The sequence below is a fragment of the Hoplias malabaricus genome, chromosome 12, assembly GCF_029633855.1.
Source record: "Hoplias malabaricus isolate fHopMal1 chromosome 12, fHopMal1.hap1, whole genome shotgun sequence".
NCBI lineage: Eukaryota > Metazoa > Chordata > Actinopteri > Characiformes > Erythrinidae > Hoplias > Hoplias malabaricus.
This window is the reverse complement of record NC_089811.1, coordinates 12,887,756-13,176,113: the sequence shown is the minus strand read 5'-3', so window position 1 is coordinate 13,176,113 and position 288,358 is coordinate 12,887,756. Positions and strand designations below refer to the sequence as shown.

At 39.0% G+C, this 288,358-nt stretch overlaps 1 protein-coding gene and 1 non-coding gene across 2 annotated transcripts; both read right to left on the bottom strand.

Annotated features, from left to right (window-relative positions):
- Positions 1–80,577: 80,577 nt before the first annotated feature.
- cntnap5a (contactin associated protein family member 5a) lies at positions 80,578–261,591 on the bottom strand. The gene is made up of 24 exons (XM_066685845.1): positions 261,237–261,591; positions 215,436–215,546; positions 206,226–206,419; positions 173,877–174,024; positions 161,281–161,484; positions 160,834–161,018; positions 157,665–157,808; positions 154,332–154,605; positions 148,414–148,557; positions 142,322–142,493; positions 129,522–129,628; positions 127,952–128,071; positions 124,930–125,130; positions 109,789–109,945; positions 109,206–109,333; positions 107,842–108,012; positions 102,221–102,439; positions 100,099–100,338; positions 96,646–96,870; positions 88,618–88,751; positions 87,955–88,039; positions 86,602–86,805; positions 82,460–82,534; positions 80,578–80,842 (listed from the first exon to the last, which is right to left on the bottom strand). The coding sequence occupies exons 1-24, from the start codon at positions 261,316–261,318 to the stop codon at positions 80,646–80,648; spliced, it is 3,921 nt and encodes a 1,306-aa protein (XP_066541942.1). The 5' UTR covers positions 261,319–261,591; the 3' UTR covers positions 80,578–80,645.
- On the bottom strand, positions 226,706–226,786 carry trnal-caa (transfer RNA leucine (anticodon CAA)). The gene is given in 2 exon segments: positions 226,706–226,740; positions 226,749–226,786. It is a non-coding gene; the product is annotated as a tRNA-Leu (tRNA).
- Positions 261,592–288,358: the final 26,767 nt, after the last annotated feature.

Here is a 288,358-nt window from a genome sequence, read left to right as displayed (position 1 = left end):
AATAAATGAGGGGTGATCTCTGTACTTACAATGGCTTATGTCAGTCTGTATTTTATGCTTGCTCACCCTTGTAGACAAGGGAGAAGAGAGAGGAAGGAGGTAGTATGTGTGTGCGCGTGTGCGTGTGTATACGCGTACTGTGTGTGTCAGAGGCTAATGGCTGAGCGACTGGAAGTGTATGACGCTCGTTTTGGCACAGTGGGTGGGCTGCAGTGTGACTGCCAACACACTCCACACACTGGTAGGTGGGGTGGAAATGAAATGTGACTGAGACAGGTGGCTGCTGTGTGTGTGTATGTGTGTGCATGCCTGAGAATCAGATGTAGATTTTGAATTTATGGCAAAGTTATTGTGATTTTAAAAAAATGTCACAGAATATAATAAAATAATAATAATAATAATAATAATACTTTTAGTAGTAGTAGTAGTAGTAGTAAAAATAATTGTTATTCTTATTATTGATTTACTTCATCTATGTGTGTTCACAGTCAATAATACACAACAATGACCTTGTCATGTAGAAAATAATTACTTAACTATAATTAACTATTGATTAATTTAAAGTAATGGGAATCCAGACATTTGTAGACACCGTTCTTAAGCAACAAAGCTAGACAGTCTGAACCATGCAAATTATTATAAAGTGTCAGGAGCGAGGGTCGGATTGAGGGAGGCGGACGCATTCGCTAAAACACGGCAGTTTATTATATAACAGAAAATAACCAAAACAGACTTTAAACAAAAGGAAAACAGGCTAAACTAGACTCTAAGAAATAAGCAGGGTAAACGGGGACAGACGGAAAACAAAGCGAAACGCTGACAGAGGAAACTTACGGAGATAGACAGATAACATGATCGACAGGACGGACGACAACGGAGAAAAGAGAAGTGAAATGAACGACAAACATGACGTGAAACAAGAGGGCTTAAATACAGACACAAACGAGACACACCTGGACAGATAACAAGGAGGACGGGTTAACACATGACACGGACGAGGAGGCGGAACAAAGGCGGAGACTTGAACATAAACAAAACAGAGCCATGTGCAAATAAAGCACATGGCCGGGACAACAGACTGACAGGACGAAGGCGTGACAGATGCCCCCCCCAAGAACGCGCAACTCCCGGGCGCGTACTCCTAAACCCCCCAGGAGCTGGCGCAGGAGAGGGCACGAAAAACATGACAGGACAACAAACCAACAGGTGACAGGACTCAGGACAGGACGGGAACCGACACAGGAGCTGGGGACACGACAGGACCGAATATACGAGACGGGACATGGGACATGACAGGAGACTGACAAAGGGGAGCCACAAGAGACGAGAACGGACTGGACAGGACAGGAGTGGACACATGGGAATTGACGGGAGACTGGACTGGAGACAAGACAGGGGACTGAACGTGGGACGGATACGGAGACTGGACACGTTTGGGGACAGAAGACTGGACATGGACAGGTGACAGGACAGGGGACTGGAATGGAGACGGGACTGATGACAGGACTGAGTGCTGAGACTGAACGGGAGCAGAAACTGGTGACAAGACACTGGACAGGATAGGAACATTAGACTGGACAGAAGACAGGACAGGTGACATTACACTAGACTGATACGGAGACTGGACATGACCAACTGGGGACTGGACATGAGACAGGACAGAGGGTTGGAACGGGGACTGAACAGGAGACGGGACTTGAGACTGAACAGAGGGTTGAAAGGGAGGCTGGACAGGACTAACAGGGGACTGGATATGTGACGAGACTGAGGGTTGAAACGAGGACTGAACAGGACTAACAGGGGACTTGACAGGAGACGGGACTTGAGACAGGACCGATGGTTGAAACGGTGACTGGAGAGGAGACGAGACTTGAGACTGGACAGGGGGTTGAAACAAGGACTGGACAGGAGACGGGACATAGGGTTGAAATGGGGCCTGGACAGGACTAACAGGAAACTGGACTGGACTAGGTAGGGGAACAGGGACCAAGACATTCAGGGGGACAGACACAAACACCGTGACAGGGACCGGGACAGACACAAAGGCAGACACGGGTACAGGGACAAGGACAGAGACGGGAACCAGGACAGGGACAGACAAGGGAACCAAAGTAACAGGTGGATGCCCAGGACTGGCAAAAGTTTGTGGGGCAGACTGAGAAGCCAGCCTGGGCACAACTCTAGGGATTGGCCCCGAAGTCCTTCGGGCCGACCTACGGACTTGACCAGGAGCGGCCGGGGCCACAGTCACGGGGGCCGGAACGGCCGAGGCCACAGTCACGGGGGCCGGAACGGCCGAGGCCACAGTCACGGGGGCCGGAACGGCCGAGGCCACAGTCACGGGGGCCGGAACGGCCGAGGCCACAGTCACGGGGGCCGGAACGGCCGAGGCCACAGTCACGGGGGCCGGAACGGCCGAGGCCACAGTCACGGGGGCCGGAACGGCCGAGGCCACAGTCACGGGGGCCGGAACGGCCGAGGCCACAGTCACGGGGACCGGAACGGCCGAGGCCACAGTCACGGGGACCGGAACGGCCGAGGCCACAGTCACGGGGACCGGAACGGCCGAGGCCACAGTCACGGGGACCGGAACGGCCGAGGCCACAGTCACGGGGACAGGAGCGGCCTTAGCCACAGTCACGGGGACAGGAGCGGTCGTAGCCACAGTCACGGGGACAGGAGCGGCGGGTGCCGCCATCAGGGGGACAGGAGCGGCGGGTGCCGCCATCAGGGGGACAGGAGCGGCGGGTGCCGCCATCGCGGACACTGGAGCGGCGGGTGCCGCCATCGCGGACACTGGAGCGGCGGGTGCCGCCATCGCGGACACTGGAGCGGCGGGTGCCGCCATCGCGGGGACTGGAGCGGCGGGTGCCGCCATCGCGGGGACTGGAGCGGCGGGTGCCGCCATCGCGGGGACTGGAGCGGCGGGTGCCGCCATCGCGGGGACTGGAGCGGCGGGTGCCGCCATCGCGGGGACTGGAGCGGCGGGTGCCGCCATCGCGGGGACTGGAGCGGCGGGTGCCGCCATCACCGACACTGGAGCGGCGGGTGCCGCCATCACCGACACAGGAAGCCCCGCAGCAACGTCCACGGGGGCAGGGGAACCTGCGACGTCGTCCACGGGGGCAGGGGAACCTGCGACGTCGTCCATGGGGGCAGGGGAACCTGCGACGTCGTCCACGGGGGCAGGGGAACCTGCGACGTCGTCCACGGGGGCAGGGGAACCTGCGACGACGTACACGGAGGCAGGGGGACCTGCGACGACGTACACGGAGGCAGGGGGACCTGCGACGACGTCCAAGGAGGCAGGGGGACCTGCGACGACGTCCAAGGAGGCAGGGGGACCTGCGACGACGTCCATGAAGACAAGAGAGCCGCGCGCCGCGCTCTCGAGGACAGGAGAGGCGCGTGCCGCGCTCTCGAGGACAGGGGTTTGTGCTGCTCACCGGGCTCGCGCTGGAGCTGTAAAGGGTTTAGGGGGTTTCACAGGCGCACCCATTAGATCACCTCGAGGTGCGCCCCTGTTAGCCTCAGACCTCAGAGGTACGGAGGTGAGGCTAACAGCCCCTACCCTTAACGCCCCCCCAAAAATTTCCCCGGACCTGAGGGGGTAATCCTCCAGCGAGGGGGGAACTCCAGCACGGTTCTTCCGCCGACTCTTTCGACTCCCGCTGGCGCAACTACTCGATTCCCGAGTCGACTCCTCCGCTATAGGATCCGGAACAGCGCCAGGCAGGAGCTGGAGCCGGCGACTCCATTCCGAGGCCGCTTTCAAAGCCTCCCCCACAGGATCTTTGGGGCCTGTGCGGAATGGAGTCCGGCGAACGGCACACCCCTTGAGGTAGTAATCCGCGCTAGCTGCGTCCTTGTGGTCGTTCATTCTGTCAGGAGCGAGGGGCGGATTGAGGGAGGCGGACGCATTCGCTAAAACACGGCAGTTTATTATATAACAGAAAATAACCAAAACAGACTTTAAACAAAAGGAAAACAGGCTAAACTAGACTCTAAGAAATAAGCAGGGTAAACGGGGACAGACGGAAAACAAAGCGAAACGCTGACAGAGGAAACTTACGGAGATAGACAGATAACATGATCGACAGGACGGACGACAACGGAGAAAAGAGAAGTGAAATGAACGACAAACATGACGTGAAACAAGAGGGCTTAAATACAGACACAAACGAGACACACCTGGACAGATAACAAGGAGGACGGGTTAACACATGACACGGACGAGGAGGCGGAACAAAGGCGGAGACTTGAACATAAACAAAACAGAGCCATGTGCAAATAAAGCACATGGCCGGGACAACAGACTGACAGGACGAAGGCGTGACATAAAGTCACTATTCCCAATGCCAAGAGTCTGCTACAGGTGTATAAATCCCTGCAGCAATGGACTGCAGCACTGTGGAACTGTTCGAGAAAAGTAGAAGTGTAGGAGGGAGCACTGATAATAATATAGTGTCTGCTCTAAAAAATAAATAAATGAATAAAAATGAAGGCAACATTTTCATCAGATTATGTAGCTCAAACAAGCTTAGATACAAAAAAACAAAAAGTTTAAGTAGATACCATTTATTTTGCCCCAAAAATGTTTTTTTCCCAAGTAAAGTCAACTGCACTTAAGCACAGAAAAAATTTGGAGCAAACTCTGAGGTAAAAATCCCAACATTACATTAATCCCACTATTAGCCCTCAGTGTTCATCCTGGTACATGCTAACACTAAGCAAATACACACACAGCTATGCTGCTTACGCCTCACTGGCCAGATATATTTTCCCCAACAATATTACACCATGCGTGTGTCCTGCCAGTGTGTGCTCTAACAGCACTTGATAGCCTCAACTTCAATAATGAACAAGCTGACAACAAAATATTTTGCTTCCTCTTGTCTCTTACGACCACTCTACCCTGCAGTCCCTTTTACCGTAATTATTTTAAACCTTTCTGTGGCTCACAGAAATATGTTTTGAGCCACCTCACATTGCACTCTTTCACTTTCTTATTAGCATTAACTAATTAGCATTAACATAGCAATGTTAGATGAGGTAATGCTAGGTGCCTCTCCTTTGATAACAATGGTGGTAGATTGCTAAATGTATCTTCAGATTGCAGGAAAATCTCTGGATTTTATTTTCACAACAACATGAAAACTGGAAATGCAGTAGCATCAATGAAATAAGTATAACAAAATAAAAACATAAATAGGTTCCGGAACAGGAAAGTTTTTGTTTTCTTATCTGGAACCAATGAAGAGCGGGACACTCTAAACTCTTCAGTCAGTCACCTGGAACGGGGCTTGAACCCACAACCCCAAAATCCTGGAGGTGTGTGACTGCGACACTACCTGCTGCACCACCATGCTGCCCTTTTTTAAATATTATTATTATTATTTTTTAATTCAGTGGACAGTGGATTGACACTAGAAAATGGGATGAAAAATGGAACAAATGTTCCATTGGAATGTTTATAAACCCATTCTTTTTCATGTTTATCTTCAAATCTATCAATAATCGGCTCTAACAAACTGTGGTATAGTCACAATATTACGCTCAAGATTTATGCTGGTCTGCTGATCTTCAGCTTAAGACCTATGGCCCTTGACCTATGACAGCAACACACCAGTGTCAATATCTCACAATATAGCATTCTCTCATGTGTATATACATTTGTATTGTTAATATCACATATTAATTATGCTAAATTACCTTAAGTTAGGGCTAGGCAATTAATCGAAATCGACATTGTGAGTTTCGGATCAAAATAATCTTGTCTATATCGATTATATTGATTATTTTTATTCTGTTATGTCCCCACCGTGTGTTCGTGTACTGTCTCTTTTAAAATCATGCTCCCAAATTGTAGTCACATGATTCTGCCCCCATCTGCCACTAAGAAGCAACTTAAGCACAGAGGCCGATCAAACGACTCGAGCAACTAGTACCAAAGATAAACTTTGTGTCTGTGGTTTGGACCAGATGTTTTTGACTATAATTAGGATGGCACTGAACAAAAAGAAGTCAAATGTAAACTGTGAGAAAAAACGAGAGGAAAAAGCTCCCAGCAACATTAGAAAAAAATTCCTAGCTTTTATACTGGAGCATATTTACAGTACAAGCCTTGTCACTGAACTATGAGGCTCAAAAATACAAAAACTAAATAACTGTTCATTAACCATTAATTGTCATCATGGTAACATGTTAAATTAATCATGATATTGATTTGCGCTCATATCTCCCAGCAATACCATAATTTTATATACTTATTTATTTATTTTTGCAGTGCATAACACTCTGTTAATATTCTTGTTCTCAGCAGAAATGTTGTATGAGCAGGTGTCCAGAAATGAACAACCACTACTGACTATAGCCTGTTTCCTCCTTTACATTAAACTACATTTCCTCTAATAATGAAATGTGATGCAAATCTGTCCTCAAAAAAAGCTGTCTGAACTTGATGTGTTGACCTTAGACTCAGGCTTAATGGATTTCTCTCACCCGTGCACATTCTCACTCTCCAAAAGCCATCAGAAATTGTGTCTTACTTGGCGAAATATCTCATCTAAGATCAGACCTTGTCTGTTCCATCATTCATATGGAAATGATCCAAAACTGACCCTAGCTCTTTATTCACGGTTACGTAACACTCAGAGTGATGGGAACCCTGCTATGGCACGGAACGCAAATTCCATCAAAGCGGTGCGGGAGGCCGTCCAATCAATTACGGCGCCTGTTTGTTCGCTCCTACCTGCCGTGGTCAAATGGCTTTAACCTTGCAGCGACACAGCACTCTTCACCTGTGGGGATCAGTAATCATTTAAATGGAAATTTCCCTTCTGCTGAAAACTGGGACAAACTCCCTGGCAGTTTAGGCAGGAAAGACGTGTCCCCATACATGTGGTGGAGTCTATGGTTTTTGTATTTTCACTTCGCTTTCTTTGTGTTTGGGAAAGGAGTTATTGGAAAGGTCCTACTCACAATCACTCCCATCATTTAAATCTAAGCTTAAACCTTGTAGAGGTGGCAGGAATTTCTCCTGTGTAATGTTTTCCATGGCAGTTTACAGCACTTACTTTTTGTTACATCACTGCCAACTATCTCTTATTAAAAATCATGTTGACCTTAGGTGTCCCAACTGGATGCTGGGCATTCAGTCCAGTCAACACACCCACTCTTTGTCTACAAGCATGGACAGAATAAGGCTTGGCACAATTTAGCTGAAATAACCATGGACTCTCTGGGAAAAGACATTGCATATGGTTAGATATGTCTCTTTATGACCCCAATATATGACACTGTATTAATGGTATCTTCACATACACTATTTTGCCAAAATTATTCACTCACCCATCCAAATCATTAAATTCAGGTATTCCAAACACTTCCATGGCCACAGGTGTATAAAACTAGGCACCTAAACATGCAGACATTTGTGCAAGAAAAACAGACCTCAAAAAATGTCCTTCAGATTATTTCATGAACAGTATGTACAGAGCTTCATGAAATGGTTATCCATGGCTGAGCAGCTGCATCCAAGCCTTACATCACCAAGCACAATACAAAGCATCGGATGCAGTGATGTAAAGCATGAGACTACTTGGGTTCTGCCTCTTTGTTCAAGTAAAAGGAACTCGACGCTTCAGCATACCAAGAGATTTTGGACAATTTCATGCTCCCAGCATTTTGTGATCAGTTTGAGGATGACCCCTTCTTGTTCCAGCATGACTGTGCACCTGTGCACAAAGCAAGGTCCCTAAAGATATGGAAAAGTGAGTTTGGTGGGGAAGAACTTGTCTGACTGTCCTGACCTCAACTCGATAGAACACCTTTGGGATGAATTAGAGTGGAACCTGCAAGCCAGGCCTTCTTGTCCAACATCAGTGTATGATCTCACAAATGCACTTCTGGAAGAATGGTCAAAAATTCCAATGAACACACTCCTAAACCTTTTGGGAAGCCTTGCCAGAAGTGTTGAAGCTGTTAGAGCTGTAAAGGGTGGGCCTACATCATATTAAACCCTGTGGACTAAGAATAGGATGTCACTCAAATTCATATGCATGTGAAGCCAGGTGAGTGAATAAATTTGGAAATATAGTGTATATGTAAATCACACATGTTGTAGGCGTTGAGGCACCACCATACCATGACAGGATTTGCACCTCTTGCTAACTATAGTCTGAATGTTCCCTGTCATTTCTTTGAAAAGAGAACCCAAAATCCAAAAAAAAAAGAGTTAAAATATATGGCTTTCTCTTTGTGTAATAGAGTTTCAGATGGCAGCTCTTGATGCAGCAGCAGATTGTGTTAAAGACAATGTTTTCTGAAGTAGGTGTTAAATTGTAAAATTGTTTATATTTACAAAACAAAATTTAGTTGGTGACTGAAAACCCAGAAAATCTTTCCTTTCATTGTTTTTCCCCTTTCAGTTAATTTCAAGATTCTAGAGATGTAGATCATTTAAAAAACCCCAAAAAGAATTAATTGCAAAATTTACTGTGATTGTTTCTATGTAACACCTTTTAGAAAAGGGTTCTGTATTGTATCAAAAATGGTTTCGCTATTGTAACAAGCTTGACATTGTAACTATAGAAGAACTGCAATGTAGAATCCTTTAGCACAATTCCCATTAGAATGAAGAATATACCATGAAAAGAACAATTTAATCATGCAAAGGGCTCTACAGGTGTTCATGGTTCCATATAGAACCATTTGCATTTCTAAAGGGCCCTTGAATAACCATAATTTTTAAAAAATGTAGTTGGAATAAACCTCCAGAAACATGCTGATGTTTGTGTCAGTTGCCGCTCAAGGCTTATATGTGTCTTGTAAAGTAGGGAATGCTAAGTGTCACTAAAGAACATGTTATGTACATGTATATGTTAGAAATGGTTTGTGCACAGTTAGGCGTGGATCTTGTAATCTGAAGGTTGACCATTTATATTCTCTCAGAGTGCTGATTGTTTTACTCACTAGACTGAGCACAATAGCTGTTAATATTCCCCCTGCTCTCTTTCGAGTAGACGAATAACACTGAGCTCAGGCATCCAATGGAGGGAAGTGTAAAGCCTTTCATTAGTGCTGCATGTGGTCCCCGGGGCAGTTTAACTCTAGAGCAAGACCCTGACCCCTGCTATTTCCCCCATTGCTGGCTACTCATTTCCCTTGGGAAGCTTGGCGGGAACGCAGTGTCCCGGAGGAGATCCAATCAACATTAGACAGGGAGGTGGAACACATTCGGAGAAATTGTGCAGGGCCATTTGCAGGGTTTGTGGGCCGGGAAATGACCAGTCCACTGCCCACTGCTGGATTGAGAGCTAGCTTGACATTCTCTACATTGCTGCTTTTTTTTTTTCTTTCTTTGAATCAGAGCTACTTCTTTGCTGTATTATCTAGCATGAAGACCAGCTTCTCTGGATTACAGCAATTCCTGTACTCTCAAAGAAGACAGCTGTACTTCTCTTAGCTTTGCCCTTTTCAAGCAACAGAAAAAAGTCTTTACAGCAGAAGCTGAGGTACTCATTAAAAGAGTGTGTGAAGCACTGGTAAAAGGTGTTCCCCACTTTACCAACTCCCAACAACCCCCCCCCCCCCCCCACACACACACACACACACACAAAGTAGAAAGCAGAGCGTCAGCAAAAGACTGTTCAACTTTTCAGAAATGCCAAACTGAAGAAGTATCCACCACATAAATCTGTAAGAAAAATTATCTTAATAATCAGCTAAAACATTAAAAATACCTCTTTGGTTCAGCTGTTGCCAGTGAGTGGACACAATATTTAAAAATCCCAGCAGCATTACTGCTGGAATTAACGTATGCATAAACGTATGCATTCTGGCACTTGATTTTTTATCTCATGTGAGTTGCACTTTATATAAAAAACTGTAACATTGCTCAACATTGCTGAAGGTAAAATTGACAGATGATACAAAAGCCTAAAGCACATTGACTTCAACTAGATTCTTGACAAGTGACAAATGAAACACATTTTCACTATTTTCTCCACATAATGTGTGGATAATCACAATACTATATTATCCCTAAAGTCTTCAGCAGTGCCCTACCAGCCTTCACAATCCTCTGCAGGAAATGACGGCTTTTTCAAAAAAGCTCAGCTTCTCTTCTCTCTCTGTCATTGATTTACATGGCTTCAACATCTGTCTCCCGCGTTTCTTTTCGATCCGGCCCACAATCAATCACTCTCACTCTCTCCTTGTAGTGCCCACTGCAGTACGAGACTGCACACAGCTCCAAAATCTGCCGTTACTGCTGGACAGTGGACTGGACGGCCGAATAAAACTCATTAAGGCCAGCATTTATCAGTGTGTTTTGCTAAGAACTGTCATTCATTCCTGGAGAGTTAAGGCTGTAAGTCATAAATCTAAGTGTTATTATTGACTCTGAGCTGTCCAAAAGGCTCAATATTTAAGCTTCCCCTACACTACATCAGCACTGTGTTTACTGCTTAAACGATTATTGACAGGCTACAACCTGTACAGAAATTGGAAGGTGGAGTACACACTGAGATACACAGGTAAACATTGGATCATTTCTGCGAGTGGCAGTTCATTTCTTCTAGAACTGGACATACTTGTACTAGTATTGAAAGCTCCAAAAGCTCTTCTTTGATTGACAGATTGCAATTGTATATTATATTGTGTTATACAATAAATATGTAATATGTTTGGGCAAATAGACTTCTCAATTAAAGCCACTCATTACTTGAATATTAATAGAACTTTTTCTTAAATTCTGAGGATGTTTCCCACATCATTTGCTATCTCTCCAGTCAGTTTGACTGCTGGAAAGCAGTCCAGTTTTTCTATAAAACCCCTGTGTCTTTTAATCAGATTTTTCAGAGTCATATTCAAACTGAGGGCTTGTGAACTTGTGGACAAGCTGGTAAAACACCTTGTGAATTACCAGCAAGTAGGTGGCGCAAGTGACCAAAGAGAACCACAAATATCATTGTTTTTCATTGCATGGGAAATTGCTACATTTTGCTGATGTCTCAAAATTTCCATTTCCACCTTAAATGATGAATCTTGTGTCTACTCTGGGAAAAAAAAACATATTGTACTTTATTTTTTAATTAAAACTGTCTGTTTTTTTGGGGGGTTCTGACATAACACAGTGACAAATCAGCATCAATGTATCCACAAATCTCCTCACCCATGTCTGCTTTTATACAACTTGTTGGTGGACAGTGTCAAGTTCTGCCTTGGGCAAGAACTAAATCCAGGAGACATTGCAGGTGACTAAAGGATCTGCATAATCACGTTCCTCAGAGAACACTTCCTACTTTATAACAACCTTTCTTGACTATGTTGGACTTTTCACCGGATTTGTAATTTCATCGTCTTCCATCAGCTCGCTGTTGGGCATATGATGATGCAAGCTCACCTTGGAATTTCTCCATGGATGATGCTTTACAGCTTTTAAAAAAGGCCAGAGCTCACAAACGTAAAGAAGCCCAACCTTGTGATAAATCAGATACCTGTGTTTTGTAAATAAACATTTTTATAATTAGTGACTTGGCTACTTTAAAGGAGGCACATTATGAGAAAAATCACTTTTTGAGTCCATTAATCAATTAATTTACAAATCTGAAAGTCAGTCAGTTGTTTAATGATCCATCTGAAATAATGGGATAAAATTAATCTTTCTAATATTGTCCTGCATCTTACATAAGGTGGGCACTTCAGAGTGGTCCCAGAGTTGTAATATGGGGAGAAAAAAAAAGAATTGAGTGAAAAATGACTAAAAACCTGAGCTTCTGCTCCTCACTTCTTCTGGATCAGACACAGCAGTCCTACTGGAGCTTTTAAACCCTTAAATGTCCACCAACCAAATATATTCAGCCAGAATATTGTCTGGTTTGGACCCTGTGTCACTGATGAAAGACTAGAGGATGACAAACACAACTCTGCAGCGACAGATGAGCTACTGCCTCTGACTTTACATCCAGAAGATGGACCAATGAGGTAGGAATGTCTAACAGAGTGGGCAGTGAGTGGACACAGTGTTTAAAAACTCCAGAACACTGCTGTGTCTGATCCTTTCATACTAGCGCAACAAACCCTAACACATCACCAACATATCAATGTCACTGCAGTGCTGAGAATGATCCAACACCCAAACCTTAACCTACACTGTGGGGGTCATGTGAGGGTCCTGACCTTTGAAAAACAGGGAAAAAAACAGGTGGAGTACAGTTTGTAACTGTAGAACTACAAAATTATCCTGTATGGTCATTGGAGATGATTAAAAGGACAATGAGTATAGATACGTGTTCCTAATCCTGTGATCAAGAGGCACTCTTTTTCGCACAAGCCTTGGTGTTTTATTTTCCCACTCGCCTTACCTGGACAGAGTCCATGAAAAACTACACCAGTCTAAAAATCACTGATAAAATATTAACTGAAACATATACGCCCAAACATTCTCAATCTGTTAATGGAGTTATGGAGTCTTATATCTCATCCCTGTGAAAGATTGTGTAAGGACAATCATCATATCACACAAGTCTATATCTCCATAGAAAAGCATTAAATGAAATGGCATTGTCTGGAACTGCCATACATGAGTGTAATGGCACCCACGGACTGGAGGTGTATAAAAACCTCATGCACTTGGATGTTGATCAATTGAGCTGTGTGCTCTGGAGTGATGTAGTTCAATCAAAAAGCTTTAAAGATGAGTTTGAGAGAGAACCAAGCATTGAGGGTCAGCCCTGAATTTTACTAATGCCATCAGATCCTCAGAGAAATGCTTTCCCTACAGGAGATCCTTCCCAGATGAGTAGAAGCTCATTCATTGTATGAGGACGTGTCCACAAGCCATATATTGTACTTGAAACTTGGGGTATTGGTGTAGCGAGACATCCGAATCAACTTAATTGAGCTTCATCAACAATTAATGTGCGAACCCATCATAAAATGGAGCTTACTAATGCAGTTTCCAGACTGGTGCTTAAAATTCCCTTTGCAGAGCGAGGGAAATTCTCCTTCCTCTTGCCAGCGTGCATGAAATTGGCTGATTTTTATTCCCTCTCCTTGTCAGACCTGTTTCCTCACCACGATTTCCGATGCCCTTTGAGATGATGCATTTGGGACCTGGGACCTAAACAAGAGCTAAAAAAAACATAGCTTTTGTTGTTGTTTTTTTTTTTTGGCTCTTTTTTTTTGGCTCAGAACATTCTGAGAGAAAACATGCAGGTTTCTGGATGTTACCCACATTGATGTTCATGCTCTTGATGGCTTTTGATGCTGTAATTTGGCATGAAAATGTTTTAATGTATGAGTAAATTCCCTCCCGTGTGATTAAAAAGGTTTCCTACCTGTCAGCAGAGCTGTGGAGTTCAGGTTCTCAGTTCTCTGAAGGACTGTATGAGGATAATGGAATAATTTAATAGTTGGAATAAAGCAGAGATAAAAAACTATTTTCATTTATGCAAATCCATGCACTAATGTCCAGGTTTGGGCATCAATATCAGTTCAATTTAGTTTTAAATACAGAGTGTTTTTTTTTTAGTAACAAAGCAGTTACTGAATTCTTGGTCCAATCCCCAACTGAGCACCACACCACTGAGGTGGCAGTGGAAGGAAATACTTCCTCAGAGAATATGAAAGAAACCATAGAAGGAGCCAAAAAAACAAACAAAAAAAAACTCTCCAAGGTTTAACACATCCTCCTCTGGTCAACATCAGAGCAAAACAGCTAACTAAAAGCATTGTATAAACAAACATCAGTATATAAAATATATACAAACAGCACGGTATAAACAAAGGTCAATATATAAACAAAGGGCATTGTTTAAACAAAAGGCAGTGTATAAACAAACATCAATAGATTCTTGGTAGTCTCTGGACCCACCACGACCCTGAACTAAATAAACAGATAAAGAGAAAATGAACAAATCAATGAATAAACAAATGTAAATATATTAACAAAGTTCATTTTATTAACAAAGTGCATAATTTAAACAAAGAACATTATAAGAGCAGTGTTTAAACAAATAGGACAGGGACAGGAGCAGCTGCAAAGGAGCTTATGGCCACTATGAACAGTACCAAGCACTGGCCATAGAGTGACGGCGCACCATCCTATATTTTTGTCACCCAAAATATACCCCTGGTTTTCAGGAAATGATTATTTTATTGTCACACAATATAGACAAGCACCCAGTCCAGAGAGTATTCTTGACTTATGCTCAATGATTTGTGTAGAGATGGGCCACAGATGAAAATGATGCATACTAAATAATTAGTGAAATTTCTTTATGTGCATTTTATGATCTGATTTGACCACACGGCACTGCCACCAGCCTCGGAGGGTCAGAGCAAGCACAGCTTTCTCTGAAACATTTGTAGCCAACTTCCACTCCATTTTTAACCTACTGTTAACACAACTCAACTGGAGAGCTCAGCATGCTTGGAGGAGAATGCTAACTGTCCACATCTGCTATAATATTTAACAGATATGCATCCTGGTTAGCACTGTGCTTGTAATAAAGGGGAACTGCGCCATTCCTTTTTTTATGATTGTATTCTACTCTACCTCCAGTACCTTTAGTTTTAGCATCTGTTAAGGAGTTGGAATTGCATTTCCACTTGTAGGAAGTATGCTTCCATTTCTGATCATAATTTCAAGACACTTTTAAATGGTAATGACTCAAAACCTTCAATACAGACCTAGATTATGAACCCCAGAGGGGCCAAATTGGAACACATCCCACTGTTTATGAAGTTCTAAGATAATGTGTGCTACTCAAGAAGGAAATCCAAGAGCTGTGCGTACCCATTCACCGCTTGATTTGAAAATATACAGCTCATCTACTTTCTATTTAGAAAAGCCAGCGATTCAATACGGCCGCTTGGGGAGGCCGAGGAGACGGCGAGTGTCAGCAGATTTCCTCTCATTATTTGTCCAAAGTGAAAGTGCATTAAATGTCAGAGAAACAGAAGGGTCTTGGCAGTGCTTGGTGGTGCTCCGAGGCAGGAGCGATGAGATGGAGAATGATGATGATGATATTTGTGCAGGAGCTCTCTGGCTGGCCCACATCTTGCTCCTCGAAGTAAAAGAGCTTCTTATATAGATTTGGACTGGGAAATTAAAAAAAAAAAAACCTTCACTGTTGTATCTCCAGTGTTGTCACTAGACAAATCACCAGTGGCATTTTATATAGTTTGACATTTTTATGATAAATGGGCAAGTAGAAATGCTTTAAATGACTTTGGAGGAAAGTTTTACATTGACAGGGAAATTTTAATGAATTATGGTATCATCTCTCTCTCTCTCTCTCTCTCTCTCACACACACACACACACACACACACACACACACACACACACACACACATATCTTTTTTGGGCAGCAGATGGCAAAGGACGCATTTCACATTGCCATTGCTTCACTGTAGTGTGAATGCAGCAATAGTGGGTGTAGTGCTAGTACAAGTGGATCAGACACAACAGTGCTGCTTGACTGTTTAAACACTGTGTTCACTACTCTTGATCAGTGGACACAAGAGTCCGCACGCGTGTTGGTGGACAGTTCTCAGTCCAGCAGTAACACTGAGGCCTTTAGAACTCTAGATCCACTTGTACCAGCACAACACAAACTACCACCACTACATCAATGACAGTGCAATGCTGAGAATGATTCACCATTCAAATCAAAAATATATTTTATAAAGTTGTTGAAACTGGAATATGGAGATGTTTGAACTCATTTGTGTTTGATGTTAACTCTCTCCCTGAAATTTTAACTTTTCATTCAGCAAATGAAGTGATTCTAATTCAAATATCATAAAAGAGACTCAGAAATGTTATAATAGAGTGAAACAAACATTTTCTTCTAATCAAGGAACTAGTATTTTAACTTGTGATTAGTCATGATTAATCACAAAATGTCAGTGATTTCCAGTGAGGGGAGCAGTCGGGGGTTAGGTGGCTCGCCCAAGGGCACTTTAGTTACAAGCCACCAGGTCATGGCTGCCCCCAGGTAGTAGCCGAGGAGCAGCGGGTGGAGATCACTTTGAGCCAGTGTTTCACAGAGCATCTCATATACACACACACTTAGATGAAAACACACATAAGAGATATAAATGTACACAGCTGCTGACCCAGTAAAACTAAATATATCATGAATGGTCGGACATAGATACAGATTCCTCCATATGTATTACATTATCTTGGTTGTTACGTTGAGGCAGGATCCCTACCTTCACCTACTCCAAGCCATCCCTTAAATCCATTCAAATTACAGGTATCCTCAAGGCCAGAGTGACCTAAACGGAACGTCCACCTCTCCTGGCTCTAAGGCTGGTGTATTTCCTCTTCAGCATTCAGAGTAGCATCTGGAGCTTGAAATTCCCTCTCACCCGGCAGGGGGTCAGGCGTGGGCGCCCGGGTCCAGCTGTGCTTTTCGAGCAAGCTTCCTGAGGCCTTGTGGATAACCTGTATTCACCTCTTTCTCGCTCCGTCGCTCTCTTTTTTCCTCCTCTTTCTCTCTCTCCCTCTCTCCACCCTCAGCTGGTAGCCTTCTCCATCGAGGACTCTTATCACAGCAGCGCCAGCCCCCTTAATGAAAGCTGACCAGGACCTGGCCTATTATTGGCCACATGGGGACTGTGATAATCGCAATGTAATATTTTCACCATAGGAGAGCATTGGGGGGGGGGACACTGTAATTTGAGAACTGATAGGTGGTCATGTCCACTCCTCTCAAGTGGACCGTGTTCTTTAGCTCCTCTCGCTGGCCCTGGCCTCTGTTCCACAGCCGTGCGCGTGTGTCCTTGTCCCACTTTGGTGGTTGCTGCTGGAAGGGAGGGGCAATGGATCCATCTGTATGCTTCTGTGTTCATTATATATACCATGCTCTTCTTCTCTTAAATGTCAGCAGATGATAAAAATACTGTTCTCACACCTAGTTTTGGTATAGTGCAGGGTGTGGTGAGTGTGTGATTTTCCACAGGTGTGAATGTGTGAGTGACTGGGTGAGTGTGCAAAATGGTCCACAGGTGTGAGTGACTGGGTGAGTGTGCAAAATGGTCCACAGGTGTGAGTGTTTGAGTGACTGGGTGAGTGTGCAAAATGGTCCACAGGTGAGAGTGTGTGAGTGACTGGGTGAGTGTGCAAAATGGTCCAAAGGTGAGAGTGTGTGAGTGACTGGGTGAGTGTGTGAAATGGTCCACAGTTGTGAGTGTGTGAGTGACTGGGTGAGTGTGTGAAATGGTCCACAGGTGTGAGTGTGTGAGTGACTGGGTGAGTGTGTGAAATGGTCCACAGTTGTGAGTGTGTGAGTGACTGTGTGAGTATGTGAAATGGTCCACAGGTGTGAGTGACTGGCTGAGTGTGTGAAATGGTCCAAAGGTGTGAGTGTGTGAGTGACTGGGTGAGTATGTGAAATGGTCCACAGGTGTGAGTGACTGGGTGAGTGTGTGAAATGGTCCACAGGTGTGAGTGACTGGGTGAGTGTGTGAAATGGTCCAAAGGTGTGAGTGTGTGAGTGACTGGGTGAGTGTGTGAAATGGTCCACAAGTGTGAGTGACTGGGTGAGTGTGTGAAATGGTCCACAGGTGTGACTGGGTGAGTGTGTGAAATGGTCCACAGGTGTGAGTGACTGGGTGAGTGTGTGAAATGGTCCACAGGTGTGAGTGACTGGGTGAGTATGTGAAATGTTCCACAGGTGTGAGTGACTGGGTGAGTGTGTGAAATGGTCCACAGGTGTGAGTGACTGGGTGAGTGTGTGAAATGGTCCACAGGTGTGAGTGACTGTGTGAGTATGTGAAATGTTCCACAGGTGTGAGTGACTGGGTGAGTGTGTGAAATGGTCCACAGGTGTGAGTGACTGGGTGAGTGTGTGAAATGGTCCACAGGTGTGAGTGACTGGGTGAGTGTGTGAAATGGTCCACAGGTGTGAGTGACTGGGTGAGTGTGTAAAATGGTCCACAGGTGTGAGTGACTGGGTGAGTGTGCAAAATGGTCCACAGGTGTGAGTGACTGGGTGAGTGTGCAAAATGGTCCACAGGTGAGAGTGTGTGAGTGACTGGGTGAGTGTGTGAAATGGTCCACAGGTGTGAGTGACTGGGTGAGTATGTGAAATGTTCCACAGGTGTGAGTGACTGGGTGAGTGTGTGAAATGGTCCACAGGTGTGAGTGACTGGGTGAGTGTGTGAAATGGTCCACAGGTGTGAGTGACTGGGTGAGTATGTGAAATGTTCCACAGGTGTGAGTGACTGGGTGAGTGTGTGAAATGGTCCACAGGTGTGAGTGACTGGGTGAGTGTGTGAAATGGTCCACAGGTGTGAGTGACTGGGTGAGTGTGTGAAATGGTCCACAGGTGTGAGTGACTGGGTGAGTGTGTAAAATGGTCCACAGGTGTGAGTGACTGGGTGAGTGTGCAAAATGGTCCACAGGTGTGAGTGTGTGAGTGACTGGGTGAGTGTGCAAAATGGTCCACAGGTGAGAGTGTGTGAGTGACTGGGTGAGTGTGCAAAATGGTCCAAAGGTGAGAGTGTGTGAGTGACTGGGTGAGTGTGTGAAATGGTCCACAGTTGTGAGTGTGTGAGTGACTGGGTGAGTGTGTGAAATGGTCCACAGGTGTGAGTGTGTGAGTGACTGGGTGAGTATGTGAAATGGTCCACAGGTGTGAGTGACTGGCTGAATGTCCGAAATGGTCCACAGTTGTGAGTGTGTGAGTGACTGGGTGAGTATGTGAAATGATCCAAAGGTGTGAGTGTGTGAGTGAGTGTGTGAAATGGTCCACAGGTGTGAGTGACTGGGTGAGTATGTGAAATGGTCCACAGGTGTGAGTGACTGGGTGAGTGTGTGAAATGGTCCACAGGTGTGAGTGACTGGGTGAGTGTGTGAAATGGTCCACAGGTGTGAGTGACTGGGTGAGTGTGTGAAATGGTCCACAGTTGTGAGTGTGTGAGTGACTGGGTGAGTATGTGAAATGGTCCAAAGGTGTGAGTGTGTGAGTGAGTGTGTGAAATGGTCCACAGGTGTAAGTGACTGGGTGAGTGTGTGAAATGGTCCACAGGAGTGAGTGACTGGGTGAGTGTGTGAAATGGTCCACAGGTGTGAGTGACTGGGTGAGTGTGTGAAATGGTCCACAGGTGTGAGTGACTGGGTGAGTGTGTGAAATGGTCCACAGTTGTGAGTGTGTGAGTGACTGGATGGATGAGTGTGTGAAATTGTTCACAGGTGTGAGTGTGTGAGTGACTGGGTGAGTGTGTGAAATGGTCCACAGGTGTGAGTGCGTGAGTGGCTGGATGGATGAGTGTGTGAAATTATTCACAGGTGTAAGTGATTGGGTGAGCAGGTGATGCCCTGTGATGGACCAGTACTTTAACCAGGGTTTGTTCTTTCCTTACGCCCAAGTGTTTCCAGATCCACCACAACCCACAAGGGGTTACAGGAGATAAATAAACGAATGAATCACTGAATGATAGATTTAAAACTATTTTAACCATAAAATGAAGATTTACAAAAATTACTTTGTTTACAGCTCAACATCTAAATTATACAGTAAATAATACAATCTACCTACTACACTATTATAATATAATTATTTGTAATTGATGACATATAACATGTTGTGTATGGACTACTGCTATTTACAAAATCTTACAAGTTCTCACTGAAGCCCCCTCTGAACTCTTCATATTTCCTTTCATGTGTTGGAAATTTTTCCCTCCAAAAGACAGGAACAGCCTTGGCTCGGAGCGAGAGATGAGGGAAGCACATGGAGCGGTGTTTCACAATATCAGAGTTCAAAGAGACTGTTTCTCAGAATGAGTGAAAGGAAGAAGGCAATTTCACAGGACCCTGCGCTGCTGCAATTTAATTTCATGCTGTTATTATCGTTCAGCCCGTTCAACATTGTGTTCATCTGATGAATGGATTATAAAAGTCAGATTGTAGGAATTAGGCTCATTTGCATGGTCAAGTATTGATGTAGTTGCACAGAGGGCACACTTAATATGACATGCACTTTTGCATTAATGCGTTATTCACTGCTTTTTTTCTGGTCTCCCACAAAATGCACAGCATGTCCATGCTAAGCAGATGTTGTTATATAGGTCAGAGTACAGACATGATTTGGAGGCTATTTTGGTGAGGCTGGGCTTCATTTTAAAAATGATTATAATCCTTTAATTCCAAGGCAAAAGAGTGACTATTTATGTAGTGGCTACCAAAGATGTTCATGAGTTTGAATATAGGTTGATTCATGACTCACTGGGATGAGTCGGATCACTTGTCACTGGGATGTGAATCTCAGTCAAATCATAATTCATTCGGATGCGAATCTGAGTCAAATCATAGTTCACTGGGATGCAAACCTGAATCAAATTACAATGCACTGAGGTTGGAATCTGAGTATTATCACAATGCACTGGTATGTCAATCTAAATTAAATCACTAGTCATTGGGATGTGAATATAAGTCAAATCATGATGCACTGGGGTTTTAATCTGAATTGAATCACAGTGCACTGGGAGTCATGTTGAAACACTCACTGGGATGTGAATCTGACCCAAATAACTAGCTACTCATCGCTGGGTTGCAAACTTGAATTGGTTCATGATACACCGGTATGCGAATCTGAGTTGAATAATTAGACACTCTTAGACTTGGTCAAATCACAATCCACTGGGATGCAAATCTGTGTCAAACCACTAGTCACAGGGATGTGAATTTGAGTTGAATCCATAGTCACAAGGATACAAACCTGAATTGAAACACAATTTACTAGAATGCGAACCAAAATTGAATCACTGGTCACTGGGATCCAAATTTGAGTCAACTAAGTCACTGGGTTGTGAATGTGATTCATTGGGCTGGTGTCACAGTGAACTGAGAAATGAGTCAAATCACTAGTCACTAGTGAATCTGAGTCAAGTTAGTAGTTACTGGGGTGTAAATCTGATTCCCAATGCACTGGGGATCACTGGGTCTGAGTTACATCACTGGGAATGTGAATGTAATTGTACTCATGGGATGTGCATCTGAATCAGGTAATCAGATTATTCCAAATGTAAACAGAACTCTGGTGGCAACAAATTGATTAGGGTTATTTATTTAGGGTTTATATATAGGGTTATCTATTATTTGCATATTAGACCTAAATTACACCTTTAGAGTGAGTGAGAATCTCTCACTTGTTTGCTAACACTTTGTTTTCTGTGGGTGTATTTTTGTTGCAGCACTGTGCTGAAAATTTTATGGACACAAGAAATACAGTCAATGATCAATCAGTTTGTCAGTCAAAAGGCCTGTTCCTGTCAGTGTAGGTGGTTCTTCAATATGTTGTGCTACAAAACTGTCCACACACTCTTGAAGTGACAGTTGGCTGGGATTTCTGACAGCTCGATGAGATTAAGTTGTCGGTAGTAAAACATAGACTAATCATGTACAATGTGGAACACATACTGTAAGAATGGGCAACAGTTACGTTCACGTTGTTTATAAAAAAAAAAACAGTTGAAAACCTGATGTATAGAAAAGATTGTGGCACAAATGGTCAGTGCTGATGAAAGGAAACACATGCTGTTTTCTTGTCATTGTCTTGTCTTTCATTCGGCCAGTGTCCCATTACCGACAGCCTCTATCAAGGTTTCGGGCGTTTTACACCAGCAGGGATAGAACGTTTTCTCTGTGTGCTACTTATAGTCGAACCAACAAGACACTCTCCCTGTGTATCCCTCTGGACCCAGATCGACTTTAGATAGAGCCTGAAATAGTGCACACCTGGGAGGAAACACACGCTGGAATGTTTTTGTGCCAGTAAACAGTGCCCAGATTGATTTAATGACTCTGGGGCATGTTTAGACAATATACAGTTATTTGTACAGGTAATTTTTTTTCTGAGTTTGATGTCTATTTTGCCACAAACGGATGCCTCGAGGACAGTTTACTCATCCTGACTGCTGATGTGCTGTGGGATGCTGAATTTATTTATGAACGCTAAATGAAGAATGCTTCGAGGTGGCTTCCATTCAGGACCAAGATGCCAGAAGCATCTCCCAATTCCCAAGTACCTTGACCAGCCTAACACACAAGCACTACAAAAGCTGCAGTTTACAGCCTGCACATGCTTAGTGTCCGTATACTTCATTCTAAAGGTAATAGGAGTAGCCACAATAGTGTATGTCCCCATTTGGAGTTATAGGAAGGTCTAAGTATAGACATTCATAAGTAGAGCACCTGCATTACATTATTTTTAAGAGTAAAGAGCGTAAACATCTACAAAGAAATTAGCTTTTAACAATAAAGTATCACTAAGTAAGATCTGGTATTTTTGCTCTTGGGCTCCCACTAGAGTTTAATTCAGAGTGGAATTCACTTTTACAGTCCTGACATCAATGGTTACATAGTATAGTTTCTGCAGTGCTGAGCTCACTAAAGGAGCCCACTCTAGGTTTTTTGACCTGTTTAATTAATGGCCCAGGATTTGTTCAACTGCAGAGTGCCACTCATGCTTGCAAGCCACTCTCTGGACGCCCATTCACTTTAGTGTTCCAGCCATGATTGGTGGGCTGCTGGCACACTACCCCACCCCCACACACACTTCACATAATATCATCTATGAGTCACTATGAGACCAGCCAAAGTTCAAGCTTCATAACCTTTATCGACTTCCTTTGGTTAAAATGAATATTTAAAATTGTTTCAACAAAATTTATGGTCAATTCTCAAATTGAGTCTTTTACATACACACTGAACTCTCATAGCAAACAAAAAACTATAGTCACCAACAAAAGCCACCCCAACCTAAAGAAGAAAAAATTATGAAGGAAAATGAAGACTAAAATAAATAAAACATGCCTATTTTAGAAAAAGTGTAAATTGTGCCTTGCATTATTATTATTATTATTATTATTATTATTATTATTATTATTATTATTGGGAGGCAAAGTGGTGCAACACGTAGTTCCACTGTCACACAGCTCTAGGCTCCAGGGCTTTGGTGTGTTCTCCCCATGTCGATGTTTCCTCTGGGTTCATAGGTGGATTGGTTACTCAAAATTGTCCATAGGTGTGAATGTGTGTCACCCTGCAAAGGACTGGCGCCCCCTCCAGGGTATGGCCTCTTGCGCCCAGTGATTCAAGGCAGACTCTAGACCCACTGCGACCCTGAACTGGATAAGCAGTTGCAGACAATGAATATATGAATGACAGAATTATTATTTATTTATTTATTTATATAAAAATATTTTGCCTTCAGTTTGGTTTTCTGCAACAACTTTCCTTATTTTGGAGCAGTCTATGCTGTCCTTACTCTCACGTACTCTGTGTTCTCTCTAGTGAACTGGCCATGCAGAGTAAGTATTTCTATGACTGTCTAGAGAAAGAAAAAAAAATGTTTGATGAATGCTATTATTTATTTCCATTATTATTTTTTTTAGTTTACTTATTAAATTGGTCATGCATCCAAACAGAACCGTCACTCAGTCCGGTCCTTTTTAAGCCCTTCCTCTTGTGTTCTTGCATTATTTACTTTCTCTGTCTCAAACACTACAGCTGAAGAGAACATTCAAGGCCTGAGTTCATTTCCCTCCCAATTCGTATCAAAGCGCTGCTTTTGGAGCTCCACATCCTCTGCCTGGAACACGGGAAACAAGCCAGAAGCAATGCTGATGAAAACAAACAAGAAGGATCTATTTTTTTTCACCCGTATTCTTTCCAGCGTGGAGTTCTTTCTTCAGCCACTGATGTTCCTCTTTGGAAGTCCTTCAGAGGGAAGGTTGGAAGGACTGTGAAGAAGCTGGGAAGATATTTCTGGCGAATCGCAAGGACTGAGTTTCACTCTCAGTAAGCAATCCACTGTTAACAAAACAGTGTAACCAGCGGAAAGAGTCAATACTGACATATCTACATCAGTCTATATAATAAAACCTTCATTATATCAGCCGTAATGTTAAAACAATCATTTTTCTGCATTATTCTTCATTTTATTAGCTCCCCTCATATTATGGGAGCCTGTTGTAGATCTACAATTACAGACTGTAGCCCACCTGCTGCTCTGCATACATTTAAAAAAAATTCTAATTTCACCCTGTTTCCCCATGGTAAAGACCACCACAGAGTGGGATTTGGGTGGTGGATCAGACACAGCAGTGCTGCTGGAGTTTTTACAGAGTGTGTCCACTCACTGTCTGTTCTTTTAATCACAACTACATTGTTGGTAAATCTGTTATGTTGGTCATCATCTTGTCTTACGAGTCCATCTATGGGCACCCCACAGGATGCTGCCCACAAGTTTTGAATGGTGCTGTATTACTGGAGGCAACACAGTTCCACTGCTCCACTCTGGAGGTTAATGCCTTTTAATGGAGCTTACACATTTTTAAAAACTGTATTTTCGCTCCTGGGCTCCCCCTACAGTTGCACAGTGAAATTCACTTTTACAGCACTGTCCTAAAATCAAGGACAATCAACAATCCTCCAAATGTTACTGCAGTTTCTGCAGTGCTGAGCGTGGAGTAGCAATGACAGAGGCTGTATTCTCTATTACAGGCCAGTGGAGCATCACAAACGTTTTAAAATTTTAAACACTACCTAGTTTATTCTTTCAATAAATTTGTACTTTCTCTTTATTTACAGTGTGGTCCACATCACAGTGCTGGAGGCTAACACACCCAGCCCACCTTTTTGGAAGTTTCTCCTGCAGTAAGAAGCACGCTAGTAACAAATCAGAGCTACACAATGCTCCCTTGAGCGGTTTCACCCGAGTCATTATCCCTGAGATGCTACAGTGGAACATCAGCGTTCCTTGTATCTGCTTCAGCCTTTGAATAGTGTGGTTAACTTCAGCTCGCCTCGCTGTGCTCTAAAAACAATTTTGCCATCCCTTGATCCAACAGGGAATCTCTCAGCGTTTCACACGCCTCGCCTCAATTGTGCCATGTTTACCCTTCAGCTCTAGAGAATTCCGATAGTAAAAATATAAATAAATAAAATACAAAAAAACACCAAGGAAGGGGAAGGGAACACTAGCTTCACTCCAGTATCACCTCTGAAACCTCAATAGAGTGTCTGTCAACATGACAGTAGCAGAACTTCACAGCAGAAGCTTGCAATTTAGAGACAAGCGCCTTTATAGAGCCTCCTTTCTGGCAGCCACAAACTTCAGTTCACTTTTGGTGCAAGGGGTTTGAAGTTGTGGAGGGAAGATGATGATAAATATTCAAATATTTCCTGTTTGAAACTTTAGACATGGGAACAGTGTAAAATGAGGAGAATGTGGAGACTAAGTTCATATCTCTGATGACAGGAAAAAGTCGTCACTGTCTCATTTTTGAGTTAGTAACTTGATTAAAAAATGTTGGATGCCAGTTAGATACTCTCAAAATTTCAGCAAGAGTGCATGGACAGGAAGGGTCAAAATTATTGTTACTTTAACATTTATTTAAAGGACATACAAGGGATTGCCTATAAGTGCACTTTGTACTTCAACAATATTTGTCAGTGTGTTGTACTACTATAAGTAGATCAGACACAGTAGCAGTGCTACTGTTTGTTTTTAAACCCCTCGTAGCCCTTTTCCACCAACAGGATCCTTTCTTAGAACTTTTGTGCTGCAGCGAATTGGCCTCCTGTGTGTCCACCAGTTTTGATGGGAACCAAGAATACATCATCAGCGGGGTGTACTGTGGAATGCTCTGTTCCATCATTGCTATGGCTGAACTCAGCACAGAAGCCAGAGATAAATAGATAGTGTCAGGGCAGAGTCATGGTTTATCCACTGTTTACAGTGGATTCATTGGAGTAATATATAATATGTGAGGAGATGTTGCTATGTTCCGAGCTGACTTGCTGAGCAGCTCCTAAAATTAGCCAACATACCTCATATCATGCTGAACACAGCCACAGAGAACCCACAAACCGAGCATGTTCCTGTTTTTATTATGTATTACTTATTTCTATAACATGCTGCCAATGACATAGTGCAGCTCCACTACACTTTATTTGAGGCTCTGTGCTTTTTCTGGAAGTACTTTGCCTAAACATGCCCACAGATCTTGTCAAATTTGTGCTGAAGAACCAACTATTTTTTGGTTCCAGCTGAGAACTAACTTTTGAGCTTCATGAACAAATTTATTTTGGTGAAAACACATCAAATGGTTCCAAATTCACCTTGCGAGTGGGAACCAAACCAGGGCTAAAGATAAAAGGCTATTGTCCATGAACAAAACTTTCCAGCAAAAAACTTCCTGTGGACAACAGCTTTTGAGCACTGCTGAAGGAATAGGGGACGATCAACACAACATATGAGTTATTAATAAAGTGGACAGTGAGTGGACACAGTTTTTAAAATCTCCAGGAGCACTGCTGTGTCTGATCAACTTGTACCAGCTCAACACACACTAACACATCATCACCATGTCAGTGTCACTGCAGTGTTGCTGATGATCCAGCAAACAGATCATACCTGCTCTGGTAGTCTATTATGGACCTTGACCTTTGAAGAACAGGATGAAGCATGCAGAGCAACAGATGGACTATATTCTGTAAGTGATTAACTACATAAAGTTCCTGTATGGTCAGTGCCACATTGGATGTGTCCACAAACATTTGGACATACCGCATGTCCATCTGCTGGTCTGCAACATTTGTTAGTCCCCTTTTTCTGTTCATCAATGATCAAGATGCCCCTCAGGACTTTCTGGAGCACTGTCACTGGCCCTCTCCCTGCACTGGTCCTTCATCTGGGTGCTAGAGATTTTTGGTTGGTGGCCTATTTTCAGTCCATTGATGTAGCAATGTGTCTCACTTACTAACTACTTCAAAGATCACCACAGTTCTGAGAATGACCCACCACACAAATAGCATCTGGTCGGTGGTGGTCTCACCATCAGAGAGTCTTGTCCATGGAATGAATGGCTGACTAGTTCTACAGAGAAAAATTGGACTATACGTTTTAACTGTACAATTTCAGAATGAATGTATATGGTACATGTACCGGAAGTAATGGACACTGAATGTCCACACAATAGTCATTTAATAAAGAGGCCAGTGATTTTGGTGTACACTATTTGGCATTTTACAGCAGTATTTAGACACAACATAGCAAATTCACACAAATATAAGGACATCTTGTGTATATAATTAATATTTTATGTTTTAGTCTCATTAGTTTTCATAATAAAAGACATACTGCACTGAAACCTGATGTATGGCTTAGCAACAAAGGAGAAAGAATGTGACTAAGATGCTGTAAATGATTAATAATTAATATTTATTCTGCAATATGCAAAAAGGCTTACAGCATGCACCATTACAGCGAGAAAGTAATACATTCCACTTAAAAACAAACAAGCTCGGGGCTTCCTCGCTGCTAAGATGAAAGAGAATACATTCTGAAATGCACAATCATTTCTTTGATTAAAGAACCAATAAAAGTGTTCATCAGCTTAATTCTCCCATCGTCACCGCTTGCTTTGAATATGGAAATATTCATACTTCTCTCACATCAAAAGGATCATAACAGGGGAAGGAGTTAGCACAGAGAAGTGACTGAGCGCACAGAGAAGTGACTGGTTGCCATTAAACTCTTTCTGTCCTTTTATAGTCAGTGGGTACTCACAGTGTAATTACACATTAACAACAGTATAATTACTGATGGTGTGGTTACCTTATGGTGGATATTTTTACTTCTGGTTTATCGCTAATTGCACATGTGAACTAAAGCGAATGATTGTTTTGCCAAGAAAGCTTGATCTCCATTTATAAAATGTCTATTATCTATATAATAACATATTTACAACTAAATACATTACAAGTGATATGTTTCATTTTAAAAAGGAGTGACTAATTATATTTTAATTAGTGGTGACACTTTAAGTAGAAGTTTCTTTTGTAAGTACATGTGTGAATTACAGTGTACCCTCACTATGGTATCTGTAATTGTGTGATTACACATCATCAATGGAATAATTACAGGTGGTGTATTTAAATAACTATTCAAAGCTCAATATTTATATTCAAATTCATGTTTCAGGGCAATCTCTTTGTTGTGATGTGATTATAAGCATGTGAAATGTAGCCTCATCAAATCATATATGTATATGTGTATATTGTAATGACGCAGCTGAATTAATGTGTAAATACACAATTATTACAGACATTTAAAAAAAAAACATAAGACCTTACTGTCATAAACCCCATGCACATGGAGTATGGCAATCCTTCCTGTCTCGATGTTCTTGATGTGCGTGTGGTCTCAGGTGTAGGTTGTGATGAACCATAGCTTCCCTTGTTTGATTCTCTTTATTTTCTGTGTTTTTTCTGCTGACAGAGGACTCTGTAGGACAATCAGTTTTGACCACTGGGATGTGTCTTGCAAGGATATTGTTGTCTAATTATATTTGGTCAGCACATTTTGCAACCACACTACAGGGCAGCGGTGGAAAACGCTATGACGGACGCACTGGGGACCGGCATAATTTGAAACGGTCTGATGAGTAAAGAAAATGCACATTCAACTCTTACCCTATAGAAACTAAAGACATAGGAACTGTAATACACTTCGCATATTTGCTTACATCTGGGTTTTTGAAGGTGATCAAAAAATAAGCAGTAACCAAACAGTTGTTTGAAGCAAGAAGATGTGGGTTATGGGTATTTATATTTACCCTATAATATTAAAATATATTGTAGAATTTTTATGTGAATACATGTTGATTTTTAGATATTCAGACTTGCCAGCAGCCTTAGCAAATAAAAATCAGAAAATGCAAATTAACTGAAGCTAAGCAGGTACTGGGTAGTGCCAAAAAATCCCAATGAATCCTGAGTGTAGTGATAGGGCCATTGTACTGAACAAATGCCACTGTCCTTCGATTGAGAACTGAAACCGAAACCACAACACTTGGAGGTTATGAAAGATCTTAGAGACTATCCTTGAAATGAGTAGAGGTAATACACGGATGCCCTGCTAAATCTGCCATGGTGGTCACTTCTGTCTTCCTATCATCCCCACTATCAAATAAACTGGTTCAATTATTCTCTCTAATCTCCTCTCTTCCCAGTAGCTGATGTGTGGTGAGTGTACTGACGCAGATTGGCTGCTGTCACATTATCCAGGTGGATGCTGCATACTCGTGGTGCTTGAGGCGACTGAGCAATGTTTCAAAGAATGTTAAACACTTTGAGTGTCTAGAACGGGGCTTTCTAAGTCTAATTATGACTCAATTATTGATTCAGGAAGGAACTGAGGGGACTTTGACAACACAATACAGAAAATGTATTTATTTATATATTCAGGGTGGTGGTGGGTTTGGAGCTTAGTCAGAGTCATTGGGCACAAGGGAATACACCAAATGCACAACAGCGGTAGAGGATATCCATTTCCATATTACATTTTTTTCCTGTTTTTTTTTATTATTATTATGTATGTATTTATATAGAGAGGCACGGTGGCGCAGCAGGTAGTGTCGCAGTCACACAGCTCCAGGGACCTGGAGGTTGTGGGTTCGTTTCCCGCTCCGGGTGACTGTCTGTGAGGAGTTGGTGTGTTCTCCCCGTGTCCGCGTGGGTTTCCTCCGCGTGCTCCGGTTTCCTCCCACAGTCCAAAAACACACGTTGGTAGGTGGATTGGTGACTCAAAAGGTGTCCGTAGGTGTGAGTGTGTGAGTGAATGTGTGAGTTTGTCTGTGTTGCCCTGTGAAGGACTGGCGCCCCCTCCAGGGTGTATTCCCGCCTTGCGCCCAATGATTCCAGGTAGGCTCTGGACCCCCTGCGACCCTGAATTGGATAAGCGCTTACAGGTAATGAATGAATGAATGAAGATAATGTATTTATATATATTTTCTTAATAAAATTACACATGCTAAGTGAAATCCGTACAACTTCTGTGCCATATATATTCAAAGAATAGTAGAGCATTGTAAACACTTATAGGCAGCACTTAAAAAAAAATAAATAAAAAAATAGTTTCAGCTCCTGTCCACAGTGGGCACTGTTTCACTAAATCAATGCAAACATCTGTTATGTATATGAAGAAAAAAATAAAGAAACACAGCCAAATTATAAAATATTATGGGCATGGAATAATATATTGTGGATTGAGATAATATTCTGAGGCCACAAAAAATATATTGGGTGAAGAATATGATATATGGTGGCCACAAGTTAATACTAGGGCCATGAGAAAATATACTGAGGGACAAAATATTTTGTGATATCAGCATATTTTTTTGTGTCCATGCCTTATAAAAAAAACAAACAAAAAAGAAAACACTATATTGCCGTAGACTCAGTAGAAATAAAATATTTTTACATTAATGTTCATTCTAAGTTAATGAAAAGATCCAAACCCAATCGCGTCTTCAGTTTCCAAATCAGGTGTAATTATTCATTTTTACTTCACCAGTATTTTCCAGGGTTATAACCACACAGATACTGGATTGAGTCCTGTAGAGCAGTTTCCCCAGCTCTAATCACAGAAACCCACCTGCACTATGTAGTTCAGTGTTCTTCTCGGCTCCTGAAAATATAATTCAACTTGTAAGAGTGGGGTAATTAGCTGTAGAGTTGAGCCAGGTGTGGGGAAACATCCATTTTGCCAAAATATAGTCTGCTGAACTGTGCGGTATGAAGGCACCCAGTGGTGGACTTTGGAAACATTTATGAAGTGATATATAGCAGACATGATAGGTTAACATAGTGATAATATATAAAACAAGACATATAATCAATTATAAGTTTTATATGTCTGTTAAATCAGCTCCATTGATTTTATAGGTGCACTGTAATGTGCCATTTAGAGTGGATCTGGAATTATTTGTTTTAAAGTAATCTACCAAGTCTGATTTTTTTTTTACAGTGGTGGTGATAGGAATCTGGTGTATTGATATTAATAACACAGATACAACAATACACATACATACTTTTTATTATTCAAAACGGTCACCTCAGGTCACTCTCTCTGATGTGTTTTGCGCGCTCTATCTGTGTTTTCATTCCCATGCATGTTTCTTTCCACAATACCTAAAAACATCTTGATAGGTGGAATGGTTGTCTGAAACTGTTCACATATGAGTCTGTGAGTGATTGGGTGACTGGGTTAATGTCGGGGATTGTCCACAGGTATGAGTGTGTGAAATTGAACATTTTTTAAGCAAAATAGAGAGCTTAGCATTGCCTGCGCAGTGTATTTTGTTTTGAAACTGTGTAACCAAATTACTGTAATAAATTATTCTGATTTCAGTATTGAGCCAAAATAATCATGATACCACAGTATCACTAGGGCCCTTGCTCCAGCTTCTCATTGGGATTCGGCCGGTGGAGCGTCTGTCACTCTGGGTGCCATGGTGACAAATGGTGACATTGTCTCACATGCCATCTGTGCAGCATTAGGGCTGTGGTGGGAGTGTCAGGCTTGATAAAGCTGCTAAAAAGGGCGGCCGTTCTCAAGCCGCTGCAGATTAAAGAGCGATGGCCTGTCACTCAGGGACTTGTCAGTGGATCCACTCATCAAGACCCTCGCTCACAACATTGCCAATAATGTTTATGAACTGATTATTTATTGTATAACTCAGAAGAAGAAGAATCAGCTTGTGGGGATGTCCCCAAGTGAACCTTGATATGCTCCACAGAGTGGATATCTACCAGTGGCGATTGCTCTAAGACTGCAAGGGAAGCTCAGCTTCCCCTAAAATGTCAAAAAATAAGTGATCAAATATATACAGTTGTGTGTACATGTTAGAGAATAAATATGCACTACAACGCGATTAAATTTTGTTCAGAATCAGCTTCTTATCACTGGTAAAGACGTTGCTTTCCTCTCAATCATTCGCGCAGATTCACAGTGATTTAAACAGTGCGGACGCTGAGCGTCCACAGAGTTCAATGGCGAAGCAGCGAAACGAGAGGAGTCATTGGATAAATGCTGGGCTTTGTCCCGCCCATTGGACGCTCAACATCTCTGGGGGTCTATGGGGCAGTGGGCTGGCCTCGGCTGGCCCGGACGCTCAGCTTCTGCATGATGATTGGATGATCTGTCTGAGGCTGAATCCCTTTTTGATTGACAGCGAAATGAGCGAATCAGCGATCCTTTGGTTTAAAGATCCGTGGGAGCATTACATTTTCATTCTGTTCTGAGTTGAACCAGACTATCTTAAACCTCTTAGCGTCATTTTCTTTGTTAAAAACGACTAGTGACAAATCGAGCTTCTATTTCTGGTGGGTTTTTTTTGTAGCTGCTTGTGTTTGGAGACTGACTTCTATCACTCTTTCTGACTTCTATCGCAGTTTCTAGCGGGTGCTGCTGAGCCCCTCCACTGTCACAAAGCACTCACAGGTGGACACACTTTGTGTTGTCCGTTTAAGCAGCCTAGCTCTGCTGGCCATTGAGAGGACACTAGTCAAGTCCCTAGAAAAGACGCCTTGTTGGTACTACAGGGTCACAGATCATTTTCTTGAAAAGACGTCCTTGAAAGACCAGCATCCGCCACTGATATCTACTAAGGTGATGTCACTGCCTACTGGGTACTTACTGCCTCATTACTCAAACACACAACTCATAAATAAACTAATATTTAAAAAAATTTGTCCTCATTTAGATGTTACTATTAAAGGAATATAAGTATGGATCCCTGTCCCATTTATCCATGTCACATTTGTAAACAGAACCCTGTTATTAGTCGATAAATCTGTATTAGTCGATAGAGATGAATTCAGTTTGCATACCAAATGACATCATACTCCCTACATAGTGCACAATAAAATAAAATTATTAGTATTAATATAACTAATAATACTGCAACCAGGTAATAATTAGATGCTAATTGATCAGGAAAAATGTGAACCTAGTAGCTGATTAAAATTATTTTTTACATACAACACACTACATGAGTGCATAAACTGTTGTTTATGACTGACATTGTAGCCTACAGAGGGTTTAAGGAGACATTTAAGATTCGACCATGGCTTCGCTGTGGCATGGAAACATCTATCACTGATCCCTTGTGTTTTCAGACAAGAATTATTTTATAAAACTGGGAATGACATAGACAAAACAATACTTACCTTGTTCTTGTAGTTTCATGCATGTTAATACAAAACGAGTGAAATAACACGATTACTGAAGCTTGTATACCCTGTGTGTATAAATAACTCACACAGATTCAGTCATGAGCAGAGAGAGGCGTTTGAGACTAACATGCTAACAGTTTTCCATTACATCCTATAACTAAAATGCTAATATGGCTAACAGAGAAAAATACTTCTATGTTTAATACTCATTATGCAACACTGTTGGATCCCATAACCCTAGGGCAAAGAGGTGGTGGGCTTCTTTGCTTCCAAGTGTTTTGAGATCATTTCCAGCACATGGTGAGTAGTTGTTTATGAGATAATTCAATCCATCTTTCCCAAATGTTCATGTTAATGCTGCATTCTGAAACCAGACCCTCTGTCCCCAATATGGCCCCCTGATTGCAACCTATGGATATCGGGTTCTCTGATGCATCCAGACTACTATCTCTCTGTATAATGGCTGTTTCATAAAGTGACGCAGAACCGATTGAGAACCTGATTGCTGTTTTAAGGGTGTGGTAGAAAGCTGCTAGCTTTGACACCCCTCATTTTATATTCATGCTCTATAAGCACAAGGAGTGCAAGAACATGTCAAATACGAGGCAGATTAAAAACACCAACATCTGAGAGCAACTTTTGATCGCTTGTTTACTCCCAACTTGTTTATGAGGTTGTTAGCTTTGCTGTTCTCTGAAAAAAGCCCTTCATCTATGTTGTATTTCATTCCTGTAAACAGGGCTATACTTAGTCAAGCCTAAGGTGATTCTGTTTAATGTTGGTGGCATAATCAGGGTTTGGTTCATTGTCATCTTGGGGGTGAGATTTCTGTTCCTCTTCAGCTTTCTAACATAGGTCTGTAGCTTTTGTGTGAGAATGTCCTGATCTTAACTAGAGCCTTTGTGCCACTGATGACAATTAAACTGATATTTCCGCTGCCATGCTTCACAGTAGATAAGGCATTAGTTAGCTCTATTATTTTTCTGGAAAAAAAAGAGGCTTGAAAGCTTTGTTTCATCAAATGTGTTTGGGTAATGATAAACAGACAAAAGTTTGTAGACACTTGCTTGTTCAATATTAATACATACAAAATCTTCACAAGTGTGCACTGCACATTACACTTACAGGAGCTTAATGAGGTCCCATACTAAATCCATAGGCGATAATGTGAATTTGGTCCCCTCTTTGCAGCTATAGTAGCATCTACTCTTCTGGGAATGCCTCTGTGAGACTTTGGAATGTCTGTGGGAATTTTTGCTCATTCATTTAGAAGAGCATTTTTATGTTTGGGTGAGAGCGTCTAGCTTTCAATCTCTGTTCTGTTAATCTCAAAAGTGTTTTATGTGAAAAAATGACATTATATTCTGCTTTGTTTTCTATTATTAATATTTTGTTTTTTGGTATTTACTGTGATTATATATATAACTTTATACAATCACCACACTTACTGAGAAGGCATTAGTTTAAATATATATAATTATCTTAAGTGCCTACCACTGCTGCACAGTACTGTACATTTACAAATAAATCACTGTATCCACAATGGGGGATTATTAAAGTAGCTGTATTCACCATAATAAATGGTGAAAACACAAAACACATTCTACATGTTTTGGCATAGTGTATTTTCTGTTCAATTTAGATTTGAGCCCTTGTGCAAAATGATGAGTACTAGCCTGTCACTTACGCCGCCATGCTTCACAGCAGATATGATGTTGATAGTTGATAGGCTCTATTACCTTTGTGGCAAACTTATTTTATTTTAGAATTCAGGCCTGAAATTTAAGCTTCGTCTCATCAAATGCTGCTGAGTGATTCTAAATGGTCAAAAGTTTGTGAACACCCACTTGCGGCTCTGCTTCATACACCAGGCACATGAAAATGATAGGAGGTTGTTATCACATAGAAGAAGTGGCTAGCACCCACCAGAAGTTTCTCAAACACTTTTCGTTCCCAAAAACACAGCTGTACTTGTTCCAGCTTGTGGTGATGCCATTTAACATTCTTGCAATAATCAGGAATATTGTAAGCCAATGTATGCCCAAGATCTGTCAGAAAATACTATTATTACAATATTTTTAGTCAGGCTGAGTGGAAAAATCGAAGCAGGCGCTATTACTTGACAGTTGGGGATCATTTAGATGTCATTCCAGACCACATACACGGACACTGCTGAGAAGTGTAATTCATCTGAAGCTCTCGCGTTACCATTCAGGAAGGTTTTCTCGTCTGAAAAATTGCCGCGAGTCACACAAATGAGGGTAAACTTCCTGGGCTTTCTTACAATTTAGCAATAGATGTTTTTCACCCCCCCACCCCCACCCCACACACCTTAAATTCTCGTGCACGACTCCGTCTAAGCGAGATCTGTCTAAGCACTTTCGGAGTCGACCGCTGGCTGATGGAGTATGAAGAAAATAATTGGGTTCCCTGCCTCATATTGAACCATCACATTGCTCCTGGTAATGGATGAAAAATGTCTGTCACTTCTCCATTCACTTCGTAACATCCTTGCAATAACAATTTTCTAATATGGGAGGAAATCAATTCTCTTTTACCCCCCCTACCAACCCCCCACATCCCCCATATCTCACACACAGACACACATACACAGTTCATACACGTAAAACCAGTTGTCTCCAGATAGCAAGACAAAAACAATGAGAACATATGCATCATACCTCAAAAGCCTTTTGTTGCCATTCGTTTCCAGTGTCTCTCTGTGTAATTCATTTATTGAGCCCAGTGGACACTCTGATCAATGACTGCCTAAATTTAGGGGACGATTTACCCACAATCCCTGTTCTAGGGTAATCATTCAGTGTGATATTTATGGCATAGGGGCAGAGGATTTGCTTCTAAACATAGGACTTAATACTGATGGTTGCTGAGTGCCACAAATCTCTGGCATCTCTTTAAGTGTGGTGTCTACATACATGGTCAGTCCAGTGAGTGATATTAGACAGATGATTTTCATATAAGCCCATTATGATTTAACTGCAGACATTGCCAGTCTTTAAAACACTCATTACAAAAAAGGTATTAGAATCAAATGAAACTATATTTGTGAATGTAATATTGATATATGTAAGGGATTAAAGTATTGGGGTGAAAGCTTACGTTTATTAGGGAAAACTCCACAACTGAATGGAGGCTCTAGTATCCTGCTGGGCAACATCTAGCCTGGATACCAAATGAGGCTATGGAGGCATACAGGTTCCGTATGACATGCTGCAGCATATTTGACTACAGATGTTGCAGCTGAGCCTGTAGAGCCTGTACAGTCGTAGGTTGCCAGATCATCACACTAGCTGTTTGGGGAGGCCTCTTGCTTTACAGCAAATCCAAGTCCTCCATACTCACCTGACCATCATCGGGTCGCAAGCAAAACCTGGATTTGGCTCTAAATAAAAATTAAAATGGTTTCCATATATGTATCAGTTTCTAGTGAGCTTCCTTACCACTGACCAGTGTCCCCATAGGCAGCTGTGTAAGTAGTCAGCATTCTAACCAACATGCAGCATTTTAGAGAGGTTATTCAGATGTTGGAGCTACTCAGCAATGATGTTATCATTCATTACTGTCAGTTCAGGTGACTGTTGTTTACTTTTCTCAGCTCTCACAATCACCTCAGAGTGGAACACGTGGAAGCAGATGCTTTGTTTAGTACCTGCATGCTCATGGTTCCATGTGAGCCAAGTAAGGACTAACCTGTGACTTGTATACCTTGTACAGTGCTTATTGGCAAGAGAGACTTTTTAATAAGAATAAAATGCAGAGAGTGGGTTGCATGTTCTTTTTACCTATTCAAAACAGCAGCCCATGAAAATTACTCTGTTGTCTTTTGAAGAGGTACAAACTGATCTGTCTGAACTGTGTCCAGTCCCAAAAACATCATGCAGGTACCATGCAGTGGAGAAACTTTATATGCGTCCACAGATCGATAGCTACCTGCATATACTTAATGAACCCACGTAATATAGTGGGTGTACACATGGCTTGTGTACATTGATCAGCCATAACAGTGTATAAGCTCCACAGAAAAGCACTCAACAATAGAACGGATGCACTTAAGCCTTAGGTCCCCATCCCGAGGTGTCAGGAAGAGAGTTATTAGGCCTGCATTCTCTAGGCTGATGGACTCTGCATTATATTTGGAATAAGGTGGAGTGGTATTTGTGTTCCAGAAGTAGGCTTAGTGATGTATGAGTGTATACCTCATGTCAGAAAATTAAGGGATGCAATGCCATTCTTGATACTGACAAGAGAAGCAAATGGCAAAAACAGCCGGAACTTTCCGTCTGGGAAGTTTTATGCAAATAAGCCCTGGTCATCCTCCTGGAGAAGGAGAGTGTATCATTACCGCTGATTGTCATGAGCTTTGCTTTTATCTGCGGCGATCCCCTGGGCCTAATAATATGGTGCAGCCAAGCACTTCTCAATATATCTGTCACTGATTACAATGATTAATCTTATCTCTGCTGAATATCTTAATCTAATTACATGTGTGTCAGTGGCCACTGAAGGGAGGAAAACACAGCAGGTAATTAACTTTGGACGAGGTGCAAGGGGAGGATGCACATCGTCCACCAGTGATCTTCCCCTGATTAACTGCCTATTATTAGTTGTTATTTTCTTCAGGATGCTGGAATGAAGATAATAATGATCTGAATGTTGTGAAAAACACAAAACAACCAAGGACACAATTGGAATTGAACACTCTGTGTCATGGGGGTCCCCTGGTATGCTTGTGTTACCACAGATACAGCCCCCCTGGATTCTGAGAAACTATTAGTTTTCAGAGCATTGGTCCACTTTCCTGAGCAAAGCCTGGTTTGCATACCCCCTCTGGCGAATGTAAAGTGGTCTCTTGAGATTGAATGCTTTCAAGTTCCTCATGGGTGTGGCCTCTCAGTTCCTCTAGCCATAGCCAAGCCAAAGATTGTCCCTCAACAGGAGAGTTGCAGTTTCTGAGTTTCTGAGTTCTCTGGGCAGGTAGCCTTTATTTCAGAAATTATGACGGATTAGCAAGTCCTTTGGTGTTCCTAACCATTGGTGAACTCGGTAAAAGTGGACTAAAAAGTATGCTAAGCAACATATGGACTGCAGGCTGTAATTACAGAATGACAGAGTTCATGCATCCCTGGATTGCAGTCATTGTCTTGTTTCAATACGCAGCACTAATACAAACATGTTCTTTTATCTCAGTTTTTCCCTGCAATTTATAGGGTAACTAATCTGATCCCGCTATCCCTGCACTCTGAGAGTGGAAGATTATTGGGTGATAATGTTTTATTGCGACTGCCTAAATTATTCCTCTGATGTGGCTTAAACTTTAACAAAGTAGTTCCCTTTGTCATGAGTGATCAGTGTGTGAGGTTTCCACACTGGAATGAGGCTGAGGCAGAATCCCAAATGTCTCATTACACCCTCCGTAGGGCACAGTGTTGGTAATGAAATAATGGTTTCTGCAATCACATAGCATGTTGTATGTCCAAGGTAAAGTTTAGGTTAGCTATACATTTTCCATGTCAAATTCATTACAGGGTGCATAACTTCAAGTTTTTTTTTATCTGAGATGTGCAATATGTATGCAAAATGGTGCTATTTGGGATGCAGCCTGAGCTCGTCTACTGACTTAAATATATGCAGATGTTTGGACAATCAGGGTAGAAACACAGAACTCATTTTAATGTTTTGGCTGGTTGGTGTCTAACAATGGAATGAAGGCCAAGCATACTGTAGGTGCAACAATCATCTAAACCCATCTCAGCAGTGCTGGCATCCCCAGAGATAATGACATGTGGGAAGAGGGAAGGAGGATATCAGAAGTGAATAAATAAGATGATTTATTGAAATGTCCTGCAGACAGAGAAGATAAATGAGGACTCCGGAAGACAAATTATGATTAATGAAAGACAACGTTAACTTCTCAATAATGAACTATGCTGTTTAATTGTTAAAAACCAAAAAGAAAGAGGATGGAAACAACTAGACAGTAAGAAACTTTGATTGGGAAGTGCTAGTTACTGTGACTAGGTATCATCTCTGAGATTCAACAAACCAACCTAATAATGCATTCATTCATTCATTCATTATATTGCCAGTCCTTCACAGAGCAACACACACTCACACATTCACTCACACACTCACACCTATGGACATCTTTTGAGTCGCCAATCCACCTACCAATGTGTGTTTTTGGACTGTGGGAGGAAATCAGAGCACCCGGAGGAAACCCACACGGAGACGGGGAGAACACACCAACTCCTCAGTCAGTCACCCGGAGTGGGAATCGAACCCACAACCTCCAGATCCCTGGAGCTGTGTGACTGCGACACTACCTGCTGTGCCACCGTGCCACCCCTACCTAATAATTAATAAATAAATAAAATAATAATTAGTATTGTTTATCTTAGTATTAATACTTAAATAAAAAACAGGTATTTGAGTGTTAGAACATTCTTTGAACTGCAGTGACACTGATGTCTTGGTGTTGTGTTAATTTGTGTTGCACTGGTACGAGTGGATCAGACAGAGCAGTGCTATTATAGTTCAGTGACTTTGAGGCTCTGTTTGGCCATTCTGTTATTCTGAGCAGCTTGTTTTTGATTTACAGCCTTTGTCTAGGCTGCTTCTTTTCTCTCAGTAATGGCCCAAGAGATATGCGTGTCAATGGTGGGCGTCTGATAGGCTCTTAGATGAGCGCTCCTCCAGGCTTGTTGACCTGATGATGTTGGGTGGGCAATAGTTAAAAATAGTTCAGATGCTTCAGACACACTCACAAATGCCAACAATCAACATCCCCTTATGGGTATCTGGAGATACTGAAGTGGCAAGATACTGAAACACAAAGTGTTTTTATTTGGGTGTAACAAACCCAAAATGAAAATGAAGGCACATTAACACCAAAAAGCTAATCCCTTCTGATGCGGAAGAATCTCACAGCTCTTGTATTGTTGGGAAAAGAGTTTCATCAAATGTCAAGAAGCTCATTTGAGAACTCGGCTTTATTTTTTGGAAACAAACCCCCAAGAACATTTTGATGAAGTTTTTACAGAGCAAATAAATGAGGGGAAACATATATGTGCTCCAACATAATTTCCGTAATGGGAAATGAACATCGTCTCTGAGTCAGTCAAGTGGAATGGCAGAAAACAATGAAATAAGCGGTGGGAACTGAGGAGGTCTGGGGTTGGGGATAAGTACTTTCCAGAGGAAAAAAAAAAACAAAAGTGGTTAAGGAGTTTTGGATGCAGTAAAATGGTTATCACCACCAAGACAATTATAAACTTTCTCTGAATGACTGCCCTTAATTAATGACAACAATAAGAAAGGATATTGTGTCTTGATTTTTTTTCTCTCTCTATGTTTTTGACATCATGGAACAAAGATTTTACCATTACCTTGACCATAAAACACAGCTTTAATTATCCTTGACTGGGAGGCATTAAAATCCTCCTTAAATGATGTTTCAGTTTTTATAGAAATTTGTTTGAACAGTTTAATGCCTAAACGATTTTGCAACGAATAGCACATGTATTATATATATATATATAAAACTCTAAATATTTCTATGTGTTGATAATTATAATACATGGTCCAGTACACTGGTGATGTTGTTTCACTAAATACACACAAAATCTCAAAATCAATAACTTAAAGAAGGACTACAAAAATATTGCTGTTTTCTGTTAGCAATAGCATTACACAAGCATAATGCAATATTGTTTGAAAATTTTGGAGCTCACAATTAGGTTTAGGGTTAAGATTAAGATGAGCAATATAGGTTTAGGGTTAAGTTTAGATAAAAGGTTTTGCTTAGGGATAATTTTGGTTTAGGGTAAGGTTTTATTGATAGCCTTAAACAGCACAAATACTGCCATTTCTAACTTTTTGAAGCTATAATATAAATTGATCAAATTTAGGATTAGGATTAGGTATAAATCAAGCATAAAATGCTGCTGTATCAAACATTTTGGAGCTTAGATTTAAAGCTATGGTTACATTTGGGGTTAAGAGTTAGCATTAGGTTAGGTTTAGATGTAAAGTTATGTTTAGGGTTAGGATTGAGGGATGTTTTAATGCTAGGGTTATGGTTATCACAAGCTTCACATGGACATAGAACAAACACAGATTCAGCCTCCCCAACACCTGCCAGATTAGGAACCCCTAATACACAGAATCATAAAAGGTGGGAAGTTCTTGCTACCAGACCAGACCACCCTCTTTACATGCCTGTGGCGCTCAAAGTGTGTTATCTCCATAGAAAAGATCTGGCCAGTAGAATGAGGTGGGCATGTGAGCCTAAGGTCACCATGCCCAATGCCAAGTGTCAGGTAGAAGGACATAAATCTCCCCAGCATTGGTCTGTGGATCAGTGGAACCACATTCTTTAGAGATATGGGTCACCATCCAGTGGCTGTTATCAAATAAAACTAACTGGCTTCATTAACTCTCTACCAACATAGTCTACATACTTCCTATAAGAGTAGATGCTCACTTAAAAGACGGCCATTTCTTACTGACCCTGATGTTACACACACATCCATATATTCTTGGCTATACTTTTGGTTGTTCTGTATGTCCACAGTTTATAAAATGTGAGCCATAAAAAGGGTAAACACACACCTGATGGATGCCTGAGGCCTCTGGAGTTTCCTGCTGTGGAGAGATTGATTATGAACCATGCTATTTTAATATTCCACACATACAGTACAGACTCCCTCAGCATTGACCAATCTCTCCAGAGTCCAATTACCTCCCCCTCCCACATCTCTCATTTACGTCTTCATTTATTCCTGTCTTACTCACACCTTCAGATACCACATCAGTCTTAGAACGCAGTGGAATAATGTCAATAATGACCAATCATCGGGATAGAAATTCACCAATTTATTAAGAACACCTACCTAGTTTCTACACACACTGTCCATTTTATCACCTATTTAATAGGTGCACTTTGTAGTTCTTCAATTACAGAAAGCAGACTTGTTTTGCTCTGCATTTGTAATAGCCATTTTAGCCCCGTTCTTCAATGATCAGGACATCTACAGGGCTAACAAGGATTATAGTATGTGTCGTTATTTGGGTGGTAAATCATTCCCAGCGCTGCATATGTTTCCTCTATAGCAATTACCCATGCCTTTCTATGTATGCTAATTTTGAGATTTGTATGTGCATGTATTACCCGAAAACAAGGTCTATATAATGGATGGTGACTGTGATTAGTACTTGCTGGCAGTTTTTGCCCAGTACTGTATATTGTACATGGGATTGTAAGTGACAGGCCCAGGCCCCTTTTCCACAAGTGAATGCATTTCTGGAGTGTTAATGAAATTATTGTGACATGCTTTGGTCAAAATAAAAAAAAAATTGACCAAATTTTGACCGCCACCCCCAACGTCTAAACAGCCTTGTTTAGAATGGCCAGTTTCATTGCTTGTCCCTCTGAATAAGACAGAGCCACAACCCAGCTCAGTGCAAGAGCCAAGGAGTTAGAAGCGAGGGGCAGAAGCTCTGGTTTTTAGCCATTTTCACTTGGTTATCTTCCTTCTTTTTTCTCATTGCTTGTTGTGTTTATTTTAGTCCGTTTAACAGCGGGTCCAGTGCTGTGATTGGAGCGATTCAAATGAGAAAGTGGGACAATCCTAAAGTCTCTGCACTCGATTTAAGAAGCAATGCAAAATAAAAAAAACTCATTTTATCCCATGTTTTTAGATTTGAGAAGACCACAAAAAATTACAGGGTTGGTCTTATTTCCCAATTTAGGTGTAGGCTTCAGTTCTCCATATCATTGCGCAGATGCACTAAACAGGTTTGTCCCCTTTAAAATTGACTGACTGTACACTGTCCAAAAAAAATAAAAAAATTGTCACTGGCATAAGACTCTCAGAGATACATCTTAGCACTATTCATTTAGAAAACATATTGGACCATATTTATTTATTTATTATAATTTTAGATAATTACAATTATTTGGTAATTAAAATAATGATTATTTTGAAGATGAATACATTTACTATATCCCATTTCAACACCAGACTTTGTACTTATTCTTCTATTTATAACAGTGCTATTATGACAGCAACTTTCCATCTGGAGAACTGAATATAATTTACTTTCAATGTAGAGGATTGGACATTAAAACCACTTCTATAATTTTGAAGGGACATTTATATGGTCAACTGTCTGTCCCTTCAGCAAACAACCGAATACATGTACAGGGCATTATTTCTGACAGTGTAGTTATAGGTGCAGGTAGAAACATAGCCAGCCAATGGATCAAATTTGAGAATACCTTGGAAATCACTGGATTTCACCATCAAGAATCGATAACATCCTATAAATATTCAGACAATGAAGCTGAAATTGTTAGTCCAGATATCTACAGGTGCATGTTTATCCAAAATGACAAGTTGGATATGAGGTGGAAGTAAAGAATGACACTAGTAATCCTGGGGTATATCTGGACAGATGTATGGCTTGTAGCAGCAGTCCATTTTTACACAGTCCTTACACAGTTTTCTTTTACATTCCCTACAGTGGAGAGTGAATATCTCCAAATCAATTATATATGTTGCTCCTGGGAATTGAAAGTTACTTTAAAGCTTCTTCTTTACTCTTGCCTTGTATGATCTCAGCACTCACCATACCCTCTTTCTTAAATGATAATTCTACCCTGCAGGGTGTATTTCTTCACACGGAGATTTACAGTAATATACTGCTGGTTTTTCTGCTTACCATGGGAATCCACAGATAGTATGATATCCATGAAGTGAGGAATGTAAAGGTATTTGAGGAAAACATATAATGAACAGTAACGTGCAATTGCTTTCAAAATCAGCAAAGTATTTTTTTCTTTTTTTTTTTCTTTTTGTTCATTGGCTGGATTCTCCTTACAGTGCAGGTTCTTCAGAGAAACTGAAATTTATCATATTTGACCTGATTTAAACCCGACTAAAAAGAAAAAGACTCAAAAACTATAGTTATAATCCAATGTTGCTTCTCACCTCATAGCTAACTTAGTATTTATTTAAATGCATGTAAACACTGTTTTCAATTACATATTTTTGGCTCCATACATTTCATCTCACAATATACCACTCTTTTCTAATTATAAAAAACTATAGTGAATATCCTACGGTGAAGAAGAGTCTTTTGTTGTGTTAAAATAGTTGTTTCTGAAGATATCATGAAATACTGTTCCAATACAAAAAAGCAAAGTGTATTTTTGCATATGTGAACTTGAAAACGAGTCAAATTTGACCCAAACAGAATATAAGAGTTAAGTAAGTAATGTATAACATTAGTGATCGTAAATCCATCATTGTTGTATAAAGGGAACCAGCAATGGAATCTGCCATCTGCAGCATGAGGACGCTACAATCACAGCATTCCAAGAGTCAAACCATCGCAAAGTCAGTTGTGTTTAAAAATTAATAATCTTTAATTGTGTTCATGCAATATTAATGCCTTTTTAATACACAGTTTATGCATTAACTGCGCTTTAACTTTGACAGCACCAATTATTTATTCGTTCAAATGGTCTTTTGTTTCTTACAAAAATGCTTTAATATTGAATATAAATTTATATGAATGGATCTTATTTGCTCACATTTGGATAATAATGGCAATAATAATAATAATGTCACTTTAAATTATTAATGCAATAATTTATTTAAATTGCTGGACTTTTTCCTACTGTATATAAGCTGTAATTACAATCCTTTGATCAATAATGTATTTAGTGGTATACAATGTATATCATTATCATTAATATGGTATCACATGTAATATGTATGAATGATAATGTTGAAAATTATTATTAGTAGTTGTAGTATTTGTAGTATTAGTAAGTGGTATAAAATGATTATTCTTATTATTAATATACTAGTAGTAGCAGTAGTAGCTTGTTGTTGTTGTTGCTATTATTATTATTATTATTCATTCATTCATTATCTGTAACCGCTTATCCGGTTCAGGGTCACGGTGGGTCCAGAACCTACCTGGAATCATTGGGCGCAAGGCGGTAATACACCCTGTAGGGGGTGCCAGTCCTTCACAGGGCAACACACACACACTCACACATTCACTCACACCTACGGGCACTTTTGAGTTGCCAATCCACCTACCAATGTGTGTTTTTGGACCGTGGGAGGAAACCGGAGCACCCGGAGGAAACCCACGCGGACACGGGGAGAACACACCAACTCCTCACAGACAGTCACCCGGAGTGGGAATCGAACCCACAGCCTCCAGGTCCTTGGAGCTGTGTGACTGCGACACTACCTGCTGCGCCATCGTGTCTCCCTATTATTATTATTATCAATAATAATAATAATAATAATAATAATAATAATAACAACAACAACAACAACAACAACAACAGTAGTATTTCTGGTAGCTTATGTCCTGAGATGGAGATGTGCTATGTCCTGGGTGTGTTCCTTCTTGCACCCAATGATTTTAGGTGGGTTCTGGACCCACCGTGACTCTAAATATGAATATAAATAGGAATGAATGATTGAATGAATGAATGGGTTTCTGTAATTCTTTATTATTTCTTACAGAATTTATTAAGGAAACCTGCAGTTTTAGTCTTATTGCTCTTGTTTTCTATTCTAGTACAAATTTAGGAGTAAAATGATTAGATTTCAATTTAAAATAAGACACCTCTTATAAATGTTTAGAAATGGCTTAAAACTCGTCTATTACATGGTAATTAATTATACTGTAAACACCTTTAAAGTAATTAAAAATCATTTGTAACACAGGGTGAGATTTGCTTTTTTTTATTTTATTTTTTTTAATACTGTGAAGAGTATTAGAGATCTTACTGAAAATGTTAAGGTGCACAACACTAATGTATAAAAAACACTCTGTTGGTGGTTAATTCATTAAACTTATTTGTTAAATGGTTAAATATATTAACTATCATGTCAGTATATAGCAAGATCTGAGGTTTAACATGTTAGGTAGATGTGGGTTCATTATTTGGCAAAAACAAGTCACTGTTACCCTTTCTATTTTTGTTTTATAGCTGATTACTAATGGCTTTGAATGTATTAACATCATGATTAATTACCATTAATAAACAGATATTAAACCACTATATATATTATTGCATAAGTTCTTTAATAATTTTTTTGTATATAAATTGTTATTATAATTGTGACTAATATGAATCTATTTTATTGCACAGGGTCTCTTTGTACCACACTTTTTTATAATTCTACAGGGATTGTTTTGTTTGTTGCAAAACACACTTGTTGACCACAATGTCTTGAGAAACCTCAAGTTTTAACAAGAACAGTTTTTAATAAGGTTTTTTTTTTTTCCCATTCCACTTGTGTAATTGTCCTCACCATTGTTCCAGTGGATCTGAGCTGTCTTCCCACTCATTAATGAGTGTTTAATCCTAGCTGCTTTATATAGCGGCCAGACATCAGCCTGTCCACATCCTTATTCATTAATTACTGTCTATTATGAGACCAATCTTCATGCTTTCATCATCAAACACGATTTCCTGACAGTGTTATTCAAGTCTTTGTTTTAGATGAAGATGCAACTGCTCCAGTTAGTGAGTCTAGTTGCTAGGTGTCAATTTGTTTGGTATAAAAGAAGTGCTTCATTGGAATACAGATAAGCATGGTCAAATGGTAGGTTATACATACACAACTACAACACGCTATTCCAGTGGCTATTTATCTACTGTTTTAAACTTGTTTTAAAATATGTATTATATTATGATATTTTGTCATATTTTAAGTTTATATTATATATTTTTTTCATCTGTATGTTCAATAGTGCATGTTTATATTTGTTTGATGTAAAATGTTGAATGTTGAACTGGCACTCTCCATGCGAGGGAAAATCTCCAACATGGAGAAGCGTGCTAGCTGCACCCTTAAAAGCATGGCTGCAGTGGGGGCTCCTGTAGGGTTCAAAAAAAGTATGGTCACAACACTGCTCCAAAAAGTCTCCCCTTAGTGGACAGAGTTGTAATATTCAAGTCTAAGGAGCTATTTGACCAGTGGATCTTTCAATGACATTTAATTTATTTTCACATAAATCAACAAATAATGGTATCTCTAGTTTTTGTCACATATTTGTTTAATTATCTTTATACAAGTGGATAATTTCATATCAAATGTCCTCATAAACATTGTTTGAATGACTCCATTAAATCAAATGAATGAAGAGTCGTCTCTAAAATTGTAAAAGTGCTCTATGTAAAGTAGGCTCCCATCCACTGGTGGCACTGTTTCCAATCACACAATGACTCGAATGACTCATGTACTCGAAGAATGACTGATTGAAGCCTCTGCTGTGGAAAGACAATCCAGCCCCTTCCAACCTTATGAGTTGGATACAGGTTTAGGGTTAGGATTAAGCTCAGTGTAGGGTTTCAGGCCAGACACATCACAAAATGACATATACACCCACAAAGGCCCAGATCCATTTGAGAAAATGTAAGAACCATAGCCAATGTGAGCATGAGAGGACACTGAAATAAACCTAGGGAGTGAAGTGGGAACAACCACAAAACAGCAATCAAGAAGTTTCTAAAAACCCTTCACACTGCACATGTTCTGAAGAGAAGGAGAGAATCTAATGGAACTCTGGGCTGAAGCATTATCTGAACTCTTGTGTGTAAAGCATCATAAATGGGTAAGGCAAAGAGGAAGCCTGGATGGAGGGATGCGCACTGGAGAAGGAAAGCCAGGAGAGACTTAATCTTTCAATCTTGCAGTTTCTGAACCTCAGATTTGTAGTGCACCCTTCACTTTAAAAAAAAAAATACTTATACGAATGAAGGAACAAATAAATTAGTGGTGCATTGGTTTGATGGTTAAAGGCATAGGGTCTATTTGGTATGCAGATAAAGAAACTATGATCTGATAAAGAATAATTGGATTTTGTAGAATGTTGTTAGTAATGTTACCTATGGACACTATATTCGTAATGCATTACTTGGGATACAGTACATCACAATATAATAGCTTACACTCTCTCATATACCTGTATGATTGCTGTCAGGTAGTTATAATGTGTTCATATCATTTGTAAATCAAAAGCTATAAGTCTTTATAATTCATGCTTATTATTCATTAAAATCTCCAAAAATTACCTCAACTTGCAGATTAAAAAACAAAACAAAACAGGGGCTTGGGTAGTAAATGGAAAGTGCTGTCTCCTCCCTCAACAATAATGCTGCTGGGGTTTTAAACACTGTGTCTACTCACTGTCCACTCTATTAGACACACCTACCTTGCTTCGTCCAACTTGTAAGATGTAAACCACTGAGTATGTATAACTAATCAAATCATTCCTGCCCTGTGGTGGTATTTTAGGGGTCCTGACCAGCTAATAATGGACAGTGAGTGTAGAAACATGGAAACAAACTATCATAAACTTATGGCTGATGGGTATGTCCACATCTCCTCATTACTACCACATTGCTGGAACAGGACCTATCCTCTAATACCTTGCCTGGTCTCATGGCTAAATGCAAATGCTCATTGAATGCTTGCAAACAATTGTCTGATATCCAATGTAAACCAGAACAGCAGGATGTGTATGTATGTATGTGTGCATATTTATGTATAAATTCCACCGTGATTGGTTAGAGAATAAAAATCTCATATGTGTCTCAAATATGTGGAAAGGACTTTTATTCTGCAACACTTCAGGAGTTTAGACACCGGCATGTATAACAGTTTGTAGATACTCCGCATGATCAGTGCTGTCCATTATTTTAATTTGTCCACATTGATTGCAGAATTGTACAATTCAAACTCACAGCTTGTAAATTTCCATAGAGGAGCATTGTCTATAGAATGTGGTGCTCTGGAGCAGCTGCAAATTATCCCAGTGGCACTGTCCACTGCATGGTACCTACATTCCCCTACAATACTCTGCTTTTTTTGCTTTTCCATTAGGCAAATTTGGTATCTGGTACATGGAAAGGGGTGCTCTTTTAGTGCCTGCTCACTCATGGTTCCGAGCAAGTCGAGTAGGGACTAAACCGTGACAAGTAAACCTTGCAGAGCACTGACTGGCCAAAGAGAATTTTCTATGTGACCAAATGCAGGTATCCAGCATGAACTAGACTTTTGAAAATCTACCAGCTACAGTAATGATCACAACTGTTGTTATCTTACTTATAAATTAACTTGAGATAAACGATATCGATAGGTTTCGTGATTAATTTTTGTTCGATAATTATGATAAGCTTTGGGTTATAGAGCTCGATAAACCTTCATTCCTATTCCTGGTTAGCACAGCCAGTTGCATACAGGGAGAATCCGGTGGGTTTTTCGTCACTCAAAGTGTATTTTCCTCCCAAGAAATGTTTTTCGGTTTGCGAGAGCACTGTTCGTGTCTGACATGGTTTTCCTCAAATTCCTGAATTTTTAAGTGGCTCTGATGCCATAGATCAGGCTGCTTCTCTTGAGTAAAAACTTCCAAGGGCGAAATTTTTCCACATGGGTATGCTCTGGACCCACCGAGCCCCTAAACTGGATAAGTGATTAAAAGCAGTGAATGAATGAACGTGTGAAACTGAACAGTTTATAGCTTTCCCACTGTTACAAGCATTGTTCTAAGCATTCTAATGGGTTAAGTGTAATATTATAGTTCAGCACTTGGGAGTGTTCATTTATTTATTATTTTAAACTCTTCTTAATCTATCTTTTTACTCTTTTTGCTTCTTTAAACGCTTGAGGAGGTAATGCTCTAAGAATGTTTTCATAACACTCTTAATATATCATTATTTTTATGTGGTAAGAACATGTTACTGTTCCTGTGAAATCTTTCCTTGTGAATATATATATATATATATATATATAGTATAGTAATGAACATTTGGTGTATTCAATCTATATTTTTAGACAGATGTCCTTTGTTATAGTATGAAAAATATCACGATAAATATTGAGATTGATCAATATAGGAAACCTTATCTTGAAAATATTTTTGGCCATATCGCCCAGCTCTAGCTCCAAACTGTTCTTGGATGGGTCGGCAATAAAAGTCACTAGTGAGAGCTGGACAGTGCAACATAGAAGGAGAAAATATCACTGATAACAATAACAATGCACCAATACACAATGAATAAACAATGCTTAACAATACTTCTGATGTTGCTGTGGTTTTAAAGTTTGCTGTTCGAATTAGAGATGGTGTTTTGTGATGTGACCAGCAAAATTTGGAGTGGAGGTAAGCTATGGTAGCATTACTGGAAAACTAAACATGTACTAGGTGGCAAAAGTAAGTAGAGTCAAGTAGAATTGAGTAGTGTAGATACTATACAATGGAAAAGAGTGACAAGGAATGTACTCAGTGTTAAGCGTGTCTGGAAGAGAGTGTACTCCACCCATCAATGGCTTATGGATCAGTGGAACGTCTTATTTGTGGGAGTCTTGACTCAAAAATGATTGTCCAACTGCAGTAGCTGACCTCCCTCATGTCCTCATGGCTCAGTGCAGTGTACTGTAAAGTCTTCTTAGAAAATTAGAAGCTGTAATCGCAGCAAAGTACAGATTAGTTGAAGATGTCTCCCCAGACCTTTGGACATCTAGTGTCTCATGCACATTTAAGTATGTCCCACGCTCTTTTACACATGTGCAGTAACTGCTGTCTAAAAATCGACTGCATAAGACCTAAACACAAAGAATTGATAAGACCAAGCACAGCACAAATCATGACCAGCTCAAAACGAAGTGAAACTGTCTGAAGGCTAATGGTATCTATGGTAACCCAAAGGCAACAAGGCAAGAAAAATACAGCCTGGACCAAGCCTGTGATGGTCACCCTTATTTGGCTTTGGTATGTTGAATGGGAGTTGGAAAAACTGCTATTTTTCATCGCTTTCATGTGTTTGCGGAGATAGACCAAGGTCCCACCCCAGGTCAAGGCTAATGTCCAAAAGGACAACTGGAGATGGATTATGTAGAGCAGGGAAGTGGAGGAAAAATTCACAGATGATTTTTCCTTGTCCAGGCTGGTGGTGTTGGTGCTGTTGGTCAAATTGAAGTAGACAGTGACTTCTTCATTGAGCCATCTTACTTTGGACACAGCCATGAAACCGGTTGACACTGAAATCAATAGGCAGTCCACCACGGCGGATAAGAGCACCGCATGATTGACATTCCTCTTGGCCCACAGAAGGACGCCTCGTTCTTGAGGAACAATAGAGAAGTAGTAGAAGATACTGAGCCATGAGGGTGAGACGAGGGCGATGCAAGTGAAGAAGTAGTAGACGATGTCCACAATCAAGGACACATCTGGAGAGGTATTGTGTAGGCGAGTGTAGACCAGCAAAAGTGTCGTTGAGTGGCAAAAGAAGCTGAAAGCCGCACTCCAGGTCAGAAGAAGTTTCAGAAGACTTTGTAAATGGTCATTTTGAAGAACCCATAAGCAGTGCATGAAGAAAATATTCAATATAGTAGTTATTGCACTTAGTATAGTGCAAATAACACTACTGCTCAACCAACCGGAATCCATTTTGCTAACTCCAGTACATCTGTCCTACTACTGGACCCTCTCTTCCCATTCTGGCTATTTAATGATGGTTTCTGTTGCTTTAGGAGCTGTTTTACTATGCTGACTTACTATCAATGGGCTATGACCTTCCTAAACCATATGCAAATCTGTTTTTGCGATACAAAACTGCAAAATAGCAATTTTTTTTGCTGTCCACCAGTAAGATTGCCTGACATCTGACAAAGCACGTTTTTATTATTATTTGAATACTTTATGTTATATGAAGTATGAAACATGTTAAAATCATTTATTTATTTTATAGTCAATAAACATTTAAGTATAATAAATGTACAGTAGACGGTATGGAATATTAACATTTTTCAATACTAATCATGCCATCAGTGTTCAAATACATCTTTGACATTTTTAATAAGTTGGCTTCAAGATCCATATAATCCCAAATACAGTCTTTGTTGTGGTCTGGGCTCTAAGGAGGCATATATATTTAGAGCCTAAACAGCTTCTCCATTCATTCCTAGATTGTATTTTTAAGTCTGTTTCCTTTTAAAACTTGTTATTAATGGTTGTTTTCACTGTACATGAAATCTTGAAGTACAACTTGGAGTGTTCTAACTTAATGGGTAACCTACTGCTAAGAAAGAAGAGGGTATTGTAATGACAGGACATTTCTCAAGCAGATTTCCAAATTAAGTTTATGGGTGCAAATTGCCAGTTCTTTAGCCCATGACATTTATAGGCTTTTGCCATTTACTGGTAACTGTTGCGTAGTAATATAAATGACAGTAGTCTTTTTTTTTAATTATTCATCAGAAATAACCTAAATATTTAGTAGTTTGAAAATGGCAAGTGAGAAGAATTCACTGCAGTCCCATCAAAGAAAAAGCAGTGCAAAAGCTTGTTCTGTTCTTGCGGATAATATTGTATCCAAAAGTTCATGTCAGTTTTGGTTTAGACGATTTAAAAATAGTGATCAAAATTGGATGTTAGCAATCATGGATGTAGGCTTTTAATGCATATTTTTTTGGATAGAATGACAATTTGTATTTATAATACTATGAAAGAGTTAACATAAAATATTAGGGGTGGGAGAATGTTGGAATTTTTAGTTATAACATATAGTTATATGTTATATATATATATATATATATATATATATATATATATATATATAGTATATATAACGTAACATATAACTATATATATATATATATATATATATATATATATATATATATATATACTAATGCTTGACTTTGAGCATAGTGAACTTAAGCTCTGGAAGCAAAGTATATATATATATATATATATATATATATACTTTGCTTCCACAAAGAGGAATTTTTTCTCTGCATTTAAACCAATACGTGCAGTGAAACACATATTTACATATACTAATGAACACTAGGGGGCAGTGAGCACACATGCCTAGAGTGATGGGCAGCCCTAGCCATGGTGCCCAGGGAGTAGTTGGGTAGTTATAAGCCCAGTTCTCTAACCCTCAGGCCATAGCTGCCCCTGAGATGAGATGATCCAGAGCTTAAGTTCACTATGCTCAAAGTCAAGCATTAGTTACAGTGGTATAAAGTACCCAGCATTTTGCTGCAGAACAGTTGGACAGTGTTCTTTGATGTGAAGGAGCTCAAGACAATATTTCCAGGAAAAACTGGGATGCAAAATTAATCATCACCTGTACCTGACCTGACCTCACGCCTGCTTTCTTGGCTGAATGCCATCAATTTCTCACTGAAATGTTCTGAAATGTTGATTGAAGTTTCCCATTATAGAACAGCAAAGTGGAACATGATGTGATGGATGAGCCTGTTCCTCTAGTGGCCACATTCTTGAGCTGCATTGATGCAGATTTCCCAGACATCCACCTCCCACCTTGCAATATAACAGTTTAAAAATTGGACCCCCATATATGTAACCCCTATACTAACCCATAAACACAGCGGCATGTGCTCTCTCTGGACATCTAATAACAGAACGACTCTATATGATGGTTATTGCTGCCAGGATATTGAGGAGTGAAAGCAATCTGCTGATACTACAAATCTTTGCTTATGTGATATGGCTGTGATAAGTGAAATGCTAAAGTGGCAGCCAAAGCCCTCCTTATGGAGCCATAGGTTACAGTGAATATGGCTGTGTGATTGCTGAGAGCATTTGGAAGTCCTCGGGAGAAAAGCCGAAGAATGGATTATGATTGCATGAGTGTTCTGGATGTGGGACAGACTTTTCAGAAATGTTTTTTGCATTTGGTCCTTTATTCTCAGAGAGCTAACTCAGTCCTCCATCTTCTCTAAAGTCAAAAATAAACAGCAGACAAGTGGCATGCATGCTAGATTTCAAATGGTGGCGAAGAATTTGTAGTTTTCTCAATCTTGTTTTTTTTTTTTTTTTAGCCATAGTGATTGGTTGACTTCCTAAATTCAACAAATGTGTCCTGGAATAGGCTCAATAAGTCACATCTAAAATTCCTAAATGATAAGACATAAATTCAGTAAGAGAATCTAAAGTGTGTTGAATGTATTCATTATGAAGAAGCAATTTCGGACATATGGTGAAATAGACAATAAACAAAAGGATCTATTGTGATCATATAATCATAGCAAGCCACATAAATCAACATTATGTCTAAAAAGATATTGGAACATCATTCATACATTCATTCATTCATAATTTTCTGTAACCTGCACCCTGACATTGGTCTCAATGTGTCTAGAGCCTTACTGGGCACATCGCAGGCAAACTCCCTGGACATGGCAACAGTCCATTACAAGGCATTTCACAATCACCCAGTTACTCACATGCTCATACATGGACAATTTCACACACCCAGACACTCACACACACTCATTTATGGACAGTACATCATAGACACTTCACCTACAAACATGACTTTATGGATTGTGGGAGGACATTGGAGCACCCACCAAACTCTTCACAAACAGTGACTTAATATATGTATGTGCCATATATGTGAATATGAATAAAGTCAGGACCACAGGACCTTGGAACTGTGGATCAGAGACATTACGTTTAGTAAAACCCCTTTGGAATACGAATATGGCCATGTGACCGCTGAGAGCATTTGGAAGTGCATGGGAGAAAAGTCCGAAGAATAGAATATGATTGCATGATGTTCAGAAAGTGAGGGTGGATTTTGAGATGGTTTTGCATTTGTTTCTTTATTCACAGAGAACTAACTTGACCCTACATCACCTCCAAAATGAAAATTATACAGTAGACAAATGACACTGATATGTGTGTCACTATCAGAAAAACTGTCACTGTGGCGGTACCCCAGAGTTCTTATATTTTAAACAGTTCTATAATTAAATATTACTAATTTTCACTTCTCTTTTTGGAGATGCGAATGTAATGTACCTTTAGAGAACAAAACTGGACTCTAAACATTTAAACAATTTGTACCTAGACCAAAAATGTACCTCTGTTGTACCTTTTTTTTTTTTTTTTGAGAGTGTGGTGAGTAAATGGTGGTGGCTAACACAGCTGCATTCTGTGTTCTTGGTCAGCTCAACAAACTGAACATAACGTTAACATTCAGGATCTATTTACCATCTTAAAGCAGCATTTGGTAAAACATAACCTGCTGCTTTGGGTGAATCGCATTTCTGAAGTTTACCTCTATTACATTTTCAAGAGTTATCTTGACCCTTGAAATGGAGTTATCTACTGAACCTTAATGTTGTTCAATTTAGGGCATCATACATCTTCAAAAGCATTCTGCACGCATACACTATCACCCACTCCTAACTCTTTGTAATATGAAGCTGAATTCAGCTGCTTTTTGGCATCTTTTTGCTAAAAACATCCAGGTCCACCTTAAAATTTACAACAGCCACAGGCACTAGAAAGTAATTGTTTCACCATTTAATGTGGAACTGGAAATTATGAGACATGGACACATACAAACATTTGAAAAGTAAAGGGACATAATGCAGTGAAACTACATGAAACTAATAATACAATATCTATTATAGTTTATTAAAGTAGCAAATATTTATATTTGTGCCTTTCTTATGTCACTGGCAAAATGGAGGAGTAGGACTGAATGGGCTAAGATGTGAAATTGGATTCCCACATTGTCTTAATATGGAGGGACCAAAATCAAATTTATTATTTATAAAATGATATGTTTTCGAATAAAACGTGAATAGTTTGACAACAACTTGATGAATTCCCAAGTAAAAATTTCCAAATAAAGCAATGCTGGTTTAATGTTAATAAATGAATATGACCGGGGCAGCTTGTGCATGTCCCGGAAAAAAAAAGAACATGGGGTTTATGGGAAAAAAATCAACTAGGGATTAATATTTAAAGTAATTCACCATATATAAAATACCTTTTCCAAAAGTTACAGTGGTACCTTAAAATGCTATCGATGTAATCAATAAAAGTTTTCCATGCTCATAGTGTGTAGCAAACAGGGCTGACTCAGTTACCTCTTTTAGTGCAAACACGTGGATAAAAAGGGGTATGAACTTTGGCTGGTGGGGCCACAGTAACACTAATGAGCACCAACATGTCAGTTATGTACAGAACGTCAAAGCTGTTTGGCTGTTGTGCTTTGCAAGGAGAAAACATAATTATTGTGTATTTATAGCAGTTATATCCACTGGCAAAGACTTTGTGATGCATGTCTACAAGATGCTTCTGGATGTTTAATGAGATTAAGGTATGCTACAGGGGAAAATAACTTCTGCTATCTGTCCATCAGTGAAGCAGATGCAGAATTTGGAGGAGCTGTTGCTGTTTTTGATGCAGCTCCGTTATCATTAACCTGTATAATTGTGGAACTCTAATGGCTGGACCAAGGGCACTGACCTCAAAGTTGCCTCAATTCTAATACTGTAACTTTTATAACGTTCACACATACTCCTATGTAACTCTTGTTGTAGGAGGTTGAACAGGAGAAGGTCCTGCTGTTTCTAACCGTTTGGGTGAGGAATATGGTTATGCATATAGAGTTAAAAGGAATATCTATGGTTCTGGAGAACTGCTGTTCTCTCTGATTTGTTTATGTTCATAAGGCCAGCATCTTTTAAGTTGGAAGGGTGTTTGTATGCGACTGAAATTTAATCTATCTGTACATTTGTATTCAATGTTCCCACCTATGGAGCAGGAATAAAGAAATATGATTTTGAGGAGAATGAGGGAGGCTCTTTTTTCTGCCATGAGAAGAAACCTAACATGTATAACCAAGCCACTTTGTTTTTCTTTTGTTTGTTTGTTTGCTTTTTTTGTTTTTATTTTTATTTTTTTATCTGTTCTACTGACACTGGAGCTTCATAAACATAAGACCTGTTTCTAGCATGCATAGAGAGTGGTGAGCTCACAAATGGTGAGGAAATATATGAATTTTATTAAAAAGTGTTATTTGATTACAGCTGTAAACGTCACCTTAACGGCTATTTATTTTACACTGGATAGTCTTTGGATTTATTTCTTACATATTGCAAGATTAAAATATGTACAAATTCAATTTGAAACCAGGCAAGGAAAAAAGTCAGGTTTATTCTATAAGATAAATAGAGGTTGTATGACACTATTATTTGTGTCACGTTCTGGCCCTGTCCTGTTTGTTGTTCCACCATGTGCTTGCTTAGCACATGGCTCTCTGTTATAGTATTGTTCCTGTCTTCACCTTTGTTTTGCTCACTCCAGTCTGCCAGTCGCTTGATCCCATTCCTTGTTTTGTCTCGTCTGTTCCTCGCTCCATTTTCACTGGTTTGTTTGTCTCATCTGTTCCTTATTCTTGTCCCTTTCAAGTCAGTTTGTTTCTCTCTCATCGGTTTCCCTTTCTGTGCTCTGTTTCATTCTATCTGTACTATTCTCTCTGTCGTGGTCTTTCTTTATCTAAGTCTGTTGGTTTTGTTATCTTTTGTTATAAATAAAAGTCTCTGTGTTTTAACATGTGCGTCCGCCTCCGTGAGTCCGCCCCGAGTTCCGGAAAGAACACCAGACCTTTACATAGGGACATAGCAAGGAATCCGTGGGTTGGCTGTGCCATTCGCTGGGCTCCATTCTATTCGGGTCCCGTTCACTCCAGTGGGGTATGTGGTGGAGGCTAAAGTGTCCTCCACACCATGCAAACAACGGAGTCAGCAAAAGCAGTGTGCTGGAGTCTCCCCCTCGCTGGAGGACTGTCCCATTAAGTCCGTGGAAAATTCGCTGCAGGGCCCCCTGCTTCCATGGGTTTAGCAAGGCTGAATGCTTACCTGGAAACCCTCCAAGGGGACTCCTTGCTCCTATCCCTGAGAAGGCGGCCAACCCAGCCGTTCCTGCGATAGCGACGAACACAGCCGCTCCTGTCCCTGTGATGGTGGCAAACCCTGCAGCTCCTGTTCCTGTGATGGCGGCTTCCTCAGCCACTAATGCTCCTGTGATGGCAGCAAACCCCGCCACTCCTGTTCCTGTGATTTCGGCTTCCTCTGCCGCTCCTGCTCCTGTGATGGTGGCGAACCCCGCCACTCCTGTTCCTGTGATGGCGGCTTCCTCAGCCGCTCCTACTCCTGTGATGGTGGCGAACCCAACCGCTCCTGTCCACATCCGCCACTCCTGTCCCTGAGAAGGCGGCATCTGCTGCTCCTGTTCCAGTGAAGGCGGCAAACAAGGCTGCTTCTGTTCCTGTGATTGTGGCTTCGGCTGCTTCTGTTTCTATGACTGTGGCCCCAGCCACTTCTCTTCATGTCCTTGGGGCTGATCCCTAGAACTGTGCCCAGGCTGGCCTCTTAGACATTCCCTCAGACTTTTACCAGGCCTGGGCACTCCTCAAATGTTATTTTGGTACCTATGTCTGTCCCTGTTTTAGTCCCTGTCTCTGTCCATGTTCCTGCACCTTTGTCTGTTTTTGCCTCAGTCCCTGTCACCATGTTTGTTTCAGTCCTAGTGAACATTCTGGTCCCTGTTCCCCTTCCAAGTCCTGTTTTGTCTCTAGCCCAGTCCCCTGTGCAGTCTCTTGTCCAATCTCGTGTCTCCACTCCTACCTTATTCCAGGTCTAGTCTAATGTTTCTGCTCCTGTCCAGTCCAGTGTATTTACCTCTGTCTCATCACCTGTCTCGACTCCTGTTCAGTCCCAGTACTTGTCTCCTGTCTCGTCTTTAGTCCAGTCTCCTGCTCCTGTCCTCTCCCCAGTCTAATTTCTTGTTTCTAGTCTTCAATCGCCATTCCAGTCCATGCCTCCTTTTTATGACAATTTGTCATAATCTGTGCTTCTCCTGTGTTTGTCTTCTTTTTGTCTTTTTGTTTTTATCATGGGTTTAGTTCTGTTGTTCTTTGCCATGTTTCCTAACCTTTGCCATCCATCCCTTGCACATGTGAGCCTTGAGAGTTCACCAGTGTTTCCTACTGTGTTTTCCTTTTTAACCTCTCTTTGTGTCCCCTGGTTTGTCATTAATTTTTTCTGTTTGTTTTGTGCTCCCCTTTTTTAGCTCTTGTTTCAAAGCCACTGTTAAAAGTGAATAATTTTTCTAGCAAATACACTTATATGCTAACTGACATTGTAAACAGAATCTTTCCATATTGATATCTGTGTATTTTAGAAAATGTTTTTTTTTTCTTTAAAATGTACCTTAATTGAACTGTTCAGATCCAAGACACTTACACTTATACCTGAACACATCTCAACAGAAAGCAAATTCCAATCCAATCACTATTATAATATATTACATTTCCCAATAAATATATGTTTACTATAAAGTTCTACAAAACTTGCCCACCCTTGACCTTGACCACCCTTTTTTTTTTAACAGCTTCCATACTTTTCAGATGTCTTGCATTCAATTATTCAAAGAAAGATTTGCACAAGATTATTTGCCTATATTACTAGCAATTCTGTTGTAAATATCAAATTCCAATATATTAAATATCAAAAGACAAAATATTTTACCTAAAATTCATGAAGTCGGATTTCATTAAAAAAAAAATAGTCATTAGACCTTCGAGGTCTCCCTCACCAATTTGCTAAGAACTTTTAATATTGAGCGTTTTTTTCCCCACACCCCCAAATTTAGATTTAGAATCTGGATACATTTTTTTCACAATCCATGCATTCACAAACACATTCAGTGAAGCTGAGATCTGGGCTCTGAGGCAGCCAGGCCACTGTTATGAAAATACAGATAAGTGAATAGTATAATTTACACACTTTTTTTCTTTTATATATTATTCCCTATGTCATTTTTTTTTTAAAACATATGCTTTCAGATGCATTGTGTTTAGATGTCTTCATACACTGGAAGGTTGGAAAAAACCATCTGTATGTTTCAGAGCTGAGGCAAGAGTTAAATCTCCCCAGAAATCTGTTAGACTTGTATTTATGGCAGAGTGGAAATTAAAATGTGGAAGGATGAAATCTGTTCAGTAAATGCATTTCATATTTTACACTATTCAGTAGTTTCTAATAACCTGAAAGGCTTTTTGACTCCTTTCCTTTTAGCAGCTATTCTTAGCCTAAAAACAGACTGAGAAAGCCCTATGCACACTCTGTTTGCTAAATCCGTAACAGAGGTTAAAATAAGTGCCAAATATTTGTTGGTATCCATCCCCTCAAAAATGTGTGTGGAGTAAATACAAACTGTGGAGAGAGTGCATAAGCAGCTGGAAATGAACACAGCAGCCTGCACTATGCCCATAATGGTTACCCTCTTCTGGTTCTGCTGTTGAGGACTGGAGAAAGAACCAGTGGTGTGCTTCATACTCCTGATTTGTCCACATAGATAGATATTCTGGTACAGGAGACTGTCAGTGTGAAAAGAGGACTGATCAAATGCATCACAAAAACTACCTGGCATAACTTCCCTAGGATGAAATTCAACTTGTCTTGCAAAGGCATATTCCTGCTCAAAGGCACTGAAATGGAATTGAAGAAAGATGGTGGGGGAAGCAAGTATGGGAAAGTGTCCATAGCCATGGCAGCTAAAAGCACCGTCTGATTAAAGGTGAAACCACTGAAAACAGCTAGTTTGACATGCTTTTTAATCCGGACCAAAACTACACAATTAAGAGGATCAATCTTGACGTAGTAGAAGATGCTGATCTAAACAATGGATGGGAAGCTGGAGCAGTAGGTCAAATAAATCAAGGCTTTAGTCACTATCTGAAGCTAGTCAAATACATTTAGAAAGGTGAGGAGAATGGTGAGGTGATGGTACCTTGCTGGATTTTTGAGATGCAGATGAGGTCAACTAGCAAAAATCGCAAAGCGTCCCAGAGGTTTACTCCCGCAACTGTGTGACAAAGGCAGGGGATAACGATGAGGTTCAAAACAGTGGCAATGAGAGCAAAAGGGCTGCGTAGTGCAGCAAACGCAGAGTCTTCCATCTCAGTTTATGACCCAATTTATCACTATTAGCTATATCTGCATGCTTCAGCTCTCCGTCTAGACAAACAATGCTGTCTTCTACGGGATTCTTCCTCAAAGGCTTTGTGATCGCACCACAGGCAAATGGGGTCACCTCAGCTGAATGTGAGATGTTAATAAAATTTAATGGGCCTTGTCTGATCTGAATATCCCATGCAAAACTAACACCTGCATAAATAGGGACCTGCCATGACTTTACCAAAGAAGGTCATTAATCCTTTGCAAGCTGCACTATGTTTCAAAACCTTGCAGAGGAATTATACCAGTGTCTCAAATTATTAGACTGCCAATATGTAAGCAACATACCTTGTTGGAACTTGTCTCAGATTGGTCAAAGTTTTTGTGATGAAGCATTTAGTTGTAGTTGCTTAAAAGCTAAATGCTGTACCTAAAAGCTATGCTCCACGGGAGTTACTTCTTGTAATGCTTAGATATACACTCCTGATGCAGCAAATCTTGTTTCCTGATGTTTGTTTAAACACATTTTGGCCAAGAACATTGAAACTGCTATTCGATGCTGGATATTATAAGGCAAAATATTCCTCAAAGAGGATGATTATTTTTTCATTAGTTTTCTAAAGATTTACTACACTTTGTAAATGTCAAAGAATACTCTTCATTATTCAGTTTCCAAATTGGCAAAAATATGGTCAGTATCTGAATGTTTATATCATGATAATTAAATAAATTATTTGGTTATCACAGTAAAGTCCACTTAAAAAAGCAAAACCCTGGCATTTTAGAACTTCCAGAATAATGTGTCCATGTGTATGGTACTGCATTTCTGCCAAATGTAACATTTTATCAACTACATTATAGTGAATTTCTTGCTACTTGTAGACATATGAACCTTAGGAAGAATGTTTCACAATTTACTTGGTTTCCTGTCTCTAATACTTGAAACTGTTCATCTTGTTCTCAAAAAAAAATGAAGTCTACCTCATCAGTTGGGCTGTTTGAACAGAGAGTTGCTCCGAGTGAAAAGTGCTGTTGATTGAAGATGATGGAATATTTGATTCTGTGTAGTTTGAACTGACCTGGGTCACACAGAGGGGACAGCACACAAATACAGTCTCCATCCCATCAGACTTCACAACTGACTCATGACAGAAAGCCTGGGGGACAAAAGAGATGGATGTCCAAGAATTTGTGAAAAACCTTCAGCCGCAATATTGGTGATCAAAATGGCAATCAATTACAAATGGCTGATTCCATCTCTTAAACTGTACTATGGACTGGACTATGTTATTTTTAATTTCCTGTAAAAGTTCATACAAATACACAAATAGTCTGTTTCTGTACTTTATTTAAAGTTTACCAAGCAGATTTCCAATGAAATCCAAGGTTATCTTATCCATCAGATTTTGCTTTGTTGACAATTTGCACAAGTAAAAAAAAAAATCTAAAACAAAAAAATAAAAAACCAAAAAAAAAAAAAAACAAAAACACAGCACTATCAAATCACGCTGCACTATTTACAATTACACAAAAAAAAGCATTTTCTGAAGAAACAGCAATTTCAAAAAAACAGTTTTTGTTTTTCAATGTTGCTATGTCATTTTGTGGAACACTTTCTGCTAAGTGGTTGATTTTAAATGGTTGTATTTAAGGTGCTTGCAGCAGGTGGTTGCTAATCTGTTGTAATGTGGATGCTATGATTTTGCTAAAGAATTTCTTGGTGATTGCTATGTTATCCCAGGTGATTGCTAGGACAGTTGCTACAAGGTGGTTATTATGGTGGTGGTTAATAGTTTTCCAAGTGTTGCTTTGGTGTAATGTGCTATATTGTTGCTTATGAATTCCTATGGGTGAATTCTGGGTGATTGCTGTAGAATATTAAGCGATTGCTATGGTTGTGCATATGATTATCAAGTGGTTGCTGTGGAATGTGGCTGGTTAGGATTTACTAGTGTATTTGTGGGATTGTTATATGAGAAGGCTTCAAAAGTTAATTCCAATGGAACAATAGGTTTCTATGCACATACTGCACAACCAATTAAAAAACTGTATACCAGCACACACTGTACAATCAAATCAACCAGTGTGGAATTGGCGGAGTAGCAGTGTGCAGTCAGCTGTTGCAATCATCATTTCTTTAAATGGTAAAAAATGTAAATAATATATTACATTATACAATATAAACTGGTAGGAAATATATTAATAAATAATTGTTCTTTGTATTATTGGCTATAATAACCACGTAGTAACACACAACACTTTGTGCCTTACTTTGGCTTACCAATTACTTACTTTGTGCACCAATTGCCTTTACTGAAAACCCTTGAAGACCCTTTTTTAAGAGTGTAGACTTCAGTACTGACTGTGACAATGAACTGTGTCTAAAATACAGGCACACTCTGGAAGGGCACACTCCAGATATGAACCTGTCATTGCTAAAAGTCCCATTAAAGCCTGGGTAGGGATGCAAGTCTTTTCCTCTGGACTGACTCATCTTTTGTCAGGATGCTGGCAAGCTCAAGCACACCTAATCATCCTTCATTGAACCTGTCACACTGTATGACCATAATTTGCATATGGACTTCAATCATGTTGCAAGCTCTTGGTTCTGCGGCCTTATTGCATGTCAATGTCCGCTTGCAATGACACAGTCAGGAAATTTATCTCTCCTCAGCCATGGAAGCAGAGAGGAGGGCAGGAGGCATGAAAGGCCTGCTGCGGCAGGATCCAAGACCAGGCCCATTTTCCACCTGTCATAAAGTGTCATAAAGTGTCATGGATGGCAAAGCCACTATTAATGCGGCAAAGCTGATTTATGGACACAAGTCTGCGTAGACATGCCTGTGGGGTTTGTTGGAGGTACACCTCATAGGCTCAGTTCAAGCTTTTACAAGTTAAATGATGATGTCTGGGCCAGTCTTTGAAGAATAACAAAGATGTACCTGGATATTCACCTTAATTACAATAGATAACTGTGACTTACTGACTCATAATATGGTTGTTCTTCTGTAATTACACAGTAATGATACATTAAGGGGACCATAGGTTTTGTTGTTAATACGCTGAAGTAGTTAATAAGCAGTGGTGCTTAGCATAGATCAGTTATCATTATACATCAGTTGTAACTGCTCATTCATTTCTTGATAACAAGGGCACTGAAATATAGTTTTACTTTACTACAAGAAATGATTTACACTAGAAAGTGGCATATTTCTGTGAGGATTGGTTGCATCTCAGAGGTATTGGTTGGTTCTCTTTACTCTAGAGGACACAATTCCACTTCTCCAAGTTTAGTGCACAAGGGCTTTGTAATATATAGTACTATACTAGAGTGTAGTACATTCAAGTATATTATATTAAAGTATATAATAGTATAGTGTAAAGCTTAGGAGAAGTGAAACTCTAATATACGTCACTGTAATGTACTGTACCATACTGCATTGTACTATGTTTTATATATATATATATATATATATATATATATATATATATATATATATATATTGAAATAGTCTATGCTGTATTGTATTATATGAAGCTACAATGTGTGTTACTGTAGATTTATGTTCTCAAATACACTGTATTATAATATTCTATACTATACAGTACTATACTGAAGTATGCTATAATATAGTACTATCATATACAATAAAAATCATAGTATACAAGGTTGTACTATTCTGTACTATATTTTACATTAATGTTTTATAAGTGGTTCCCTAATTTTTGTTCTGCAGTGTCCTCTAATAGTTGATGATATTGGTTTTGAGATGGACCTCCAACAGCTGAAAAGCATGAAATGAGTATATGAAATGACATGGCTCTATTGCTTTATAGTGGGTACTATTTACTTATTTTTGCTGTAGTTATTACTTAAGGTGAAACTGACATCAAATTCAGGAGATGGCTAATTGCATGAAAGTAAACACAGAGCAAAAGTGTTACAAAACTAAACAACTCGAGTTACAAATGAGTTTCTGTGGGAATTCAAACAGGGAAAAAAGTGTACAGACAAGCTCAAATTCAGCCCGATGCAAACAACAGTAATTTTTTCCTCTAACATACCATTCCACCTTAAAAGACACTGAGCTTCTGACATATACAAATGCGAAAACAGTGTTTCCCCATAATCGTAAACATTCCCTTTATATATTAAGTTTATATTAAGTTTATTAAGTATATTAACTAAAATATTAAGTTTGCTGTTGCTGTTTATTTTTCAGGGGCAGCACTGTGGCACAACAGGTAATATCGCTGTCACACAGCTCCAGGGATCTGTGGTTGGGGGTTCTGTGTGACTGTCTGTGAGGAGTTTGGTGCATTTTCCCCGTGCATCCGTCTCCTACGGGTGCTCCGGTTTCCTCCCACAGTCCAAAAACACACATTGGTACACTGTAAAAAAAAATTCACCAGCTTCAACTCAAAAATGTAAGTTCAAAAGCAGCCTTAAATTTTTAAGTTAAACCCAATTAGCGTAACTCTTTATTTCAACTAATGATTTGAGTTTGACTTGACGTGACCTTGAATTCCTGTCTGCAAGTTGATTTGACTTTAAACTGCTTGTTCTTATAATTTAACTACCTACGTTGAACATCATGCAGTTATTCCATCCAACGTATGTGTATAACTTAAATGAAGTATAAATGTTACTTTTCTTTATTAATTATTTTGACCACCGGTGTCAAGAAGAACTATCTGCCTTTATAGCTGCCTTTAATGCGCTTTATTAAAACTCTCTGAAAAGAACATCACTGAATAAAAACAAGTGACAGGCAGCATTTGGAGAATAAATCCCCAAAATAAACGCCAAAAAAGTGAAAAAGGTGGGCCCGCGGTGCATGCTGGGGACTTTACCAAAGCCCTACCCATAGCCAAAACTCACAATTTCAAGTTCATTTCACTCCATCACATTTCCTCTTCATTTGAGTAATTAAAAAACTTGAGTTGAAAGGTTGAAGACCCATAAAATCCAGTTGAAATCACAAAACTTGGTCAAATTGGATGGACCCACTAGGATTTTTTAATGGATTTTTTTCAGTGATGGAACCAGTGTTATATCTTTACTGGGGAAATAAAGTCATGCAACATATTTTAGGTTGTGCTGTAGTAGCTTATTACAGGCTTACAGACACTGGCTGAAGATCTCCCACTTGTATAGCTGGGATAATTGCTAGTAGAAAGTTGCTCTTGAGTGAAAACTACTTGAGGCTACTTGCTCATGGGATAAACACCCACATGCTGATGATGCGCAGAAATAGCAGCTAGGTCAGCTTCAACTCTGTGTGTGGTGTGACCTTTATCCAGCACGATCTGATAGCAACTCTATTACAGACTTAACTCTGGGTTTACACCAGGTCTTAGGCTCAATTGTTTCTATCTTTGCTGCCACAGCTCCAACTGAATGCAATCAAGTGTCACACTTGATCTTCCAGCTGAGACAGGAGGTACACCTGAGTAGAAGCTGCTACAAGGAACTAAGATATATTGACATAATCGGCTTTGTGCCCAAATTACTTTATGATGGCTGCTATAATCCTGTAAAAGTACTTCTTAATAGATATAGACACATCTTTAAAAAGTGTACCATTTAAAGCTACACTTTATAAGCTATAATGCATATCCATTCTGAAGAAGTAGCACTAGCCTTCCACGTTTATAGTTTTAATGGTGGGTTTGAGGCTTTGTGTCTTTGCGGTATGTTATGTTGGTGGAGGATGTTCTTTTGTGTGTTTAGGGGTGTTTGCATGATGACTGATAGGCGGAGCATTATCTGCCACACATTATCATACTCAAAGCGGGTAATGAGACAAGGCCATTCTGCCAGTAAGTGTCCTTTGTTGCCCTAATAACGGAACAGGAAACGAGGAAACAAGGCAGAATTTGACCTTGGTTTATAATGATGAGTGGCAGAACTTCATCCACTGGTACACAAGTCTCCCAGACAGTGCATAATGCTTTGGCCCATCATAACACCCACATAACCCACATAACCATATAACAAACAACAATGACACAAATATAACCCAATATAAGTGAATCAGACAAGGCAGCGTTGCATGCCGGGAGCACCCCTGTGAGACTTCAACCCTGGCACTACTACAGTGTGTAAAATGTGTTATAACACCTGCTTTTATAAAAACATACACTCATAGTTTATAAAGTGTTATGTATATATAGAATGTGTGAATGTGTGTTCCCCTGTGAAGGACTGGCTACATATTTATGAGTAATTATACAGATTTATAGCAGTAATTATAATGTATTTTCTTTGCCAGTACAATATGTTATAAATGAACATGTCACATGTCACTGCAGCACTGAGAATAATCCACCATCTGAATCATACCTGCTCTGTGGTGGTCCTGTAAAAAGTAAAGAGCAGAGTGAAAAGGGCATCAGAAAGTATGCTGAGCAACAGATGGACTACACTTTGCAATTGTAGCACTACAAAGTGCTCCTGTATGGTCAGTGGAGCTGATGAAATGGACAATGATTATCAGTGTATGTTGTGCAGGTCACTTGAATTTTACCCATGCATTTTTGTGCACTTAGAAAAGTCTGGGCTTCAAGTCTTTCCCATGAGGACACTCCCCAAGAAGCCACTTAGGTATCTGCAGAGGACATGGTTTTACTTCTTAATGACCAAGCTCTTTTGTGAGTATGAGTGTTCAAGCTGCTGTGCCTTCACATAATCCTTTCAGGCTGACAACTCAGGAGCCATTGGAAAAAACTCACTAAGCTCTCTAGTAGAAGCGGTATCTCAGCACACTGAGGCATCACTAATAGGACAATTACCCACCATGGGATACTTAGGGTGGTTGCAGTATTGCGAGGAGCTGAGTTAAATATGGTAAGGGAACCCAGCAGCTACTCATGTTGCAGATGGTTGCCATAGCTTTACAAGATGTCGTAGCTGCCATTAGAACCAAAGGGTAGTGATTATCTCCTGAGTTATGCTGCAGGAGCTAGAACAGGACATAACTCCACAATCTGAACCCTCTGCTCTGCAATCTGCACTAACCATAGCTCTGCTGTCTGAACATTGCTGTGGTTCACATGTTTAAAAGTAATAGCTACACCATCTGAACTAGAATATCTCTACTGTGAACTAGTCATAACGCCATGACGTGAAATGGCAATAGTCTTAAAAAGCTGAACTACAAGCCAAACCGGTCATGGCACGCGTAACTAACTGGCTAGTTCCATACAGTAAATGTATCATTAATCCACAAGGTAAACTGGCTCTAACATTGCCATCTGGTCTGACCATTGGATCAACACTCTGAACTTAGATTTGAACTTAGCTCTGAACTTTTTTTTTTTAAGAGAATACAGGGGGGACACAGTGTTCATCATAATTAGGATATTATGGCTGGGGGCCTCAAGTAGGCCTAACATGTAGGACTGTGCTGGGTGTGTGTAAGTGAGAGAATAGGAGAGATTTAAATATCTATAAAACCATGGAACAAATTAATTAACAATCATAACAAGAATAATAAATAACCTTAATTGCTAATATTGCTAAATCATCTCCATTCATTTCATAAAATAAAGCAAGTTAAAAAAAATGCAGATGTAAAAATATAATAATAAATCAGTCAAGAAAATAGAAAAATCAGGTAATGTCAAACTGATTTGAGGTTATTTACACTTACACTGTTATCAATCAGCTGCATTGGGAAGCATTTTGACCAATGGTTGATGTTGATGCAGGTACATAAAAACCAATAGCTGTAGTGAGATGGTGAGACTTACACAGATGTGTTTAAAGTTTTGTAAATCTGCACACACAATGTGTGTTGAGTGAATGTTGATGTGAAAGTGAATGTTGATGTGAAATCTCTTATTATCCAATCTTGAATACCAGCTGGATGCATATTAAAAAAGAGGACATATCCAAGAAAAAGAGAATGTATGGTCACCCCCATAGTGTCATATGGAGAAATTACAATAGTATTAATAAGCTATATTAGCTATAGCTCCACAAGATTAACTGGCCTCTGCCCCACAGTTTGATATGACCATAGCCTTATCACAAGTTTAACTGCCCATAAGTAGATAAGCTTAACAGGACACACAGGCTGTAGACTAACAAGTTAAACTTGTCAACTGCCAATAACTCCATAAGCTTAACTGGCCACTTAATTCCACAGTCTGAACTGCACATAGTTTCACAAGGTGAACTAGCTATTGGCTCTATAAGGTGAAGTGATCATAGCTCCACATGGTAAACTGACTGTAGCTTCACAATCCAAACTGGCCATTACTCCTTAATCGGAATTGGCCATTGCTCCACAAGATATTGCAGCTGCTATTCCACCAGAGAAGTGGGTCAAACCTGAGTAAATATAAATTGGATGGTGGAGGCATTGTTTTTTTGTTTTTTTCTAGTGAGGTTTACATTTAGAAACTTAAAAGTGATCCATTTGAGGGGTAGTCCAGCTGTAGTACAAACATTCATTAGGATTTATAAGTGGTCAGTGTTATATTTTTATGATCAAATATATTTAATTGCAACTTGCTATAATGAGTAATGTATTATGCAGGCAGGAGAAAGAAATCTGTGCAAATTTTCAAATCAACTCTGGTGAACTTTGATATGCAAATATGTGTGCTCTAATTAACTAGCTAATAGCACTTCTGCTTTGACTTTTTTTATTCTGAAGGGCTTGACCTTAATATAACAGCATTAAACCAGCAAAATGAAGCAAACACTGACAGATTGTGATGTGTTAGTGTGAACCTACAATTTTATATTTAATGGATAAAATATAAACACATAGGACAGTACTATAATATTACAATTATTAATACTGTTATACTTTATTACAGTTTGTTGTAGATATGTTAACCTTATACCCTTTGGCTTATTTTTGTTTTCAGTTATTTCTGGGGCAAGTTTAAGAAGAGAGTTATGATTTGAATTAGTTTTCAAGCTAATAGTTCATGCTGTGTTTCCTTCAGAAATTCATGTGTCCATTCATCAAGGGCAAACTATGTTTCATACACTTTTTATGAATGTACAATTTTTTTTCTACACTGTATTTTGTACATTGTATTGATGTGAACTTTATTGAGTACACATTGTAAAAATTCTGGGAATGGTATTTTTGTCAAAGTAATTCATGAGAATGGGCTCTTGTTGGACATTGGGCCTTTGTATTTTATTTTACACAGTGGCTGTAGACATACTATCAATGCAGTATCTTCACAGTCTGCCCCAGTCCAGGATTGTGCTGACACCCTCCATTTAAATATAGCCTTATATCAGAAACACTAGTAAATGCAGAGATTACAGTTTTGAGAAACCTTTAAGAAATCATTTTTCTCCTAATTATCCATTTCCAGTCCACTTCCAAGCACATGGTGGCCGATTTGTGCAGCAGACATGCAAGCTTGCACTGTTGCAAAGTAATCTGATTTGTTGGTGTGTGTTATTAAATGTGCTGTGTTGGGGAAATACCTGAAGTAAAGTGTTTTTATGAAGGTGAAACTTCGGACAGTGGAGTCTGTGTGACTGTGTGATCTGATCTTATATTTTTAACAGAAAGATTTGTAAACATGAAGTAGGTCCCTCTTTTATTGCTGCATTATCAGCTTCTCTCCTGGGAAGGCTTCACCTACTGGAACACTGCTGTGAGGATGTGATTGCATACAGCCATATGAAATATTACTAAGGTCAGCTAATGATTTATGAGTTTGGTGAGCAGTTCTAGGTCAGAAAGAGTACTCCAACACATTCCAAGACATTGGATGTAGCTCAATCACTCTAGATAATGCAACAGTAGAGAATGCAGGGGAGCTATTCATCCCTCTGGCCTATACTGGCATTGGGCTTGGTGAACTTAAGGGCATATGCAGCTACTTCAGAGAACCCCATTTTTTTTATCTCGCTTTTCTGTAGAGATTGTTCCCCTTTTGTATTAAGTTGAATATCTGTGTCCACATAGAGTGCAGCTTGTAGTAGAAATCACTCATTTAAAGTGACCCCACATGCGCTCTCATACATACAAAAGATTTATACTGTGCTTTCTTCTCATGCTTTCTTGAGTAGAAGTGGTTGTAATTATATAGACATAGACTCCACTTGATGCTGCTTGGGAAAAATGTAGAGAACTATCTTTCTCTGGTTTGAGAAAAGAGATCTACCAGTTGATTTCCCTGAAAAGCCCAAAATGAACATAATCCAATAACAGTTACTTTCTAAACCATGTTATATCAAGTTCCAGTTGCATTTTGAATCCTTTATATGAAGCACTGTGCGCAGTGCTTTCTTTTATAGTCCCTAGAGATTCACCACTGTGAAGTACAGACTCCAAATAACTAGGAAATTATTCTAAATAACCACTAAATTAAATTGTACTGAAAGGCCCAACAGCTATTCTAACTATTTAAATGAAGAAAAACATATACCTCCTAAATGCATATTAGTCCTGTCTGTGGTCAGCTGTTGTTACATATTTCTGTGACACTACCTCCACCATGTTTCACAGATGAGAGAATTACACACAATTATTTTTTAAGTAAATTGAGGAAATTAAGTAAATGAAGGTGCAATCAGTGTAAATGTGCCTTTAAAGGTACAGTAATGGCTTTAAAGTCCAGTTTTGTTCCCTAAAGGTACATTACATTCTCTTCTCCAGAAGGAGGGTGATTTTTTGTAAGATATCATTATAAAACTGTGTAAAATAAAAGAACATAATCTAAGTCTTGCAAATGAAATTGGGTGCAATGAAATCAACACAAGTTTAAGATCTAAAATTATAATAAGGTACAATTATGTTCCCTAACAAAAAGGTACTGAATATGTAAATTTTTGTGGGTACCAGTACAGTTATAATTCTTCTGACTTGTTATATATTGTAATCAATAGGGAGATATATTTCCTATTGCTGAAATAGTGTCTCGTCTTATCTGAAAGCTTTAGACTAGCATTAATTTTTAAGTGGTTTGTCCACAAAAACACAAAGCACCAGGTTTGATAGAAAGCTAATATATTTTGTTTAAACAGTTTCAGTTCATATCACTATCAAATTCTGTGGTTCTTTAAGGGTTCTTCAGTAAAGGCAATGGTTATATACTGAATCACAAACACTCCAAAAAAATTCACATCATTTAAACATCCTTAAATATGTTTTTTAAGATGGATTGAAATGTGCAATTTTTTATGGTTTTATGCAGCACTAAAAAAAAGTTACATATAACTGCCGTATAAATACCAAGCTTGTAACAGTAGAATAAACTTTTTGGTGCTATACAGAGCCAGAAAGTTTTGACATAGAACATTTTGCAACACATTTTCCATTAATCTGAAGGATGTAAGTATCTGAAGGAGTGTCTAAGTATGCAATTGGTACTTTGAGGGTTCATGATTTTATATAGAACCATTGTGTTTCCTGAAGAGCCCAAAAAGAACCATTTTTCTTAAGAGTGTTCATTTACAGTGACTCTTAATAAACATTACATAAACTAAATTGAGTAAACAGTAAGGAAAGAAGTCTGATTTTTTTTTTTTTTTTTTTTTTTTTTTTTTTTTGTGATTCAACCCAAACATATTTTTAATGTATTTCAATATTGTCAGACCACCCTAAAATTTATTTGATACTTGTCAGTATGGCAACTACTCACAGTCTCACAGTCTAAAGATGGACTGGGGAAAACCCAAACACATCGTATTAGCCAGGCCTGCCAAGGAGGAGATTTTTATGGTAATGTTTTTGGCATAATCCAGTTGTCCTTAGAGGGGTGACCTGAAGAGTAAAGACATAGCAATAGCCCAAAGGTTGCTAGGGATGAACAAAGTGATTTGGACTAAGTCCATGACAGTCATTTGGTTCCTATGTCGTGCACTTGAGATTGACCTGGTGCTTTCCCCCCTTTCCTCTTGAAAGATTGACCTTGAAAGAAAGATCCTCCATGATTAGACCTGGTTATGAGAAATTCTATTTGGCCACACTCCAGTGGATCTTGTTCTGGTTTCCCACTAATAACATTTGAATTCTCATGAACAGCAGCCATAAATCTAACAGAAAGCCCTTCACTGGCAGCACGTCTGTTCTGGAACACACTTGCGCTGCAGATTTAATTGTCTTCCTTTTTCCCAACACACCTGATTCAGCCCATCAGCCCCATAGCCCCATAGTGAGGTTCAGATCAGTGTAAGAAAGCATGGGAAATACTAAAGTGTACACTCAGCCAGTATAATCTCTATAGGAGAACCTGACCTGAAATGGAGCACTCTGGAGCAGCCACACATGATGCTATGGTCACCATGCCCAATGCCAGTTGTTGGTTAAAGGGGTAAACAGCCAATCAGAATTGGACTGTGTTCTCCATATTTTATGAGATGAATGTGACTGGCATTCATCTTTATATATATATATATATATATATATATATATATATATATATATATATATATATATATATATATATATATATATATATGTGTGTGATTTAGTGATGATTTAAACTGATTTAGGCCAGTTTGGTGACAGTGTGTACGGGGCTGGTGTTTGTCTTAACTGGTGTATAATTGATCTTGTGCCGATCTAAACTGATTTACACTGGTCAAATGCTGGTCCAAGCTGATAAAAGTTGTCTAATATTGGTGTAAGATGCTGGCCTGGTGCTGGTCAACACAAGTTTATACTGGTCAGTTTCTGAGCTAATCTGGATGTTACTGGTCTGGTGCTGTTTCAGATCTAGTTTATACTTGGCTGGAGTATAAACTGGTCTAAACTGGGGCAGCATGGTGGTGCAGCAGGTAGTGTCACAGTCACACAGCTCCAGGGACCTGGAGGTTTTGGGTTCCAGTCCCATTATGGGTGACTGTCTGTAAGGAGTTTGGTGTGTTCTCCCCATGTTCGCGTGGGTTCATCCGGGTGCTCTGGATACACATGTTGAAAACGCACATTGTTCGGTGGATTGGCAACTCAGAAGTGTCCATGTGTGTGAGTGAATGTGTGTGTGTGTGTGTGTTGCCCTGTGAAGGACTGGTGCCCAATGATTCCAGGTAGGCTCTGGACCCACTGCGACCCAGAACTGGATAAGCTACAGATAACAGATAATGGTTACATGATAATGAATGAATGGTCTAAACTGGTATAAGTTGGTCTGGCACTAGTCAAAACTGGTTTATACTGGTCTGTCTCTGATCAACTTGAGTTTAACTTGGTCTGTTTCTGATCTAAACTGATTTATAACAGTCTGGTTTTAGTTTAATAGGTTTATCCTTTTTTGTTTCTTTTCTAAACAAGATAATCTTGGTCTAAAACTGAAAATAATTTGATCATCTAAAGAAGCACTGCACATTAGTGATGCCATCAGAGGAAGCTTGTCTGTGAAAATAGTCTGGTCTAAAACTGCAACTGAAACAGTGAAAATACACCTGGACACAAACTCATCCATCACTGTTGTATTTGGCTGATGCTCCGGGCTCAATGTATCCTTTTGTCAAATATTTTCAATGGACCTGAACATCTACTAAACGTCTATGTAAAGTGTCTGGATGCAAATTTACATGTATGTTTATGTGAGGTGGGTGTTTTGACTCCACCCCCTTGTTTGAATCTATCAGTTTCTACTCAAATGCTCACTGTACCCAAGGTCTTTTGTAATCCAAAATAGTTGTTTATTTTGAAGGCAGAATCTCCAGTCAAAATTAACCAGCAGTAATATAATTTAGAACTGCATTAATCATTAGTTTCATGCAGCATTATCCTGTTTAAAACTGTTAAAATTCACTGATTCAATATATTATGTCCTGATCCATTCATAAAATATTGTATAGTGTCTGACACACAGACCTCAGCAGCAGATCATTCAAGTCCTGTAGTTTGGAAGTGCTGTAGTAGTCGATGTTGATCAGTAGGCAACACCACTTTCCTCCACAGCAGAGTGGGCTTCAATTCCTCATGTAGGGAAGCAAATGCCATCTCAATAAGTGTCCTTGGACAAGACTTTTAAAAATGTATTAGAGCATCTGCATGATACCATAAATGTAAATTTAAGTTTGTGGGGTAGAACTACCATGGACTCAATGAATGATCATTCAAGACTTAAATTGATGTAGATACTTGGGCTAAGATATTCATTCACCTTCTGGCATTTATTTATTTCTTTATTATTTTACAAAAAGAATATATATATATTTTAGGTGTCAAACTAGCCATTTCTTTACACTTTCTGATTCACTGGACCCTTGTAAGCCATCTGACACAATTTTAGGCAGATCCATGAAAGTGTTCTGGAGTTACATAGCATTTTCTGAATGTAACCTAAGAATCCTACCCTACTCCAAAAGCTACATAGTGTTGTTGCAAGTTGCATTGCTGAGCTTGGATTAGCAACAATAGAGGCTTTATTCTTGTTTTTACAAGCCATTGAGACATCACAATTATATTGAAGCTTTAATTTTAATAGAAAAATACTTAAAAGAGTTCTTTTAAACAGTGGATAAACCACAACCCTTTTCTGACTCTGTCCATTTATCGATGACTCTGGCGCTGCACAAATGCAGATGTAATTAACAAGGAGAATAGACACAAGATATTAAACCATGGCATCATACACAGTATTTGGTCAGTGGTCATACCACTTTGGCTGATCATTGTGTACAAAAGTGAAATGAATACTCTGCACAAAATGCTGAAAAAAAATCTTATTTATTTTATTAAACATATATTTACAATATAGCTGTACAGTTATACAAAACAAGCCCCCTAAAAGAACCAGTATCAATAGAGGTATAAAATAGTCAGAGGGAGAAACATATTAAAGGACACTTCAATTTCAAAACAAAGACAATCTGTCAGCAGAGCTATGACACAAAGATTCTCAGGTCAAAAAAACAATAAGGTGATTTGTGGTTAAGGATAGTGATCCCAGTATTGGTCATACGCTATGTCCAAATATTTGTAGACACCCCTTCCAATTATTTTCAAAGTATGAAGCGTGTATATGACCAAATATGAGCATATGGTCACCAGCAGTGGAACTGGGTTATCTGGGGGGGAAAGAGCACCATCCATTTTTGAATGGAAACAGAACAGAGTGCTGTTTGAAATCCACAACTAACCATCCACCTTTGGTACCTCATCTCACCAATGTTGATATGGTTGAATGCCATCAAATCCACACAGCAATGTTCCATCGTCGACTCTGACATCCTTTTACAAGAGCAGATGCTCTTACTGTAGCAAAAGGAGACAAACTACTTATTAATAATCTCCTTTATTATTACACATTATTAAAGGATGTGGAACATTATTATTACACATTATTAAAGGGTGTGAAACAAAAGTATGTTTGACCAAGGAGTGTCCAAATATTTTTTTGTATTTATTTGACTCTAATTCTCTGCCACTGTAAAAAGTCTCAGTAAATGATCACATGAGTTTTCAAGTGTTGTTCTTGATGTGAAAGCCCAAAGCAAGAGCTGACCCTGTTTAAGAAAAAACAGTGGGGATGCTATTTGAAATTAATATTTTGAATGAAGTTAAGCAACAGCAGTGATTAAGAGTTGTTTCAGACAAATTTCAGATGATTTCCAGACATACTCTTATTTATAATCACCAATATTTTGCCATGTTGCATGTTAAGAATCAACATTATAATTGTAGTGTGGGTACAAATATGTTATAAAGCACTTTTGTGTAATTTCATATAATTGTAAATACAAATTTTAAACTTCATATGCTCTTTTGTCATTTTATTTTGACCATTGCCTTTTTATTTAAAATAAATAAATTAATAAAAAATGTAAATATAATGTTAATAAAAAGCATTAATAATTTGAAACATCTTCATTTTTAGGCCTTTCCATGATAATTGTAATTTTTTAAATATTACACAACATTCACCATAAAACGACAAAAGAGCTTTAGAATGCTAGAATTTTGTTTTGAATTACAGTTTACATGTTTGTTTTTAACTTCTTTAACACGTATTTGTTGATATTTTATAGATTGGGGATTACTGGGTAATATGGTGGTATTATTACATATTGTTTTAACATATTATGTATGATATTTTCTTCTAAGTATATTGTCAAAGTCCATGTCATTAGTCAATAATTTTTCAATAATTGCAGCTTTGAATAGGTATGTGAAATATTGGTCATTACCCCAAACACAGGGCAGTAGTTCTGCTGAAATGGTGTTAATGCTGTAATATATTCACACGTTTCTATTTTAGTCGATTATATATCTGACTTTATATGGTCAGTTATAAAACATAAACTCACTATTTTCTGTCTTATTTATTAGGGCTACTAAGGAATACATTTTAAAACAAATCTTTCCTCATGCTTTGCCTACCACTACAGCACTGTAAACAAACCTGATCTCCAAAAATGTGTACATACATGACTAAAACCATCAACCCAGATGACTGTAACGTGGAAACATCTTGCCCACTTAGTGAGCTCCTGCCCACTGGTGGCACTGTTTAACTAAACAAACTGGTATATACCTGAAGAAGAGTGAGAAATATACAGAGAAACAGTGCTGTAAATTGTTGCGGGAAAATGTGACACAAAAATGGATTGTTTTGGATTTTAGGGTTAAGTTTGGGCTTAGGGTTAAGTTTAGGGTTGATTTTTCACACTGAGTAGCCATCAGAATTTCCCATATACATTATACCTCAGCGTGGATTTTCATACACATTATCCATGGGTTGCAGTCACATAATTGTTTTTATTTTTTATGTATTTATTTTGTTGCCTGGGCAAAATACTGGGGACCGATTGTCTGGTTTCAGAGCATACCCTCTACGCTGACGGTCGTGCAATTATGGTTTCTGCACAGACACAGAGTCTTGTCTGTTGAAAATAATTGTAGTCATCTACAAGTTTCATGTTTCCATGTTGAATTAGTACACTATTGATTCATTACATAATATTACTATTTTGATGGGGTAGGTTAGGTCCCCAATATGGCTGCTGTAATAGACTGAGACGTCACCTGCAACCCATGGATACAGACCCTTTGAGCCCAGGCTGGTTTTGTCATACATTGTGCAAGATAATCCACGTTAAACCGGTATTTTCCACTGAATTACCACATTCTCCAAAGTGGGTCATTCCGGAAATGCCGCTCTGGTGTTGTAGTGAGGATAAGGGAAAATGAGGCAAGCTTGTCATGTGACCTTCTCAGTTCCAAAATGCGAGAACTCATGGTTCTGCTGTTTACCGCAATAGGCATTGTCATGTTAAGTTGCTCTGTAATAGTGCACAGGCTGCGCTCTGGCAGACAAAGAAGCCACCAGTCTTTATCCTCATTTTCTCTGTGGTGGCTACTACTTTGCATGTGACTGCAGCATGTAAACAAAGTACCGTGGCGGAAGTGACAGAGGAGGTCACAGTTCGGACACTCACGCATGCTCACAATCCACATTTTCCATCATTTCTGTGTTTCTGGGAAGCTGTCTAAAGACGCCAGTTTAGCCAAAGCACAACAGTGTTGTCAAATTTACTAGTGTTACTCTGGATTAGGTCTTTAAACAACATGGTTTAAACTAGAACGAATGCTATCAGCTGATGTCCGATGCAGTAAATTTGTACATCACACGGCAACTGACCACTTAAAGGCAGAACAGGTCAGAAACTAAACAGAAAAGGCAATGACCCTAATATTACACACAGCTAGAGTCACAGTTACTGAATCATTATTTACTAACAACATGGAAACTGGCCTTTATGTGTAAATGCACCTAGTTACTGTGTTTTTATTGTTTGCTTGGGGTTTTCTTAACATTCTGTAAATTCACCCATGCTGTTGTTTTTCATTTGAACAAGCAGCGTTAATTCCAAATAAAATTTTTAGACTTTGACTACACAGAAAAGTGTCAAAATTCCTTCGTTATTAATGGTACATGGCATTTCACATCACACATCATTTTGTTATAACAGCTTTTATGAAAACTCGTCTGACACAGGCTTCTGACTAAGAATACACTTTCCCAAAAGAACCATTTAAAACTTAAATTTCAGAACCAATTTCAGATCTTAAATGCCCTGAATCTACGCTGACTAATGTGTGACAAAACCAAAGGAGAAGTGTGAGCAAAAATGGTGTTCAAATACTTTCAACATCTGCTAAATTTTATAAGAGAGAAACTTCCTTTACGTATGTGCTAATGGACACATTCAAACTCACATTTCTAAGATGCTTAAGAAATAATAAATATAGTACTGTGCAAAAGTCAGAAAGCTCGAGTTCTTGTGTTTAATTTCAAGGAAAAGCAGCCATTATGTTCAAGTAAATCATTCTACTGGAGGTATATCTGAGAGGATAATTCCCTTGCATAAGAAGGGAAAATTCAGAATCAGGACCTGGAGTTCAAAAGAGATTAAAAAAAAAACTAAAAATAAATTAGAGAAAATGGGGCTTCTTCAAGTTCCACTCTCACTTCTGATCTGAAACAGTCCAAAGGGGATCTTTCCATCCTTCCAGTGTGGGAAGAAAACCCAGCCCACAGAGTCTGTAAAGATGTGAAGCTTTTCAGTAACTGTTATTGAAGAGAGGAAATAAACAAAAAAGAATAATGTTTGCAAAGCAAAGCTGCTGGTGGTCTCACAACAACAGACAAATAAGTGCCCAGACCTTAACACCAGTGAATGTAACCAAATTCTTGCACTGAATTTTAAAGGGGTGGAGAAATCCCTGCAGATTTCTTTGAAGAACTGAAAGCAGGTCAGCTGTAATAAAGGCAGAGTGGAAACAGAAGCTTGTGGACAGTTGAAAAAAAATATTATGAACATATAAGTTTTAAAGCATTTTTGTGTAACATTTAATTTTAATTAAAAAGATTTCCACATTTTCCCACTCTTTTTTTTGTCCTTTTATTTAAAATAGCATTAATGTTCTACATTCACAATGGCTATTATCTTGTCTTTTTATTAATTAGATGTAGTTAACTAATGTTTAATTTTGGATAAAATATTAACACATGTTCCTTGATGGAATTGATAATGTATGCAGTGATTAATACATTTTCTTACTTTTCATTTTCAAACTGCTTAATTTTTGAGTTGTGTTTGTTTAATTAAATGGCAATTGCCACTTTTAATACTACAAACGAAAAGGTTTCAAATAAAACAGTTAACATAGAATGGCAAAAGTGGAAGAATGTCTGAATTTTAAATAAAAATTTTACAAGAATTGTATGTTACATTTAAAAAAAAAAAAAAAAACTTGTACACCTAATATGAGCTTGTACATAGTGGCAGTTAATACTGGAAATTAAATCAAGGGTTTCTGACTTTTACCCAGCACAATTACATGAATAAATAAAACAAGCTTATACCAACTCCTAAGTGCCTCATGAAGAAGTCAGTTCTCTTTGTGTCCAGTCCAGTAGGGGGAGGAGGGTGGTGTTGATTTTTGCAGATCATTGCATGAACCCTTTAAGCCCAAAATAAATACGGTGAGCCTTGGACAATAACCTGGTCACTCTCCATCCAAGGCTACATACAGAAGGATACTGTCCAAAAAAGGCAGGGACTCTCCCCGTAACACCATCACCATTCATCACAACCCCGGCCCAGTGCCCTGGACCAACAGGCGGCTTATCTACTAGCTACTACCTATCTAGAACCGCAGATCTCTATGTTCTCCAGGCTTTAGTAGTGAAGGTTCTCCTCCACTCCACCCTGCAAGATGATGGTCCGCACCCCACACGTGCGAAGGACTAAACAGAAGCAGGAAAAACCAACAGCTACAGGTTCATCTGTCCATCAGATGTAGTATTCCTTCATACTGTCTCTCATGGAGTGGTTCAGGTGGAGTTCTGCCCTATAGGCAGCTTCAAGGCTGTGTCTGTGCTCCTTCTCCTGGATGCTGGCTGTTCTCCGGACCTGCCGGTGTTGGTACAAGAAGTGGGCCATCACTGCCACCACACACAGACTTATGAAAATAACTGCAGTGACCACACCTAAAGACAAGGGAAAAAAGCGGAGGGTAATCAGTTACCCATGAATGACCATTGATTTTCTGTAACTGCTTCATCCTAATCAGGGTTCCAGTGGGTCCAGAGTTTCCCAGAATCATTGGTTGCCAGGCAGGAACAAACTAGATTGGGTGAGAGTCTGTGATAGTCAAATGAACATGCTTATAAAATTTACTACTGATACTACTGATTAGTCCTTAATGTGTACTGAACATGAAATACAAAGCCATGTTTAGCAGTCTGAACATCCTCCACAAGGTGGTGCTAAAACACTCAATTTATGTGCAACAAGTATGGGGTGCTGTCCCCTTTTTCATACTGTCATACTGTCTCAAAATATTAATAGAAAATACACTGTTGTACACAGGGGTGTGTGAGTGTAATACTTCAATCAGTCATTCAAAAAAAATTTAATCCAACAGTTTAGTAAAACTACTATATAGCTCAGTGCACTGGCTATTTTGATTGACTGCTGAGTTACTGTCAGATTAAGTGTCAGAGAGCAAGTTGTAGTAACAGGAAAAAAGAGACTGTGTTCTGTTGTGTTTGGAACTGTAGCTAGCCAGCTAGGCTTAGTTAAGTGAACTAATAAACACAACAGCAAACCGTGTTCCAGTGAAATTCAAATAACACGCAATGAAAACATGAAATCTCATATCTTGTTAGCACAAAGTCCAGTGAATGGCCTTGAGAATATTTTTCTTTTTGGTTCTGTTTTAGTCCTTTTATCGGAACTCATTAAAACAATATTGAAATGATGATTGGCTACAGGGCTGCTAATAATAAAAATACTATTTAAGTAAGTCTTGGATGAAAATTCAATCCGACAAGAAACAAATAAACGCTAAGAATATATCCCTAGACTTTACCTAAGTATTTACTGTAAGACATCAATTTACATAAAAGTTTGTCTTTTACAAATCTCAAATGTTGAACTCTGTGTTAAAGGAAACTTGGCACAAGTATTATTGAAACCTTAAATACAAGGTGAGTATAGAGTGCTACAGTGTTGTTAACATGTCATTAAAATTCCCATAGAGGCACTACAAATATAATCACTTTTATAAAGTTGGAATTAAGGTTTATTTTAAAGATTTAATCCACAATTCTCCAAATATTTCAAAGTTTATAAAATATGTGTATAATATATTATTATTAGCAGTTATAAGCAGTGATCATCTTAAATCTATTCAGATGTTTATTAATTATTTATTTATTTTAAATTTGACAAGCTTGAAATCTAAAATGTCAATCCGGCCACAGTAATATAAAATAATTCTAAGGAAAAAACTGACTGAAAACACTAAGATTTGGGCTTATTAATCCACATTTCTATAATGGAATATTGTCAGCCTTAGTTACAAAGAACAATGGGTGGCTGAGCAACAAATAGTAAAGCACCTGAGACCAATCCCCTCCTGTAGCTTGTGGGGGTGTTTTATTACCTTGTTCCCTTATCAGCACCCTGCACATAATCAATATAAAGTCATTATACATTTCAGAAACACCCAAAACAAACCTGTTAGATAGCTACTACTCATTTCACACTCGGGTGACTCTTACAAATGGCGCAATAAAGGAGATTGAGGTAATAAAACGCACCTCCGATTACTGCAGAATCTCTCTGGGTGTCATCTTCATGGCGCTTGTTATCTTTCCCCGCCTCCTCCCCATGGTCTGCCAAACGGAGACAAAACAAGGGAATATATCAGAGGACCAACCACATGTTTAGTGTTAGTCTTGTACAACTGCTCGTAAATACTGTCAGCACCAAGTTCAGTTTGTAAAACTCTTTACCAGAAAGTGCAAATCAACTGAAGGTAAGCAGGTATGGAAGAGTAGGGAGGCCTGAAAGGAAAGCTGGTGTGGTTGTTGGAAAATGTGTTGGTGAGGCTAAAGAGGGGATGCTATCCTTGTTGCATTTGTGGTTCCCAATGCCTGAGTGCAATGATGGGGGGCACTGTTCTGACCCAAAATCTGCTACTGGTTTCCTAGGTTGCCTATTTTGGTGTGAACTTTCTGACTTTTCAATCTAGTCTGAACCAAAAGAAGTGGTCTCTATCTGAAACAAACTGAACAAAGGTCCAGTTTGTGTGCAGAGTGAAAACACATTTTTCAAGGTTTGGACTTTCAGACCAATCATAAGATGTTGAAGCAATATAAAAGACAGAAATGTGCATGTCCAGGTGATTTATTCACAGACTTTACTCTAAAAAGAGCAAAAAAAAAAATCCCTTTAAATTGGTTACCAGAACCTGCCTTAAGTGAATATTATGCTGTCAGTGAACATTACTTGATAAACATATTTTAATGCGTCTGTGAGGAGTTGGTGTGTTCTCCCCGTGTCTGCGTGGGTTTCCTCCGGGTGCTCCGGTTTCCTCTCACAGTCCAAAACACACGTTGCAGGTGGATTGGCGACTCAAAAGTGTCCGTAGGTGTGAGTGTGTGAGTGAATGTGTGAGAGTGTGTTGCCCTGTGAAGGACTGGCGTCCCCTCCAGGGTGTATTCCCGCCTTGCGCCCGAAGATTCCAGGTAGGCTTTGGACCCCCCGCGACCCTAAATTGGATAAGCGGTTACAGATAATGGATGGATGGATGGATGGATGGATATTTTAATGCCTCTCTCTAGTCTAACCCAGAATCTGTCCTGGTTTTTATATTGTAGTAAATATGAATAAAAGCTAAGATTTAAACAACTGTGATTACCACTGTTACATCTGCTTAATCCCAAACTGCACGGTAGCACACTACATAGGGCATAAAACATACTGCATCATTATCAGAATAGCATTCAGTTGTGTTGAAAGCAAAGAGAAGTCAGGCGCAGTTTGGGACAAGGCATTAATCAGCCAATGCACAGAGTAAACCCTGTTCTTTCTGATTAGTTTACATTCAGATGCTCCTCGTCTTTTAAGGTGCAATGCTATGTTGGAGAGAAAAAAAATACTTATATACGTTTATATTTACTGTTTGATGTACCACAGAAATTCATGTTATTCAAGTTTTTCAGTTTTGTAGTGCTTTTGGTCTGTGTTTACTTTCATGCAGTTAGAGTCAGTTCCACCTTAAATAATTTGAAACAGCATAAATAAGTTAATATTACCCAGCTATGGGGCAGGAATAAAGACATATCATCTCTTTCACATCATATCATCTCTTTTCATGCTTTTCAGTGTTTGGAGATCTCTCTCCACCATCTAAACACCTCCAGATGACAGTTCTCTGCCATGTGCAGAGAGAGAGGGAGCCTAGCATATCAGACCCTTTGATTTGGGCATTGTAAACACATTAGACCACTTACCAGCATGCATACAGACTGCAGAGCTAGCAAATGGGAAGGGAACTCTTTTGAATTTTATGCACATATTTTTTTAATTAATTGTGAACTATGCTTTTAAGGTGGAAATTAAAATGTGAATAAGGATATCAACATGCAAAAGTAAGCTATATATGTGGCTGTGTCTTAGAAATTAGAAATAAGTCTGTTCATTCAGAGGCATGGTCCTCTAAAACCAATCTGTGTTTGAAGCAAAAGCAATCCACGTAGATGATGATGACAGGATGTAGGAATGTCCTTTTGTCTGCTCACTGAATTGCAGTGACCAGTATTTACCAGACCAAATGTATACAATTAAACAAAACACAAACCTTGGTTTGGACATTGGTCCGGCCTTTCATGTGTGGAAACGCCCCTAATGAGTCCCATCTACAGATGATTTACAGCCTTCAAAATATTCTCTCCATCACCCACCAAGAGGAATACTTAATCATTCACAGCACACTCATCTTAAAAACACTAACAGCTGCTGGCACTAAGGTAGAGCCACTCTTTTATGTAAATCTTTGAAACAGTAAGTGATGAATTATATTTTAATTAGTTTATTAGTCTCTATTTAATGATGCAAACAAACAGGTTTTTCTCAAGAGATAATTATTATAATAGAAGAATATTAAAAACATGATGCCATGTCTTTGTAGGGACAAATAATCTAAGAAAACAAACAATCTAAGAAAACAAATCAAAGGCACAGATGTAGTAAAGGCCCAATGTAATTGTTGGTGTATGTTTTTGACCATGTAGTACTATTCACAGTACTGTGATATCACCATAGGTGGGGCAACAAGGACAGCAGCAATTTGTTCTTGGTGTATATTGAAATGCAGGGGTACCATGCCATGCAAAGAGACACTCTCCAATACAGTGAACACACACAAGCCATCAACCCCTAACAACCAGATTTAACCCCCTAAATAACCCCTTAAACAACTGAGAGGGTGGCCGTTGAGCTTGTTGGGAGCTCCCCCTGTGAGTGTTGACCATAGTTTTCTGTAGATGGTTAATGCCTGGGTTCAGATTAGTTCAGAATTAGATGTGACTAAATGTTTCTATAACCACTATAACGTTGGGCTTTGTATTATCACCCTGTATAGCATGTTGGGTTTCATTGTTCACTCTATATATTTTATAACTGAAAACACATGCCTTTGGAAATTAAGCTCCAGAAAGACCGTTTTGCCATCTGGGAGAGAAGTAAACTCTTGAATATTTTTACAGTACATGTGAGTAAATATGTTTATGATTTCTTCAAGATAAAGTTTCATCATGCTCACTGTGACAAGATTTGAAAAGGAAAAAAAAAGAAGAAAAAAAAATTATGAGAGTTTGAGAAAGTTGTAATGAAAAAAGTTTGTCATTCAACCAGACTCAGACCGAGTTGGTGCACTTAAAATGGCCTCTGCTGCTCAGCGGGGGCTGCTGTAAATGAGCTGCTAGGATGAAGTCCTCCATCTCCTCCAAAGGAAAAAGAAATCAAAACAAGGTTTTGTTTTTGGCATCAACTTCAATAGTTTTAATTAAAGTTAATAAATAAAATGAAGCTGATATTTTTAGACTCCTGTGGATCTATGGAAACACCTTCAAATATTTTACCTATTGGGGGTGTTCAATACGTTCTCATCATAGATATAACCTACTAATTCTGTAGGTCATTTTATAATGGTTCTAGGAAGTGATACATTCTGATGGGACATAAAGAAATTATCTGTTCATTTTGATCAGATTTGTTGTAAGCTACACAAACAATGCATCTTACTCTAAATGTTTGCTTAACCACAAAATGAAATGTAGTTGGTATTGGGCACCTTTTGTGTTGTAACCAGCTTGACATTGAACCCTTTTCTAAAAGGTGCTCTATAGAACCATCTACACAGTAAATAATCCAGTGTTAAATCAAAACTATTAGTGTTAACTTAACACTGAGAGTTTTAAATTATTACACTCACAGTGTTAATTTAACACTGGTGATTTTGCTGTGTATAACACATTCTCCATCAATCTGAGGAACCCCTTCATAATGCAAACAACACTTTAATCATGCCAAAAGGTTCTTGGCATGTTCAGGTTTGTATAGAACCAGTTTTCTTCACTTAACCATATTTTTTAAGAGTGTAGTAAATGTGCTGTGATATATAACAGAATGAATTCTCTCTTAGGTTCATTTTCTACTTTGACTATCTGCAATCCTCATTTATTTTTCCGGAAAGTCTGGGTTGTGAACCCTGATTTGCTGAAACATATGTATTATTATAAAAACAGTTTTTATATGCTGAGAATCTGATGCAGTGAAACTGAACTTGTCATCACATGGCAGTGTTTCACAGTGGAATGTTTTATGTCACAACCAACCATCTCTGATGATACTAACTCTCAGAAAATCATAAATAGGCAAAAAGATAATGTCTCACCTAAACGTGATTTAGAGGTTGATAAATCAGCCAGAGCTCCACAGTTAGACTCGAGCAGATGTCCGCGTACGCTGATCAGTGAGCTGCCCCGGTTCAGTAGAGCTGCTTTTAGTGGAGCTATGTGATTGTACTGGACAGATGAAAAGCAACCTACAAAACCTTTAGATCCAGCTTGTGCCACCTCCTCGTCCAGTGCATGGTTTGCTGCTGAAAAACACATTTTTATTACAATTACCTCATAGAGAAATCTGATATATGATCATATATGGAATTAGATAATAAGATTTATATTCAAAATGTTTTTTTAATATAGATACTATATACATTTTCTATGAAAATTAAAATTAAAATTGTCATTTTTAAATTTACACAACAATTACCACAGTATGACAAATGAACAAGATAATGTTTGCTTTTTAAATTGCAGTTATACGTTACAAAACTGTTAAAAATCATAACTCGAAATGTATTACATACATGTGAAATACACCTGATGTCATACATATATCACTTATACATATCATCAATGTACAAAAAAAATATGTATCTCTATTTTGTTCATTTTTACTTTACTATATAATTTGAACACAAGCTGTCCTTCATTCTGTGTGAAAATATCATCATGAATGGACCAACAGAAATGCTCTGCAATTACTTATAAAATCTTTTTACATTGACTTCCATTGAAAGTTAAAAAGGTTTTGGATTTTTTTTTTTATTCCATACAGAGACGATAGATTCACATTTGTATAAGCCTTCATGCAATATGTGCAGATACGGCAGTATCTCAGATTTCTGTAAGGAATTAGTGCATATGTCTGCAGTGGCTGTCATTTGAGCTGAAATAACCAAGGCTCCTGTAAAACTTTGTGGAGAGAACTATTAAAAGACTCAATATCCGCAGGAAGCAGAAGTAACGGAACATTAAATCTAAAGGTTGCGGAGCCTTTTCACTGCTGGAATGTTTGTTTTTCAGTAGCACTCTGTTCAAAGCCACTGCCGCTCTCTCAGGAACACAGCCTTGTTTTGTCACACAAATTAATATTTAATCCACTGAATAAGAGTCAGACACCTTGAGTTCCTGAATAAAATATTAACGTCTCAGTGGTAAAGGAGAGCAGTGTACTTAAAAATCGATTCAGCCTTCACTTAATGACAAAGAGCAACTTTAAGGGGCTATTGAGGGCTTTTTTTTTTTGAAAGCTTGGGGATAGATGTAAAACAGAGGGACACATTTTAGCATTACATTTTCATTTGATTTTCATAATCATGGAGTATCTTGGTTCAAACCAATATGTCATTCTCACTGCATTAAATTCATTCAATTTTTGGGACAAAATAAGATCATCTTACCTGTAACTTTTCCTAGCGTCAGTGACCTCATTGAGTTAAATTCTGTATCATATGAAAGGGTGTATTTTTTGTTGTCTTGATCAACCTAAGACAAAGAGACAGTGATAGAAACATGACAAATTTACTTCTTGTTTATGAATGTGTTTAATTCTTTCCAAATCTCTCCTCGTGGCAGTCGAGTATAATTTTAAGTTGTTGTCCGATACCTAGTTTTACCGAGGTTAATAAATACTACTTTATGTTAAATCAAGTGTGCAATTGATTTAAGAAATCCATACGATCAAGGATTAAAAGACTTTTTAAAGGGTTTTTCAGAAGAAAAACTTTTTTACTATTGCTGTATTCATGTATTTGTATATGTTGTAATTATACAGGGTGAGTCAAAGGACACAGGACATAACATGACCACCTTCCCATTGGAAAAAACTTGCCCTTGATCCAATATGGTGGCTTTCAAGATGGCTGCCATGTTCCGGACAGCCTAAAAATATAGATCCCCTCACCCATTGCTTGCTGGGGTATTCAGATAAAAGTGTGTCCTTTGACATTTGACTCACCCTGTATATAACCACACTCATTTACAAGATATTTAAAAATAATAATATTGATAATATAATAATATTATATTAATAATAATAATATTAATGAGCAGCAGTAACAGACCTGCACATACACGTCTTTTCCCTCTCTGTGGAGCCGGAGTCGGTGAAGATCTCCATCTGCCAGACTGCTGAGCACAGGGCTGAACACAGTGGGCCTTTGCTCTTTATGAAGCCGGTACCAAATCTGCAGACTCCCTACAGGAGGAAATCAACAGTATATTTAATCCTCAAAGTCCTGAAATACACCTATGTTTATTCATCGTCTCTTTGGTAGTAATTTTGCTAGGAGTGCTTCATTTCCTCAAGGATAACACTGACTCAAATGTTGCTCCATCTTTGGAGAAGACATAGCTCCACTGCTTCAGTGGTTTCAGACACTTGTATCTGATGCTTGGCATTGGGCATTGTGCTATTTGGATAATTTGTTTCAGGGTGTAATACTCACGGTCAGGCTTTTCTATGAATGCTATACAAACTGTACAATTACATGTCTGAATTCCATCATTAGAAGTGTCTACAAACATCTGAAGGTCTTTGTGTGGATTGCTGCCTAGGTTAATCACGTATATGCTGTAGATTAGGTGGAGAAATTCTAGTTGTAGCGGTAAAAGTGGCTAGCACTTTTAGTACCTTCTAAGGCCAACTAACTTGTCTTTTTTGAACATGCAATGTCGTTGGAGAAGAATTATGTTATGTCAGCCAACAGATGCTCATGCTGGCTAGCATTGTGTGATGTGGGGAGAAAAGAGGGCTATCCTACCCACCCACAGAGAGAGAGAGAGAGAGAGAGAGAGAGAAAGAGAGAAAGGAAAAGAAGTCCACAGAACTTTCTTAGAATCCCAGTCTTGGATGTATGAGACATCACCAGGGATTAAACCAGCAATCCTAGACTACATCAGCAATCAGTAAACGTATACTTTGTGTTGGGTACCATTCACATTGAACCAGAATATGAAATGAAAATTATTGCAGATATCCAATTCACTATGTATGACTGGCACTATGAATTTGAGCCGTGTCTTAGTCGGGAGACTGGCAACACTACATGTTTGACCCGGACCACTCTTCTTTGCGTCATTGCATGAGTTCAGATGTCATCGGGGAGGAGGGCCAAGAAACGGTCAATCATGGCAAAAAAAAGCGCTGTGTGCTGCTGGGGGTTTTGTGTTCCTAAAAGAAAAAAATATTGTGGACCTGTTCCTGGGTGTTACAAAGAGGCAATTTGGAATAAATCATGTCAAATCGGGCTAAATCCGTGAAGTCTGATCCTGACATTAGTCATGTGTGGTAATTATATATTTGGCATCATAGTTTTAATAGTGTATACATTTCTTGGGGAGCAGCGGCACTCTCAGAGATATTAATACTGCATATGCCATCGTTTAATTTAAACATCCATATAGATAACAGAGGAAAAGCTGTATTTCTAACATACAAACTTTATACTTTGGTAAGCCATACTATACAGCTGAATTCAGGTTTGCAATTTTTTGAGTGTGCTGTCATTTTAAGAGCTTTATCATTGGAGAATCATTCATTCATTCATTCATTTGTTTATTTGTTTGTTTGTTTGTTTTGCCATGGCCAGTTTTGCATTTTGTGTTACAAATATTACAAATTACCCTTAAAAGTATTGGCTTCTGTGCCCAACCTTCATAATAATGCTTGTATGATATTGTATGATATGTAATGATATTGTCTAATAACAGAAAGCTGGAGATCTGCCTTTTCTGGGTTAGAAAAATGCTTTTCTTCCAAGAGTGAATAATGGACTTTTCAGCAAAGGCTGAAGACACACCGACGCAGTCTTGAGGGTCCTCTGGAGGTTTTTGGTATGATAAAACATCCAAAGGCAGTTTTTACAAGAACACTGAGGGGCGGCCTAGAAGAGGATTGCATAAGGTGGTGAGAGAAAGTATATATATATATATATATATATATATATATATATATATATATATATAGAGAGAGAGAGAGAGAGAGAGAGAGAGAGAAAGAAAGAGAGATCCTAGTGGCCCTGGTAAAATATTTATAAATATTAATTCCAGTGCAGCCTGGAGCTTTTTGAATGTGTCAACATGCACTTAGGTGTCCCTCCTACACGCATACAGCCGTGAGACAAAGGGGCTTTGTATTATCAAGTGGAGCGGGGTCAATTCTGAAATTCCCTCTTAGCCTTGAAAGAGGTTTGTTGCGGAGCATTTGAGAGACTGCCTGACTGCTCCTGTGTGCCGAGGATTACCAAGGATAGCGTTCTCCTGCGTGCTCCTTCAATATTTACACAGCCGTGAATCAGACAAGTGATTGGATTTAGCACAAAAGAGCTCTGACTTCAGGGGAACTGAGCCCGTGTCCATCAGCAGTGAGTTTCCGTTTTTGTATGCACATGTAGTTTTATGCAAAATAAAGCTTCAGCTTCAAAAACCACAAAAAAAAAGCTGAAAGCCTTCTCACTAGTTGCGGAGTTTGAGATAGTATTTAGGCATAGATAGTGTGACAGCTTTAAAGATCACTTTGTCAGTGCATTAGCACAGTAATTTGGGGATCTGGAGCCTACCAGTCAGTTCATAACCAGTCAGCTGCTTAAGATAGAAAACATGAGATAAAATTTGTTATTTTGATTCTGCTTTGCTTCATACCAGTGGTGTTAAACAGTTAATAATATTAATCTAGTACATCACAACAACTTTGTTATTAATCATGATTAATCGCAAGTTAAAATGCTAGTATTTTTTTTTCTTTGAAAAGAGATGAAACGTGCAAAGTGGCATTTCAGAATAGCTTTTATGTTATTTGTATTAGAATGTCTCAATTTCTTGAGTACATTTTTTAGGGCAGAGTTAACATCAAACACAAATGCAGCTCAGACACAAGCTTTAATTTAGAAAAGCAGCTCACATTTCAGAGATGGTAAGAATGAGAGCTAGTTATGAGATTTAATTAAAAAGATTTCAGCATAAAAATAATGTAATCTTTTTACAGGAGTGACACTGTATTTAAATCTCCTGATGAAGCCGCTAAAAAGTCACTACGCTTTGTAAATACAGTGAATTATGGGAGTTTTCCAGATTAATCACTTGATAACACTGACAACACCACTTCTTACATGAAGGGTTAGTTCCCAGACAGAAATTAAGCCTAGTCCTGGGTTATATCCTCCTTTCAATGGACGATCACATCACAAAATGCTGTGTTGTCCAGGACTAGTCTTAATCCCTTTCTGGGAAACCATCCCACTAGAATTATCCTACCAGAATTATCCTACCTACTCACATGACTCTCTCCAATCGCAGTGCTGGATAAGAGCGCAAAAGCAAAGTTTAATGTAGCAAAACAAACTCAATGAGCTCAGAGAAATAAGAATACTGAGTAAACATGGCGAAGAAACTGGTGGCTCTGAACAGGGCTATTTAGACAAGGGGAAATGCCCACTGTGCCACCGTGGTGATTGACCCTTGTATTATTTTGACTAAAGCATTTGACAGTTGTTTCATTAAGACTCCAGAACTGTGTTCACTTGTGGAAAATGTGATATTCCAATGCGGAAATTATATTCCAGTACTAAAGAACACAATTCGCAAGAATGAGTAAAGCACTTGGGAGCTATTCTTAATCTGGTTTATGACTTGCCAATGAGACTGACTAGAAATTTCCATCAGTAATTGTGGCATCACGAATTTGCTCTTGCAAGGTGACTTCTCTGAAGGGTTCTTCTGTAGAACATGCATATTCTTGGTGTTCTTGACCAGCTCCAGTAATTCAACTGCTGTACAATATGTTAATTTAAAAAAAATCACCAGACTTCAGATTTTATAAGGTGGTCTTAATGTATTTTCTCAATTGTGTATGTGTCTGTAAAGGCATTTTGGGCTTTACTATCATGGCTTTGGTTGCAGATTGCCATCATTTTAAAAAGAGAAGAAAGTGTGGAATTGAAGAATATCAACCCAAGATGTCTGACAGAGGATCGATGCCATTGCTGCACACTGTAATTCAGCTGCTCTGCGATCAGTTAAGTAAATGTATTGATCTTCTTAATTGCTCTTTCAAGCTAGAATTCTGAGTTTTGGGCCAAGGAATGGATCTTAAATGTTGAGTTGACTTTGCTTCTTCTATAATTAATGACAATCCATGGACACCTTTTCTAGAAAGTGAAACTACCATGAGACTGAAATATCAAACTGCTTTGTTGAACCTAAATAAACCAGTTTCTGCTCCATAGAGTGGGTTCTGTACACGAGGGCATCCATGTTTGAAACCCATTTAGTAGAAATAGGTTTGTAGACCCTAAATAAATCAGCTTATGCTCCACAGAGTGGGTCCAACTCACATGGAGAAAGGCATGTTTAAGCACAGAAAGTTCTACATAGTTAACATAGGCCAGTAAAAGGGTTGATTCATAATGTGAAAAAGAATCAGTCCTTTAAAACTGTTTACTTATTTAGTTAGTTGGTGTTATACTCCTTGCATTATTGTTTATCTCCATGTCTTGTTTGTTTTAGTTTTTGCAGCTCCCCCAAATCAAATTTCAACCTATAAATACTAAACACGGAGGTAATTTAAGGTAATGCTAAGTTCCAGAGTTTAGTCCCATGCTTCTTTTCATCTTTTTCCCCATTGACTAAAGGCAATTTCTCACACTCTTCAGTCTCTAGTGGGAATTTGCATCTGGATCAAGCAAACTTAGTATAACAATTCAGATTATTTGCAACAGCAGACTTGCTGATTTTATGCAAAGCCTATTATCTTTGCTTATTATGTTTCAGAAAATATTGTAGCATTTTATATATACTATCGCTGTCCAAAGGAAAATATAATTTGAACACAGCAGCTGTCCTTCACAATGTGTAAAAATTTGCTCCATTCAAATGATGAATGGACCAAATAGAAATGGTAAAAATTTACTTGGAATTTTTTTTAACCTTGACTTCCATTGAAAGTTAGGAGGGTTCCCTCCTTCTCTAGAAAGCTATTTTGGTGAAACATGCTATTCTTTGGACTGCAACAATTTGGACAGCGAACAGACCATGACACAAGCAATGGGCAGCTATGGCTGTCAGCAATCTCCTAGTAATATATAATAACAATAATGTTTTATTTATAAGCCCCTTTCAAGAAACCCAAGGACACTGCAAACACAGAGAAGATATCAGTACCCTGCAAATGGAATTCGAAATTGTTTGGTGTTGGTTATTAGTAATCAATTTACCTTGACCCCTTTTACCATTGCATCAGCTATTACATTAGTGTTTGGCATAACATAATGGTTAATACTGCTGCCCTGCTTGTGGGAGGCTTAGGCCCCATCCACACCGATCCTTTTATTTTAAAAAAAAATGTCTGTGTTTGGCCTCTTGTCTACACAAAACAGCATTTTAGGTAACTTAAAATGTTTTTTAGAAAAAGCTCTCATTGTCACTGTCCTCATGTGGAAAACAAAGGTATTCGGAAAAAGCTGACATCACAGAGCGTGCCTGTCTCCTCATGCCTTACATAGTGAATTACATGAGTCATAAAGCTACAATGTATGCATTCAGATATCACTAGATTTTCAAATTTCCACATATGAATAAATATAAACAATGAAATGTATTTGTATTAGAAATATATATATTGGATTATTAAGAGCTCTGGTTTCCTCCCACAGTCCAAAAACACACGTTGCAGGTGGATTGGCGACTCGAAATTGTCCGTAGGTGTGAGTGTGTGAGTGAATGTGTGTGTGTCTGTGTTGCCCTGTGAAGGACTGGCGTCCCCTCCAGGGTGTATTCCCGCCTTGCGACCGATGATTCCAGGTAGGCTCTGGACCCCCCGCGACCCTAATATTGGATAAGCGGTTACAGATAATGGATGGATGGATGGATGGATTATTAAGATCTAGATTTGTTATTCCATGACATGTGTAATCTACTACACTGGGAGTATGATGTGACTTTTTTTCTTCTCATGCTCTGTGGTGTTTTGATATCTCTCTTAAAGAGGAACTATGTCCCCCTACTGGACTGTTATAATAATGACATAATGTTTTCATATTTGTCTGAAGAGGGATATTTTGAAAAACAATCAGAGGAAGATATTTGTTTTAAAAAATAAGTATATCAGTGTGGACAGGGCCTTGGTTTAATTCCCAGCCTGGGCAAATACACTCCAGTGTACCATTAAGAGTCCCTGGGAAAGACTCCTAGCACTACTTTTGTTTATTTATTTGATTATTATTTTAGGCTAGCATGACAAATCTGTGGAACTCAGAACTCTGTTTAAGAGTATCTGCTAAATGCCATAAAAACATCAATTCACCCTTCTAAGTATGAAACTAGAGTTTGATTCTATTCCCATCTTGGCAACCACTATATTCTACACAAGGGTTATTTCATTAAAATTCTGTGAGGACCAAATGCTAAAATTTCTAAATTCTAAACCTCAAAACAAAGACCTCTCATTCATATTCTCATCATGTCATTTAGCCCAGATTGAGACAGTTTGATGATGTCTTCTCTATAACAATGTGTCTTTGGTCAAGACTCCTAAAGCTACCCTCACATAAATCATGTAATATGCCTAAACTGTAATTCACTCAAGTTAATACAGTCTGCCAAATGCCATACATATAAGTGTAAATAACTCAAATATAATAATAATAATAATAATAATAATAATAATAATAATAATAAAAGCTTATATAAAGCTGTTTTCCCAAACGAAGCAATTGAGTACTCATCAGCTTTTGGCAGAATGAAATACACAATCATCTGAGGGACATTCTAATGCAACATAAATCACATTTGATGGGTTCAAGTGTGCGGCTACACTCATTTACAGAGGAACTGTTTTAACTGCATGACTGTTGGAGCTAACTGACATTTGGAACGCTTAATGATTATACTGCAGTCACCAGCATAAAACAATGGCCTTGTGACTTCAGTCTAATTAGTGAAAGAGACTATCAATATGAGAGTCATGAATATTTGATTGGTTAATCAGTTCAAACTTACTGTGCAATATTGAAGGTGAATATAATAATGCTGCTTTCTCCCATTTGTCTTGTCTTGCATTAAGTACTGCTACATAAAAAGCAATGACAATGTCAATGCTAAATTATGGTGCGTATTAAACAATTATAGCTGTCTTATCAGTAGGTTGATGTTCATTGATGTACAAAAGAGTGGGCAAGTGTGGGGACATGATTTCATGATATATTATGAATAAAAAAACAAACAAAAAAAAAAACGGCTTCAACATTTTAAAAACAACACAGTCACTGACTAAAAATATGTTTCTGGAAATTCTGAGGACTGGGATTTGTGCCATTGCCATTCGAGCTATACACCTCAATGCGCCTGCAAGTTCACTGTGGCACCCAAATGCAATCACACTTCTACTTTGCCATCCATTTTCCACACACTGAATGAGACATTCACTGCACTGTACCACCTCTTCCCAATCATTGAACACCTCACAGATATTTATAGCCTGATCATCTTTAACCACTTTAACATGCAAGGTAAAAAAAAAAGAAATGTCCAATGAGCTTACATTCACTATACCTAATAATAACAATACTAATAATAACATATGCCAATGTATGTAAAAATGCTCATCCTTATGCCTTGTTCATTACAGTTACAAATTACCCCTGAAAGTGACATCAGCACAAGAACTGTACATAGGGAGCTTCATGAAATGGCTGTCCTTGGCCAAGCAGCTGCCCACAAGCTTAAGCCTATCATGTGAAATCGAAGTTTCTGCTGGAATGGTGTAAACCAAAGCACCCCAACCCCCCCGGTACACTGAAGCACTGGTTTTCTGGTTCGGCGGATGCTTCTGATCCTCTGTGGACTGGCCTGGATAATATACCCTCACTTCTGCATCAGGTACGTGCCCCCCCCCCCCCCAATTCTACTTTGTGAGATTGACATGTTTACTTTCATACATAATAAATTCTGGCTCTCCTTCTTGCATATTTCATTATCGGCCACATTAAAGTAATATCGTCCAACTGCCGATCACACACAGCCACTTAAATTACAACCAAATTAGCTCAATAAAATACCCACAATGACAATAAAGCATGGTCTAGATGTACCCTTACCGTTGTGGGCTAAGATGACTGCCACATACTGCTGTGTGAAGGTATTGATGGTTAGCAGCATGGCGGGACTCTGTGTGGTCAGGAAACTGAGGGCCAGGTTGTCTCTGGACTTGCTGTAAGTGGAGGAGGTGGAGGAAAACTGAGCTGTCCGGTTCTGCATAACAGAGAAGGGCTCTTGGAAGGTGTAGGTCACTGAGGAGCCCTTCTCGAAGGACACGGATACCTCTGGGGGTAAACAAAAGACACAAACACACACACACACACACACACACACACACACACACACACACACACACACACACACACCCACACACACCTGCTGTTATTCACTGTTCAATAACCACAAATAATGCTGCGTTGAATATGAGGAGATCACTGTGGGGGAAAACAGGGACATTATAGTGTCCTCAACAAAACAGAAACAGCTGCTCAGTTTGCTGGGTTGCCAGTTTATTTGTAAATCCCCCTCTAAACTAAGGTCATTGGCCATTTAATCAGGAACACTTACTCTATATTTTAGTATGAAATAAGTGAAAATATAGAATAAAATGTTATTATTATACATAGATAAGTAGAGAATAATTGTTTTATTTTTAACATTTTAATAATTGTTTTTAATTATTTTAAAATTAGTTCTCTAGAGCAGTGATTCTCAAAGTGGTATGTGAAGCATCCTGAGGTGGTATATCAGAATACATCTGAAAATGTATGATTTCATGAGTAAATTAGTTTTCATAATCATATAATTTAATTATATTTAAATTAAATTCATTTTTGTTTTTTTTAAAAAAATGTGGCAAATATCAATTTAAAGATCTGAAGCAGTGCATATGCATAATAAAGATAACTGCCACCCCAGTTGTGGATTGTAGGAACAGGTAAGCCATACAAAATGTGTGAAGAATTTTGCCAAAGAGATGACTAGACTAAAACCATGTACCCATGTACTATAACAAAACGGATGCAGAGCCAGATCACTGAGCTCACTGATCTAGTCCCTTCAACTTCATGGCTAGGCTCAGCTCAGTTACTAAAACGATAAGTGGTAAATTTATATGTAAGTCTGCTGTGTTTGATTAGATAATGGGTGGTACTTGGTCTAAGTTTGAGAACCATTGCTCTAGAGGATAGGACTTATTTTTCACTTTCAAATTTGCATGTAATTTGCCCCAGGGTGCTAAAACTTTTACACAACACTATAAATTATCACACTGTACAGAATATATTTAGTGTGGGATGGATGTGCTCTGTGTAACGTATAGTGACAGGGACAGTCTTAAGTACAAAAAGAAACATGACAGGTCTTCAGTAGACATCATGTCACATTATGAAAAACACTTGGTCTAAAGGACCACTGCCTTCATACTGGCAAAAGACAGACTTCAACATATTCAAACTACACAGTTACTGCCTAAATTTAGCTTCTGCTCTTCTAACAAGGCTTTACATTAAATACATACTGTATACACTAAATAAATAATGACAGCCTTAGAGAGGTGAGGTAGTGAGGATGGATGGCTACTTCTGGGTCACACACACACATACACCAGAGGTTGGATGATGCCCTATTACTTTAGAAAACACAGTTCCAGGGCTTCACAGCCCTGAAAAAAAAAATAAAAAAAAAATAAAAAAAAAATATATATATATATATATATATATATATAGAGTTAGAGGGTTTTATACATCTCCAGCTGACAGCTGGCTTTGGGCATAGTTACATTAGGCTTGTGGCCCTGCTCCTGGGTGTCTCTTTCTATTGAAAATGCAGAAACTGTAAGAGTAATACTAACTGAGCTGCAAACTGGCCATCATTCCCTTTTGGTCTTCTAAATATTATTTACTATATTTTCATTCTTCTTCTGTAACAGTCAAAGGCCAAAAGCCGGATGCTCCTCTCTAGGATGAGAGCGGATCAAAAGATCCAGTCATTTCAGATGTGTCGCAAGGTTAAGGCAGTCAGTACTGCTTCTCTGCTTTGCAAAAATTGGAAGGAAGGTAACTTTGTTTTTCAGATTTCAAACAGTAACACCTTTACTTAAGGTGCATGTCAAACCAATTTAAAACCAGACATTAAGGGGGGGGGGGGGTTGTCAAAGCAAACAAAAAATGTCAACTCCTCCCCTTTTTCACAACAAATTAAGAACAGAAATAAAGAGAGAAAAAAAACTTTTTAAAAAATCACCAAAATCTTTGGAAAGATGCAGAAAAATACCTTCATTAAAAAAATAAATAAATAAAGAACTGAACAGAACTGGGCCTTCAGACCAGGGCAAAATGTATTTTCCCAGATTAAAACTGCACCAATTCTATACATAAACACCTGATAAAAGTGTTGCTCCTCAGTTTCGTCACGCCTGGAAGGTGAGACCTGAGGCAAATACCAGTCGATAGCAGTCTACGCTAATTACCCTAGCTTACTGTTTACAGTCTTGTAAAAACAGAAGCTCTGAATATTTCATCAGATTGTTCTTGTGATGTTCATTAAAGAGACAGAGAACACACAGAACTGATGCTAAATGCTCGATAATTAGCCTTGTGTGTCTGATTCATAGTTAGGAGTTTCTGAATAACACTTCATTTCTTGTTCTGAGATTTTCTTTTGTCTTATTTTTTTGATTAATAATCTGAGAGGTGCCCCTAAAGTGGATGCTGTGCAGTGAAATGCTCCGTACGTGTAGCGTGTATTCTGACATTTAGTGACTGAAGAAAAATAAAACATAATACAAAAAATGCAGTTAACACATCTAGGGTTGGGGGGAAGGGGGTGGAGGTGCAGGGTGTTGCCCTGCTTTTTCCATGTAAAGAAAGCCACGGTTTCCTTCTGGAAATAAGCAGGGGCTAGAGACAGAGGTGAGCATTTTGGGCTTTATTAAATTAAATGGCAAAGCTGAAATGAGAAAACACAGAGACCAAGCCCAAGAACACACTTAGAAATACTCCTGAACTGAAAAGGTGCAAAAATAGAAAGAAACTAAGCAAGAATTCTGTACTAGTTACAATGTCCTGTAACCATAGAAGAACCCTTTTTTGAATGGCACTTTATAGAACCATTTATAGCACATTCTCAATCAATCTGAAGAACCACTTCATGATACAAAGACCCCTGTAATCATGCAGATTTTTAGTATTTAGTTTAGAATAATTATTTCAAAATTAAGGAAAAACCTGGGGTGCTGGCTCTGTGATAAGACTCATAGGTGGTACTTGGAGGTTTTGTTATGATACTGACTCATATACAATTGCTCCAGAGTGTCTTCTATAGGTGTTTCTGGGGACTTTATGGAGTTCTGTGAGTGTCTGTTGCTCCTTTCACATGGATCTCTGTGTATTTTTACTGTATTATTTTATTTTTCAAATTAATTTACCTTACATGGAGAAATACATCTATTCTAATTCTGATTAGAAACACACAAACAAACAAACAATCTCAAGAAGAATCTCTTTCTGTACCTTCTTTGCAGGAAGGTCCTCCGTATGCAGAGTGTGTGCAGTCACAGACATAGCCACTGCTCTTCTCGATGCACTTGCCGCGGTTGTGGCAGAAGCCCGCCGAGCTGCTGCAATGACCTGGACAGCCTGAGCTCACCCCTGGGGTCATCTTCGCTCGCTCGTCCAGGTCAAACTTCACGCCGTTCACCTCCAGCGCTCGAATGCAGCCAAGGAAGCCCCTCTGTCTAGAAGCTGTTCCACCTTAAAAATGGAAGACATTGGGGTCACAGTCAACAACTGTGTAAGAGTCAGCCAAAGAGAGCCTAACCTCCATGAACTGTAAGGTTGAGTTTTTTTTTTTTTTTTTTTTTTTTTTTTTTATGGTTGACCACTCCTGAGCAACTCAGCAGGTAACTGTCCAAATCCTTAGGAGCAGCAGATGTGTCACCTATAAGTGAGTTTTATTTTCATATAAATTATATGGCATGAATTTTTTTTTATATAATATAATTCAATTAATTACATTTAAATTATTATTGTGTTTTTTTACATTTTATTTAACTTTCATTTTAAAATAAATACAAAATTTGAAATTATAATTTTTATTTATAATAATAAATTAGATGCAGTTTGTTAGATTTAAAGAAGAGTCTTTTCCAGTATATATTATTAATGCTATTGTACCACACCTAATTTAAATATTTAAAGAGTTATGCAATATATTCCACCCATGTATTTAAGCTCAATCTAGCAACAATGAACAGCTTGCCAGTGCAGTTTAAACAGGTCAGACTTCAAATATTAAATGTACTGAGTATATCCAACATATTATTAGTTAATGTGTACAGTCACTTGAGCTTAAGGGCCAAGTGTCAGCCAGAGGGGCATAAAGCTCCCATGAACAGGGCTGTGGTGTAGTGGAGTGATGGTGTTTGGGACAACCTGGAGTGCTGTGTGTGTGATCAGCTCTAATCATCCAACATCAGGTACCTGACCTCACTAATTTTGGCTAAATGCCAACAAATCCTCACAGACATGTTCCAATATCAATACAAGGCTGTTACTGAAGTAACTAATGCCAAATTACCTATTGATATCAATCATTTTAGAAGAAATGCTGGATGAACAGGTGTCTAAAGATTTTTAGCTAAAGCTAAAAACATGCAATAAATGCATGGTCCATTACAGACCGTAATAAAGAATAATGTCCCATGCCAAAGATGTAAATAATTTTGCTTACTATATCCTTACATCCACATGAACTACTTTAGCTGGGGCTATTCAAGAGATTAAGAACACAGATAAAAACACTGCGAAGGCTCACCTCCTGGAAAATCTACATTGAATGAGAGTCCTTGTGAGGGCTTTTAATTTGACAATATCTGCGTGCAACTGTGTTAAATGTGCATGAGTGCTGAGCAACTGAATTTTTCATCTGCAGAAAACATTCCAATATTTTATACATGAGCTCATCAAGCCTATTCATAATGATGAATTCATTATTCATCTGGTTTTTTTTAAACCCATACCAATGCAGAACTCTTTAGACATGCTCCGAGTTTATAACCAAGGACTAATCATTTACACGTGCTCAAAGAGCAGCACATGTTTCTGTTCTATTTAATGCTGTTCAAAATCTTTTTTTTAATGCACATGTTAATCGTTGATTTTTAAGATCAGATATAAAATCATCCACTTTCATAGTGAATGAAAAAGACTACAAAGTGGAAACAGCTAAGACAAGAGTGGAGAGGAAAGTTAACCAAGAAAATGTAGGTTAAAATAAAGAATCTAAAGAAATAGAATCTGAAACCAGCTGTTCCGAACAGTGCTGTTTAGACAGGGGGAGTGCGTCAGTGTGGTGTTTGATCCTTGTGGTATTTTGACAAAAGCATGCCATAAATATTCCAATAATCACCAGAACTGTGCTCACTTGTGGACATTTTAACCTTGAATTGTTTAATTACCAAGTTGTCAACTCTCACTTAAAAACAACAACAACAAAAAAAAACAAAAACAGGTGTTTCTACTCTGAGAAAACAACTCAAAACCATGGGTCTGAAAAGTTGTGTAACTGTTTAGAAACTGAATGAGAAAAGGAAACAGACACAAAAGAACAACAATATGTGTCATCAACACTCACCCACGAACAGTTGGCTATTAAGCTGCAGACGGAAGTGTGTGTCAGCTGGAGGCTCCAGGATGCGAAGTGGAAGCTGGTCCACCTGTAGAGATGCCTCCTTCACACTCCGTTCACCTCGCACCCAGTGCCACTGTCGGTCATTCAGAGGGACCGGAGACTTCACAGTCAGGACCACTGGACCGTCTCCCGCATTAAAAGAGAACGTCACAGTGGAGGGAGCTAGTGGGGAAACACAGGGTCAGAAAATTATGAACAACTAAGTGTTTTTCTTTTCTAGACCTCCTGTTAGCTTGGTCTCCACCAATCGCAAACTTATGTACAGAAATTGCTCTGAACGTTAATGCTAGCCCTTTAGTGTTTTGTCCCATTTTTTCACCAAACCGAAGATCTTTGAATATCCCTTTCCACCTTAAATGCTCCAAATAAGCTGTTTATTACTTCCATACCTTCTTCTCCCCAAGGACTATCGTGGATCCATACAGACTGAGAGGATTCCTCTATTCTTTCCCCATAAATGAGACATTCCCACCCATCTCACAAACTGTGGAAGAATGTTTTGCAAAATCTTCTTCACAGTGTTCATAGCTTTACATAAGCTTATTCAAGACAAATGAATGAGAAGCATAATACATTTCACTTGTAAAAGTTCCACACTTTTAACAGTGTTCTTTGAGCTATGCCATAGAAGAAACACTTTTGGTTCCATAAAGAACCATGTTGGTTTAAGAGATGTATGAATGTGAAGAACTTTTTTTTTCTTTTTTTCTTTCTTAATAAAAACCTTAACACGATTGTAAGGTTCTTCACTATCAATTAAAATTGTTATCAATGTTAATGTAGATTTCTTCAGTAAGAAATTGCAGTTTTATATGAATTACAGTGCTTATATGGATTACCATAGGAGGTGGGAGGAGAGGGAACTTGAAAATTGTCTCATCCTTAAGGAGAGACAAGGGAGGCACTGCAGAAAATGTTTGGGGACCACAGCTCTAATAAGCCAGCTGACTTGACATAAGAAGACAGACACATCTTTTTCAAACTGCCACTAACATAGCATCATTGAAGCTCAACATGCTTGGAGGAGAATGCTAAATGCCTGATTTCATTACATCTACTAACAGACAGCTACATTGGCTAGAATTGTGATGTGTGATGGGGGGGTTGGGGGTGGTCATCTAACCCAAACAAATACAGCAAGGCCAACTGTGCTCTCTTGGATTCTTACAGATAAGCCAGCCATTTTAAAACAAAACCTGTTGCTTGATTTCACAGATTATGTTATCTTAGGCCTTCAGTTCAGCTCCCAAAGACCAAACTGGATAATTTGCCAAGGAATTTTATTTTCAACAACAATTTAACCATGGAATAAAAAGAACACAACAATACTTGCTGAATATTTGAATGAAAATTATAATTAAACATGTAAATTAGATTTAAACATCATTAAGCCTCCAGCTGTAATTCAATAAAATATGTATCTAATGCAAAAAAAAAAAAAAACACTATATAACACTATATGAGATGTCTGAAAAAGTGTTGTTGTCCCTGCTGAGCAAAGCTGGAGTGGTCCAGATCGACTGACACAGCAGTGACTCTAGACTTTGCAGCAGACTGATGGGTTTTCAGCTGGTGGCTGAAATTTCAATCCCCCACCTGTTAGTTTTTAATCATAGTCTTGTATTGTGTTGTTTTGTGTTGGCAGTTTGACGGCGGCCGGACGTATTGACTTGTTTAACATTAAGAAGTGTGTGTGATTTGTAGATACGACTCTGTTATCTCCACTAGCACCGGCACAACTGACAGGCTGATAGTAGCGCTCTCTAAATTAGGAGATATGCTGAAGTGAGCCACTGGATTTGTGTGGATGATAAAATAATCCCCCTGTTTATCTTGACACTGTGACGCTACCAAATAAATCAACTTGCTCCATGCTCTGCAGCACAGGAATCGAGACCTCTGCAACTTGATTCAACTCATCAGCTAATTAGGATGCCCTTAATGAGTCAAAGCCAGTGTAAGTTCATTAGCTGTTCATAAGGTTTTGAATTATCTCTCCTTGTCATAAAAACATAATAAATATTACAATAAGTATTACAAATGATACAAAAATTTTGGAATAATCACCAAGAATCTTGATGTCCTGGCTCCCAGATGATGTAACAAACTTATTATTATTATTTTTTTTTTCAAACACAGACTGAAGAGACATCTCTTTATTGAAGTACTTAGATAACTTTCACATCCCGACTTTCTATAATGTCTTGATTTGTGTTTCTCCTTCGCGGGCATCAGCTACTATTGTGGTATGATGTTGCACTTCTGTTTATTGTGTATTCTCTGAACAAGATGACAAAGCAATTTTGTAAGTCACTCTGGAGGGGGGAGCATCTGCCAAATGGCATTAATGTAAATGTTAAATATTTTCCTCTATAGCATAAAGAAAATAGAATATTTTGAAAATTTGTGTTTGTGGATCTCAAAAGAATGTTCAGTTATATTGAGAAAACAATATTTGTTTTCAACCCTACCCTTATAGGCATGAATATTCACATTTCATTATTAACCTACCTGTAGCCCTATATATTATGAAAACATATTTTCAACAATGATGATAACATAAAAAACAATTTAAAAATGTTGATTTTTAACATTTTTATTTTTCAATTAATTAATGTCTTTTTACATAAATTATTGTATTGATTTTGTCAAGTTAAGGAGTTAACGCAATAATGCAATACAGTTATAACTGCACTTATTATCCAGTTCAGGGTCGCAGTGGGTCCGAAGCCCACCCAGAATCACTAGGCCCAATGCGGGAAAACGCCCTGTAGGGATGGGGGAGGGGGCGCAGGGCAACACATACACTCACACATTTGCTCACACACACACCTATGGGCACTTTTGAGTCAACAATCCACCTTCCAACGTGTGTTTTTGGACTGTGGGAGGAAACCCTCACGGTCATGGGGAGAACACACCAAACTCCTCCGAGACAGTTATATGGAGTGGAAATTGAACCCAAAACCTCCAGCACTTTGCTATTTATTAACTTTTAAATAGCTGTTTATGTTGTTTACCTTTACCAAGCAAAATGAGTGCACTGTTTCTTTAAGAGGCACTAAGGTAGTGTGTGCATGTGTGTGGCTCTGTTCAGCTTAAGACACAATGAAGGTATGGACTCTTTGTTTTGTTTGTAAGTAAAACAACATGGTGCTTAGGGCTGGTCATACTTCATGTATGTAGAGAACAGTGGTTGTCTAGAGACCTGGCTTTATATAGTCACGGTGGCTAATAAATGAGCTTGTGGGAATATTGTCAAAAAGTGTCCAGATCGCTATTTGGATCTGCACCATTTGCTGTATGGTGTAGACTACTCTAAATCATGCAGAGCAACAGTTTTTATGGCCCTGCTCCATGTTTTCTGGTTTCGTTAGAAAAGACCTTCACACACATTCTCAGTAGTAAATCCAAAGGATAGCAAAGGGAACAGACTTGTAATTAGTTGTGTGGCTCTGTAAGTGCTCCAGGTCTTGGAGATGTTCAGCTAAAACAAACATGTGACAGGCTGAAAACAATGTTCCTGGGGTTCAGGATGGAGGGAGTGATGGAACAGACATATCTCCCACTTCAATATTCATGGATGAGATAGCCTAGGCACCTTACTCACAACTGCTCCCCAGGGCACTGGGATGGCTACCCACAACTCTGTGTGTGTATGTGTATGTGCTCAGTAGTGCACTAGTGAGTATATGTTCACTGCCGTGGGTTAGATGTGTTGTTGTTGCACGTTGTGCTATGCCAGTGAAAGCACATACATGTTTCTTTCTATTTTTTTAACCATTAATATCTCCATGCTAATGAATGTCCTTCTGTGTTTTTGTGCCTGTAACAAAATGCACTTAAATAAGAAAATCTGTAATTAACGGTCAAGCAAAAACAAAACTGCAATGATTACATTTCTGATTATTATAGTAAACTAAATGAAATGATGCATATAATCAGAATAATTTAATCTAATTGCTCTACCCCAGGGCGGCACAGTGGCGCAGCAGGTAGTGTCGCAGTCACACAGCTCCAGGGACCTGGAGGTTGTGGTTTCGATACCCGCTCCGGGTGACTGTCTGTGAGGAGTTGGTGTGTTCTCCCCGTGTCCGCGTGGGTTTCCTCCGGGTGCTCCGGTTTCCTCCCACAGTCCAAAAACACGTTAGTAGGTGGATTGGCGACTCAAAAGTGTCTGTAGGTGTGAGTGTGTGAGTGAATGTGCGAGTGTTGCCCTGTGAAGGACTGGCGTCCCCTCCAGGGTGTAGTCCCGCCTTGCGCCCAATGATTCCAGGTAGGCTCTGGACCCACCGCGACCCTGAATTGGATAAGCGGTTACAGATAATGAATGAATGAATGAATGCTCTACCCCACACAATGACAGTTTTTGGTATCTGTTAGGAGTATTATGTTCTAGAAACATAAACATATCCCCAGAAACCTTAAAGGGTCTACTTTTCAGATATATGGAGGTTGAAAAGGAATGTAGTTTTACCTGTTTGGTATAGAAAGATAAGTAACGAGGCATGTCTCTCTCTGAGACTCAGACCATGACCCTTGATGTCCCACACATTTGTATTCATATGATAATAGCAAAATAATCCAGCCGCACTTATTGGAGGATTACGATGTCTAAAAATGCTCATTTTAGTCATATAAACAAATGCACATGGCTGTGTTTTCACATTGAGCACTGTGATAATAGACTCGTTTATCTGCAGCTTGTTTGATGCTGATTACCACTGATGCTGATGCTGACGGATTTTGTGAAGCTGATGGTAAATGTTTTGTAAATTCAGAATTCAGCTGATTTAAAAAATTAAAGTTTGAGTGCTCTCTGCTGCTTTCAAACAGTCACCTGGAGCTCATATATATGGCTCAGATGCTCAAAAGCAATCCTTGTTGCTAAAAAACAAAAATATCAACATTTACATCCAAATGTTTCAGTTGTTCTCAATGATGAAGTGTGGTCAGGGCTAATGGGCCATTATCTTTGACAGTTGGGAGGGGATTTTTACCTGTATTTCACACCTATCTTATGAATAGTCAGTGTGTGAGCCACAAGTATAGAAAAATACAGTGTCAAGTCAGATTCATAGCAATATAGAAAAATATAAATTATATATAAAATATATAAAAAAAATAATTTAAATATCAGAAAGCTGTAAACACTTGTGTATAGATAACACCCTCTCTAGGTGTTTAGAGCTCTAAACAAAACTTCATAAATATTCAGAATGTGTTATATCAGCCCCTTTTTAGGTAGGTGAAATTTGTAATAATATCAAAGCATGTCAGATCACCTCAGACGTGGCTGAAAGGCAGGGTTAAAATAATCAACATTGGATTTAATACTATGCAACAGTTAATGTAAAATGACAAATGAGTGGGAGAAATCAAGTCTAATTAAACCATCCTGTTATAATGAGAAAAGCAATGAGAGATGTAAATCTATAGCTCTTCAGTGCCTCTATGGGAATGGCATTACACCATATAGTGAAATTATTAGGTGCATGATGCATTATTGATGAACGCTCAATGAGTGGTACCAAACAGAAACTAGGCTGAAAAGACGCACTCACAGCTCAGCTCCACTCTGATGAAGTCCTGGAGCCCCAGATTCTGGAGGAAGACCCCCGAGGGGGAGGAGGTCTTGAAGTAGAAGGAGATGTCGAAGGAAAACTCGATCTGGAAAGCGGGGAAGTGAAGGTAGGACGCCTCCTCGTAAAAAGATGCAGCATTCCACAGCGATTCTGACGGAGAGAGACAAAGAGAGAGATGGGGGAGGGGTGGTTCTCAGGATTTCTCATCTCGGCTATCGTTCACACACAACAGGAGTTTAATTAGGAATTGTAGATTGCACAAATCCAATCTAAGAGACATTGGACCAGTAGATAACACACAAAATAAAAACTTTTGAAACACACTTAGGAAGTAAAGATAATATAGGAGTTGATAATGGGAGAAAATTCCCATTCATAAGCAAATTCCTTTCTTACTATTGCAAAGGTAATGTGATTGCATTTTAATAGAAGAACAAGAGTAACACTTGTTTGGATAGTAGAACTTTATCCTGAAGACATGATGTCACCATGCTTTGATATAATTACATCATTCAGGAGGGAACTAACCCTAATCTCACCACTTCACCAGTATGTGTTAATGTGCAATGTGTGTTTGTACGGGGTGTGTCTAAATTGTGTACTAACAGTAATTCTAACTAGTGTCTAAGTATGTAATTTAGAGTTAAAACTGTCTCTGATAAGTGTACTCAAATGATGCTTTTTCCACTGCATGGTATGTACTCAGCTCAATTCTACTCTGCTTAATTTCTTTTCCATTACATTAATTTGGAACGTGGTACCTGGTACCAGGTCCTTTTCTTAGTACCTGCTCACTTGTGGTTCCAAGCGAGCCGAGTAGGGACTAAACCATAACGTGTTTCTCTGATTGGCCAGAGACTGTCAATCTCAATGAAAATCAGACATACAGCACAAACTAGCCATTTGTAAGATCTTCACATTTACAGTAGAGATCATATTTGTTTTCATCCCACTCACGGCTGCTCATAAAAATACGCCATGGTTTTTGAAAAGAATGCTTGGATTGGTGGCTGATGAAAGACTCCAGTGAGAGTTGGACAGTGCAACAAGGAACACAAAATCTCCACTGCTCTGTCTCAACTGGTGTGCAGCAAAGCATGTTCAATCCCCAAAACTAGCAACAAATGGTTGATTTGGTGTCTTCAGTCTTCAAACTCATAACTCATGTAGTAATGTGGTAACAAATCAACACACAAATACATTTATTTTATTTACTTATTTTTTATTTTGGGTAAAAACTAAAATATATGAATCACTGCTTTCAGCTTTTTCTCAAAATCGTGGTTTGTATCTCTTTCCATTGGATGTAGATGAAAATAAATGGAAGGACAAAGACCACCTACTGTCACCAGAGCATTCCAGGGGTCCCACACTGAAGACGGCCTCAGAGTTGATTCGACTGGTGTCCCCTACAGAGATCCCTCTCACTGGTAAGTCCTCTTTATATGAAAGAATCCCGGTATCATTCTCCCTGTAAACAACATCAAGCACAATCCTGAGTCTCAGCTTTATTACTGCAGCAATTTAAAGCCAATATAACAGATAAACACTTTAGGGAATATATAGTAATATCTTCAGAATAGAAGGATAAATAAAGAACAATATACAGCCGAATGCTTGAATATTTATTCTAAAATCAAAGATCCTTTCAAGGAAGTTGTCCCTCTTTTGCTGCACTAACAGCTTCTACAATTCTGAGATGGCTCTGCACTAGATGTTGCAAATTTAATGTAAAGTTTTGAAGGCCACAGACTGTAGTGAGATCAAATGCAGGCTGCATATGGTAAACTTTTGATCACAGTCCCTAGTCCAAATCATCTCAAGGGTGAAGGATGGAGATCATCACTCCTGAGATGAGCAGGTGTGAATGCCTGGTCAACGCACATGGTCAATGTGATAGACACAAATTATTATCTGTATGGTTACCATGAGTCTCTGTCTGCATCACAGTTGCAAAAGTAGTTCATATCAATGCAGTTTTCCTCCAGACTGCAAGCACACTGCTGGACACCGGGCAGAAACCCCCCCCAGTACGTTCTCCTGTCCCCACCACGGTCCAGCCACCAGGACAACGGGATGCCATCTGTATTTGGAAAAAAAAAAAGAAAAAAAAAACACACACATACACACACACACACACATACACACATTTGAATATAAAGATCATGCTTCAACAAACCTCTGCAAGACAGAAAAAACATGTGTATTTGTTATTTATTAGAACCTATTTTCACTAACTAATTCAAACAAACATTTTACACAAACCAACACTGAATAAATCTCAACAATTTCACCTCACTAATTTTCAGAATCAGAAATGAATTTCAGTACACTCTATTGGCCACAAACAGTTGATATTGGTGTTTAGGTAAACAGACTAGAAAATAACCAGGAGATCTCAGATTATATAGTAGTCTCAAAAATATGTGTACATTTATACTGTAACAAATTAATGCAGTGTGCTAAGTACAAAATCAAGTACCCAATCTTTGTTAATTTAATTTTCAGTTAAACCCCTCTCTTCACATTTCAGGTGAGGCAACCAACCTCTAAGGCTGAACTTTAAAGGGGTGAGAAGTAGTTTCACAAAACTAACTGACGATAATGAAATAAATTTATATTATATTTATATTATATTTAACTGCTGAGACTGCTGTGTAATTTTCTGGGGTTTTTTCTGATACTGAAAAATTGCTTAATGACTGTTTTGAAAAGTGAATGAAGGGTAGTCTTTGGCTGTAGCAAAGCATTGTATTAAGTTAAGTGTTCTAGCAAATAAAATGTCAAATCAAGTTGTATTTATTTTAAATAGAGAAAACCAAACTGTAAATATTCAGAAGCCTAATATTTTTTTCATGCCTCGAATAATTTCTCCAGAGCATAACATCTAAAATAGGAAATAAACAGGGAAGGAAGGATCTGTAATCAATGACAAATTGAGTAAAGACACACATGATACAAACTCAGAGCAATATAAGATGATCTCTGGGTTGGTTTAGTTTCCTTCCATTCAAAAGAGCATGGTGTGATCCCTTTCTAGGTTAAACAATTCTCCTAACACCATCTTCTTACATGGCCCAATGCCATACATGTTAATGATTATAGTAGGCTGCTAATTAGGTATTATCCTGGCCATTAAGAGCTGCTTCTCATTTGGATCAAGGGTAAAGTGTTGTAGCCCAAAGCAAGTTAAGACATTAAGTGAAGCGTCCTTCTAGTATGATGGTGGATTTTTAGAAGAAGAAAGACACGTAGTTCTATATTAAAAGCTGAGAGTGCATGTGAAAACAAGCCCTCAAATCAGCATCCAGTTGACCATCATTCCCAAGACATCCCCGATAGATGATAGAAGTGTTAAGGGCTGGGTGGAAGGAAGAGATAAAATAAAAAAAAAACAGGCCAGTTCCAGTGCAAATACTGCAAACTAAATAAATAAATAAAATAAAAATAAAAATAACAATGACAGTGAAACTGGAATGTCTTCCTCTAAATGTGCTTTAAAGGTGATATAGCATTTGCATCTATAATTAGTTTTGATGTATGGGCCAGCTGTGGCCCTTGTTGAAATGCTAGCTGTCTCTACGTTTTATTTTGCCCTCCCCAAGAGACAAGACAATGATTGAAAACACAGCATTCATTGTACATGCAAAGTGGCACAGTTCAGTACCAAACGTTCAGAAGAAAGCGACCATCCAAATATAATAATAAATAAATAAAGCTTCAGCTTTTGAACAGGAGTAGGGAGATGTAGCTGTAGGGAAGTACATGGTGAACACGAAGTAGGGCTGGGCAATTAATTGAAAAATTAATCAAAATCGACATTCAGAACTTGTAATCAACAATCATCTTGTCTATATCGATTATTTTTATTTTGTAATGTCCCCACTGTGTGTTCATGTACTGTCTTTTTAAAACCATGCTACCAAGCGGTAGTCATGTGATTCTGCCACATGGAAGCAACCTAAACGCTGAGGCAGACCAAGGGACTCGAGAAGCTAGTACCAAAGAAAAACACAGTGTCTGTGATTTGGACGTGCTGTGTTTGATTATAATTAAGATGACACTGAACAAAAAGAAGTCAAATGTAAATGCTGAGAAGAAACTGCTTCAGCAACCAAAGCACAATCTCACACCAAATATAAAGAGTGCTCAGAAAACAAGAGAGGAACAAGCTCCCAGCGACATTAGAAACAATATCCCATAAATAATACTGGAGCATATTTACAGTACAAGCCTCGTCATTGAACTATGTAGGTAAAAAATACAAAAACAAAATAATTGTTCATTAATCGTAATTGTGGTAAAATGTGTAATTGATTGTGATATTGGTTTTCGCTCATATTGCCCAGCACTAATACAAAGCATTTGTTTGGTCTGAAATGCTGGTGTTCTAGCGAGCATCCAGAGGTCAACTTTGGAATATATCAATTTTAAAACTTATAGCTAATCATAAGTCAAAATCTGAATTAATTTTGAAAAGAAAAATATAATGGGTTATGTAGGGTGTCATTTTTTGATTTTGGTTTGTAGGTGTATCTTATTGTCCACATAACTGATAGTGGTAAGTATTAAGTGTAAAAATAGTTTTAAATAATTTTTTGGTGTGTACTTATAAGTATAATTTTATTTACATATTCAGACATCCCCCCCACTGTTTGTAATGGCAACTGTTGGGTAGAATTAAAAGTGTCAACTGCAATTTTATTCAACACAAAATAACTTTAAGTTAAAAAATTTAAGTTTGAAAATAGCAAGCAGGAAGAATGAATTTATGACTGCATTCATAATGCACTGCAAATGCATGTGCATCTATGTGTTCCGTTATTAAGGATAATATAGTATCCAAAAGTAAGTGTGAGTTTCCATTTAGATGATTTATAGATGATGATTAATATTTAGTTTTTTATTTATTTTATTTTAATAAAATGACAACTGCAATATTTAATAGCTACCAAAAATGCCAAAAGGCCAGGTTAATATTTGACATTTTAATTACAATTATAACTATACAAATACTGTTTAAAAAATAATGTATACACCTAACAGATAATAACATGCACTCAGATAAGTGCAGCATTTAAAAAAACAAACAAACAAACAAAGCAGCCCCCAAACAAACAAAACAGCCTATCACAATGGAAATCCGCATTAATCTTGTTAGAATGTTGTGAGATAGAACACAGCATGCCATCATCTAATTGCATCCCCTAGCCATCATAGGTTGTCCAGTGTTATGAAAGCATGATGCAAAGAAAACAAGAGTGGCTTTCCAAAAAAAAAAAAAAAAGTCAAACAAAAGCAACATATCCGTAAATGGCGTCATGTCTGATTGTGCATCCTAATCCCCCTTTGCCACTGTCACCTGACAACAGTATCAGAGGGGGCATTGAGGGCCATAAAGGACACCTTATAACAAGCAAATATCTCTGACTATGTCACACTACTACACTGTCTGAGCAGGTTTTTAAGCACAAAGGATAAAAGAGCTGTGAATATTGACTCAGGAGCTGCTCCTAACCCTAATCTATACACAGAGGATTCTCAGAACACAGAGTCAGTGTGAGAACAGCTGCAGTCGATACTAGTGTCACTTTTCTCCAATAACCTGTTTCAGCATGGCAGGTAATGGGGTAACACCACAGAGAGGCCTGCGTACAGCAGAGAAAATAAACCTTCCCGTGCTTTAGGAAAGAAACCTCCAGGCTATGGCTGTTTCTAAAGAACATAAACTGTTAGACTTGGGTTCTGAGGAAAAATATTTTTGAGAAGACACATTGCAAGAGTGAACTCAAGGCTGAAGTGAATGATGGGATTTCTTAGTTCTTCTCATTGGCAAGTGATGAACCAATGCATCCTCGTTATTTGGGGCAGGGCAAGAACAACATTCGAGTACTTTAACCGTTCTTGAGCGCTGCAGCATAACTTGGGCAGTAGAAGACGACATTAAGCAAGAAAATTTATTGCGAAACAGCCCGTGTTTGGCCTTGGTATAATGCTGTAATGTCTTGCCTCTACTCTACTTCTTGCTCCAATAATAAAGATGGTTGAAGATGAACAGTATATAGGGAGCATATGGTGGGTTGGAGGTTGGGGTTGAGGGGAGTTGGATCTTATTCAGTGTGTTAATATTGTTAATGGAAACTATGATAAAAAATGTTTGCTGACAACCTATTTTTTACTATGAAAACTAGATCGGAACTAAATTAAAACATTAATGAGAAATTAAAAAAAAAAGAGAGAAATTATTAAAAATCATTTGAGAAGGACAACTATTATGATTTTTTACTTTTCATCACAAACTAAACAATATAAAACTGGAGAAGGTTGAGGTCGAGCTTGATTCAGCTTTCTCTAATTGCTACAAGAAGCTTCAATGATGAAATCTAAAAGAGAAAATAACTGCAGATGAATGTGGAATCTTTTAACAACAAGAGAGAACTCAAGTAGCTTTAGTTTATCTGTGGCCTTAGATCACCTTATGGGCTTTGTGCATTGCAAATCTTTCTACAATAAATAAATACTTGCTTGATATCGAGTTGCCCCAAGGGGGAAAGAGATTACTTATACTCGTACCATAATTAAAAGAAAAAGCTTTTTTTTTTAAAAAAAAACAGTTCATAGCAGTCAGATTGATGCCATTTCTCTCAGTTTTTACTTCTAAACTTAAATCTGATAAGCTTTTCCTTTACGCAAGGATCCGTTGGATGTATAGCGTCTGGGAGAGTGACTGATATCTGTAACGACAGAATAATTTAATGCTCCGAAGCCAAATGTTTGTAATAAAGTGCAGTAATCAGAGAAGCTCTAATAAATCTTTGGGCTTGGGCTCCATTATTGTCAAGTGGAATTTTATCAGGGCTGTAATTATTGGGTGTCTGGGACAACTGCCAGATTAAAAATCAACACCGGATGTGGGCCATGAATATTCTCTAATTATCGTTGTAACGGACAGGTTCCAAGTTGTTTGCTTCTCTGTGTTGCTGATGAAAATTAAAAGAATTGCAGGGGAATGGCTTCATCTGTGTGCTGTGTTTTGACCAGAATATAAAAGCTGTAGATGTGTGAGCTGAGTCAGCTGTTTCCCAGTTTAAGTGGGATTTCAGTGTTTTTCATGCTTTGTTTTTGTCCGGAATCTAAAAGCTGTTCTTAGCTAGCTTGATTTTCAAAATTTTAGTGGAACTGCAGTTTTGTTTGTAGTCAGAAGTTTGTAGAACACATAAATTACATAATAGTTACATAATTTCATATTACTATTACCAAGCAGCACTATGTAATTTGGAGACCTTTCTGGTGGAAATGTTTAATTGCATTTTATAATGTGGATTTTGTGCGCCCTATCCTTGGGCAGATAAATATGATGAATGTGGATGAATCGGATACTGAATGAATGAATATGATTGCATCGTATCAGATTATTGTGAACAGGTTGAAAAAAAATCATGATGACGTAAGCCATAAGATGTATGACATGGTCTGAAGAAATGTTTTCCCTTCTCTTTTCCCTTCCTCTCCTCTACTCCTATGTCTAAAAAAAAAAAAAAAACATTTAAACAATTTTAGGAGCAATCTGTCATTTTGTGTTTTTTCATCACATATTGAAAGCACCACTACATTGACACTAAGTGGATTGTGGGTAATAGAAATTCTCTACTAAACCTATTTTAAACATGGCCACCCCATTCTAAGGTGCATACACTGGTTCCTTGAGGTACTCCATATTATAATAATAGTAAAAAGAGGAAAAAAAAGTCAGTGCACATGCTTTTGCAGCACTTTTATTTATTTATTTATTTATTTATTTAGTTATTGAAATTTGCTTGCCATTTTCCAAATTCATTTTTAGGTTATTTTTTTTTGGTGAATGAAATTGTCAATTTAAATACTACACAACAGTTACCATTAAATTACAAAAGGGTTGGAGTATGTTTCAATTACATTTATAACTAATTGTAAATAAAATATTTCAGTATTTTGAAAATTAAAATTAAACATTTTTCCAAATCACTTCCATATACAGTTTGCTACATTGCCATTGTAAAAATTACTAATCGGTCCTTTGAGTGCAAGTGTATTTGGCTGAATGGATCTGGTTCCTAGCTGCCATTTTTCATACAGATTCATCTGTCAGTGGTGAGCAGAAGAGTTAGTTTTGACTGTGAGTGACTGAGATAATCAAAGCTAAAATGGAGACAAGAACATGTGCTTAGGACAGGTTTGGTGGGCTGATGGACCACCCAGGAAAGTGAAAGACGGCAGCCGATTTAAAGCACTATCTCATTAACATCAAATGGTTGTGGAGCTCAAACTGCATTACATTCTTCAGAAGATGGCAGGACGTCTATTAGAGGGGCTGCCTAATACCCACGATGCTGAATATAAAGTGGGAGGCTCCATTACTATGTAGACATTACCTACATAATATGTGAATACTTTAGTGTATACCCTTTATAAGTAGTAAAATGAGGTAATAACCTCCACAAGAAGAATGAAATCAAATGGGAATATCTAGAACAGCTGTACATGAGCCTAAGCTCACTATGATGTTATATACTGGATAGAGAGGCATCTGGAGATAACTGGAGCACCATCCAGCATGTTTGGAATGAACTGGATCAGTGTTAAACCAGAACTAATCATTAAATATCAGTAGGGTGATCAGATTTGTGATGGCAGAACACAGAATCACAGCTCCTAAAATGTGTAAAGATCTTAAAACAAGTAGAAAAGTGATGTTTAACACAAGAAGTGCTAAGTGGCAGTCGTTTCATCGCTGTGACATTCTACTGACCATAAGCGCCGAGCTCTTGCCTTTAAAGGCATTTGATTCACTTTTCTGCAAGCAGGTCTCTCCACACCTTGTTTTAGAATGCATGGTGTCATGCGATTAGTAATGCCTGTGTGGCTTCATCACTATGTCTTTTGGTTTGATCTCTATCTCGCTTGTAAATTTGTGTGTATGAAATTAATCTCTGACTTTTTCTGTTGATCTTTCTGCAGTTTGTTGTTGCTTTTGAAATATGAGACAAATTTACATATTTCAAAAACAAGTTGGGATGCCGGGACATGGATAAAAAAATCTAGATTGTCCCAGGAAAAACAGAACATCTGGTCACCCTAAACATCAGTATCTGGCCTCATCAATGCAATTATATCCTCACAGAAATGTTCCAAAATCATCTCTTAGGACTTCTCAGAATTTCTCATGTCAATTCAAATGTCAATATTTAAAAATGTTAAATGTGACAAAACATACAGCACATAACTTTTGTTTTTTTCTCCAATATTTTGATTCAGCAAACAGAGCCCATGTATAGATGTAGAGATGTACAGGATGCTGCCTTATCTCTGTATTCTCTGTAATGGATGTGTACTTATTTTCACACATTACTTGAGCAGTGGTATCACTTTTGCACACGGCTGTATCTGAGACTTGGCAGGATGCTTGTTTTAAGTGTGAGATCAAGCACAAATGAGTTGTATATGTATGCATTCGCATAAAGCACATTACATAACAGCAGGAACCATATGATCCACAGCTGAGTACACAGCAAATACTGCAGCTTTACAATATCCCTGTATTCACCGCCATGAGACTGGAGACACTGGAGTAAAATGGGCAAGAGACTGACATGTTTTCTTCATATTCAGGTTCATATTTTCTTTCTTTATACACTGAATGATCACTCAATTACACTCACTGTTCATTTTTCCAGCTCCACTGACCATACAGGAGCCTTTTGTTGTTCTACAAGTAGACTGTAGTCCTCCTGTTTGTCTGCTTCCTTTTTTAAATCAGACACAGCAGTGCGGCTGGAGGTTTTAAACACTGTGTCCACTCTGTTAGACACTCCTACCTTATTGGTCTGCCCCTGACAATATGGGCATCTGTTTTTAATCTTGTGGCTGATCATTGTAAAAAGAACAGGAGCAGAAAAATCAGTGAAGAAAACAGTGAAGAAAAGAAAGCGCATATTATAGGGAACGACTTGAGGAGGAAAAATAAAGATTGATAGAATACAAAAGAGATAGTGACAAAAAGATAACACACAAACACACACACACACATAAAGAGAGAAAACATGAGTATGGAGAAAGTGTGGCAGAGAAAGCGAGAGTATGAGGAAAGAAACTAAACGAGAGAAGGGACAGAGAGAATAGTACAGCATGAAGAATAAAGATGAAGAGCCAAGGCAATAAGGGGAAAAATGGAAGAGGAGAAAGAAAAAGGGAGACAAAAGAAAATGACAGAGAGGGAGAGGGGGTTATGTGGCATTTCAGAAACTAATGATGTTTTCTTTGGAGTCCAGTGAACTGGAGAAGAACAGGAGAAGAAGATAATCTTTAATAGTGAGGGAGTAAAAACCTTGTTTATTGTCTGCAGTGACATGAGATCTGCCTCCCAGGAATTAAGCTACATCTATTTTTCATAAATTAGGAACCTACACATGACTCTCCCTTAGCGGAAACTGAGCGGAGAAGACGGTTATCCTGAGCTCCCAGGAGGACACACACACACACACATACACACACTGTATAAAGGACAGTGTTGCTTAAGAAAGACTGAAGAAATATCAACCATGTAGCCTCATCCTTGCAAGGTAGATCTATAGTATCATATCATCTGTATAGTGTTCTATTAGTTGGGTATTTCTTTCATAACACATCCCTCAACTGATTGCAGTCATGCTGTGCTAGGACCCAGTCCATATTAGGTTGAGATTATTCATAGTATTCAGACTAACCCAACAGCAATAATCAATTAAAATCCACTGAGGTCCATTTTCTCCCAACAAATGTCCAAGCCTCAAGATCAGAACTTTGTCTCAGTGTCTCTGCACACTGCTGCTTTTGATCAAAGCCACGGTTTACCACATAAAGTTTACCCAGCTAACAAAATTATGTTCTCAGAATGTTCCCCTAATGTTCCATTCTGGTTGTTGGAAAGTTGAAATGGAATGTTCCCTCAATGTAAATTTTATAGTTTAACATTCTTAGAACTTTTTTCTGAAGTTACAAAAATGCTTTTTGTTACACTGCAGTGGAGCATTTATTTTGTTGTTTTTATGTTTTTTTATACCTTGTATCAGATACGAGAAACAGTCAGCAGTACAGTGTCAAAGCTTAACATCTTTTCAAATGATGGTCCTTTTAAAGTTTTTTCTCAGTATGTAGTTATGTTAATCCCATTTAAGAGGTCTCAAACATTTCCATTTGTTAAAAAAAAAAAAAAAAAATTCTCCAAATCACTCTGATTTGCTATGGTTGCCTAATTCAGTAATCAATCAATGATAAAACTCAACTGCTATGGTAATGACACACTGAAGCAAAATCAGTGCCAGCTTAATGAATTTAAAATGAATGTAAATATGTTTTTATTACTATTACTATTGTTATGATCATCATCATCACATTTAAATTAAGTAATAAATACAAAAAAAGAAATAAATTTAGGGGGTCTCTGTATGCTCCACCTGCAATATAAACAAACAAGTTTATTAAGTACTTCTTTGTATTTGTCAGTTATCAATCATCAATTTATCAGCATAAAGCATTGTTCCAGACTACTCAAGTCATTCAGGGCAGACAAAAGACAAAGCTTTCTTTAAGTTATATTGCAGCTTTTGACTTACAAGTAGTCAGTGTGAAAGGGGTGCCTGTGGGTTCTTATTCCTTCTTTATTCATGACTAAATTACTCGCTTGTGATAAGGTTGCACTATACAGCAGAAGTTTAAAGAACAATGCCAATGACATTACTGAAGAATTTAGCAAGAACACAATCTGGTAGCTCATTTTATGTTCTTTTGATATTTTATCTGATGTTTGGAATAACTTATTCCATTGATTTTAATACCTTAGTCATGATCCCAAGTGTCTGTCCATTCGACTGATGTATAATATGTTCACATTTACTCAAATATGTCTCAGAGAAATATCTGAATAACTGTACTGTCACAAAGATTTTTTCATAATTTTCCTGGTAAGGTATATTTTGACCAAAAATACTAATTTATTAAGTGGGATTATATATAATGGCAAAATTAATGAAAAGCAGAGATTTAAAGCTATAATTTTGTACCTTGTCGATATTGGATCTGTAATATTTCAGATATAAAGATGGATATAAACAATGGTATAAAGTTTTTTTTTGCCTGCCTGCAGGCACTGGTGTGTTAAGTGGATAAAAACATTGCCACATAGCCGAAAACAGGTTGAAAATTAATAACTTACTCAGTAACATTAGTGAGATGGCCTAATATATGAGCCTATACAATCAGTTTAACCTCATAACTAAAGCAGAGTTAGTTTTCAAGATATTAGCTAATGTTAGTTAATGTTAGCTAACGTTAAATAGTCGTTAACTAATGTTTGCTCTGTTATTATTATAATCATACACAGGATAAGATGTAAAATATCCTATGCCAATCCATTAGAGATTCACATAGGGCCCATCACACTTTCGTCCTACCTGCACCCACAAAATTTCTGTTGTTTGAATCCTTCACCTCAACACTAAGGTTGGTGTGGCCGTTTATGGTCCACACTGGCCTCCCCGGTCACTAAGGCTGTACTTAGCTCCATCGCACCGTTCCATGTAAACTTTACATGCTACATCTCCAATAATCCCAGTTGCATCTCTACAGTGCATTTCCCCCAGAAATCTGTGCTTTCCTTATCCACAACCACTGACTAGAGCTTTCAGCTGTTTCTGCTAACTCCTTCACCACTGCCCTTAGTTTCTGGCCCCTGATGCCAAAATGCCCAATCAGGGATGTGGGAGACTTGGCTACAAATCACCTAACAATTTTCTCCACCGGTCTTACATGTGTCTGCCATCGATGTTCCCTTACTTCAGCCAAGTCTGCATACTTCAGCTTCTTCCTTTCAAATGCATCCTCAAATGGAACTGTTAACTCTATGAAATAAACTATCCATTTACTTTAAGAGTACAGCATGATATCTGGCCTCAGTGTAGTTAACACAATGCACTCTGGGATCTGCAGCTGTTTACCTACATCCACCAGCAATTTCCAATCTCGTGCTTCAACCCATCTACCAAAATAGATGGGTTGATTCACTCATCTATTTGTACCCTGCCCACATTCTCAAAAACATTCCCCCTCATGCACAAACCTAACTGTATTATTACTACAGCCACTTGTCAATGCATAAACCTCTAGCTGTTTGCTGTATATCAAACATGCCAACCCTGTGACAAACTTAACTTACAAGCTGATAGAATATGCTTCAGCGTGCCAACCCCTTTAAATAATTCAAAACTAGGGTCTTCACCTGCCCACTGTCTGAGATTTTGCGGTGTTGGAAGGACATCGTAAGTTGCTCCAAGCAAAATCTTAATACAACTTGCCTCCATTGCCCAAAATTCTTGCCAGGAAATCTTCTGTTTCTCTAGATTCTCCCATAAAAGCCAATGGCCTTGTTTAGCCTGTGACGCTGCTGTTGTGCACCGTGCCTCCTCTCTCTGCTCGTGAATAAAATTAGTCAACATTGGCCTTCTCTCTGGTGATGTGGATGAGCAGTGTTTCATGCAGTTATTACGGAATTAAAATTAAAAGGTAAAAGTAAAATATGAAAAGTAATATATTATCGTAAATATATTATTGAATTAAATATAAGATTTAAAAAATAACATATTTGAACACAATCAATGGATACACATATTTAAATGGTGTACCTTGTCTCAAACATTGATGTAAAACAGGTAACTCTTTCCTAATGTGTCTAAAGAATACCATACACCTTTAGACAATTTATATAAAAGTAAACGTAAAATGTTCATGTAACATTCACATGGAACGTTTGAAACTAACATTGGGAGAACTTTTATTAAGGTCAAGTAATATTAATGGAACATTCCTTTGATGTTACTGTTAGAACATTTGCTTCTAACATTAAGATAACCTTTACATAATGTTAGCAAAAAGTTGTGGGAACGTTCCCTGTTAGCTGGGTAGAGTCGGCTGCAAGAAGCACGAACATAAACTGCTCCATTCCTCCATTTTAAAAAGTTTGTTTTTCTGCATCAACTTTCCTTATTGTGGAGCAAGACCGACTGTTGTCACCCTAAGGTCCCTCTTGCCCTCTCTAGTAAACTGGCCACCACAGGGTAAACAATTAATCTGATTGTGTGGGTTTGTTTCTTGTCTTTGATTAGTGCACAGAAAACAACTTGTGATGTTTTTGGAAACATATCAGACTGCTATATAAGAACAGAAAACACGCACGCACAAGAAAATAAAAAAATAAATCTTGCAACTGTGAATTTTGATTGCAAATTTAAAATCATTTAAACCTGGAACTAAGCATCACACAACAGGGAACAATATGATCACTTTGCCTATTGGTAGCTGATGGCAACAAGAATGTATAGTTTTTTTTATAGAGATAGAACAGGCTTGTAACCCACTTTTCGAGATGCTCATATACATGCACACTCACTCACATTCAGAACTGCTCTACAAGGGGTTGACACTACTTACCTGTCCTTGTTATTACAACATTTAACCTTGCATAGTTATGACATAAAACAGTTGATAAAATGAATAAAAAAACCTAAGATATATATTGCTCATATTATTTTATGATCAGATTTCACTGTACACAACTTTTATGAATCAAGGCCAAATATCTGCAAGTCCTCATAGGCAAGTTTGTCCATTCTATGTCCATACCGCCAATGCATACGTGTAGATATGCTACGTTCCATTTGATCTCAGATGTTGGAATTTCTGAGTTCCAAATAGGAAATCAAAAATGGAATGTTCCCCACAAGTCTGATTTCCTACTTAGAAAGTCAGGAGACCCTTACCAACACTGAGTTCAGAATCCAACACTGAGTTCAAGATGGCTGCCCACACATTTACAGTGTGTTAAAGTAGTAGAATCATACAGTTTATTAGCACGTCTATCTATCGGCATCTCGTTAAATCAGTCCTACGTAATGTATTGTCCAACTGCTCTATTTGGCAGTGTCTCCTAGTATTTAAATGTGCAAAATATCACACACATAATGCGATGTCATGAACAGATATCGCTAAGAATTCTCACTGGGGACAAGCAAACAATGAATTTCTGGGGCACAGAGGTATCTGAATGTTTAATTGGAACACAGTAGACTCATGTGTGACATCATTCCCAGTTCAGACATCCAACTTTTGAGGTAAATGGAACACTGCATGTGAGTGTGTGAGTGAGAGAGAGAAAGAGAGAGAGAAAGAGAAAATAAATCTTGTCCATGAGGTGCCTTGCATCTACAAAATATATTCTCTCCACATTGCCTTGGGAACCAAATGAGGTACGCACATTTAGTTCAAGGACAACTAATCAAAAGCTTTACAATTAGCTGACGAGTGAATTTCCCTGAAGCATCATGGCACAAAGATTGCTGTATAACGATGGAGCAAATTTCACTCTGAACACTCCCCCAACAGTTAAGGCAATCACTACACACAAGCACATCTTACAGAATGGATGCTGATGGTGATTTACTCCCTGTCAAGCCTTAAAGGTGAAGGCCTTTTGTAACTGGTGCTAATAAAACCCTGGACGAGGCTGGGTGAAGGTCTATAGACCATAATTAAGGTCAAAGTTGCACAATAAAGCCTGGATCTCTTATAGCATACACACTGGTTCAGTGGGATGGTAGTCTTCAGTCAAAGCCAATATAAGCTTAAATGGGTGTGTCAAAATATAAAAAGCTATCATTAATGTTGAAAAATATCCACTAGGCTGTTACAGTGGTGCCACAGTGGGCCCTGGCCCAGGACTTGCCTTAAACCTTAAATAAGGATTTGAAGTGCACACTTGATGTTGTTAAAGGGTGAAAAAATGGGGTTTCTTTACAATGTGTCAGACACTTAAGAACACAATTGGAGACACTCAGCTCCAGCCACTTTAACTGTATGTGGGAACATTTTAAAGGTAAATAAACAGCACATTTTCACACTAAGTTCATTCATTGTCCACAGGTCTTTCTAATGGTTGCGAGGGCTGATTCTTCTTCATGATATGAAACTGACATAACAGTGACATCTAAAGGCTTGGATGTCTAAAATATTCTCTAAGAAACTTAGTTGTAAACACATATAGAACTAATACAAATATGTTGTATAGAACATAAAAATGGGAATCCACTTATGGGAAAAATGCAAAAATAAAAAATAAACATTTTCATGAATAATTCTGGTTATTGCAGTATAATTAATCAGTTAAAACAAAATCAACTAATTAATCACACAATTTGCTGTGATTAATCACTATTAATGGCGATTAATAAAATTGTCCCTTCTTAAGACTTTTATTATTGGATATTTAAAAGTAAAATAAACAAATCAATGTAAGATCATCAACACAATGCCGTTAATATTAGTACTGTCTTTCGATGAAATAAAACAATCACAAATATAGTTAAAATGCTAGTGCTTGTATTTTTGGGAGGGAGATAATTTGTATGCATGACAAACTGGAGAGAGGAAACTGTTCTTTTTACTTCATTATAATATCTCAGTGTAGTTTAGATGATTTTTTAAAATTAGAATCTTTTAACTTACAGAGTAAAAATTTCAGGGAGCGCTTAAGCATTAGATACAGAAGCTTTAATAGAGAAAAATAACATGAAGCTTTTACATAGCTCAAACAAGCTGGGATAAGCAAGGTAGGAGACAACACAGGAGCTCTGTGTGTGTGTGTGTGTGTCTGTGTGTGTGCACTTAAGTGAGAGAGAAAGAGAGGAGGCAGGTTGAGAGTGAGAGCCAGTCATGATATTTAATACACATTTTAGCATAAATAAAAAGAAATCTAAATTCTGAACTTATCAGTAGAGTCTATATTGCTAAATAAAATGCACCCGTGAAGGATCTGTGAAGAGTGAATTATGAGAGGAAGTTTTGAACAAATTTGGAACAAACATGAATAATAAAAACAATAATAAGAAGAATCATATCAATCACCTGCATTACATTCCACACGTTAAATATTTTGTGCATATCTCACACAGAGTACAAAAGGACAGCTGTGAAAAACAGATCTTTCATATCTCCAGGACTCACCCCATGTGTTGAAGAGCCGCGATCTCCTGCACTGGTAAGTTATTCTCTGTTGACAGTGTTCCGACTGAGTCACGAGAGCTCTAAGCTGCTCCAGAGAAGCTCTGTAGTCAAAGTGCATGGTGTAGGGTTTGTCTGGTGTAGAACCTCGAACTCTCATCTGAGCAGTGCTGTTGTGGTGTACCATGGTCCACACTTTGTTCTCTGGAATGTAATGAAACAAAAACTGAGAAGACACAAGTCATGGAATATATAAAGATAAGATAAAGATGAACTTTATTAATAAAAGGAGGAAAATCCTCTATAAAGTATGACAAAGTGAAATAGAACAAAAAATTAAATACAACTGTTGTTTATGAAGCCTTGCTCCAGGTGACTGTCTGTGAGGAGTTTGGTGTGTTCTCCTTGTTTCCACGTTTCCTCTCACTTTCCAAAAACACACGTTGATAGGTGGATTGGTGACTCAAAAGTGTCCATAGGTGTAAGTGTGTGTGTGTGTGTGTGACTGGCGCCCCCTCGAGGGTGTGTTCCAACCACCCAGTAATTCTGGAAAGGCTCCAGACCCTCCACAAACCATAAGCAGTTGCAATTGCAAACAATAAATGAATGAATGTTGTTTACAGAGTGCTTTGTTTGTTTTGATCACAGTAGATGGTCTAACAAAGAAATGAAGCCGGTTTGGTTTACATGTGGAAGAGAATACATGCAAAAAGATACTTGCAGGGATAAAACAGCAATACACACTGGATAATGAAACTGGATCTGAGTGAAATTTAGACACCTGTGGTTCTCTTTTATATCCTTGAAGTAAATGTGATTTGAATTTCCTTCTTACAAGCCTGTATTTATACTGTTCACACTGGTCTTGCTTGTCTCTGAAATGACAGCTGCAAAGGGGTTTATTCTTTGACTCTGATTTGTTTGGTAGTGGGGGGTTTGACTCTAGTCTAACGACTCTAAGGGGTGGCTTCCCAGAAAAGGATTAAGCCTAGTACTGGACTACACAGCAATTTAAATTGTGATTTTCCTTGAAAAGAATTATTTAGTCCAAGACGAGTCTTAAATGGTGGAGTCAAAAAAAAAAACAAAAAAAACATACTAACAGTATGGCATTAAAAGGCAAAACCATACTAACTTAATTAGTGCTTAATGAAGAGTGGGTCATGTGAACAGTTAATTTCCTTTCAATAACGGAGGGTAAAAAATGTATAAAAGAATGACAAATGTCAGAATGACAGAGGTTATACTGACTTGGATAGTTATGGGTTATTTTATTTCATAATATATACTGTATACTACAATGTTTGCTGAGATGAATTACCCCCTGACACAGGTCCTAGATGATATCCAAGGTTGCTTTAATATAGTATAACAGCATAAATATCAACAGAGAAGCATCACACTTTTAATGTAGACTGTGGTTTCAATTTAATTTTGATTTACTTGCAACATTGTAAAGCGCAATCGTCAAACAAAATTAGAACTACAGCATTCTGATGAAGGATCAAAGTGGCTCACATCATAATCCCACTTGTTTTGCTGGAATAATGCAGGACGAAATCCCTCCGTGTCGTATGATAATCACTGATCAAAGACAGAGGGCTAATGTGCTGCCAAATAGTTCTCTGGAATAAAGTTCCTCTGTATCAGATATTATGGATTAAGATTATTCTGTATTACGATACTTGAAGGATTACATTAATGGCACCATGCTGTGTTCTGATATCTTTATAGAGTTCATAGGCACTTCTTGTATGAGAGAGAAGGAAAAAGCAAAAAGCATTTTACAGTATATAGTTTTGAAAAAGGGCTTTTTCACCTAGATCCATTTGATTTTGCCACACATAACCATTGCCTTTCCTAATTACCTCCAATCCCCACCTGCTAGACCATCAAGATGAGAGGGTGAGGTCTAGCACATGCTCCAAATAATTCAACATCAACATTCTACACACTTGCAGGAAGGCACAAAGGCTATGTTCACACAGCAGCTAACAGTGGCCCAAATCTGATTTCCTGAACAAATCAGATTTTTTTCATTCTGCTGTTCAGCATGTCTATATAATGTGACCTATATCTGATGTCAGTTTAAACAGATCACCTTCTTAAACTGACCTGCATGGACAAAAGGACAGTGCTTCAGGTTCTGACCAGATTAGAAGGTCCATCTGTTCTGTCCAAAGAGTTTTAATTTTGAAATTAAGGAATTGAACCAGACTGGTGATTTGCTGTGCAGTGCTGTATTGAAAAAAAATTACCATTTTCCAAATTATTTCTATATGAAAAATAGATTTGAAATTCATTCATTCATTCATTCATTCATTGTCTGTAAGCACTTATCCTGTTCAGGGTCATTGTGGATCTGTAGCCTCCCTGGAATCACTGGACACTTGGCAGGAACACACACTGGATGGGGCGCCAGTTCTTCACAGGGTGACACACACTCACATCTTCACTCACACACACACACACACCCATGGACAGTTCTTTAGAGTTGCTAATCCACCTACCAATGTGTGCTTTTTTATGCTTTCCACATTTGGGAGGAAACCAGAGCACCTGGACACATGGAGAACACACCAACTCTTCACAGACAGTCACCACGAGTGGGGCTTGAACCCACAACCCCAGGACTCTGGAGCTGTGTGACTGCAACACTACCTGCTATGGATCAGATTTCAGAACTATATATGAAAGTGGCACAAATCCGATTTGAAAAAGTCTGATTTAATGTGATGTTTGGTTTTCAAACTGCCACACAAAAGACACATTTAATAAGACACATATAAAGATACAGATCAGATTAGGATCACTTTTACCTGCTGTGTGAACATAAATTCTGGGGTCATCCACCTTGCTTTTTCAATTTGTCTTTTCACCTTAAATGGTGCAGCATTGGAGACGTGTCAATGTGGCATGTGTGGTGAACATTGAACAATTTAAGGTGGAACGGCAAATAGCATGGCATTGCAGCACATCTCTGTGTTGAATTTGGTATCACTTGATTTTTAAGAGGGTAGTTTACCTGTCATGTTGCAGTAGACCTGGATTGGACCAAGAGGGCCACTCCCATCAGGATCAATGGAGAAATCACCAGAAGAGCTTCCTGTGAGTCGGTAGGCCTCACACGAGGATTCATACACCGCTGGAGAGAGAATATGAAAAAAAGAAAAGGGAAAGTGAATCTGAGACACTTCATACATTTCATGTCTCTGAGAATGAAAGCGGACGTCAAAATTTTATGTAAAGACTGGAGTGTTTTGTAGCGGGAAGCAGAAAAAAGGTCAGCGCTGTCTGTGTAATGATACACTCTTTAGGTTTCTGGTCTGCTCGGACGTCAAGATCTGAGATGCATGTGCCAAGAACCTTAGTAACTCAATGTATTCTTAGTAACTGGGTGAGAATGACCTTGTAAATGGCCTGTTACATTTCATTTCAATTTCATTTCATGTTCTTGACTTTTGAATACCATCTAATACCTGCATTCGCTCTAATAACACTAGGAAATGAAATGAGCTCAGAAAATTGCAGCTGTAGAAGATCTGTAGAAGAGCTGTAGAAAGTTATCAGATTTATAGTGGAATAATACGTGTAGTGTGAAATTAGATTCCTGATGTTTTTTTATACTTATCTTAAAAAGTCACTAATCAAAAATTATTATTATTTTTATTTTTTATTTTTTTGGGTCAATTCAACCCACTGGTCACTAATCTGGGTTGACATAAGCTACCAGGAGCTTCTACTTTGATATGTTAAAGTGAATCTGGAGAACTCTTATTCTCGCAGAATATAGAAACTCTTGATCTTTTAATGTGGTATGGTATGTTCCTGTATGAAACTGACTGAAGCTTGTTCGTGGTTGAAGTTTGAAAGCTTTTATTCATGGTTTGACTTACTACAAAATTCATTTGTAGGTGTATATTTTTGTAGCATTTTCAGTATGCGTTTTATTTCATGCAGTTTTCGGTCTCCTTAGTTTGGAGTTAGTTCCACCTTAAGTGATCTGTAACAGCTCAATGTCACTAGAGCTCTACACACTTGGAGGAGAATGCTAACTATCCACTTTATTTGTGAAAATACTATAAAGCATAACATGATTATTATTATTATTACTGTTGCTAAGACAATTTCACTGAACAACACAAGACACTTGGAGGAGAACACTAACTGCACAATTGTCACAGACACCAGTTTCAGCAAGTGTGATGCAGCATGATATGTGGAGTGGGGCCTCTGCTAACCCCAAGGTAAGTGATTCAAATTGTTATGTACAATATGCAACGTTTGGGACAATATTAATTGATCAGACTTTTCATACAAAGTCAGGTCAATAATGTCTCTGATGACAAATGAATGTCGTTCAAATCATAATCTTATTTCTTATGGAGAAATGCAGAATGAAATCCCTTCAGGGTGCATGATAAAAGCTGCTAAATTTAGGGGTTATTTTCAGTGTGATTTTGAGAACTATTCAGGCACAAGAGACCATTTTCAAAGCCTGTAAACCTCTGTTAAACCAAATTGCTTACATTTTTCCTACTGTATTCCAGGCTGGAATCACTTAGAGATACTCAAAAAACTGAACGTAAACCTACAGTTATGGCAGGTAGCTCCGCTGTATCCGGTTCCTGTGCAGTCGCAGTGGAAATTCGACCAGGTCTGAGTGCATCGTCCTCCATTTTCACAGAAATTGGGAAGACACCTGAAAAGAAACAATGGTGAGATGATGGGAGGGGTGTATTATGCTCAATGCAAATAAACCGCTGGAGAAATTTCAATAGTAATGAAGTTATAGAGGCTTATCGGACAGGCCGCGACGAAATCTACGGTAGGCGATGTTTACCTGTGAAACCCAATCTAACTTCCAATAAAATATTGAGAAGAAACCGCCCATCTTTATTAGCCCCGGACTGGCGCCTCAGATTCACAAAAAGCAATTTACTGAGACTGAAAAAAGATGGCAGCATTCTATTAACTCACCTTCCTCGCAGATTTGTTTGCGACAGAATTGGCCTTGATCTGAAACTCTGAGACAGAGAGCCACAAACGTTCACTTAAATCAAACTCAACCAAGACTCTATGGATACTTCTGATTTTTAACTTTGTCTATTCATTTTCCTTCCATTGGTAAATGAAATAACAGCTTTTTATGCCAACAATCTTAATCAGCGGAAGAGTTTAACATTTGACGCATGCTACAGTCTAAACTATAAGCTATGAATACTAATTCTTCACTACAGAAAAGCCAAGTCAAGCTGCCACATATATCTGTGGCGTGACAAAGTATTTATCCCCCGAGCAACAGAGGAACCCCATTTGAAACAGTGCAGTTCATAATGATAGAACATAAAGTTGCCAAGTCTGTAATGTCAAGTCTTTCAGATGATGTATTAGCCCTCTTTTTTTCCACTGTTGTTTCCATTTTTTTATATTAATACAGAAGGTACATCCATACCAGAGTTGGAGAGGAAAGCAGTCAGACCCCTCAGTGTCACTGCTGGACTGAGAATAGCCCACCAACCCAAAATATCCAGCCAACAGCATCATGTGGGCAGTGTCCTGTGTCCACTGATGAATAGAGGAACACCAACACAAACTGCAGCAATAGATAAGCTACTGTCTCTGACTTTACATCTAGAAGGTGGACCAATGTGGTAGGTGTGTCTAACAGAGTGGACAGTGAGTGGAAACAGTGTTTCAAAACTCCAGAAGCACAGCTGATTCTGATCCACTTGTACCTGAGCAATACACACTAACACAGAACTTCCATATCAGTGTCACTGCATCGCTGAGAATGATCCACCAACCAAATCACACCTGCCCTGTAGGGGTGCTGGTCAATGAAGACCAGGGTGAATGGACACTAACAAAATATGCAGAGCAACATATAGACTACAGTTTGTAATAGTAGAACTACAAAGTGCTCTTGTATGGTCAGTGATGCTGATGTAGAAACAATGAAGGTTGTTTCAATAAACGGTCATTTCTAACGCAGTAAATAGTCATTTCTAATTCTTTTAATTTTTAAGAATCTTTTTAGTTCAACATACATATTTTAGATCTTGTGTGTGTGTGTGTGTGTGTGTGTGTGTGCTAAAGTATGTTCTACAGACATATGTTTAAGGTATCAATATCAATTCCATTGCTAAGAGTTTGTCATTGTTCTGTCTTTCTTGGTTCAGTAATATATATATTTTTAAATAGTCCCTAATCCTGAAAATTAGGATGGACTGCAATACGTGTACACTCTCTTATAGGGTAAAAAAATAAGTAATAATGAATACATAAATAAATAAATAAGCCTAGTGTTTAGACGCATGAGCCTCCCCCAGACAGTTTGATTAATAGCATGTTCATCTCGGCCTGCTTAAATTTCACAATTACCAGTTTTTATTGCTGCATATATTATTTCAAAGCTTCCTGGCGTCCGTTCCCGAGAGGACGCTGCTTTACGAGACTGCTTTACCATCACCGCCATGGTCCTGAGGCCATTAAAACCATTAAAACCACTACAGCAGAGTACACCCTGCACTGGGTAATGTTTCTGGTGATGGTTTAATTACCTTTCCCGCTATTCCTACCTGAGTCCAGAAAAGAGGACTTTGGTGGGCCGTAAAATGAGAGCAGCCAAGACCAGCAATAAAGCGCTCAATGAAATTTTAAGGGCCTGACCAAACAATCTCACACAAAACTGATGGACTGGCAAGGCCGCAAAACTGACAGACTACTCATTTTGTAAGCACCTACTCAATCAGTGAAAATACATAGAGGGTGATTTGAGTGGCGCACTACTAAACAGAGTGCTACCTTGACTTATGAGTTTGATTCGTGTTGTGACCGAGCTCGTAATTCAGTTTGCTTGTATATCAAATTTAATTTCTCCATTAAAATGAATTGAAATGTTATTAATCCATTCCAGCCCACCAAAAATCACAACACTTTTTTTTGTTACACGTTTTTAAATGAGAAAAATCTAATTTATACATATCTTTGGATTCAGAACTTTAGTATTAGAGTTACATGTTCTTTTTCTTTTTTGGCCAAAATGTTGTCTAAATCTGACTTTTCTGTGCATCTCTTCCTAAAACCCTAAAATGTTATGAATGTCAAAATAAAAAGTGTATAAACGTTCCTTTTCAGCACTGCCCTACACAGAGGAAATAGCCTTTTAATATGTCTTTTAATTTACTTTTCTCTTGTGCACTGTCATTCAGAAGATTTGCGAAGCATGTTATTTTGACACTTTTCTGTAGAGTTGCTTTTTTTCTTTCCTCAGTGGTTGACATTTCATGGCTGTCAAGTGTTCTTAGATACTTTTTTTGGAAAGTCAAGTGTTATTATCTTGTTCAAAATATACATTTTTAAAATATAATTTAAATTTTCACCGCGACCATGAAATGGAGAAGCGGAAAAGAAAATGATGATGATGATGATGAATTTCTTCACTAAGAAGTACTGCTGAAATCTCATATAACTAGAAGAGGATGCACCCAACTTCTTAGACTGAACTTTGGGCACGTATGGGAGCACCTATTTTTTGTCCTGCATCTAACACATACGAGACCTGAAAGAAACTGTTTGCTTATTGTCTAATATATCCCAGAGTTTGACAAGCACTATTGTTATGAAATTATTATATATCATTTGCTTCATCAATGAGTAGTCTTAATGTTTGCTTCATTAGATTATGCTTTGCCTAACACTCAAAAAATAATCCCTGTTTTTTGATGCAGTTGTTTTGCCGCCCCCCCTCCACACACACACAAACACGTCGATTTCACACACTCAAATGTTACTGACATATCTATCACTCTTTGTCCATTTCCCTTGGGGAGAAAGCTCTTTGGGATGTTGACTGAATGATGTATGTTTTCCAAAGTGCTAAGCTTTTAGTAACTAAAGGAGGTGATTTGATTACACTTGAAACATTGAAAATGTCAGATTCTTTCATTTAAAGTCCAATGAAGAGACTACAAACAGCTCACTAACTGGAGCAATGTGCAAAACAACACATTTCAAGGATTTAAAAAAAAACAATCCCAGAGAAAGTATTTTGAGAAGGTCTCTAGAAACCCTCGGAAACAACACGGGGGAGAAAGAAGTATAAAAAGAATACATACTGTGAAGGGCATGCCTGAAGGGCTGAGACTCAGCAACGCTGCCTTCCATTCTCTTTAAGGCAGACTTTTTCTCTAGAATAAAGACTGTTATGATCAATCCAATGAATGAAGACTTGGTGTCACTTTAAAATGAAACACCCTTCAACTCTGCCTTCACCTTCATTTCTGAGCTGTACAACCCAAACCTTTGAGTGTTCAAATGGATATTGAAAAATAGCTGGTACAGCAGTTGGATTTTAAATCGAACTTTACAAGACATGCCAGTACTGAAAAATATTAGTTAGATTTAGCAGGAAAAGATACATTTTATATGAATGAAAATCACAATCTGAAAGAGTGTCATTTTCAAATTGCAAGAGCTGGAAATTTAATTCTATTTTCTTAAAACTCTATATAATTCACTGCCTCACTCATTCATATCAATCTCACTCACCGACCCACATACACACATACACATATGCATTCTCTCTTTCTCACTTACTCACATACATATTCAACGACATACTCATTGTCATATTCATATATATCTTATACATTCATACACAGGTGGGTAGGGAACTGGGCTTGAAACCAGAAGGTTGTTGGTTCGGTCCCCAGAGCTGGCAGGTCATGACTGAGGTGCCCTTGAGCAAGGCACCTAACCCCAACTGCCCCACAGGAGCTGTGGCTAGGACTGCCCACCTCTGGCCCCTAGTGTTCACTACTGTGTGTGTAAAATGTGTGTTTCACTGCAGAGAACACATTCCTCTGTGTGCAAGCTCAGTGGCCAATAAAGTGTTTCTGAGAATGATTCTAATTCTACATACAGTAAATACTCACTCAATCACACATTCCCATTAATACTCACACACTCATGTAAGCCCACAATGGCTCACTCACATATTCACTCAGTCACTTGTTAGCAAGTCATAGTTAGCAATTGCAACGCAAATTGCAACTGCTCCACAAGGCATTTAATAAAATAAAACATAAATTCATCCATTTGTTCATCTTCTTTTCTGCTTGATCCTATTAAATGCCCCAAATAAGGCTTTGTTTCAAATAAAATATGCAACTGGTCAGTGGCTTATAAATTTCATTCATTCATTCATTCATTCATTCATTCATTCATTCATTCATTCATTGTCTGTAACTGCTTATCCATTTCAGGGACACGTTGGGTCCGGAACCAACCCGGAATCATTGGACGCAAAGCAGGAATATATCCTGGAGGGGGCGCCAGTCCCAACACACATTCACACCTACGGACACTTTTGAGTAGCTACTTTTGAGTCGCCAATCCACCTACCAATGTGTGTTTCTGGACTGTGGGAAGAAACCAGAGCAACCCGGAGGAAACCCGCACAGACACGGGGAGAACACGCCAAACTCCTCACAGACAGTTACCCAGGGTGAGACTTGAGCCCACAACCTCCAGGTCCCTGGAGCTCTGTGACTGCCTTTATACATTTCAACAATATCCTAAATACTCAAAAACAAACAAAAATATTACTTCTACTTTAACCCCTTCCTTTCACACCTCATTGCTAGCTAGCAGCTCAACACAGTCACAGCGTTCCACATACAGCAGGTAAAAGCGTGTCCTGATTAACCAGCCCATTTTTTCATTCAGTCATTCATTCATTATCTGTAACCGCTTATCCAGTTCAGTGTGTGTCAGTCCTTCACAGGGCAACACACACATTCACTCACACACTCACAAGTACGGACACTTTTGAGTCAACAATCCACCTTCCAAAATGGGTTTTTTGGCACATGGGAGGAAACCGGAGCACCCGGAGAACACACCAAACTCCTCACAGTCACCCAGAGCAGGACTCAAACCTACCACTTCCAGGTCCCTGGAGCTGTGTAACTGTGACACTAACTGCTGCACCACCCAGCCCATTTTCTTAATAAAATATTATTATTTATTAAAACTTGATTTATCCCCTTACATAAATGTGAGGCAGCAAGCACAGACATCAGTAAACAGTTCTTGCACAAACTATTGGGGCAGTGACCACACACACAACCAGCCAGACTTAGTCCCAGGGCAGCAGTTTACTCAATGGCACTTCAGCCATGAATGCTGAGGGAGGAGAAAGCACTGTTCCTACACTCCCCAACCCCCCAGTTACTTTTGAGCTTGCTTCTCTAACCTTCAAGTCAATGCTGCCCCCACAGCATATTGTTGTTATTATTATTATTATTATTATTATTATTATTATTATTGTTATTATTATTATTATTAATAACAATAATAATAATAATAATATTGTTTTATTATACACAAGTGGATGTCCAATTTGATTGCAGAAAGGCCACTAGGGCTCTGCAGGAAACCCATTAAACCCATGTCGACAGTTTAATGATTGTACAAAAGAATCAGTTAGACTGTTGTGGAAACACATCATACTTCATTTGCACAATGTACAGAAACCAAGCCTATCTTAATCTTACATTTTCCATTTATTGCCGTTATCAACTGATGACCAAATTGGCTTTTCCAACCTGGGCAAAGGACATCAATGACCGAGTGAGTGTATTATTATGACATGTGTTTACCAAGACTCTCCTGCTGTTTATGCCAGGCTCGTTCTTTGACTTACTGCCAAAGGGAATTCTCCAGCACAAATGGAAGCACATCAAAGTCAGAATAAAAGTGCACTGACACACAGCCCTGCACCAGAAAAGCAAGCTCCAGACACGGAGACACTAAGCCTGACTTTTAATAAAAGACACAGTCCCAATGAATACCCACAGCCCCACGTGCTGACTTCCACAACTCTCCCTGCCACTCAAAAGCCAAATCCACACTCAGAGCTCGAGCACCTTTTGACGATAGCCCTACTGGAACAGGATTAGTTTTACATGGGGTGGTGGGGTAATGTAGGCTCAATCCCATTTCTTATTTGTATCTCTACCCCTTGTGTTTGAGTGTCATCTTGCTCCTTGGAATTTAGGTACAAGGTGTAGTGGTTAGAATTTTCTCCTACGAAAACCTTTTTTTTACGTTATCAATGGCTCTGCCAGTCTGATATCAGAGGAGCACTGGTGAACTTTAGTTTCATTTAGAGCATCGTATGCATTCAGAAGAGTTCCACAATCATATATTATCACCCACTACTCACTCTTCTGTGATATTAAGCTGAATTCAACTTCTATTTCAGCAAAATATTCTTCAAAATTTCTAGTTTCACCTTAAATGCTGCTATATTGTCAGTCACCAGAATGTAATAGTTTAAGGTGGAACTGGGAATTCACTAGTTACTACAGGGACATCAGCATACTAGTGGTGGTTTATGCTTGTTAAGGATAATAATACACAGACACTATATGCAACTGCAATCATCATGTCTCTGAAAAATCTCAATTTGACTGGCCTTGTCGCCGTAACACTTCACCCTACCCCTCTATACCACCAACAAGAACTGAGTTGCAAGTGGTGAAATGGGATTCATAGTTTTTCCACATGACATCTGCAATATTTATGGCTCTTAGGAGACATAATCTCAGTGTAAGTGACAGAGATGGGAATAGCTAATTGATTATGCATTGACACCAACATTAAAAAGTGCACCCTACTTCTCATAGAATTTACCACAGGATGTTTACTCATCTCTTTTTGCATGAGATCAATTTAACGGGTCTTGATTTTTTATATTGATTTATAACTAAAAATACACTAGAACCTTTACAGATATAGAATTTCACAGTCTAATGTCTGTCAAGTACATTTGCATAACAAAGTTGTCAAAATTTAAACTTTAAGGACTCAACAAATAAGATCACTAAACGCACCCACAAGCACCTCAATATGTGATATGTAGTGTATGTGAAAATAACGATATAGTGTTGTATGTCAATTCATAGTGGAAAATGATGGGGGGGACACCTCTTTGTCTAAACATTATAGTATCTAGTGGGACTGCTGGTAGTTTATCTGCCACACAACTCCAGGATCTCAAGGTACTTGTTTCAATCCCTGCCTTGGGTGACTATGAGGAGAATAGTGTGTTCTCTCAGCATGTGTGGGTTTCCCCCAAGTGCTCAATTTTCCACCCTCAATCCAAAAAAAGTTTGAACTTATCCACAGGTATGAGTAACTGAGTGAGTGTGGGTTAATTTGTCCACAGGTGTGAATGTGTGAGGGCTTGGTGTGTTCCTTTGTCCCCTGGGGTATGTGTGAGACTGGGTGAGTGTGTGTGAGTGTTGTGTGATGTCCTGTGATGGATTCTGGCTCTGTCCAAGGTGGTATCCTGCGCTGTGCCCAATGATTCTGGGTGGGCTCTAGACCCACCATAACCCTGATCAGGATGAAACTGTTACAAGCAATGAATGAATGATTAATGTCAAAATAGGACTTATGTTAAATATAGGGTGGATTGCAAAATTTGACTATGTTTGTGCTTAGCAACCATGGATGTAGCTACAGGAAATGTAGTCTTTTAATTTTTTTAAATAACCAAAAGTTTGTGGACACCTGGAGCTCTAAAATGTCTTTGGATGGGACTAAAATAACTGATATATTCTGGTTGCTGAAAAATTACCCCAAGAAAATCTTGTCTGAATAGGGCCAGAACTGCAGGGTTCGAGGCCCTAACCCTTGCCTAAATTGGCCCTTAGGCAGCCCTCACACAGGCTGTAGCCTGCCCACAAAGGGAGCAACAAGGGAGTGATGGCTTGAGCAGTCGCAGGCACTTGGGTCCTCTGGCAGCCACTCAGAGTTGGCAGGAAACACTCTGAGACTGTCACCCGGCGCCCCTCAGACTGTGACAGCTGCTCATGAATGATTTAGGAGCGCTGTTGATGGAAGGGTCTCGTCATGTTCACACAAGTTCACTATTAATAAAAACCCCCTCTCTCCACAGAGCAGCCAGCAGGACAGGTTCCCGCATCAACACTCCGGCCTTTCAGGGAAATACTCAGATGTCATGCTTGGGAATATGTTCATTTGTTTTCCAATGCAGTACAGAAACGTGAGAAGGCATTTTTAGTGGGATTAATACGAGTGGCTCTCTTCTAAAGGATGCAGAGCAAGGCTGATCAGAATGCCTCCCTCAATATATTTCAAAAGGAAATCCTATTTTAATCCTGATTTTACATAACTCTATAATTACATAGTCATCCCCTTAAGGTGGATGCAAAATGTGTATTTAAGCTGCTTCTCCATGTTAATCTTGTGACTTTTCAGTACTATGGTTGCATGTATTTGATTATGTAAAGAACATGATCTGTCAAAGCTGAAACAACAGTCTTTTTTCAATAAGTAATGTATAAAATATATTTGATCTTGACTCAGATTAAATCAAACAAAGATTTCTTAAAGTTCTGGACTGGGATCTATAAACCCCAATTCCCAAGTTGAAATGCTAAGTAAAATGTTAAAAAAAAAAATGCAAAGATGTGCAGATAATTAAAAATGTCTATATAATTAAGGTAGTACCATACCAAATGTTCTAATGCTGTAAGTGAAATTTAATTGTTTTACTTTTTTAAGTATTCCCATTTTGAATTTGATGTCAGTAACAAAACACTGTTAAACATCAAACAAATAAACAAACAACAAAAAAATAATTTAAAAAATATTAATACAATTAATTAAAAAGGAAAGGCCTCAAACCAATACTGACTGGCTGGTTTTGGCCTTTGAGACTAGCAGTTGGTCTCCTCAGTTCACAAATGTTTAGAGGGTGTTGTCAAAAGAAAAGGTGATGTAACTCACCTTTTTTTAAATGATTGTTTAAATGTGAAAGTGTTTAAATGATTTGCACATCACTGCATTTTATTTTTATTTACATTTGGCACATCTCAACTTTTCTGAAAATGGGGTTGGTCAGGTGACAATGAAGAAAAAGAAGGAGTAGGAAAAGTAGAAAACAAGCAGAAGGAAGAATGTAGATGTAGAAGGAGAAGAAGAAGTGGAAGGAAAAAGAAGGTGAAAAAGACAAAGAAAAAGAAGGAGTTGCAAAAAGAAAAAAAAGTAAAAAAGAAGAACATGAAGAATAGAAGAAATTGGCAGAGTGATAGAAGTAGAAAAATAAGATCAAAAAGGGAAAATAAAAACTGTGAACACTATGTAGATGAAGAAGAAAATGCAAAAGGAAAAAGGTGAAAAAGACAGATTACTAACAGAAGAAAATGACTTTCATTATCTTTGAAAAGCACAGCAAAGCCGGTAAAGCGGAATTCAGTCGCCATTTAACCCATCCATGGCAGTGAACACAAACAGACACACACAAACAAGTGAGCAATCTTAGCACAAACACACATTAGGAGCACACAACCAGAGTCGTGGTCAGCCATCCACAGCACTCGGGGAGCAGCCTGGGGTTAGATTCCCTAGAGATTGAACCAGCAACTGGTCCTAAGCCAGCCTCTCTAAACTTAAGACCACCACTGTGCTGTCATTAGTGAATCCAGCAATAAAGGTAACAATCACCCATCAGGGAATGCCACTGAGCTCATTCTTGGGAATATGTAAGTCTGCAATACAGGCATGCGGGATCATCATGTTAGATGGACATTTATGATGGGATTGAAAGAGTGGGACTCTGGATCATTTTTTGTTCAGGCTAGAGGTGGTCCAACAGGGTGCTAGGGCCTCATTTTTGGTGTCAATATTTATTTATTTAGTTAGTGTGTGGGAGCATTTATGTGGGAGTGCTGGGGCTTTTCTTTTTTTAGTACCAGCCAATACCAGCAAACAGCTGCAGGGCAGATTATGATCTGGTTGCTAGTAAGAACTCAGAATATGTATGTGATGATGATTATGACCAGCTGTTCAGTCCATCTGCTGATATGGGTTGAGTGCAATATAATAAACATTCTATCATAGTTTCACAGTTTATGAATGATTCATCTATTACTACAATTACTTTAGACATGTGTGTCGCTCAGCTGAGTCAACACATACGCTGTGTTGAAAAGTTTGGAGAGAACCCCTTATAATTAGGGAAATTTGTCTAAGGTGGGCACAGATGTTCAGTAGTTTGATACACCAATACAGCATGCTCTGAAAAATCAGTGATTGGCCACAAATCCAATGCCAGGTCTAGGCTACATGTGTACCCCCCCTCTCTCTCCCCAATTTGGGTTGTGAAGCTCTCTGTAGTAATGGCTCACCATCCAATACCACTGGAATGACTTGGAGAGGGGTTTTGGATGCAGAATACACATCAAAGAGACTCTAATTATGTCATCTTTCTCATTAATATCAGTACTTGACCTGAACTTTACAAGGCAGATGCCATCAAATCCTTACAGTTCCAATAGCTAGTGTAAAGACTTCTGAGAATAGTAGAGGGATTTGCTGTTGCAAAGTGGCTAAAAACTCCCAATTAGTGTCCTTGATTTCAGAAGAACAAACAGGTGACCATACAGGGCTGCAGTAAATTAAAAAGCAGGCATATTGGTGTTTAGATTAGCCTCATATGTAGAGGATTGCATGTCCTGTTTGTCCCAAAAAGAAAGTTAATGAGGAGTCAAGAGAAGGAGTGACTATCTTGCTCATTTGTTTTCCTCCTTGCTGGACCCCCTGCAGACTGCCCACGTGGCAGCGGGTCGATCGGGAGACCCCCGACTCCAGCAGCCGGTAATGAGAGACGCCAGAGGATGTAGCGTGGCGCTTATTAGCAGGGCCACTAACCTGAGTGGCATCGCAAAACGAACGTCTTCCTGTTCCTAATTAGGGCTGTGATAGTTAGCCAGGCTCTGCCGGCTCTGCTGGAGACCCCCAGCCACAAACAAAGCACTGACAGGTGTGAAGACATCAAAGCCCTGCTTTTGTGTCGAGACACGAAGACTGTAGCGAGAGCAAAGTGATGTTTTTGTTGCAGGGACAAGAACAGAACCGCCGTGCTTAGTCTGGACTTGTTTACCAACAGCAAGTAGTTCAAGGAACACTCGCCTAAAATGGCTGACACTGCTAATGGTGAATCCAAGGAGCAGAGGCTAATTAGTATTAAGCAAGTGAATCATGCTAATTGGTCCGCGCTAGCTTTCATGCATAGTTAGCCACATCTGGATGAAGTATTTCTTTAACATTGTGTCGTCTCATAAGAAGAGAAAAAAACAACAAAAAAACCCCCCAAAAAACAGCAGCTAAGAAATATATTCTGTCTTCGATAATGATCTGTACTGGTAACCTACTGCTGCAGAACTGTTCTGTTTCCAAACAAGACCCCCAAAGGGAATACACAGTTTGGGAATTTGGCAAGAATTGCCCACCATGTTGCACACCGTATGCTAAACTCTGTTTTGCTGTCACAGAGCTTTAATTAGGCCCGCAATTGTTGGCCAAACCCAAATACAGCCCAAGACATTTCTGTCCAATCTCGACTTGACCCCAATGCCTAGCAATTTGGAGTCCAATTTGAACCAGACGCTATTTTTCAGTCTGAAAATGGCCAACAACATTCATTCCAAACCTGACCTGACCAACATCTTTAAGTTTCCAAGCTGAAACCGATCAAGTCCCACAACGCAAGTCTCCAAAACCGACTCGACTGACATCAAAGTTTCTATCCTGATAAATGACCAAGCAATAAAGTGTTCAAAACTGTCAGACGCACATAATTCATTCTATTTTCACTCTTTCAAACGTAACTGACCCAACCCATATAATCAGGTTTTTACCCTAAATCTGATTAAGTCCAACAGAAATCTGCCCAAAACTGACCTGTGTCTTATCAGTTTTTTAAGTTCAGTTTATTGACTAAGTTCCACACAACATTCTGTCCAAAACAGACCTGACTTCAAAATGGCCAAGCAATAAAGTGTTCCAAACTGACAGACGTATATCATTAAGATTTCAATATAAAACGGATAAATTACAAATATATATTGTTCAGATTTGATCTGTCTGACATCAAGTTTTCATCCTGAAATTGACCAAGCAATAAAGTGTTCAAATCTGACAGACGCACATCATTAATGTTTCAGTTTTAGACTAATCAAGTCCAATGAAACATTGCTGAGAATTGACCCCACACAGATCATAATGTTGTCTGTCTGAAACTGGCAAACAAATATCGGCCCAAAACAGACCTCTCTCTTTTGATTCCTAAAACTGACCAAGTCCAACAAAATTCTCTCCAAAACTGACCTGTTTCACATCACTACTCAATGTGTCAAATAAAACCTGATATCTGTTATAAAAACACCAAATAAATAAAAATAAATGCACTGTCAAAAATGAAAGCCTCAAACTTTGTTTTTAATTAAAATGTTTTTGAAGTGTCTTTATTTCTGAAATAAATTATATATTATATGTAATATATATAATTACATACCTGTCCTGTATGCCACAGATGTCAAATTGAAGTTGATTCCAGCTGCCTGTTATCCCTTGCTGGACGAGCATGAGGTCAGTGGGCTGGTTGTTGATGAGGATGAGGCGCATACAGCCCTGGAAGGCCATCGTGGGATTCACACAGCTGGAGCTGTTCTGAGGCAGTGGACAACCTGAAAGACCATGTGGGAAATGTAAGTTTTCTTTATATGACAATGAGCCTCTGTTCATCCCCACCCTGAGTACCCAGGAGTGAGGAGGAGAAGCTCATTTTTCTTTTTAGGCAAATTCACTTAGTTCTCTTTCTTCTTCATTCTTGTTTTTGTCCTTTTTACTCAGTACTGCTATTTGTCTTCCCTTTTTTTTTAGTTTAACGCAGTTTAACTCTGTCTTCATGTTTTAAATGTCTTTGCTTATGACAGCTTATTCAGCGATACATTTTTCTGCGCCTTATACATTATGTAGCTCCTAACTACAGGCATTGAGAGCTAATAATATTTCACCATCTGACATAAATTATTATTTTGACTACTCATACATCATTAAGATTTTAATGACTGTCATTATAGGAAAACAGGAATAAAAAAATTCAGAGTTTAATGATATGGAACATTAGATAATATTTGGGACCATTGTGTGACATCAGCAAAACAAATGCTTTACATTTGTCTCTGATTTCCCAAATAACCCAACAAAATAAATCAATGTCATTTATTTATTTATGTATTTATTTGAGGGTGGGGCTGGTCTATTGAGATCTACAGTTGTGTGCAAAATTTGCGCCCACCCCTGTTCAAATGACTAACAGCTCCTGAGGGATTCCCTGTTGTTCCCAAGTCCCTCCAACAAGCCCTTGGTCTACCTTAAGGCCTCCTTCCAGTTGGCTACACCTTGTATACCCCCAGAAGGGGTGTCCGGGGGCACCTTTACTAAATGTTCAAACTCAGTCAACTGGATCCTCTCAATGCAAACTCTTCCTGAATCAGGGAATACATAGGGAAAGCTTGTGTCCACAATCTCATATTTTCAGTCATTACCCATAGGCGAGGGTGGGGACAAATATTCATTCATTCATTCATTATCTGTAACCGCTTATCCAATTCAGGGTCGCGGTGGGTCCAGAGCCTACCTGGAATCATTGGGCGCAAGGCAGGATTACACCCTGGACACAGGGCAACACAGACACATTCACTCACACACTCACACTTTTGAGTCGCCAATCCACCTACCAATGTGTGTATTTGGACTGTGGGAGGAAACCGGAGCACCCGGAGGAAACCCACATGGACACGGGGAGAACACACCAACTCCTCACAAACAGTCACCCGGAGCGGGAATCAAACCCACAACCTCCAGGTCCCTGGAGCTGTGTGACTGCGACACTACCTGCTGCGCCACCGTGCCGCCCCTGGGGACAAACACTGACCGGTAAATTGAGAGCTTTACTTCATGGTTCATTTCCTTCTCCACTGAGTCCACTATAGCACCTGTATTACTGCAGCTGCTGCACCTAACCCACGGTCAGCCACACAATCCCTGAACAACATCCCAGTGCCTGTCACTTGAATTTATGTTCATATCTCTACATTTTCAAATGCAGACCCCTCAGTTAAATTCAGTTGTGACACACATCTTGTATAGTCAACATCAGAAAACATTAAATAAAATGGAAAACCTCTGGAGCAGCTAAACATGAACCTAATGTCCTCAATGTAAAGTGTCAGCTAGAAGGGTGTAAAATCCACCCACACTGGCTGCTTTCCCTCAACAATGCTCATCAATCACACTCAACAATGTTATTTTTAAAAGGCGACATTCACAGTTAAAAAAACAAAACAAAACATGTAGTTTTTATAATTCTGACTGCGTGTCAAGTCTGTCTGCATGTTCTTATATTTTTATGGAGCCCCAGTGTACAGATATAAATGATAAAAAAAAAAAGTTTCTCGGTCCTGTATGCTAGGCTTTTTTTAAGACAACGAAGAGAAAGCCTAAAGTTGAAAAGCATGAACCGAGTGGAGAATATTGCTCTATTCCTGCTCAATGGGTGGGTAATATTTACTTATTTTTGCTGTAGATGATATTGACTCTAAATTCAGGAGAACTGCCTGAAAGTATCTTGTTGTTTCTGTGGTAATTGTGGTGTTTCTGTGGTAATTCAAACCATGAATAAAAACTTATAGACCACTTAAACTTCAGCCACATACAAACAACAGTAATTTTTTCCCCTCAAATATATTGTTCCACCTTAAAATATGCTGAGCTTCTGAACATAAATAAACCATGTAGAACAGCTTTTGCTTACAATCGTAGACATCCCCTTTAAGTTTGACTCCACTTAAAATAAATCAAGACACTGCCATTTGACCAGAGGAAGGGATTTTTTGCACAGGCCTATACATGTACCCCCGTCTATTTTTATTTTCACATTTATATGCAGAAATTGAATCCACTGAAACACTTTGCAATTTGTTGATTAGAGGTGGAATGTGGGATGCTGAATGTTGACAGACTTGTACAGTGTCCCTTTTGGATTCCAGGAAAAGCAGCTTATGAAGATGTTGCACCTTTGTGCACATTTTTTTTTTTTTTTTTTTAAAGAGCTACGGAAAGAGCTGCATGACAGCTGTAGACTGGGGACCTGAGCTGAAAGCTGCTTGACAAAAAAAGAATAATGCTGATAATAATAATAATAATAATAATAATAATAATAATAATAACATGGAATGATTTCCATAAAGGATTTTGGGAAGCAGTGCTCTTAACAAATGAATAATGCAGTATAATAATCCTGATGCGGTAGAAAACAGAAATCCATTTTAAATGATTCCAAGAAACAGAAGCAGACATTAAACCAAAGCCTTTTCTCAGCAAATAAAAGACCCTTTCCACTCATATGCTGAAACTCAGTGGGGTTAAATTATGAATTTTAAATGTATTTCATAATAAACCACTATCTTCCAATCTACAATCACAGTAAACTGTTGAATGAAAATATATATATATATATATGAAAAACAAATATGTCATCTTCTGTAACTATTTAATCCTAGTCAGGGTCAGGGGATGTCCAGATCCTACCAGGAACAGCAGTGGACACGGCATCAGTCCATCGCGACACACCTATACCTGTGGACAATTTTACAGAGACAATCCCAAAGCTAACATATTTATTGGATGTGGGAAGAACTTGGTGCACCTGGAAGAAACCCATGCCGACACAGGGGGAATAGACCAAATTCTTGCAGACAGTGACCTGAGGTGAGTGTCTAACTTAATACTCTGACACAGCAGTGTGGCAACTATATTCCTTTCTTTAAATACAGCTAAATGCATTCAGCTGACTGTGCTGAAATTAGCCTTTTGAGACCTATGAACAGATCAATGAGCAACAAACTGACAAAAGCATCTGCACAGTGGAAAGCTCCAGTTCCTGGGTCACAATAACACAATTACAGTAATACCTACCCCAGACACTAGAGGTCAGTACGGAGTAAAATATGCTCTTGTACAAACTAAAGAGAATATTTGAGCAGGTGGAGAGCAGGGTGTTTGTTTGGAAAACTAATGTTCCCTCTAAATCCTATGTTGGTCCAATTTAAGAATTACTGTTTACAATCACTGTTAAGTCTTATTGAGTGAATCTGTGGAAGTATTTGAAGAGATGTTCTGACAACTTGGATTTTAATCCAAGCATGGTGTAATATATTTATAATATATAAACCGGGGCCTAAGAAAGTTCTTAAATGCAATTCTCCAAACATATTCTCAAATACTATCTTATAGTCTTTACGATTTCCTTGATATTTTCCTCAAGACACTTTGTAGTATTTCTTCTGTAGGCAATTTTTAATGAAGCCTTTTAAAGCTGCATTTTACAATGCATAAATGCTGTGAGCAACATTTCAATTAAATATCGAACATTATTATCAGTGTAGAGATAAATCAGTGCGCCCAATTGCAAAAAGAACAAGTAAGCGTTAAAAATGAATTCAGCAAAATTAGAAGTAAAACAACAAAAACACTGATTAAAATTTGCCTTTGTCTTCCTTATGTAGAAACTAACAGTACTACAGGAACTAACACACTACGGATACTGGAAGCCTGTGCTAGCATTTCTCCTGTGGTGTTGCTATCAGTGTGTGAAGAGTGGGAGAAGAGGATTGCATTGACAATCCAACACAATGGGCAGGACTTTGAACACATTTTATAAGTTGTCAGAAACTTGTAAATAACTCATGAAAGAGTAAAGTTATGTTAAAAACCAAGCATACATTTGTTTTTCTTGTGAAATTTCCAATAAGTTTGATGTGTCATATGACCCTCTTCCCATTAAAAAAACAAAAGTTAGATACAAAATGGCCAACTTCAAAATGGCCACCATGGTCCCCACCCATCTTGAAAAGTTTCCCCCATTGCATATACTAATGTGCCACAAACAGGAAGTTAAAATCGCCAATCATTACCATTTTATTAAGGTGTATGCATATAAATGTCCCACCCTGTATGTTAGGGAGTTGTTCACACTATGGATTGTGGGACAGAAGTGTCCATCATTACCATTCTCAAAAACCGACTGGTTCCAAGTATGCATTGTATATTTATTCGTATACCTTGACGTTTGTAACTATACTACATACTTAAAAATAAGTTAGTTTTTTTTTTATCAAGTGCACAATTGGACATAGCCTTAAACTTAGATTCACATTCCGGTGAATCATGACTCGGATTTCTACTAGTGATATTTGCCTAAGATTCACATTTCAGTTGCTTTCTCTCTACACTCTTCTTCACATCCCACTTGACACATGAATCACCTCAGATGCACATCTCATTGCCCAAGAGTTAACTGGGATTTGCAGCCCAGTGGCTTGTGACTTAAGTTGGATTCACAACTCAATGACACGTGACTCGATTCATATCCCAGCTCAGTGACTTGGGAATCTACTCATATCCATATCTCAGTGACTTGTGACTTGACTTGGATTCACTTGAATCAGCTTATGAATATCCCCCACAGTAAATATTTAATGACTCTGAATTATTAAAAGTAGAAACCAACTACTTTATTTTCTATAATAATGTGCATTGCTTTTAACTGGAAAAATCCTTCTCTAGGTCTGTTGAGACTAATGTAGCTCATTGTGAATAATTGCTATTAAACATTTTCATCCTTTAACCTCACTGCAGTAAGAATGTATTCTCTTCTGTTGGTTCAACCTTCAGATGTTCATGCAGTGTAAAGGCCTGACATTTTCAAATGGAGCCAAAACAAGCGTTACAAGGTTTTGATATGAAGTAGTACTGGAAGAGTGGTTGTGACTTTTCTGTATTTTTCTGTATTTTTTTTTTTTTTCTGGATGAACAGTGAAGCAGTGACATTTAATGCCAGGGATATTTGTATCATAGCGGCCCCCGCCTTTCTGCCTAAGCGATGAATCTGTGCTGCAGCTCTGAGACACTGCAGGCTTTTCCTCATTGTAGCAAACTCTGTTCTGAACATCTGAGTATTGTATTCATTACTGCAGAAGCTCATGTATCCATAGATGAGCAAATGATGCCAAGGAGGTATATATCCCCCAACTTTAAGCTAAGTACAGGTTTTTACTGCAGCAATTTCATTTAAAAAAGCACCCCATTAATACACAACATTTCAGTAGAAATGATGGATGAGCTTCCTACAAACATATATTGTATTTTTTCACTGTCAGAGAATGTTATATCAGTTTATCTGAGATAAGACACCGTTGATATCCAATTAAAAACATGTATATGCATTTTTATGTGTTTTCAATTTAATACATTAAAGACTAGCTGTCTTTCACATTGTGTGAAAATTTCATGATGAATTTACGAATAGAAATGCTTCAAAATAAAAGCTTTTTACATTGAATTCTAGTGAAAGTTAAGGTTTTTTCCTTCTCCCGTAAAGTTACTTTTTGGGGAGATACATGTTTTTAATTGGACGCCGACAATATATTAAGATAATTTTACTCAAATCCCCAACTATGTATATTCAATTCAATAAAGGAAAAAAACACCTACAGTCAGATCAGAAAACCAATCCCTAACACTGACAACAATTTATCTTACCTCCAAAGAAGTAGTTTCCTCTTGGCTCCAAGTAGTCATCCAACTGAATGGATGAAGCTGGCTCATTGTCCAGTGTCATGGTCATCTGCAGACCTCTAGTGCTGAGACTCACCAAGTGCCAGAGACCATCATTTACCCTCTGACCTATCAGACAAATATGTAGGAGGGAGAAAAAAAAGGAGAACACACTGGTTAAACTCAATGATTGTATTTATTAGGATTGGTCGATGATATTGGAGTTATATTAGTATTGGCAATAATTAAGAGAAAAATATTGACAGATCTGGCAGATCTTTAGCCATAAATATAATTTCAAATAAAAATGAGTATTTATTTATTTATTTATTTTTGTTTTTAAGTGAGTAGTGTATTATTGTGATGCCTCTGTTTGCTGGACTAAAATATTGGCATTCTACTCCTTTCACCTCATTTGTACATTTTTAGCATAAACAATATATATTATAATGCAACTTCATTTTACAACCGTTTATCCATTGACATTTACATAAAATTACATACAAACATCATGTATCTACATTAGCCCAAAATTCCATTTAGAATATGAATCATTACCTTGAAACTGAGCTGATTTATTCACTTTATAAAGTATGAGTGTTTTAAGGCTACTGGGCATTATATTGCCTATACAATGCCCTACATTCTGGTGCCTAAGGTGCTAGAATTGCCATTTAAGGTGGAAAAGTTAATTAGAACAAGAAGCTTAGGCCCTAAAATATAACTGCCCTGCCATTTAATGAGGAATGTAAAATTCAAATTAAGTAAAAGAAAATTCACCTTGGATGGGACTAAATTTACAGCCAAGGAGGATGATTTTTGGTTTCACTGGACAATAACTTTCATGGAATACAATGCACTTTACAGATTGTTAAAAAAGTGTTAAGTTTATCAGAATCACTGGGTGCAAGGCAGGAATGCACCCTGGAGGAGACGCCAGTCCTTCACAGGGCAACACACACGCTAACACCTACGGACACTTTTGAGTCATCAACCAACGTGTGTTTTTGGACTGTGGGAGGAAACTGGAGCACCCGGAGGAAACCCACGCGGACATGGGGAGAACACACCAAACTCCTCACAGACAGTCACCCAGAATGGGACTCTAACCTACAACCTCCAGGTCCCTGTAGCTGTGTGACTGCGACACTACCTGCTGCGCTACCATGCCGCCCTTTATTTGTTTATTTCCCCTTATACATCTGTATTTATAAAGCATTATTATTCATAGAAAATGTTATGGAATTTCATAATTCCAACATGTCAACTGCATGTCTAGATTAGCATTGTTAGGAATGCTCGGAAAAAGTGCAATTCTCACTAGAACTATAAATATCAGTGTGAGTAGGTGGGATCTACTGGACTGTGAACAAAGCCCAGCGCCTTTCATATCTGCAACAATAATATAGGGAAAACAACAACAACAACAAAAAAAAATAATAAAAAATACAGCAGTGAAACCCAAGCAAGCTGCTACAGACGGTTTTCTGCATATGCAACAGCATCAAAGCCAACTTGGCAGCAAACACAGGGCCAAAAAAAGAGGGAAAAAAGAGTGAGAAAGCTCTATGTGGTTTGATTTAATTAATTCCGGCCATTACACGTGAAGGGCACACAAGCTGTGTGTGGCCGCTGTGTGTCTGCGGTCTCCTCTGAGCCAGCCATCTGCTTGCAGTTTGAGCTTGATCTTATGTTTGGGCCTTGGTTGAATTACACTCACCATACTGCCCTGTCTCCTACTGATCGTAATTACGAGGGCTGCAACTACATTTTGGCCAAATGCTCAAAAATGGTGCTTCCAGTGATAATGCCAAAAATGACAAAGATTAGTGATTAAAAACCTGCTTGTTCCCCTTGCTCTCCTGCGCTGGACAAACAGTTCCAACAGTATGAGCAGTACCAGAGTTGTCTGTGTCACATACAGCTACTTTAATATTTCTATGAGGAAAATTAGAATATTCCTGGAATCATTGGGCGAATCCAGGTAGGCTCTGGACCCACTGCGACCCTGAACTGGATAAGCGGTAACAGATAATGTGAATGAATATGAATGAATGAATTAGAATAATTAATTAATTCATGTTCTGTAGTAGCGGCTTCACTCTGTTCACTTGGTTGTGGTGAGTCCAGGCAACCTCCATATACTTTAGACATCAGATGAATCTCTCTCTCTCTCTCTCTCTCTCTATATATATATATATATATATATATATATATATATATATATATATATATATATATATATATATAGAGAGAGAGAGAGAGAGAGAGAAAGAGAGAGAGATTTTTAAATAGCTTGATTTAATAATAACAATAATAATGATAATTATTAACCTTCAGACTCCTGCGATCATTGCAAACAGAATTAGACAAAAATCCCCGGACTAGTTTGCAAAAAGTAGGTTTTGCAAATTATGCACATTAGCATGAAATTAAACTGGGCGGAGTTACATTTTGACTAGGAGATATGGACCTAAACGCGTTTTGCCTCACTATAGCACCACCATTAGGCCAATCAGTGAAATTATTTGTTGTCCTGCGAGACGCACACAAACTACATCTACCCTCCAAGTGGTGTGTCTGTACAACCTACTGTCTCTTCCGCACAATGACTTTTACAGGAGAAAAAGAATAATAAGAAAAAACCCTAATAATAATAATGGTAAATTAATTGTAGATAGGGCGGCACAGTGGCACAGCAGGTAGTGTCGCAGTCACACAGCTCCAGGGACCTGGAGGTTGTGGGTTTGATTCCCGCTCCTGACTGTCTGTGAGGAGTTTGGTGTGTTCTCCCCGTGTCCGTGTGGGATTCCTCCGGGTGCTCCGGTTTCTTCCCACAGTCCAGAAACACACATTGGTAGGTGTGAGTGTGTGACTGTGTGAGCATGTGTGTTGCCCTGTGTAGGACTGGCGCGCCCTCCAGGGTGTATTCCCGCCTTGCGCCCAATGATTCCAGGTAGGCTCTGGACCCACTGTGACCCTGAACTGGATAAGGGTTACAGATAATGAATGAATGAATTGTAGATAAATCGGACCAGCGAAATCCTGCATTCACATTACCTCAGAGAGATGCACTGCATTCAGCTTGTCTCAACAACAAACTCAAAAAGCTGTACCCTAAAACCACTTGATTATGGTCTACAGACTGGTCTGGATGCAGAGAGTGCACTGGACTACAGTGACCACCAGCATCTCGATCAAAGCTTTGATACCAACAGAAGCAGAAACAGAATTCCCTCCTAGTGCACTATTGGTTTTTATAACCCAAAGAGCTCCAGTGAAGTCAATGTAATGATGCTGAAGTAGTCTCATATTTGCCTTCAACAGCTTTTAATTAAAATATGCTGTTCCACTTTAAATGGCACAGCAGTTACATTCTAGTGCCTAAGGTGCAAAAAGTGCTATTTAAGATGGGACAGAGAATTATAACAGGAAGTTTAGACCCCAGAATGAAACAGTTTTACCTTTTAAGAAGGATGTAACATTATATTTCTGAAAACACTGGAATAACGAACCCTGGTTTCATTGGACACTGGATTTCATAATCTGTTGAGTTTATTTTCATCTTTTTTTTTTTCTTGTCCCTAATGTGTCCTGAATTTTTATCTTGGTCTATAATTTTTATTTTATTGTATCTGTAGTAATTTTCTGGCCTCTACAGTTTGTTTAGACATACATGAAACAAACAAGTTGTCTGTGAATTGTAGTACACTGTTCCTGTTACTTCTGGAAACACATTGGAAACTAATATCCACCTTGTCCACATTTTATTAAACACTGTATTAAATTGTGCAGTGTTAAGTGTAATGGATTTCTTTTTTTCCTACAAATGACACAAATGTCATTTGTGACATTCACCAAAACATTGAATTAATTCATTATTATGTGACTGTTTCATCCTGTTCAGGGTCGCAGTGATTAAAAATATCACATGAAAGAGACTAGCCATTGTGATCCCAGACGGACCCCCACGGATTCACCAGATGGAGAACGTCTTTAGTTTTCACTCCTTCTAGTGACTGTTGTAGAACAGCATGGCATGCCCCACTACTAGGGTGAAATCAGCAGCTGTCTGCCCGCCTGCCTGCCTGTCTGTCTGTCTGTCTGTCTGTCTGTGCATCTGTGAAAGGCTAATCCTGTCTGGGTGGGTTGCCACCACCTTGTATTTCCCACATTTATCTCAGAAGGAAGCAGACAAAAAAAAAAGTGCCGCTGCCAGGCTTTGTGAGACGTGAGATAAGCCGCCAGTCACACAAACGAGCTCTGGCTTTCTTTTTTTTTTTCTTTTCTTCATGTAGCACTGAACATGGAAGTGATTCAATCTGCTGTGTCTCAGGAACAGAAAGAGTGTCATGCCTTGCATGGTTTTCCTGCCTGAAATATAAAAGGCATTCATTCGGCTGATCCTTCTGCATGTACGACTGCAAAGACTGAGAGCCGTTTTCAATTAGACCGCCTTCCAGCTGCCAGTTCAATGACAAGCTGCGCGAGTTTAAGAGGAGAGAGCCACTGTTGAATGTTGGTGACGGTTTCAGTAGCAGCTTCTAGATAGTCTGATACTGAAATCTCAGTCAATGGGATGAAGGTTTGCAGCTCTCTAAATTAGACAGTTTATATTTAGAGAGGGAACTATATTTCATATCTATGGAAGTGCATTTCCGCCACATTAACTTATTATAAAATAAAAGCACCAAAATTCTAAGATTCTATCTCAATATTTTGAGATAATTTCTCATTATTTTGATATATTAAGTCAATATATTCAGATACAATCTCATTATTTTGAGACAGTATCTCAAACAACTCTCAGCAAATTAATAAAATGTAAATAAATAAAATAAATACATAAAAAGTAAATTTAAAGTAAATAAAATTGTTTTTTTTTTAAATTGGGGTTTAAATTTGCAACAAGCTCCAGAAAGGGTTATTTGAAATAATTGTGTTTCCACTATATATAAAATTGCTGCTGCACCTGCTTCAGGTTGTTATGAACAGAAAGACAGCAAGAGAAAAGTACATTAAAGTAGTTACTGTTAAGTTACTGTTGAAAATAACATTCGTGAAGTAACATAAAGCCAGTCATACGCTGGCTGCACCATGACATGTCCAAAAATTCAAAACCACCACTGGCCCCACTACAAGCTCTGTTCAATTCCTTAGAGCACCACAACAGGCCATGCAGCATTCTGACAGTAGTACATTAAAGCCCTATCCAGACCACAGAAAATCACAGCAGGCCACATATGACTAGAAGTTAACTCAGTTAATGTTACGATCCTAGCCCCATCTACATGTATATCTTTTAACTCAAAAATAGTTTGTGAAGAGGTAGCACTAATAAAAAGTTACAAAGCATGATAAGTGATGCTGAATATATAATATATAGTTTAAGTAGATTGTAAACTTGAATTTGAATTGTGTTTTTTTTTTTTTTGTTTGTTTATTTTGTTGGTGGAGGGGGCAGTGTGGAACTGCTGCAGCTGCTGAAAAAGGAAAAATCCTAGAGAAAATACTGTAGAAATAATAATAATAATAATAATAATAATAATAATAATAATAATAATATTGATGTGAGGTTTTTGTTGTTTTATTTCAGTATTCCTTCCATATACAACTGTATCTAAAGATAATATATTATTTTAATGTCTTGTCTGATAAATGAAAAATATATATAAATAGTGTTTGCATAATTTAAATTATTGTGTTCATATTTCCCTTGAGTTGGTGTTAGCTACTATGCTAACCAACCACGCTACCAAGAATTGTGCTATTCTACAATCTTTGGCAAAAGGATTGAAAAAACAGCTTTGAAAAATAAATAATAATAATACAAATATACATTTTAAAAAATTCACAAACAGCCTTCCTCAACCAAAAAGTTTGCCCTGAAGATGCTGGCTTACCGGTTGACACCTCTGAGGTCTTGAGGTCAGAGCTGTGGAGGGTGAGGCGAAGGCGTCCACTGCTGATCTGCAGGAGAAGGTAGCAGGGCTCCAGATCCGACGTCAGTCCGCTTGCCAAGAGCAGACCATCCGGGTTCCAGGTGCGGAATTGAAGGCGTACAGAAAGCCCTTCCAGAGTGGGCGGGGGGGCCGGCAGGGACAGGAAGCTGCTGCTGGAGCTCAGGAAGGTGGCGGCCACCAGCTGCGGCTCTGAGCAGGAAAAGGTCACATTGCCCTAGGAGAGGGAGGAATGGGCCAAGCTACATGTCACTTCACATGCCGATGGGGGGATGTCAAAAGGGCACTGGCATCCAGATGTAGACCGTCTGCCAGGGCATTAGCTGGAGCAGATCATGCACAACCGTCTACAACTCTACGACAGTATGAGAGGGAGTACTGAAGATTAAACTGTCACTGGAAAAGATTGAAACCAGTGTAGAGTAATATGGCAAGACCCTGGTTAAAGAGGCACTAGGAAGGATTTGGTATTTTTGCTCCTGGACTCCCCCTATAGTTGCAGAGGGTAATTCACTTTCACAGTACTGTCCTGAAATCAAGTGGCATGATTCATCACACTGAGGCCCTATTCTCCCTATTACAGGTCAGTAAAGCATCACAATGATTTTGAAATGCTTCCTTTATTCATTTTTAATCGGATGAGAAGGACATTAGACTCTACCTCTCAGGTCTTCAACTCAACTCTGTGTATCTGCAACTGTCAGTGTAGCTGTCAATGAGTTTGTTTATTAGGCAAGAAAGAATCAAACTAGCAAGACTAATATTCCCAATGGGTTGTCCCTAAGCCCAGACCTCAACATCACTGAACTACTCAGATTGTGAGAAGAAGAAAATGTAACCAGCTTCTAAAGCTGAACTTTGAAGGACTGGAAAACCATCCTTGCTGGAACTGGAAGCTGTAACCAGGGCAAACATTGGACACATTAATTACTAATCATTGTGAATGATTAGCACATTTACTAATTTATTTAATATTTTAAACTGGTTTTAAAGTGACTCACATTTTGTTCCTTGACTTTTTCATGACCCAGGCAACATAAACTTGATGTAGGCATATTTATTTCTCTACCCAATGTTAACTATATTTTCACAAGCATAAATCATAAGTCACTGGTGTCTTAGTAGGTAATTAAGTTTCAGTTTCACCAAGCAGTTATTTTCAACCACCTGAGGCTTTTGCAGCATTTAAGGTTGAATTAGAAGGTTTGATAAAGTCTGCAGAATAAAAAGTGAATTCAATTTCATATCATAGAAGCGTCAATGATTGTTGAACATTTCTGAATGAGCATGCTCTAAATTTATCTTAAGTCCAGCAGCGCTCCTCTGATATAATTGTAGACTGGTAGAGCTGCCTACAGAAAACCGCTAGTAGCCTGGAAATGATGCACTGTTCTTTTTTTTTGTTTGTTTGTTTGTTTATTTTCTGATGATGTATCAGATTTTGTAGGGCTGTTCCATTACATAGGAGAAGGTTTTAACCACTATACCATGTAACACTGTTCCATGGGTGACACTCGGAAACAAGGGGTAGGGATAAAAATAAGAAACGGCATTCAAAAAAAGCTGCTGCTCTTCTAACTAGACAGTCTGAGTTGCAGCATAACGCGCAAAGATTGCACAAGGGGGAGTGTTCATGTACAGGTTTATTTTATGTCATGTGCCTGTTATTATTTTTCTCTGCAGCTCATCTAAAAAAATGTTTTGACTCTGTTTAAGCTTTGACTCTATCACCTGGAGATGGCAGGTTTGAATCTGAGTGGGCCTCTCCCTCTTCACTGTTCTTTTTGCTAGCTAGAACTCAAGTCAGTCAATCGATATGACAGATCTGGGCAGTTTGCATTTTCCTCTGATGTGTGAAGCTCTTAATTGGCGTTGCATTAGTGGTAGTTTGCCATGTTTGCCCCCACTCCCCCAAGGCTGAGGAAATTGTGGCAAAGACTTTAAATGACAACCCCCACCGAAACCTCCTCAAACACCCCCCACCCCAGCCCCCCAAAAAAATACTGTTCTGTGGTTTTTAACAATGGGATTGTCTCAGATTTTCCTTCAAATTTTATTAATCAGTGAACATTAACTTTCAAATGTTTGAACAGATGGTCAAACATTCAGTGACACACTCCATTCTAAGTTGGAAAGCTTGAAGGGGTGATGGTGAGAGAAGGGGGACATAGATGGGGAAGAAAATGAAAGAAGTGAAGAGGAGGGGGGGGGGCTGAGGCAGACGTTCTGAAGCCTGGATAAATGTCACAGCGCAGCTCCGTTGAGAGCAGCAGGAGCACGGAGAGCACATCTGCGGGACACGGGCTCATGTAGCCGTGAAAAGGTTACTGCAGTGCGAGGTGAACAGCTCATTGATCCCAGTGCCACAGGAGCAGATCAGTGAACTCCAGCCTCCGAGGACCCACTCCCTCACAAGCCCTGCCAGTCTTGCTCCCGTCTCTCAATCACTATGTCTGTCCCAAAGCACTCAGCTGCCTTGTTATTTTGCTTTCAAAGCTGGAGGGACAGCTGGGTGCACTCTGGAGACCCAGTGATGGACAGGAGAATATGATTATGATATTGGTGAATGTCAAAAAAGAGGAATATTTCCAAAAGATGAAGAAATGTATTGTTTGAAAACAATTAACTGGGTCTGAAAGGATGTTGTGCTTTCAAGAAAAAAAATTGACTGCCCAGTCTAAACCCAGAACCCAGAGCCACTGAGGATCCTCATTCCCTCATAAGCCCCACCAGTCCCTCTGTCACTATCTCTGTCCAAAATGACTTACAATAGCCTTGTTATTTTGCTTTCAAAGCCGAACAGCTGTCCGGTCCCCGGAGACACAGTGATGGACAGAAAAATATGATTATGATCATGCAGAATATGTTTTTGCAGTAGATATTGGCCATTGTTCCTGTACAGTATGTTTAAACTTGAGGCTTAAATCTGCTCCAATAACAGCTGCTGAAGGAGACTGACTGATTCTGGAATCTGTTAAAGGCAAACACGTAGAATTTTTACCTACAGCTTCAAAATCATTGTGATACTACATTGACTTGTAATGGGTGTAATAGAGCATCTCTCATGGCTAATCTGGACTCAGCACTGCAGAAACCACACTATGTAACATTTCAAAGCAGGGTAGGACAACTAAAGTCAGGAAATAAATTAGCAGGTTACATCCTATTCAGTGTGAACCAATAAGAGAACATCTAATGATAGACAGACTTATAGACAATAACTGCAGATGTGGCACCCTATAGCATATTATGAAAGTGGCAATTGTTCAGTCTTACCACGCTGTATATCTGGGGCTTGCGCCTCTTGGCGAGGTCGATGATGTTCACTCCGTTGTAGTACAGGTTCTCCACGCAGCCGTGAAAATTCCGTCTGAGGAAAGTGCCGGGTTTTCCGGGGAGAGGGATCCCACCGAAGCTGAGCTTTGAGGAGCAGACATCAGCAGGTTAAAAAAGTATCTGAAATGTCTGCAGAGAACTAGGGATATTTCCTGCAAGGGTATAAACAGGAGGAAACATCCTCTACTCTTCAACATGCAGCTCCAGCAGTGCACAATGCTCTTATCTCTGTTTAGGATGGAAAAATGAGAGGGCCTTGTGGAGAAAATCCATCCCTCCCAACAAAAATTCACAGACACAGACATATTTTTTTTTTCCTAACCTCGACAGACTTATACATTTTATGTGGTTCTTGCCATCATTACAATCAGCATATACAGGTGCATCCCAGTAAATTTGACTAGGCTGATAGCCTCCATGCCACACAGCATTCATGCAGTAATTCTTGCAAAAGGAATTCAGACCATGTATTGAGTGCATACACTTTATATACTTTTCAGTAGGACAACATCTCTGTTGTAAAAACCATTTTTTTTTAAATTAGTCCTATATACTGTTCTTATTTTCTGAGATAAAGACGTTTTGGTTTTCCTTGGCTATAAGTCATACTCATCAACATTAAAAGAAATAAACACTTGAATTAGATCACTCTGTTTGAAGTGCATTTATATAATGTATGAGTTTCACTTTTTGAATTGAATTAATGAAATAAATTAACTTTCTGATAATATTCTAATTTGCTAAGGTGTACCTGTACATTAGAATGGGCTACATGGCAAAAAAGTGTTTCAATCAAATTTAAAGAATATATTTCATCACAAAGAGAGTGTGATTGATCATGTATCTCCATTTTTGTCAATATTTAGTTTACAACATTACTTGAACACAGCAGCTGTCCTTCACATTGTGTGAAAATTTCCTGATGAATGGGCCAATAGAATGCTTCAAAATAGCTTGGAATTATATATTTTTACATTGATGTCCACTGAAAGATAATAAAGCTTTTTTTTTTTTTCTCCTGTAAAATGTTACTATTTTGGAGATACATGGTTTTTTTTGGACAGCAACGATACATTTGTAGTCAATTCCAAGTACTTTGGAGCATTTCTTAGAGAATATTGAAGCATATACAATAGGAAATAATAAATTCTAAAAATAGCATCTTATTTTTAAAATAGCATATCAAATTTTTTTTTACTTATAATTGTAATATTAACATGTGAATAAATACAAATCAAAGCAAATCCTTCAAACCTGCCTATTCAATATGTGTTGAAATGTGCAGGGTTAAATAGATGTTACAGTTTGTCTCTTCATCAGAAATTTGCCACCTATGTTGTTGGAAATAATGTTGGTGATTGGTGATCCAGCTATGAATGTAAATGGGGCCAAGCAATAGTCATTCATAGAGATGAGTTTCAAATGACAATACAATTGACCAATCATATCTTCTCTCTAAACGGACTAGCTTTATTTTAAGTAACTTTATGACAGGTTTCGCACACAGTCAGAGTTGGCTTTCATTCTCATTGAGAAGGAACTGCTGGTGAAATAAAAAAAAAAAGCAAAGGATCAGTTGCATATGCCAGCTGATGATTAAATTGTGAAAATGGACATTATGCAAATTTAGTGGTTATTTTTCTGATGCTAATGTAATGATGTGAAGGCTTTGTTGGTATTGTGTGGTAGGAAGCTGTGACTGTCATGCCTCTTGAACCCTGGCACACTGTCTCCATATTCCACTGAAGTGCACAAGCTTCTGTAATGTGAATATTTGTAAGAATTATTTGCATTTTGCTCAAGAATTGAGCTCTTTTGTTTAGGTGGTAATCCTCTCTGTGCTGCTTGCATATTGCATTTCTAAGACTGAATTATTGTCTTCATTTTTTGTCTCAAATTTTGCAGTACTTTAGGAGAGGGCATAACCTAAGCTTTGTTTTGTTTTTCATCATATGAGAAGGGGGGTCAGAGGGCCAAAGTTTGAGTGACAGTTTGCTGCTGATATAGTATGGGATACTGATATATACACTGAATGATCACTGGATTAGGAAATCATGGGAGATGGAATATGATCACTGATAAAGTAACCCCAATTGGTGGTTACATCCAAATCCACTCTCATATAAGATGTTCACCTGTCCACTGCACAACAAAAGGTGACATTTACCTGCTATGAGTAAACAAAGCCACTTGAGCAACTTTGCCCATGGATAGATAGTTGGAGCCTAGAGGAGTGGTGCCATCGTTTCATCAACAGCTGCACTGTAGTGTGGTATCACGAGTACTATATAGTACTATACTGAGTGTAGAGGAACATCATGAAACAACTAACCATAGGTCACACAGCAGTCAGTCACATGTGGTCGATCCGAGAGGTAAGTTTTGCATGTCAGGACTGGTATCACAGCACATACGAGCCATGGTGGAGCAGTTCACCCACCAGTACAAAAGTGGGTAAGCACAACCAATTTTGGTCATGACCATGTGACTTACCCTGCATCGACTTACAACAGCTGTAGACTTACAGATGTGCCACTGTTGACCACCCATCATCACAAACAACATCAATGGATCTTGGACTCATGGAAGACTGTCGCCTGGAGTGAGTGCCGTATTCTGTTGAGATACGTCGATAGACAGGTCGCATCTGTCAGAAACCACATGGACTGCTAAAAGTCAATGGTGGTGGTGGTTATGGTCTGAGGAGTTTTCTCTTGGCATTCTCTAGGACCTTTACATGTGCACCCAAATCTTAAGGAGGTGTAATTTTTCAACAGGGCAGTGCCTATTCATTCGGTTCAGATCACTTGGGAATGGTCGGAGGAACACAACACTAAATTCTCCATAATCCCTTGGCTGCAAACTTTCCTGACTAGTTTGGGATATGCCGGAATGGGCTGTGCAATACACTCCCATTCGCCTGCAAAAAATGTCCACCAAATAACGGAGCTGCTGCGGCGGGCATGAGTCAAGTTGCATATGAAGGGTGTCTGTTTCACAACATTTATTAGCCAGGTGTTCCTAATCCAGTGACTGTTCAGTATATCAGTGATATTGCCCACCTCTGTTTATTCAGTAAAAGAAGTAAAAGAAAAGTAAAGTCTGCTACCTCATAGTCGACCTCCAGAGAATCTCCATCACCTTTGGCCCTGAAGTGCTGTGTGTGTCTGTCCAAAGTGAAGTTGACCTGCTTGTTAAAACGCTCAATGAGCACCGAATGCCAGTGCTGGTCATCGAGCAGGCTGCCCAGCGTTACCACCATTCGCCCACTGCTCGACCTGACCCTGGTATCATCTAAAAGAAGCAGAGAAACAGAAAAATAAGAGAGACCTGACCTAGCCTGTCACAATTACTCTCCAATCATCTGAGTGCAATTATTTCAGCTGACGTCAATTATTTCCCATGATTCTAAGCTTTGGTCTCAGGTTCTATTTTCAAAGGTTCACTAATAAGGACCTATACAGTTTCCAGTTACACTAGGGGAAGATTTTAATGTGGTAAGGGGTAAAAGTCTCTGAATGTGTTGAGAGTGCAATGTAAACAATTCAGGACTCACCAAGATTAAGGTGCAGAGCTAGTCGTCCACGGTGCAGCTCCAGGGTGATATAGTCTCCTCGCTGACCCTCTCCATGCAGCAGAACGCCCTCCGCCTGCCTACTCTTAAAGCGCAGGGATATCACATCCTTCACCGTGCTCATGGACTTCTGGTTGAACCGGTAGAGTAGAGAGCTTCGGCCATCAAAGTCCGCCACGTACGATTCTTGGTGGACATGGAAAAAAATTAAACATGATGAATAGTGACTAGGGTGGCACGGTGGCGCAGCAGGTAGTGTCACAGACACACAGCTCCGGGGACCTGGAGGTTGTGGGTTAGAGTCCCACTCCGGGTTACTGTATGTGAGGAGTGGTGTGTTCTCCCTGTGTCCACGTGGGTTTCCTCCGGGTCCTCCGGTTTCCTCCCACGGTCCAAAAACACACATTGGTAGGTGGATTGGCTACTCAAAGTGTCCATAGGTGTGAATGTGTGAGTGTGTGTCACCCTGTGAAGGATTGGTGCCCACTCCATGGTGTGTTCCTGCCTTGCACCCAGAGATTCCAGGTAGGCTCCGGACCCACCGCAACCCTGAATTGGATAAGCCGTTACAGACAATGAATGAATGAATGAATGAATGAATGAATGAATAGTGGCTACAGATGAGTGATCCTTTTATTAATATATGTAAAACACCTTCCAAAATAGTTGTGACTGTGCAAAAAAAATGGTTCACTGGCAACAGGACATTAGATTTAAAAATAGAGGTAAAGGTTTTAGAAAGACAGGGAGGGGTTTATCACTCGGGGAAACTGTGTGCGCAAACCGAAATTTCTACATACACTTTTCATGACCCAAAACCAGCATAACTGAAAGTGGTCTTCAGACCTTCAGGTGGCACTGAATTAAAAACAGACATATTTCTGTAGTGGAAATCACTGCATGGGCTCAGAAACTCATCCCAAAAGCATTTTCTGTGAACCAAGTTATTTGATGCATTCACAAACACAAGTTAAACTCATAAATGCAAAGAAGAAACCAAAATAAACATAGCACAGAACCAAGCACCATCTTTCAAACACCATGTTACATGTAAAAGTCATAAAATAAGTAGAATTTTCTCAGATTTCTTATGATGAAATTAAACAAATCCAAAATTGGAATGAACTTCACTACACAGGTTAATCTCTAGTACTATCACCAACTTTTAAAAAATTTGGGTTTTTAACACGAGAAAGATCAGCGTACTTATCAATACTCATTGTGTCAAAAATTCAAGTCTTCGCCCAAGTCTGTGTTGCATATGCCCCCACTATGAACTGCATATATCCAACTCCTTAAGCCATAATGCACATTTTTTCCCTGAGTTGGGTGCTTTGTGAGCGAGGTAAAGCTGTCGGAATACATAATGCAATCTCCAACATGCACCTGCCTTCAGATTCAAAGGATGGATGGTGGAGGGAGGGGAAGTTTTTTTTTTTTCTTTTCTTTTTTTCCCCCTTCTTCTTTTTCTTGAGAGTCAACTTTTTTGAGCGGAGGAAAAACTGACATGTTCGGGGGGGAAAGTTGTTCAAACGCTGCTTACATTATGGCCTATCAAAGAGGCGAGTGTGGGAGCGCAAGGAGCTTTTGAGGACTTTTGGCAGTGCTCTGCTGCAGAATGTCATCTATAATCCACACATGCATAAAAAAAGGCCAGAAATAGAAATAAAACAAACAAGGGTGTGTTTGGAGGGGTGGTCATTATTTTTCACGCTTGTTTACACTGTTATTTTGTGGAATTCTCTTGATCTGGGAGATTTTTTAGCTCATTATGGCATAATGTTACTCATTAGAGGGACATGGAAAGAGATGCAGGGTGGGAGGGAGGAAGTGAACGTGAGATGGGATCAAATATATGAGAAAGTATCAGCATGATATTTGAGCGCTAAGTATTTTAAGAAAGGAATGCAGTAAAGATGTGATCCTACCAAAAGGTGGATGTACAAGGTAAGGAGTGCGATAGCTATTTTTGCTAACTAGCAAATGTCAGGTTTCAGCCAAATGAGGAAGCATTGGGTGGGCTGTAGGCTGATGGCACTGCTGTTGAACAAATGTTTAGCTGAGGAAAGCTTCTGAAAGCATATTTTGTTTATTCAGAAATAGTCAATGGAAAAAGTAGTAGGTTGTTTCTTCGGATAAGCTAGATACACTAGAGCTAACTGTTCCAATGTTGAATGCTGATGAGGACTCATTATCTTCCACACTGTCTGTTCTCCCCAGTGGGCAACATGTCCACATGTTTGTGTTCAATAAATATATATCCACTCTTTCTGGACCTTGCTGACATTAGTAAGAGCAGCGTCTTAATCACATCCGTGCTGCATATGCATGGAAGCAGCACTTGGATCAGTGGCCCTGTTTTCTTCAAACTCTTTTTCTGAAATCAAAGGTATTAACAAGTATTTTGAGAAGGCTGTAGACTAATGACTGAGACATTTCTGTGAGGATTTGATGGCATTCTACCACAAGAACCTCAGTGAAGGTATGTCCTCTCGTACATATTTGGCAGTTATTGTTGTTCTAAGACATTTATAATACATAATTCTAGATTCATATTGTTTATTCAAATTGTTGTGAATATTTCGTCTTGTAAAGCACTCTAGGACGTGTAATGAAATACATGCATGTCTGTGGGCATGAATAGTTATATTAGCCATTAACATCACTTCATATTTTCCCATGTCAACAACCATCACCTGACTGATTATTAGTGGCCTACCAATAATCATGCACCCAATCACAATCTCATGATATGATACCTGCTGATACGGTGCCTGCCTGATTTTATATTTACCATATTCTTAACCCTATTCTTTACCCTATTCTTAAATGAGTGTCACCACATGAACATCACATTTGGCACCGGTGTATCAATAATGTATCATAGAAGAAAGTTATATGATATATGACCGTACTGACAAGTCAACTTGCTTAAGATCTTAAAATTTGAAATTTGAAAAGATAGACAATACAAATTAATGTCCAAGGCATTTCAGGCCAGACTGATTCAAACATCACACTAAACATCATTTAATGGATTCACCTGTACACTGTATCTGACACATATGGCCAAAGTTATGGAAGACTGTGCCTAAGCTAATGTCATATAAATTATAAGAGAATGTTATAGGAGTTTCCCTTGTAATCTACTTTCTGAACTCAACAGTAGTGACAAGGTGTTTACATTGCTAAGTAAAACCACTAATATATCACTAGGCTCTGTAAAATGAGCAAAATATGGGAAGAAGGTCAAATTTGGTAAAATTATTAATTAGCATTTCAAACATTAACCTGATGAATTCCTAAATGTTAACATGTGTTAAAGTGATACACTTGCACTGAATAAATTGAATCGAATTATTGATTTAAACTGTCCCTGATAGCAAGGAGATGGCGGACAACTGTCGGCCCACGGAAGGCAAAGTTGGAGGTCCACTAGTGTTTTGCACAGTGTTTTCTCAGAAGTGATTAAACAGAATTTTAGACAAAATGCCACATTTTAGCACTTTTGCATTCACAGTCCAATTTACAATTTTTTCCGTCATTAGGTTCTTTTTTATACTTTATGAATAAGATTAGTAAATAATTTTAAACCAGCACAGTATCAACATTGTTAGCATAATCATGTAAAATCAGGCAAACACATATCTCTCATAGTTGTTGGTAATATTTGTATTAACTTGTTTTCCAGAATAAAAGTGTCTGTGAATTTAAAATCTGTTTGAGGAGATTAAAAATTAGTTATACCCTGCACAGGACAGTAATCTGAGTGGTCCAATGGTGGACCAGCAGTGGTCTACAGTCAGTGGTGTTCCAGCCTTTTTATGCCAGTATAGACCGATATATGCTCGCTGTCTGGGGTATTTAAACTGAGCGGCCATCGAATTAAATCTGGATGAGTAAAACTATGTCTCGCCCATATTCCATCCCATCAAATAGTCCTTTTTCACTTGGCTATGTCATGATAATTAGACGAAATATATTGCAGTGTATTTCTAGATACACTGCAATGTATCTAGATTTTAAGGTAATTTGCAGTTGCATTTTGAATTCAGCATTTTTATAGGGCACTTACAGCAGATGTTTTCACTAATTATGGTACGTTTTTGGATATATAATGTGGAAAAGTTGTTATCATGCCAATATGTACTGTATATGGCGCCAAGTGGTGAGTAAGACCATGATTTTTACAAACAAGCTACTGTCACATTTAAGCTAAATGAGGAAAGCATTGTCTAGCGTGTGAAATGGATGAGGAGTCATGGACAGTGACATTCATCCAGAGTTAAGAGCTGCTGGAGTGCAGCTTGGGGTCACACCTGTCACACTGATTTGCTGATCCCAGAAAAGCAGTTTTGGCCATTAGCAGGAGATGCAAGTGTTGTAAATCCATTATCTTTGCTTTCTGCTGAATAATGGGTATGTCACATAACAGCTAATCAAGCATACCTCTTCTTTCAGATAAGAAAAACATCCACAGGTGTTTTTGGCCACATGAGCACAGTGAAAGCGAGCTAACAAAGTATGCAGAGCAACGGATGGACTGCAATCTATAATTGAAGAACTATAAATTGGACCTATGAATAAGAGACCCTTCATTAATTTTCAAGCAAACCCCTGCTCTGTGTAATTGTTATAAAAATACAATTCTATATTTTTGTACACCTTCAAAGTTGTTAAATGGAGGAATACACCAGCAGTTATTTTTTTCTTCGTAAATTTGTGCCTTGGTGGCCTCCTTCAATTTCCTTGGTGACCTTTTAGACCCATAGAATTGGGTTGTTGTCTCATAGCGAGACATGTACAGAAACACTTGTCAATATCACCCACCTATGGAGCTTGAATAGAACAACATCCTCAATCCTTTTCATGCTTTTCAAAATTCTAAGATCAAAATTGGTAATGTCCAAATGCCTACAGATTGCGTTTCTCAGCCATGGCTCAGTCAGTGATGCAAAGAGAGAAAGTCTGGGCCATTTCTGACTGAGACATTTCAGTTGTTTCCCATTTACCAAGCCAGGGCTGTGTATCAACACAAGGCCTTTTCAGTGTGCAAATAAACCGGAGAGCTCGCGAATAGTATTGGATTAAGACAGCGAATCTCTGCTTTAACTGAGGGGCACGGTGGCGTAACGACCATTTTGTTGCCGGACAGTACCAGGATGAGGGATCAGGGTTGTTGCCTCACTGATAGCATCACCATCTATCAGGAGTTTGGTTTGTTCTCTTAGTATATGCTGCATAGCAACAGGTAAATTGAGGTGAAATTTGAGGGTTTCACGAGAAAGGGCATTCTGTGTAAAACCTGTGCCAATCTGGCCATGGGGAACAGTTGATCAGTTGTGGTGACCCCTCATGGGAGCACTCAAAAGTGGAACAACAATATTTACAAAGTTTCTATGTGCTTTGGAATTAAAGTGTAGCACACATAAGAAAGTAGAAATATATAATCTATTATTTTAATTCTTTTAACAAAATGTAATATGCATTTTTGGTATGTGTTGGACCATAGTCCAGCTATAAGACCAAACCCTGGCCAACCCTGTGAAAACAAGGAGGCACTGCATGGTGCTCTAAACCACCATGGTAGCCAGTCCGACTCCAGCATTCCAGTCACACTGTGCCAGTTACCAACCCTCTAACCAGCAGGAGTCCCAGATCATTTCACTTCCTTCACCATGTTTGACAAGTTAGTGTTCAGTTTATTCTTCACCCATCAGAAGTTTACCACTTGCCTTAGTACCACTTGAGGTTACTCACTCAACCTGAACTGTAGCATAGTCAGTAAAACTATTCAAGTATTAAAGAGGACATACTAGATTCCTTAAAGGTGTCATTCAAAAAGGTGTCATTCATAAACAAAATCACTTTACATTTCAGAAATAAATTTGCTAGTTCTCCAGTCTGTTTTACATGATTGAAACCGGTCTAATGTGTTTACAAAGCCCCGTGTCTGTAAATGAGTAAAAAAACTTGGTCCAGTATGCTAGTCTCTCTCTCTCTCTCTCTCTCTCCAAAAAATTCACAAATGTTATGTACTATAAATGAATATTGGCAGAAAAAATGCTAAATGAGTCATACTTCCATCCTCTACACATTTGCGAATAAACTTCAGACCTAGGCACACTCTCACTCACTCTCTCCCTCTCTCTCTATCTCACTCTCGCTCTCACTCTCTCTGCTTATGGCAGAAGCATCTGGATTTGTTTTTAGTCATTGGAGACAGCTCACAACGTTGAAAAGCATGAACCAGGAAGAGGATATTGCTCTATTCCTGCTCCATAGGTGGGTAGTATTGACTTATTTTTGCTGTTTCAGATCACTTAAGCTGGAAATGTCTCCAAACCCGGGAGATGGCTAACTGCATTACCGAAAATGCTACAAAAATAAACATCTCGAATTACAAACGAGTTTCTGTGGTAATTCAAACAGTGAATAAAAACTTACAGACAATTCCACCTTAAAAGACATCAGTTTGTGGGTTGGTAGGATGCTCAAGTTGGATGACAAAATTAAATAGTTGTCATTTATATGCTGTTTTTTCATATATTCCACAAAGTTTCAAACCCACCAAAACAATTAATTGATATGTGTAAAGTTATGTTTTCAAAAGAGATATGAAGAAATTTTAAAATCTGTTTTTAGGTTTAGGGCAAGACTTTTTTCTTTACACAATGTTCTAGGTCACATAGGCCTCATTTATAGAGAGACATCCATCCATCCATCCATTATCTGTAACCGCTTATCCAATTTAGGGTCGCGGGGGGTCCAGAGCCTACCTGGAATCATTGGGCGCAAGGCGGGAATACACCCTGGAGGGGACGCCAGTCCTTCACAGGGCAACACAGACACACACACATTCACTCACACACTCACACCTACGGACACTTTCGAGTCACCAATCCACCTGCAACGTGTGTTTTTGGACTGTGGGAGGAAACCGGAGCACCCGGAGGAAACCCACGCGGACACGGGGAGAACACACCAACTCCTCACAGACAGTCACCCGGAGCGGGAATCGAACCCACTATAGAGAGACAATATTTCTATATATTACATTATGAACAAATATGAATAAATATATATAATGTTTAGGTTATGATATTATAATATGTTTTGCCCTCAGAAAGTTAAATCTGCAAATGCATTTAATTTTTTTTCTTTTTTTCCCCCTTCATATTATGTCCTCTTTAAAACTTTTGACATGTGATATATGTGCATGAATTATATCAGATCCTGGCAGTTGTCCACAATCACAATCTCTGGATCAGTTGTAGTATGTTCTAATATTGCCTGTATTTACAAGTTTTTGACTCAAGTGCATCTGATGATCCTCCATTTAAAGGCTAGTCCTAGAAGACCTTGCAGTGAAGCGTATGTATTGATGCAATGCTTTGCTATAGGTGTTCTATAGGTGACCCAATCCTTTGTGAAGTTTCGTTATTAAGGGAATGCCGAGAGGGAGCAGTCCTCATGCAGTATTTATCAGCAAAGCACACATTCATCCATGTTTAATAGGGGGATCATGGCACGGCGCCATGCGGAATAATGGGAATGTTCGCTAAGGGATAATTATAAATGTCTTTTACAGTGCAGTAATTCACCAACTGATCCATTTAGTGCTGCTTGGCTATGCATGCAATGGCATCATTAGAGACACCCCCTTTATTTATTTAGTGCCAGGCTGACAGGGGGAGGCCTGGGGAACCTCTGGACACGTCCACGTCCCCCTGTCAGCCGCCGGCACACTGCGGGGTCAGCGAAAATCACAGATCTTGAGTGATGAGAGGAATAATTAGCATATTTCTCGGTGGCTATCATGTGTCGCTAGGTACCTGCCTCACTCACTGTGTGGCCCTAAACATTGGTAATGACCATGGAGAAAGACGACAGTTAAACATATTTATCTCCCTTCTCTCAGCCATTGGCTTAACTGACACTGCACTTTGCTGGTTCATTTTGTACATTACCAATAGATGTCACTTTCTTGCTCTTGACTCTTAAAAATAAATGTGCCACAACAGGTTCTTTGAGCTATGCCACAGATGAACCACGTTTGGTTCCATAAAGAACCATGTCTGGTAAACCCTGGGCTTAAACTGGTCAGTATGAAAAAGGGGGGAGACGGGGTGATGGAGGGTGCGATGGTGTTTGACACGGGGATGGAGTGAGAGTGAAGGGGTATATATGCAGCTGTGGAGAGGTAATTGGGGCATGGTCTAGCTCATGGTGACTTCACATATAGCTCTATGTAACTTGGTATTAATTTAATTGGCTTTAATAATGCATCAAGACCCTTATAATGATCTGTATTTGAATATAAGCTTAAAGGCCTTTTAAATGAAAATGTATTTACAAAATGAATATAATACTTATTAACAAATATAAAAAAAAAATGTAAATGTTTAAAATGCCATCCCTGAGTTCTTCAAGTTTGATTGATGGTTTACATTATTATTTATTAAAATACAAAAATGAGGAATAACTAGGTGCTTATTAATTATGCACAGATCAGTTTTCATTTAAAAGGAACTCTAATGTATATATATATATATATTTGGTTCATGCATTCATTATGCATTCATCCTGTTTAGACTACTGCAACTCCCTCTTCATTTTAGACCCCTACTGTCTTTCTTTTAGTAGTGTTCTTTTGATAGTGGTCTCTTGTCAGTCCCTAAAGTCAGAGTAGTTACTCCTGGTGGTAGATCATTCTGCGTTACGGCACCCAAACCCTTTACCAGAAAGTCTTCACCTCTGCTCTTCACTTTCTTCTTTTAAACCACAACTAAAAACCTACCTCTTCTCTCAGTACTTCTACACTCCCCTCTCTTTCTCTCTCTCTTTTCTTCTACCTTCTCTCTGTGTAAAGTGACCTAGGGTATTAGAAAGATGTTATATGAATGCAACTTATTATTCCTTAATTCAATGTCTGTAACCGCTTATCCAGTTGAGGGTCATGGTGGGTCTGGGGCCTATCCAGAATCACTGGGTGCAACACACCCTGGAGGGGCTACCAGTCCTTCTCAGGGACACACACACACACACACACACACACATTCACTCACACCTATGGTTACGGTCATTAATCTTACCCTACAATTACATTATTTGTCAGAAAATTTGTGGATATTTTTATCCAGTGTATTCTGCAATGTTTAGGTACTCCACCTACAATGAAAGGGACACGCTGGAACAGCTGCACATGAGCCCAAGGTCACCATGCTCAGTGCCAAGCATGGGCTTGAATTGTTGGTCTATGATTTGGGTGGATCATAATACTGATGTGGTGGTGGTGTGTTAGTGTGTGTTAGCCTGGTACAAGTGGATCAGACGCAGCAGTGCTGCTGGAGTTTTTAAACCTCTTTTTGATACTGCCGGACTGAGCACAGTCAACCAGAAATATTGAGCCGACATTGTCCTGTGTCTACTGATGAAGGATTAGAGGAGAACCAATACACGCTGTGCAGCAACAGATGAGCTACTGTTTCTTACTTTACAACTTATGGCTGGTCCAATGAGGTAGGTGTGGTAACAGATTGGCACTTTCCACTGCATGGAACCTATACAACAGTAATTCACTCAGCACAGGTCTTTTGCCTTTCCACTGGCCAAACCTGGTACCTGGTCTCTGGAACTGGGTAAGTTTTCATTCCCTGCTTGCTCAAGGTTATAATTGTGCCAAGTACATACTAAATGGTGACGTGTAAACCCTGCAGAGCACTGACTGGCCAGAGCCATATCAATTCTTCACAAAATGCAGAGCTCATTCAAATTCAGCACAAACCCGCTGCTTGTAAAACCCTTTAAATTACAGCAGCTTTCAAATTTATTTTTATCAGACTCACAGCAGTAGCTTTTAACATTACCTCGAGGCGACTAACTTTACCACTGCAGTTGTTATGGTTTTCAAATTCAGTGATTCCTGTTAGAGATGGGGTTTTGAGACGTCACTTGCTCCATTTTGCTGGGGAGCCCTGCCAGTGGGGCAGGCTTTAAGCTTTAAGCAAGCCAAGTCGGGCCATGTTGAGTCGAGACATGTAGAGCCAGGCCCATGTGGTGGAAAGGCGACAAAAGTGGACAGTGAATGGGCACAGTATTTAAAAACTCCAGCAGCACTGCTGTGTCTGATCCACTCATGCTGTGTCTTATCCATTCATACTAGTTTAACACACACTAACACATCACCACCATGTCAATGGTAAATGTGGTGGTCCTGTGGAGATCATGACCATTTAAAGAGCAGGCTGGGCTCAATAAAGTGTTTAGAGCAACAGATGGACTATAGTCTGTAATTGTAGAACCACACAGTGCTTCTACGTGGTCAGCACAGCTGATAACATGGACAGTGAGTGTAGAAACTAGTAGGTTTATTTGCTATAGCCGCTCTCTTTCTGTGATCTTTGCTTTATGTTATTTCTGGGCCTGGATTTTCATAGTGTTCTGTTTTACAGAGTGGAATTGCCTGTAATTATTGTCTGCCTGTTTCCTAGACCTTTCTGCCTGCTTTAATGATGATTCCCTCAAAAGAGCTCATAAACTAGCTGTGAACATGACTCCCGCAGCCTCAGCCTGCTGTTTGTTCTATTCTGGATGCATGTATTAGCAATATCAATATGTTTTTGAAATTTCTTTCTCCAGGAATTTAGCACCTTAACGATAATTGGATAGAGTTGAGGTCTAGCTTTCTTGTCTTCTGTTTTCTTATATATGAAGTGCTTGACAAATATTTGTGTTAAACGCAAAAATGACTTGATGAACAACTTTCGTAGCTCAACAAGCTCTTGTTATCATTTACATGCAATGGGGAAAGGTTCAAAAAGAAAGATGTGTTTTGAAGTGGTTCAAAAAAATCATGTTGAATTCTGTATTTATTGAAGAATCCAAAATGGGGGGAAAGAGAAACTGAAAAAATGGTAGTTCCTATGGATATGACTGGGATTTGAAAGGTGTGTTGTGTTATGAACTTTTGGAACTGGGTGAAACTGTTAATGCTACAAACTACAAATGCTATCACCGAACCAAATAATGGTAAACAACAATTTATGACAAAGAATTGTGTCACGTGAAAATGCTTGATGACGACACTATGACAACACTATTATGTTAGTCCAGGAAACCTTATTGACGCTGGACGGGAGTTTTCTGGATCAGACAAAGCTATTTCTTTTTTGTTGAAGTGCAAAAATGGGTTGATGAGTCCATTGCGTAAAAACCTTTTTCACTGCTGGAATTTGAGGCCACCCAAACGCTGGTGTAATGTGACAGATTTCACAAAGATAAAACATTGCAAGTATGTCTTGTTCACACAGTTAACTTTGCTTAGATTGTTTTTTTTTTGGTCTAGTGGTGATGGTCCATCACTCTTGTTTTAGCTGTTCTACAAAATGCCAGGGCTTTATACCCCTCTAGTTGACGTTTGGAATTGGCCATTGGCCTCCTGTGATCTTTCCTGTGATGTGGTTTATTTCTCTAATTAGAAAATGTATCTACGAATATTTCAAATCAAAGTGGGGCAAAGTTACAATTGAGCTCCTAATGTTAAAAACGTTTTTTTAAATAAAAAGGTGTAAGGTCACAAGTCCATAAAATTTGTGAAAGCCATTCAAAAATGAGTTAATTTAGTTTCCCCTTTAAATGACTTGTGTAATACTTTTTTTAACACTCTACTTGGGAATCAAGCACACACTTTGCTCCAAAGCTTTATAGCAGTTGTAGGATTGCTATGCAACGCTTACATAATTTCACACTGAGGTGTCAAGAATATTAGATTATACACACATCACTAGCACTGTTCCCTGCTGCCTTACCTGCTACTCCCTGAGCTGGACAAATACATTTTTCCACATGAGACTATGTGCGTCACTCGTCCTGTCATTTCACAATTTACTGAACAAATGCAAACACACCACATGTAGGAAACGGAGCTCAGATTTAGGGGGCTATATTAAAATCCTGCCACAGAGTTTACATTTGGGTCACATTTGTAACTGAGAATGCTGAAGTAGTATACATGGAATTCTCGTCTTGTTAAATGTCTGACTGATATATCAGATGATATTTGTGACTGGCAGCAAAATTGCTATTGCCTATAAATGGGGTGTTTTATCATGTTATTATTATTATTATTATTTTAAGTTGCCCAAAACATTATCAAATCAATATAGGGCAGTCTGCTTAACTGTATAGTAATAAAATGGTGCTCAAAAATATTGGATATAATAATAATTAGTATAACAATTTATAAAATGTGAAATGTAGCCAGAATTAACCTATAGCAAAAGGTTAAATAGTAATATATATATATATATATATATATAAAATAATAATAATAATAATAATAAAAAGGTTTGCATTATTTGGCTGGACCACCACCATAAGCATCACTGATTTTTCTGTGTTGGGGAGATAGTCAGTCATGTGCATCCAAAATATATTCCCCTTCTTTTAGAAGTTGAGTGTATTTTAGAAATTATAAACATTTTGACATTTCTTGCAACAGTTAATCTGGTCATCAAACATTTTCCCTGGCTGTAATGCAGTGGTCCTATGATGGTATTTTTGGATTAGTTACTTACTGTATGCACAGCCATATGCCTCCACTCTCAGCCCCACCCTGCCACTGGAGCTCCACTCTAGAGGAACAAACCTTAGGAAGCGGGTTCTGATGGACTGGCTCAGTTTGAGGTGGACTACAGAGTCTGAATTCATGTTCCCCACCAATCTCTGCAAGCACAAGATGGAAAAAAATAACATTTATAAAATAACACAAGAAACATGACTGGGTGTATTTATTTATATTCATGATGACATTAAATGCAGTTTATCCTTGCAGGCACTTGATCTCCATATGTTCCAAATCAAAATGTTCAGAACACTGTTACACACAGAGAGAAGTAAACGCAGTCTGTATCATGTAGCTCATCCCCTGATATAGCCTCATAACTCTGGATGTGAGTCACGTACGATCTTGAAATGAGATGGAATGGAAAGGGCAGACTCTACAGATTCAGGACATGTTTGAACCATATATCCACACTGTATTATCACACAGATATATTGAATTTGACATTGAATTTATAGACCCCAGAGGGCTAATATTCATATGCTATGTTTATAATAAATTTAGTACAGGATCTCTGATACATCCAGGCCACTAGGTGTCAGTGTAATTACTGTTGCATATTATGAAGGAGAATCAATGGAGAAAATGGCTGTAACCAACACGTCACCCTTTTTCACGCAACATCTTAAATGTGTCTGTTTTTATGTGCTCTGTCCAGTTGCTCTTTTATGTTGCTGTCGACCTGTCAGCTTTCCTTTACTCTAAGCGCTCCCATGAGTCATGCACTGCTACTAGAACACATGGAACTAAGTGTAGAATTTCCTGTTTACGAGATTCGCCGTAAGTGGTTTTAAAATGGTGTCTATTGTAGTGGTGTCCATTTAATGAAAGCCTTGGAACTGGGCTGAAACGTCAGGTTTGAGTTAATAGTCTGTTATTTTCGCTACAATATAAAGTGAGTGCTGCTGACCATTTTTCTTCCTATGCTCTGCGACACAGGTCTTCAAATCCAAATCTTGGGCCTAGGTTCCAGGCCACGATTTTAAATTGTGTAATTCTGGAAGGCTGTTTTAAGGCTGGGTGGCACAGTGGCGCAGCAGGTAGTGTCGCACTCACATAGCTCCAGGGGCTTGGAGGTTGTGGGTTCAGTTCCCGCACCGGGTGACTGTCTGTGAGGAGTTGGTGTGTTCTCCCTGTGTCCGTGTGGGTTTCTTTCGGGTGCTCCGGTTTCCTCCCACAGTCCAAAAACACACATTTAATAGGTGGATTGGCAACTCAAAAGTGCCCGTAGGTGTGAGTGAATGTGTGTGTCTGTGTTGCCCTGTGAAGGACTGGTGCCCCCTTCAGGGTGTATTCCTGCCTTGCGCCCAATGATTCTAGTTAGGCTCTGGACCCACCGTGACCCTGAACTGGATAAGCGGTTACAGATAATGAATGAATGAATGTTTTAAGGCTGACTCTCCATTTTGGCATCTGATTCCAACTACACTCTTAAAATATGGGTTCTTCAAGTGTTTTTAGTAAAGGCAGTGGTTTGATTCTTTGAATGGTAAAATATTCCTTAAGGCTGATGCTGAATATGTTGTGCTATGATTCTATAGCACTGTTTTTGAAAATGGTTCTATAGAGCCTCAAAAAGGATTCCTTTATTGTTACAAAATCCAGCTTGTTACATTACAAGAATCATTTTAGTGCTATTTAGAACCATTTTCTGAAATTTGCAACATAGCACCGGCAGAGCAACATATCCTCCATCAATCTGAAGAACGATTTTCACTATGCAAATGGTTCTATGTAGAAATCATGGTACCCTCAAAGAACCCTTCTTTTTTTTAAGTGTGTACTGTAGACAAATGCCCGGGATCGTATTATTAATAGACACCTCAACAGTTTACATAAATGTCAACTTGTTTTCATCTGCTAATCTCCCTAATGCCTGAGTTGTTAGGCCCTGACTCAGCCTCAGTTAAGATGTGCGTGGAGTACGAGAAGAGTTTAACAGAAGCCCACACGGTCCGGCGTGAATCACAGTGTACAGGACCTGTGGGAAAATGTCAATGTTCCTCCAGCATTCTGCACTCCTCCCTATGAGAAAGAGAGTGATAAATAACTCCACCATCATGCCCCACGACAATATCACGCAACACCCTCCCTCACAAATCTGTCCAAACATTCCGTGCCCAGACATTGTTCTGCTGCCAAGAAGACTTTTCTTCGGAGTGTGACTTTTCACGGTGTACACACATATTGTAGTGACAAAAGTTTATTGTTATTAAATATCATTTTATACACAGAAAGGAAAATATGTGATGACAGATACAAAGCTTTTTAACTTTCCTAGATGCCACAAAGCTCCAGGGTCTCTGGGTACTTGGTTTTAGCTTTGCCATGGGTAAAGTGCGGAGTTTGGTGTGTTCTCCCTGTGTCTTTATGGGTTTCCTCCCAGAGTCCAAACACACATGTTGGTAGGTGGATTGACTGTGTGAATGTATGAAATTAACCACACACACACCAACAGTTGGGAGGCCATGTTTGAACTTGCAGGACGCTGGAGCTGTGTGGTAGTGTGGCACCTCATATTTTTAAATGGTTTACTTATTTTTAATTTAAACAAAACAGAAAGTGATTTGAACAGTGGGTTCAAAATTCTCCCCCTTCAATCTGTGACAATAAACTATTGTCTGCACCTCACAGTTCACCCAATATTAAAGACAGTTACTGGATGTTCTATATATATAGACATGTTAGAGGATATGTAGTGCCCCCGTTCAAGAGCAGTTATCGCGCTCTCTACCAATAAACTGAAGTGTACTCGCAGGGACTTGACACCATAGTCCCTTTCAACAGTTTACAATAAGAATTTTTGGTTAAAGTGCAGCTCAGAGAATAATGGCACTTTTCCACTACATGGTACCTACACTTTTTTTTTTTATTTTGCTTTTCTATTAGGCAAATTTGGCTCCTGGTATCTGGAACCAGGTATTTTATTAGCACCTGCTTGACTGTGGTTCTAAGTGGCTGAAGTAGGAACTAAACCATAACATGTAAACCTTGCAGAGCACTGGTTGGCCAGAGAGTCATCAATCTACATGCCAAAATGCAGATATCCAGCACCAACTAGCCATTTGTAAAATCCCTAGGCTACAGTAGAGATCACATCTGCTTTTATCTGACTCCCAAGGGCAGCTTGTAAAATTACGCTGTGATCTTTTGAAGAGGTTCAAACTTGCCTTGAATTGGTCGCTGACCAAATAATTCAATAAGAGTTGGATGCTGCAACAAGGAATGAAAAACTGTACTGATCTGTCTGAACTGATGCATGGCTAAGCCGTGTTGAGTCCCAAAAAATTAAAACAATACACATATACAGGTACTGGTCATAAAATTAGAATACTATGAAAAAGTTGATTTATTTCAGTAACTCCATTCAAAAAGAGAAACTTGTACATTATACTCATTCATTACACACAGACTGATATATTTAAAGTGTTTATTTCTTTTAATTTGATGATTATAACTGACAACTAATAAAAACCCCAAATTCAGTATCTCAGAAAATTAGAATATTACTTAAGACCAATACAACAAAAAAGATTTTAGAAATGCTGGCTAACTGAAAAGTATGAACATGAAAATTATGAGCATGTACAGCACTCAATAGTTAGTTGGGGCTCCTTTTGCCTGTATTACTGTAGCAATGCGGCGTGGCATGGAGTCAATCAGTCTGTGGCACTGTTCAGGTGTCATGAGAGCCCATGTTGTTCTGATAGTGGCCTTCAGCTCTTCTGCATTGTTGGGTCTGGCATATTGCATTTTCCTCTTCACAATACCCCATAGATTTTCTATGGGGTTAAGTTCAGAGTTTGCTGGCCAATTAAGAACAGGGATACCATGGTCCTTAAACCAGGTATGGGTAGCTTTGTCACTGTGTGCAGGTGCCAAGTCCTGTTGGAAAATGAAATCTGCATCTTCATAAAGTTGGTCAGCAGCAGGAAGCATGAAGTGCTCTAAAACTTCCTGGTAGACGGTTGTGTTGACCTTGGAACTCAGAAAACACAGTGGACCAACAACAGCAGATGACATGGCACCCCAAACCATCACTGACTGTGGAAACTTTACACTGGACCTCAAACAATGTGGATTCTGTGCCTCTCCTCCTCTGCCTTTCCAAAGGAAAAGCAAAATTTACTTGCATCAGAGAACATAACTTTGGACCACTCAGCAGCAGTCCAGTGCTTTTTGTCTTTAGCCCAGACGGGACGCTTCTGATGCTGTCTCTTGTTTAAGAGTGGCTCCACACAAGGAATGCGACAGCTGAAACCCATGTCTTGCATACATCTGTGCGTGGTGGCTCTTGGTCTGACTCCAGCTGCAGTCCAGTCTTTGTGAACCTCTCCCAAATTTTTGAACACGTTTTGTTTCACAATCCTCTCCAGGGTGTGGTTATCCCTATTGCTTGTACACTTTTTTTCTACCACATCTTTTCCTTCCCTTCACCTCTCTATTAATGTGCTTGGACACAGAACTCTGTGAACAGCCAGCCTCTTTACAATGACCTTTTGTGTCTTGCCCTGCTTGTGTAAGGTGTCAATGGTAGTCTTTTGGACAACTGTAAAGTCAGCAGTCTTCCCCATGATTGTGTAGCCTACAGAGCTTTTGATTTAATTAGCTGATTAGAGTGTTGAAGCAGGTGTCTTCAATATTGAACCTTTTCACAATATTCTAATTTTCTGAGATACCTAATTTGGGGTTTTCATTAGTTAAATAATCAAATTAATAGAAATTAACACTTGAAAAATATCAGTCTGTGTGTAATGAATGAGTATAATATACAAATTTAACATTTTGAATGGAATTACTGAAATAAATCAACTTTTTATGATATTCTAATTTTATGACAAGAACCTGTACACGATGAGTAAACAATGCCACCACTGTTGTTGTGATTTCCAAAGCCAGTGGTTGTATTTAGAGAATGTGGTTTGCGACGTTACCAGTTACATTTCTCAGAGAGCTGTGATAGTGGAATACAAACCAGTTACAAAAAAGAGAATAGAATCAAGTTTAGTAGTGATCGACCGATATGGGTTTTTTGATGGCCGATGTCGATTTTTAGACAGCAGTAGTGACCGATGGCCGATATGTAAAGCCGATATTCCCATACCTCAGGCAGTGAATAAACTAGAGACATTATCATGATTTATTTTTACAGAAAACCCTTAAAATTTGTAAAAGAAACCATTTAGAGGTCCTGAAATATATATGAAGTAGTGAAAAGCTTATGAAAACCACAAAAAACATGTAGGCACTTGTCTTATTTTTGAAAAAAAAAAAATGTTAGTGACTATAAACTGAAGATTTCATGAGTCGCATTCCTTTTTTTTTTTTAATTGTGTCTCCAGGGGTCTACTTTCATCAGGTAAAATTTGGAGTTGATACCTCCTACTGATTTGAAGTTATTCAAGCTGGAGCAGACAGTGGACAGGTGGCCTCTCCAAGTGTCTCTTTAGACCCCAAGCTCTCCATAAGGAAAATTATTATTTTTACTGCAAAACTACAGTCTATATATCTTTTCTATACCTAATGTCAACATCTTAGTGTTTTTCTTTACTTTCTATGAGAAACTAGTCTCCTGTCCCTCATCAAGTGGCCATTTGCCCTCACCAAACATTAAAAACCCTTAGGTATGGTGTGTTTTATTCTAATATACTGAGTTTATTTCTGATGTTTACACTTGTTTCTCACTGAGTACAGTGTTCCTTTAAATGACTGATGTGTTAAAAGGCGAGAGCTGCACTCTGATTGGCTGTAGAGCAAGGCAACCCCACACCCCTTGCTGCATTTAAATGCCCTCAGTGGGGGAAATGTCACTAGTAAAAGACATCTAAGCTTTGAAACATGTTTATTGACTTGATTATTGTTTGTGGAACTTGTGGCTGCCAAACAGAACCGTTTGAGTCTCTCTCGCGGTGTCTGGGTCTGTTAGACGCTGAAAACATATGCGCTCTGCTGCGTGTTTGTCCCTCCTACTTGGGTGTGCATACACGGCAGGTTTTTTTTTCGGCCAGTACTCTTGACACAAACATGAGGATTACTCACAAATGATTTGACGGAGAAACTCAGATTTAGTCTCGTTTTGAAGGGGACTATCTAAGGTAAGCGCTGCTGTGCTAACTTTGTGTGTGAGCCGCTTGTGGGCTCTTCAGGCTTCGAGAAGCTGCGGTTTTGCCATTAATGAAGAAGAAATCTGAAGTTTGGAATATCTTTTATTGTTTTAGCTTTAATTCCTTAGTCCTACATTTTAGTGTATATCTTCATGATCCCGAGAGTCTGACCTTTTGATTGGTGTATGATATGTACACATTACTCAAATATGGTGCCGTGAAAAATCTGAAAATCTGTACTGTCACTAATATTTTTTCATAACAATTTCCAATAACATAGCAAAATATTATTTTTATATATATTTTTATTAATATATCAAGTGAGATTATATATAAAATGATTAAATCAATGAAAATCAGTGACTTTAAGCTTTAATTTGGTACTTTAACTGTTGACTTTGGACCTGCAGTACTTGAGATATAATGACGGATATAACAATGAGTGATTTTTTTATAGGCCCAGCCGACCAATGACCGAAATAAGAGGCTAAATAACGCTGGGTCTCTATGTTACAACTATCAACTCAGTTGTTTATGATGCAGATTATTGAGTGTATGTTACAAAGAGCAGCCAGTAACAAATAGTGAGAGCTGAAGAAGAGAAAATAATTCATACCGTTTTCTCTGATGAGACGGCATGCAGCTACAGGTTGGAGACATGTACTCCCGTACTTGTGCTCAATGATGTCTGTCTGTAAGATGGTAAAATGGACGCAAGGGGTGCTCTAACAGCCAGAATGATGGAGCTGCCCACAGCATTGCCTGTGTGCATTATGTAAATATCGGCCTCTTGCGCTAAATTATGGGCCCATGCCGATTATGCCAAAAATCAGCCGATTAATCGGCCGGCCGATATATCGGTCGATCACTAAAATATAGTAGGCACCATTCGGTGGAAAAGCGGCATAAATTGACGTGTTTGAAAGGGCCTGGCTTGAACATGAGAACTGTCTCTAATGACTATTAACTTTGAATTTACATCATTAATAAAACAAGAACACAGAGCCAGACACTGAAAATACATTTACCAAACACTGTAAATGATTTGTGTTTTTAGACTTCGCGAATGATTTGAAATCTGTATATGACATGTTATTGCATCTTTTGGTTCTAGATTTTTAGACCTCTCTCCATTCAAACAGATAGGAGCCTAGTCTTGTATGAGTGGAATTAACTGCCTGGGGGCACTGCCAAGATGGCTGTTGAGTGGACAGACATTCTTATTTAACTGTACACTGGTAATGGTTCTTTGCACACTATCCATAATTGCTCCCAATATGTTTTTGTAGCGATACATTAAGTCAGTGAGGGCTCTAAAACATAGTTCTGCTGGGTTTTTATAATAAACTCTGCAACACATATTGAGGATAATTATTCATGATCGTATATCATCAGATTTTCCAACCCATGTGTTATTTCCAAGCAACATCAGCAAAACAGAAGCAAAAATGCTAAAAACTCTAAAGTACACATTTTAGCTAAAGTACACCAAGTTCCAGGAGGAGGAACAGGAGTTTAAAATTGATGCCCTCGCTGTCAGGGCATGGGCGGACAACCAAACCAGCAGGCGCTTAACAAAAAGGAGCCCATTTCATACTTTTACCCAATTCAACAGCCAGAAATGTGCCCTGTTAGCTGAAATGTGAAGATATATATGACACAAAAGCCACATTAACCAAGTCTGGAGATGATAATAAGTACATAAATACATCTCTTCTGTTAATGAAGCAGAAAGCAGACATAAGAGCCTGAAAACAAAAGATATTTTACTGTTTTCCATGTTGCGATCAATTTATTTTTTGAAAAAAGCTTGCCGAAGCCTTTCACCCTCACTGTCAGCACCCAACTGCTTGGTGAGAGAGCTGCTCAGTTTTACTTTTTATAATTGTCTGCTTCTCCGACTAGAAATAGTGCAAAATGCATCACTTTAAGAAGGATTGTAACTCCCCAGACGGTAGAAAACAGCAACTCAGCTCTGTATTACTCATGTCCATATATAAATATATAGCCTATGTTATATATAAAAGTTTTGTGGTTACACCTTATGTGAATGCAGCTATTTTAAAGCCACTGTCCACTCATTTTTAAGTTTATAAAAATGTATGTTTATCTTACAGAGATATAACAGAATACACATTTATCCCATGTATTTATATAGCATAATTTAGCTTGAGTTATTAGCCAAAATAAAATGAAATAAATAAATAAATAAATAAATAGATAACCCTGTGTGCTGACTGATCTTAGCTGCGAGGGCAATCACAGAATGATTGAGAGTGGTATCATCATGGCAATGTAAATAATGTGGCTTTAGCACTGGGTTGTTAGCGCTAACAAGTACCTCATACAGACAGGAATAAATAAATAAATATTTAAATAAAGAAAATACAATAAATACATTTAAGGAATAGTGATATAGAGCTTAAAGGCAATCCGCAGTGGAACTATGGTCAATGACATGTACAGTGAATGATCACTGGTTTACAAACACCCACCTTAAAATGGACTCATTGTCAATTTTATCAGCTCCACTGACCATACAGGAACACTTTGTTGTTCTACAATTACAGAGAGTAGTACAATTGATTTTCTGCATACTTTATCTCCATTTTACCCTCCTCTTCAATGTTCAGGCCCACGTTTGACCACAATAGAGCAGGTATAATTTGGGTGGTGGATCAGTGGTTCTGTGGGGGGTCCTGTGCCTTGAAGAGCAGGGTGATAAGTATGCAGATAATAATAAGTATGCAGAGAAACAGGTTTACTACAGTCTGTAATTGTAGAACCACAAAGTGCTCTTGTAGGGACAATGAGTGTAGATGCAAGGTAGGTGTTCACCCACAAACACAACACAATACCCTCTGTGACATTATACTGGGGGCCCATGTTTTACGCTGCCCTAGTGCACCAAACACTGCAGTACATTTCAGCAGAACCTATTACTACTTTAAGTGCCATCTGGGTGCAGGAGTTCCATCACTGAGGGGATGTGTAAAATGTTTCATTATAACATTCCACCTAAGAAACTCCTCCAATCCCAGCAGGACTTTAGAGGCTGAATGAGCTGAAATAATGGGTTTCCATTCTAAAATTTTGCAAAAGTTATGCACAAAATATACATTTCAGCAGAAAAAATGCAAAATGAGTCATGTTTCCATCCACTACAGTTATGCAAAGAAACTTCAGATGACTTATATTCCCATGATCAGGGGCAGCATTGAAACCAGAAAGATGGAGAAATTTGAGTGGGTTTGAGGCCTCCTGCTGTCTCTTTATGGATGTGATGCACTTCAGAGACTCAGGGCAGGACAAGCAGTGGCCCTCCTAATGGGGGCCTAAATGTCCACAGCCCCCCGACAATGTCCACCAGAAAGTTCTGTAAGAGTGTAGTGCAGAACCACATATCAGTCCAGCTTTGGATTCAGCATTTCACAATGTCCAAAGCAACCTTTTAAAAGCTGTGTCTAGATTGGACTAAAGATCCTGCCTAATATGTAAGATACAGCCCAATTTGAAAGTGATAAATACAAATTCTGCGAGCTTACAGCATTTTTCATTCAGGGGTTTTATTTTTTTTCCCCATTATTCACAAAAATTCCAAAAGCTGTAAATGGAGACACTGGGGCCTTTATTGAGGAGAGTCACATAAACATATTGCTATTTCTGATGGATTGTGTGGCAGACCTGACATCAGATCCAACTGTAGCTCAACTCACTAAAATCCAACAGAAAATATATCATATGGATAATGTTCACATGTATGAAAATGAGTGGGCAGTAGCTTAAGGTGCCCCCAAATCCAGATCGAGAGATGTGTACCTGAACACCGCTTGTTTAATCTTTATACAACAACATGAAATAGAATCAGACATGCACCTCCATGCTCATTGCCCAACACTGGCTAGAGCAGGAGTATTCTGGTGTATGATACCCATGTGAAAACGATGTTTTCCCATTTTTATTTCCCATTTCAGAACAAATACAAGGACTAGTCTGGTTCTCTGGTCTTTTACACGACACATCACTGAGGACAATATAATATGTTGTACTGCATGACAGCACTTTATTTGAGGCTCTGTGCTCTCTCTGGAGCTTCTTTAGCTCCAAATGCCAATGCCTGTCGTCATGGTTCACACTGAAGAACCTACTCAGTTCCAGCTGGGAATTAATTTTTCAGGTTCAGGAACTGCTTTATGTTGATGGAAATATACTGACCAGTCCACAAAAGGGAACTGAACTAGTTCCATGTTGGTGGAAAAGGGCTAACAGTCTTTGCTGTGGGTTAGTGTTGCATGACAGTTCTAACAGTGGCTCCACCCACAGACCAGGATGATCTGGGTATACTGACTTTAATAACCAGAGTTTCAAAAATGGAATAGAAACTCAAGCGATATTTTAAAAGCATTCTGACAAACGGGATATCTTTTTTCGTCTTCTTCCCAATAGAGACAGAAAACAAACAAAAAGGATTTTCCCCCCCAGTATTTTATCTTATTTTTTAATACAAACTATTGACGGAACATATGCGTGGTGGGGAGTGGGGAGCTAATAGGAGACACGCTGATGAGGGCACATGTCCAAATATGTTAAAAACCCTTGAGCTACAGAAGTACAAATCCCCCAGCCAATGTGCAGTGTGGAGCAGGGGGACTGCATTCTCTGAAGTCATGGAGCTGCATCCATTACCTCAGGGATGAGCTGTCGCTAATGTGCTCTTAGAAATGTTCCACCATCTATTGTAGCGTCCCCAGATGAGTTGAAGCTGTTGAAGATATGTTTGGCCATAGAGTGTGCCATAAAGACGTCAGTGTTCTTGTGACTCTTACTGCTTTTCTTGAATGTGAGAGGCGGTAAGAGCCACACATACACACACTCTCTCTCCTGGGTGACCCAACCCTGCCCCTAATCTGTAGCGTCACCCTTCCCATTACATCAAAGCTATGTCCTCCGTGCTGTGTTTCCAGTCATGATGAAACACCGTCCGCTCCCAGGCTGCCTCCTTGTCGCTATCCTTCCACCTTGGAAATTAAAAAAAGGAAAACAGCAACAATACATCTTCCCAATTACCCGTCTACGACAACTCACCCCATGGCCCCGAGGGCACGGCCAACTTCCCCTCGCACCCGCAGGGACGAGCCTGACTTAGACACAGAGCCTACGTAAACAGCTTTCCCCGAACGCATCATTATCTCTGCCTCTATTCTCGTATTCTGCTCTCTACTCTCCTCCCTCGCCTCCGTTAGGCCGCCTGCGTCGTGACTTCTTCCCAGGGGCCCATTTCATCAGCTCCCTTTTACGTGTGTTAAACCTTTTGCGCCACTAAAGCCCTGGATGAAGTGAGCGCACCCCTGAGAAGAAGGTGGAGGTAAATTAGGGCCATTCCTGGCGTCATCCAAAGAAGAAGCACCGCAAATTTGCTCTTAATTGCCCAGTGCATTGCTAGAAATTGTCAAATGGGGTGCGTAACATGGCTCCAGTTATGAGCGAAGACACTCTGGAAATAAAATAAGGACACAGTGTTGAAGGTTTTCAGTGCACAAGGACTAGCTGTACCGGGCTTAGATGTAACACTGTATAAAAGCTAGCCTTTGCTGTGTGAAGGCGGTATTTAAAGGAGCATTAAGTAAAATGTATACTGTACTAAATAATAAAATGACCAGGGTGTGTCATCAGAAATTAAGGAAACATGCTAATTTGAAGCACTGGCATTTCTGCTGTTCCTGAGCCTACCTCTGTTTGTGTTTCAGACTGTGATTTTGCCCACGGTCCAATCTACAGTACAGTTTCCCAACCCTGGGTTGCCAGGTATGAAACACCATAACAGACAAACAGCAAATGAATAAAAATAATTTCAGATTCTACAGGACCTAAAAACCCTCTGGAACCTTCTAAACATCTCCATAACCAGAGATGGAGTAAAACAGGTGATCTGGACTCATGGCAATACTGGAGACAGTTTAGTGCCAAGCAGGATTGCATGACAAATGCAGAGTTGCCTATTTTTCTCCTGATCAGGTAAAAGCAAGATATTTGTATGGATAAAAGTTGTAAACTCTGTGGGTTGTGTGTTTTAAATGACAATAGTGAGGACTTCAAATAACACCAATATCAGCCTTATAAACTGACCTATTTAAGGTTATTTAATATTAAAATTGTGAATAAGAAGCAAACACCTGCTTCCTAAAATGACATATAAGGGGAAAAATCAATGAGGAAAAAAAAATAATACCAGTCTCTCCTGTACTGATACGTTTAAGGTGCAAATGGAAGGGGAAAAGTGAGACAAAATGCTGTGCACAACCATTTAAGGTATGAAATTCTTGTGCTTATTTGTGTATGTTCAGTTTCATGAACGTGGCAACCTGTGTGAGGAGAGGGGTAGACAACTTTCTCCATTGTTTCAAATTTGGATTGTGTAGTCATTAAACACTTGCTCTCAGTATTACAGATGGCACTTTAATCTGTGAGTACATACTTTCAAGTGATCACGAGGTGGCCACCACCAGGGCTGTGACTAAAATAAAGGAGTAGAGACCACTACTAATGGAAAGTTCCTACTACTTTAAGATGCACCCACTGCTTACACATGCTTCAAATGTGTATGTATAGCTTCTGTTGTGTCCAGAGAGTATTACTGCCACATGAGTACCACCGATTGGTGGTACTGGTGGTTTTACAACTGGTGGGCTACTATAGGGGGATATATGATCAAACTACTTTCCCCAAAAGTAAAACCAGACTGGTTTTACGTGCAAGACAGGGCTTGTCTGATGCAAGTCATAACTATCTGGAATCTGGTGAGAGGCACAGAGCTGTGTTTTTAGTGTGACATATTTTTGGCGGAGGCAGGTGAAGGAGGACGAAGGTGAACAACTGGAAAAACGTTTTTTCCGACCCGAGCCGCTCTGGTTTAATATGTTCCAGCGGGCTTTCTGCCGCTTCCTTTCGCTTCCTCATGCATCGCTGTCACTCCCCGGGGAAGAGGACGACCTGAGTGAGTATCAGAAATAGAGAGAGAGAGAGAGAGACACTGCATTTCAGAGCCTCAGAGGCATTAAGAGGGGAGCTGAGACAGGAAAGCTGTCCTCAGGGGCTGAGCAGTTGCTCTCTCCCCAACCTCTACTTTTGTTTTCTGTATTTCTCCTTCCTCTCTCCATTTTACGTGTCTCTCTCTATATATATATTTCTATCCAAAAATTTCATAAATGTTATGCACTATAAATAAATATTGGCAGAACAATTGCTAAATGAGTCATGTTTCCATCAACTACACATTTCCAAATAAACTTCAGACCTAGGCTCCTGTGATCAGAGGCTGCATCGCTACGAGCGAGATTTCTCTTTTTTCATTGATTGGAGTAATTTTTACAATCGTTTATATGTATATATATATACAATAAAAACGTTGACTTAATATGTATTTGTTGAGGCCTCTGGTAAATAGATTTGTTTTTAATGATTTGACGAAAAGTAAATAACTGCTGTGTGGTCTCTAACTTTTCACCGCCCTGTATATGTGTGCACTAAAATAAGAAACTCAGGTGTTTTTTATTTATTTATTTTTAAAATTAATTAATTGTTTTAAATATATGTATATACATTTTTCTTTTTGAAAATTTTGGGCCTTTTCAATTCCGGCTTTTTTATTTGCATTTTCATAATTCACGACTTGAGGGGTGGAAAACCCACTTCTGTCTCTTTTTCACCTCTCTATCTTTCTCTATCCTTTTCCGCTTTGTAAATCCCTCACCTCGTTTCAGGTCTTCTTACTCAGGATTTGCTCATTTTATTTTTCTCCTCTGTAACATCCTCTGTTCTTTCCCTCTCTCTCTCACATACTCACCCACTCACATTTTCCCCTCTGGATCTCTCCTCTCTTGTCCACTCTGTATCTCTACTTTCACATTCTTGCAATGAGAAGCATCAGAGCGCATGTATTATTTACCGCTGCTCAAAGAACTAGGGGAGGAAGGAAGAAAGAAAGAAAGAAAGAAAGAACCAGAGAAAAATGTGAGGGGACGTGGTACAGCTGACAGGTGATGATTCCATCACACACAGAGAGAGAGAGAAAGAAAGAGAGAGAGAGAGAGAGAGGCAACTGGGAAAATTAACACCCAAGGCGTTTCTGCTTACAGCTGTTAGAAATGTGTAAATGTAAACAAATGTTCCCAGTTGTGATTTCCTGTTATTATTATTTATTTTTCAAAATAGCAACAATGTTTCTGTTTGAATAAATTTGCCATTGTACATAGGTACACTATCAGACAAAAACCTTGTAACTCACTAAAAATGCTACCTTTAACTTTCTTTTACATCCTTAAACTTTTAGACTACCCACTTCCCCCATTCCTCCACTCACATTTTTTGAAGATTTTTCAGTGATGGCCTCAAAAAGTCCATGTTGATTTCCATTTACATAACCATCACATGTCAGTGAATAATAATATTAACAATGATTATTTTCTTTGTGTCAAATCTGTCATGGGGTTGTAAATCCATAAAATAGTAAGACCTCATTATACGGTCATTATACTCATTATATATGGTTTGGAAATGGCCGAACAAAAAATTTGTTCACATTGTTCTGTTCTGATCTTCTATTCCCCTACGTTAAATAAATAAATAAATAAATAAATAAATAAATAAATAAATAGCTAATCAGATAAATATTAATATGTGGATGTTTAATACCCATTCTCCATAAATGAACACAGTTCAGAAAAGGGTTCTATATGGTACCAAAATGGGTTCTTCTATTGTTACAATGTCAAGCTTGTTACAATAGAAGAACCGTATTTGGTGCCGTACAGAACTCTTTTCTAAAGGGTGCTGTTAGGATCCATCTAGCACATTCTCTATCAATATGAAGAACACCTTCACGATGAAAAGAACCATTTAATCATGCTAAATGTTCTTGGTTGGGGTTCTATATAGAACAAATTTTCTTTACAAAAGTCCCTTTGTAGAACCATCACTTGTGTGTGCATTAAACAAACATAATACAATTGTTATCATAGTTTTAAAAGAGAAAATACTGATATTTGTTGGTATGTTGGTCGCTTGCACAGCAATCTTGGTGATTCACATTCATAACACTCAGTTTGAAGTGTGCTTCTAAAGAAAAGTCTTCATCTGAAGGGCCAACTCGCCCTAACACTTTGCCCTACCCCTCTATCCCGACAAGAATTGAGACACCGTACCTCGAGGCAAAATGGAGGTCTAGGGCTAAGTGGTAGGGGCAAGAGGTGAAATAGGATTCAACCAAACACTCTGACAGACAGATAAGACACAGACACACACACACGCAGTTGGACAGACATTTTTTACTCAGGTATTTCTACAGTAACGTATACACAGATGAACAATTATATTGTAAATATCAATTAAATAGTTGTGTGTTTGTGTGTGTGTGAGAGAGAAAGACAGAGAGAGAGAGAGAAAGAGAGAGAGGGCAAAGTACCAGCAAACACCCCGTGTTAGATGTTACAGTAAACAGGTAGTGGCATGTAGTGTGACCTTGAATCAGTGAGCAGCCGAGGCTCTCGCTCTCTAACAATAGTCAAATGGCTCCGGGTCTTATAGTGGAGGAGGAGAAGAAATGCGGAGTCACTGGACTATTATGGTGTCTATCGATTTCAGAGAGAAAGGTGTAAGAGAAGCCTCTGGCGCCAGGTGCAGAATATGTGCACATTATTTTTTCCCAGGGATTTTGAATTATGACTGCTATGAGGCTGCGTCTCTGTCCAAGTCCAGATCAGTGCACGTATACAGATATGGCACTGCAGTTAATCCAGGTATTAGGATTCTAATACACTGTAAAGGCTCAAAATAAGGCTCAAAATAATCAGAAACATCTGCAGTGCCTTTGTTATCACATGGGACCATAAAGTCCTGGAAAAAAAAGTGCGTAAAAAGAAGTGGTTATCAAGACTTAATGACTAATTAGAGTAGAAACTTAAGGAATGCTTTCAATCCCAAAGCCCGGAGGATTTCAATAATCATCCACTTGGCTTTGGCAGAGAATTGAGGTCACATTTTTAACTCTCTGCCATGTCTGTCAAACAGCCATTGGGGATTTTTTTGCCTTTATCTCCCTCAGGCAGCGAGCACTGTCCCCAAAGCTGACCAAGGATCAGAAACCATAAATAAAAAGGCCCACAGGCTGGAATTAAAACAGCCAGAAACGTCACAAACTCTTCTGTAATAAAAAATAGTAACTGTCCTCAAAGGTCCGTTCACTGAAATCAAGTTCATTTTGTATGTAGATCTACTACAATGGCTTTAAGGGGACATAATGTTAAAATCGCTGGTTTGGAGCATATGCACATTGGTGCACTAGAGTCCACCAACTCTCACACTGTGAAACTAAATAACCCAATACATTTATTTTGTGGGCTGCCTAAATAAAAACACATGGGCTAAAACATGGAGGTTGCTAGAGGGGTGTTGTAGCCTTCCGTAAATGTTCTTTAGCCCTCCAATTATTTCAACAATGTTTCTTTGTCTCCAGATAGCCATTGGCTCTCAGTCTATATTGTTTTCTTGGCAGAATATATATGGTGTTGCCAACCGTCCTGTAAAATACGAAAACGTCTCATATTTGGACACAAATACTGCATTCTGTTTTGAACTGATACGGGACTCCTTTTGTTCTGTATTTTTGAGGTCACACTCTTATGGCGAAAGACAGAAACACGCAGCCCTCTCTCAGCCATAGCGAGGGGCAGATTCTCCATGGCTCCTAAACAGAGAACACGCTTTTCATTGGTCACAACCTTTATTTATCCAGTCAGCAGCCAGAGTTATCTGTCCATCATTCAGTGCTGCAGCCAATGAAGTCAAAGTCCCTCCAATAAGATTCTTTCATTTCAGATCTTATTGTAATTGCCATTGTTTAAAAAGGCTACTGAGAGACACTGATAGAATGATGGAATTTGGCTTAATAATTGTCTGACAACAAAATGTTTTATGTGATTTACTACAGTCGTAAAGGATTAACAAGTGCAAACCTGTCCCCCGGCCTCTGCATTCCTTATTTTGATTTCAGAAAGTTGGGAACCCTACGCACACGAGAAGGTGTGGTGAGTTTCCTGACAGTGAGTGTCATTTCAAGACAAAAATAAAGAAAAAACATTAATTCAATGCCTGTTAAAGCTTTAATTAACTAAACTTAAAAGCCACTGATGCAGTAGTTGAAATAGCGTTATGCAGCAGAGAAAACCTGATTATTGATGAACGTAAAATAAGTTGCTGAAAAAGCCAGTTAAAATGTAGGGTTTAGGGCAGACTGAATCGATGTGTATGTTCTTTCCTGATGTTTTGACTGTGTGTATGACTGTATATAATGAGTTAATAGTTTTGTTTTTCTACCTGTAGAATTTTTTTTAATTTGAAAATGCAGCAGCTACCTGTGGCTTTGCTTAATTTGTATCTCATCAAATAAATTTGCTGCTATGAGGCAATTTCCCCAGACCCCCTGGTTAAAGCTTAGCTCCCCTAATCATTAATCTCTAGTGACTGCCCTGGGCTAAAACAAGTTGTTCTGATTTTATGCTACTTCTTACATTGGGCATAGACACTTTAGAATTGCCCCACCTCTTAATATGAATATCTCCAATCACAGCGCAGGTTAAACAGAGCAAAAAATAAAAAATAAAAAAATGAGTGTAGAGAAATAAATGTACTAAATAAAAATGGAGAAGAATGAATACAGAGAGAAAACAGCTAAAATCCAGAGCCTCTGCTCCTCACTCCTCCCTCCTGGGTTCTTGCATTGAACTGAGCTGTGGCTTACTCTCATTTAAATAAATGCTGCTGTTTTTTGATCTTTGTAGTGTTTCGACCAAAGCCTGTAACAGACATTAAATTGGGACCCCAGAACTGTGTTAATTTACCTGAAAAATAAAAAGTGCCACACTTGCTTTGTCTAACATTCAGCCCTTAAAAGCTTATGTAACTGGGCAGTGTAAGCTCGTGTGCCCACTGCCCACAACCTGTCGAAAATCAGGGCTTTAAAAAAAATGCAAAATGAGTGCAGGTTATAGCTCATTAATGTAATGAGCAAATACTAAGGCTCTGCTGAAGGGGAGTCATGGGCTTCCACAGTTCTACTTTTTGCCCACCCCCTACACCCCACTTTAGCTCTGATAATGATGTGTTAGATTTTTTATTTTTTTTTTTTTGTTAACCTGGAGAACTGACAGGTGACTTTTCATAGTTTCTGGACCAAATTACTGAAAGTGTGTGTAGATAGCTTAATACAGTCCTATCTCTGCCTGCTAAATCACGTCCTTGGCAATGACCCTCATTAATTAAAGTTGCATAGGGTCAAACCTCATCACTGAATGAGTTTACACAACTTTAACACCCATTTTGGTGTTTAGCAGTTACATTTGTGGCCTATTTCTAATTAAATTTGATTGTATAACAGGTTAACAACATGGAAAAATGCTTGATTTGCAGTTAAAATGTTTAATATTACTTTGTAAAATATCATGACTCTAATAATATGTGCAGACATAAACACATGCTGCACCTACTCTGTGTTCTGTTGATAGACATATTACACAGTGCTTTTAGTTTATATGACTAATTGACTTACACAACCTAAAAATCCCCAACAAAACCACAAGTGCAGTAACACACTTTAAATCTATTTAGTTAAATATTCACACCACTCATCAAAGCATTATACTTATAAATCTTCTACCAATTATAAGTCTTCCGCCAATCAACAAGCTTTGTTAATTTGCCAATCTCTATTTTCCACTGCTTGTAGTTTAAACACAAAAACATTTGGACAGTAGAGGAAGCAGGGCACTTCCAGCTCAACTCCAGCTATAAACACAGCCATTGGCTCGCAATATATTGAATTCCATCATTTCATTATCTCCTGCCTTGTGTTAATGATATGCAAATAAAACCCTGGATCACTAGCACCTGATTTCATACACCGAAGCTGATTTATCCACTGCGCTCATATCCCTACTTGTTTCACACGAAATATCATGACTCTATTTTTTCCAATATCAACCTGTGGTCAATCTGTGCTTATTCCTAAGTAACTTGGATCGATAACTTAACATCACTCATAAATATATGCAAAAATAAACAAAACAGTCTCACTTTTCAGTAGGGCTTTCCTGAAAGCCATTTATGGAGTCATGGAGTTTCAACAGTGATATTCTGCAAATATTCAAAGCTTCTGACTATAAAGTGTTTTAGAAAATCCACGTCCGAAGCCCATCTGCCTTTAAAACCTCAATCTCCAGGCTACTTTCCCCAAAGGGTGCGGTGGCTCACAGTGCAATTTCATTCCCTGAACTTTTTTTTAAGGGCACAGTGTTTGCCCAGGTTAACCAGTGCTTCATGGAGGTGATCTAACTGGACGTGCGAAACTGTCACCACCAATCTTCGTTGTAAGTTGTTCAGTTTTCAAAGAGAAGAAATGTTAAGTTGTTTGGTTTCATTCGTAAAATGACTTTGACTTTAAAGAGCCTGAATGCAGATTGAGTTGGGGGTTTCCAGGAGTAATGCAGAGGCCTGTGTTTTTAGCTATTAGCACTGGAGATGCTGTTGTTCCTTCTCGTTGTGTTTGGCTTACTTTCCATCAAATGAAAAGTAAAACTGTATTACATCCCAAAAAAAAAACCAAAATTCATCCCAAAAAATAAATATCTGAATAGACAAACATTCGGGTCTAGTCATACTGTTCAGCCCTGTTGCAAACTACAACTGGAAATGTTGAAACTATAAAGTCACAAACATGTAGTGTTCTGTAGTCATATTTATGTGACTCCAAATCATGTTTCATTCCAATTTCTCAAACCCTTGAGGCTATTTATTTGCTTACAGATGTTCCCCATAGCTTGTATTGGCAATTAGACTAATATTTATTTTTATTAAAGCAATGCTAATACATATTATAAAAGAAGTAATGACATGCCTGAACTGTTCTTGCTGTCCATAAAACCAAAACAAAACTTGCCCAGAACCACTAGAGATTACATGAAATAATTCAGACGACCTTGCCAACTAAAGGCAGAGTGTGTTTTAAGACACATCTCACTCCAACCATGGATATCGACATGATATCAGTGAAGAATTTTCTGATTTTGAGCTGTGAAGGCCTAAATGAGTTGCAGGCATCATTAGACTTGATGGGACCCGAATGGACCACCAGGCTCCTGCCCTGAGCAAAGCAATCTAATAAAACGATGGGCCTTTGGTATTGATTACCTGTGGGCTGCTCAAGCCTGTGTGTAATGGAGAACGGAGGGATGGGAGGAAGATGGAGGAATGGAGTGGGGGTGTATTGTCTGATTTAGAGGCCAGTAGTCAATGGAAGATAATTGGTGCCAGGAGCAGCGTATGAAGCTGGGGTAAAGTTCAGCGATTAGGTGCCAAAGGCCAGTCGACCGTATTTAATTCTTTTGTTTCATGATGAAACGTTCTTATTGTTTGCTGGAGGTGGAGAGAGATGATTGGGAGACAGAGCCAGAGTGGAAAATCAAGATATTGCAAACAGTATCCATCATGCAGGAATCCTTGGACGCTTTGGTCTTTATTCAGGGGATTTTATTCAGGCCAATTTATTCAATGGAAATGAGATGCGCTGATCCCTGTTTCTTAACATTTGTTCCAAACATGTCTGAATCTGCCAAGCGCAATATTCTCGGCAGGTTCACAACTCTCGGGGCTCTTTTCTATTTGTATGCAACAGCAATTTTGCTGCGGCATGACCAAACCTCTCCAGTCTTTGATACAATAACGGGCTTCAAAGTACCGCCAGCATTTCAAAGAGCCAGACTACAAAAAAAAAAAAGAGAAAGGACTTAGAAACTGCTCTCAAAAAAAGAAAAGGAAAGCAAAGCAAAGGGAAGCCAAGAACGTGTGATGGACTTCAAGGAAGATTACGATGCCCCCTGGGGAAAATGCCCAACAAAAGTACTGCTTAGAGGGGCAAGAATGCATGCTGTATCAGGTTTGAGTGACAGTTGTGTCATGTGCTGCTCACAGCTGTGGTTCCCTATAGACACGGTTGGTCACACTCTTATTATTAGAATGATTGAAAGTCCTGATCTTTTTTGTGTGTACGCAGCATGCCTGCGGGTTAGCTGTAGGTCTGTAATAATTATAGTTCTGTGCAAGATACAAAAAAAACCTAAAAGCAATACTCTTGAAACCATTCATTCTATAGCAAGATAATGACTCTCAACACTCTGCTAAGAAGAGTAAGGTGTACATATATCTAAAAGAAGCTTCTTTTGTTCTAAGTACAATAGACGGGGCAAACCAATACCTCAGCATATAACTTATGATGCCTTATTAAGAGAGATTTAGAATGCTCTAAAGGGTTCATATGATTCCTGAGGTCATACCAGCAGTGGTTCTCAACACTGGCTCAGGAAATCTCCAGCAAATTTTAGGTTGACAGCATCCATGAATCAATAAGAGTGTGCAGTGTTTAGGTGAGAAAGAATTTTAGAACTTTCCATTGTTCTATTATAATGGTTTCCAGGCAAATCTGGCAAACAGGTTCATCATCCATCTTTAACTGCCAGAAAAAATGTACACAGGCATGGTGTGTTTAATTGGCCAGTTTTGAAGATATATAATTTTCCAACATATATATTTTCTAATATCATGGTTTATGCTCTATCTTATTACTGTTATACTAGCCTACACTGCTACATAATTACAGTTCTTGAAGAGTATTATATTATTATTCATTATAATTCTTCTTATATCTTATTCTTCTCCAGATTTCTGCAGTAAATACAGCATGAATTTCTAAACGTACAGACTTCATTTAAACTGTGTGACAGTGTGCTATGTTTATTTGAGGTTGTTCACAAAATAAACCTAAAGGAATGCTTTGAAATGTGTCTAAACATTTAACAAAATAATACATTCATCAAATTTACCAAAATTCACATGGTGAATGTTCAAGTTATTAGCATTTGTTTGGCACTATGTTAGGTACACAGTCAATGTTTTTTTTTTTTTTTTTAACACGGTCAGTGTAAACTCCTGTTTCAGAACAGACTTTTTTTTTTTCTTCTTAAACTGCGATAAAATTTGTCAGAGTTTTGGACCAAATCCATCAACAAAGTGTCCTTACCTAAATAACTTTAGTTAAGCGATTTGGGAAATATTGTTCAAGCTTTGGGCATTTTTTTAGTGAGTAAAATAAGCTGCTTCAGGGATTCCTTCATTCACTTTAATGAGAACTTAATATTACCAATTTCAAGCTAGACACATCACAATTTGCAGGATTGTAGACCCTATATGTCACGGGGGCGTGAGGAGTAGATTTTAAGGAGGCGGACACACTCGCTACAACACAGAATTTAATAAAGAGATAACAAAACAAACGAACTAGAGGAAAAACACGAAATAACAAGACTTAGAGACATAGGGAAAAAGCAGGAAACAATACTATAGGACTGGGGCATGAAACAGGCAGGAGACAGAACGAGAAACGAGAAACAAGCTAGAGAAACAAATACTACGATAACTATTGGGCAAGAGAAATGAGCAAGACAACAATACGTGAACAGCACGAAACTACAAATGACAAACAACAACGACGAAAACAAATGAACAAAATGACCGATACCAGGAAGTGAGGGAAGAGGGCTTAAATAACAGAACAAACTAGACACACCTGACACGGATAACAAGGGAAACGATGAGGAGGCGGAACAAAGGCGGGGCATGAACATAAAGAAAACAAAGCCATGTGCGGAGATAGGAAAACAACAAACAGACAGAGCCACATGGAAGAGGAAAACAAACCAGAAAGTGTCAAGATGTGACACTATACCTATACCCATGCTTGTGAACTTCCAAGTGATTATGTACATGGTTTATATACAGCATTGTTTAATAATAATAATAATAATAATAATAATAATAATAGTAATAATAATAATAATGTTAAACTTATATATCTCCTTTCACATACCAATGGATGCTTCACAATTGAAGATTTAAAAAAAAAAAATACTGGCCAGTAAGTAATTTTCCTTTATGTCTGTGACTGAAGTGTCTCTGCTGAATTCCACTCTTCTCTCAGTCCTCACTCTTCTTTATCCCTATCACTGCTGAGTCTTTAATGACTGACATGCATAAACACGTGCTTTTTGTCATTTCTTTTCAAGCACTATTCATTTTCTTCATGAAATCAAATCTAGTACTCAATAATATAATCAAATATACAGATGATATATAGTTAGCTGCAGCTAGCAACACAATTAGCATCATTCAGCTCCGAGTTTGCAATTTAAGATTCAGTGTCAGGATTTCTAAGAAGTATCAACCAATATTTTGCAGACTATCCACAGTAATGCAAAGACATTTTGATCAAACCTAGATAGAAAAGATTTATCAAAATCCACGAACAGACTTTGACCTCTAGACCTTTAAAATGCTTCTTCGCCACCATCCTCCACACTCAATCAATTGTCAAAAGAGTCTTGGTATTTAAAGGAATGCCTTTTAAAGGAATGCCTGCGATTGTGAGGAAGCTCAATTCTCTGGTTTGTTTATGTTCAAATTTAGAGTCAGCTCCATCGTCAGCAATAATAAGTCAATATTACCCACCTATAGAACATGCATAGAGCAACATCCTCATCTTGGCTCATGCTTTTTAACACTTGGAGGTCTCTTCTTTGTCTAATCACCTACAAAATGTAGTTTTACTGACATGAACGGACTGAGACACGTTTTTTTTTTTTTTTCTTTTACCCATTGACTGATACCATTGACTATAAACACATTAGATTGGTTTAAGTGTAAAAACTTTGTAGATGACCATATACCATCAGCCTAGGATGGAAGAAAGTGGGTTGGAGTCCCAATTCAGGAGAATGATGACATGGCATATTTTGAATAATAGAATGAAAACTGTACAGCTCCATAGTGGTATAAACACCCGTGTAGGTACTTGGAGCCGAGACAGTTGACCATTACCTCTCACACCGACACCGACCCTTTCTTCCACACCTCTTCATACAAACCCGCACCCCCACCCACATATGACCTGTGAAAAGACCCAGACGCTGACAAATGAGAAGGCAGCTCAAATCCCCCCAGCAGCTGATAGAAGTAAGCAATGAGAGTCTTGTGGTGGCTGTAAAGCCTCTGAACTCAGCAGATTTGAGAGGAGGTAATCCTGGTCCAGGTGACAGGATGACAAGACGTGCAGCGATGGAGGGAGCGTGAAATGTGTCGCTGTCAGCCGGCCAGCAGCCGAGCAGCTCTAAACACCCGCTATCCGTCTCAATAGCTATTTGTGCTTTTTAAATATAGCTCTGTCAGCTCAGGCAGCTCGGGACGATATTGTCCCCACTCTGGACAATTCAACTGCCCCATTTCAGCCACAAACACCATCCTCGGATTTTCAGAGCTATCGGTTACCGGTTATCCAGCATTGTAGAGAAACCTGAAGGGGATATCACAATATCAGTGTGTGTGTGAGTATATATATATATATAGTATGTAAATATATATATAGTAAGATTAGTCCTGGATAGCAAGCTACCTCCCTCTTATCACCACAGATTCCAAAGGTACTGAATGGAATTTCTGAGGAGAACACTTTACTATACTTTTACCTAAACTACTCGACTCAGATCTACTCGTATTGGCCCCTGGAACCTGGTTTGATTTCCATTTGCCCATGACATCTCAAATCACTGTCTCTAACAGGAACAGCTGGTTTTGGTATCCACAACAGTGATGTAACATTAAGCATTGTTTAGTCATTGTGTATTTGCATGTTGTGGTTGTTGTTGTTGCTGTTTGGGACTCAGTTCAGACAGATCAGTATGTTTTTCTCCTTCCTTGTTGCACTGTCCAGCTCTTGCTAAAATTTAGTCAGCCACCAATACAAGGAGCATCTGAACCTCTTCAAAAGACCACAGAGTAATTTTACGAGCTGCTGTTGTTAGTCAGATATATAAAAAAATGTAATATCTACCATAGCTTGGAGATTTAACGGATGGTTAGTTTGTGCTGGCTGTCTGCATTTTGTCATGTAGAGTGATGATTCTCACGGATCTATCAATGATCTGCCAGGTTTACACATCACAGTGTAGTCCCTATTCGGTTCCAGGAGTCAGCAAGTACCAAAAAAGGAACCAGTTTCAGGTACCAGGCACCAAATTTGCTTGACAAAAAGTAAAAAAAAAAAAAAAAACAGAGTAGAATCGTAGAGTAGAGTGGTGTAGATACCATGCAGTGGAAAAGCGGATGCTGGAATATTGCTTTGTGAGAAATTTCCATTTAATGCTAGTCTGTGGAAATTATACCAACTGTGTGTGTATCAAGAGCACTTCAGCTGAGGAAGGACGTAGCATTGTTGGTTCACTCTTACCAACCCCAATTTTTGATGCAAGTCAATGGGCTCAATCCCAGTGGCCCTTCGGACCCAAGCCCACCTCTCTAACCATTAGGCCATGGCTGTTCATACCAAACCCGACATGGGAAAAGTGTGAAAGGTACTACAGTCAGATACTGGAATGTCAACTACACTTAACTAAATGCAGTTGCTTGTGTCCACAGAGGAACCCTTTACTTCTTCTCTTGCTCACACACACACACACGCACACACAATAAGAGGTGCTGAATGCTGGTGAGTGCAATTATCCCTCTCTTTGGGGAGCCCATTCACACCTACCTATTGGAAGACCTTTTTCTGACACGCCGCAGAGGCAAAACAAACTCCACTGTACCTCAGTGTGCTTTTATCCTCACTTCTCTCTTCCATAGCTATTACAGCTGCTCCATCACTGAGTCGAGCGGGAACAACACACAGCTCTGTGAAGCCTCACAGCAGCTCACTAACCTAGGCTCTTGTTTTAAAGCAGAGCTGTAATGTCCACTCGAGGGGCCACGATGTTATAATAAGTGAGGAATAAGGCGACAAGGGAAAATGTGCTGCCTGAATGAGCAAGGAAGCTTTTAAAAGGAATCTGAAGCTCATTTTAATGGATTTTGTTAGCACAATATTCAATGGAGAAGGGCACCCAGGAGTCCAGTATCACCACATTCAATAGCCTGAAGGATTTATCAACTATTTTTTTTTATATCGACAATATTTTTAACTAGTGACGTTATTAAATAAATGATCATGTCCCATTGATGCGTGAGGGAATCTTATTTTATTTTCCTATAAGTCATTGCCATTATTTAACCACTACCTTTGTAAAAGCATTCTAATACATGGTAGAAATGGTAAACATTAATACCTAAATAAGTTAAAAAATTCATCGACAGTAATCGCCTGATTGCTGATCATCAACTGATTGCCTAAAATAAAACTGCTATAGATGTCCAACAAGTGCCCCCCATCTGTAATTCGAAATGGTCTGTACAACCAGCCACCATCCCAGGTAGATCATAATGATCGGAATTTATGTTATTTTATTTATTTAGCTTTTAATTTAATCAGGGATATCATTAAGATGTTCTTATTAAATGTAGATCTCAAGCTAAACCATTTGGGTTAGGGATGACCTAAAAGTAACAGCAGCAAAGAGGTTACAGAAAAATAAAATTATTCACCTCTAGGTGTCAAAACAATTCTAAACACTGGTCTGCTTGAGCTAACGCAGATCTAGCTCCCTGGACACAGGGGAACTCTGAAACTCTGAAACTTGAAAGGGACTACTCTGGCAACAGAACTCCAACCAGATAAAATAGGTTGGCCTTACCCTTAAGCAAGGAAATGCCTCGCAACCTATTGAAACAGAAAGTGGAAGACCAGAGCAGCCTGTGAATCAGGTAACTTTACTTAAGTGCAAGACTGCCCACCTCTGACCACTTGATGGTTGGCTCTTGAGATCGGGCATTCAGGCTCTGCATGGTACAATCATTCCCTCGCTTAAGGGCAAAGCCAACCAGTGTGTTTGAGTTCTGCGGAGTGTTAGGCATCCTCTCTCTGAAGTACAAGATCACATTGTTCATTGGTTTTGGAGTTTCTCTCAACAGAGGAGTACCCTTTGAGTTGGACTTTTAGATTTCCTCAATGTCTAGGGGGCTGTATCTAAGCATAGGGGGCTGTATCTAAGCATAGGGGGCTGTATCCCCATGACCTCCATAAAATTTTCATATTCTGTTTTCTTTTTTTTTTCTTGGCCAGAAGCTCAGGTTTTTACAACATCTGACATAATATTTCAGCGGCCAACATTTTTCAGGCATCCCAACTCTTCACCCATCATTTCCTTCACTGAAGCTGAACAATGAAATAACAATTCGGCTTGAATTTCCATCAGCAGATGGAATAGTAGGTGATAGTAGGATTGATCTTCCTTTGTTTACACCATGATAAATCCTTCTGCATGGATTCCCAGACCCGGATCGTTCCTAAATCTAGACTACAAAATGTCTGAGTGGTCTGTTATCATTTCTATTGTCACCCACCCGCAAGCCTGGCCTTACAACATGTCCAGGAGGGAGACCCTTGTATCTGCGAGTCTCACAGCGCAGCACAATGTGTAAGGAAAACGTCCTATTTCAGATATTAATTAATGACACAGATGAACTGTGCTCACCGCTGAGATTTGCTTGAGATAAACTGAAGTGAGGTGGCGGGAGGCAGCTCTGTAAAGTTGAATTAGCGTGCGATGGGGGAAAGTGGCAGAGAGAGCCCTCGGGTTCTGCTGAATTTGCTCGCTGAGTGACTCGTCCATCAAACTGGAGAGAGAAATTGTCAGAATTTAAAAAGCCTAATCAGTCATATCTCTGTCCCTCAGTGCACAGCTATTAAAAAAAGAGCTCGACGCATGAAAGCAGAGCTTAAAAAAAGCCATAATCTCCAGTAAAAGAGAGAGGGACCCGGCACAGACGCTGACTCACGGCTTTGATTGAGGAGAGCGATGGCTCGCTCGCCCGGCGCTGTCATTCTCCAGCTTCTGCTCTCAGACTCTGGATTTTCTTAGGTCTCACTTGGAAAAAGCCCTTTGTTAACGCTCCTCTTTTGAAGTGGGAGGACTTAGGGAAAAATGAATTACGCTAGCCTAATAGAAAGCACTTTCTTAGCAAAAAAATAATATCCATCAACAATGAAATGTCTGACATTCTCGAGGGGTGGTGCCTGACACGGGGATTTTGGGCATTTTGTGAATTTTGTAGCTTTCTGCAGAATCTTTTTATGCTGAACCTGGTGGTTTGCATTCAGGAAGAGGGCTCAGTGCTCTTATCTTCACATAGTCTCCAGTTAAAACTCTTTAATTAGTTTAAAGTACATTAATTCATTCATCTTCTGTAACCACTTCATCATAGTAAGGGTCACAGTGGGTCCAGAGCCTACCTGGAATGTTTAGGCACAGTTCAGTAACACACCCTGAACCGGACGCCAGTCCAACAAAGGGGATGTTGCACTCATCCAGTCACTCACACATTCACATCTGTCACAATGTCACATATTCACACAGTCACACAAACCCACACACATGCCCAGTCACTCACACACACTCACCCAATGGACAATTTCACACAATCACCCTGTCACGTATATCTATCGACAATTTTACATTCTCATCCTGTGTTAAGCACACACACATGCACACACACACACACACACAAGCCCCTGAGGAAGATTATATACTATCACTCATACACTCTCACCTGTGGACAATTTCACACACTCGCCAGGTCATTCACACACTTACATCTGTGGACCATTTCAAACACTCACCCAGTCACTCACACACTCATACCTGTGGACAATTTCAAAGACTCACCCAGTCACTAACACTCACACCTGTGGACAACTGCACACACTCACCTAGTCACTCACACACTCATACCTGTGGACAATTTCAAAGACTCATCCAGTCACTAACACTCACACCTGTGGACAACTGCACACACTCACCCAGTCACTCACACACTCATACCTGTGGACAATTTCAAAGACTCACCCAGTCACTAACACTCACACCTGTGGACAACTGCACACACTCACCCAGTCACTCACACACTCATACCTGTGGACAATTTCAAAGACTCACCCAGTCACTAACACTCACACCTGTGGACAACTGCACACACTCACCCAGTCACTCACACACTCATACCTGTGGACAATTTCAAACACTCACCCAGTCACTAACACTTACACCTGTAGACAATTTCATACACTCACCCAGTCACACACACACACACACACACACACACACACACATGGAGAACCACCATATATTTTGGCACTGGAGGAGGAAACCTGAGCACACAGCTCCATGATCTGTGTAACTCTTTGTGAGGAGTTTTCCCTGTGTCTGTGTGAGTGTCCTCTAGCTAATGATATACTTAAATGACTTTTTTGATTAAAAGTTACAGTTAATCAAGGGTCTTTAAATGTAAGCCTGGTCTGTATTACATGATTTATATTAGTAATTTTCTCTCCTTGCAATGTGTAGCCGGAACATATCTGCAACTGACAGTATCTTTCTGTCCTCTTCACTTACGCCATCTTACCTTAATTAGATGCAGATTACCTGTCATTCACTGTCATGCTCCACGTTCTGTGTGCAATTTTCAGCAGGTACATGTACTTACTCGGTTCAGCAGGTGTGTTTTTAAGCTGTGCAATAAAAAAAGTAACAGAACGATCCGCAGAACTGAACTCTGGCACCCACGCAAACGAGATGGAATGGAGCTTAACCACTTTAGCCCAGAGTGAACTGAAAGTCTAATTCTGCTGGAAACTTTTCCAGCAAGACCCAGTGACAAAAAACTAACTAATTAACTCTATATATAAACTTCAAGCAATATTTCACTCGGTTTATGGATAAACGCTGTCTTATTTGACTGTAATATCTTTCTGCCATTAGGTGAGCTTCTAAATGTCATTATACCTTTTATATAACCGAGGCGTCACAATTTGAATGTAATTGCCTGGCAGCAATATGAGCCGATGAATCTCTCTGTAGACACTCTCTTCCATCACAATAAGCCCACGTTATAAGCATCAGGGCTTAGCCTCGAGCAAGGAGCCTTCATAGCTCATCACTGAACTCCATCTGAAAGCCATGGGTTCCTTAAAAGAATTTCAAGTCAACAAAATGATGATTCCAGAGGATTTTCCAATGCACCATTCTATACCTGGCAATAAAATGTATTATACTCCTTTTTTGCAAGTGAATGCAGCTCTGGTGTCTTACTGTAACATCTGTGACATGCTTTGGTCAAAATACCGCAATGATCAAATAACATGTAGCTCTAGAATGCTACAAATTTGGTTGCACGTGCGAACTAATTGCTCAGTGGTATGACTAAAAAAAATCTGCAACCAGCCATTCGAGGGGGAAAAAATAAAAGGGTCCACGACTCTGAATTCTCGCGAACCCTGTGGTTCAACAACACATTAGGCCCATATTGTGGTCTAAACCAATCACAGATAGTGAAGGGTGGGGGGCTCACTACACTCAGACTCCATGAGACTGACCTACGGGAAGAGCAGTGAGGTAAATCTGTGATTGTTCTTCTCGAGGTTGGATTGTTAATAAATAATAGTCTACGAACACAGCTGCGGGAATATATTTAGAGGTGGAGTGCACTGTGCAGCACAGTACTGACACAGAACCAAACATTGAAGCAGAAAAGTGAAAAGGTAACATATACCGATGTTTTTACACTGTCTAGTACAGTCTAAAAGTTGCTTACTATTTAATTCCACCTTGACATAATTATTGCCAATAGCTACATTAAGTTATTCGACGTTTCAGTTCCAACTTAAATGCTGCCGCTATATTCAAACAGTCACACTAACACTGGCACCTTTAAGTTAAGCATTTACAGGTGCCTGGACAAAACTACTGCATCATTTAAGATGACATAAAGCCGCAAGCTGGAGTATAAACAACTACATTTGTTCTTTTTCTTCCATTCCACCTTAAGGACTGCAGCTGTTAAAGAATCTGATAAATGTTGACTTGGATGCTAGAGGGCTGATCCTAAGTTAATTATATTATAACTGTTTATTTATATATTGTTTTTTGAACAAATATTGTTTCTTTACACATCAGCACAGCTGTGTTGAATGTGACGCGGATGAAAATTAGGGTGCAACAAACTTTTGTGCTGGTGCACCTAAGAAAAAACGTCAGACGCACCAGTGTAACCAGTGCAACAAGTTATTTTTGAGCCCTGCATAGCAGCATAAGCGTCTTTGAGTTTTTGAAAATCGCTATATAAATATAATGCATTATTATTTTTATTATTGTTATGTCTACACAGCTCAGTTCAGCACCAGAGCCCAGGAGTATGGAGAAAGGCACATCACCACTAAGTTCTCTTATTTTTTTTCCTCCATTCTTGCTGTCTCCATAATCTAGCGCTGTGTTTGGTAAAAGTCAGATGAGAAGGTGGTAGCATTTTAAAGTCTTAGCACTTGACAAAGAAAGTTAATTTTCTCCCATGTTATTGATTTAGGCAGCCCACAAAATATTAAGTGTGTGCTATTGTTTCACAGTTAGGCTCCAGATGCCTAAATTAATGTGAACATGCATGCATGCACTGGACAAGTACTTTTTAATGAATTAATTTATTTTTAATGCTCAATTTAATACATATAAATGCATGTGTGTGTGTGTGTGTGTGTGTGTTCTTTTAAATATACATACATTCAGTAACAATCCAGAGAGGAGAAAATCCAAAGAAGGAAACACTATTCCCTAAAAATGTACACTGACCAAAATTGCGGTAGAGCTGAAGGATTGCTCTTTTAGGTGATGACTCTGGTTTAAAAAATCATTACATTATATTATACATGCTTTTAATGTATAATATTCCACACAGACCACTGCTGTAATTTAACAATAATCAATTGTAAATGGAAGCGGCCAGACATTTTCCTATTTTTCAAAAGGACTTTACTTTATTACAGTGTGGTTGCTTCATTTCCAACAACGCCCCATTTACACCGAGCTATGTAACTTAATACAACCTGATTCCTTTCTCCACTCCAGCACAGAATACGTGTAATTGATTGGCTTAGCAATGCAGAACGCTAAAAGAACATCTTAAGAGGATGTTGTCAGGAGGGCAATTACTGTTCTCTAGAGCAGGCTCCGGGGTTAATCACTATCAATATTGCAATCAAAAACCACCCAGTCATGAAGCCCGTTGCACCACAAATTGCTGGTTGGAAATGTCAATAGGCGGGTAATAAAAACCTCTGTACTCACCCCCACGCTGTCCTCATGTCTGTACTGCTTCCAGACCCGCCCGGTGTCGCTGTACAGAAGCATGAAAGCGCTGACCCAGTCATGGCTGCCGTAGCGACCTTGAGTGGCCACTGCGGTCACCTCCATGCGTGCCCGGAGATCCAGCTGCAGCCATGGGGACCTGTCCGTCAGCTGAGGGCTCCAGCCGCCTCCTCCTGGAAAGGTCAGTTTCAGAGCCAGTTATGAACAGATGTCTCTCAGATTGAGGGAAATGTTATCAGGCCTTAAGTGCGATTCTCCTTTGACTTGGGCCAAATCATATTCCTCATTTTTACCCCATATACCCCGTTTTTGCAGGTCATCTTGCGCCTTGAACATTAGTTACAAAGTACAGTGGTTAAAATCTTCGCCTGTGAAATAGGACAATCCTTTAAGATACTGATATCTGTAACTGCTTATCCAATTCAGGGTCGTGATGGGTCCAGAACCTACCTGGAAACCCTGGGTGCAAGGCAGGAATACACTCTGGGCACACAGTCACTCGCACACTCACACCTACGGGCACTTTTGAGTCACCAATCCACCTACCAACATGTGTTTTTGGACTGTGGGGGGAAACCAGAGCACCCGGAAGAAACCCATGTGGACACAGGGAGAACACACCAAACTCCTCACAGATAGCCACTTGGAACGGGACATGAACCCACAAACTCCAGGTCCCTGGAGCTTTGTGACTGCGACACTACCAGCTGCGCCACCGTGCCACCTGATATCATCAAAACCCAAAAAAAAAAAAAAGAGCAGGCTATTACCAGTACTCTGTAGGAAGCTCTGCCAGTCTGCAGTGATATCAGAGGACTTAAATTAAAGGCCTCACGTGTCTTTAGAACACATGTGAAACCCAAGGCCAAATGTGGCCCGCCATGTCATTTGATGTGGCCCACAATAGCTTAAAAGATCTGACTGACTGCAATCTAGTGGCTTAATGCCGTCACTTCATGGGTAACATAATCAGCATGAATTGTGGGAAATGGAGTTTATGGTCAATGTATGCTTTTAGACTTAATTATTAATTATTCCGCCACTAATTCTAAAGCTTGCATTGACCTTAAACTACATTTCCCACAATTCATGCTGATTATGTTGCCCGCCAAGTGACGGCATTCCACCACTATAATCACAGTGTATCCTCTTCGATGTGATTTTTTTCAACAGGTGGAATTAAGAAATGGCTACAAATATTGATCCCAAAATGTCCAGGAAAAGAAAAAATTATGTCGATGAAAGACAGTTTCAAGAGAGATGAGAAGGTGAATACATGTTTGTGCTTCAAGGAGAAAAACCAGTATGTCTTTTGTGTTAAGAGGTGGTGGCGGTTGTCAAGGAGTACAATTTACGTCAGCACTTTGATACCAAACACGGAGCTAAGTATGCCAAAGTTAGCCTTCAAGAAAAGCAACAAATTGTACAAGAATTAAAAGGCAAACTGTGATCGCAGCAGAATATGTTCACAAGAGCTACGGCCCAAAACGATGCAGCTGTGACAGCTAGCTTTATTGTAGCTGAAGAAATCGCTTGCACATCTAAGTCATTTTCAGAGGGTGCATTTTTGAAGCAGTGTATGCTGAAGTTCATAACTTGTGCTTGATATTTTTCTTTGTTCAATTGGATAGTAATATGAGTTTCTTAACCTGACAAATTAACAGGATTTATGTTGTTAACAGAGCAACAAGCAAACATATTTTTACATCTATGCAAATATTTATAAGTTAAATAAGTAATAAATACAGAGTTATTTAACATTAAGGAGTATTTATATTTATTCTACATTACATTTGGTTACATTTTGTTACCTTTATACTGTCTTACAGTTACATGGCCCTCTGTGAAAATGAGTTTGACACCCCTGCTTTAGAAGCATGAAAATTATACGTGATTGTGGCGTCAAACACCCAGGATGTTAAGCTCTGTGTGTGTGTGTGTGTGTGTGTGTGTGTGTAATATGAGTTTGTGGGACCCAAAACCTGTTTACTACACACTCACATTATGGGGACTTGCCTTCTGTGAAGAGACCACCAGCTAGTACCCACAATGTAAATCATTAATTTTTAAGGGTGAACAATTTATTTAGGTTAGAGTTATGTTGGTAGTACTTATGGAAAGAAATCTCCCCAAAATGAATGGAATTCCATGTAATGTCCCCACAAAACTAATAAAAGCCTAAATTAAGCATTCTCTGTGGTCAGACCACATAAACAAACAAACAAAAAAAATTAGAAAGCAATTAAAGTGACACTAGGTAGTATATTACCTTAAAATTACAGCTTCAAAATCACTGTGATGCTTCACTGACCTGCAGTAGGGTGAATAGAGCCTCTGATGTAGTGACTCCAAACTCAGTGCTGCAGAAACTGCACTATGTAACTTGAGGAGGAGGGTAAAAACCCACCCTCTTATGCTCCCTTTGATTTCAGGACAGTGCGCAAGCCCATGAGCAAAAATACCAAATCATACCTAGCGTTCCTTTAAGCAGCTACAAATAGTAAAAAGTTATTAAAAAAAGAAAATATAGCAAAATAGGTAGCGATTCAGAATTTATAAATGTTAAACAGATGCAGGATTTTAAGTTGCCCTTCAAACCAAATATGTAAAGAGCCAGGACACCGTGACCTTAGTTAACATGCACCACATTCTGCCTAGAGCTATCCTGGTGGAGGGAGAAGATTCTCCAAGCACGTTTTTTCATAAAGAGGCGTTGGTGGAGTCCCCTTGCTCCTAGGGAGGAGCTTGGAGGAAGATGGCTGGCTGGGATGGAAAGGTTCATTACTCAAGCTCCGCCGACTGGGACTCAACTCCTCGGCGGGGGGATGAGAGCTGAATATCAAGCTGGTGATCTCCGACTCTAAGGAAGTACCGTTTACACACACTCTACCCTCTCCCCAGGGGTGGAAACTGTTCTGTTTGCAACACATTCACTATTTGCTTGGTCATGGATCAAAATAGCTCATAGACTCACAGCCTTGCTAACTACTGGAGCTGAGGACCAGGGGGCATTGGGAGGATGATGTTCAGAAAGCTTACACTTGTACTGTTGGTGTTTCATTTCATTTACTTAAAGGTAAAAGAGACAAAGGGGTGTTGGTATTTAGCTCATCAGATACAGATGGGGTAGGCTGTGTATGGGTCTAAAAATAGTCACTGAATATTGTGAGTAATATGTATAAATATATATTATTATGGAACATGTGAGGGCCTGGTTTTGGGGGAGTGGGGGAGGGGGCTAACACAAGGTCACAACCTACTGTACTTTGAGTGGATTAATGGAAATGACATTTATAGGGTGTCTTAGTTCCATAATTCGAGTAAAATGTATATTATTTTAGTTTCATTTTAGTCATTAAACATGGTTAGTTTTAGCCAATGAAAACTAAAAATAAATGTAGTCTAGTTTTAGTCCAATAAATAAAAAGAAGCCTAATTTAAGTCATGTATTTTAGAGGTATTATTTATTACTAAATTTCATAAATTGTAGCATAAATTTATGTTACATTTAGAAATGTTCACATAAAAAAATTATGAAAGGAATATGGTATTTAACATGAACCTTTTAAGTTCAATGTACACAGCAAATTCTCCAGTGTTAAACCAACACTATTAGTGTTCACTTAACACTGAGAGTGTTAAATTATTACACTAACACTGTTAATTTAACACTAATAGTGTTGATTTAACACTGGTGAATTTTCTGTGTATGCTACAAATAGAGACTCCCAGAATCTAAGTCGACTCCCAGATTTTCAAATCCATTAATCATTGACATACAATTGATTCAAGTTACTGACAGACTCTTGAAGAATCGATTCTTCACAATTCAGCTCTCATTGCCCTGACATCCGTAAACAATGAAGCCTTTTCCTGTTCTTGCAATTTTCTCTTTTCAAATCAGAAATAACAGTTTTCATTGTGAAAATTAAAAAAGTTGTTTATAAATATTTTTCATCGTAGTTTTTAAATTAACACTGTCAGGGGCAGCTCTACATTCTTGAAGGAGAACACTAACTTCTGATTCAGTTTCACCAGATAACAGACACCAATTTTGGCAAGAACAGGGCTCTGTGATGGGGGACTGGGTGGTGAAGAGGGAGGAAAGCCAACCCGCTCACCCAGAGCAAGGTCCTGGTCACAGAGGATTGTATCATCATTATCTGGGACTGAACTTGCCATTTCCTCATTATAGGGCCAAAGTTAAACTCTCCTGGAACCAAACACTTGCCCTTTAGATGTGAATACAGACCACATCCAGATATCGGATGCTGTTTAATGCCAAGTGTAAATAGAACATGTGTCACCACTAACATGGTCACTACACATCGGCCCTTAATCTTCAAAGCTGCATCCGGTCAAATCTGATATTAAAATGAACATTTACAAACTTCACCATCCGTTTCAATAGTCGTTATTTTCATATTTGGTGTATGTCTATTGTCAAATACACATCTGAAATAAGTGCAGTTACATTTAAAGCAACACTAGGTAGTATTTATGCTTTATAATTGTAGCTTGAAACTCATTGTGAAGAGTCATTGCCCTGTAATAGCAAGAATAGAGCATCTGTCCTTGCTGCGCCAGGCTCAGCACTGCATAAACTGCACTATGTATATTTTGCAGAAAGGTAAGAAAACTAAAAGTGAATTATACACAGGTGAACACAGATGTGGGGTCTTAATGAAATGTCAGTGACATGACAAATATCATTTCAAATATAATGATATATACTACAAAAGAGTAAACAAAATAGTGAATTATGAATTACAATCATGTCACCCACACACACACAAAAGGTTTCAAATAGTATAAAGTGTGTGGATATCTGTACATCAAATTCTCATCAATCAAGAGTCTGTCCCTTATTGCAATTTCTGCAATAACACTAGAACAATGGAACATTGTTGTGAGTATTTGATGGCAATAAAGTGAAGCACCCAGAATCCTCACAGTGACACACAGTGAGGGACCCTGGAGTGCTGTGGCAGTGGCACTACCTGGAGCACCCCTGAGTCGCCCTTTATTCACTGCTGACATTTTTTTATCATTTAAAAAAATTAGAAAAAACCTCTTGACCTTAACATTTTCTCTGAGTTTCACGAGGAAGACACCACCGTGGTCCACCATGAGTGAGAATAAATCATTTCCATTCAAAGAACATCTTTCCTTCTCCTATTACGTTACTATTTTGTACCATGAAGATTTTTTTCCCTGCAGCAGAGGTATATTTATTTAAGGTTGACTCACAGGTCTTAATAGGTTGACAGTCTGTGAAAAGAGGCCTTCTATAGCTTCACTGACAGCTTCTCCTGTTCTAAAAAGAAAAAAGCTTGACAAAAAAACGGGTGTGGATTCTGTTTAGATTTACATCCACCTTTGTTTTTGACACTTAGCAAAAGGTCTCTTCATACATCAGCACTATGTCTTTGGCTCCACCTTAAAATAAAGCAAAATAAATAAATAAATAAAAGAGAGAGTACACAGGCGTTAAAGGTTGAGGGTTTGTTGGCGATGGCAGCTGTGACAGTAAGTGTTGTAGCTACAAGCAGAGCATCTTGTCGCTAATTTATCAGTGTCACCTTCATCCGGGACTAGCATTTAATGAAACATGGAAAGTGTACAGCAGGAGATGAACATTATGATGCCATCTGCAGCACTTTCTTAAGTTCTAAAGTATTTACATACTAGCAACAGTTACAATTTCATTGTCATGGCATAGATACCTCATAATTTGTGACTATGACCCTATGAAATCAGTTATTTATTTATTTATTTTTTTTTCCCTATTTGGATTTTAAGTTTTTTACCTTTTTTTTCTTTAGAAAAATCAAAAAATTAGTTCATAGCTAAATGGCAAATCTGTATTTAATAAGTTTGATACTATAATTTAGCATAAGCAAAACAAACTATTTGTATTTATCAAATTGTTCAATCAGTACATGCAAAACATAAATGCTGATGCAGCATTTAGTCAAGTATAAAACATATCTTAATCATCCTTATTTTTCTGGTGTTCTGAAAGTGATACTGATTAATTGTGTTATCATATTCCTCTGTCTGTAGTTTTAATGCTTGGTGCATTTTCTGATAACGTGCTATGCACCACAGTAGAAGAAATGGCAAACATTACTAGACAACAGCAAATACTGTAAGGTAAAAAGCTGATCATTTGCTGATCCCACTCTGCTCACTGTCCGACCCAGAGGCCAGCAGCTGACTGCAACCTTGCCTCAGACCAGAGGATGAAGAAGACGGACATGTGATCATAAATGGAAGCAGGGAATTAACAGACTCGGCTATCATGCTACAGGGACAAACTGCGCAACGAGCCAACCATTTTTTTTTTTCTTTAGATTTTCAGATAGTGTGTCTGTCCCTATTTATAACTGAATTCCTCAGTTCTGCAATTCCATCCGCGTTTTCCACATTGTGGAAATCATAGGGCCCTATGTGACCTACAGGCTGCGTACAGAATATGTTCAAATATCTATGGATATTCTTTCTGGGTTCTGGATTCAGCTACATTAAAGCTGAGTTATTATTGTATAATTCCTATAGAAAATAATTTATTAACAGTATGGAATACTCTAGAGCAGCAGAATATATGCCTAAGGTCACCACACCCAATGTCAAACCACATGTCTGCAGGAGGGTTATAATCCCCATAGCATTGTTCTGTAGAGCAATGGAACTGAGTTCTTTGGAGAGATGGAGCTCCTTTCAGTATCTCTGAGATGAGATGGAGTGCCAGAACTAATCAGCCAACATATGTACCTGAGCCTACATTACATCCAATGTGAAAATTCAGATAGAGGGGCATAATGCCTCCACCCCCGCCCCCTGCACTGGGCTGTAGAATAGCAGGACTGCATTCTCTGGAGTGATCTAATTCCACTGAAAAGATTTTGTAAGAGCAGAAGCGACCTTTGTAGCCAAGAACTAATCATCAGACATCAATGCCTGAATTTTCCAAGGCTTTTGTAGCTGAATTTCACCAAACCCTCACAGCAATTTCCCAACAGATTGTACAACAAACCCAGAAGTGTAGAGACAGTTAGCAAAGAGGGGAAACTGTAGGCTAGTTTAAGGCCAGAATGCCCCTTTAACTGAAACATTTAATCATTGGTAAAAGTGGATCAGACACAGCAGTGTTGCTGGAGTTTTGTACCATTACATCAGTGTCATTGCAGCAGTGAGAATGATCCCCGAACAAATTATACAACAGAAATTTAAAAGCGATACCCTCCCAAGACATACAAATAAATCAGATTAGCCATGTTATTCAGCTATATAGCAAATATAGCTATATATATTGCTACTCCCACATTCTCAGTTTATTAATACTGAAAAATGCCATTAGGATTCTTATTTATCATACACAAGGATAAGTTATTCTAGCTATATTTACATTAACATTTTTGACATCTTTACTTTTCACACAGCTTTTCATTAATGTCATCACTCTGCTAATATATTTGCTGTAATGACAAGAGGTGAGGATATATCCCCTGAGAGAGAGAGAGAAACTGTGGATTTTCTCAGTACCAAGAATGAACTTTCTCCTGAAGAACTTTCTTGAGGAGTCACCTCGCAATAGGTGTTTCATGATGAAGCAGTGAATGATGGGATTTTTCAAGTCGTGCTCACTAGCAAAGTCATGAATTGATGCATCCTTATTATATTGGGTGTAGCGAGAACAGAATCTGGGCACTTTGACCATTTTTTAATTTGTTTTCTTGAGAAGTGGAACTTCAGCTGTGGAAGATGACGACAAGCAAGAACTCAAGAATGAAAGGACACACAAGGACACATATTGAGGAACAGCCTGTGTGTGCTTTGTCAAAATTCCAGATTGAATCGGTTGAATTGCCTGATTCACTAAAGTGAACAACTCAAAGAATAATGTTCCTAAGTCATTTAGACTGCCATACACTGAGGAAATTGTGCATGTATTTTGCCATGTGTTGTTTACTGGGTTATGGTAGACAGAGGTAACAAATACTGTATTACGAATATAGGGAATTCATATTGTCCACTAAGAATTCAGACAGCACTACAAAAATGGTTGACACCATAAACAGAACATTAAATGAAGTATAGTGTAAATTCAGACACCGCTTTTGTTGTTTTTTTTTTTTACCAGTATTTCTGATATTTATATTCTAGACATATTATGAAAAATCCACATTTCCACTGCATGTGCTCATTAACTAAACAGACTCAACCGAGCATCTCACCCGAGTTTGGTACAGCTTGGTGAGCCACAGCCACTCTTTGCTTATAAACACTGAGCCACGGTTGCATGATCCTTTTGTAACTTTTATACTCACCTGGTTATACTTGAATGTTGAAGAACAGTGAAGCTTGAATATTTTACACTTTTTTAGCTCTTGGTTTGCCTCTGTCCCAACTTATTTTCGAGTGTGCTGCAGGCACACATTTAAGTTGTAAATATAATTTTTAAAACGTATTTATTTATCTGTTTATTTATTTAATTATTTAATGAATAATTCTAATTCAAAATTTTATTTTATGGTAACTGTTGCATAGTTTTAAAAGTGAAAATTTTCACTGTATTCTACAAAAAAGACCTCAAAATTAAGAATTTCAAAATGGCAAGTGTGAAGAATTTATTTGCGCTGCAAATGCATTGATTTGTTCTGTACCTGGGGACAATATTGTACTCAAAAGTAGAATTAGAATAAGAATCACTTTATTGGCCACTGTGCTTGCACACACAGGAATTTGTTCTTCGCATTTAACCCAATCCGTGCAGTGAAACACAAATTTACACAAACTAGTGAACACTAGGGAGCAGTGAGAACACATGCCCAGAGTGGTGGGCAGCTCTAGCCCCAGCGCCCAGGGAGCAGTTTGGGGTTAGGTGCCTTAATCAAGGGCACTTCAGCCATGACCTGCTGGCTCTGGGGATTAAACCGACAACAATTTTCATTCTTTAGGATATGCAACAGTTACTGTATAATGACAAAAGATTGGTAAAATGTTTGACATTTTAATAACAATAAAACATTATTCAAAGACGTTTTCTAAAAATACTTGTACACCTAATATTCAAAAAATAAAGTTGGTCAGTTAAAGGATAATTGTGCTTAGTAACAGTTATTCCAGCCAAAGCTAACGAGAACATAACGTGGGCAGCAGCAGGAGTAAAAGCATTGTACTGACCGTCTCTTCTGTTGAGCTTAGCAAAGTATGCAGCCCTGCTCTCTGAGAAATGTGAGGAGCTCTGGAAGGAGGCTGCAGGCAGTCCAGACGTGAGAGATCCATCACAGCTATCTGCAGAGAGAAGAATTGCGGGTTAGAGCAGGAATCAAGCAGCAGTTCATTACCAGGCAAGCATGAGGAGCCCTTCAGGGCAAGGCAAGTCCACAGTTTCAAACGCTCCATGATCTCCTGACATCTCAGACTTATGGCTATACGTCCAGATCTGGACGTTTGGAAAGTGTTCCAGTGAGCAGTATGTCAATGGTGTCAGTGGGCGAGTGAAAAAAATTAAAGCTTGTAAATCCTGCCGTTTCAGGACAGTGGAGGGTTGTGACGACGGTGATACCTTGATAGTGTCACAGTTGTTGTTATAATTATCACTATAATACACAGAAAGATCAAAAAGATTAGAAACACCTACCTCGCTTTTCAGTGGTCAGGACCACCACAGGACCACAACAGAGCCGGTATGATTTGGGTGGTAGATCATTCTCTGAGCTACACTGACTTGGTGGTGGCGTGTTAATGTGTATGAGTGGTTCAGACACAGCAGTGGTACTGGAGTTTCTAAACCCCTTCGTGTCACTGCTGGACTGAAATTAGCCACCAACCTAAAGCTTCCAGCCGACAGTGTCTTCTGTCCACAAACTGTGCAGTTACAGTCTGTGTCTTTGCATCCACAAGTTGAACCAATGAGGTAGGTGTGTCTAACAGAGTGGACAATGATTGGACATAGTGTTTAAAATCTTCAGCAGCACTGCTGTGTCTGATCCACTCGTACCAGTTGAAAACACACCCACACACCACCACCATGCTAGTGTCACTGCAGTGCTGAGAATGATCCACTGCTCAAATCCTACCTGCTCTGTGTTGGCCTTGTTGGGGTCCTAATCATTACATGATCAAAAGAAATAAGCAGAGAAATGGGTGGACTATAGTCTGTAACTGTAGAATTACAAAGTGTTCCTGTGTAAAATGGACAGTTTGTTCCTGACTCAGTGATCATTCAGTGTATTATAATGTTGGTAATGTACTAGATTAAACTAGGGATATACATAAAATGGCAGTCTGAACATTCTGAACGAGTTCCAGGGAGCAGTATGTCAGCCGTGTCAGTGGGGGAACAGGCATAAAAACAGAAGCTTGTAAATGCCGCCACTTCAGGATGATGTATTGGCTCGTGGAAGGACGCTTTTGTTGAGAAAGCAGGCTCCAATTCATCTCAATGAGCTACATTATGTGACTGGCACCTCAGGAGGAGCACGGTGCTTTGAGGGCTGATGACATGACGCCAGAATCCTCCAGATGACCGACAACAAACCCCACAACAAAACGTTTGAAGTTGTCCACTACGGTCTGAAGGGGGAAGAGCTCTTCTTTCATCTTCTTCATTGTTAGAGACAAAGTTATTTTGGAGTTCAAACAAAGGAGAATGTTTGTGCGTATGGCCTAGACCAAACCCAGCTTCGATCCCTCACCCCAATCACCTCTCGTTAGTGTCAAGGCCTCCTTGTCTGATCGACATGAGGGTAATCTGATAGTAGATTTGTCTTAGGGAGGAAAACGGTGGGAGAAATGGATGCTGTGGAAGGCTGTGTTTAAATGTAGGACAATAATCCATTAATAATCAGAGTAACGGATCAATGGAGATATAAGAATATGATCCCTGTCCAAAGAAAAACATTCACTACATTATTTGAAAACAGCAGCTGAAAATTTCAGGATCAATGGACCAATAGAAATGCTTCAATATTACTGGGAACATTTAAAATTTAAGTTTGTTTTCCTTCTACTATAATGTTTGCTGTGTTTATGACATTCATAATCGCAAGTTACCTGTATCCGACATTAATGTGAATGAATCCACCAAGAGATCTGAATCTTAAAGTCTCCATTCAACCCTATGTATTGCACAGTGTATGTCATAAAAACCTTTACTGCACAAAGATAGTTGTGTGTTGAATTATAAAAAGGTTTATATTTGAGTATATCGTACTGTTTAACTATATTTTAAAGCCCCTGGGAAAACATTTAATGTATTTGATAATGTTGTATAATAGTAAAAGTCACCACGACCCTGAAATGGATTAAGCGGCAAAGAAGATGATGATGATGATGATAATAGTAAAGGTCGGACTTATGTGTAGTGTTTAGCAAAGTATAAATAGAAAATACAAAGCAGAAATATAAGAAAACATTCCTCAAATATCAACACAATGCTCTCTTTAGACATCTGTAAGAACAGTGTGGGTGTGGTCTTGATATTCTAACAAACCTGTGTGGCTGATTGCTTTCTATCACTGGAGAACATAGTTGTGTTTGTTACCATGGTAATACACACAGCCTGGAGACGGAGAAGCTGTGTTTTTAGCTTTTTAAACTTTAAAATGCTGCTGTGATTTCATAGATTTGCAGGGTTTACTGAGGTTAGTTTAGGGTTTACTGAGGGTTTACAATAGAAATGAGCACTGCATTTGGGGTGATGTTCTGAACAGTGGTCAGGTTTGCTTGGTTTGAGTCTCTGAGTGTGTGCCCGGTTCGGATTGAGGTGCGGCATGAGGGCTGGGCTCAGTATGAGGCTCACATGAGAGTCTGTATTATGAGACTTAATATGATGCTAACCATGTGGCTGGTCAGGATAAATGTTATATAAGCTTTAGCCATTTTAGGACTGCCCACTGCATATCTAGAGGAGAGGAATACTGGTGAAAACGGGCATATATTTATTAGATCTCGGGACAATATTCGCAAAAGATTATTTGTAGTGTGGGCCCTGAGGAGGGCCTTTTTTAACTGCATTAAAAAGAAAACTCAGATGTAAGTTCCCAATGGCTTTAAGGTTTTTACCACAACAGCAATATGTTAATGGTATACTATTAATAAATTAATAGAATTATGGAATATTATTATATATAATTTATATAGAAGCTTTTCTGATTTGCACTTGTGATTCTGGCATAAAAACAAGAAATTTAAATGTGGTACTCCAGAACTGTCTGGGATGTGTGTTGAGTTGCCAAGGTCTCATGTCAGTCTCTCACAGTTCACTTATCATTCTCTCTCTCTTTCCTACTCTTCTCATTATCCCCTCTCTCCGTTGGCCTCATTAGAGCATGTCGTTGCTCCCTACACTGATACTGAAGTCTCTGCTTCTCACCTATACAAGCAGTCAAGTCAGATTCCACAGCACTAGGATTATGTTGCTTATTGCCAATGCAGTTCACTACTCAACAGCACAAGGCTGGAAGGGCTTTATCCATGTCAAGTCATGGTCATGGTGACCTTTAACTCATGTGCAGTTGCTCCATAGATTTTCTTCAGGGATTGTCCAAGCTGTAGGGCTAGTTGTGCATATTTGTTCACAACAGATGCTTTTTTTAATAATTCACTACATTTCTGTGGTGTTTACAACTTTTGGACACTGTAAACCAAGTCATTCACTGTCATTCACACAGCTTGTGGATACATCTTACTCGAGGGTAGCATTAGCATTCCACTTTGCTAGATTGTTTTTGGCAGTTTGCTGCTTGTTTTCTTATATGTAGCCCACCCTTCTCAGGATGGTGGCACCATTAGCCCATTTCCACCAATGTGGAACTGGTTCAGGTCCCATTCGTAACCTTGTTTATAAACTTTTGTCGCATTTTCACCAAAATTTATTTATTTAATTGGAAAAGTTCAATTCAGGCTGGAACTAAAAAACAATAGATGTATGTGTTGAGCTAAAGAATATCCAGCGAGAGCATAGAACTTCAAATAAATCATCAGACAGTGGAGCTGTATAAGGTCATTTATAGCACATTACATTGTCCTTGATGGTGTGCTCATAAAAGACCAGTGAGACTGGAGTAGGGTCTAGAAATCAAATTTAGAAGAGCTGGATTTTAGTTCAGTAATCTGATTTCTCAGTGCGTGTATACACTTACTGCAAATACTTTCATATTTCTCAGCATCTCAAGAGCAGATGCTAGTCTCAGCAGCAGTGTAGAAAAAGCTGTGACAAGGGAAACTCTGTGTAATTTTAGAAATCATAAGAAAATAAGATTCATATTTGCATGTAAAGTGAGTCCATATTTACAAATGGCATCAGCAGGAATGCTGTGTGATATTATTGGTTGTTGGAACGCAGAAATCACATTATTGCCACTCATGTAAACTCCCGTTTTCCCATTATCTGATTTCCCCAGCACTTGCAAACACGTTGATTAGATTATCCACAAAATCTGAATTTATTCAGTTATCTGATTGAGTGCAGGTAAAAAAACACATACTTCACAAACTCTTTATTGCTCGAACTTTAACAGGCAGACCTTGGCATATTTTTCAGGTGTATCATTAATCACTATGATCTGAACCTGCTGTAAAGAGTGGATTAACCAAGACTTTGTCCTGATTCTACCCATTCTTCTCTGGCTCTGGTATAGAATTCAACCAAGATATACTGGAACAGAGCAACCCCACAACATCCCCCGCTGATGAGTTATCCATAATTCCCATCTAAACTGATGGAAACGGGCAGGTTCACTGTTTCGCACCAAAGTCCTAAGAATCCTGAATGTAAGTGGTTCAAAACCAGAAAGCTATTGGTGAATGTAGACCATGGACTAAATAAAAAAATGTACATGGCCGTGACATGTGAGGGACCTGGTTGATAAAGCATTAACTGCTTCATTGAAGGACAACAATGATATTGGATTCTTTTTAAGTTAGCAAATATAAATATGGTAAAAACACCTCATAAATACTATTTGCAACTGTTTGGTGGTGAACCTGATTTATTGCTCCCTTAAAGGGGACATCTGTGATGGTGGGGATATGCTGTTTTCTCCGGTTTGTTTATGTTCAGAAGCTCAGCGTCTTTTAAGCTGGAATGGTTTGTTTGAGGGGAAATGACTGTTGTTTGTACATGGATGAAGTTTATCTTGTCTGTAAGTTTTTATTCAGTTTGAATTATCACATTTTTAACTCTAGTTGTATAGTTTTGTAGCATTTTTGGTAATGCAGTTAGCCGTCTCCCAAATTTGGAGACATTCCAGCTTAAGCAATGCGAAACAGCAAAAATATGCATTTATTACCCAATTTATGGGGCAGGAATAGAGCAATATCCTCATCTTGGTTCATGCTTTTCAACATTTTAGTTGTTTAAAAACCTTCAGGTACCTTTGCTCTGCCGTGAGCAAAGAGAGAGAAAGCCTAGCATGCCACTTTATATATTTTTTTACCCATTTACAGACACCAGAGATTTGTAAACATTTTAGACCAGTTTCAAGCATGCAAGCAGACTAGAGACCTAGCTAGTTGTGAGGAAACATATTCAGAACTTTATAAATAGTGTGTTTTGATTTAAAATATGAACGTCAAAATATGAACATTGAAGGGTCCACAACTGACTAGCAGACCACATTTTGGACTAAGGAAATCTCATGTTAGGCTCAACCATATCTCTTGAGCCATACCCTTCAGTTTTCTGTGCTATGGGAGTAGATTTCTAAATCGAGAAATCATTGATATTCAGAGAAGACTGGCATCAAAGAGCATTTCTCCGCTTGTCCACACCACCTGCTCTCATATTCTCTGTCTGTTCACACCTGGTACTCTGCATGTTTGCCAGCATCTATATGTTCCTTTCCGTGAGCTTCTAAATATTTTATGTGTTTGTTCTATTTATCTATCTGTGTACAAGGGCCTGAAATTAATATACCACCTTTGTGATGGGTCCGTTTCCACAGATAGGCAGACTTTTTAAACCATGAACGTGTTCAGTTACGTACAAAAATTGTTTGATCTCTGCCTCTGCTTATGAGAGATTTCAGCTTCTTTAAAGCTTCAGCTTCTGTGTCAACAGAATGGGGTAATGTGGATGGGTATAAACCCACAAAAATTAAGCTATATTAGTGAAACTTCATTCTATATCTTTGGTCTGAGTTGGGAGTGGAGCATTTGACTTTAATATTTAAATAAAATGCTCAACGCAGTGTTTCAGTAGCTAGTGTAAAGCCTCCACAGAAGGCAACCTCACATTCAGTAATTATTCTTACTTCAGCATAAACTTGTATGGTGCTTTTCCACTGAATGTTACACCACTCGATTGTACCTTTTGCATTTCATTAAGGTAAAATTGGTACTTGGTGTCTGGAACCAAGCATTTACTTGGTACTTGCTCTCTCATGGTCCCAAGCAAGCCAATTAGGGACTAAAGAATGAGGTGTACAATTTCCATAATGCTGACTCACCACAGAGACCCAGTCATGGCGAAATGCAGACATCCAGCACAAACTAAGCATGTGTAAAATCTCCTAGATTTTTTTTTTAAACTTTTAGATATGTACAGCAGTGATCAAAATACCAGCTGTTAAAATGACACTGTAGTCCTTTGAAGAGATTCAAATGTTCCTTGTATTGGTGGCCAATGAAAGAATCCAGTGAGAGTTGGACAGTGCAACAAGGAATGTATTATTACCTCTACTGATCTTTCTGAACTGATGTCCCAAAAACTAAAGATAGTGTAGTTGTAGGGTAAAACAAACCAGACGCCAAGTACTAAAAGTGATTAGAACTGAGTAGCCTCAAGTAGTGTAGGCACCACACAGTGGAAAAGTGATATAAGTGAATGCATCTATGTGTGTTAAGTTTCCTCCAACTGTCTAAAAACACATCCATAGATTGATTGGCAGTAAAAAGGTGCCCATAGCTGAGAATGGTTCACACACTCACACTAGTGAACAGTTTCACCCAGACAATCCACATACAAACCTATGTTTTTTGGATTGTTTGAGGAAACCCACAAAGACACAGGGAGAATGCACTAGACACGGACTTCATGCAGGGATTAAAACCAAACACCCAGGCCCCAGGAACTGTGTGGCAGCAACCACCATGAAATCCTTGTTATTTCATGTATTGATTTATTGATTTAGAAAATGATCAAAGCTGATCTAAATAAATGACTGACTGCCCAGCCCCTATGTACCATAATGTGTTAGACACAGACAGGATTGTAAGTGTGAAGACAAAAGTAATTGTGGGAGTGGGAAGGGCACCTTTTATGTCAGGACATACCAGCACTTCATATATTTATAATTACAACATATTTCATGCCATTATATAATAGTTAGAATTCTGAATGATATATTACTATTCACAGTGTAATGAATACTAACTAACTATCTAAATATTTATATTATCATTCATTTGTTTAAATTACATTTTTCCAGGTAGTTTAAGATCATTTTATTGTTCCATTCATCACAGAATACATACAAAAGGTGTCAGAGGTCCTATCAAATTAAAATAAATTAAATAAACTTAAAAAATGCCATCACATCAGTAAGATAGGAAATATACAAAGCCATATTTTTCATGCATAGCATTATTTATACATTTTAATATAAAGACATTTTAATATCCACATTTAATTAAAACATCTGGAACCATCTGGTTCTGCCTTGTGTAGTCATACAACTGCTCAATTTATTATACATATGCTAAAATTACATTAAATATAGATTCAGAATTGTATTGCACGGAAGTGTATTTAAAATCATAAAGCCTGATCACATGTACAAAAAAATACACACTTTTTTCCATAGGTTTTAGTTATTTTTGTTGTGTTTTGCACTAAACCTTTTTAAGCATGGCACACCATCTACGTAGTTTAATGATGTTGAGGCATGGACTATGAAGTTTTTTCTCTCTGCTATATCTTTTTCTGTACTGATTTATTCTTCTTTTTTTTTTTTTTTTTCAAAATCTAGCTCCGGAAGCTTACTTATTTTACCCCGACCCTTCCTGTTCCTTACGCAAGAGGATTATCTCATATCTAATCTCAGAAATATCTCCTGAAATATGAACAACTCTTGCCCTAAAAGCTTGTCCTGATAGGAGATTTAATAAATGAAGGTCTCTCTAGCAATCACCCATAACTTTAAGACTACCTCTTTGTTTCTACACTCACCGACCATTCTCTCAGTTCCACTGATCATACAAAAGCACTTTTGTAGTTCTGGAATTACAGACATTAGCCCACCTGTTCCTCTGCATTCCTTGCTTGCCCCTTTTTCACCCTGTTCTCCATCAGTCAGGGTTTCCTCCACTCACTGTCCAGACAAACCTACCTGGTAGATCTACCTTGTAGTCAGAGACAGTAGCTCATCAGTTGCTGTACAGTTTGTGTTGGACAGGACACTGTTGGCTGGACATTCTCTCTGGTATTGTGTATACAGTGTAATATGTGTGTGTGTGGGTTGGTTGGTTGGTATTTATTTATGCATGCATTCATGCAATCACAAAAATATAAATCAAGCTTTGGTAAACCAAGCTTTACTTCAGTCCTACCCAGCTGCACTCCCTACTGAGCTTCAAGTACAGATTTCTCCCAAAGTTACATCATATGACGACACGCTCCCAGTGTGTCTGAACACCTAAAGGATTGGACAGTGTAATGGTTGTTACTCAAATCCGCCTGGACAGCTGGGACATGGTGGATTACTTATAGCTGTTCTGCAGTCAAAACTTTAAGACGTATTTGGGCTTAAAAAAAGAGCTGACAGGCGGAATAGCCATGCAGGAAATATCTCAGTGCCTGCTGCCGGAACCGTGAGCTTCTTTCTAAACAAATCTAGTATTGGCTTTTTGTCATACACGGTAGTTCTCTGTAGATCAGTGAATACAAGAAAAAGATGGGATTAAAACATAGGCATTTGTGCTCTGGGGCCAGTGCCAATTCTATGTGAGTATGAGCCAAAATTCAACTTCAAATCTAAGCTGACCTTTATAACTTTATTATTTCAGGGCCCTGGTAATACAAAACCTGGTTTCAGAAGAGCTAGAGGAATATGTCAAATGCAGGTGAAGACAGAGGGCAGTGATTTAATAAATCTTATTATAAATAAGAATACATTTTCGAATAAAACATACTGAACTGAAAAAATAAATCTGTTTCAAATACAGAAGAGTTTATTGTTTATGCTTTCTATTTTTATGATTTCTTTTAATATATATTTTTTCTTATTATATTATATGCATAAATATGCATTATTAATAAATTTTAAGCAAGAATTAATACTATAAATGAATTGTGCAGCTTTTGATGCTACTTGTGCAGCTCTTTTTAGGGATGGGCAGTATCCACATTTTTCATTTCATCAAAGCATCTCAAAATACTAACACAATATAAGGCATTACAGTGGAGTGGGGATGGGGGGGCACTATTGCGCTGCGTGAGCCTCATATATGTGAGCACAAAGTCGAGGGAAGGGTTTTCGGCGCTGTGCAGTTCAGTGCAGCACAGCTTGACTGCACACTAACATACATTGATGCTAGAAACCCATTTCTGAGAGAGAAGGTTCAAAAATAAGTTAAATATGATAGTTCTACACAGTTTAAAAGCATACCCTGCCAAATTTTTTTTTCTGATGAGTTCAAATCACACATATTTAGAGCATAAAGCCTCATACCTGTGTCTTCTGAGTTTTTTGTGTTTTCAGCTTCCTTCCTCTCTCTTTTAATCCAAACTCAGCACTAAACTCTGGTGGGCTACTGGGCTTCTGCTTTCTACCACTACATATTTTCAGATTGTGACATCATTAGTCATTGAGCTCTCACAGTGTCCCCTTCCTGTGGCTCTCTTAAATGAACATGAATGAACCCTTTGTCCTTGTACTTAATTTGGTCAGATACAGAACAAAAATTTGACACACCACACACATCATAATTTTGAAATCACCCTCATTTTGAGATACAATACACATTTCTATATACCGTATTACTGTTATACCACCCAACCCTAGCTCTTTTCTGGATCAACAATGTGAAAAATGTATGCCGGTACACATATTTATAAAATATAGATTGTGACCCTGCACAAATCGTTAAAATAATGTAAATTAATTAAATAATTTTGTGCTATGCTCTTCCATGGCGCAACAAGTAGTGTCGCTGTCACACAGCTCCAGGGTCCCACTCCGGGTGAGGAGTTTGGTGTGTTCTCTCAGTGTCCGCATGGGTTTCCTCCGGGGGCTCCGGTTTCTTCCCACAGTCCAAAAACACATTAGTAGGTAGATTGGCTACTCAAAAGTGTCCATAGGTGTGGGCATGTGAATGAATGTGAGTATGTGTATGTGTTGCATTGCGAAGGACTGGCGCCCCTCCATGTTGTGTCCAGAACCACCGCAACCCTGAATTACAGACAATAAATGAAAGAATGTGCTGAGCACTTAGTGTCAGTGAACAAGAGAAGCTGCAAGGTATATTAATGCCCAAGCTCAAAAAAGCAAACTGCTATGTGAGACAGCACTACATCCTGTGCTCACTCATGATTACTTGTAAGCCCAACTGACAACTGGTCCAGTAAAATGAACCATATGAAATGAAGAAGGCAACACATTATCTTTCCCAGCTTGTCAAATTTAGCTGTTGGTCTCCATGGATAGGCTGAAATACTCATTTTGCTGTTGCATGCTGGTAGATTGTGCTTCACTTAAATAATGTGATGTGTTTACACTCTCTGATGATTACTGAAGTGGTTCAATGAAACCAAAGTGACTTTGTGGCCACCTCGCCACACCCGTTTCACAATTAATTATTAATGGACACAATGACCTGTCCTCTGGAAAAGGTAGACCTTAACCCAAAAAAACTGCTTTAAACCAGCTGTATGCCAACAGTTTGCTAAAATAACTAATTATGAGGCACTTAAGTCTCCTCTTTCACTGTGACGTACTCTGGATATTTGTCCGTGTGGTGTGCCTTCACAATTGTAATAACATTTGTGGTGTTGCAATTTCTTACTTTGCTCCCTCCATGTAAGATGTTGCAAACTGCATGCTTTATGTTGTATTCACTCACTTTGGAAAAATAATCACCCTAGAATCATTCATTCATTCATTATCTGTAACCGCTTATCCAATTCAGGGTTGCGGTGGGTCCAGAGCCTACCTGGAAACATTGGGCGCAAGGCAGGAATACACCCTGGAGAGGGCGCTAGTCCTTCACAGGGCAATACACACACACATTCACACCTACAGACACTTTTTCAGTCGCCAATCCACCTACCAACGTGTGTTTTTGGACTGTGGGAGGAAACCAGAGCACCCCGAGGAAACCCACGCAGACACCACACTAACTCCTCACAGACAGTCACCCGGAGCAGGAATCAAACCCACAACCTCCAGGCCCCTGGAGCTGTGTGACTGCGACACTACCTGCTGCACCACTGTGCCACCTAAACCGTCTGTCAGAAGTGGGATTTGAACCCACGCCCACAGAAATCTCTGTCTTGAGTCTGGCGCCTTAGACCACTGAGCCACTCTGACTGCTCTAAAATCACTCTAAGTAAAATAAACAGTAACAATCACTTTGAAATATGGGCAAAATCAAAGCATTGGCCTGATGCTGATGACAAAAAAAAACATTACAATAAAATCTGAACATGTTTAGCCAATCCTTGACAGTGACCACACCCACAGGTGCCTTAGATACCTTGCACAAAGGCACTACAACCATGGATGTGGTAGGAGGAGACAGTGTTTTTCCCCAACCCCACTTTATCTTGTAGATCTAGATGGACAAGAGCTACTTCGTTCTTTATCTAACATGAATTGACTGCAGCACGGTCCAGGTTCCTGGGTTTAAGGACTCCCAGTCCCCACCTTAGGTCTGTGAAGAGTTGGGTGTGCTCTCCCTGTGTCTGTGAGGGCTTCCTCTGGGTGCTCGGGTTTCCGCCCATAGTCCAAAAACTTGTACATAGGTGTCCACATGTGCGAGTGTGTGAGTGATTGGGTGAGTGTGTAATGCCCTGTGATGGACTGGCTCCCTGTCCAGGGTGTGTTTCTGCCTGTAGACTAACTGCGACCCTGAAAAGAATGAATCAGTTAGAGAAATTGGATGGATGCATGGATCCAACATGAATGGAACTTTATATATAAAGTATTAATATTATCTTAAAATATTAATAATAATAAATATGTACACATATATAAGTTGATTTATATAAGCATTCACTTTCATTCTACTTATACTAACAGTACGGTGTGAAACAAACACCAGGGGTCAAGCATTGTCTGCAGAACAGAGCAAAGTCCTGCTCCAAAGACAGGACACAGTGGGGAGAACTGGGTTTCTGGGTCAAGAAAGGCTGCACCACAAGGTTATTGCTATGGAAACGGTGAGAAATACATGTCTGTACTTCGGATACAGCGACTAATCAGGGTTAAAACTCAGCGGGTGTCTTGACTACATTGTTAAATGTGAGGAACTGTGTTCAAAATTGAAAAATGTATGGTTAAAGTGGGAGTAGAGCCTTTTTTAAAAGGCGAATTATGATCTTAACCATTTTTATCATGCATTGTTCATAAAAGAGCCCACACTGCTGAGTCTTCAGGAGTGACTCTGTATAAAAGAAACATGGCTCACCAAGGACAACATCAGTGAGGGATGTGCACAAAAACACACATCTATACACACACATAAGACAGTCCATGAATCCACAGAGAGAGAGAAGGTCAAGCATGAAGAGTAAGCAGTCCTGCGGTCACCTTGTCTTGTCTTCCTCAGTTAAAAGCCACTTGTGTACAGTAGAGATGGGAAAACATCTCTAATCTGCATTTCTCATTTCTCTTCAGAACATGGAAATGCTCCCTCTGAAATTCCACCATCCAGCACCTTTGGAATGGGACTGGAGCGTCACCTGTTACCCAAAGCCACTGTCAACTTGTTTTTATAAAATTTGTATGACCATTATGTGGGTAGAGAGACAGAGATGCTTCTGTCTTGAGAGATTTTTAAAGCAACATTAGGTAGTATTTTTACCCTCAAAATACACAATGTAACATTTGGAGGAGGGTAGGATACACCCTCCCTCCATCCCTCCTCCCCTTAATTTCAGTATAGTGCTGTAAAAGTGAATTACACTCTGTAGCTATAGTAGAGGTCTTTCTGTTCATTCAGCCTCTTAAAGCAGTTTTACAAATACAGACTGTAGTCCATCAGTTGCTCTGCATACTTGTTTGCCCCATTTCACTCTGTTCTTTGGTGGTCAGGACCCTTACGGGACAACCCCAAAGCACTGAGAATGATCCACCACCCAATCATACCTGTGATATGGGGGCCCTGTGGACATCGATGACCATTGTAGAACAGGATGAAAGGGGCAAACAAAGTATACGGAGCAACAGATACTCTGGTTATAGGAATACAAAATACATATATCGAGAATTACCTCTGAGCCTGATTGTAGCAGCAAATCAAAATCCAATCAAATGCCTAGAAATTCCCACATCCAGTCTGCAGCCTCATCAAGATTTGCTCTGACATGGCGAACATTGAAGCTGTTTTATGTTCCCAAGGATGAGTTCATTTTGAAATCAATTCCATTGCTAAATAGCAGACCTTCCTCTTTCCCTCTCAGGGCCATTTACTATTCATGTACATCGCAGACTCAATTTACTGTTGTGTTCACCAGCCCAGCCTCCGCTACGGTATACAGCAAGCAAATTACATCTCATCTGAAAGCAATGGTCCTGAGATGCGGAAAAGAGATGTGCTAGGATAATTGAATGTCAATATTTACACATGGGGATTCTTATTCAACTCTGCCCAATATTGATGTATACCACTAACACCATTTCTACTTAAATACATTTTATTAAACGTGTCCTTTGTTGTCTGCTCTGAAATATTAGGGAGGTTTGGAAAGAGACAGAGATGAAGAATGACTAAAGTGGCTAATTGAAAATAACATTATAAAAAAGGCCACTTCAAATTTTGTATTTATAAGATATGTCAATCACTGGATCCACAGCATAATCTCAGAAAAGTCAGGTACTAAGACACGATTGGTGTGGGACCATCAAGGATTTGTGTTCAGTACCATTAGTTTGATATAATCTCTGCGGGAATATTCCATGAGTACCATTCAATACATTGAGTAGAACTAATTAAAGTGGACATATGAAAAAACAAATCCCTGGCACATTCAAATGGGGATGTGGAGTCTACCAATCCACAAGCTGTGAAATAAAGACCACCTAGTCAGTTGATTGTGGACTGCCAAAATCAGTAAATATGGGATAAAATGAGCAGTTCTGACTTTGTGCTGCATGTTACATAAGCTCTGTCCAAAACTGTGCCCTATTCACTATACAGTCTTTTGGGGTTCTGCCATTTTGTAGTATTGTCCGAAAACATAGTGGACACTTTTCAGTGCACTCAAATAATCCCCCAGTGCACCACATATAAATAAATAAATAAATAAATAAATGTACACTAGTGGATAGCAGATACTCATAATCCACTGCATTGTTATGTATAAACTCACATGAGGCATTTATTGAAATCATTCACCTCCTCCTGAGTTCAGTTCCCAATTATTGTGCACTCTATAGTGAATAACCTAGGGAATATTGAATAAGGATTAAAAGCTATTTTGGATACAGCGATAAAGTGTGGGGCATTAGGATTGCCCCACCTCTTTGTTTGTGTCTCTTCAATCACAGAGCTGGACCCATGTTTAGGTGAGGGCACAAATACAAATTTAAACAGAAAAACAGCCAAAAACCAGTTAGCGCTCCTCACTGCTTGTGAAACCTGTCATTCTGAACAGGGCTGCTCAGACAAGAGGAGAACGCTGCTGATCTTTGGGGTATTTCGACCAAAGCATATCACAGATGTTTCATTAAAGGAACACTAGCTAAGATTTGGATTTTGTGCTTCTGGGGCTTCCCTATTGTACTTCATTTTTACACTTTACTGTATTGAAATCAATGGGCGAGAGGAGGGAAAAGATATGGTTTTCTACCCTCCCACAAAAGTTACATGGTGCAGTTTCTGTCATGTTATTTTCTGTCATATTACATTTCAGTGAAGCATCGCAATGCTTTTAAAACTGTAATTTTATCCTAAAAATATTGAGTAGTGTTCCTTTAAGACCCCAGAACTTTAGTTTGTCCCCTTTAATAACTAATCTTCCAAACAGTAGTACATGATCATCCAACCTCTAACTAAGATTTACATGGCAGAACTGAAATCTAACATCTAACATTCCAACATCTACTGCAAAGCTGTTACTGTGCCAAAGGGGAACAAACTCCAAATCAATGCTCCTGATTTCAGACTAAAATTGGTGCTAACCTATATCTGCTTATACGTAGTGTCTCTGTACAATACTCATCCTTCCAGACAGTGTAATGTACCTCTTGCATAACCCCCAGACAAATCCAAAGCATGCCCCAACAATCCCTCGCCTGGAAGTTTAGACAACATATGTTTAGCTATTTACCTCCCTCAAGAGCAAGTTGACTTTTGCCCTTCATGCTAATTCAAAGACAAACATCTCGCTCTGGATGAGAAGAGCTTCTACTTTCCGCTCTTGAGGTGGAACAGTCAAAGTTCATTAACAATAACAGAATCCAGAGATCTCTACAGAACATGCGAGATTTGCTGGAGGATTTATTTTTCACAGCTTACGCTCAAAGGGATTGTATAAGGAAAGAGGGTAGCTCAAGGACAGTCTCATACGACTGTCTCCGATGACTAAGAGAGATAAGTAATTAACTCACATCCTTGTGGAATGAGTCTGAGATCTGCGACCTACCACAAGCGGATAGTGACGGCATCCGGCTCTGACTTTAACAAGGTCAGAAGGCAGAAAGCTGAATCCAACAAAGGCTTAATTAGAGAAATAGCCATTCTAGACTTTCTCTGAACACTGTAGACATTATAGACTCCAAGTGCTTTTCAGAAGAATAGGCCCGCTTTGAAAAGGTGCTTCCTACACAAGCAAAACTGTCACCAACTTTTAAGAAAGTGCTTTGTGCTGCGACATCAGGTCTGAACAAGTCTGTGGCTTTTATATATCACAATCATGCAGTTTGTGCTACATAATTCAAAACTGTTTTTGTTTATTCAGTACATTGTGAGACATTATAATCTAACAATGTTGTGGCTGTGAACTGGCAGTCTGACTCACTCCATACAGCGGTCTAACCTCCAGCGTACAAAACTTGGATTAACTAGTATTCTTCGACAAACAGAGTCCATTTTAATCACAACTAGATGGTTCCCCAAAATTAGTTAGCCCTGATATACACCAGTGTCTTTATCTCACATTATAGCATGAATGTCACGTGTTATTGTAAATATTCCAGTTCCATTCTCACCATTTATTGTTTGTTTTTAAGATTAAAAAGACAGAAGGAAAAGAAACAAATGTATCAACCTTCCACAGGGTCAAGTAATTCAGTTCTATAAGGCAACTGAGGTTATGTGTGCATGTGGTGGAGTAATACTTGAAGAGCTACACTCAAAGCGCAATCATCATACAATACTGGCACTCCTAGAAAGACTCTCAGCCAGTCCCACTGCAGGGTTGGAACTGTGTGATAATGAGTAGTAAGTATTGATCAAATTAAAATCCCAATGCTAAAATGTGTAGTTGTTTAAAATGCTATATTTACAATGCAAACTTGTTTTCCATCATCTACCTCACACATGCAATTTTTATGCCTGATTCTGAGCAAGGCATGTGAGGCAAAACAAACCTTTAAAGCCCTTATTTCTTGAGGTTGCTCCTTTAAATAATTTTACAATTAATAACAGCTATCCTAAATATGAGTTAGGTACTTATCTGTGGTTGTATTTATGTGTTTGATAGTTTTATATTAGCTGCTGCTTAGCCTATAAGGTAACTTGATTTTATCCTGTTGGTCCGATTATCACTAAATTGTGACACAGTGAAAAAGCCAGCTGGTGTTTCCAAATTATGTCAAAACAAGAGCAAAGCGAAACTAGGTATTCCTTGTTTAACCGGACCATCATTAGCCAGAGGTTTTTCTGGCATTACCAATATACGAACGCCCAAAATAAATACCCTTGCCATTGGAAGGTCTGGAGAGGCTTTGTTGCTTCACATCAATGTCTTTGTTTACAATAATAAGAAGAAATAAACTAGAAAATGTATTTATTACTGCCTTGTGAAGGACTGGCGCCCCCTCCAATGTGTATTTCCGCCTTGCACCCAATGATTCCAGGTAGGCTCTGGACCCACCGCGACCCTGAACTGGATAAGCAGTTACAGATAATGAAAGAATGAATTAATGTATTTATTACTTGTTTTTGATCATTTCTAAAAACCAAGCACCTTAACATTTTATCAACCAAGTAATCTACACTTGATAAAGGAACAAGGCATCGCTGGGAACTAGATATTTATGTAGTGACTTATATTTCTATAAGGGTCCGAAAGATAAAACATTGCTGTAAAAAGTTCGCAGCCCTGTTTATTTTGGGTAACACCTCGCTCTGGTGTTCTGGGTATAATAATTTGTAGATTTTGTCCGTTTTTGTGTAAAGTTAAACAAAAAGCTGTACAGATGTAATTTACTCGTCAGAAAGTCAGTAACAGTGAGATGTGTCCAAGTATTCGTGTCGTTATAGGGACAGACAAGATGACTTCCTGTTTGTTAAATATTTAGTAGAAAACAAAAGTTTGGGTCACAGAAACATTCTCCAAACACAAAGAAGAGACCATTAAAAATATTACATTACCAATGTTCAACACATTTCTGTTCAAGGCTCCAGTAAAACACTGAGCTGCTCTCCACGGTGGATGGTGGACCTACAGCGCTGAAGCAGTGCGGCCGAGTCCCAATTCAGCTCTCAACTCTCTGAACCCTTGAACACTTGAACATGCATTTTTTAGGTCCCAAAAAGAGTACTTGTCCAGGTCCTCTCGTCACTGCCGAACTGTTCCAAATATAGTTCACAAACTGGAATGTGAAATATGGCTGAACTAACAACAGATGGTGTAGTGGCACCACCTTAAGTTCTCTCTGTGGAATACAGTTAAATTAACAGTTACTACTCGTGCAGGCGTGTTTCAACATCAGGTGTCAGTCAATAAGCGCATATGCCTCTTCTAGGCCAGCCCGGCAATTTGGACAATTTCACAGAACCAATCCACTTGTCACATAGACACAAGGGGGGAATTGAATCTTACACAAACACACACAAACACACACACACACACACACACAAACAAATATACATTATAACATGTATATCACAATAAAAATCAAATACCATCAAATTGCCAACTGCTACTCCCTACAAAATATCTGTACTTTGGAAAAGAAAAAAAGAAGATGAAGAAAGTTGGACAAGGAATTAGCTGAGGGTGTTTCTAAAGTTTGAACCCACACACCGAATGCAAAAGGCCTAAAGGGAAACGACAAGAATCCCACCAAGACAGAAAGTGGTGTCGCCAGCCCTCTCGACGTGCTCTCCGAGGGCCGCAGTTAATCCCACGCTTTAGGATTATATCATGCCTTCAGCACGGAGCGGCAGATTAGAAAGACATGGATCCAAGCGTGTCGGCGCTCCTGGTCCTCAGCTGATCCGGGATCAGAGGGCCTAGCGCCTCTCCCTATTGTTCCTCTGCTGTTAGCCAACGCACAGCATGAAACTCTCACTAATCCGCAGCGGAGCGGGTGAGGACGAAGGCCCAAACTGGCAGCGGTCGTGTGATTAGAATGATCACTGTACTCCAGCCATCTGTGCTCCAGGCGCTCTGTTCACTTCGGTGCAATCCTTCAGTTTCAAATCCCGGGTGGACCATAACCAGCAATGCTCTTAGTTTGTACAGTAGGGCTGAAAGGTCCATCGGTTTTCCATAGAAAGGAAATAGGGACATGCAAGAATATGTGTCCAAATATATGTAGACACCTCCGAAAAACGGCTAATAATATGCCTGATTAGCTTTTATAATCTCCAAAGTAAAGCATGGCCGATAATATGGGAGGCACTGGACCAGCATGGTCTAGAGAGATATAAAGTCACCCCCACCCCAAACTATGAGGCAATTGTGACATACAAAAGGACAGGCCTTATTGCTGTAACTGACTGAATACATAAGGTCATATTGCAAGTGCTTCCCAATCTGACTCGTGCCTCTGAAAAGAGTTCAAAGAAATAATAGAGCTTTGGAAATCAGGATACTCAAAACGGCAGCAGGTCATCCTCATCCTCAGAGTCCTGCTTTTCTTTTGGTCGAGACAACCAGCATATCCGTGTGTGGAAGCACCGTGGTCAGTGTTGCTTTGTTGTCCAGTGTCACTCATCCAGAAAGCGTGAAGCTCCAGGACAATTGCCTACTGCAAAATCTGCAGGATCACCGTGGGTATTTTTTTAAAGCTGCATGAGACGTATTATCACAGGACATCATTAGGAACCTTTTAAAAATTCACACCTAACATGTTATTGAGAGACAATACTTATGAATGTGTAGCTCAACAAATATAGCCCATATCTGTCAAAATATTTAATCATTTATTGTTCCTGGTAACCTTTATATTGCTTCTGAATACCGCTGCAATCCGACATTTCCTCGTGTGCAACTATTTTTTAATGATGAGAGTGTATATATAGATTGTAGCTTGTCTGTTTCTCAGCATACATTTTGTTTTTATCCCTATTTCACCATGCTCTTCAATGATCAGGACCCCCACAGGACTAAAGCAGGTATGATTTGGGTGGTGGATCATTCTCCGCTCTGTAGTGACACTGACATTGTGGTGTTGTTAATGTATGTTGCAGTTGTATAAGTGGATCAAACACAAAAGTGCTGCTCGAGCTTTTACACAGATAACTCATTGGTTCACCTTGTTCACGCTGCACAATTTGTGTTGGTCTTTCTCTAGTTCTTCATCAATGGACACAGGATGCCTCCCATAGAATGCTGTTTAATTGATATTTTGGGTTGGTGTACTATTTTCAGTCCAGCATTGAGGGCTTTAAAAACTCTAGCAGCAACTGCTGTGTCTGATCCACTTGTACCAGCATAACACACAGTATCACACCACCACATCAGTTTCACTTCAGTATCTGCATGTCTATATATAGCTGCTCTGTGGTGGTCCTGTGGAGGTCCTGACCATTGATGAATAGGCTGAAATTGGGATAAGAAAGTATAAAACAGAATATGAATACATACACATATATGAGACACACACACACAGCTTAAATTCATCTAGCTAGTGGTGAGCCAGAGCGTGGCGGTTCATGTGACCTGATGTGACTGGGTTTAGATGGGTTTCCCCTCCAGCAGATGCCTCTAATGCAGATTTGAAGGGGAAGTGAAGAGGATCAAGCTGTTTTTCCACGTCTAAGCAGACGTTTATCTGCTCTCGTCCATTACACAGATAAAAACAAATGCATTAAAACATGCTCCTGGGAGATTACACGTCAACCTTTCTTTGACACACTCGCTGAGTCTTTATCTCCTCACATCACATCTCAGACATTTAACCACCTTTTTCCCCCCAGCAAATCCCCCTGGCCTCTTTCTCTCTGACTCGTTCTATTTGTCTTGATATTGTTCTAGCTCGGCCTGCCTTTATTTTTCCATATTGCTCACTCCATCTCTCTTTCAGGGCTTTCGCAGAAATGATAAAAGTGTGTACCTAGCTGGCAGTCACTCATAGAAGTGATGTGTTCATTTTAGCTCCATATGATTTAAAGCATAGGTGTGTTTTATCCAATGTGGATGCATCAGAGAATTGCTGTGCTGCAGCAATATTTTTTCCCAGGGTCTTGCTTTTTAATGCTTTCCACTTCTGGATTTGTTGGATTTTTTAAATGCTATTAAATTGATTCTGTCTCTCCTATTGGTAAAGCCAAAGACTCTGAGGACAACTATAAAAATATATTTACAAATAAATGAATGAATTGCTGCTAATGACTTTTAACCAAAGCGTGATCTATTTTTGTTAAGCACAAAAATCTGCAGAAAATACATTTTAAGGTCAAACATATTGGAACAGACCACCTAAACAATAAATTTGTGATTCATTCAGTCCCATTGCCACAACTGTATGAAAACAAGTACCTAACCCCACAGCCTGCCTTTGCAAAAGAATGGGACATTACAAAGACCTCACTGAATTTCAACATGTTGCTGTAATAGGATGCCATCTCTGCAACAACTCAGTTTCAGTCAATTTCTTCCCTCCTAGATATTTCACAATCAAGTGGTCGTATTAAAAAGTGGAAGCATTTAGGAATCTCAGCATCCCTGCCACAAAGTTACAGGTTAGGAATGCAGCATCTAATGATCTAGATAATCCAAATATAATACATATCGTACAGGTAATTTTATTTGTAAAACTACCTACATCTCGGGGATAAGGGACCTGCAGTATATCAAAACCACGATGGGTAAAGTCACAAATGTAGAAGAGATAACTTTTGATTATCAGTGCAGCTGCACATGAGCCTGTGGTCACTATGACCAATGCTATATGTCAGCAAGATGGGTACAAATATTTACAGACGTAGAAAATGTTCTGCTCCAGTGCAATCGTTTTGGCATGAGTCAAATCCTTACAGAATGTTCTTGTAAGTGACTGCAGTAAATAAGAAACACAGGGAAAATGGGTTTCTATGAACTCGTGTCCTTATGCGCTATGCTATAATTAATGTCCATGATGTGTTCTGTAAAACCAGACGGTAAACAAAATGGATATTAACTGGGCATTTATTACCATACCCCATGGGTTTAGGGTACAGTTCAGTAGAGTACTACAGTGTTTTTGTTTTGGTTGTTTACAGCTGCTATGTCGTTTTAAGACCTTGGCCATTAACCAACATTGATCACAACAATGTTAAAAGGCACCCAACTTGAATTTTTATTTTAATATTTCCATGTGAACTGGACCAAATCATTGAACCCAAAAAGGCAACCATAGTTTCAAGGGGACATGTTATGAAAAAACTCCCCCGCTTAGTGGAGCCTACCAACCCCCAAACTGTGAAACCCTCTCAGTTTACCCTGTCAAACATAAAAAATAAATAAAAAATTAAGAGAACGGAGAACAAAGACAACTGAGTGAAAACGACTAAAAAAAAAGCTTCTGCTCCTTGGCTTCTTTCATTGTGGAATAGGGCTAGAATATGGATTTTTATAAAGTGTTGCACCAATTTCCTCCTATTTCCTCTATGAACTTTGGGCATATATATATATATATATATATTTTTTTTTTTTTTTGCTGCAAGTTTCCTTTAAGACTCCCTATCTATTGTGACATCTATGAGAAATCATCCATCTTCAGCCTCATTGACTCTTAGTGTCTGTGCAGCAAAATGAGATCAGCCACTGCAGCGGTGACTCAGCCTGAGCAGTTGGTGGTTGCATTAATTATATTTCACTTTTGTCAGCACATTAAACGCAGACACTGGAGGCAGCTGGCATGTCATAAAGTGTCGGACGACTGTAACATTTGGTCTTTTTGACCTCCAAACAAAATGGCTGATTTTTTTTTTCTTCTCTACAACCATAGTGTCACTTAAAGTCAGCAATCAGCAGAGTAACAGGACTACAGAGGTCAGTCTTGCGTAATTTCTACAAACTAATGGCATCAGGTTTGGGTAAGGCCCTATCAAATCCAATGTGTTTTGCTATATATATATAGTTCTACCTAATTATTGAAAATGCAACAGCATAAAATGCAAAAACAAAATATGTTAAATTAATTATTAAATATATAAAATGCCAATTTTTAACTATAGAGACCTAACATTCAGCCTAATCTTTGCTGATCCCCTGATGCCACTGTTCTACCCAGAGGCCTGCAGCTGACCACAGCCTCACCTCAGACTGGAAGGCACACATGACTGGCATGCAAACATAAACAGAAGGTGGAAAGATAAGCAGGTGTTAAAATGAGGCAAATGAAACAAACAAAGCTAAATAGAACACCACCTCCCAGACTACTGCTCACAATTATCCATTTCCTAGAGAAAAATCTGGTTACACTAAGACTCAAATGCATTGAGTCGCATTGAGCCCTACATGTAGATGTAGCAAAGTACCAGTAGACTAATATGAAGTTAAATAGATATCCAAGTAAAAACTCTTGGGCCATTTTCAGTGTCAGTGTGTTGGACAGAATAGCAATTGCATTCAGAAAGACACCAACAAGAAGTTTAAATTTTCTTACACTGCTAGACTGACACAACGCTATTCACACCATCCGTGCTCTTCACCATTAAGAATGGTATTTTGAGGTATTTCAGGTTGGACTGTGTTTCAGGTGAAGCTCTGAATTAATGAGAAGGGCAAGCACTGAAGGGCACTGGGGCAGTAGTGAGTTCCAGCTAGCATTAAAAATGGAGGCGAGTGACCCTTGCTTCCAGAAGCACATTAATCACAAAGACATGGAAGCATGTTTTTGTCATAGAGGCCATCTCTTACCAGACCTAGAATGATCTTGTTCATGTTTTGCAGCATGAAAGCCTGCTAGACTTTATAAGGAGACACTTTTCACTAGGAATAATAATTAAATAATAGTAAACTACTAAAAAAATCTAGTCAATATGTAATATATTTCTATATGTAGTTCATTCATTGTCTTTAACCGCTTATCCATTTCAGGGTCGTGTTGGGTCCGGAGCCAACCCAGAATCACTGGGTGCAAGGCAGGAACACACCCTGGAGGAGGCGCCAGTCCTTCACAGGGCGACACACACTCACAGTCATTCACACACTCACCTACGGACACTTCTGAGTCACAAATCCACCTGCCAATGTGTGTTTGGACCTTGAAAGGAAACCAGAGTACCCAGAGGAAACCCACACGGACACGGGGAAAACACATCAAACTCCTCACAGACAGTCACCTGGAGTGGAATTTGAACCCACAACCTCCAGGTCCCTGGAGCTATGTGACTGCGACACAACCTGCTGCGGCACTGTGCCGCCCCCAATATGTAATAATTAATAATAATTTTCTAAGCTTACTCAGCCATCCAGCCTTTTTCATGTGAGAGAGATGTACCATTTGTGTGGAATGTAAACAGCACAAAACAACAGATCTGACATTTTCAGTTCTGCTTTGGGCCACTCTAGTTTGTAGTACTGAAATCTAATATTCAGCTGATGCTGAGCAATGAGCCTGAACAGCCTGATCAAAATGTATCCGCCTATGTCAATCCAACTCCACATTCCTCATAACTGCATGCTGTCAGGATGGAAAGATGGATGACAACAGTGAGGAATGGTCTGTGTGGGTTTCATCCAAAGCATTTTTATTTATAACTGATACATTTAGGGAATAGAAATTGACTTCTTCGAAAAATATTGATAAATGAAATGAGATCATTTCTCAAACATGTCTTTTTTGTTAGGTTTATGTTTTTCATGTCTGTGAATTTGATAGAATGTGGATCAGTGTAAAATCCATTTAGTTGGCTCTCATGTCCTACTCTTTGCAAGACACGTTCATGCATATATCCAGTTTATGGACAGTCCTTGACCTTTTGAAATCTGTTCAGTTTATCAAATAGGATATCATTATTTTGAAATGATGATTTGTGATATTTGTGATATCAGCAAGCTTCACATTAAAACACCGTTGCTATTTCTATTAATCCTTCATGGAAAAACAAAAATTAATTGGACACAATTCACACAGACCCCTGGTGAGTGAGTTTATGACACTGTTCTATTGGGCATGTGGGTTTAGAATCTGTTCAGACTAATGTCAAATATGGTCACATTAAAAAAAAAAAATAATGGTTTCCAAGAGAATATTTATGACTCAAGGTTAAAGTCCATAAAACATTTTTATTTTTAATTTGGAGAAAACAAAGTCAAACCCAACGAGAAGTAACAACAGTCTCCACAGCGCTGACAGCTATAAACACAAGCCCTCTGCTCTACTCAGGACAACTCTTCACTCTACCCACATTTAGGCTTTCAACATAAAAGTCCTTGTATGAATAAACCTAAAACAGCCATTTTTTGGCATTGCATGGCATTGACACAATCCATTCTGTCAGCTTCATACTTCATACCACCTTCATGAAGCACTGGCTAACCTACCCCTAGCCAAGAAAGGCTAGTGGGCCTAGTCGATGAAATGAAGCTGTGCTGTGAGTGCGGCAGCACTCTTTGGAGAAAGCAAGTCAGGGTTTGGTCAGAAAATTGGATTTGGTACAATTTTTCCTGCTCTGTGCACGTAATCCACATTATCTGCTTTATTTCTTGAAACAAATCAAACACTCTGCAAAAAAGAATAAGTCACAAACATCTCAAACAGGTTGAATAACCTATAAATATTCTTACAACAATCTCATAGTGATAGATATTAGATGTCAGAGAATATTTTGTTTTGTTTTTTTTGCAGTATAAATAATGGTGCAACAACCAACTGCCTGTTAAACTGGCAATAGCAGCTGTGTTTTCGGTTCCATTGTCTTCCAAACAGTTTGTTGCTGTGCTTTTGTTTTGATCAGCCAAAAAGGTCTCTTGAATCAAATGTCCATTGGAGCCCATTTTCTGCACAATGAGCCTTGCGTCATCTGTCAGCATTATTTGTCAAGATTTCTGCTTAATAGCTCCAAACACCCTCTGTTGTGTGCCCTCTACACTACCCATGCCTAACGGTGGATTGGCACCCCTCTATCTCCTCATTAGGTTGGACGCTCCTCACCAAAACAAACATGGCTCTACAAGGAGATCTGACTCAATAACGCTGACAAATTGCCTTCTCTCTCCCTGTGGAGATCTCTCTCTTTATTTTCTGCCTTTTATATCTCCTTTTCTATTTCTCATTCCAGGCTAAAGGAGATGCTCAGATAGGCTTCAATCTCTCGCTTGTTTGGATCCCAAATGAGCAGTCCTGCCAAGTGCCTGGCGATGGAGAACTCCTGAATTTGTGGCTGTCACCTTCACAAGGAGCAGTTAAGGAGAAGCGATGTTTGTGAGAAGATGGTTGGAAGCCCGTGGTCAGGACCGGTCCGTGAATAGGCCTTAGCCTTACAAATAGGTAAACGATTATTCTCAGAAATAAATCTTAAGGCTTATTATATCATACTTGTAAAAGAAAAATCTCCAAAATGGTAACATTACAGGGTACAGGATTACATGTTTTGCTTTATGATGCAAGCCAAAATCTGAGTTACGAGTGAGCTCACGCCACCTGCCACTAGGCAGCGAGTGTTCAGAACACTTGATTATCTTGCCGTGCATCTCTGTCGTATAGCTGTTTTTGTAGCATTGTAGCATTAAGTGTGTACGAGTAAGTTAAGTTAAGGATAGCACGAAAAGAAAAACTCCCCCAACCTCCTCTACCAATCCCCTCCACCTCCGCCAGTATCTTCGTCTGATCTTCAAGGTAAAAACACTTAATAGAACCAGTTTATTTCTTTACATTCTCTTTTATTATGTATTTTATACATTATTGGTTATTTATAAAGTACATTTTTCTTATTTAAAAATACGCAACAAACGTTTGGTGTGATTTTTGGATTAATAACGTTTCAATTCATTTTAATGGGGAAATTTAATTTAATGCGGCACGGTGGCGCAGCAGGTAGTGTCGCAGTCACACAGCTCCAGGGGCCTGGAGGTTGTGGGTTCAAATCCCACTCCAGGTGACTGTCTGTGAGGAGTTTGATGTGTTTTCCCCGTGTCCGTGTGGGTTTCTTCTGGGTACTCTGGTTTCCTTTCAAGGTCCAAACACACATTGGCAGGTGGATTTGTGACTCAGAAGTGTCCGTAGGTGAGTGTGTGAATGACTGTGAGTGTGTGTCGACCTGTGAAGGACTGGCGCCTCCTCCAGGGTGTGTTCCTGCCTTGCACCCAGTGATTCTGGGTTGGCTCCGGACCCAACACGACCCTGAAATGGATAAGCGGTTAAAGACAATGAATGAACTACATATAGAAATATATTACATATTGACTAGATTTAAGACATTTTTTTAGTAGTTTACTATTATTTAATTATTATTCCTAGTGAAAAGTGTCTCCTTATAAAGTCTAGCAGGCTTTCATGCTGCAAAACATGAACAAGATCATTCTAGGTCTGGTAAGAGATGGCCTCTATGACAAAAACATGCTTCCATGTCTTTGTGATTAATGTGCTTCTGGAACTCACTACTGCCCCAGTGCCCTTCAGTGCTTGCCCTTCTCATTAATTCAGACTGTCTGTGAGGAGTTGGTGTGTTCTCCCCGTGTCTGCGTGGGTTTCCTCCGGGTGCTCCGGTTTCCACCCACAGTCCAAAAACACAAGTTGGTAGGTGGATTGGCGACTCAAAAGTGTCCGTAGGTGTGAATGTATGTGTGTCTGTGTTGCCCTGTGAAGGACTGGCGCCCCCTCCAGGGTCTATTCCCGCCTTGTGCCCAATGATTCCAGGTAGGCTCTGGACCCACCTCGACCCTGAATTGGATAAGCGGTTACAGATAATGAAAGAGTGAATAATAAAGATGAACTGCAATAGGTTGTAATGTTAGGGGTTAACAAAAGAAATTTTGCTGGCTCAAGATTAAGGCCCATAACACGGATACATTTTTTATTAGCTGAAAACAAGAAGAAACACAGCATCTCCAGCACTAACAGCTCTTCAAAGTAAAAGTAATTTTATGAATTACCCTAAAACAGCCTAACAACATATTTGTTCTAGGAATGTGGTGACACAACAGTTTTTGACAGTTTTGAGCTTCCTACTTCATACCACCTCAGTAAACTGCTAGTTAACACAAGCATACCCTACCCTTAGCACACCGCTAGCCTAGTGGGCCTGGTAGATAGAGCAAAGCCTCTGTGAGGAAAGAAGCCTGCAGATTGGGATCGGCATCAGACATGGGTTTTCCGAACCCCCTGAACCAAGGTTCAAATATTTGCTGTTGTTTATGCTATGTCCTTAAATATAGTAAACAGGATATCCCTAGAATCGTTTGATATTTGGCAGCCATGATCCTGTTCCAGCTATTCCAGCTTAGTGTCAAGGATATTACACTTCATAAACAAATTAAGTGCATTGGAATTACTTGAAGTTTTAGTGTAATCTGGACTTAAAAGAGTTCATACTTAGAAACATTCTTATCAGTCATGAACCCCACCACGGTGGCCTTAGTGCGATCTCCTCCTTTAGTCCCAACAGGCAGAGTTCAGTCAGCTTCTATCCTTTGATCTATAATTCTCCTCTCTTTTATGAAGTTATGAGCACTCACTTCTAATTCTGCATGGGTGTACATTCCCGCTGCACTCTGATCAATGTTATTTCCGACACCCACAAGCATTTGAAGTCTCATAATTGCCTAGATTTGCACAATGTTTTAGGAACTGTGTGGAAGTCTCAGTGGACCATGAAGGTGTTCAAGCGTTCAAGTGACTCAGTTAGTCAAAATCAAGTTTTGTGTAGAGGGTGAATTGTTCTGAACTGTATTATGGGAGTGCAAAGGTTTCTACTACTTGGTGTACTACTGGAGATGTGGGTTGTTGAATACTGAAATAGTGTTTTAGTTATTTCTTTTGGTTCTTTAAGGGACTATAAAAAGCAAATACAAATCAGTGCAAATAAATGTCAATATTATGATTTTAATAACAGTGTTCAAAATGTATACTAAATAGGATGACAAACTGGTACTTTCAGGGGGGTTAGTGTGCCTAAAACCTTAATAATCACTTAATCATAACAATCACCTCACCAATCAGAATACGCAGTTCTGATTGTGTGCTGCATCTTACGTCAAGTGCAAACATCTTAGAATTGTTCAGCCCCTTTATCTGGGACTCACCATTCACAGGACTGGTCCTGTGTTTATATGAGAGCATAAGGATAAGGTCAAAGAGTGCAAAACCAACACAAATTGCATGGAGAATGAGGATTACTGACTAAATATAAAGAAAACAAGAGTACAGAAGAGAGAGGACCAACTCTGTGTGCTGCTGTGCGCTCTGGTTGGTGGGAACAGCCCGCTCATTATCATTTTAAGTACCAGGCAGTGGGACTGGTCACTCTGAATAGGGCTGTTTAGACAAGGGTAAAGCAGTGCTGTGGTGTTTGTTCCTTATGGTGTTTTGACAAAAGCATGTTACAGTCATTTCATTAAGATCTCAGAATTATGTGTTCACTCATGGAAAAGGGGTAGAATATGTCTCTATAAAAATATCCCAAATTCATTTCCACCTAAGTGTTGTTAGCTTCCATGTGTAAGAGTTTATTTCTCTGTGTTTTAAAATAAGTGTAGCAGGTTGGCAAAGCTTTGATTCAATGCAAATTGCCACTTGTTTGACCTAACTTTCAGGGAAGCTCAGGAGAGTTGCATTCGCTATTTCAGCCGAGGAAGGATGGCTGTGCAGCCTCCACTTTTCTCATTTGGGCTTTAAACAGAAGCCTCGTGACATTTCCATAAGCTGCTGTGGGTAGAAGTATGGGGGGGGGGGGGGGGTATGGTCACAGCATGTGCACAGCCATCTGGGGCCAGTGGGATGCGCGGCCCCTGTCAGCTTCCTCTAACATGAGTCCCCCTCCCTCTGATGAGATGTTTGCCAGAAGCTAATAGGACAGTAACCTCAGGCCTCCCTCTTACTGTGAAGAGTACAGGAGGCTAAGGATGCCTTATCATTAGATCCAATGGATTGTATAAAGCAGCAGTTAGAGGAGTGGACAGTGCTTAATACTGTATTTTATATGGAACAAACTGTATTTTTTGTCTTAAGGGAAGATTCTGGTTTGCCTGAGAGTTTTAAGCCAGCAAAATGGCAAAGGAAACCCAAATCATCTTTGAGATCTTAAGACAGGATACACATATTGTCATAAAAATACCACTGGTGTCCTGATTTCAAGGCACTCAAACTCGAAAACGGTTCGCCAGGCGAGGGACACGGCAACCTGGAGTAACAGGGAGACCTTGCCCTTAAGCGAGGGAGTGCCTTACACACTGCAGGACCTGGAAACATGTCTGAAAGGGCAGGACAGCATTGGTAGAATTAGTAGCATTGGTAAAATAATAACAGTTTTTACGTCAAATAATAAAACAATTTATATTCAAAATAAGCTTCACATCTGCAATGTCTGTGTGTATAGTATTAGATTATAATAATAAATAATCTGTGAAGGGCAGGAGTAGGGCACATTTGTTATATTCAGCATTGACACTTTAAGTATTGCTAGTCTGAAAACATAGAATAAGGCAATCACAGCACTGGACCCATATTGATGTGAGAGGTAAGACAAGCTGCGCTCTAAAGTCTAGGCTGTGGCCAAGCTCAGCTGCATTTCTTGGCCGATACTTCATAGAAGGCTATTGCAATGTGAAGGATCCTTCGTATACAGCCAAGAAATGCAGCCTACGTTCTGTGAGATTTGAAGGATGCAACAGACCTGTCCTTCATGGCACTCAGTTACCCACAATTCTTTATGTACCAATGGTGCATTGGAGAAAATAAACGAAACATGGCAAAAAGTGACTTTCAGAATTTGTAGGTAATGTAGGTATTTGTCATTATACTATATTTAATTAAAAAGCTTACTGGCATATTACAGTACCATAGAAAGCATATATTTAGTAGTATTTTATTTTCAATTCAAGAAATGTAAAGCCTTATAGTTGAAGTTTCAGTGTTTATGGAAGAAGTATGAGTTAAACATTTTTTAATAGTATTGTCTTTCAGGATAATAATAATAATAAGTAAGTACTTATTTAACTTACACTCATGTTAGTGTTTTAAGGCAGATAAGACCTTTCCGATGACGTTATGAGGCAACCTCCTTAGACCGTCCATTCTGTGTGATCAGGTTACAAAATAGGAGTCTTCATAGGACAGTCCTACCCAGGACATGTCCTACCTCAGCCGCAGCTTTGGAATGCAGACTTCATAATTAAATGTCTGAATTAAAATACAGTCTAATATTGTCTGATCAAATTATAGTAAAAATCCAACAGCACAAAAGGCCAGGAGTGAGAAACTAGAAGCAGAAACTCAGGTTCTTAACCATTTTTGCTTGGTTCCTTTTCTTTTCTGTTCTCCGTGTTTAATTAATATTCTTATTTCTCCACAATCACTGCATTTGTTTATTCATTATCTGTAACCGCTTATCCAGTTCAGGGTCGCGGTGGGTCCAGAGCCTACCTGGAATCATTGGGCGTAAGGCAGGAATACACCCTGGAGGGGGTGCCAGTCCCTCACAGGGCACTCACAACTAAGGACACTTTGAGTCCAGTCCAACTACCAACGTGTGTTTTTGGACTGTGGGAGGAAACCCATATGGACACAGGGAGAACACACCAAACTCCTCACAGACAGTCACCCGGAACGGGACTCAAACCCACAACCTCCAGGTCGTTGGAGCTGTGTGACTGCGACACACCTTGTTTAGTTTTGTGTAAACTTGTCTTTACAGCCTCCAAGACTGTGATGACTTGCATAGACTCAGAAAGGTCTGCTTTCCACTTAAGCAGCAAGAATTCAGAATGTCTCATTTTAGCCCATTTGTTTACAAACTTATTTAGCCCACAAAATACTGACCAGTGGGTCTTATTTCAGTTTGTGGGTTGGTAGTCACTCCAGGGACACACATTTATATACAAATGCACTGAACAAATTATTCTCCCATAATATGTCCCCTTTAAAGTAGGCAAATTTGGTGTCTACCAAACTTTGTACATGCATTGGGCTACTGAATGTACAATCCATAATCTTTATGACTTGATTTATGCAGGAGAGCTGCATTTCAATAAGCAAATACCCTCTCATAAACAATTCCATGTTGAGCAATGCTGATTACTAATGATTCTCATGCTCCAACATGCATGAACCGCAGTAAGTCATTTATCAACAAAGACACTATTCCGCAGCATTGTTTATACTCCTTGTGGCTGCTTAATGGTGTAATGGCAAGTCAGCGGAGAATTTACAGGCGAGGCATTTATCAAATTGATCCTTTTACCCATCCAGTGGCCGTGAAAGGACGACCCTACTGTAAAACAGCCTACATTGCACCACCTTAGTCCTTACAAGCAACATAGGAGCTGGTGGGGCCGGGGAAGTGTGGGGTGGCAGGGCTTCCTCCTCCTTTCTTTAAGGGAACTGAACCGTAACTTAATGCACATCTCCGATAATTAATTTCGAAATGAGAGCAACTCGTCCGGCACAGGCGTGATTAATGCGAGGCCATACAAATTGCCATACCGAGACTGAAATGAGCTGGCTGCTTCATTATGGAGTCGCAGAGATAATTTTCAAGAATCCATCATCAAAAGTTATCTGATGGAAAACACAGCGGTAATGAGAGGCTGCAGATTTGCTGTGTCAAGACCCTTGCCTTGGCTTTACTGAAATTGGAAGGCGACCACCTCAAAGGCCATTACAGAAATAAGCAAATGAAAAAGACAACCTGAGGAGGTTATTACTTGGTCTGCAAAAGTGTTATCAAGAAATATTTCTGGTCATTTCTGTGTAGCTTTGAATAAATGAGCCTCCAAGCTTTGGTCCAAATCCCACAAAGATCAAACAGCCACAGCAGAAAGAAGCAAGCTGCCTTAGTTATCTTCCTTCAAAAACTACAACAGCATTCTAGCCCTGTCTAAAAAGCCCTGTTCAGAACAACTGGATTCAGTGCCTGTTCCTTTAAATGAGAATGATCCTCTGTTCACCCAGACCCAGTGCTCAGCAGTGAGGACTGAGGACTAGGGGCTTTATTTGTTTATTTATTTATTTATTTGTTTGTCTGTTTGTTTAATTTGTCCACTTTCAGTGAGACATCTGTCTTCTGTAGGTCTGTCAAAATAGCCATTTTTATGGTCAATATATGGCCCCAGAAATAAATGCAATAACCAATATTTCTGTAATTTTAATACAATTTTAGGCCACTAATATGATGATAATACATTACCATAATACAATTATACCCATTTAAACTGCAATTAACTTTACCTATAAAGAAAATTCAGACACTGGAACTGGAAATATCACAAATGAATAAAAAATAAAACAAAATTATTATTATTATTATCATTCATTCATTCATTCATTCATTCATTCTCTGTAACCGCTTATCCAGTTCAGGGTCGCGGTGGGTCCAGAGCCTACCTGGAATCATTGGGCACAAGGCGGGAATACACCCTGGAGGGGGCGCCAGTCCTTCACAGGGCAACACAGACACACACACATTCGGACACTTTTAAGTCGCCAATCCACCTACCAACGTGTGTTTGTTTTTGGACTGTGGGAGGAAACTGGAGCACCCGGAGGAAACCCATGTGGACACGGGGAGAACACACCAACTCCTCACAGACAGTCACCCGGAGCGGGATTCGAACCCACAACCTCCAGGAGCTGTGTAACTGCGACACTACCTGCTGCGCCACCGTGCCGCCCTATTATTATCATTATTATTATATTTTAATATATGGTACATTTATAACAAATGTAAACAAAAATGCCAGTTTGGGAAATTTAGAGGTCAACAAAAGTCAATAAATCAATTACAGTAAGAGGCCTGCGCATCAGAGATTATACAGTATATAAGATGAAGATTAAAATTGCCTTGTAGTCCCTCAATGAACCAACTTATGCTTCACAGAATGGGGTGTCTATGTTTAACAAAGCCTTCGCACAACATCTCTGATATATCCAGGCCACCACATTTCCTAACATGAAGAGAAATCACTGGAGAAATTATATGCACTTTTAAGGTTGTGGGTTCCATTAATGAAAGTTTTTGACTTTGCTATGCAAAAACACCAAATTGCTATGATCATTCGACCCATTAAATAGCATCGCCTTTAAAAGACAACCAACAATCTCCTCGAGTGAGTCACTCTGTCTCATATGTCAGCCTTTAATTCTGGCCCTGCGTCCAAAGCGCTCTAGGTCGGCGCCTGCCTTTGGATCAGAAAGAATGCCATGCACTATAAAAGACATAAGAAAGAGTCTTTTTTTTCCTATTCACATTCACATTGAAAACAGTTGAAGGAGAAATGCACCAAGGAGTCTGTCACATAAAGGAGCGCAAAACAGCATCCAGCATCCAGCATCCAGCATTCAACAGCATGCAGCTTTCAAAGAAACAAGAACAAGAAAGCTGCGGAGAGAGAGAAATACAGTATGTGGGCTTGTCTCCTTTTAGTGTCAGTAACTCTCAAAGGATAATGCTTTCACAGAAAATCCCAGCTCTGTGTTTCAGGCTACATTAGGCTTTAAAAGAAGAGGAAACCTGCATCAGTAAGGTTGTGTCTGGCGTATTCTGCTTCGGCAAAGCTAAAAGCTGTCTTCTCAGCTAACAGAGCAGTAAGTAGTTTTCATCCAAATTAGCAAACAATTATGAAAGTGATTATATTATAATTTTAAGTGCAACTGGCATAAAGTGGAACAATTACATTACAGTACCTGAATGAACTAGATTCTGCTCCATGGAGGGAGTCCTCCTACAATGGGGCGGCTGTATTTAAAATGGGCTTAGTACAAACTCTAACACATTCAGATGTCAAGTGGCACTTTTCCAACCCAATGGTGTTTTTTATTTTTTTTTTTGCTTTTCCACTAGGCAAGTCTGGTCCCTTGAACCTGTACCTTTTTAGCCCCTGCTGTGTGCACCAAATGTAACGTTTAAACCTTGCAGAGCAAGTCAATCATAACAAAATGCAGACATCCAGAACTAACTCTCCAATTTACAATAGTGATCACATTTGTTTTTATCCGACTCACAAACGCAACATGCAAAATTATGGCATGGCCATGATGTTCAAAAAAAAAACACTCCTGGGAATTAGTTGCCGACGAAGAATAAAAAATGAAAAATACAGTGACATGTGGACAGTGCAATGAGGAATGAAAAAACACTACTGATCTCTAACAACTGGGCAACAGGGCCACAATCAGCCTCCTCCCCCACCAAGGAAAAACAAAAACGACATGCAAATACATGATGAGTAAACATTGTTTAACATTACTGCTAGTGTTATTGTGGATTTCAAAGTCCACTGTTCCTATTAGAGATGGTGTTTTGCAATATTACCAGCTTCATTTCACAGGGGAGCTGAGCTAAAGGAAAAGAGACGAGTGACCAGAAACTGAAAAGCATGTTGAGCAGTGCTGAGCCAAGTCAAGCAGGTAACATGGTAAAGCACCATAAGTGTCAGTGCAATTCCTTTTATTTAATGTGAGGAAGAATCACTGGAGGAAATGACTTACTGATCCTTTGATATTAGTGTTGTTTACTTTTTGTTTAAAAAGGACATGTCTGCTTTTTCCAAAACAGCTGGGAACATTTCTGGGATCTTAATAAAACAGCTGTGATATGCTTTGGTTGAAATGCCACAAGAAACAAACAGCTCAGCAGTGTTCTCTCCCTGTCTAAACGGCCCTGGTCAGAACAGTCAATTTCAGCGCTTGTTCCTTTAAGTGAGAATGAACCACAGTTCAGTTCAGTGTGAGAGCCCAGAGCTGAGTAGAGAAGAACACAAGCTCTGAATTCTCTCAGTTCTCTTTCTTATCAGTTCTAGCTTTCTCCATATGTGATTTTTATTCCCATTTCTCCCAATTTATTGTGTTTGCTTTACACCCTTTCACCTCATCTTTAGACATTCATGCAAAGGCAGGTCCACCACTGGAGAGTCTTAAACAAAAGGGAAGGAAAATTCTAAATTGTATGCTCTCAGCATAAGCAGCTGCAAAAACTAGAACAGCTCATTTTATCTCATGTTTTCGTACTTAGGCAGCCCACAAAAATCCACAGATCCCTAAATGAATGTGCGTAATCATGAGTTGTATTTAGAATGTAAATTTTTTTTTATTATTCATAATGACCCCTGTAAATAATTTAGCCATAAACCAAACTAAATGTAAATCACTTTTATTCATTCATTCATTGTCTGTAACCGCTTATCCAGTTCAGTGTCGGAGTCCGGAGCCTACCCGTAATCACTGGGCACAAGGGAGGAACGCACCCTGCAGGGGGCTACATCACTATTAGCTTGGTGCAACTAAAACATAGCAAGTTTCATAGCGTATTGCCTAGATTTTCTGGAGGTTATGACATCTGTATGCCTTTTTTTATGATTTGTTTAAACTACACTCCTTTTGTTTGTATTATTAATAACAATATGCTTAGTTGCTTTTGTTACTTGTAAAATAAAATTATATATATATATATATATATATATATATATATATATATATATATATATATATATATATATATCACTGGCGATTGCTCTAAGACTGCAAGGGAAGCTCAGCTTTCCCTAAAATGTCAAAAAATAAGTGATCAAATTTATACTGTTGTGTGTACATGTCATTGAGTAAATATGCACTACAACGCGCTCAACTTTTGTTCAGAATTAAGCTTCTTATCACTGGTAAAGACGTGGCTTTCCTCTCAATCATTCCCGCAGCTTCACTGTGCTTTAAACAGTGCGGACGCTGAGCGTCCACAGAGTTCAATGGCGAAGCAGCGAAACGAGAGGAGTCATTGAATAAATGCTGGGCTTTGTCCCACCCATCTGACGCTCAGCGTCTCTGGGGGTCTATGGGGCAGTGGGCTGGCCTCAGCTGGCCCGGATGCTCAGCTTCTGCATGATGATTGGATGATCTGTCTGAGGCTGAATCCCTTTTTGATTGACAGCAAAATGAGCGAATCAGCGATCCTTTGGTTTAAAGATCCGTGGGAGCATTACATTTTCATTCTGTTCTGAGTTGAACCGGAGACTTTCATAATCCTCTTTGCGGCATTTTCTTTGTTAAAAACGACTAGCGACAAATCGAGCTTCTATTTCTGGTGGGTTTTTTTGTAGCTGCTTGTGTTTGGAGACTGATTTCTATCACTCTTTCTGACTTCTATCGCAGTTTCTGTCCAGCGGGTGCTGCTGAGCCTCTCCACCATCACAAAGCTCTCACAGGCGGACACACTTCAGATGAGCCAAGGCCGTTTAAGCAGCCTAGCTCTGCTGGCCATTGAGAGGACACTAGTCAAGTCCCTGGAAAAGACGCCTTGTTGGTACGACAGGGTCACAGATCATTTTCTTGAAAAGAACGGAGGGTATAATTTACGTATAAATAAACTGACACATTTTATGATGTAGGCCGAAATTGAGCTTCCCCTCCTTGAAAGACCAGCATCCGCCACTGATATATATATAGTATTTTTTTGTGATCCGAAACACTAAAAATAAGTCAATATTACCCAAATGTGGAGCAGGAATAGAGCAATATCTTGGTTCATGCTTTTCAACACTCCTCTGTTAGTGATGAATATATTTCTTTGGACAGCAATGGCATATAAAATAATTATTGTATCAGCACATGTCATTACCCAGTGGTAATCTTTGGTTTGGATTCATTTTTTGGATTTATGTCGGTGTTATATGAATCCATCTGCAGGATTTGGATTGGTATTATCTGATTATATAATGCTAGAAACTCTAAGAGGTTTACAGTAGTTAAATGGGTTCATAAGGAGTGGCTGAACAGGCCTTCACACACACTGTATTCCTGATCAGTCTGTAGACAGACCAGACAATTCTAAATAATTGTTATCCTCAGCCCTAAATAAATGTACTTGACTATTAAAAAGCAGTGATTCTAATTAGGTAGGTGCCATTTTTCAAAACCATTCTCTCAAGCAGAAAATGAACTTTTGCTGAAGTTGCTAAATATATGTTGCTAAAGTACAAAGTTGTTAAATTATTTTATAATTATACTATGTGGTTAGTATAAGGTTGGTACTAGTTGGAAAATGAATCAAAATGGCCTTATGAACACAGTTTGCTCAGAGGTGCCAGATTGGGCAGAAATCCTGCTCTTTAATTTGCACATAAATGCAACTTGTATTGAACTTGTTACAAATAATAATTCATCATTATGTTTATACTTAAAAAATATCAATCAAAAGAACTGACACATTTATCTAACTCAAATATGGTTTGAGTGGGTAATGAAACAATATGAGGACACAAGTATAAAAAAAATATTTGAGTGTCGTCTGGCCTAGTGTTTGTTGGCAGCTTTAGCCTTGTGGAAAAATTGGGGAAATGACACATCTCAGATGATTTATTGCATCTGGGATATGTACAAAAGTGTGAATTAGATTTTTCCACAAACAATCCCTTTAAGGTATTTCTGGTCAGTGAAGATATTTCAAACACGTTTCATTCAAATCAGTTAAGAGACATTTCTTTCCCAAACTCATATATTCAGCGTAGCCCCCCCTTATCTATTATTGCCTCCTCTGTATCTCTTCCTACAAATCTGAAGAGGTGTGATGCACACTAGTGACAGCATCGTTTTAGATGAATAATGTTTCATTAAATCAATCATTTCATGCCCTGATGCCCACATGGCATAAATCACCACAGGGGAATGTATTTTACACTACGGTCCGACATTATCGCTCCTGCTTTCAGCTTCTTGCCAAGGTTATCGCTGAATATGTTCAATGTAGTTTCCTGTCTAAAAGGTGATATGAATTTCTGAAGACAGACCAGAGGCCTGGTAGCCTCAGGGAGAAGCTGCTCTTTTGCACTTGGCCTAGGACCAAGCTACCTTTCCTGAGATCTTAACCCCTAACTTTTGAACGTCCAAGGTGGGCTCAAATCAAAGAAGTAAAAAGGCCAACCCTGTCAACAGCAACCTTAGAATGTCACAACTTTCCCCATGCAATCTGGTTTCCATATTGGAAGTCCCCTGCTGCTCTTTGCCCATGGCAAGCTTCAAATTTGTGCTCTCCCGCTCAGCAGGAGAGCTGCCTTTAAAAAGCCTCCTATGTTTGACCCTATAACATTGAATCCAACGACTCTATCAGACTAATGCTCTGGTCAAAAGTCCGTCGTTCCCCTGCTGAGAGACGAGTTGTATTTAGAATGTAAAATTAACTCGGCTCTGCTGAAGCTGTGCTGTGACATGCAATCAAACCCAGGGAAAGAATGAATATGTATGCATTCAGCTCGATAACGTAGCTGTGCTTCTCACTATACACTGACAGTGTTCCAAATCGATTCAAAGATGACCTAAACTTGGCAGGAGCGTCACTTGAGATTTGCAGTGACTAGCCTTTTGCAGATAGCGTGATTGTAAGCATAGCACAAGCCCAGAACCAAGGCCTTTTTGTCCATTGTCCTGTTCCAATAAAAATACAAAGCGCAAGGGCAAGGGCGCAGCTGTCATACTTATTGAACTCACCTGATGGCAATGTAATTTATACAGATTCCTCAAGAGCTGCACTTCTCAATACAGGTCCAGGGGGCATGAAACGGTGAGAACCAGCAATGTCTTTGGCATTCTGAGTGACATTCTCAGATAAATGAGGTTTTTAGTATTCAGGACCTCAAGATTGTATCCTTTGTCCAAAAAGGGGTATTTTACTAAGGGTCCATTAAAACAGTCTACAATGTTCTGCATAATTTACTTTCTATAATACATTGAATTCAATATCTAGATGATATTCACATCATAATGTATAATGAACATCCTTAATAATAAATGGTGAATCCAGCACCCTTTGTGGATATGGTCATTCAAGTGTGTACAGACAGTTTGAATAATCCCAGTAGAAAAATACAGAAAAAAAATTGACATGAGACTAATTTCATTGTGTCCAAAGCTAAACGTCAGTTAGAGTAAAGCAACCTCTGAATTAACACAGCTCATTTCAGTGGGATGAGTTGAAGTATGTTTTGTGATCCAGACACTATTCTCCAACTGTAGAACCAGGACCCACTAATGTTCTCATGAAACACTCTCAAAAATACTCCGACATCATGTCCAAATCATGACACAATTTACCAATCAATATGCTTCATTACAGAACAAATTGTTGGATTACCCAGAATAATACTTGTGGATTTACAGTACACTCACAGAATATTTATCAATGTTGTGGTACTCTAAAGGGTACATATTCAGTACCCTTAGTTAGGGAACATAACTGTACCACACTCTATATTAATTCTAGACTTTAAGCTTTGTTGATTTCATACACCCTATTTCATCTCCAGGATTTAATTGTTTTATTTTACATAATTGTATCATGAGAGATTACAAATATTCACCTCTCCTTCTGGTAACGAGAATGCAATGTACTTACACTGTCAGAGAAAACTTTCACAGTGACGGAACTACCCTCAAGTTTCCTTAATCTGTACCTTTAATTAGGGAACACAAATGTACCTTATCCTACTAAAACTGTAGGTTTTAAAATTGTTTGTTTCATGTCCTGGATTTGTATTATTTTATTTTATTTGACACAGTTCTATAATGAAAAATTACAAATATTCATTTCTCCTTGGAGAAGAGAATGTAATGTACCTTTAGGGAACACAACTGGACTTTAAAACCACTGCTGTACCTTCATAAAATCCATTTACATTATTTGTACCGTTAGTGACAATAATGTACCTCTACCGTGCCTATTATTCTGAGAGTGTAGGGAATACAACTGGACTTTAAAACCACTTTTGTACCTTTTAAAAGCTACCATCTGCACTATATCTACTTTTAATGATAATAATGTACCTGAATAGCACATTTTGTTTTCTAAGAGCTTAGTGATGAAATTTAGAGAAGAGACAAAGTTAAAGTTATCTTAACATGAAGAAAAAGTCAAATTTTACAACCTGAAAATATTCTCTAGTGCAATATTTTAAATCTTTCACATAAGAAGTAAGGTTGCACTGATACTGGCACTTAAACACAGTATCATATCGGCTAGAGAGATCAACGATAACATAGGTGTGTTGGAAATGTCCCACTTCTCACTATTTCATACAAGTAGTACACAGGGCACATTCTGGGACACACCCCATGAAACAGATAGATACAGCTTGAATTTAAAGTTAGGACAGATTATAAACAGACTGGGTATTTCACACTACATGATACACTACGTGTTTTTGTCGATTTTTACAAAGACTGGAAAAATGTCACACACAATACACGACTGGGATAACACACTACACATCCCCAAACTCCCCAACCAAACACGACACTCGTGTTTCCTTGGAGGCACCAACAAATACAGAGGTACAACTTGCTGCAGTTGTTTGCGCTGCTATTTGTGTAGATCTACAAAGAAAAGAAAAAAAAACTTAAAAATGTCTTTGAAAACATAGTCAGTGCAGTCTCTACACATTGCAGTTGGAGCTGGAGATTAGTAGAATAGTTGCAGACATGTTCCACCTTAAATGTTTCAGAAACAGAGGTAGCCAGTGTTGTGTCATTTAAGGTGGAATGGAAAATTAGAATACAGCTGGAAATAAGGGCTGTAACAGCGTGTTGTGTGGCGCACTATACCTAAACAGGTAATACTTGTTATTTAGGGACATGTGCATCCAGCACTATGTAATATATTGTAGTTTTTCACAGTTTTACTGTTTAATTCGTCCTCCACTGCAAATGCCTCTGTTTACTTCCTGTGCTCTGTTCTCATTGGCTGTTGAAGGGGCTCATTCAGCCTTGTGTTGGTGGAGAGTTTACACTACATGTCTACGTCTACGTAAGTTGAGTCGAAAAAAATCAAATGTTTGATATGTTGGTCTGGTCAATAAAAAATATTTAAAATAGGGCTAAAAGTTGTGTAGTCTAACCCCAGCTTAAGGCATGCCTAAGGACTTCATACAAGCAACCACAAAGAAGCATGCTAACACAGGTCAGGCAGTCCTTAGAAAGTGCTGAATAGTCATGACAAATATCCTCATGACAGTATAAAAAGCTGTCCAGTCAGGCTAGACTATGTCTACCTATTGGTGCTTGTTATTGCATTGTGGAAATACAGTGAAACCTTAACTTAAGAGTGAATGAACTTACAAATTTTCTGAGACATGAGCAGTCGCTCGGTCGATTTTTTGCTTTAAGATGCGAGCCGAGATATGAGTTAAGGGCGAGAGAGCTTACGCCACCTGCCACTAAATAGCCCAGTGAGCATTCAGTTTACTTGGTTATCTTGCCATGCCAGCATGTCTGTCATATTGTTGTTGTTGTTGTTGTTGTTTTTTTTTAAACATTGTAGCATTAAGTGTGTAGAGAGTAAGTTATGCGATGGAGCACAAAAAAAAAAACCCTCCCCCAACTTCCACCGCCAATCTCCTCCACCTCTGCCAGGATTTTCATCTGATCTTCAAGGTAAATACACTTAATATAACCCGTTTATTTCTTTACATTCTCTTTTATTATGTATTATTCTTTTTTTATACATTATTTGTTCTTCATAAATGACATTTTGCTTATTTAAAAACACATAAAAAATGTTGTGGTTTTTGGGAGACTTGAACAGATTAATAACATTTCAATTCATTGTAATGTGGAACTTGTAATGTGATATACGAGCAAATTGAGTTACAAACTCGGTCACAGTACAAATTAAACTCATAAGTCAAGGTATTACTGTATTTATTTTTCATGACTCTGAAACCTTAAATTTTTTAATGTGCAGTTAATAAAGAAGTAAATGTTGGTCATTCAAGCTTATTATATCTTATTAGCGATACAGAACACTGCTTTAACAACTTAAAATATGTAAGTACAGCAAAATAAATATCTGGATATATAGGCACCTATTTAGTAGTTAAGTAAGAAAAAGTTAGCATCAGTAATCTGTATTGGCAGATACTTGAACATTAAATATTGGTATCGGAAGGGAAAAAGTGGTATCAGTACATCCCTAATAAAAGTGTGTGAGGATGGGGCAGGAAGCAGGCTTGGTACAGAAAGGCCACTTGTTTGATGCCCACAACTGACAACCACATTCATGGCTGAACCGCCAAAATGCCAAAATGTGTCCCAGGCACTGAGGATGGCTGTTCAGGGTGTGTGTATTCCCCGTACCAATCACTAGTGTATGTGTGTGCATGTGTGAGTTCAGTGCCATGGATGTGTTAAAAGCATAGAGCACATTTCATTGTACCATAAAAGTTCAGGTTCATATTTTTTATTTCACATTTAAAAATAATGTTAACGTAAAAATAAAATTAGAAAGGAGTTGTGATGAAAAATAGAGAACACTGAGATGTTGCTAATTTGGCTCTGGTTCTGAATCCTTAAATATCTGACAAAAACTACTTATCTGCAACATTCATGGCCATTTTACAAGATGGCAAGGCTGACTAAAAAACTGTGACAGTATGAGTTGTTCAGAATAAGGCCAAAATGATTACCCTTTTAGCAAGAGCTGCTGGTCATTCCAAGAGCATAATTTCAACAATACTGAAACTTTTACAATGACTCATTCCTTCGACTCCCCAAGAAATGCTCGCCATCTACGTAAGACAAATGCATGAGGGTACCAGGATGATACAGAGACTCTTAATGCAGAATTCATCCAATGCTGCAGCTGAAATTGTTCACCAAATCAGCGCTGAATGGAAAAGGTTCTTTGCATATTGTCTCAGCTATTGTAGGATTTGGGACTGAAAATCCACTTTACAAATAGCATATTTTTCATCAAAGCTAGACTATTTTTGCTAAGGAACATGCTGTGTGGACAAAAGACAACTAATCCAAAGTGTACATCAAAGCAAATTTCATTGGTTAGTCTTTGATAAGAAACATTAGGTTCCAAATAAAGTGTTTGCAAAAAGTTGTGGAGAAAAAGTGACCTTGTTTGGTGGATGTTTTCTTCAGAACGTGTTACATCCCTTAAGCTGTTACATGGTGAAATTCACAGTGATTATCAGAACCTGTGATTTTTAAGCAAGAGAAACTTTTAAAGAGAAACTGTCAGCTTTGGGTGCATATATAAATGGCTTCTTTTAAAATCAGTGTTGTGATGTAGACGACTTTCTCTAATGTCGCATAAACAACCCAGCATGTGCAGATAGTCGCCTATTTCTAATTAATTTCAGAAGGATTAATGGATCCCCAACTGAGATGTATGGTTAAAGTGCTTAGAAGTGAAGAAGTTGGCCTAGTTCTTTTAATATTGTGAATCCAGCTGTTGAAATGATCATTTTACTATTGGCAGGAGAACATGGAAAGCTCTGTTACCCATTGGTAATCACTGAATGAGTCAACCCAATGTCTACATGAATGAATGTGTGGGCAGACATTTTATTATTATAGATGTTCTCTTCTAGGCAGGCTGAAGCGTACCCTAATGACGCAGACCTGAGGGAGGTTTTATATACATTAGATGAATTCAAGGTGTACTAGATATATTACTAGTGGAAAGGATCTGCACAAATGTAGACCTACAATCTTCAATATAATCAACCATAAAAATAAGGCACAAGGGTAAAATATGTGCAGAGAACTATTTTTCAGGCTAGAAAATGCATTCTGCCAACTTGTTTTTGAAACACCCAAAATCCTCTTTCGCTGTTTGTCCTGGCCCGGCAAAACCAGGCTTTCATCTCATGTCATGTTGGGACCTTATGCTGTCCCCGAGGTCACAATAAGAGGGATGTAGTTGTTTTCAAAGGGACACCGGATCTGAAAGGACATCCCCTCGTTATCCCTCTCAGAGATGTTGGATTCTTTCCTCAGAGAAACCATGGCAGCCATTATCTTTGTCACCTGACACAGATGACATGGCCATGATGGATCCCCAGCTTTATTCTGGTGTCTCTGTGGTAAATCTGAGACCATCCATTTGCTTGTCCTCTAAGAAGAGCTGGCCATTTCATCTGATACTGTGAGCCAGCGGTGTACTTAGTAAGCATACAAAGCTCATGAATGATTGAGAAGGTTTTTACCATTTTGGTTTTGTCATATTTTGGGGTATAAAGCCATGCTTTGCAGAAAAGTGAGATTTGATGCTTCCTCAAATATTTGATGCAATCCATCTTTGATTACTTGATATCACTGTGCCACTCTGTGATGTCCTAAGCTTGGTATAAACACTGCAACTATTCTCTTGTATATTTTTCATCAGGACAAATTAGTGTCTTCAACAAATTTATTCAGAACTTATTACTCAACAACTCATCTTTTTTCAATCATCCTTGTGGATGCTGTTCAATCTTTGAGGTATTGTCTGTGTAGAAGATAGGAAAATCTGTTTCATTCTACTTTTCCAGATGTACGCCCAACATTATTAGCATCTTCAGACACGGTTTGCGCAAGACAGAGTGGCTCAGACAGTCTTAATGCTTACCAGTAACTGTACTCAAGCTTAATGCAGAGCATTTGCAAGCTAACGCACATTGTAGTCTCCTGGCACCCAATCACAGCTCCAGAGGGATCCATTTAGCATGAGGATGCTGTGGAGAGCAATGAAAGGAGAAAATCATCGCTCTAATGTGATGGGAGGAAATAAGGCCATGGAAATGAACTCGGCATGCAGACTGAAATTGTGATCGATGCTGAGAGGTGCTCTGGCTCTGGCTCCCCTGTAGTTCTCCATTCTGCAAATAGCAAAAACATACTGCAGCCAGCAGTTTGTTCCCTGGGCTAATGACCTAAGGCTAATAAGTGAATTATTTTCTGCTTAAGTATACACAATACTGCATTATGTAAGACTATTTTAGATTCCCTGTTAACCTGTACTAACTTTTGACTTTGTGGACTATCAGCATCCAAATGGAAACTGGGTTTACAAAGAAGAACAACAGACTTCCCCATATTTTTCAGTTTTCAGACTTGAAACAAACATGTGTATAACAGAATCACAATGTTAAGCCATAATACACAAAAATGACACTCGCACACACCACAAAGGTATCTTTTCATCCGTCCTTGTTTCCGTGAACGTCGAAATCACTATCAGGAGATATGACAGGCTTTGTCACGGACCCGTTGATGTTCACACGGCACGGAAGTGTGAAGTTAATTTATCCCCATTCATTATCAGCTTGTTTTAAAAGGTCCTGATGAAAAGTGGGTCTATTTTTAAGCAGTTGACATAACCACACATTTCACAAAACAGATAGATAAAAACGGTAACGAGTCCGCAAAACATATTCAGTAGTAAGTTGGCCAAGCTGCCAACCGTCGTCGCTGGGATGTAAACATTTAAAAAGATGTATTAAAGTAAACGGTCTCCAACCGTCGTACTTACAGTGAGCCCCTGCCGTGGCGGAGCCGAGGACCGCGAGCAGAGTTAAACTGACCGCGAAAGACCGTGACTTTGGCAACTCCATGGTGTCTCGGTAAGGCTTCACAGGGCGGCAGTTATATCCTAAAAGCTGTGGCGGGAACAAAAAATAATAATAACGAACGTATTTCCTAAGCAGCGCTCGAGCGTGTTCAGCTCCCGTTCAAGCTCTCCTCGTGCTACTGGCGAGGCGTCGAGGGGGCAGAATGCTCACCGAGCGGGAAAAGAGGCTCTTAAAGACACCCACTGCTCCCAAAGCGCCGTCATCCGCATCTCTCTCTCTCTCTCTCTCTCTCTCTCTCTCTCTCTCTCTCTCCTCCCCAGCTATTCATCTCTCTCTCACACAATCAGCCACACACGCGCTTTTCTCGACCTACAGTCATTGCAACTCGCTCAAAAACAACGCAGGTTCCACATCAGCGTGATTTTATTTGATTTAATTAGAATTTTAAATATTTATGGTAACGGTCGTCAGCGACGTCGCGCGCGCACACTCTATAGGAAGAGTAGGAGGGCATACAGTCTAAAAGATAAAAAGGTATTTTCATCACGTTTTCAATAAAATATTCTAAATGATAGAAAGTATATATATATATTTTTTTATTCGAGCTGTTTTGAACAGCTTTTATATCATGGAACAAGTACAAATGTGTTTTACTAATTGCAAAACAAGATATTTATGGCATTTTTGTATAAACATAACATTTAAATGTTTTTATTTATTTGTTTGTTTTCCAAAACTTACATCTCTATTTCTCAGTTATGCAGAAATATATTTTAAAATCAATAGAACTCCTGCCCACTTGCAGTCAACACACTTATGTGAGAGCCAAATGGGAAGCCCAGATGAGTACTAGAAGTTTTGTCCCGGAATCAAAGGTTGGCCACACATATGGGTGCCCTCTAGGGTCAGTGATGTGAGCTGGATGTGCAAAACATTGGATCCATTTTGGCACCAAACCTTAAAACACAAAATATCTCATATGACAACCCATTATGGGCTCATATGGGCCCCATATCTCTCTGCTTTTATCTAAAATAGGCAACACACCTGAGTCCCACTAATAGCCATGTGCCAACCCACCCAAAGCCCATGCCCAGCTAGCTCTGTGCAAGCCATGTCAAGCCCATTAAGGTTTCCTGGCTGAGTTTATGGCCAAAGGTTTCTCAAAAAAAACTCCAAAAAAAAAAACGTTCTCATCTTTCTGCTCAATGCTAGGGTGTATTTTAATCCTCTAGCAAATGCTTGGCATTAAACATGGGGACAACTGGGTCTTGTGTCATTTCTCCAGAGCTTTCCGCTCTAGTGCAATGATTGTGCAAATGACCCCTTTTGTCTCCCATGGGTGCAGAGTTAGAATGTGTTTTCACTAATTATTAGTCATAGAGTGTATAACACTGATTTAAAGGGAATATCTATGATTGTGTGAAAACTCTGTTCTCTGGTTTGTTTACATTTAGAAGCTCTACATCTTTTAAAGTCGAATAGTAGGTATGAGGGGAAAAAAGGACTATTGTTTATATGTGGCTGAAGATTAACTTGTCTGTAATATTATACTCACTGTTTGAATTACCACAGAAACTCATTTGTAAACCAAATTGTTTCGTTCATGAAGTCAGCACTCTCCTGAATTTAGTGTCAGTTCTATCTATCAGGAATAGAGCAATATCCTCATCTCATATTGTACTTTTCAGTGTTCTAAGGCCAGGAGCAGAGAGAGAGAGCCTAGCATTCCGAACCAAGACCCATTTACAGACACAGAGGCTTCATAAACACAGACCTGTTAGGAAATGGAGCTAGCAAATGGTGAGGAAACATCCTCCGAATTTAAAGGTTTGTTTGTTTGTTTGTTTTTAATTAAAAGCATGAACGCTGCCTTTAAGTATTTATTTTAAGTTCACAGAATGCCTCCAAGGACCATGTGTTAGAATATTTTAGTGGTTTAAATCACGTTTACATTCCAGGCTGCGATTGAATATTCCCAAGGGTTGAATTAACACCTGTTGTGTTAACTAAACACCTGTAGCTTTTGTCTGTTTAAGCACAACTGGACACACATGTACAGCTTATGGTTGCCCTAAAAGCAACACTGTGTAGGTGGTAATTTAGCACAAGCAGTTCATCACAACACTATAGGTGTTAATTTGACACTTGCGATAATTCTGTGTAAATTCTATGCTGTGTTTTCTTGGTTTATTTTTATTTTATGAGGCTTTTAAAGAGAAGGAAGAAGCACAAACAGTTTTTTTCTTAGCAAGGACTAGCAAGCATATGTAGGTTTTACAATAAATACATATAATTGCATTTGGTGGTGCAAATACATTCACGCTGTTATAAAAAAACTCCAAAAAATATAATTTTACAGGAACATACATGGACAATTACATTTCTGATTTATACAAATCTTACAAAAAAAAAACTTTTACAACATATATATAATAATTTTAAAAAGTGCTATAATAAATGTACAGTAAATATACTGGTGAATTTTTCTCAGACCTAGTCAATATATCTCAGTTCTTATTATGAGATTAGAATTTTCAGCTAATTCATAGACATTTGGCATTTTACAAAGGTGTTACACATTCAAGATTTTTATCACAAAACTCTTTTTATAAATCCTAAGAATGTTTCCTCACCATTTGTTTGTGTCCTCAAATCACAGCTAATGTTTTTACAAAGCCCCAGTGTCTGTAAATGGCTAAAAAAGCTGTCTCTGTCCAACATGATTGGTCTTCCCTCATGGCAGTAAAACAGCCATTTGAAAGTTTGTTAGACAACTAAGAGACCTCCAAACATTGAAAAGTGTGAAGCGAGATGTGTATATTGCTCTATTCCTGATCCGTAAGTGAGTAATATTGATTACTGTTGTAAATGGAACTGACTCTACATTTAGTAGAGTGCTAACTGCACGGAAGTAAAACCACAGGGTGAAAATGTAAAAGAAAAAAATGCAGTACACCTCAAGTAACAAGTGAGTTTCTGTGGTTATTCAAACTGTGAATAATACTTACAGACAAGTTAATCTTCAGATCAAATCACATACGAACCACAGTGATTTTATTCTCTCAGACACACTGTTCAACCTTAAAAGACACAGTGCTTTTGAAAGTAAACAAACCAGAAAATAGAATTTCCCCAAACACATTCCCTTTAAGCGAATTTGTCCGATGACAGTGTCTTATTCAAATTTTGCTTATTTTAAACATTATTTTTTTCAACATGTCAAAACTACATCATGAGAAAAATCATTTGTAGACAATTTCACTTGGCATGATACCATTTTGTGCAGTGTGAACTTAAACTTTTTGTCATTCCTTCAATAAAGTTAAAGAAAAAGCAGATCTTCATTGAAAATTAACACATTTAAAAGCTGTGAGTTATCTGCAACCCAAGAAAATTTCACATATCTTTTTGTATAACTTTGTCTCCTGGATATCCACCAGCAGCCTCATCTATTGTACATTAGTAAGGCAGTTCAGAATGACATATTTGTCTTTTGTGGCGCTTGTAACAATCCCCTGCTGCCTCACGTTAATTAAATTTTTTCCAGTATTGTAAATGTGCACAAAAACATTCTCAACCATGCTGGGACCACCCAGGTGAGATTGCAGATAAGTCCCCATTTCTCCAGACAGCAATATATTTTACACTTCTGTTATTTTGCATAATGGTGCACTCTATTTCCAACTGTTTCTTGCCATCCCCTCTAATTAGTGGATCAACCTGCTTTAGGGTTGTGGACATAGCTTGTATGTCCAGAGAAAGCATCACAAGGAGAATTGGACGCTCTGGAGCAGACTGTCACCACGCCCAGGGCAAAACATTGGCTGGACTGTGGAGAAGTGAAATTGTTTTCTCTGGCGGTTTGAAGCTTCTTCAGTCTATTGGGGTGAGATTTTAACCAGACCTAATCACCCAGCATGTAACTAAATCCTCACTGCAATGTTCTGACATATATGGCACCTTTCCACTGTATTGGTACCTACTCAGCTCAGCTCCTCTTGTCTATTTTGTTTTCCTTTAGAAAAAATTTGGAACCTGTTAAGGGGTACGATTTTATTATCCGCTCTTTCCTGGTTCCAAGTGAGCAGAGTCAGGACTAAACGTCATGTGTAAACCTTGCAAAGCACTGATTGGCTAGAGAGACCTGTCAGTCATGAAGGAAATTAAATCTCCATGCTATTTGATTTTATCCAACTCACAAAGGCATTAAAATTACGCCATGGTCTTTTGTCAAGATTCAAGTGCTCCTTGGATTAGTGGATGACCACAGACTCCAGGGAGAGGTGGACAGCCCAACAAGGCATGAAAAATGCTACTGATCTGTCTGAACTCAAGCGCAGAGCTGTTTAGTCCCAAACAACAACTCATGAATACACAATGAGTAAACAACTCTTAACCTTGCTACAGCTGTTGTTGTGGTGTTGTGTATTTTCTTCTGGAGTGGTGTGTTGAAGACAATGATGAAGAAAATTCTCTGCAGACAATTTGAAAGTTTTTATTACAATAAATTTTTATTACAAAAACAAGTGCCTTACGAGCTCTTAAGGAGCCCAGAAAGAGTGTCATCCAATTCTTGTCGTCTTGTCTCTTCTTTCTTCCTTCAATCCCAACTCCTCTTATATAGGTTGTTCTCTTCCAAATAAGGTCAAAGCATATGACTCTTGTTTAAAATAACCTATCTGTATGGAATGGGGAGAGAGATCTGGGGGACCTCTGGCCTTCAGAAAGATATATTCTTCAGATATATCTCTAAAGATATATACTTCACTGGTTTCCAAACCCACAGTTCACGTTAGAGACATTAGAATGTTTTGCGACATCAGCAGCGGCATTTCCCAGAGAGAGCTGATACTGGAAAAGCTACTCAGGACCAGAAACAATTATAACATAGTACAGTCAAGCAGAGTAGATACCATGCAGTGGTAAACCACCACTAGGGTACTCCCAAAAGAGTAGAGAAAATAGTAATAAAACATGAAATATACATCTGCAAACACGTTTATATGTTTGTAAAATTAAAGTATTTGTAAATATTTATCTTAAAGGGGATATTCATCTTAAATGTCAGTGAGATACCACAAGGATCAAACAGCCATAGCAAGTGCAGAAGGTATTTTTCTTCTGTTGTGGTCAGTTCTCTTCTGTTCTCATCCAGCGCGGTGATTGGAGAGACTGTAATGACAAGGTGGCACAATTCTAAATTCACCCCTAGATTCTCCCCTGTTGTTGTCAGAAGGTCAGCAACATCAGAACAGCTCATGATATGCTTTTTGTCTGCCTCATGCCTAGTATTTTAAATTGAGTGGTTGGTTTTATTGTTAAATTTTAAAACAACCCATCCACACAAGCATAGTTTTGGCAAAAATAAAATCTCCATCAAAAACATGCAGACAAAGCAGCTCATTCAACGACAAAAGCAATGTCCTTGACCAATGAAAATTCTCTCACCATCCTTCTGTAACAACCAATTTATTTTCAAAGTGTTCCACCAACTACAGGTCTGACAAGGCTTCATCTAAAATTATAATTTCTGATATCTCAACCCTGAAGGTTCCTTTTCAGGGTCAAAATTTCAAAACGCATAAAAAAGTTTTAAAATGGCTTAATTTATTATTATTTTTTTTTTTTGTATTTAAACATGTTTAAACATGTATGTACCTCTGGGCAAAAGTAACACTATGTAAAATTTGGTATATATACTCTGGGGCTCCCTCTAGAGCCAAAGAGTGTAATTCACTTTTACAGCACTGTCAGGAAATCAAAGACAACCAGGAGGGAGGAGGGCGATTTCCTACCTTCCTCCAAAAGTGCAGTGAAGGATAAACCATAAATATGTTAATGGAGTTAAAAATAAAAAAGTTGGATTGTAAAATCTTTATGATTTTATCACATTATTACTGCATTAATTTTGACACCCCTAATATAGGTATATCTTTGCAGCAACTGCCCAGTCAGTTTGCTCATGATTCTTCCTTCTCTTGGCCCTTAAATCTGATCGTGGCAGAGGTTTGAATTAGAGCTTTCTCCTGGAGAGCAGCCCATTAGACTCCTTTGCTTTGAAAGCCCCACCAGCCCCCACACGTCAGAGCCAGTATTCTGCAGTGGACTGACAGTTCGGTAGCGTCTCCACGTGTCAGGTGTTCAGGAGAAGGAGGGAAGAAGGGGAAATGGGGCGCGGATGGGTACCGTCATGCCTGGAATACTCGGGAAAAGATGCAGGCTGTCTCCTGGCTGCCTGACCTAAATCTGCTCCGTATGACTGCGAGCTCATGGCAACTTCACAACTTCTCGGCTTAGCTTTCTGCAGAGGGAGTCATTCTCAGTGGTGGATGGGGGTTCCCTAAATAGCAGTCAGTTGCAGACAGTGGGTCCTCAAAGGGATTTACAGTGGTGTGCAAAAGTCTGTGCACCACCCCTCTGGTCATAGAGAACTTTTTTGCTCGTATGCTCTTATTATTTATTTGCACACCAGTAAGAGTCCTTAGGCAAGACTCCTAACACTGCATTAGACCCTGTCTCTGCCATGTGATTAACAATATGAAACAGTATGGATAAAAACAACTGCCAAATGCTGTAGATCTAAATGTAATGCAGGAATGGTGCTCTATAATCTACAGATATGCAATTGAAAGAAACACTCTCCAAAAAAATAGGTACAGTGCAGGTATGTTAATATCACTAAATGTACAAACAGCATAAATAAAAGAAAGTCCAGTTTTGTTCCCTAAAGGTTCAATACATTCTCTTCTTCAGAAGGAGAGGTAAATATTTGTAATCTTTCATTATAGAACTGTGTAAAATAAAACAACCTAATAGAGACATAGAGATGAAATGGGTCATATGCAATCAACACAACAAATCTAGATTTATTATTGAGCATGATACAGTTACAATTACAATTACTTACAATTAGCTGAAGGTACTGAATATGTACCCCTGAGGGTACCACCATAGTGACATGGTTGGTTTAAGAATTAATTTAATTTCAAATCATTTACAAGGCTTTATTCATTTTTTTTAAATAGTAATTTTACAGCTACTGTACAAAGTTTTGGATGTTTTTCCTTATTGTCTTTTATTATTTTTATGCATAATTCAAACTTAGTGTCCTTTTTTTTAGCTTTAGCTTGCTGTTTTATTTTTATTTATTTATTTTGCTTAAAATCTAACTGAGATGAGACCAAATATATTTGGGGTTCTAGAGTAATTCTCTCTTTTGTGTTTTAACAGACAGATCTTGACTTGCATTTGATAAAATAGGCATTTGTATAAAATAATGCTGCGCACTGTATTTAGCCTCTGAGCTTGTGTTTCCATGCAATAGATACACCCAGAATATATTTTCAGAGCAGTGAAACAATATGGAAATGGACCCGTTTTCCATTTACTTGCTGTAGGTGTTAAAAGTTCTCCAGACATCACCTTTGAGGAAAAGAAGATTGCTCGTAATTATGTGACAACACAATATAATTTGGAAACTAGGAACTCAGACATCCTCTATTTTTTCATTGTCATCCGTATGCGATGGTTTTATCACAGAGGAGACATGTGCAATTTTTATTATGGACATTCTCCAGATTCTGTGCGATTTCTAGTCCTCACTCCTGCATTCATATTCACAAGGAGATAATGATAAAGCTTCAAACGTGTGAAACCAAGAGCATGACAGTTCCTTGAAATGCATAAGTTAAAAGTTAAAAGTGTGAAATCAGTGCTAGAGATAATGCTGTAAAAACATAGAGTAAACTACTGTAGGTTTAACGCTCCTGTGTTTCTCTCAGAATCCAGATGGCTATCAAGCTTTGAAAGTAATTTCAAGGAAGCTACAGATATTTAATACTAAGCAGCTTCACACTGACATGTCTAGGAACTTTACAGTTTTTTACCATCTTAAATACACATCTGTGTATTTTAGATGTGAAGCATGTGATTTGTAACTCACATACTGTACATACCCTCACTTACAATGATCAAAATAAGGAGTGATATTTCTCACATATTCACTTTTATTATCTTATAGTTATCAGTATTTCTTTAACTCTATCACTCTATTCTGATTAATGTATGTCTTCTTTTGTGCAATATGATTATAACTGTGATGCTGCAATTTCCCCCTGGATAAATAAAATGTTATCTAGCTTAATTTAGGTTATTTGTAGTTGTATAGGAAATTGAACCCTTCTCATAATTTCTTGCTGATCTGTGCTTTACCAAAGCAGGAAATCCATTTTCACTCATCTGTGTTTTACACAAAAATGGAATCATTTAATGTCATTAGAGCTGGATATAGATCCAGATTGAGAGCCAGATATACCAACCAGTCAGGATACCTCAGCGCCAGCTCCAGATTTAATACAAGCAACGTTTGAAATGTTAGATTTTGGTTGACATATCTCTTTAAATCTCCTCCTTCTGGAGAAAGTGGAGCCATTTTTAGCCTTTGCATTATATGAGCTGAGTAGTGTTTTCATTGCGGTATAGCCAAGGGTCGATGGAGGTTCTGGTGGGCCTTACATTGGAGTGATTTCAATGCTGATTTGAACAGGACATATCATCTTTCTGAAATCAATGTTCAGCTCTTGCCTTTCCAACTTGGCTCCATCTATTCTACGTTCCATTTATCCAGAACATAAAATGTCCTTTGGTGATGTTCAGTTATCTCTAAATTGGCAATATTAATGCACCCATAACAGTATAATATACACCAATGAACCAAGACCACAATATTGAGACCACTCATAGATGAAGCGAATAATGTTATCTTGTTCCATTGCCCAGGGGCATACAATTCATTTCAGTGTTGGTGGGACATAAACAGTAAAAATGTCTCAAGAGCAATTCCTGAGGGAGTCGCCAACGTTCTGTTAACCTTTTGTTATTTTGTCTGTTTGTAATCCTGCAATAAAAAATAGAGACTGACCCATTTCTCAATTTTTTTTACCTTTTGTTATTTGTTATTTGGTCTTCTGTTTCTAATCTTGCAATATTAAAATATTAGAGAATGTCACACACAAAAATTAAACGCAAAAACAGACATCACAATCTGCCCCTTCAGTTTTTGTTTTAAAAAGAAAAACTCTTTCTTCCTTATCGTCCTGTGACATGGGAAAGACATTGCTGTGAAAAACATCTCTCTACACAGTGAAAGCAGGCAGAATAAAGTCTAAACATTTACTGATTAGGAGTAAATACCAAAGACTGTTTTCTATGATCCTCCGGGTGCTCCGGTTTCCTCCCACAGTCCAAAAACACACGTTGCAGGTGGATTGGCGACTCGAAAGTGTCCGTAGGTGTGAGTGAATGTGTGTGTGTCTGTGTTGCCCTGTGAAGGACTGGCGTCCCCTCCAGGGTGTATTCCCGCCTTGCGCCCAATGATTCCAGGTAGGCTCTGGACCCCCACGCGACCCTAGATTGGATAAGCGGTTACAGATAATGGATGGATGGATGGATGTTTTCTATGAGCATCTTGTATTAGGGATCAACTCTTGGCCAATGATTCATCTAGCCAGAAGTCTGGAAGTAGACTGAATCTCAGTGTGCACACACCTTGTGCAGTACACTTTAAACTTAATACAAAGTTCTGAATCACTTCTAAGTGAATCATATGTCTCCATCATCTGAACTCACTGTAAACAGTGGATTAACCATGACACTTTCCTGACTTCATACGGTTTACTGTGGCTCTGGTGCTGTTCTTGTTCAAGTAGAGAGCAGCTCTGTGAATAGAGAAAGCACAGTTAACACGGCTTGATTACAGTGAGAGGAAGGTCTGTGAACCTTTCATTATATTGTTCAGAATTGGGAAATGGCTTGCTCTGTTTTCCTTTTGCAGGATTAGAAACAGAAAATGAAATAATAATAGGTGCATGGGCTGGCTACCAACCTTTGTGACCAACTTCAAATAAAAAAATGGCTTCTTCCCCAGTATCACTTATAATACACAGACTTTGCACCTCTCGTGATGTTAGTGGAGCACACCACTATGAGAATGCAATTCAAAACCTAAAAACAATTTTTTGTGTCCATTACTGGCACAGGTTTTTCAATGCAAATTACTATTTATTATTTCAAAATATATTCATTAGGTTTACAATTATAATATGCGGGGACAAATCTCTGATTTTCCCAGAGGTCGGTGTGCTGTGCCCTTGCCTGTGCCACATGTGAAGGTCTGGTAGATATAAGTGCATAGGTGACAAAATGTCTCTTGAAGTTGACAAAGGCCAAATGTTAATGGTTTGGCTCTCATTGGCACAACTTGAGGTTTTCTCCTAGTCAGCAGTTGTCAGTACCAATCCAAAATAATCTGAGAAGGTACTAACAACCAAAAAACAGATGAGTGATCAAAACTAACTGATACATGAGTGCAACAAAGACTTAGTCCCATATGGAACTGACAAAAGGGAAACTGTCCACAAGTCACAGAATGTAGATAAAGGTGGTTAATGGAGGAAAGCCACACTGATTAACCACAGACTGTTCACTGCCAAAATCACCTACAATGTGTCTGCAGGTGTCAGAAATCTATTCTAGAGCAATGGAAAAAAAAAAGCACTGTCTGGTAAGTCCTACTGACTTTTCCATCATTGGATGGCTGGGTACATATGTGGTCTTTACCTGTGGAATTGATGGTGCCAAGACACCAAGTTAAGTCAGGAGAGGACATTCTGCTGAAAGATTGGGTCTGTGTATGTCAATTTCACAAAAACTTAAAAAAAATGTGCATATTAGGCAGTGGATCTTAATGTTTTGATTCATTGATGTATATTCTCCTGAATCATGACTGAATAACATTAATATTAATCTAGGGAATTAACAATAGGCAAGCTTTGTTGTGTACAGTAGACTAAATATGTACATCTGTTACCTTTTGTTAATGCATTATGGCACAATAACAATAAACAGCAATGTTCACTCCTTGTTTATTTCATGCAACTTGCATAGCAGCCTCCTGAGGGCTGTCGTTTTGGAACAGCATCAATGATCCAATTCCCAGAGATGGAAAAAAAAAACTTCCATTACGTTACAGTCTAATAATGTTGCTTTGTTTCCCTTGCTTTTTTTCATTCGCTAACCTTTCAGGCTGCTGCGGTGGATATGGATTTTCAATGTATCTGAGTCTCTTGGGCTCCGTCTGCCAAAGGCATCATCCGAAAGACAAGCCATCGAATAATTACACTCCATTTAACGCTTTTATCTACCTCGAAAATCACCCTCGTCCCCCATACGCATATCGAATTTAGCAAGTCACACCTATTCATTTACATAACGCAACCCTCCAACAGTGATTCATTTGCTGGCGTCTTCAGATGCTACCGTTTCCATAATCTGCATAAGTGCATTCAGTCCTCATTCATCTAGCGACTCAATAGACTCCCCCTTAAGGGCTAACCCTGAGCTTTTTTTCTAGTCGGGTGTCAAGTTATGAGGTCTACACCGAAGAGCTATTAAATTACAAGGCCATTCCTGACACCTCTTTCCCATCCTTACAAATGGGCTTAACGCCATAAGGCCTCAAAGGTTGCAGGGTATTGAGTATTTGAAGAACCTCTGTGCTCTTGCTTCCAGGGAGGCTGCGGGCACATGTAATACAGTAATATGAATACGAAGGCCATTGATTTATAGCACTTTCTATCGCTCATCAAAGTTAAAGGAAAGAAATAAGCATCCAGGCTGAACTCTGGAGCTCCTCAGCTTGTCCTTTTTGTTTCAGAGATCTATAGAGTCCTCCAAAGATTCGTTGACAATGCATGGCAAGCCAACTCTGTGGTCCATTGGATCTGAATGTACAACTGGCTTGGTATGTTTGATCGAATATGTGACCCTGCCTGAACTTGAAGACTTTTCTTAGCAACTGTTGTACATATGGTTGCTCTGCATATTTGAATAGTCCCCTTTCAACAAATTCTTCAGTGACACCTCAAGACAACCACAGAGCAGGTATTATGTGGGTGGTTCATTATCCTCAGCATTGCAGTGATGCTGGTGGTGTGTCAGTGTGTGTCGCACTGGTACGAGTGGATCAGACACAGCAGTGCTGCTGAAGTTTTTTAATGCTGTACCCACTCACTGTCCACTCTGAACATATGTGCCTTGTTGCTTGTGCTTTGTAGATTTCAAATCAGAGAGAGTAGTTTCTGTTAGTCATTCTCAAGTCCTTCACCAGTTGTCATTATTTGGTGGATATTTTTGACTGGTGGACTGTTCTCAGTACAGCAGTGACACTGAGGGGATCAAAAACTCCAGCAGCACTGCTGTGTCTGATCCACCCATACCAGCAACACACTTCATTGTCACTACAGCGCTCTGAATGATCCACCACCCATACCAATACCTGGTATTTGGTGGCCCTGTGAGAGTCATTGAAAAACATGATGAAAGAGGGCAAATAATGTATGCAAAGCATCAGATGCCTGTGCTCAAAAAAGGACAATGAGTGTAGAAACAAGGAGGTAATTTAATTTTGGCTGATTGGTGTGTGTGTGAGACTAGGCTTTTGTAGATTGCACAGTATGAATCCCATGCACAGAGGTGTGCATTAATGCAGTGCTTCCTCACTCTGTTAGCATTTCAAAAAAAATTTCCAAAATAGCTGCGCTTTGAGAGTCTTCTCTCCCGTCTGTAGGTGATATTACAAAGGCATCCGAGCTCAGCCACTGCACAGCCTAAAACGGCATCGCTGAATTAAGAAAACCACCCCTGGCTTCTCCTTGACTCGGCTAAGCTTCTTCGCTTTGAGGTGTGAAATTTTCATGGGCTCAGTTAGACTGCAAACTTTAGCCCGGAAACAAGGGCCCCGATGGCGTGCCACATTTTTAACATCCCTCACCTCGGATCACCTCTAGAAACCTGAGAGAAGAATGGTCCCCTGTCTGATCTGCGCTGTCTGATCTCCTCAGCCTCTATCCAAACACGTCAGGGAGAGATCGCTGCGATCTGCCTGAACAGTGGCAGGTGGAGGGTAGATATCAGGGAAGGTGCAAGGCATGGGTGTATGCCATTGCAGCGATTTCTTGTACCAGCCAGAAATAGCCGGCAGTGACAGTGAACCACTTCGATAGAGTTCAGCTAGACTGGCTGCATCAGGAAGGATGCGTGCTACCGCCGGTGTTTCCAACACGAGAGTTAAGGACAGGCCTGAAGAGACAAACAAACTGGTCTCCTAGGCATTGGGACTAAATAAAGAAGTCTTTTTCATGCTGTCATCTGTACTTTGCATGTTGCTGTTGCATAGTATGTAGAACAAAATATGACATAACTAAAAATAAATTAAAGAACAAGTAAATAATGGAGTAAATAAATAAATGTATATGTTTTTGTTTTTGTCACGCCCTCGTCCTGTCAGGTCTGTTTTCCCCGCCATGTGCTTTATCTGCACATGGCTTTGTCTGTTATTGTCCTTGTCTCCGCCCTAGTCCTGCCTTTGTTCCGCCTCCTCGTTTGTCTCATTTGTTACCCTGCCCCCTCGTTATCTGTCTCAGGTGCGTCTCGTCTGTGTTTTGTATTTAAGTCCCCTTCCTTCTCTTCCTGTTATTGGTCATTTGTTGTTTTACTCTTTCCTGTTCTAGTCAAGTCATTTCGTTTCCCAGTCATGTCGTGTTGTTTCCTTCCTTCTCCGTGTCAAGTCGTTTTGTTTAAATTCCTACTCTTGTTGTTTCCTCACTTCATGTTTGCCCTTAAGTCCGTTTGTGTTTGTTTTGTCTCTTTGTTTTGATATATATTAAATCACTGTGTTCTAGCAAGTGCGTCCGCCTCCGTCAGTCCGCCCCGTGATTCGTGACAGTTATGAATTGCATGATGAATTAAATTAATAGATTTTTGCAATGCAACATATATACATTTATTTCTGTATTTCCACATTTCAGCGTTTATTTAGCTATTTCCATATGTCTACATTTAACTATTTTCATAGTTCCACATTTCTACATTTCTGTATTTCCACATTGCTACATTTGTTTATTTCAGTATCTCTCTCTCTCTCTGTTAATTGAGTGAGCGGCCCTAACTTCTAAAGAAGGATTGGTCAGCTTGGCATACCAGTAAACGACCCAGTGGCTCTTGTGTCCGCACAGAGTTTCAGACAGAATGGGGACATCGCAGCAGAGACTTACAGCAGTGGTTGTATTAAACAGGGTTAAAATTCCATCCGTGGTTTTATCCATGGACTCTGTATACATGTGGAAATATTTTTATTTGTGTGTTTATTTATTTAAACTTATGTCATTTTTTTTCTCAATACTGAATAGTGGATTCTTGTTTTCATCTACATGTTGTGTGAAACTTATTGAATGCAAGTTTTCAGAGTATCTCAATTCTAACTGTAATGAGGCTGTATTTCACCAAGAGCACTGTGACAAATACAGCCCTATTACAGAGAGAGCTGAGACTATACTGATTGGTTTGATATATATGAAATATATGGGAACCAAGTGCCTTTAAAGTAAATTTTAGTAGGCATTTATAAATCTGTCTTAACACCCCTCTGTCTGAGGCTTGGCACTGAGCATTGTGTGCCTAAGCTCATATGCAGCTTAAGAGTCCCATTATAATATTAAATGGTTTCCTATGACTATTGTATAAGCCATTCGTCAGCAGTCGTTTAAGAGTGTAGTAGTTGACATCACGGATTAGAAATGTCTGAAACCTTTGATACATGTTAACAAGCAATGGGACACTGGATCAGATACAAAAGAGATTAAGGTCACCCTCAAGTGTAAACTAGAGAGGTGTAAATGTCAAACAGAAAGGAGTTGTCCTTCAACATTAATACCCAACCTCGCTAATGTTTGTGGCTGTATGCTATCAAATTCTGGATCGCTGTTCCAAGCCCTTCTAGAAGATTAGAAACTGTTATCACAGCAAAGACCAGAATTGGGGGACAGGGGATTTTAGAAACCTTACATTTTTCGCCATGTGGTTATGACGTGTTAGCATTACTCCTCAAGGTTAAAGAGTTTCCACCACAAGTGATCCAATTTAGAACCCAGCATCCGAGTACCCGGCTGGAAAATAAGTAGCAAATAAATAGATTTGGAGGTGGACAAATAACTCCCTCCGCCACTCCGTAATCCTCCTCGGCAAGGATTAGCCACTCTTACCATGACCTCTGAATAACACCTTGAGCATATGCTTATATGGAGAGAAAATATATTCCATTTGAAAAGACATTGCTTAGACATCCAATGTTCGTTCTCAATCAAGGTGTTTCTATATCCTATGTTCATATGAATCCTGGATTCACAAAGCTTTATAAAGGCATTTATAATACACTGACCAGACTCCATGTTTCTACATTCAATGTCCATTTAATCAGCTCCACTAACCATATCGATATACTTTAGAGTTCAACAATTATACAGTGTAGTTCATCTGTAGTTAACCCCCTTTTACTCTGCCCCCAGAGGACCCGCACCTTGCAGGTTTTACTCAGAGTGGCCAGTCATACTCAGTGCTGCTGTGTCGTTGCTGTGGCGTTTAAAGTGTTTTGGGATTGTACAAGTGGATCAGACTCAGCAGTGCTGCTGGAGTTTTTTTTTTATTTTGCCCACTCACTGGTCACTGTATTGGCATCTATCTAATTGGTCCGTTTTAGGAGAGACAGCAGTTCATCTGTTGCTGCCCATGGAATGCTGTTGTGGGATGTTTGACTGGTGGAAGTCCAGCAGCACTGCTGTGTCTGGTCCACTCATACCAGCTCAACCACCATGTCAGTGCCACTGCAGTGCTGGGAATGACCTTCACCATAAATCATAACTGCTCTGTGGTTGTCCTGCAGGGTTCCTGAACACTGAAGGAAAGGTTGAAAGTGGGCAAAAAAAGTATGGACAGATGGACTGCAGTCTGTAACTGTAGAACTACAAAGTGCATCTATATGGACAGTGGAGATGATATTGTGTGTTATAACACATCATAATACATGTATGAAGAATTATGAATTTCTGATTATGCAGATTTCATAAAGCTTTACATATGCATGTGTGCCCACTTGCCAAATGTGATCCCAGCTGCATTCAGATTAGAAATGCTAATCATTTTTGTCATTTACCATTTGGTTTTATTTAGGATGCTTATTGTAATCATATAGGTTCCTTAATGGATAGACCCTCATGAATTGACAGGACTCCTCTGGGGCAAAAAAATGATGCCTTTACAAGTGGAATTTTAAAAGAGCATTTCTCATTTGGAGATCTTTGTAAGAATGCAATAAGATTATGTTGTGTTTTTCAAGACATATTAAATTATAATAATCTCATAATGATATAAGATTGAGAAATATAAGTGAATTCCTACATGTATTGACCAGCTTCAAGATGATTCCACTTGCATGTTAAGACATCATTTATTTCATGTGTGCCAGTGTTTTTCAATTGTAGGAAGAATGCCAGCCAGCAAAGGGCGAGCGGTCCCTCTTTGCACATCCGGAATGATAGAGAAACTCCATGAGGAGACGAGTTCCATCATTAAACGTGGCAATAAAACCTCCTTCTCTTTCAGTAACGCAATCCATCCATTTTTCACGCTAGCCCCCCTGGCTAAAGAAAGGCAGAGAAATCAGCTCCGGCTCAAAGTGGCAAAATTTGGCAAGGGCCGCTCATCAAGTTGATTTATGGTCGCCATGGTGACACCCATCATTGCTGTAATAGCGGCGTTATGACTGATGGCCCGGGCGCGGTGGCTATGACTGAGGCGACGACGATTGGCCCGCTATGTCGGATCAGGGGCTACATCTGTTATGAAAGAACGTGCAAGATTAATAATAATGGGCATGACACGGGCAGGGTCATATTCATGTCACATGTAGCAGGCCAGGGTATTAAGTCAGATCCTCCCAGACACTTCTGAGTGCTCTTTGCCCTTGGCATCTGTGACTCTATGAGTTTACATTGAGCAGGAAAACTTGTCAGGCCATGTTTTAATAATGCCACGAACATCCAGATCTTCCACTGCCATCACGCCTCACTGCTTTGCCGTCCGGATTCCGTATTCAGCACAATCAACGTGCCATCTGTGCTGCTGATCTGTAATATTTACTCACTTGTAACTTGCGTGCCATGTTTGGAAAGCCGTAAGAACAGATAAACAAAGTGGCAGATCCACAGCCCTTAAAATATGATGGAAAATTATACCTAACTCTGTGATACTTTTACCCCATAATTACTAAACTAGGCAAAACTACATAGACCATCTTATTCCTTTGTGGACTTCATGCTTTCATGCAAGGCTAGCAAATGCAAGAATAAGGGATGTGACTAGTGGAGTTGGACTGGTGTTTGTGATCCAGAAGTAATCATCCAACACCTCACTAACGCTCTGATGGCTGAACACATTCTCACAGCATAGTTTTAACATGCAGTCCGAAGCCTTCCCAGAGGAGAATGGGGATTCCATGATTTTTTTTAATGGAGTGACGCAGACGAGACCAATGTTAATTTAGGCAGCTGATTTTGATTTTGTTTTTATTATTAGACTTTTGACTTAAATGTGTACTAGTTTTAGTCTTGTTTTAGTCAAACAAACCATTTTGTTCATTTTAGTCTAGTTTTAGTCAACAAAAACTATAAACATTTTAGATTAGTATATGGTGGTAGTGTCGCACTCACACAATGCTAGGGACCTGGAGGTTGTGGGTTCGAGTCCTGCTCTGGGTGACTGTCTGTGAGGAGTTTGGTGTGTTCTCTTTGTGTCTGTGTAGGTTTCCTCCGGGTGCTCCTCCCATGGTCTAAAAACACATGTTGGTAGGTGGATTGGTGACTCAAAAGTGTCCATAGGTGTGTGTGTGTGTGTGTGTGTATCTGGCGCCCCTGAACTGGATAAGTGGATACAGACAATAAATAAATAAATAAGTGAATGAATGAGTGTTAGTATAATCCAATATGTAAATAAGCCTAATTTTATTAGGCTTTATATTTTTAAAGGTTTTACTATTTTACAGGTATTAATTATTACTAACATCCATAACCCACAGCTTAAAAAGACGTTAACATCCAACTTTGTGGAAGGAATATGAACACTTTTTCTTCAAATACATTTTACATTTATTAAACATGTTAGGTTCAAAGTGAGCAGTAGAAGGTGCTCACAAACCAACACTCATTGAATCATTTGCCAAGGTTTGATACAAGTGACTCCTAGACATATAAAGAAATTATTATTTTGGAAGTCGACTACTCTTCATTATTTCATCTGGCTACTAGTGATGGGAATTTCAGCTCTTTTTGGGGAGCCGGCTCTTTTGGCTCGACTCTTTATAAAGAGCCGGCTCTTTCGGCTCCTAAATTGCGCTTTGTTTTACCACTTATTTCCACTGGTACAGAACAATATTACCTACATTTTACATGACTATATGGACAAAATATTATTGTTCAATATTAAAAATAATAGTGTTGCAATGGCCAATTGTTTTATGGCTGTCTTGTAATAACTCAATGATTGCACTCACACATTCAATTGTATAAATAACTGTATTTTTATTTAAACACCTTAATAAAAAATCACGTGTAAACTCTGAAGTATAGCCAATGGAACACAAAATGTAGGTTTTACAAAATAGCTTATTAAATTAAACAATCATCCATTTCTGGGTAATAAAATAAACAAATACTCTGCAAAGTGCAAAACAGCAGCATTCAACGGTAGTGATTAAAACAACCACAACTGTCAACAAACATTTAACTGATTTAACATTTTCTTCAACTATTTTTGGAAGGCAGATTGGCATTCAAGAAAACCAAGTGTCTCAGCTTGGAGGGTTGGAGCTTGCTTGTTGTTCTCTGATTGGTTGAATGACAAGCCTTAGAAAAAAATGGCTCAGTCTTAGACGGAACCGGCTCTCATCGTTCACTTAAAAGAGCCGGCTCTTTGGACCGGTTCGTTCGCGACCGACACATCACTACTGGCTACTCTCGTTGCCTCAAGAACAGCAAACAGACAGAGTATTTTCCTGCATTATTTCCTTGTTATTTTCTATTTTTAAACAAAAAATAATGGGTCATAAATAAGCTTCTTTCACATTTTCATTTAGTCATAGCTGTAGTTTTCAAACAATTACTTTTATTTAGCTCTCATTTAGTTATCCTTAAAAAATATATTTTTCATAATAGATTTCATTAACAAAATGAACACTGCAAAAGTCAGGAAGGGGCCCCATCAGAAATCAATAGATTGCATCACAAATAAATACAAAAATCAGCTTTGGCAAATATTTGGCATCTTTTCAGTCTTTCACGCATTGCCCAGTCAGTGTTGCAACCTCAGAACATTTACAATGTTTACATGAGGTAATGTTACAGTGTGTTATGAAACTTTATGACTTTATGAAGACTTTATGAAGGTGTATACACTTGTTTTATCAGGTGTTATGTAGTTCTATCTGCTCAAGAGCAATTACACAGGTTTACACCAGGTCATAATGGATGCCCTATGTTACAGATGTTTAGGGCTGGGATAATAATTCTGTGAAGTTATATAAAGCATTTAAAGGAAATGAAAAAAAAGCAGGAGAATACTGGAAAATTTGTTACTGTTAGATTTTTCTAACTTATCATATTTTTAGTGCATCTGTGAGCTTCTGTGCCCGGTTGCATAAAGCACGTTAGGTTTTGCCCTTAAGTATAAACCTTAAGTGAAGATTTTCCCTTATCCAATGGGAATTGCTTAAGTGTGTTGCCTACAACACCTCAGATGTCTCACTTAACTAATCAAGAATGGTAAGGGATTCACTGTAGTGACTGAGGATTTGTTGCAGTTAAGTTCCACTGTTTCCATGACAACGACTTATCAACAACTACACAAACATTCATTGAACACCATTGAATGAGAGTTGCCTTTGCAGATTTTTAAAATAAATTCAAAGTTTGTTCTTGAACTTACCCATTCTAATTATTATTTTTATTAATAATAACAAATTAAATCTGTATTTTGTAACTACTGTTCATCACTAAGATGTTCTTGAGGATTTTCTGTATCCCGAAAATCTCTCCCAGGTACACGATCATCTTCGAAAACCTCAAAAACTGCAGTCATGTTCTCTGTCTTTCTGTTTGTTAAACTGAGGTTTTGCATTCCTTAAAAAATTCTAAAGGAATTGACAATTAAGGAACTTTATGCTACAGTTTTTAAGGGGTTACTTAAGGGGAAATCAGTACTTAAGGGGACATTTAAGGGGTTATGACGATTTCCTTTCGAAAAGCCCTTAGGTACCTCTTTGGTGTATTTTCTGCCACACACTTAGCTTTAAGGGCTATTTAAGAGAGATCTTAGGATAAATTTTCACTTAAGGCATTGTAGTTTACTCTTACCCATGATACAAGGATCTAAGCAGAAGTATAAACTAGCCTTGATGGTATAACATATTATATATTATATAATTAATAAGGCAAGATGCATTGTATATATAATATATGACTTGATAAGCTTAAACCTTTTTTACAAAGCTTTTATAAACAGATGTTATAATGTGTTATTGAATACATATGCTTTACAACACATTATAAACACATATATAAGAATTTGAGAGTACCAGAAATCTAATAATGAGTTAAAAACTTAAAAAGTTTGATTTTATTAACTCCAACCGTACAGAGAAATACTACTTATCCATGGCTGTGCTCATATTCCACACCTTATAATTCATAATGCAGTATGCGTTAAGTATATAATGTATGACTTGATCACAGCTGGTGAACATCAAACTGTTTTTCCAAGTGCTGCCTCCCGACTGCATTTACAAACGTGTGTGTTTTGTTTGGAGCTCGGCTGAGCATTTATTTGGATTTATTTAGGATTCGCTTCTGTTCCTTTGACACACTGTGGCTTTGTTGGCACCATTTTTTAAGCCACCACTTGGCAGGAGCCATTGTAAGTGGGAGGAATAAATGAGCAGGGCCATCCACCCACTTGAGCAAATGCAATAAATGTATACGGAGAGAGAGCAAGAAAGAAAAACAACAATTGGACACAATTGAGACCGCCACAGCTATTGGAGTATCCCTGATAAATAAGAGTACTGTGGTTGACCCATTTCTTTGGCACAAACAGGAATACCTGCAGTTTGTAAATAATATTTTCTCAGCTTTGGCTATGGAAAATGGAGGAGGTCAATCATATCTTACTCTGTGCCTGCTGTTTATAACCATGTTAAAAACCTATTCAAAATCTACTTCAAATTAATAGGTAACAAATTATGTCCACTACATTCATGCAGATATCCAGCTTGATTGTACTACACTGCTGTGTTGCTAATTTGGTTGGGAGCAGCTGCACAGCCAATATCAAGTGTTGGCTAGAGGAGTATAAACTGTTCCTCAGTATAGTTCTATGGAGCAGTGAAATTTTGTGGAGTGACTGAGCATCAGTCACCTTTGGGATGAGTTGGGGCAAGTTTGTGAAACAGAACTAATCATCCGACATCAGTATCTGAATTTTTAAATGTTCTTGTGGGGCTGAATGCCATGAAACTCCCACAGCAATGTTCTAGAATGTAAGGCCTTTGTAGAAGAATAGAGGCTGTTACTGAAACAAAAAGAGCTGAAATATATATATATATATATATATATATATATATATATATATATATATATATATATATATATATATATATATATAATATTAATAGCCTTGATTTCAGGAGAAACCTTGGATGAGCAAGTGGCAAACTTTTTTTTGTCAAAATCAACCAAAGCACAGTTTTTCAAACTCACTTTTTTTTACAAATCAGTTATTTTAAATATCAAACCAACTTTAAAATAAATCCTCAACTTCACCCAGTACAACAGAACAAATTATTTTATTCACAACAAATTAGAGCGAGCAACATGCATTGATATTGCTGAAATGGACTGATGCATGAGTGTGTGTACTGTGGTCTGATGAGGCAATCTTTCAGCTCCTGATGTTTATAGGAATAATGCATATTGTGAGAAGAATAGAATGATCCATATTGTAACAATCATACAGTCCAAAAGGCTGAATTGAATAGGTAACTATGTATCATGATATTTTCCAGGGATGTGTGCCAGAAGACATAGGATAAAGTGAGTAATTCTGATTTTGTGCTGCTTCTTACAAATAGTGTAAAAACTTTATATTTGTCATATCTTCTCATCTGAGTCTCTCTAATGTGAGAGCGCAAATAAGAGCTTATATGGAGAACAACATACATGAGTGTGGAGAAATAAAATTGCTAATTAAATATGGAGAAAATGAGCATAGAGAAGAAAGAGACCAGACATTCTGAACAGGGCTGGATGGTGCTGTGGTGTTTGAACCTTGTGGTATTATGACCAAATAACAGACGTTTCTTTTATTCACTTTTGGAAAAGTAGTGGAATATGTCCCTTTTAATGCATTTCTAAAGTATTTCAGTATGATCATACCTAGGACACCAGGACCCTAAGGCTGAGTGGCAGTAATACTACTGTAGCACCACCATGCTGTCCTTCTTTGGCCTTTCTAAAGAATTCATTTATTACTATTAGAACTACTATTCACATTTTGCCAGTGGTTCATAGTATTTTAAAACTCTGTAATATCATCCTTACACAGCCCTATCATATGCTTCTGGTCTACAATGTTTTAATGAATACCTATTAATATATAATGAATTATGCAACCTGATAGTATTCATTGTTTTATGACGTGTTCAGCATGTAATCATGAATAACACAATAACTATATAGGCTTATGCCAAGTGTTAGATTATGTTATGATATTAGTTTAGTGTTATGTGGGCAGTGTAATGCCTTGTAATACATTTACAAAACCTTCTATATAGAATTCACAAGAAGCGTTAAAGAGAACTAATGAATTTGCCATGACCAAAATACTCCACACAAATGTCCTCCCACAGTTGCCTCATGTGCTGAAATTGTGACATTATTAGCTCAGCAGAAAAGGAAGGGCAGAGCTAATATGAGTAGACTAATGCCAGAAAGATTAAATGACAAATCCATCCACTATCTCCGGATCGAAGTTCTGCAGCCGGATCATTCTGGACCAAGAGCAATGCAAATACATCCAAATTAGAGAGCCCTAATGCTGCTGTCTAAACCCAGGGATTAGGAAGTCTACTGGAGCAGATCCCAAAGGGTAGTGTGAGTACAGATAGTTACAGTGTAAACAACTGCTGTATCAACAGGGTGTACAATCTCCTGATTTTAGGGAAAATGCTTCAACATAAATGTTTATTAAATTACTGTTATTGTATTTTGGTGGGGCGGCACGGTGGCGCAGCAGGTAGTGTCGCATTCACACAGCTCCAGGGGCCTGGAGGTTGTGGGTTCGATTCACGCTCCGGGTGACTGTCTGTGAGGAGTTGGTGTGTTCTCCCTGTGTCTGCGTGGGTTTCCTCCGGGTGCTCCGGTTTCCTCCCACAGTCCAAAAAAAACACACGTTGCAGGTGGATTGGCAACTCAAAAGTGTTCATAGGTGTGAATGTGTGTCTGTGTTGCCCTGTGAAGGACTGGCGCCCCCTCCAGGGTGTATTCCTGCCTTGCGCCCAATGATTCCAGGTAGGCTCTGGACCCACCGTGACCCTGAATTGGATAAGCAGTTACAGATAATGAATGAATGAATGTATTTTGGTGTGAGTTTTTTAGCTGACAAACATGGAAAGGTAATGCAGTAAATTAATGTTGCCAGTTAGAGTCAGTGTAGTTAGTTTTAAAATGGCAAAAGCTAGGGTTCCTATAATTTAAAGAAGACTATGACATCAACAACTATTTTCTGACACATTTTAAAATGAGAATTTTAACTGATGGATAGAATGGTGGTGCTGTATGTGCCACACAGCTCCAGTGTTCTGGGGTTATGGCTTCAATCCCCACCTCAGGTCACAGTCGGTGAGGAGTTCTATGAGTGCTCACTATGTGTATGAGGGTTTCCTTTCACTATACAAAAACACATCAGTAAGTTGATTGGTTGGGCTAATTTGTTCATAGGAGATTATGTGTCTGTGTGATGCTCTGTGATGGACTGGCACCCTGTCTAGGTGTGATCTTGCCTTGTGCCAAGTGAAGTAGTTACAGAAAATGAATGAATTAATGGTGATATTCAGGAATTTGTATTGGCACTATATATATAAAGTCCAGTGTTTGTATGCAGCCCTGTGTTGGTAAATGGGAAACAATTCATGTGTCTTCAGTAAATGCATTAGAAAAGTGCTAAAAAATGAGTTTCTGTGGTAATTCAAACCTAGACATTTTCCACCAGTATGTAACCAGTTCAGTTCTCATTTGCAAACCTAATATGGGATCATTTGGCTTTTTCCACCAACATAAATTGGTTTGCAAGCCAGAAAAGTTCATTTCCAGCTGGAACCAAAGAATAGTAGGTCCTTTTGCATGAACCATGATGACATCTGTGGGCCTTTTTGGGATGGGGTTATTTACAGCATGTTATATATAAATAAAAATAAACAGGAATGTGCTCCATTGGTGTTCTTTGAAGCTGTGTTCAGGCTTTTTGTGTATACATGAGGCACACTGGCAAACTTTCTCTGCTGTTCACAAGCGTTGACTGCTCATATATCACTCTAATCTGAACCCACTGTTAACAGTGGATAAACCATGAAACCTTTTTAAATCTATCCATTTATCTATGTTTATGGCACTGAATTCAGCCACAGTAACTCTGATGACATATCCTTGGTTCCTATCTAAACTGGTGGAAACATGGGAAGGTTTACTGGATGGCACCAAGGTTCCAAGAATAAATGGAACCAACTTTGGAACCAGACTTCTTTTGGTGGAAAATTTATAGACAAACTTCAACAAAGAGCAAACTACAGACAGTTTTTAATTCAAACTTACTGTTCCACCTTAAACTATACACCAAGTTGCTTTACATAAGGTGGAACTGACTCCAAATTCAGGAGACTGTTAACTGCATGAATGTAAACACCGACTGAAATCCCCCCCCCCCTCCACCCACACACACACACACACACACACACACACAAACACACAAACAAACACCAACACACACCATGCCCCTCCCAGACCCTGGACTTCTATAGAATCTATAGAAAAATATCACAATTCATATCACAATGAGATCTTTTGCCCAAAACATTCAGCCCTCTCTCTATCTGTGTGTGTGTGGGTGTGTGTGTGTGTGTGTATATACACGTGTGTGGGGAGGGGGAGAGAGAGAGAGAGAGAGAGAGAGAGAGAGAGAGAGAGAGAGAGAGAGAGAGAGAGAGAGAGAGAGAGAGAGAGAGAGAGAGAGAGAGAGAGAGAGAGATGGCTCTCCTGATTGCCGGTGGTGGAAGGTGCCTAAGGAGAAAGGGGACTCACAGATCACCTACAGCTCCGACACCTGGCTGATTGGAACCTTCTCAGATCCTCCTCACCTGCACATCACTCTTCCCAGAACATCGCCGCACCCGGAATTTCATTTGGGAAAAGAGGGACCCAGAGTCGGAGCTCCCCCTCCTTCCGTTTGATGGATGACTCTGACTCTCTGCTCTCTCTGATGTTGGGTAATGTGCCTCTGGATCCAGACGAGAACGAGGCCTGGAGATGATTGTGCTGATCTCACTCACTGGTGGAGATGATGATGATGAGGAGGAGGAGGGTTGCTCTTATTTATTTATTTTCTCAGAAAGCATATTGTAGCACATAAAGTTTTACAGAGGCTTCATGTTTTCCTTGAAGACAAGAGGCTAGCAGAAGACGATAAAGTCTTATTATTATGAGCCATGTGGTGTAATGAATTTTAAGATCAAATTCACAGTAAGGTTTTATTCTGTACATTTTTTCCATATTTTAGTAGTAAAAAAAGTAAATATATATATATGTATATATATATATATATATATATATATATATATATGTATATATATATATATATATATATATATATAATTATTATTATTATTATTATTATTTACTTGTTATCATTATAACAAGTGGCCATTAACTTTTAACCAAAAGGAGATTAAAGGAAAATACTGTAATCATTGCAGTTTAAGGTCAGTGTTTTCAATGTGATATATATATATTGTCGTTCTCTCTCTCTCTCTCTCTCTCTCTCTCTCTCTCTCTCTCTCTATATATATATATATATAATCAGCCATGGATTTTGAGGGAGGAGACACTACTGCTCCTACATTCCCCCACTCCTAATTCTCCTAATAAGGGGTCTGAACTGGAAAATTTCTTGCCCTAATAATGGCACCTTGACAGGTGTCATTATCATAACTTTACAGCTGTTACCAATGTAAAATGAACCTACAAATATTTCATATTCAATATCTAATCCTCATAATAACATAGTTGGACCAAAAACACTACCATTTCACTGGTGAGGTAAACAGGATGAGTCAGCCCATTTCCACGCATTGTCCATTTAAGGCCAAAAAATGTTAGGCAAAAAGTGCATTAGCCTGTCCAGTGTATTTGTACATTGTAAATGACCAAAGAGCTGCGGTCAATATTCTTCTCTACAAGTGCTTTCAATTGATCAAACAGAAATGCTTAATTCTGTGGTTCTCATTAAGACTCCTCTGGTGAATAATTAAGCCACTGGAAGGCTTATTTAACTAAAGTGCTGGCACTGGTGCACGCACACACACACACACACACACACACACCAATGAGACATGTTTGATTACTGATGTCAGCACTGCAAGACCATCAGGGCTCTTTCTTCTGCAAAATACAAGCATAATACCCAATAATTCATGCATTTATATTGGCAAGTGCTGATTAGGTGTTATTAAGTGCAGCCATTAGCACAGACCCCCACTCTTGTTATAAACACTGCTTCATGAAAATGAGCCCTAGATCTCAAAAAGCAGTCTTTATAAACTGCGATCTCAAGCACACACATTTGATCTGATCAACCACCTAATGTGTCCGGGCTCATTCCCACATTACCATCATTTCGGAAGGTAATGTCGCTGCCGTGCAGCTCCAGGGTCCTGCCCTCTGTGAGGATTTTGTTGTGTTCTCCCTGTTTCTACATGGGATTCCTCCAGGGGCTGTGGACTCCTCCCACAGTCTGAAAACACATTAATAAGTAGATTTTTTGTGTGACTCTGACCATGGTGTGCTTGTGTTCTGTGATTTCAGGTAGGTTT

Coding starts and splice junctions, on each gene's coding strand:
- cntnap5a (XM_066685845.1), bottom strand. CDS start 261,318: ATGGAGTTGCCAAAGTCACGGTCTTTCGCGGTCAGTTTAACTCTGCTC. Junction 102,440..107,841: donor CATCAGAGTGGAGCTGAGCT/GTGAGTGCGTCT, acceptor TTTCCCCACTAG/CTCCCTCCACTGTGACGTTC. Junction 88,040..88,617: donor GAAAAGACGTGTATGTGCAG/GTCTGTTACTGC, acceptor TCTTTGTCTTAG/GTTGATCAAGACAACAAAAA.